The following is a 253,395-nucleotide window of genomic DNA, read 5'->3' on the forward strand; positions in this document are numbered from 1 at the left end:
CAGGGATGTGCTGGCCAAATGTCGCCAATGATGATGCTGACGCCTAGCTCCTGGTGGGGGTCCTGGCCCCGGAGCCCTTGCCCCATCGATTCCTGCGGACCTGAACCAACCAATTGCCAGCCGCGTGAGCGTGTCGTATTTGCTTCGTCCTGGTGCTCGGCAGTCGCCGACATCCGACAGGATGCGCGATGCGTTCGCTGCTCCTGCTCCCCGCGGAGTCTCCCAATGCGGCGTTAAAATTTGGGGGTGTATCAATTTCGATTCATTGCCATTCTAGCCTGCTCCTGCTCCTGCTCCTGCTATCCCCAATCGAGAGGGTGGATTTGCACCCTCCGGTGAACACAAAGTGTTGTTCTTTTGCTCTTAAGTGCTGCCCCGCCCCGCTCCCTTTGGCCACCATCATCGCCATCAGCGCCAAAAAGGGCAATTTTGGGGTTTGTTCGGCGTTTCCTTGTTTTTGTTGCTGCGACAATAAAAATCACCCAAGTGCCATATGCTCGGCCACCCTCCCCCTGCCCATCCAGATCCTGCTAATAGCTATGGCACATATGTAGGTATATATGTGCTACATTACACATATGACACAATATGATTATGCGGTTTAATTATTAATTTAGGAGGCTGCTGGGGAGGGTATGTGTAATGTAATATTGATATGGGTAATTGCCGATTGATGGGGTATTTCGATGTGTGTTTCCCAAATAAATGAAGTGACTCATAAAATACAATAGCTAAACTAGGAACACAAATAGTATTTGCTCATAACGCCTTCGCTTGAGCTCACAAAAGAAACAATACAATATTGAATAGCCTTCAGATGACGTATTGATTAAGAATAATTGTGTACTCACAACAAATGACTGAATAGCTGATTATATATGGGTACTCATAAGTTCCAAAAAATGTGGTAAGCAAAACAGCTTTCGAGTTAATAGAACAATTTGAGATGGAACTGTGTGCTTATGCTGCTATAGTAGGATATATATTTCCTTAGATCTTGAGTATATGAGGTAAAATAAAATGTAATTTGTTGATTAATGTTCTCCCTGTAAACAAACACAATGTAGCGCCGTAAATTCCAATGAATTGCGTCTGCCCTAACGATTACAAATATGAAGTCAAATTTACCTCAAAAATGTATCTCCTCGGCTTCGAGTGCCAAAAAACCATTATACAAACAAGACCCGATGACGAACCGCCTCCGACACCCTAGCACAATAAATTTTATGGTGAACTGAACAGGTGTTCGCTGGTTTAGCCTCGCACAATTCCTGATAAATGTCGGCCCATCGAAGACCATGTTGGGTCAGCGAAAACAAACATTTTTCAAAACGCGTCCGAGTGGCAGTCAGTCAGTTGGAGAGCCCTCTCGTCTGCGAGCCCGAAGTGATGTCTGCTAATTAATTTGGCCAAAAGGAGCAGAGCCGGCCAGAAGTGGGATCGCCGCCTTCCGACGCGCTGTGCGTTTGCTGTGCGTTTTTAAATGGTGGGCCATATTTTAAGCCCAATTAATCAAGCAAAGCCCCCGGCCACGCCCCTACCCCTCCGCGCTTGATGGATGTTGCGGTATTAAAAAGGAGGCTGAAAGCGCTAAACGGAGGCGGACAGCTCGCCCTGCATTTAGTGGCTTTATTAAACCCCAGAGTGGAATCAAGAAGTGATGCCAGGAGGCACACTTTACACTGAGCGCTAAGTTACGTGTATATGCCAACTGCCACTATGCTCACTGTCATTACGTCATTAACAATAATAACATTAATATTCAATAATCAAGATGCCAAAATATTTATTCCTGATACCCACACTATAATTATTGTAATTATTGTAGAAGGACCCACCAACATATTTTTCACGAAAAAGTCATGTAGAAAGTAATGGGTATCTGATACTTGAGGACTTAATAGTGTCAACTCTCTCATTGAGATAAGAATAGGGGAATTTTACTAATCGACCTCCTAGTATCCAACAGATACTTCTTTCCCAGCGACCCCTGAACCTCATTCTGTAGCTGCTTTTATCTTATTACAACTCAGTTATCGCCTAATTGCTACCCACATGGCAGCACACTCTTTCCACGACACTTGAAAATAAAATGTTGACAAGATAGGGCGACAAATTACCTGGGCAAGTCGGGATGATAGGGAGCGCTCAAGATGGAAGGGAGAGGGAGGTTTCGGTTTCGGTTTTGGTTCCGGTTCCATTTCCAGTTTGGAATTTGTGACTTGGCCTCGATTGTAATGCGACACCTTCGTGTGAAAATTGATGGCCCTCAGTTCAGAGCTCGGTTCAGTTCTTCCTAGCGAAGAAACCTCATAGAGGAACCCATTTATTTGGTATGCCCACTACACGGCCAAGTGCTTAATTCGTCATAACGAAAAAGCGAAGTACAAATAAACCATCTATTAGGCATCCCCGTCGTCATTGACGTATTACAAGACGTCATGCGAGCCCTCCAGTCGGGAAGTCCCGCCTTTGCCTCGTGTCTGGAAAAGGCCTAATGATAAGTCCTCCCTCCCGAACTTATGGTAATACTGCAGCGGTCCCGAGAAGACTTACAGAGCTTGGCCAATTTTGAGTTTGCTTTTTATTCGCTGCCCCGGAAGATTGAGCGACCAAAGCTGATGACAAATTGTGACTGAGTAGCGCGCTCCTCACACTTTTGCGTTTCTCTAAATTGGACGCGCAGACCACTTGACCAGTCCCCTTTCTTTGGGGGATTCAGGCGGGAAGTACTTGAAGTGATATGGGCTGTTATGGACTTGGTATTATTAGGCAGTTCGCATTTTGTGAGGGCTGTGATCGAATTAATGCGAGTATATCCAAGTACCAAGTATGAACCAAAAACTAAATAACCTGAAAAATTTTAGGTTATTTTTTACTTATTTAGATTAAATGCCTTTAAGTTAAAGCCCCGAAAAAAATCCAAACTGAATATCTTGATCCATATATTCAGTTATATCAAACAATTCATTTAGTTTTTTATTGCTCCTATTAATTACTCCTTATAACAGATTTCCAGATAGCCCTCCAACCACCGAGTAGCGAATCCCAAATCCCACCTAACGTGACCCACTGCTCAGATCACTGCCAGTGAACTTTTTGCGCTCTTTGCGGTTATCCCTCATAACCCCGGTAACCATGGAACAATCAGGCCACCCTCATTTTGACTAATTTATTTGATTTTGTTTATGAGCCAGCTGGAGAAAGGGAAAGGCAGATAGGCTGTTCTTTTGTTTAATCAAAGGCAATTGTTGAATTCAGTGATTACATGCGTTGTTTATCTTCGTGGTATTACTCTTGCTTGTTTGTGCTTTTATCAAGTCGCGAATAAAACAACCTATTTTTGAACTACGAAAGATTGGAGGGAGCACTAAAGTCGAAACACGGACTATCAGATACCCGTTACCCCAACTCTATGCAGGGATATTTGGATATGTATATGTCTTCGCTGGCGGTGGTTACATAATTTCCTTTTATTTCTTTAGCAAAAGATCAAACTCAAATTATTATTGGATAGTATCTTTAACAATAACCGAGAGCAGATCAACCAGAATAGCAGTACTGCTTAAGATTATTTTTGTTTACCTGCTTTTACCTGTTAGATACTCTTCAAGAAATCTAGTATGTCCTTTTACTCAGCGAGTAATGGTTGAAAAAATAGATATTGATTTGTTCCTAGTATTTCAAGGAACCACCGCTTCTCAAACTTAATTATTTTATGAAGCACTTTAGGGTTAGGGTGGTGAAACTATGCAAATATAACTGAGTCCTAAGATTCTTATGTGATTTATTAAGGCCATGTTTAACTGAGCTAACTAAGCTAAATAAAAAATAATATGCTCTGCCTCTCCAAAATATGAGTAAAAAATTCCAATCGACCTACGAACGAACGAAGAGCAGAGAGAAAATGTGGTCATTAATTTACGCATAAAATTTTATAATTTATGACAATATGAGGTGTAGCTGGAGCGCCGACTCCACTCCAACTCCAACCCAAGCTCGAACTCCATCCCCAACCTTTGGATCCCGAACTAAATGAAGTTCGAAGATCGCTGGGCCTGCGTTGCTTTTCGTTTTTTCCGTTGTGGCTCGTTGGGATCCTCCAGCATAAGCGACTTTTATAATTATGTCTACGCATAAAAATCACATAAATTTGTGCACAAATGCAACAACAATAACAAGTTCTACATAATAAATGATGGCGCTTAAAATTTTCAACATCTCCATGGAGACAAAACGATAAAAATCGCTGTTTGAAGTTTAACCCCCTCCCGAACAACCAAGTCAGCAGTCAAGTGCTTTGATCAACTTCTCATCTTATGAATGAATTAATGTTTTTAGGTATAACGTTTTTAATGCACCTTAAACAAGAAAAAAGCAAGCTTCGGCAAGCCGAAGCTTATGTACCCTTGCAATAGTTATGTATTTGCTTAAACGAGTTCCTCCACTTCCAGATACTCGGTAATAAATTTCAAAATTCTTTTAATATATAGATCAAATTGGCAAGAATCTGGTACTAGAATCTTCATGCTGAATCTCAACTTTCTGGCACTTATAGATCTCCAGATCTCGAAGTTCATACGGACAGAGATACGGACGGACGGACGGACAGATATGGCAAGTCCCCTTCACTGCGTTGCCAGCTTCAGACTAAAATAAATATACCCTCTGCAAGGGTAAGCAAAGCATACATTTTTGTCATTAATAAAATTCAACATTTGACTTTATTTTCTTCTTCTGACTGGGTGTTTTCATTATTTATGATAGCCGGCGCTACATAGCGCCCTTTGACTCCGTGAAATGAGTTATTTTCTTAGGATTTAGAGAGGAGTTACTTTCCTGTTGTAGAAAAAACACTTAAAGTCGAAGACTTTGAAGCCACCCATAAATGATCTCTTGTAATGCTCAATGATTAATTGAGTTTGGTAAATGAGGAGTTATGCGGCGATTGACATTAATACCACATATGATTATCTTAAATCTTAGCTTATGTTACTGTTTTACATACTCCCGCGTTTACAAATTTAAACGTTAATAATTTCCAAAAAGTGTATTTATTTAGATGTTTTCAACATCTATCGCTGCTTTTACAGCATTCAATTGAAATATCAGCACAATGTGCCTAAAAACAATTGAGCCATTGATAATATCAATGAAAAGCGTCATGATAGTCCATTGTTTTAATTTTTCCTAAAGGAACCGCACTTGGTGATTTCTCACGCATCGCAAGCCTCACGATGATTCATTTGTAAACAAACCAAAGTGCAACGATTTCACGTAACACATGTATATCTGCACACACTCGCAACCGAAAAATATATGAGTATCGCTGATATATGAGCTCGCCCTGAAATACTCCACTCAGTTTTGACATTTATATTTATTTCAACGTGCAGCGGTCTGCCATTCTGGCAATGCAGTTTGAGTTATAGCCAATGGACACGCAAAGGTGGCCAAAACTGCTCCTTCTCCACCTGCATATGTGTATGTACACAAGGGTATACATACACACACATATCTGGAATATGCCGTGGATTCGATGGATGAGCGTGTCGGCGGCCTCGGACTTTTTTCGTCGTTTTTCTGCGCCCGCCAGGAATGCTACGCTACACAAATAAAGTAAAATTAATAATATCGCACTTCAGTGTTTTTTGTTGCCAAAGTTTTTATTGTTTTGCCCTCCCGCTTTCTTTGTGTCCTTTTTTGAGAGAAATTAATGTCAAAGAGCAAAAAAATATTTTCTGGCCCTGTGAAATTGGTATTCTGGTGCGTGTGGCACTGAAAGTTCGACGAATGAAAAATTGCAGGACAGAATGATAAATAACGCAGCTCAAATCGAAGAAAGCTGTAAAAACACCCAAGATATTGCCAATGTGTTCCTTTCCGTTCTGCTGTGGCACAGACTTGCTGAGTTCAAGTCGGCAGATCCTTGGAGATCCTTGGGATAGGTTAATATATACATTACATATATTTATGTAATATATATGTACAGTTGTGGTAACTATAATAGCACCATAAGCACATTTCGTGTTTGTCCCAGCGTTTCTGTATTTTCTGACACTTTTTCATTATTTTACTCACTAAACTTAAATACTGCAATGATTTTCAATCCAAATAACAAAATTAGTAATAGATCTAATGGATATATATATGCACGTAGTCTTAGAACTATATGGTAGAAGTCATTTGGTATCTTTAAAGGCTCTATTAATTCAAAAACATCTTTTTTAAATGGCTTTTTGATTAATATTAGTGTACAACTGTTTTCAACCTAACAAACCGTTTCAGAAAGGATTTATAAGTTTCCTAGAAAGTACTAATCTATAATATATTTATATTCTCGATTTGTCTGTCTCTCCGTCCGCATGTTCATCATTGTTTGGTACAAAGTTGGGACTCCATATGCAAATGCTAGTAACACCTATGCTTCAAAAGATAGTTAGTTGTACATCACACTGACATGACTTAGTTATATATTCAATGTGCACTAGTTCAATGTATCTTATTTATTTATGAATTCGAAACGTCAAAAACTAAATTTAATGGGTGGGCAATCGTTTTTTATTAAAAATATTAAGTTTTTAGGGGTGGGCGACCGATAAAACTATTTTTTAAGGTACAAAATCGTTTTGTATCGAAAAAAGTTCAGTTTCAAATGTTTTAGGCTTAAACTCGTATTAAAAAAATTACCATCCACATATTGAATCCAGCAAAGAGTTGAAAATGATAAATCCTTTGTTGCACAACTATAGCACACGCCCAGTGGCATGCAACAAAAATTGATTTTATTTGAGCCATCTGCTCTCGCCGCCCTCGAATGTGACAGCAAACCGAATTAAATAATGTGGAATTTAAAATTTAATGAAAGGCGCTTTCCTCGGCCGGCACCCCCCTCTTGACCCTTTACACATCCCCTCCCCCTGCGCGCAGCGGGTGGTACCTAGAAACGGAAATGCTGAAACAGTGAAATGTTTCACGCCTTCTTTAACAGAATTTATTAAAAAAGTATTACAAAAGTAGTAGCCCAGAGAGATGAATCGCCCGTTCTATACATAACAGAACATGGTAACCAAAGCACACCCAAAATTGAGAATATGAGCGCTATGTGCAATAACAACAAAACATGCGAGAAGTCAAATCAAAGCACGGAACATCCGCGGGGGGTCAGCGCGGGGCTCACACATCTGCGATACTTTTCTGCTGCGGGAACCAACAACACACCGGCGACAACAACGGAAAATGCCGTAATAATTGTTGCAAAAAGCAATTAGACAAACTAATAAAGCCAAATCCCCTCGTAAGGGGTCTCTGGATTGGTGCGGGGTCGGAGAGGGGAGGGAGTGAGACAGCGAGCCCTCTAGGGTGCGGATGCGGGCGGGAGAGCGAGCGGGACACACGCATAGGCGCAATCCCAATGCCAAACCCCCAATGGCGATGCAAAAACGAGATGGCGATAGTGTGGTGAGCTGCGACGATGTGTTGATGGTGATGCATTCCAGTTGTCGTCGTTGTTGTTGTTTCATTCGCTTGATAGGACACGGTAATAGCAAAACGCAGTGGATGTATTAGTACCCACCACCTAATGGGTGCTTCGATACCTAAATTATCGATTAAATTTGCATCAATATTTTCCCGTTTACTCTCCCAAATAACCACTTAAATAGCACATAGATTACATATGTATATGTTAATTGCGTTGGATCAATTCGGGTCACATTGTATGTGCTTACCATGCTCATTAGGTTGATCCGTGTTTACAGGGTATGCGATCCTCCGAGAACGGGTGAATGGAATTCTCTCTTTCCTACTTCTGAGTTGTGCAACCACGAAAGGCAAAAGCAGAGGTGAATGGAGTGCAAATCAGATTCTAGTTTCGCCCCTAGGCAGGAAAATCCCTAAGTAAGATTCCTTTCAACAATTATATGCCCCTCACCATGCCATGAGCCAAAGTTCAACGTAATTGCGTTCAAAAGTGCGTGTACTTGAGATTTTTTATATTTTCCCCTGTGCCGGGAGTGTTACTCTATTGTTGTCGGCTTTTCGCCGTTGCAAATATGTTTTGAAAGCAAAGTCATGCTGGATCACAATGGCCAGTGAACTACATTCATATATGAATGTATGTACGTAGACCTTTCTAATGCTCAAAAATGAGTTTTCTGAAGTGGCTGTTATTTCTTCGTACGTATAGGCCAAATTGATATGCCTCAGTTGGTAATGAAGTGAGTGGAAAGATATTCGGAAAGAGTGTAGTTGTGGGGGGCCTAAAATCAAAGGGGGAAAGCCGCGTGAAATTAAAAGTATTTCAAAATGGTTCCTTGAATAGATGGCCACAGGTCTAGCTGCGCTTCAACAAGTACTTTCTACAGAGATATTTGGCCTCAGAGGAAAATTATCAGGCTAAAAAGGAAAAGTATCGGTTTTTGCCCTGGTCGGCCTTTTAAGTTGAAACCAAAGGATTAATCGAACGCAGGACTCGTATCATTCTGCCCAAACTCTAGATTATCAAATGCTTGTTGATCTGTAGAGAAATCTCTAGAACAGGTTATTAAAATAACCTGAAATCTGAGCTTCCGATTCCGCGATTGGATTACATAGGCATTTGATTCCGTACAGCTTATTATTATTTTTATTCAATGATTTTTTATTCTATGAATTGCCCTTCCAAGCCGCCGCCGCCCCCAATTACAAGTAATAATAATTTTAATTAAGTGCACCGAGACCAAGGCAGTTGACCAAAACAAAGGCAAGCAAACAAAGAGACAGCCCAGCCATGGAAATGAATCCCGAAATGAGTTGCAAACAAATTACGCCGCAGAAATGGGCTCCAGCGGTGACAAATTACAAGGAAGCAGCCGGCGACGATGAGAAATGAGGACAGGCGGGCGGAGGAGCGCAGCGCTGGACGCCAGACAGGGATGGCGACAGCCGAGTGGTGTGCGAGCGGGAAGGCGTCTTACATGCTCGTGCATGTAGCTTCCTAATGGATTTGGTTGAATTTGGTCAGTGGATAATGCCATCACGTACCGGTAACTAGGAAAGGAGAGGTGATGAATTTCGACCGACATTTGGCCCATGCTGGGAGCAGGGGTCATTGTTTTCAGTGCATTATGTTCAGAATGCCAGGCTGCGCTAAGTTCGCCAGCTTTTATTGCATAATTGCGTATTGTAAAGTGTAAATTGTAAATTGTAAATTGCGAAGAAAGAACAGCTGTCTTCCGAATTCCGCCTAAGACCTCTGCACCTTTGGCACGCGTTGTTCTGCCCACCTTTGGGCTCCATCCAACTGTTTCACTTCCGGAGCCGCTGAAACTGAAACGAGCCAATGCAGTTCGTACTTGACCTATTGGTCGCCCCCGCTGACTTGGCCGCATGCCGGGCTTTTCACATTTTCGCATTTCCACATTTCCAGTTTCGCCACTTCGGGTTGCTCGGGTTTACGCTCAGATTTACATCTGTTTGTATTTTCCTTCCAATTTGCGACCCTTGTCGATGGGCGGTTTGTTGTCCGTTGTCTGTGCCATTTGTGTTATGTTCATAAGCAGCGTTTTCTCAGGTTTTTGTTCAATTAGCAGTTGGCAAACGAAACTATTTCGTTAATGGTTTCCACATCGTAACGAAGGCATACTTCAACAATCACACGTAACCAAAGTATTAAAGTTATAATAAAACTATTATAAATAACACACAAATCGATAGAAATTTACTAGGCAAATAATGTGAGTTCTTATATTTTATAAATGTAAATCACTCCTTACTTGATATTCCCTTCAAGTTCAATCGGGTTCACCTTAATCTAATTGATAATATTATGTGGGATAGCTATATTTTCTAAGCAAGGAAATCAGCAAAATGTTGCAGAAGAATTATTGGGAGCCCGCACGGAGTTTCTACCCGGAAAGCGAGCAGGCGAAAATAAATATCAGACACATGAAATTCACACCGACGTACGAGCGGGAGGAGCCCCAAATGGGACTGATCCTGTCCTGGCACTATGGTCGCCAGTGGGTGGACGAGCGTGACACCCACAAGATGGCGACAGAGAAGAGGGTAAAGAAGAAGGCCAGCTTCATTCCGCCCAACTATACTAGTTGGCTTGAAAAACGGAGGCTTAAAAAGACTAGGCAACAGCTGCTCAGGTCTTGATGTTTTATTTTCGTTCATTCAGTTGTCCAGTTTTTGAATATGAAGTTTTACAAAAATTGTTCCTGGTCTTCACGTTCTGGCTTTCTTTATAAAATTTGTATCTAAATGAGTAAAAATAAAAAAAAATAACAATAGTATGTAATGTATCGCTCTTAATCATTATACAAGAACAATTCGGCATAATGATTAGGAAAGCTTTTTAGATAATAGGTATCTTTAACAGAAAACAGTCAAAAAAAATCATTCACTCTCTCAAGGTGCGACATCTGTTGGAGGAAAGCGAAAGCTCCTAATGGTTTTTGGTAATTTAGTAAAACAATATTTTTTCCGCTTTCTATAACTTTAACTCTGTTATGTCTATTTATACTCTTGTCATAGTTTTCGTAAAAGTAAATAATTGGTACCCAGCTACAAAACGGGCCATTTCTAAGTTATTATTATTATTTTTTTTTTTTTTCAGAGTTTGCTTTATTATCATAAAATATATAATATTTTTATAATATTTTGCTTAAATCTAGCTTAAATATAGTTTACAGAGATTAGATTTTAAGGCATCTTTACAACTGAAAAATGTAAATTATATTTAATATTACAATTTATTGATTCAACGTTTTAAAGCAAGGAAAAAGTGGTACAAAAAACCTTGAAAGTTATTATTAAAATGTACAACTGTTCGTTTCAGTATAACCAGCAGTACCCGACTATTTTTCACAACCAAGTAGCTCCTGACTCAGTAGCTCCATCACACACACAGCTTCAGTCCCAGACAGACTACGTCACAAATCACACAGCACCGACACGACAAGAAAACAATTCCACTCGAGGATGATTTCAAAGATCAAGATCTGGAGCCGTTCGCCGCTGATTCCGGCCAGAGATCACGGCTCAGCGATCCTTCCGCCGGCAGATCGCCCGGAACCCATTCCGGAGCTGTGCGAGGAAAGGCCGGTAATGGGCTGGCTGCTCGGCTGGGAGTACGGCCGGAAGTGGCTGGAGAGGCGCGAGGAGATCCAGCGGCACCGCAACATGGTCAGCAAGTTCGGCAAGATTCCGGCGGACTTCAGCTGGTGGCTCAACCAGCGCAGACCCCTCTTCGTGCGCCTCCAGCGATTCCGGAGCAAGCCAGGACCTCGTCCCCGGAAACAGATCACTGCCTTCGAGATGGCCCAGCGGAGGCGTGAGGCGCAGAACCGCAAGCTAATGGAGAGCCAGCGCAAAAACCAGTAAAACACTTAACATCCAACATGCCCATTGAGGGAAAACTCTGCCAAAATTGCTAAACAACAATTGTAACAATGAACGTAGTGCAACGAATTCGCCATGACGATGCGCCAATAAACGCGGTTAGAATGCTGAACATGGGTCATTTTCTATTGCCAAAATTGCTATTATATAATGAATTGGTTTTTGAACATATCATCAAACACAGCTGTATTCAAATGGATGGCATTTATCCTATATACATTACAAGATCACGTCGTTGTGCGATTCGATTACAGCAAAGAGTGACTTTGACCTCATGTTGGTTCTTTTGATGCGCAATCAACTGCGATACCGAACCCCATTCGTTTTTCCAATCGATTTTCGGTTATGTTAGTAGGCCTTTATTGAGCAATGTTTATTGTTATCCTGTTATCCTTGTGCTTGCAGGCCGAAGTCGCGACGTATGCTCTGAAAAACAAAAGCGCAGCATCCCAGAAACTTCGCCTCAGCCATTTGCTTTTGATTGACTTCCCCCGGGGAAATGTCATGCCCGTAGAACAATGGATCTTACTACACGGGTACTATGCATAGCAGTCGTCACCTCCGTCGTTAAAGTTTTCCGTAATAGTCATCAGGGAACGGGTAAGTGAACAATTGGCCTTGCCCTACTCAAGGCCCGTGGATATTTGTGGGCAGTCATATGCGTACATACCTTTATTTGCATTTCCGCCTCATTGCGCCTAATTGCGCGCAAATGTGGCTTTCAGATCGGCTTTATTGTGTGTTCTTGGTGGCTTTTTAGTCAAATCCTTTGTGCTTTGCTTTTGGCGCGAAAAAATGCTAAAAATGCGAAAATACACGTATTTCTAAGGGGCGTTTACGTTTGCCCACAGCGAATTGCGCATTTAAGTTCGCCTTTTTTCCTCATCTTACCGTCCATTATTTCGGTTTTGAGGTTGCTACACTTTGGGATCACTGAGGAGAGTCAAAGCTGACAATTTCCTACGCCTTAATACAGCCTAACCCTTTTATTTATTAATCAGTTATATTAAACGCGTTAGAAGTGCGATTGTCCCTAGTTACTTTAATACATCAATTTTCCTTAAATGCGCAATGTGTCAGCATATTTCTTCAAGACAACCCCAATAACTTTCTAGTAAAACGAATATAATTGCCTTATCCAATTATGCGGTTACTTATGGAGCCGCTCGCTCACTAATAACCATATATTTTCTTTGTTTATTATAACCCATTAATTCCGCGAGCTTCCCCTTCATTCCCGCATCGATTCGACATTCGCATCGTGTATTTTCAACAACCTTCTAGTTTCGAATAAATTTTGCCACGGAGAATCATTTTCCAGCAGCAAGAACGGGGAAAATGCTTCACACTGTGCTGCAGTTTTCTGTGCATAAATTAATGGAATAGAGTAATGTTCCTGATGATGGTTTCATACGGAGTGGAATGAAGAAGCTGAAAGAAAGGGCTGGGAATGTTGCGATACAACATTAAGTGGCATGGAATAGGAGAAAATGTATGGAAAATCGTGTGGAAAAGGCTAATTAGTGAGTGGTGTTTTCGAAACATACAGTTGAGATTAACCTGTAGGCAAGGCCAAATGAAAGGAAAATGAAATAAATGTATAGATAGTTTCATATGTACCCAATGCGAATACGGAGATATACCTAAAAATAGATCAAATGGTATCGAACATACGGAACCCAATAAAAAAGCGCATATCAATTGAATTGACTATCTCTCAGCCGAAATAGAAATAGAAATTCAATAAAGTTGTACTCTAATTTTCTAGGGAGCAAGCAAACGAAATAACAATTGCATTTGCGGTCGAATGGCCGCTAGGAAACCGCAAAAACTAATTACAAAGCCAAAACAGCCACGGATAAAAACAAAATGGCCGTCGGCCGAAGCGGAAATGAGCTTTCTCCACGTGTGAGTGTGTGTGTGTCTGTGTGTGTGTGACCACAGAACAGATGCTGATTATGGAGATAATTAATACGGCTAATTAAGCCGGCAAATGCAATTCAGAAATTGCACTGGCTAAAGGGAGCGGAAAGAGTTGGAAAACAAGCGAAATTTCAACGGCTCCTGCCACATAAAAGCCAATTAATTATTTTTATGGCTACTCCGGGCCGAGAGCCAACTCCACCAACGGAAGCCGCCAGTCGACGTCTTGGCCCTCCCGTTTTCCCCGGTGCCGGCATAATAAAAAATTATGGCCTGCGATTCGGCTCACTCGAAACGAAGCGAAAGCAACCGAAAAACTGAATACACAGTGCGCCACTGACCAGGCCAAGAACCCTGCCCTCCCCTCCCCTCCCCTCCCATCCCCTCGCATCGCAATGCACAGTAAGTCCTCGGAAAAAGGAAGGTCCTGCTCCCATGCAAGGGCCAAAAAGATGGCGCCGTGCTGCGTACAAAATTGATCAGTGGATTCCCCGCCGTTTGAACTATGACGCGATATGTCATCATATTTCCTCGTTGCAGTTGCACGAACGGAAGGGGAGTGGTCGGGCAGGGGCAGGGGGCGGGGAGCGGAGGGGCGCTTCTTGTTTGCCATGCATATTTCCCACTTTGTCAAACCTTTTGTGCACTGCGCAAGGACGCAACTAAATTGCATTGCAACAGTGAGAGAAAAGAGTGTATGCTTGCATTTAGCTGGGAAGCACTTACATACATTATTTATTTTTTAAGTTATTATACTTGTTTACTTGTATGTATTATGTTAGTATATATTATCTCTCTGTGCACACACCCCTTCGTCGCCCTTCCCTCGCCCTGTTCTATTGGCCATCTCGTATTTAACTGTTCAGCTGGACGGCATTTATTGCCTGGGCTACCGCAAAATCAATTTCGACCCCAACTTACTTGGCCTTTGCTTCAGACCTTCCGGAGGCGCCCCAAACCGCGATTGGGTCTCGTTCGAGGCCAGTCGCACAATCCCACAGCTGTGCTGATGCCGATTTCTCCGCTCATTTTATTGGCCAAGGCAGGAGCCCAAGTAATGGCCGCCGCCGCTCTGGCGCACCTCCTTGCCCCTCGCATTTCATGCCGTTCTGGCCGGTTTTGTTTTTGGCCCAGACTCCCCTTGAAAGTTCTGCTTTGGCTCTGCGTTTGTGGACTTGCCAGTGGCTTCCTTGACTGGGTCTTCGTTCAGATAACTTCTGTGGTGTATAGGTAAATAGTTCGGTTTGAACTTGTTTATACTCCCTCCCCCTATGTTTTTCCCTACCGGATGACAGCATTGCCTTCTGCTTTTCAAGAAAAGGAGCTATACCCTTGCAGTAGTTATATATTTCAACCGAATCAGAACCACTTAGGTCAAGCAACAACGAAAATATGAATTATTTTCCATTATTCCTATGACAATTACTGCCGTATTCCTGTGCTAGCTATATGACAGATGTCAGATACATTTTTAAATTTGGTTCACTTATTATTCATATGACGCCTGTATTATCTAGTCTTCCAATCCGATTCCAAATATGTATAAACATACTACCTGCAATATACAAAAGACTTCTGGAAGATATGCATGCGGGTAGCTTTAAAACAGAGCGACTAGTTTGCTTTAAAACTAATCAAGAATATAGATTCTTCATGTAACTTATGACTTAATTCAATACACCTCTGCAAGGATATAAATTAAGCTACCTGCCGATTTAAGAAACTCTTGATAATCGCAAATTTGTATTAAATAAAAGTTATTTGTTAACTGCAATACCATTTTCAACAGATAGTTTGATACAAAAACTGTGTGTTTAATTGTACATATATAATATTATAATATGTACATGACTTGGCGAACTAGAGTATAATGATGAAAAGCTTTTCCGCTTTTTAGGATGCATAGGTACCAATTTCTATAATATCTATGCGTGTTTTATTATGAATAAGTATTAAACTTAAGAGATTAACTTGCCTAAGCTAACGCAAATTCTATAATATCTATGCGTGTTTTATTATGAATAAGTATTAAACTTAAGAGATTAACTTGCCTAAGCTAACGCAACGCTTTCACCCTGAAAAAGTTAAAATACTTTGATATTCCTGAAGCGCCTCTATGTTCATGTGTTGTCCATTGGGACGTTACAAATTCTCCACTGCCCAATCCAGTTATCTGAAAACTCTACTACCAAAATCGGCTTGCCGGCAAATCAATTTTGATTTACTCCGAGCAGCAAAGAGCCAGACGAGCAGGAAAAGCGCTCGAGTGGAGATTCTCCTTTGGGGGCTGATGCCGGAGCTGGAAGACGAAGCGTTCCATCAGCCATCACCCATCACCCATCAGGCATCAGCCATCACCCGGCTGAGTGTTGATGATGGAAAGTGTCCCACTGGGCCGCTACAAAACAAAGTCCGAAAGGGGAGGGGGAATAACAAAAACATCGGGGAGAAAATAGAAAGAAGACCCAAATACAAAGGGCCACAGAGCATAGAGTGCCTCGGAATCGAGTGAGCCGCAACAACAATAAACGCTAATAATGCTTAATCAATGTTACACTTTACAACAATAAAATGGAGGGAAACAAAAAGCGAAGGGCCACGAAAACATCGAGTTCAACTTCATTTGGGAAATGATTTATGGTCTTTTCATTACCGAAAAACCTCTTCACACCTGTGGAAAATATGCTGAGGCCAAATTAAATGTAATTGAAATCATTTGGAATCGCCAGCAAGAGTCTGGCATGCCGTATTTTCTAAGCAGCTAAATCGATTTTCAATTTTTCCCGAGAGACAGGCGGGGAATCGGCAATTGAACAAATTGTTGAAAACAATTCCACAATGCGTGGAATTTGTTGCTTACAAATTTTGTTATTGCCTTTGCCGCTCTATTCATTTGCGTTGCGCATTTCAATAATCATTTATCTTATCGATCGCCTCGATTATAAACACCAGCGTGCCGAGATCATAAATTTTCGTCGTTGCCGAAATGAGCTTCATTATGGGCATGAGATTCCCTTCGTAGGTGCGTATATTGTATAAAGTACGATATTAAGATAGATTCTGCAGTGGCTTACGCCACGCAGCATTATATGTGGTGTAGTGAACCCTGAATCCGAATCTACACCACGTTTCTTTGGACCTGGTACTTAAATTGCTATCGGACATAAACTTTTCTTCCGAGCCTTTGATACACGGAGCAATACCAAGAAAACATAGATCTTAGGCGAGTTTGAAAGGTGGGAAGACAGGGAAATATTGCCTAGCGAATCTCCAGTCGCTAAATATATTGTGTAACTCTCTTAAGCAGACCCAGATTGCCGAACTCCATAGTAAAACAACCATCTGGTGGACATCATACCTAAGTAAATGGTCATGAGAAATGTGTATCTCAAAGTATATTGAAAAAAATATATATGACAAGAAATTGTAATAAGCACTTTTAAAAGTGAATACATTTGAAAAAGTGTATATTTAAGATAGAAAGCACATCGCAGGACCACAAGCTATCTATAGAAGGGCTACCCAAACTCCCGTAACTCCAATTATCAGAACCCAGTGAGTAAGAAATAGAACTGCCTGCGGTGTGGGATAAAACGAGTTGAACACAAAGCTTTTGCAGCGATAGCTGCAATGACTTCCGATCAATCAATTAATTCTGAGGAAACCCGACTTCTTTGTGTTCCCAACTTCTGTATCCATGCACTCGCTCTCCACATGGAACCCCTCTTGGTGGCAGCTGTGCTTCTCCAAGGACGCATCCTCATCTACGGCGCTTTCCATCGTCCTGCCGCACGTCAAGCCACAGGCCCACTTGAAGCCACCGGATTGTGTGGTGTTTTTGGGCGGATCCGGTGGTTTTCGCAGTTCGGTTCGATTCGCGAGAAGTGCGCCCAGCACGAGTTAAAATTTAATTTAGTGAAAATAATTTGCTTAGCCGTGCTGCAAAATTGCATAATTGTCAATGGCGGTGGAACGCCTCTCCACTCCACTCCGCTCTCCCCCCTCTAATGAGTGGTTTGCGGCGCCATTTTGAGGCACCATCACATCTGCATATTGGAAAATTATAGCTTTGAGCCCCGAGTGCGACGCCTGCCACAACGCGAATCTATAGCACCGAATGCCGAATGCCGAATGCCGAATCCCGCTCTGCTCCTGGCCTTTGTTTGCTCTAAAAGCCTGGCTGCGGCTGCGCAGAAGTCCAAAAGCGCGTGGTTCGGCGCATGGTGAGGCGCAATGGGGGGCGATCGTTCTCGACGACGCCGACGACGAGGTGACCTCCAGCCGAGTCATTGCGGCAAGGACCTGACTCGAAACTGGCAGGCAGCACATACAACTACTGGAGAGGAGGTCTCGGGTTGAAGGGCAGAAGCTGTGAATACTCTGATATTTGGTGCACTGGGCGATTTCAACGGGGAGGCAAAGATTTCAACTTCCTAGCAAAACGCCCGACTAATTCGGGCAGTGTAAGCTCAATTACAACGAACGAGTGACGTAAGAGATCGTAATATGATCACATTTCGTTCCTGATCAGAGTCGTTCTACACACATATGGGTATATTTCTATAATTATTTGTATTTAATTATTAAAAGTATATTTTACAGTACTAAAAGAAAGGACGCAGTTTTGGTTAAATCCCATAACGGTTCGTCAAATATTTATAAATATTAACAAGCATCCCCCTTTGCCCCTGATAATGAGCTGAAAAACACTATTTTTAAAAGGTTCTTAGGCGAAAGAACAGAGCGAAACACTTTTGCCACAGCATCTGTGGCCACTGAAGAGCATCGCATCCTGACCGTAGAAGGTGGCAATGGAAAATGTATTCGAAATTGCAAATTTTAAAGCCCATGCCAAGTTTTATTTTAATAAATAACATAAATAATAATAATAAAATAAGTTTAATTGCAAAAACATTAACTGGTTCTTAAAAAAACCTTTCAGATCCTTAAATGTCGAAACTTACAAATAATACATGAAGGACATCCAGCAAGGAACGTTTTTAAGGCTCTTAATTTTGTTTAATTTAATTTTTTCTTTCAACAGAAAAACTCAGCGCCGCATGCGCCGCTGCAATTATTTCGTTGCCATAAACCCAATACGGCGATGCTCCTATCTTCAATTTCTACCGCAAATGCCGCACAGTAGCAGAAAAGCAATTCGGCCATTCAATTTATATTTTAGTACAGGCTTTAACGTGCCCCACGAGGCAGTGGCAGCGATTTAAGCGGCTTTACTGCTTATAGTTTGTGCTAATTAAGTTAGTTCAGTGTTTTCCATGCCTTTCTCCGAGCTTTGGCTATAATATTTAATGATATTGTTCATCACAGGAGTATTTATTTACGTACGTCAACGGATACTAATCTTAAAATATGTACGCCTTTCTCCAAGCGCTAGCTATAATATTTATATGTATGTTTTGGATCATTACAAAAATCATAATATTTATTATTATTTATTAATATTTATTTTTTATTTTAATAATTTGCCTACGCTAACGGATATTAATCCTAAATCTATTTGAGACAATCAAAATATACACAATGAGTTTCAAAGGGAAACCTGTTTCATGTGATCCGGTGGAACTCTTTGGTAGAAGTGTTCCGGAATACTTCTATTGGAACACATGTAGAAGCGTTCCACGAAGCGGTTACAGACTTACACTGCTAACCACCTTAGTGCACTTTTACCAAAGACATGGAATAGATTATATTGGACTTTCCAATTTCGCTATGCGGAATACCTTTTTCAGGGCACATCTAGATTAATTCCGGGAAATGCAACTTGCAAGAGAACTGCTTCGGAGTTTCACGTAAGACAAGAAAAGTCACCATAGTGATGGAATATATTTCTTAAATGCTACTAACTCCGCCCTTAAAAAGTTCGCTTCGTTGTAATCTTGTTTGCAATAAGTAAAAGTAAAACTGTGCGATTTCTTCTACGTGTAGTGGAAACACAGTAGAATTAAAAGGTTGCCATTGAAATTGAATTTGAGTCGATTCCATTCGGTAAATTCAGCATGATTTCAGTTAAAAAATTGTATTTGCGAGCTTTCCCTCTATTATTTGAATTACAATTTTGCGGACAAAAGCTTTAATGAAAGTAATCGAAAGCACACATCTGTCGCATAAAACATAAGTAAACATTCATTTCGTTATTTTCCTAGCGCCCTCTGGTAACTCTAAAAATACAGGCACGCCTATCGATACCGCGACTGGCCCCACGTATCGAAACATCGATTGGCCACAGCTGCTTGTGAATGAAAAAAGCGTAAAATCTAATCGTAAAACAAATTCGCGAAAAAGCATTGCCGCCCGCCTGGCAGATTCACAGGCCCGAGGACCGATACACAAGCGGAGGAGCGAAGAGGCCAGGAGGCCCAAGCATAGCCAGCCAGGACAAAAACGAGTCGTTCGTCCTTTCCACCGGCACACAATGGAGCTACTATAGTGTGTGTGTGCGAGAGTGCGGGCGTGTGTGTGTGTGGTTGTAGTAGTGGGCGAGTGCGTGTAGTAGTAGTACGACGAGTGTTGTGGCGACGGGGAAAACAAAAAGAAATCTAGTTTTTGCTCGAGACTTCGGCTGGAAACCCGGCAGCGATGAGTGCGTAGATGTAAGGTGCGATCGCTGATGAGCCATCACCACTTCCCGGCGCTGGAGGCAGTGCATCCAACCGGAGAAGTTGAGGGACACTAGGCTAGCGGGACAGAAATACGGCCACATACCGATTCCGATCCCGTAATGCTGCTGGCCGCAGCCGGTCTGCCGGCCTACGACGCCGGAAAGCTGGCCAGCAATGCCGGATCCGGCTCCAGCAACGTGGGCTCCGGCGGAGTGGGAACGCCCACGGCAGCCGCATCGCGTCCCAGTGCCGCTAGTGCCCTGATGAAGACCCTGTCTGTGCGCTTGCATCGAGGAACCGAGTTCATTAAGGACACCGTTCAGAAGGCCCTGGTCATGTCTGCTCCTACGCCTGTGGCCCCAGCTACAGCTCCTGCGCCCAAGATTGTGGACCACAGCCTAAAGCGGAAGCTTAGCGGCGCTGGCGGTCTGATGGGCTGCAGCAGCATTGGCAGCACGACCTCATTTATCCCTGGCAGCTCGAGAAGCCACCACCATGCCCTGACCAGTCAGGTGTCTTCGTCACAGGTGCTTCCTTTGCCCAGTCAAGTGCCCACAGCCGCCTTTCTGCGCACATACACGGTAGCTCCCACGGCACTTCATCGATCCGCCGCCGCTCGCAAACGGAATCCCAGCACCGACAGTCTTCTTATGGACCTGTGTCTCTTTAAGCCCATTCGGCCCATGCCCATAACGCCAATTAAAATGTGAGTACTCTTCGATATTCGAATCCAAGAAGTTCCGTAGTATAAAATGTGCATTTTGCCACACCAAAGTTATACAAATAAATCTGAGGCGGGCAAGTCATCGGACTCACCAATAAGTAAACCAATTTCTCTACATATTCACCCCATTGACTTGATGGTTTTGGATTTTTGAGTTTTTGCAGACCTCTGGATTGTCCTAGTTAAGATTTGCTTGTTTACGATCTTGATTTATTTCGCATATCCAACAACATGGTTCATCTCTTGAGTGGTTTTTAGTCTGGACTGCTTAAGATTTGAGATTTAATCTTCTTTGTCAAAAAACTTGGCACTATCACTCTGTACGATCCTGATGCGTCCGTACTTTTTTAATTATATTTAAGTTTTAAACTAACATTTGCATACCGAGGCCAAGCCAAATCATTATACCTAAATGGTTATTCCGCCACATGTAATATATAAAAAAGATTATCAGAAATGACCGAAAATTACCGAGATTAAAACAAAACATTTTACTTACGTGTTGTATCGTTGATAGCCACAAATTCCGCGGCTTTGAAATGAAGAAACCAAAATTTGTACCAACTGCAAGTCCAGACAGCGAAGAAGATGAGGCAGACGAAGAAGATGAGGAGGTCCGCAAGCCAAAGCTCAGGTAAGTGTCCGGTCATTTGAATGTTAAAATGTACATATGTCTAATGAATGTTTTCTTCGCATAGCAACTTGACATTGCCAACAATGGAGGGCTCGGCCTTCGTTCCGATGCCCTATATAGAAACCACCAACACCGCTATTAACGCAACCACCACCACCACCAGGAGCAGATCCCGCTCCCTCAACACACACACCTCAGGCTCTGCAGAGGCCATTACAAAGCCAAAGCGTCGTCGTCGCGCTCCCATGCTCACGGCCAAAAGACGACGCAAGGCGCTGGATACGGAATTAACCACTTCAGCAGACGGAGGAACTGAAGACAAAGCTCCTGCCAAGCGCATAGTGCCGGCAGCACGTGGAGGATCCAAGCGCAGTCGTGGAGAATCGATAACGGCTTTTACGCCAGCGGATCCAATCAAATCGCCAGTAGCGATAAATACTCCGACCAAGCGCAAAGCATCTTCTAGAAGTGAAGCTACAAAACGTAGTCGAGTAGTTTCTGTGCAGAACGCCTCTGTTCTCACAGCGACATCCGCCACCTTAGCAGATTCAATCCGTAAAACCGCAACCAAGCGTAAGGCAGCTAATGAAAAGGCCGTCAAGCGCAGTCGAGGTTCCGCAGCATTGTCTGCGCGTCCTTCCCCGCCAATGACACGTCAGAGGGCTCGTCAGCAGATCTCCGCCAGCAAATAAGGTCCAAAAAACTTGGATGCTCGCTCATTGGAACGTGGGCCACTATGGCAAAGCTAGAAAAACAAAACAACACTGGGAAAGAGTCGCGTAAGAGATTCGCTAAGTTCTAAGTCTTTCGGTTCTAGTTACTGTTTATGTGTACGTATTACATATTTCATTTGAAGTAGGTGGAAATGTAAGATAAGCCATTAATAATGTAAAGTACATGTAGTTCAACTCGTTTTGTATTATTCGTGAGAAAGCATGAGTACTTGAGTTTCAACAAGCAACTTTAATTTGTTTGGGTACAGGTTTTACAGAATTCTGGCTTGGTCTTCAAGACTGATATAACAAAAAGCATCTTCTACGAATAAATATGATACAAAATGATATAAGAAAAACCAATTTTAGAAACCTATGTCTAACCCTCATCAAGCAAAAAGTATTAAATGTATAAAGAAACTAGTTAATTTAAGTCATTCCTGATAATAATGTTTCAACCAAAACTGTTTGTCAACATATTGATATGTTAGTTTTGACCCTTTTTTCCAATGAATGTACAAACAACTTTTTCGGTTCGTTTAATTTATGTGCTTGCCTTTGAGGCAGGTTAGTAAGAATGTATGGAAAGAACAAGATGATAAAAAACGCCACAACTACAATTAATTTTCCTACTTTAGTTAAGTTTGTTACAATTTATGGCTCAGAGACAAAGTAATCAATTCACACATACATGTATAAATACATACATGTAATTCTAACTTTATCTAAACATACGATCTATCTGTAAGAACAGCAATGACATAAAAATATTGAAAACTATATATAAAAAACATGCCGGTCGAATCAACTGTGTGTTGTGATATGAACTAATTTATAAATCAAAGCAAAAGACAAGCAAGACCCCTTTAAATTGAATTGCTTGACTCAGACAACACCGAAAAACTCAACCCCAATTTAAACCCTTTATATTATTAAGAAGTAGAGTTGGAAATTTAAATTTGCAGAACTCCAAAATGTTTAAAAATTCGCCCTTAAGTAAGGAGTATTTCAAGCGATTCCAAACGAAAGCAAAATTACTTAAACACACAGCGAGTTGTATGCGTCAATAAAATAACTACAAATTAATGCAATTGGTAATTTATTGTTTAAAAGATTTTATGGAACTGAACGTGTTACATCGGCTAACAGATACACCTGTCCTCCTCCTGGTTCATCAAAATTTATATGCCTACTCTCGATTTGCTCTTACTGAAATACTATCGCAATGGAATCGCAAGCCTAGTTATACTCGCTTGATTCATAATTTCTTATTTTATTGCAATGACAACGAATGAACTTTATTTATTCCATCGTTTCCATTTTGGTGGGCATAACGTTCCATAGGTCTTGTAATTTGTAGCCATCCCTAATTGGCTCCATGGCAAAGCCCAGTTCCTTGCAGTAAAGCGGATCTCTTTCACCCTGACTGGGGACCTTTCCCAAACAGCCCTCGGCGAGGTAGCTGTTGAGCTTGGTGTTGATCTCCCGCTCCTGCCGCTCGTCCAGCTCCTCAAAGTTATCCACCTCGAACTGGGGGGCTTGTGCAGCTTCCTCGGCGGCCGCTTCCAACCGCCGCCGGGCGTCTTGGGCATTGTAATTGATGCCAAAGTTGGCCTGCTCGCCATAAGTTGCGTGCAGCGAGCAGAGCTCCATGAACAACTCGTTTAGACGCTCGGCAGGATCGACGCGGAATCCGAGCACATATCCTCCTCCCGTTTCCGCTGTTTGGATTACCAGCGCAGGTCCGTACTTGGACTCCCGAACGCGAAGCTGTCGTGAGAAGTTGCATGTAAGTTAATAAGGAATTTTCAAAACTAGTATCGTTTCGCAGTCTAGATACATTACACTTTCAATTTGTAAATATGGCAAACTGATGTTGAAGGTCTCGTTGGCATCTGCAAACCACACCAGTCGAATATTGGTTACCACGAAGCTGCCCAGGTTTCCCTGATCGCTGGACAAATTCCACACACCCTGCACATGGCTAAAAACCTGTTCATCTGGTAGAATAACCAACTGACCCGCTTGAACGATGGCGCCGCGCAGTTTCAGGTCGCGGTAGAGATAAGTACGTTGATATAGGCTGAGAAAACATCAATTTAAACACATTTTTGTATTACACTGATCCCTATTTATCTCACTGATAGACATCAAACACGCTGGCGAAGATCGGCTGATCGCGACGCGACGTTTCCCCGGATACGTCGGTGAAAAGGAATTCAAAGCGGGTCTCATTGCTTATTGCCAGGATATAGAGCGCCTGACTGGCTATCCTTGCTTTGGAGTGCATATGAACTATCCGAGTGTTGGTGTTGCCAATCCGAGCATATCCAATGGCTTCTTAGGGAAATTCAATGTCAAGTTCATTGCAGGGTAACCAGAACTACTAGCACTTACATAGATTGTATTTCTTGTGGACCAGCGAGTGCCATATAATCCGCAAATTGGTTACTATCAGACGACCCGTGTCCCCCGGATTTCCTTTGCTGTCTTCGATGTGGTAAATGTAATCGAGTGCCCGTTCGCCGCTCCGCAGATTTTTGTGTCTGAAACGAATGTATCAATTGATGCTCCAAAAAACACTTGAATATCCGTTTACTTACAGTTGGGGTACATCAAATTTGACCTCCTTGTCCTCCCAGAGCAACTGCAGCTGGGGCTGTCGGTTTCCTTCGATCGGAGCTAGCGACTTCAACATTTTTCTAGACAGCTAACGGCTTTGCTTGGGTATTAATCCAAACGGTTGCTAGGTGACCTTTAGTCCAAAACTCAACCGCCAATCGAAAATCGAAGAACTCATCGAAGAGTAAGTAAATCGAATTAGCCAAGACAACATTGAGTCCAAAAAGCATTGATCATACTTTAACTAATTTTTAATGATTCAGATAACCGCTAACTTGGTCTTGAGAAAGTAAGTTTCAGAAGAACCTCTTTAACTTAATATAAAAGCAAATCATTAGGAAAAACATCAAAAAGTAGAAAAAGGCCAACTATATCTTAACTTGCCGTTTGCTTCCTGTTTTCAATAAAAGACCAATCTTTTCATTTTTTAAATAAGTATGTAATATATTTCACTAACGTATAGAATTTAGGAGTATAACTAATGCTTCGCGTATTAAAGTACAAAAACGTTCAAATGATTCGTTTACGCTTAGACTATAAGTCAGATTTTCCACCTTCGTCAGAGAAGGACAAAGAGTTATAGCTTATAAATAGTTAGCAACGCTAACTGCTGGAAATGTTTTTCATATTTTTCATAGTGTCAATATTGCAAATCGTAGGTGAGAGCATGAAAGCAAAAGGCACCTTTACACTTTATACTTTATACAAAACTGAACAAAAATAGATTGTATTTACACTTTATGAATTGGGTCACCGACTCACATTATGATCTGCGGTTCTGGAACACTGGCCGCAATGCTTTTATGGGGCAAGACTTGACCTCCATTAATGTAAAGCTCATCTTTCACGATTACATCCTCGCCTAGCACGGTGATGCCTTCGATGCGAACCCAACGGCCAACAGTAGAACGCCAACCGACGATGCAGGAGTCCAGCCACGAGTGTGAGTGAACGATGGCGCCTTTGAGGATGGTCGAGCGCTTAATGCAAACGCCATCCTCGATAACCACGTCCGGTCCAATGGTTACATTTGGCCCTATGCGACAACCCTCGCCAATCTTGGCCGTGGGATCCACCAACACGTTCCCCACCACGCCAGGGCCAGTGTACAGCTTGGGGGATTGCTTCTGGCGTAGCGAGCTTAGATAGAGACACATGCCTGAAATGAAATAGAATAGAATGCCGCAATAAGTAAGGCGATAAAGTTCTCAATCCCATTCAATGGCTTTCACTTTCAACACTCCAGTGAAATGAAATAAACATTTAAGAGGCAGACTAGTGCTGAGATAGTTCACATATTTGGTTTCAGTTACTTAGATCTTATGGAATTACAAGCGTACAAAGAGAAATAAGATTGCATCCCCAATATTAATTCGCGCAAAATGTTTTATCGTCACAGTACATGTATTCACCGAACCCATTAAACAATTCACCCTTATGCTCGGTTTCTCCTAGCGCCCACTATCAGCCTAATGAGCCTCACTTCATTTAAACAGAAATCGCTCTATCAAACATTTAGCTATAGTTTCAGGAAACTCAAAAATAGATAAAGCCCAAAGCCGGGTAGGTAAAAAGTCACAGCACAATTAACAACGACATCCGCGTTTGCTTTCAAAGCGATAAGACCAATTAGGCAATCTAGATTGAGCGAGCGAGGTATTCAGTCAGGCGTACCGGTTAGAAAGTCTTTTGGTTGTCCGATGTCCATCCAGAATCCAGTTAAATCCATTGCATACAACTCCTGTTGCTGCGCCATTGCAGGAAATACCTCCTTCTCTATTGATGTGGGCTTAACTTCGATCCGGTCAAGCACGGAAGGATTAAAGATGTAAATGCCAGCATTTATCTTATTGCTAACAAACTCTTGTGGCTTTTCAATAAAGTTGTTGATGCAGCCGTTCTCATCGTACAGCACAACTCCGTATTTTGATGGTTCTTCGACCTTAGTGACAACAATTGTGCCTTCTTTGCCGTGATTACGATGGAATTGCACTAGTTGCTTGAAAGGAAAATCGCAGATAACGTCAGAATTGAGTACGAAAAATGGCTCTGAACTGGCTGCTAAAATAGTTTTCGCTAGGGCTAGAGGTCCAGCTGTTCCCAGGGGTTCCGTCTCGTGGGAGAAGATCAATTCCACGCCCAGTTTTTTGGCTTCGACTTTTAGCTCCTTTTCCATTTGTTCGGCCCGATAGCTGACGGCTAAAATAACCTGCAAGGAAAAAGTATCCATCAATTTGGGCACATACAATCCATGATTTCAAAAAAAAAATAATAAGTAGACAAATTGAGTTGCTTTTAAGCGTATTATGTAACCGTCTTCCATAATTATGCCAAACGAAAACCATATGGTACAAGATTAACAGTTTTCACACATCCATACTAGTTTTAAATAACCTTTGTACAAATATGTAGTATGATTTGCCATATTTCCATTCAACTAAACAATGCGGCAGTTTTGGATTAATTTTTAAGCAGCGTTAGTCTAGAAACTGGGTATACCTGACAACATCCTGCATCGACGAGTGCCTCCAGTTGGTGGAGAAGAATCGGCTTATTGGCGAACTCCACCAGGGGCTTAGGCGTGCTAAGGGTCAGGGGTCGCAGCCGGGTCCCATAACCCCCGACCAGAATCAACGCCCTCGTCCCGTTTCCCACAGCTGGATTTCCACACATCTCTTCTCCACTTCCGTACCGTTCTCCGGTTTTTATCGTCCGTAAGCGAGCGACACGTCAGACCTCAAAGTTCTCGAGACTTTCTCTGCGCAACGAGATTCCGTTTCGGCGGACCAACAACTGCAATCGATGAAGGCGAGTGAGTAACTCAGTTTGTTTTGTTTAGTTTTAGTTTACTCACCTTGTTGCGCTATCTATGTACTTGTTGTTTTTTTTTTTTTTTTTTGTGATAAGAACCTCTGTGACTCTGGTTGGATGCACTTCCCTGTCCTGATTTTCACTTTCCTGTCTTGATTTTGAAAGCTGAAGATGGTCGTTTATGAGGCTTAGGATAACTGAACTAAAAAATGAACATTAAGTTTGTTCTTTTATTTTATTATTATTTGTTTTACAAGTAAACTAACCGCCCAGAAAAGTAAATAAAAACCGAGCTGGCAAAGTAGGGATGACACTATCGAAAGATGGCAATGACTACATTCGGTTCAGTGGGAGTCTGGGTCTGATAGCCGGAATCCACCGAACAATTTTCGCTTACTTAATTAAATTACTCCGTAATAACAGCATAATTGGTTATACATTAAAGTAAGTAATGTGTGTGAATAACACAATAGTATTATAGACAGTAAAACGATTTGTAATAAAAAAATGGCTTGTACGGTTTCAACGGCAATACCGTTTTGGGTATTCCCTGAATTATTAAAAATTTCACAAAGAATTTAAAAATTCCTAGAATTTACAGATGAAATTCAGCATGTTTTAATTTACCGAACTATTCCGTAATACGGTTTTAACTCAAAATTAATGAATGTAACTATTTAGCAAGATAATACGATAATAATTATTTTATATTATGCCGAAGATATCGGAAAACCCGTAATACATCGTTCACAATCAAATAAAGTCGATAAGCTCACTCAACTATCGTTTCACACGATAAGCATTCCCCATCGGTATCAATGCTCGAAGTCGATAGTCGATTCGATAACGCGTTAGGAGTTAACGTTGCAAGCCGCGGTCACACTGGTGCGCATTGTTTTCCGTCGCGTGTGAAAACTGCCGAGTGTATAGAAACTGCAAATTAAGAGAAAACTTCTGCAATTCTGAAATTGTTGAAAGGTAAGTGAGCCTGCTGTGAACGCCTTCGAGACTAAAAAGGCGAGACTGCAAAGGCGAGCCTAGATCGATTCGAAGAAGTAATTTCACCAGGGTTTTTGGGGGCTCCGAGCTCAGACGAGATACACATACGCACACATACACACGCTTACGTTTCAAATAAGCACCAGCGAGACGGAAAACAAAATGTCGACCGTTTGCATTTTCCTGTATTACTTTTTCCGCCGATCTGCCTATCAAACTCTTGAAAAATCGTGGCTCAATTGTGTTTTACCCATTAGAATCTTCCAATTCAGTGACAGCTGGGTCTGAGTGCCCTTTTTTCTGAGGGCAATCTCGCAATATTGATTTTTACAATGGCTGCCAAGGAGTGTCGTTTATTTTCCCGGAAAATACGCACAGAAAAGCTTATAACTGCAGAGTGCATAGGTGATTACAATTCCACTTCAATGGTTTTCCAAACAGTTGATAAATATTACCTGAGAATGATCTCCTAAATCAATTATAGCCTTTTATGTAGGGTATCCATCGATGAGTACGTGTGTGTCTTTTTATTCTATTCGAATTGGTATTTTCTTTTAATGGGTAAGGGGAGGGTGGGAGGAGAGCACATCTTGTTAAGTTTTACTTTCTCTTTTATTTATGCTGCAAACTTCAACGGGAGGTGCTCAATCTACATGCTAGCGTGTGTTTGTGAGTGAACTGCAAAGCAATCACGTTTCTTATTCTCAGCATTTTTATTTTCTGATGAATTGTTGGCCTCTTGTCAGCGCTTTATGTTCATTCCTCCCCTCTGCCAGCATTTGTTTCAATTTTAAATATTTAATTCTATACTGTATGAATGTATGTATGCATGTGCACATTTCAATGACGCGAAGGTTTCAGCAAGAAACGCCACATATCATTAACATCATGTCATGGAAGCAAATTTCTAGATATGTAGCCTTTATTTTTTCGCTTTGCTGCTGTGACTTCATAGGTCAATTTTACAGAAAAGAAATAAACAGCTGTTTGCCAAATGGGCACCACTGTCATGCGAGCTAGAGTTGCCATGTCATTAAATGTCATGAAACAGCCCTCAGTACGTAAAAAAAAAAACTAAGACGGCTGAGCTCAACGGCAATTTCTCAATTTTAGGTAATATTACATTAGTTTTGGCTATGCTACATTTCAAAATTATGTATACTAACTTCAACTTAAACAAACAACGCCTCTTTAAAGACGCCTATTAAAAGAATTAAAAATAGTACCAGAAATGATCTGATCTAAAGAATTCTAAAGAGCAGAAGGAAAAGGTAGAAGAAGCACTCTACCCGCTATGATGTAGCCAAATTTCTTGTTATTCACTGAGCACACTGCCACGCATAAACGTTTGGGCTCGTTTTCATTATCAATTGCAATGAAGCGGCTGATAGGCCAACCTTGAAGGTTGATTAAACTGCGAAGGGAAATATTTTGACCCCCTAGACGGGCTATAATTTGATTTCTGCAGCCGATGCCCCCTTGCAGCCCCCGCCCCAGGAGCCACCCCTGGAGCCGCCCCTACACTTGAGGCGTATAAATCCTGTCTGTCGTTTGATGACTGTGTGCAAGAACGAGGCAGTTTTTGTATCTGGCTGCGTGCTTCATTTCGTCGAGCTCCGTTTCGTTTTGCCTGCTCTTTGCTCTCCGCTTTGCCCACCAACAAAAATACAAATAAATAAATGAAAAGAAGAGCCAAAACACAACTCTGAACTCGCTCTGCGCTTTGTTTGCCTGGCTCTTCTTCCCCTTTCCCTTCCCCCGTTTTCGTCATTCGCCGTGTGTATGTGCGATGGATGAGCGAGTGTGCTGTGTGTGTGGGTTCGCTGTTGTCCGCATGTGTGTGCGCCTTTGTACATTGAACTCAAAAATTCGAACTCGAGGAGAAAAGAACGAGTGAGAGCGAGTGGAAAACAAGTCGGGGACCCGGCCCACTCCCTCCCTCTTGTGCCCTAGTCCACACACCTCATTAACACCCTGAAAGGGAGTCCGAAATCTCGCATCCGTCGTCTCCATCCCATCCAAGAACCCTTCAATCAGGTTGGTTTCGTCTGCTGACCAAGGTGTCGTCACAAAGGACGAACAAATGATTTCGATCAAGGATATGCACCCAATATCATTTTATCGATAAAGGAATGGTTTAGTTCTTCAGAATGAAATTTTAAAGAGGATGACCAAACAGTTTATTAATAATGTTAATTGGCATATTGTGTTGTCTCAAATAGGATTTATTATTGCTATTAAATGGCACTCAATTCAGTGACGATTTAAGGATTCTACAGTTATTGGATAACCCAGATTTTAGTCTCAAAGTATTATATGGATTTTGTGTCAGATAATTTGTGTGTCTGATATTTAGCGAACGGCAACCCTAAGGGATCGCTGCATAGCATAGATTTTGATGCGTTATTAGTATTTAGTAGTCTTGCTTGACTCTTTTTTTTTTTGTTCTTTTTTCCCGCTTTATTTCCTGATCATTACGATTCTGCCCCGATCTTGTACAGATCGTACTTGTACTGTGATGACAAGATGAAGTTCCGCGCACTGATGCAAGATCCGCTGTACATGAAAGAGTTCCAGGCTATTGTGGCCACTCTGACCAAGCTGGCGAAAGATTGCGTGATGATTCTGGGCTCTCGGCAGATGCATTTCATCGTAAACGAGGATCAGAGCTCCTCTGCATCGCCCTTGGTTTGGGCGGGAATAGCAGCCGAGGAGTATTTTCCGGAGTATCGCATGGAGGCTGCTCACCCGGAACAGGAGTACATAGTTCTGGGCGTGTCTTCGGCGAACCTCGGAAGAGCTTTATCTGTGCTTCGCGGTGGAGGCGTTAACAGCTGCAAATTAAAGCTGCAAAGGATTCAATTTCCGTGCATTTCGGTAATTGCCTCGGTGCTTACGTCGTCTTCAACAGAAGCTCGTGAAGTGGTGCACGATGTTCCAGTGACCATAATCCCGTGCAGCGATTGGTCTGCCTACGTTGTACCAAGAGTTCCACCCTCGCAGTTGGCTTTAGGCCTACCAAGCCTAAGATTGCTCAAAAGTCTCATTGACAAGCTAAAGAATATATCACCCAGCCTTGAGTTCCAGGCCAACTTGGACGGAGAGCTCAATGTCATAGCCACCTCTGAAATGTCCACTGTGACTAGCCGATTTCAGAAATTACTAATTCGAACTGTGGCTGGATCCCAGCGGGAAGCGTCCTGCTCTGTGGATTCAAGAAAAGCCTCGGCCTTCTTCGGAGCACTGCAACTCCCTAATGAGGAACTCAGTATTGGGATTGACCGTGAGCACTCCATTCATTTGCAAATCGACGTTCGACAGGATGTTGTTCTGCACTCTATTCTGCCAGCTGTTTGTATGTAGATTAAGTGCTGGTTTGGTTAGCTAACTTGTAATAAATGCGATTGATGTATCGCCGTGTAATAAAAGTTCATCAATACAAAATTCTTTCCCAGAAGAAATCGTCGATGCTAATTGAAATTATCTTTTTTCCGCTCTTATGTTCATGTGTTTATATGGCGTTATCGCTTAACTAAATATCTGCTTTACAACTAATGCAGCATTTTCCTTTTTGGTAAACCTAGCATGATTTCACGCGTTCTACGATATTGTGCGGGTCATATGTACATGTATGTACATACATATATGTTTGTGTTTGTATCTTTTTATTGTTAGGAGACGGCATTCAAAATGTACAAGGACATTCTACCTTACCTTTATTATTATTAGGCATATTATTATATGCCTAAACTTTTAAAATTGGATCTTTTTTTTTTTTAATAATGGAGAATATTACCGGCGCTAAATACATACATTTAATTTAAAATTTAAATCGTTGGGATAGAACCATTTCGGCAATTAATGCATTGCTTGAATGTGGAATTATCTGTGCTACCCTGTGTTGTAAAAATAAAAGTAGTAATAGAAGCAATGCTTGCCTAAACGATATCGGGTCTTATCGGTGAACGAAAGTTAGGGCGGCTCTTTTTATCGTTGCTCTCCGCTGCCTGTTCAAAATTCGTCAGCAGCCGTGGCCTCATTTCGCGTTCTCTCCGATGCTTTCTGTTTCACTCGCTCAGCTGCATTGTCACTGCACTTGCATGGGTGTGTGTGTGTGTGTGTGTGGCGGAGAGAGCGTGTGTCCATGCATATTTATTATTTGGCATTACTGGTTTTTAATTTTGTTATTTCGAAAACATGCACATGCTAACAACTGCACTGGACTTGTACTTACGACTCCCTATGGTACATTTGTACATAAGAAAAAAATATGTATATATTTACGTACGTTCCATATAAATACATTTGTAATTACTTAGATTTATGTTGGGATTTTCGGCAAATGTAAACATAATCAATCTGGCTATCCATAAAACTATCATTGCTTCATAGTAGTTTTAGTATAGCTATACTAGTAGCTTGGAACATATCTTGGGAAAGGTGTTGGGGATAAGGAACAGTGGAAAATTTTCGATTTTTCACTTTTACCATAAAGAAATTCGATTGATAGTTTTATTTTTCATGTGTATTTTAAATTTAAAATATGCAATAGCATTACATATTAACGCACAAAAAATCGGTCTTTATGGTCTTCTGTGTTCGCTTTTGGGGTTTTCCTCTTTGCTTCGTTTTTCGTACACACATAACGTATGTATGTGTACATAGGCATATACATATACATAGATTTGGTTCAAGGAGGTCAGCTGAGTGCTTTGGGTAAAGCGAGCGACCCTATTAGACTTGTAATTGTAAATACCTCATGCGTTTTCTCCCCTCGTCGTTCTCAAGCGCACGATCAGCTGATCGCAAGGGGTGATGAAAGCCGAGACAGGTATACGCGCAATAGTAGGAAGAAGAATAAATGGGACACTGCGAAGAGAGAAGTATCTCAAATAGATAAGCAATGAGTACCACTCAATTTAATATGGCCACCCGGCCATTTTGAGTAGAAGCAAATAATTAATTTAAATTTACTTGTATATTCTTATGTTTAATTAGGATAGCGCAATGACACACATGCAAGGCGTTGGGCTAAAACAAATCCTGTAAGAGAGAGGGAGAGCGGTTTGTTGACCTCATTCTTGAGGGTTGAGTGACCTGTTTTCGAGGAGTTTGAGTGATTTGTTTCCAGTGTCCAGGTGGCTGTTTATCACAAATGCATTGTGGCTTTTGTGTGTTTCACAAAAACCATAGCAATATCAATATTGGTTTGAGAGCAGTTGTGCTCTTACACTTAAGCAGCCTGTTCACTCTCTTTCACTCATTCGCTCTCAGTCGCCATTTTTCGCCGAGCGATGACTTTCGGCCGTTGCTGGTACTGTTCCATTCGTGTGTTGAATTTGAGTGCGTGCACAGCTGAAAGCTAAAATGCAAACGGCTGTATTTTCTATATACTCGGGGCCACTGGTACATACAAACTGAAAAGGTGCTGCTGTTTATATAATTCCGTTGGACCGAAATTGAAAGAAATCGGATTTCTCGGTGGACGGGGAATGCAAATCGCTCAAATTGTGTATGCATTAGGTTTTGCTCATCGCTTTGATTTTGTTATATTGTTGTACATACTGAGACTGATTTGTTCTTCACCTCCGTATTTTCCTTATTCTGTAAGCTTTAGTGTGTGTGTGTATATGTGTGTGAGTGTGTACGTCGTCATGCGCTTGCCCTCGCTCTCTCTCTTTCGCGCACATGCAGCGGCGTGTGCTCCCTTTTGCGTGTTTCTTTTCTTTTTGTCCCATTCCTCAATCGACTTTTCATTTTTTAATCGATCCTATATCGTTGAAAGCCCACGAAATTAAGTTGAATAAAATGCAGAATATACAGTTAACCGAACAATTTTCACTTCCTTTTTCCGCCGTGGAAAGTGCATCGAAGTGGTGTGTATAACTGCATATAAAAGCCGTGCACATGTTTACATGTACATATGTATAAGTCGTTGTGTAAAGTCTGAAAATATGTAATATAATTTACTCGATTTGAAGTTTTCCCCCTTCTGAAAACAATGCTCTTTGCTGACCTTGCCTCTAAACACTCAGGTATTTTCCGTGGGGCTGAAAAACCTTCAGAGTTAAATTGTTGCATGTCTAGTTCTACCCAACACCCACTCGATAGGGTTGCCAGGTGTCGTGCTATTGCGTTCTTATTGTCAGTTTATTCTACTACGTATTTGTTACATTATCGGATTCAACAGAGGCACTGCGCAAAAGTAGTGTTTATCTAACTCTAACTTGTCTTTATGTAAAAATGTTTACAATTTTACAAAACTCAAATATTTTTGGCTCATATCACATATCGAATGTTAAAAGTTGCTTTTATATTCGGTTTTTGAACACTGTCTTTCGTGAAACTTAGTACATTTCCCTCGCATACTCAGATGTGCGTAGGCGTGTTTCGTAACACGTTGGAAAGAGACAAAAATAAATGTCGACCTGACGCGGAAACGGAAAATGGGGAATACAGAAAACTTGCTAGGGCAGCACTATTGGGACCAGCTTCGATATGCCCTCGACTGCTTCTTTCCAACGATATTTAAATAAGTTACAAACAATGCCAATTGCACAGCACGCACAATGCATAACGAAAAGGGGAAATTAAGAAGGGATGAAGAGGAGGAGGTAGGGCACAGCTGAAACAGCCACATGAGCACACAAGTTGTTATCAATTATGCTCGGGCCAGGGTTGTCATACTGTCGTTTAGCTGACAAATTTAAATCGTTACAAATGTAGTTATTGGAAAATTTCCTTACTTCGATTTCTAATTGGAACTTGCTTAAGTATAATTTAATGAACAAGAATTTAAAGCAGGGTGTTTCGATTTAGCAATGGCGCTTATTGCATTAGCGGACACAAACTATGTGCAATGTACAATATGTGTGTTGCGGTATAGTTTTTGATTTTAATGGGTCTGGACAAACTTAAAAGTTAAGTATGTTGAATATTTATAGAAAATGTATTTATATACATGTGTTTTTATACCCGTGAGTAATGGGGATGCTTAACTGCATTATGTTTGTTGAGTTTGCTCTGTTTAAGACCCTTGACGTTTCACGTTTTTAACTTCTAATAAAAGGCGACAACAACCGATGGCAGCAACCACAAAGCAATCGCCATATGTTGGAGCTGCCACACGCAAAGCAACGCGCTTGGCACACATACAGGCACAAAGCACTCACACATCCACTCTCGTGCATGAAGGCGCTGCCATTTGTGGCCTCGCTTATTATTTTTCTCGTCTGCGCTTTACGGTGTGAAAAACTTGTGGGTCGGAGATACGAGTAGAGACTAATAAATGTAGATAGATTGTATTTTCTGGGTTGGGTGTTTGGAACGAGCGCACTGACTATCGTGGCGTAGGCATTTGCCGATTTCGGCAAATGTTCTCTAAACGATACTATCTTCATTCGTACAAAACCATTCGTATTACATCTGAACGATTCTAAACGATTTCAACCTGTGGTTTTTCTGAGGTTCACTGATTTCAGAAGAGGAGATATAAAAATGGGATATGCGACGTTAACTGCTTTGCTATAAAAAAAAAATACTGTATAAGTTAAATATAGACATACAATTATTAAAGGAAATTGGTGACGAGAGAAAGTTCGAATTATGTTCTGGAGAGATAAAAGTATATTTTTTGGATATTACAAATTACACATAGAGAATAGGTATTACGTAATATATGTTAAAAAATGAATAATCATTTTAAATTTAAAGCTAAAGTTTAATTAAAGTACAGAAAAACTATTCGTATTTATTAATTAGCTGTGAGAAATGGCACATTTTGTTACACGTCTCTAGCCAACAAAAACCTAATGAAAATGTTGTCTGTACAATTGAAATGTCGGAAACGTCTAATTTTTCACCAAACCAAAACCACCGTCGTCGTCTTTTTGTTTGTGCTGCTGGCTTCATTTCTATGGCCTTGAACTGAATTTGTTGTATTCGTATTTTTTTACATTTTTTTTTTGCTTGCTGGGTCACTTTGGCAAATGTTTGACGATTCGTTTGTATATTTCGTTACTTTATCGTGTTTGCCTGTTAAATTTGAGGGGAAATTCAAAATTTCAAAAGGCAAGTTGAAACAGAAAGCAGATTGTTAAAGGGCAAGAGTGTTGGAACTACGCACTATATTGTGTGCAAAAGCCGTCGGTAGACGGGGTTGTCGAGTACATTATGTGCTCGAAAAGGGCGCAGAACGGAGAATCTCGAATCTCATCTTTTTTTGGTAGGTGGAGGCAAAAGCAGAAAGTCTGTGCTTTGCTCGATTTGCTTCCATTCCATCTTCTTTGAAACGAGCATGGCAACTCACGCACACACGCTCGCAGAACTTGTTTCTCGCTCGCACACACATAGGAAGAAGGGGCAGATAGCCAACTCACACATGCACGGACACGCTGGGCATTACGAAAGACAGAACATAAACAAAACTGCCGAGAACAGCTGATTAACACAGCTGTGCGCGAGTGTTTGTGAGTGTGAGTGAGCCAGCGCTCATCTTTCCACTCAAAACATTCCGTCTCCTCTCGCTCTCTGTCTCTCTTTTACTTTCTACCTCGCTCGCGTGCACGTGTTGGTGGCTGCTGACGAACAGCTGTTAACTTATTTACAGTTTTTATATGCTGACATGAGTATGAGTGTGTTTCCGAGAGGTTGTGTGTATCTTTTCCTAGGTGGTGTAAATTCTCCATTGTTCACTTTTGGTGCCTAGTTTCTATTGCTCTTCTGTGGTGGCTACATGGAATTTTCCCGTTGTAGTTTAATATTAAAGCCTATAAAACTAAGAATTTGTGCGGAAACAATATATCTATTTTAAACGAGTCAATACATGAGGTGTTTTTTAATTTATATTTGACCGTTTTTCGCACATATATTTAAAAATTAAACAAAAAAAAAAAAAAAAAAAAACTAATGGAAAAGTGAAAATTTAAGCATTGTCAAAAACGTATAATATATTTAATGAGGTGGATTGTAAAAGCAGTATTACTTAAATATTACCTCTTGTCTCAACCGTAGCTTGTTGTGTCAAAGGTATGTATATTTAATATATCCTGCTATTTAATGAATCCTGCTGGTTCCAGTATAGAAGTATGTATAAGCTGAACTTAAATTGGTATTGTTTAATTTGCTAAATCAATAGTTGGCACCACTCAAACCATGACATTTTTCATTGTCTGCGAGTACCTGTCCTGAAACGCAGGGCCTTTGTTCATTTGACTTCCAGCGATGTCCGCTCTCTCCTGCCTCTATTTCTCTTTATCTCTACCTCTGATTTTAGTCGAGCCGGTTTTTCAAATTCACTTGAGGCCCCCGAGTGCCATGTTTCGTATTCCCCTTATCTCTTGTGTGTTTTTGGTACTGCTAGTTCTCGATTCCAGTCCCTCTCCCCTATCCGGGCATTTCCTACATGTCAGAAGCTAGCGTTTCAGAATTTCCTGTCTCACCCTCCTGGGGTGAGGCACTATCTGGTTCCGTCTCCCTTGTGGCTATTTTTAAAGCCACAAAGCCGGGTCTTCTGCTTCCCAGCCATTTCGCGCTAGTTGTCAGTTCAGATCGATGTACCTTATGATCGAATCATCCTATTAACCAGTTAACATTTTTCATTGCAATACCAAATAACCGAGTTCAAAAGACTCACCCAAAACTGCAAATTGTTAATATTACCTTCGTATTTATTTTCACCTCTACATCTTGTCTCCTTTATTGCAGAACTACCAATCTGTCCAACGAAGCACGCGAAAGGGAAATCAGCAAGGAAAACTGTGAAAAGTGAAGTGAAAGAGCTCAAATCAGTGCTTATGAAATAATGCTGTTATTGAGAAAACGACAGCAAATTGAACTCAAAGCTGTTTAGACATTATTACCATCCTTTAGTCAACGGACCGATTACGAGCAAACATTTCGAGATCAATATTCCATTATTGGTTTTGTTGGCATGTTCAGTGTGTTCGATGCCGGTGCGGTTAAGTGTCGTCTATGGCCGAATCCGTTAAAAGTCAATCGCTCTCTGCATTGACGGAGGGGCAGCACGACGACGGCGGTTCAACACCGACATCAGGGACATTGGCTAATAAAACCGGTGGGACCAACACCACAAGTTCATCCAATCACTCGTCCCAGAGGCGACGCAACAACAACACAAGCAGCAAGAGCAACAAGAGCCACCACAAAAACAAGAAACGAAACACATCAGGCCCTGCTGTCAGCTCCTCCGTCGACGTAGTAGCCGCCACCTCGACTGCATCTCCAACATCCACCCGTCGATCCCGCAGTCAAGGTCGCCACTCCTCCGCAGCAACCCGCTGCAGTAAGGAGTCACAAACCTCCAAGCGCTCGGTGGGAGCCATCCGTTCCCCATCTTCGCCAGCATTCAACCCCATCCCGGTCGGGAGTGATCAATCGCTATCGCCCGGCAGTCGTAAGCGCCAACTTAACCAGCACAACAGCAGCAGCAACAAAGCCAGTAGTAGCCACCAATGTGAGTTGTATTATATTTTCTTAGAGAGTTGCAACTCTATGGGGCAACTCCCTTTTATTAGTTGTTGCTATATCCATAAGTAAATCGAAAAGGATGATCATTACCATATTAATTAACTAAAGGTCCACATTTCTTTCCTATGTATTAAGAAAGTTGTATCTTAAAGTAGGCTTTTAAAAAGTCATAGCAGTTTGACTTTTAAAGCTACAAATTAGGGTTTTTTATTAGCGAGGACTCAAGAAAACATATAATAACCCTCATCCAAAGTGCCTGTTATTAAACATTTAAAAATATATTCCTTAAATATATATTGTCAACCTTGGAGATATTGTTGCATCGCTATGCAATCTGTATGCTGTATACAAAATTGAAATAATTTATGTTTATACAAATACTTAAATTAAATATCATTTGCACGAGGTTACAAAAGTATATTATAGAAAAACTATTCGTGAAATCTTTTTTTTTACTGTTCTAAATTCATCAAAGTGTATTTGTTTATTTGTCTAAATTTTTAAACCAGTCAATCGTTTCCCCTTTCCCTATCGGTTAAAAAGCTTCAGAATACAACAAATATTTATAAACCATTCGACCGAATTGAAGTGCTAATCCGAAATTCATCTTCAATGCCTTTTTCAGCGACGCCCGGTGGAGATCAGCTGGTGGAGCTCTGCTCGCCCCTCAAAAAACGCCGCTTGCAGCAGACTTTGGAATCCGAGGGAGCGGTAGAAATTAACTTAGCTGAGACAAGTTGTGACCAGTCTCCTCGTCAGGCATCCGGAGACTGTGTTGCACAGCGCACTCGGTCTAAGACCACTTCCCCGGAGGAGTTGCCCAGCACAAGCAGCGCTGCAGCAGCTCGCCATCACCAGGTTCGAGCAAGTGCCAGTTCTACCAGCTTTCTGGGCAGCCATCGAAACAAACGAAAGACCAGTATTGGAGGATCGTTAGCTGTGGTCGAGACCACTCCGCACAGAGGAACAGCAGCTGCTCGCGCCGGACGCAGCGGTAACCTGCTGAATTACTACCGTAAAACCCGCAAGGTTAGCCACACGCGCTCTTCCCAGAAGTCGGAAAAGCAGGCAATACAAGCGGAGGACACGACGGCCAACAGGAACGGATCAGCCGGATCCGGATCCAGTAGCAAGTCAGGTGTGATACACAAGTACAGAAAGAACCTGCGTCACTCGCAGCAGAATCTGCTGGACACAGAGGTTGCAGAAGTAGAGCGAGCTGTTGCTAGTACTGGAGGTCAACAGCAGCAATCGGAGCACGGAAATCTGGACGTAAACGACCAAGTCAGTCTGCCGACCCTTGAAGCTGGTCTTAATCAATCAGAGGCGTCAGAAATTCACAACCAGAGTCAATTGGAGGCGGAGCGCCAGCCCTTGCAGCAGGACGAAGACGACGAGGAGGACGACGAGGAAGAGGAAGAAGAGGAGGAAGAGGAGGTGGGCTTCTACGGGATTGGAAACTCTGCGGGCTCTTCATACGAGGAAGACGCACAAATCGTTGCCGAGGAAGACGAGATCACAACGGAGGAGGACGTTGACGACGAGGAAGACGACGATATTGAGGAAGAAGACCTCTCTGAGAGCGAATTCGCCCAGCAACTGATTGGTGAACTTGGTGGTGAGTTTCTTCGGATTATTTATTCAGCGGATAAGATCCATTTTACATTTATCCGTGTTGTATGTTATGTTCCTTATAATATTGACGTTATTGTTGTATACTAAATGTAGTGTAGCCCTTTTCTTTATAACCACTTGTAAAAATATCTTAAGTACTCGTTTTCTATATTAACATTTATTAACTCCCAATATTGGTTATGCTTTCCACTAACATTAGTGAAATTACACACATTTCTATTTATTTCAACCCGAAAGGTTATAAAGGATAATGGTTCTTCTATTTAAACTGAATCTTTGAATTCCTGATTAGAGCGATTGTAGTTTAATTTGAATAACTTCCTAAATATATGGTATACACATTTTATAGAAGTAATGATATATCAATTTCGAACTTTACCAGTTCAGAGTCGAGAGCGTGTTTGGTGATTTCGGTTTGGGTAGACAAAGTGAATTGCACTTTTTCATAAAGCTGTCGACAAAATGTGATTTTTATTGTTTTGCGGATTCCTTATCAGTAGCGAAAATACCCATACTTGTGTACATTAACGAAGCATTCATTTTAAGAAGTGCCATCGCCTTGTCGCTATTCCCCAATGCCTACTGTAGTGTTTTTGTGATTTTGATAAAAGGCGAGCGGTTCGGAATGCCAACGCACTCAAATATGCCAGCGGCAAACGATCGACTGGCAGTCAAAATTCGTATATTGCGCCGTGTGGAACAGGAATATATTCGTATATGTATACCGTATATAGTGTATGTGTGGGGAAACGCGCAGATTATAAAGTTTTATGTATTTGAGTGCCCTATTACTTGCTTCTTTCACTGCATTGCATGTATGTAACTTATTTCAATAACTTAAGGTCCAAAGAAAGCTTTAATTCAGGGAAAGTGTTCAGAACTTCGGCTGTGCTGTCGCCTGTGGCCACCTTGCCATCAACACCATTACCATTTCCATTTAGTCCTGCCTTTTACCCATCCCAGAGAGTCATGAATTTTTAATGTTTAATTTGATTTACGCTTTTATATCTAAACGCAAAGAAACGCCCTCATTATTTTAACTGATGTGTGAATCATTTTGTAAATGTGCTACGATAGGCCTTATTTATTATCTATGCAAGAAACGAACAGTGTTTTGTGCTCCATATTATTTTATGTGGGCCACAGATGTACAACCCCTTTTACCTTCAAAAAGAAAACACCAAAAACATAAATATTTATTTTGCACGTTGTTGTTGTTGCAATTGTATCTTCTTTTAATTTAATTAGCCACAAAAGTGGTTAAATATAAAACTTCTAATATGATTTTCGAGTAAAAGAATACCTAAATTGCTGATGCTTATGTTGTTGATGATGATGATGTTGTTGTTTTTGTGCAAAAACAATAAACCGATGTAAAAATGCAAAAGGATTGTGGTGTCAGCAAAGGCGCACAAAGAGAGAGAGGAGGAGGAGAGTAAGCCAGCGGCAGCAACAGAGGCGGTAACAGCAACCACAAAGTGCAGCATAAACATTAATCAAAGGGGAATTAATTAATCCAACAGGAAACGAGAAATCAAGAACTACGAGAACACGGACGGATGCGTGTGTGTGCGTGTGCTTAGATTAGTGTAAGGGATCAGCAGTAACTGCAACATCAGAGGCGACAGCAGCAACATCATCATTGTCAGCGACAGAAGGTCGTTCAGTCTCCTCTCCTGATTTCCCCTTGCCATTACCCTTTGAAAGCCAAACACACACTGCGCTCAAAATAATATCTTTTACATTACATTAAATAATGAAAAAGAACCAGTTAACTAACTCAAGTAGTGTAGCTGCAAGAAAATAACAAGTCCCAAAAAGATTGAAAAAATTCAAAAAAATAAAGCTGTTAACTGTTGTCTCCCAATACTCTCTCTCTCTCTCTCTCTCTCTCTCTCCCTCTCCCAACCCCCTAAACCTATTCTCTCTACACACAAACCGCACTCACACTTGACTCCTGAAGGAGAGCAACAACCTCAACGTGCCACCAACAACCCAAAAAAAACCAAGAACAACACACCGGCGGTAGCAGCAGCAAGCACTATTAAGGAGACAACAACAGCAACAACGTCGTCCGGCTATCAGCAACGTGCCGCCCCCCATGGACAGGGGGCGGGGCCAGGCGCTGGAGGGGGCGGGCCGCGTGCCACGCGCAGCAGCAACAGCAACTCCAGCAACAACGTTGTTGACTACAGCATTATGCCGCACCTCACAACGGCCACAACAACCACACCATATGCCTTGACACCGCAACACCAGCAACAACCGCCACAACCTCCGTCGCATCAGCAAGTACACCAACAACAACAGCCACCTCAATTGCTGCCCACACATCAGTTTGCACACTTGTCGTCCTTTGTGACTCCGACAGCAGCGGCAGCAGCAGCGGCCCACTATCCCCCAGCTTCTGCTGCTGCCGCTTACTTTGCACAGCAGCAACACCATCAGCATCAACATCAGCAACACGTGCAGCATGCGCAGCCACCCCAGCCGCACTATTACCATAGTTCAGTGGCTGTGTTGCATCAACCTCCACCGCACCATTTTACCTCCACAGGGGCAGGACCTCCGCCAGCACTCTTTCAGCAGCAGCCGCCGCCGCAGCTGACCCGCTACACGCCAGCAACAGCTACAACAGCGGCTACGTTTGTGCCTCCGCAGCAGCAACAGGTTGCCTACAACCAGCAGCAGCAGCAACAACAGCAGCAGCACTCCTCACTGCGACGCAGTTCACGTGGCAAGACGGGTTCTTGTGTGAGTTCCGCAGCGGCAGCACAGCAGCAGCACCACCAGCAGCAGCAGCAACACAGCACTGCTGCTGCTGCTGTACAGCAGCAACTGCTGCCACCGCCTGGTACCTATCAATACCAACAGGTGGGCGGCAATACCGTTGTAGTTGCCGTGCGTCATCAGCAACAGTTGCAACAGCAGCAGCAGCAACAGCAGCAATTGGCTTTACATCATCAGCAACAGCAGCATCAGCAACAGCAGCGTGCCACGCTCGTGCAGCCCGGATTCTTGTTCAGCTATCGCAGCAATCAACCACAGCAGCAACAGCAACCAGCGCAGCAAATACATCAGGGCCCCAAAGTGACGCATAGCAGTGGTAAGCAGATGAGGGAAAGGAAGAGCAAAATCAGGATGAAAGGACAAGAGGCCGCAAGCAAATCCAACTCCAAATCCAGGGACCTCTCAATCATTTTTCATAATAAGGCTAAAGGCAGGGAAGAACTTTTCACGGGTGTGCAGACAACAGAACCTTTCAAAAAAACAGAATATGTGAGGAAAATTTGTTTGTAAATAGATATTCGCGAGTTTCGCTTAAATATGAGATAGTTTGGCGCTTCCGGCCTAAAAGGAAATGTTAGCACACACACGCTGTATAGGAACAGGGTTAATTGTGGTCCGCTTAAGACATCTTCTTTTATGAATGTCACCGTCTAAAGAGGAAGAAATTATAAAGTGATTTCAAAAACAGTAGGATAACATGAGGTATTTTTATATGGAAATCAAAACGACCCTGATCGTGAGTACTGTATAAATTGTCGGCAAATGGATAAAGTCTATATTATTGGTGCTGGTCGTAGCTTAGGTAATAATATAACCCATACTGCACTGAAAAAATCCAAACTACACACCCAAAAATACTCCAACCTCCTGTACATCTTTCTTCGTCCCATCCTCGCTCATTCCTGCGTTGCTTTGCTCGCGGTGTCTGCCGAATTATTGCCTTAACTGAACTGAACCAAAATAATAGTAAACTTAACTTTGTTTTGCTCTGTTTTCTCTCTACCACCCGCTCACTGTCTTCGTCTCCGTCTCGTTGGCTGATTAGCAGCTTCGGATGCTTTAACATATAGTTTGATGGCACAACAACCGCCAAGTGGACCGCCGCATGCAGGTGGACAGCAAATAACGTCAGGTAAACGTAAAACACAATCGATCATTTTCGCACCACTTCCAGCCTGGCCAATACACATTTAGCTTTGCATTGATTGTATTTCACCCCGCGTCCACCATCCAAAGGCACCTCAGGTGGCAGCACTCAATTTTTTGTTCTTTTACCCAATACTTGACCTTATTTAAGCCTTGGCCTCTTACTTTACTATTTAGATTTGATGTTTTAGTTTTGATTTAGTTCTTTATTATTTGTGTACCTGACATATTTTCTAGTTCTAACCCTTTTATAATTTATCGCCACTAACCGTTAACAATAGTATCAGGGAATCATATCTATATACCTGAGCGTTGAACATTATTCAAAAGAAACAAAATCCTTGCAAATAAAATGTTTACATTTAAATTCCCAAAGATCAGTGCACTATTGCAAAGGATATATTGAATTCAGTCAAAAGCTAGTAACGCAGTAAAGATGACATGCGCGACCATGTGAAGTATATATCTATATTCTTTATCGGTCACCAGCGGAGTCTATTATAATAATGACGGTATTTCCGCTTCTAGGCAAACTAATCTCTCAGTTTTAAAGCTTTCTGCTTGCCAAATTTGTTTTGCGAAAGAAAAACACATTTTATTTGCTTAAATATACCATATAGTACTTAACTCGCAGATATATTTAAGCAAACAAGTGAAACAGTATTACTTTTACAATTTTATACGTTTTCTAGTTCCCAAACATTTTTGATTTGTCTTCGCTTTTATTGTCAAGTCTGCTTTTCTTTTTGACTATTTGTTTCTATGTTCTTACTCAATCATTCAATCGCTGAACCAATTGTCTTTAAAAGCTATGCCGAATTATAATATTGATGACGAGTTTTGTAACTTTCTTCGTGATGCTGCTCTAGGTGCAAATTCTGCAAATCTCAGCATTGTAGCGGCCGCTCTGAGTGCCGCTCGTGACGTCGGAGGAGGAACCGGCGGAGGAGGATCCGCGGGAGGCGTAACACCAGCTACTGGAGCATCGGCTTCTTCCGTAGGAAATACCAGCGCCGTGGGCGCGTCGAGCAGCAGCAACAGCGGTGCCGGCCAAGCAGCCAGCAGCAGCAACAGCAACAATGTGACTGCAACAGGATCGGGGTCGACTCCTGGCGGAGGACCTCCAGGTATCGGTACAACCAGTAGCAGTCACGGCAGTGGATCGGCAGGAGCTGCGGCTGTCGATTCGGAGAGCGATGACAGCGAAGTCGGTCGACTACAGGCCTTGCTCGAAGCTCGCGGACTGCCGCCCCATTTATTCGGTGCCCTTGGCCCAAGGATGACACATATTCTCCACCGAACCATTGGTAACAGCAGCAGTTCCAAGGCCAATCAACTTCTGCAAGGATTACAATCCCACGACGAGTCCCAGCAGCTGCAGGCTGCCATTGAAATGTGCCAGATGCTGGTGATGGGCAATGAGGACACCTTAGCCGGTTTTCCAATCAAGCAGGTGGTACCTGCTCTGATACAACTCCTTCGTATGGAGCACAACTTTGATATCATGAACAATGCTTGTAGGGCATTGGCATACATGCTAGAAGCTCTGCCCCGCTCCTCAGGCACCGTGGTGGAGGCGGTTCCAGTCTTTCTAGAGAAACTTCAGGTTATCCAATGCATGGATGTTGCTGAACAAAGTTTATCAGCCTTGGAGATTCTGTCACGACGTCACAACAAGGCCATCCTGCAGGCAAATGGAATTTCGGCCTGCCTCACCTACTTGGACTTCTTTTCGATTGTGGCTCAGCGGGCAGCTTTGGCGATTGCGGCTAATTGCTGCCTAAACATGCATCCGGAGGAATTCCACTTTGTGGCGGAAAGTTTGCCCTTACTAGCTCGCTTGCTCTCCCAGCAGGATAAAAAATGTGTTGAGAGCGTTTGTTCTGCATTCTGTCGTCTTGTGGAGAGTTTCCAGCACGACAGTCAACGATTACAGCAAATCGCTAGTCCGGACCTGTTGAAGAACTGCCAGCAACTGCTGCTGGTAACACCAGCCATCCTGAATACAGGAACCTTTACAGCCGTGGTTCGGATGCTAAGTCTAATGTGTTGCAGCTGTCCAGACTTGGCAATTTCCTTGCTAAGGAACGATATAGCGGCCACCCTGCTTTATTTGCTCACCGGAAATGCGGAGCCGGCTGCTGCTAGTGCTACCCACGTGGAGCTGATCTCACGCTCGCCTTCAGAGCTGTACGAACTTACCTGCCTCATTGGGGAGCTAATGCCGCGTCTACCTTTGGATGGAATCTTCGCTGTGGACTCACTGCTGGACAGACCCACGCTTAATACCCAGGATCAGGTGCATTGGCAGTGGCGGGATGATCGCGGCTCCTGGCATAACTACTCTACAATTGATTCGCGCCTGATTGAGGCCGCCAACCAGAGCAGCGAGGACGAGATAAGCCTGAGCACCTTTGGACGCACCTACACTGTCGACTTTCATGCCATGCAGCAGATTAATGAGGACACGGGCACAACACGACCCGTTCAGCGTCGTCTTAACCATAACTACGTGGCTCCTATGCCGGCGGGCCAGGACTTGACTACAACTGCGGCCTCGGGAGGAGCCTCCACGTCCGCTGCAGCCGCGGCAGCGGCTTCCAACAACAACAATAATAATAATAATCCACCCGGCAATAGTGTCAACCTCAATCAAGTAAAGCGCCGTCCATCTCTGGATGCTAGAATCGCATGTCTTAAGGTAAGGAATAAAATGCTTTTGTTATTCATTGCAATTCTGATTTATTTTATAAATCATGTTAAATGTTCAGCCGACATGATTTGTAAAATACTTTTCGTATACAACTAAAAATTAAGTTTATCCCAACGTTTTTATCTTATGCTTCTCTAGGAGGAGCGGGGACTGGCTGCGGTCTTTATCAAGCACATCTTTAACGTACTGTACGAAGTCTACAGCTCTTCTGCCGGACCAAATGTGCGTTACAAGTGCCTGCGCGCCCTTTTGCGGATGGTATACTATGCCACGCCTGAGTTGTTACGCCAGGTGCTCAAGTATCAGCTGGTCTCCAGCCACATTGCTGGCATGCTGGGCAGCAATGATCTGCGCATAGTTGTGGGAGCTCTTCAAATGGCTGAGATTTTAATGCGCCAGCTTCCTGATGTCTTCGGCACGCACTTTCGTCGTGAGGGAGTTATCTACCAGTTTACTCAGCTGACTGATCCAAACAATCCGATATGCGCGACCTCATCGCCGAAACCGCTTAGCACAACAGCTACGCCCACCCCAAATGCAGGTGGATCACAATCGGCTCCTGCCTCCGCCAACAGCCTTCAAGTAAACCCATTTTTTATGGATAGCGCTCCGGGTTTGTCGAGTGCTTCTACGACTCCCAGCAGTAGCAAGCATCAATCGTACAGCGTAAAGAGCTTCTCGCATGCCATGAACGCCCTTACAGCCAGTGCCAAAGGGACTCCTACTGGAGCGTTGGACGCCACAAGCTCATCTACCACAGCTGGTGGTTACAATTACAGCAGCTCGGCACCGTCTTCTTCCTCCGGAGCACCCGCTGCCTTCTTTGTGGCCCAGCAGGGTGATCCACGCCAGTATGTGCACTTTCAGCAGCCGGCTGTTCCCCCACCACCACCGCAGTTGGAGCTGTTACCAACTGGAGTTCAGCAACAAGGGCAGCAGGTGCCTCAAGTGATCTACCAGGCACAGCATCAACAGCCTGCACACTTAGCACTAGCCTCCACCAGCAGTGCCGCTGCCTCGGCTTCCTCATCTTCGTCCTCCTCGTCCTCGGCCTCTGCGCTGCAACACAAGATGACGGACATGCTGAAGCGAAAAGCTCCTCCGAAACGCAAATCGCAGAGCAGTGGCAGGGCAAAATCTAGACAAGAAGATGCAGCAGTCGCACCGGCGGGATCTGGAGCAGGGGGAGCCCCTCCCTCTTCAGCCAGTTCAGCTATGCATGAACTTCTCAGCCGCGCCACAAGTAAGTACATTTTCTAATGCTCATCTAGAATATATGTGTGACAATTGTGGTCAATCCAATCCTTTTGCTACTGCAGGTCTTGGTAGCGGCACCGGTGGCAGGAGTACACCTAGTTCGGGAGGTGGTTCTGGAAGTTCTAAGTCCCGCTTCAACGCCGGAAACTCGTCCAATGCAGGATCGAGCAAATCTTCGTTCCTGGCTTCGCTCAATCCAGCTCGCTGGGGCCGTCAGACTACACATCATCATCACCAGCAGTCTCAGCAGCAGCATCACGGTCTTTCTAAAGATTCCGGCAACTCCAACTCAACTGGTTCCGGCTCCGGAGCTGGTTTGGCTTACACGGTGAGCCAACATGGCGCTGCTAGTGGAGCCGGAGGACTGAACGCTGCAGCCGTTGCGGCGAGTATCAGCAAGAGTATTTCCCACGCCAATTTGCTAGCGGCGGCCAACAGGGAAAGAGCGCGTCAGTGGGTCCGCGAACAGGCTGTAGATTTTGTAAAGCGTTACACTGAGCAGGAGGCCAAGAGGAGCAAGGCTGCTTCCGAGAGTGGCGCCACTCCGAGCGGAACTAGTGGAGTGGGATCATCGTCGATGGGCAATACTCCATTGTCCACGGCGGGCAGTACCAATGTCCTGGAGCGTTTGTCCAGCATTCTGTTTAAGCTTAACGGAAGCTACCACGACTGTTTAGATGCTCTCCTCGAGCTGAAAACTATCCTATTGGAGAGCGACATCTCTCCATTCGAGGTAAACCATTCGGGCCTGATCAAAGCCATGCTCAACTATATGACCAGCGAGACTGGACTGGTTGAGCGCGATGCACGCCTGCGCAGCTTTATGCACGTATTTGCTGGCCTTCCATTAGAGCCTCTGCTTCAGAACGTCGGTCAGATGCCAGCTATCGAGCCGGTAGCGTTCGGAGCCTTTGTGGCCAAGTTAAATGGTTGTGTCACACAACTAGAACAGTTCCCCGTTAAGGTACACGACTTTCCTGCCGGTCCCGGAGGAAGGTCTAATCAGAGTGCTTTGCGTTTCTTCAACACCCATCAGCTCAAGGTAAGGAAGGGACAATGTATAGTAAATAGATTTTTCTTTGCAAAGAAATTAGTAGTCCACTTTTAGATCCATATATGAATTAATAAAACTACTATTTCTTCCTTAGTGCAACCTGCAACGTCATCCGCAATGCAGTAACCTACGTCAGTGGAAAGGCGGCACTGTGAAGATCGACCCCTTGGCTATGGTCCAGGCCATTGAGCGTTACCTGGTGGTGCGCGGCTATGGCGGCATCCGTGCAGACTCCGACGACGACAGTGAAGAGGATATGGATGACAATGTGGCAGCAGTGGTGATGACCCAGGCGGGCTTTAGACACAAGCTGCAGTTTACGATCGGAGATCACGTGTTGCCCTATAACATGACAGTCTATCAGGCGGTCAAGCAGTTCTCGCCGCTGGTCAGTGAACAGCCTGAGACCGACAACGAGTCTGAGACTCTTTTGGGAAACGCCAGTATATGGGTGCAACAGCATACTATTTACTATCGTCCTGTAGAGGAGGAAGTGGCTTCGGGAGCGGCTGCGGGAGCAGCATCCACCAGCGGTTTGAGTAGCAGTGGCGTGCAAAAGCAGCAAAGCACTCCAAACTCCGCATCCAGCTGTGTAAATGCTACCTCCGCGTGCCCCTCATCTTCAGGAGTGGCAAGCGGTGGCGGGTCGTCAACAAAGAAGGCTCACAAGTCTAGCAGCAAGTTCATGCGCAAGAAGACTGAACTATGGCACGAAGGAATAGCTCCTGGAGTGATTTCAGCTCTAAAGCCTTTCCTTAGCAACTCTCTTCCAGCTGATGTGGTGACCGTACAAGACGCCTCATTGGATGCACTGTGTATGCTGCGAGTTATCCATGCTCTAAATCGTCACTGGGAGCATCTCTACGGTTGTGTGGTGCGCCAAAACATTATCCCCCAGGCGGAGTTTATACACCCTAAGATCATGGCCAAGGCGAATCGCCAGCTGCAGGATCCGCTTGTCATTATGACAGGCAATCTACCGCAGTGGCTTCCTCAGATAGGCATGGCCTGTCCATTCCTTTTCCCCTTCGAGACTCGTCACCTGCTCTTCTACGCCACCAGCTTTGATCGGGATCGCGCTTTGCAGCGACTGTTGGACACTACGCCCGATCTTAATGCAGCGGAGTCTTCAGAACGAGTGGCTCCTCGCCTTGATCGCCGCAAGCGAGCAATTTCCCGGACAGAGATACTCAAACAGGCAGAGCACATCCTACAGGACTTTGGGCACTCGAAGGCATTGCTAGAAATTCAGTATGAGAATGAGGTTGGAACGGGTCTGGGACCTACACTGGAATTCTACGCGTTGGTTTCTGCGGAGCTGCAGCGTACTGATCTTGGGCTATGGAATGGCAGTGATAGCTACAAACAGAGCTCTGTAACTATTGTAGACGTAGTCAAGTCCAACAGCTCTGTGCTACACATCGAGGATGCTCTTGAGGCCACCACCATGGACCAGAGCCCCCCAGCAGCAGCAGCGTCGCTTGTCAGCAGCACTACCACTATAACAACCACCGCACAGCAACCCCAGCATCCACCCACCCGCTCCAGCAGTCGTTCGCACGTCTTGCGCAGCGCAGCTGGCCAACAGCCGGTAGAGCACAGCTCCTCTAGCACCGGCGCCAATGAGAATGCTTTAAATATGATCATAGCACAGCAATTTAGTGATATAAATTCTGCTAATCCAGTAGCAATTGATAATCCGATCAGCACCACTACCACAACAACGGTTGTAGAGCAGAACACCACTACGAATAACTCTAGCATTACCACGACTACAGCCACAACGAGTTATGTACATGCGGCACATGGCTTGTTCCCTTTGCCTCTGGGTAAATCTTCGAAGCTGCCGCAGATGACCAAGGCCAAGGCCAAATTCAAGTTCTTGGGAAAGTTCATGGCAAAGGCGGTGATGGACAGTCGCATGGTAGGATCATTTTGCACCATTTTTTTTTAATTCAATTGGATTAACTTCTCTGTAATGTTTTAGTTGGATTTCCCGTTTTCTTTGCCATTCTATCGCTGGTTAGTCAGCGAAGAGCATTCAATTGGCTTGGCCGATCTGATGCGTGTGGCACCTGAGGTCCAAAACACTCTGGTGCGACTCCAGGATTTGGTTCGCCAGCGGGAGTACATTCTAGCCGATCCAAACATCGATGCTATGGAAAAGACTGAAAAGGTAAGTTAGGCTTTCACCAAATAAGAAGTACAATATTTGTACCGGTTTCTCGTAGAGTATAAGGGTATTCTAGATTCGTTGAAATATATGTAACAGGTAGAAGAAGCGTTTCCGACCCTAGCGAAGTCGACCTGGCCATGCCCGACTGTCCGTTCGTATGAACGGAGAAGGAGCTTTAAAAGCTAGAGTTAAGATAAAGCATGAAGATTCCAGATACGTAGACGCCCCTACTCGTACGCCCATAAACCGACCAAAACTGACCACACTTTTGAAAAACGTTATTTTTTTCGTTTTATTGTTTATCTTGCCAATCTCCATCGGTATACCAAAAATAATTGGGCCACGCCCCTTTCCCAGTTTCAATCGAAGTGCAGAAAAATTTTAAAATTTCCCGTTCACACTTCCACTAGCTGAGTAAGGGGTATCTGATAGTCGGGGAATTAGACTGTAGCGTTCGCTTTCGTTCAAGTGCATTTTAGTCCTTTATTGTTCAGTATTTTGTACACTGCATACTTTTACTTATTTTTTCAGATTGAACAGCTAGACTTAGATGGCTGCCCGATCGCAGACCTGGGCTTGGACTTCGTATTACCCGGACATGCCAATATAGAGTTGTGTCGAGGCGGTCGCGATACACCTGTCACTGTGCACAACCTTCACCAGTACATCTCCCTGGTCACATACTGGTTCCTTATCGAGGGTGTCCAGAAACAGTTTGAGGCTTTGCGTGAAGGTAAGTGAAAGTTTAACACGCTAGCGAAAGAGCTTTCTAGCCAATTTCACCGTTTTTATTTTGTGGTTATTTCTGTTTGCCTCTGGACCTTTACTGACAAAGTGTGTGCTTTTACCCGTAGGTTTTGATTCCGTTTTTCCAATCCAACGGTTGCGAATGTTCTATCCGGAGGAGTTGGAGTGCGTCTTCTGCGGATCAGGCAGCGAGCAACAGCAGTCGCGATGGGAAATCAAGATGCTGCAGGAGAGCTGCCGTACGGATCATGGATTCCACCAGGAATCGCAAGCTATCCAATATCTGTATGAGATCCTGGCCTCGTACAACCGCGACGAACAGCGCGCCTTCTTACAGTTTGTGACTGGGTCACCACGCCTTCCGACTGGAGGATTCAAGGCCCTCACGCCGCCACTGACAATCGTGCGCAAGACGTTGGATGAGAACCAAAACCCAAACGATTACTTACCATCTGTGATGACCTGTGTCAACTATCTAAAGTTGCCCGACTACTCCAGTCGCGAAGTGATGCGGCAGAAGCTGAAAGTGGCCGCCAACGAGGGCAGCATGTCTTTCCACCTCTCATAAGCAAGTTACGGGCCAAAATCCAACCCGGCTTTCCACAAAAACCAGATCTACAGCAACACAACGGAAACTATAAAAAATACTACATGGAATATATTAAGACGGATATATTCCGGGCGCTACACAACTTCTGCAGCATGGATTAATTGGACAGGTCCTAATTGCATTTTTTCTTTCGAATGTTACTTTTGTCGCGCGCGTTTCTTCAAGCTGCTTAAATTTTTATTTTTGGCAAGCGCGTGTAATGCTAAATTTCAATATGAATATATAATAATAATATATTTTTTATTACCAAGTTTTGCAAAAAAGAGAAACATAAATGGATAACATCTAGAATGAAACTAATAATGGACCTCTCCCTCAAAATGTTACCTTAAATAAATTGAATAGTAAACATCGATTATTCAATAAATTACCATTTGTCCACCCAATAACGCACAAAGCGGTTAATTGTCGATTTAGGCTTTGCATTCGTTCTAGTTAAATTTGTTTTAGTTTTCTTTTCCCATTCTTATTATTCTCAAGCTAATTCTAATTCCTAATATAATCAAACAATTATTTTATTAAGTTTTTTATTTGTTATGTTGATCATATTTCTCTGGCGTTTAACTATGAGTTTAATTAATTTGTAAGCATAAAATGTGCATAAACGCTTATTAGAAAGAAATGTGAATTGAAATACAGTGAAGAGGAAGCACTGCAACATTGAAGGCAGAATTCATAATGTTTTACATATAGCTCCCAAAATAAATGATCTAAATAAATTAAAACGCCCACCCTTAAAAGTTACATATAAAGATTTAATAACATATAAAACCTAATCATCTATCTTGCATGTCTAAAAGAAAATTAAATGCAAATTTAGCAAACTGTGTTACATAAAAAAACAAAACAAATGCCATCATTGGGTGTATGTCTAATTAAAGCATGAGAAATGGATTAAGGGAAAGCGGACAAAGCGAAGTTTGGTTTAGTACACATCCCTTTTACATATTCTATGCTCATATATATATATACATATATATATATAATATATTGAAACTGTAACATTACATAACTTTTATTGTACTAGATGCATACGCATACGAAAAAGAACATAATGATAGTAAAAAAATCAAATAAAAATGGATTAACATTTAAACCGAAAAGCGAAATCGATCTAACATTAAAACTAGATACAAATCTTTGCAGTACTGAAAAACTGATTACAGACATGTGGTATATATACATACATATAACTTTAAAATCATATATATATAAATATAATTATACTTAACTGGAAGCATTGACATCTCGCGAGATGCTGGCTAAGTTAAAACAAAACGCTAGAATTAAATTATGAAATAAAAGTAATAACTATGTAGTTACATCAAAAAACACATTTGCTCTACGATAACAACAAAAAAGTAAGACAACCAAGAGAAGCAAACAAATAAAAAAAGATTATATGAAAAGGAAATGTTTAGTTTGTCATGGTGGATTAAGTAATGTTATTGGTAGCATTTTTTGTTATCGCTGGTAAAGTAAAATACAAATTACATGCGTTGAAAAGTATATATAGGGTAGACTAATCGTTTTCGTTTATCTATTGTTCAGGACCATTCGGCGAGATGTTTTTCTATTCGTATCTCGGAAATTTTATAAATTTATGACTAAGCCAGATTGAGCATGCTGATTCTTATAACGCCTTGGCAAAGCGTTAAAAATAATCTGGCCATGTCAGTCTGTAAGGCTCACGCTAATGCTTAAAATCTTGAATTTTAAAATTTTTTCTTGAAAACTTTTATCGATTTTCAAAAACATTATGGCCACACCCACTTGCCTCATATTTCGACCACGCCTAGTCTTACACCTACCCGCCCCCAATGGCGCCTTCTGGAAATTGTTTTTAATTTTGTTCATTTTATTATTTGTCTTGCCAATGTTGTATTCTTTTTTATACCCGTTACTCGTAGAGTAAAAGGGTATACTAGATTCATTGAAAAGTATGTAACACGAAACGTTTCCGACCATATAAAGTACAGTAGAATCCGGACTTTCAAGGACCGATGATTTTACGTCGTTATACCCGGTTGCTTATTTTATGGTTGCCATGTTGGTAATGTGTTTTAACAAAAAACAAATTAATTTATTAATCAAACAAACAATTTAATTTAATAACATGGGTTTTCCCTAGGCTCACAGGCTTCCAAGCGCAAATAATTCGAATTTTTTCTTCGACGGAGAAGCATTTTCGTTTTAAAGACATTTTGTGGGCCTAATGCACAAGTGTCGAGCCTAAACTGAATGAGCTTATCATGTGCATTTAGCGCATTAACTCTATCTTGTGAATTCTTAAAAAACGTTCTTTCCTATGTAACTGCATTTGCCTCTTATTGCATTGAACTGTAACTTGTTTAAGGCAGTTGATTAAAGCAATTAGTAAGTCTATGAACGCGTGGTTTGATGATTTCCCTTAAGAAAACAGGTTGCTCTGAATTATATAGGAGTTACCATAAATTCGTGCTGTAGAAACACGCAGATATTGATATTTCCAGAGTTGTTACTTTGTTCTACAGGAGTTGCTATGGGTAGCTGGCTGTGTTTCCTGGTTGTCATTGAGACGGAAAGGAATGCTTAGGGTGCTCTGAGTTGTTTACATTACATTTCAACATCAGTGGTGATAGTCAAGTTATCCGATTCAGCTCGGCCTGGCGACAGGGTAATCTCATAACACGATGAATCGCACCGACGACATGAAGAGTGCCTCGCTGAACGACTACAAGCTGGAAGCGATGGCTTCCGTAGGCTGGGCGGTGGACTCGGACATTCCCATGGCGAGTGCTGAGAACCTGGCCATTCTGAAGGAACTGACTGCTCTGAGGGCGTTGAAGCTGGAGCTGCAGCAGCACATGAACTCGCTGGACGAGCGCGAGTTGGCAGTGGAACGGCATACCCGCAACATTGAGGGCACAATTCAGCAGAACCTGGTACGCCTAAAGTTGCTAAAGTCTACTACTAAAGTTGCTAGTCATCATTTCGTATCACCTTAGACATTATACAGCTCACTGAAGGATGATGTTATCAAGGAGGCGCACAATGTGCAGCTTGTGATATTGGAGCGCAACAAGATCAAGGAGGATCTGCGGAAGAATACCAAGGAGCTGGAGGAGTACACTGAATACGTCAAGGTCACTGAGCGTAAGTAAAATGGGAAAAGTGGGATGGGCCAAACTATACAGTCCCCTGATACATTTGGCTCGATTTCATTCATTCGATGCCCAGGTAAGATTTGCCAGAGTAAGCGCGAGATCGATGAGCTGACTTCCCGCATCAAGTCGGCCAAGACGACCTTGGTTGAGTGGACGGAGGCCATGGAGGACGGGAACAAGGGCTACCAGCTGATCGAAAAGTACTACCTGGATGACCAGCAGAAGGCCCGGGAGCTGAACACCAAGCGCCAGCTTCTGCAGGCGGACATCGACAAGCGGCGCAAGCAGGTGGTGCTCCTCTATGACGAGCAAATGACGCTGGAGAAGAATCTTGAGCGGACCGCTTGTCTGTACAGGTCTGCGCACGCGGAACGCCGCCAGATGGTGGAGACGTGGAAGAGCGCCGTGAACCAGATGACCCAGCGGGAGCACGACATTCAGCGCAGCGAGATGGAGTGTGCGGAGCTGGCCCAGAAAGCCCAGCAGACGGCGCAGACCTACAAGGATCACGACAACCAGCTAACCGAGGTGATCGAGAACAACCGCCAGGTGGAGCTTGCGATCGAGGCCTTGAACGAGGAAAGTTCCGACATGAAAAACCAGATCCAGATCCTGATTGATGCCACATTGCTGAAGGAGCGCGAGGTCGACGGCCTGCGTCGGGAACTGGAGAACCTCTCGAACCGGGTGCACCTGCAGCGCATGGATAACCGCAGTCAGATGCAGAAGCGCGATGAGAAGGCCAAGGAGCTGGAAAACTTCGCCTCGGTAATGGAGAAGGTTAACGCTCGACTGAAGTCTGTGCAGAACAAGGCCCTCAATGCGGAGCAGCGGCTGCACATTCTGGAGGAGATGATGCAGGCGGAGGAGACGGCTCTGCGAAACCTGGACAAGGAGCAGGAGAAGGTCAACGAGATGCTGTACCGCACGCAGAGGCAGGTCATCGAACTCCAGGACGAGGAGAAGGTCTTGAAGGTGCAGAACGACTCCCTCAACTCCAACCTGGCAGCCATCAAGCGCAATCAGCAGCAGGTCAATAACGAGCTCAAGCGGCAGACGGAGATCCACTACAACCTGTCCTTTAAGTGCTTGGAGGCGGAGCGGCGTCTCGCCGAGATCAAGGGTCTGGCGGATGACCCCGAGGTGGAGGCCACCAACATGGCCCGGCTCAATGCACTGGAGCAGGAGTTTGAGAAGCTGCAACGCCTTATAGCCACCACAGAGGCGCAGAACAAGAAGCTGAACTACAACATGAACAACCTAGTCGTCCAGTACAACGCCGACGAGAAGGAGCTCGAAATGGTCAGGTTTAAGATCAAGGAGGCCCAGGTCTACTGCGAGGGCACAGTCAAGAGACTGCGCCAGATCCGCTACGAGAATTCCGAGCTCATAGTCGACCTTAACATGGTGAAGATGCGCTGCAATGATCTCGAGGTTGGAATCGGGGGCTGCGAACAGGGCACCTACGACCTGGAGCAGCACCGCCTCGCCTTTCGACGCGCCATCAAGGATCGCAGCGTAGAGCTTCGCAGCCAAGAGGATGTGCTCCTCCTCAAGAAGAAGCATCTCAACGAGGAGCTCAGCACCTTGCGAGCCGACCTCGGAGAGCGGAAAAAGCAAATCGAGGCGATGAAGGCGCGCTTTGAACTTACTGCCCAATTGCTCGGCAAAAACGAGGACGGCTCCATCATGACCAGCACCCAGCTGAAGGTGGTGAGCGCCCAGGAGCGGCAGATGTTGGCCGACGAGGGCGACGCTCTCAACAAGAAGGTTCTCAGGGCTGAGAAGGAGGTGGTCGCCCTGGAGAACACTCTGCGGCAGTTCGACAAATCGAACGATAACTACCGCAAAACATTCCGATCAGTGGACGAAAACTCGAAGGGTAAGTTTGACTACTTTTAACTATAAAATTGTTGGATCACATGGCTCGGAAACGGAATGAAAATACTCTTGCACCCTTTGTGCATCTTTTAGAGTAAGCTAAAGTATACTGAATGGGAACTCTTTATGTTAAGAAACAACAAAACTTGTATTTTGTTCTATTATCCTCCCGTTACTCGTAAAGTAAGTTTTTTTTTTTTTATTTAATAAAAAAAAAAAAAGTTGTGTAATAGGTAGAAAGAAGATGATCCGACCCTACAAATTTAATTTGTAGATATTCTTGATTAAGACTACTATCCGTCCGTCCATCTGGCGGTCTTTTCGTATGTACCACGAAATCTCGGGATTAAGCATTCATATTCTAGTTACGCATTCCAAGTTTGTTCAGGACGTCGGCACGCCCACTCTACCGCCCACAAACCAGATGGGTTAGAATCCTGGAGTTTAATGAGATATTGGATGATAGATTTGGTTCTCTTCTTCTGAATTTCAGATCGCGAGCGGGCCGAGTTGGAGCTAAAGGAGCTTGAGGCGGCCTACTGTCGCGAGCTGGAAAAATTGAAGGTTCTAAGATGCAAGGCGCAGCACTACCAGCAGAAGCACGCAGCCCAGCGGGCGGAGGAGGAGGACCTGATTGGTAAAATAGAGAAGGCGAAGGCTAGTCGGGCGGAGCACTCGGCAGTACTGGAGAAGATTGAGCGGGAACTGGACGACCAGCGACTGAAGCTGGACAGGGCGAATCGAGAGATCCGGACGCAGTTGCGCGAGATCAAGGCACGGCCCTTTAGCGAGGAGTATTTGGCGCAGTTCGAGCGGGATCTAAATCTGCAGGAGCTGGAGGCGCGCAACACCAAGGCGCTGAACATGATTACCGATCTGGCGAACAGCGACGAGGCCGGCACGAACATAATTGGAATCCTCTTGCGCAAGGGAATCAAGTTGCCGATGCACCTCAAGCGCACGTGCAGCCGCGTGTCGTGGAACAGCAGCTCCTCGGGCAAGTCCTTGCAGGGTCAGGACACCGCCTCCTACCTCCGCGTCAAGGGAAAGAAGTTCGCCTGTGAGGGGGCGAGTGCCCGGTCCTCCGTCTCCGACATGAGCTCCCTCAAGGACGATACCTCCTCCACAACCTCCCAGTCCGGCCTGAGCATCATATCGCTTGAGTTGCCCTTGCCGAAGAAAAAATAATTTATTTTTCATTTATAATAATATATTTATTTATTATTCCGTTGGATATCCGATGACCTCAACCGTACGCTAGTATCTTCACGTGTTGGCCATCGCAGTGTTTACAAATTGACCATCTAAACGAAACAGCGAATAAAATGCGTTGCCAAAGCGGGTCAAAACAAGAGAGCATTGCGGCCATAAAAATAGCTCACAACGATTCAGTGGGGGTACTAGTGTGTGTCTAGCGGAACGTTTGTTCAGATGGTTGACTAGGAAATGCTCTACCAAAATACTCCAAGAAATATCTACCACCTTCGCTTACGGTTTTTTTATGGTTTCAGATCTCTATTACTTAGGCGGATATGAACACATTTTCTTTTCTTTTATTTAATTGCCAATTAAATTTGAAATATACTCAAGCTTCGTGTTTTCCAAATAAAAATATCTGCAATATCTTCGCAGTTCTCTTGTTATCTGTCTCATTTCAAACAGGGCACTTACTGAACATAAAGGCAAGAAAAGGAAAATGAACTTTTGTAGCTACTATTACAACCACCAATATTGCAATCAGAAATTGACTGAGCAGCCATTTATAGAGCTAACCTGGTCATAATGATAGATCGCTAGATAAGTCCGACGGATTGCCCTCCGCATCGTGCGTTACAAAGACTAGAACGAAGGCTATATGGTCGCCACTGCAACATATATCGGCCAAGAATATTTTTACATATAGTACATGCCCGTGCTCAGAGCTATATTTCGAAATGAGCCACCCAGAGATACGGAGAAAGAGACTGCCTTGTTCGAGAAATGAGTTTTCGGTGCTGCGAGTGTTTCCGAAAGTCTTCTTGTCGATTCGACGATCTTCGCCGGGCATTTCATTATTTTTCATTATTTCGTTAGCTGGCATCGAAAACTGGTGCCGAAAACTCAGATTGCTGGGCCCAAAAGTTTTTAAAAATCTTCACTTGCTGATATTTTTAGAAAATTCTGAAAACAGAAAGACTAGGCAGTCTGGGAATGGACTCCTGAGTAGATGATCACCGACTGAGCAGCAGGATTATCCCCATAAGAGGTGAAGAATTTGCATAAGATTCGATTGAGTGCGCTGGCGGGCATGTGTTCCACCTCGGTGCTGTGTCCGCTGTGCGCGGTGCCCAGTTTCGGTAGTATTGACGCACTGCAGCAGAGGCTGATCAAGGCGGCGAACGGTCCACTGGCTTGCCCCTTTGCCAACTGCAAGGAGCTCTTCCTGGGACTGGACAAGCTCACCATCCACCTGTTCTCGCACACCAGTCTGATGGCTCAGGAGGGAAACGAGTGTCCCGCGAATGGCCAACCCGTTTCCCCCCGCGGCCTCGTTGCCGCAGCTGCTCCCAAACGGAGGGCCAAGCGAACCAGGTCCAAGCCCGTCGTCCCACCCCCACCGCCTGTTCCGGCCGCTCCTCCCGCCCACTGTGACATCTGCGAATTCAGTTTCCGGAATAGCGAGCTGAGGGACATGCACATCCGCTTGGTCCACGAAAACGCGGAGGGAGAGCCGAAGCAAAAGGAGTCCCAACAGAAGGAGTCGGTAATTATTACCTATGTGCATACATATATTAAGTGCTATTACCTCTAGAGAATTTTCGTAATGCTGTTGGATTGTGCATTTTCTCATATCTCGTCATTTCATTTATTTTTCGTGATTTTATACATTTGATTCAACGCTGTTTTTAATGCCCATGCAATTTAATGGCATTGCATCTATAGCAACACGTAGACGTAACAAAAATAAAACAAAAAACCAGACGAATTCCTAATTATTATGATTATATATTTAAAATACAACAGATTATATCGGCTCCATTACTCTCAATTAATTTTCCTACTGTTCCCATGGAAGCTATACGATAAGTTCGTCCGATTTTGATCAATTTTGATCCGTAGTTTCGATTATTTATTTACATCAACTAATTGATGTAGTAATAGTAGTAAGAATTTTAGAATAAATTTCATAGCTTTACAGATTAGATTATTTATTTAACAAAAAGCTGATTATATCGGCTCCATTACTTTAAATTAATTTTCCTACTGTTCCCATGGAAGCTGTACGATAAGTTCGTCCGATTTTGATCAATTTTGATCCGTAGTTTCGATTATTTATATGGCAACTAATTGATGTAGTAATAGTAATAAGAATTTTAGGAGAAATTTCATAGCATTACAACTGAATGACTTTTTTACTTCTGACTGAAATCAATATACCCACTACAAGGTAATAATGGAATTACTAAAAAAGCGAAAATAGCAACCAACTTCACCAAAAATTATGGTACCCAGATTACATTAAATTAGGTTTACGCGGAAATTAAATGGAATATTTTTAAATCCAATAGGCATAAGGACCTGTCCCTATTGATAATGGGTAATTAAAAGCGAAATTCTGATTTTTTCTTCCTACAGGACCAGGAGCCCTATAAGTGCCATCTCTGCTCCAAGACGTTCCGCATGAAGGGCTCCCTTCGCATCCACCTGAAGGTAGTGCACATGATGGGAGTGCCCTGCTCCAACCCCAGTCCCACGCCCGCCCCCACCACCATTGCAGTTAGTCCCTCGCCCAAGTTGAGCATTTGCGATCGCATTCGACACACAGAGCCGGGAGCCCTTGGCAACGGAAGCAACTCCATGTGCACCACATCCCAGCCATACGCCCTGAGTGGGGCGCTGAGCATGCTCCAGCAGTCCCCCAGCTCGCCAGAGTCGGGCACGGCCACCCCGAAGCTGTGGGAATGCGACGTGTGCAGCAAGTCCTTCACCACCAAGTACTTTCTGAAGAAGCACAAGCGGCTCCACACCGGCGAGATGCCGTACACGTGCGAGATCTGCGCCAGAACCTTCACTTTCCAGCAGTCGTACCACAAGCATTTGCTCTACCACAGCGAGGTAAAGCCCCATGTCTGCGGTGTTTGTGGACGCGCCTTCAAGGAACTGTCTACGCTGCACAACCACCAGAGAATCCATAGTGGCGAAAAGCCCTTCAAGTGCGAGGTCTGCGGTGAGTATTGATCAAACTCTTTACCATGTGCGCTATCTGTTTTAAATGGAGCAAAGGTATACCTATTTTAGCGGGTCACTCTATCTGTATCTCTATTTTCTGTATGTCGGACTGCTTCACAGGCAAGTGTTTCCGGCAGAGGGTCTCCTTTCTTGTCCACACGCGCATCCACACAGGAGTGATGCCGTACAAGTGCGAGCTCTGCCAGAAGACGTTCAGGTACAAGGTTAGCCAAAGGACCCATCGATGTCCCACCGAGGAGGCCCAAACCCCGGAGCAGCTGATAAAGGCGTTCCTGGATGGCAACGACTCTCCCACTCAGACCTCCCCAGCGAGCGCCGAAATAGCTGCCATTAACAGCAGCTCGATCACGGATCCGGAACAGGAGGCACTGCTCTCGCAGTCAATCGACGACATTGTGGTGGAGCAGTGCCAGAAGCTGGGCATCTGTGGCGTGGAGCCGAGGGATGAGGGGCAGCTCATACCCTTACAGCCGGTTGCTGTGGTACACTTCAGCGGGAACGGCCCTCCACTGCAGCAACTCCAAAACTTGAGGATCTACTCGCCGCAACAAACGGAGCTACCCAGTTCCGATGGCGAAGTTTTCCAGCGCTTTTTGATGGACGCCACGTAGGTGGAACGAACCACATTAATATATACCCTTATCATTTGGATTCTGGAGAACACGGCAAACTACTGTCTCCAAAAATAACAGGCACAATTGAAGAATATGTATATTGATTACAATGTTTGTAAAACATTTTAAATTGTTCGCACTTCCCCAAAGGCGATCTAATCAATTCCTAGACACTTACTAAGAAAAAACCTATTAATTACGTTTCTTGTCTGTATATTATTTGCTTTATCTCAGACAGAATAGTGTTGAGATGGTGCGGCCAAGTGTAAATCGACAAGGACCCGACTTCAACCCGCTTTCAATGCAAAATGTTTAACTGCCGATTTTAATTAAACTATTCTAGGCAATGAATTCTGAGCTCTGAATTGAGGCGAATCAATCAATTAAATCAATTTACTTAAACTTATTTTTTATGAACGGCATTTTTTGTAATTACTTATTCATCTGAGCCGCTTCCAGAACTGGATCCTGATCCAGAAGGCGATCCACTGCGTGATCGGCTGGGCGACCGCGATCCAGAGCCAGATCTGGAGCCCGAACGGGAGCGGGAGCCGGATTTGGATCCAGATCGAGAACGCGACCGAGAGCCGGACTTTGAACGGGATCGGGAACGTGATGCCGATCTCGATCTGGACTTCTGGGATCCTGTCGGGGAATTTGTGCGAGATCTGGAGCCGCTACCAGACCGAGAACCAGACTTTGAGCGGCTGCTGGCCCGCGAACCGGATCCAGATCCCGATCCTGAACTGGACCCGCTGCGAGTTCGAGTCCGAGAACGCGACTGTCGATCGCGGGCTACTTGGGCGGGGGAATCCCCTCCAGATGCTGCCTGTGCACCACCAGCGGCATCCTCGATCTTCGTCTCCGTCTCGCCAATCATTTGGGTCTGCTCCTCGTCTTCCCCCACTTCCTCCTCCACCTCCTCCTCTTCCTCGCCAGGAACTTCTAGCTGACGCTCGCGATAGCGCTGCATACGATGTTCCATGCTGTCCAACGGGCGATGCTTGACAACCTAGAAAAAAGAAACAGGTTAAAACTTACTGTGAACATTCATGAATAGCCAGTCTTTAGAACCATCCTGCGAATCCCAACTTTCTAGTTTTTATAGACGGATGTAACCCGATCGATCGACTGGGCAGGGCAAGTGATTCTGATCACTTCCTTTCACCTGTTACATACTATTCAGCAACTCTAGCATACCCTTACACTACATGTACTAAAATTGTATTTGGCAGTGGTATCGATACGATCCCTTATTGGGCGATATAGTTTGGTTTCAATATAAATAATGACAAACAAGAATTTAGTACGTAGTTTGGGTTTGAGTTGAGAAAAAGGAGTAGGATAGGAAACACACTTACCAGCTTGGTATTGTTGGGTTGCTGGCCAACCTTAACGCGACGCTTATTAAGGCGCACTCGGGTTTCCAGCTCGTTGTAGTAGATGCCGTCCTGCCGCATGACGAAGAAGTAGTTTTCTTCGTAGCCTTTGGAAGCTTTGGTCTTCACGTTCCAGTTGTACTCTCGGGCGATCTTGTACTCGTACTCCTCTTCGTCTTTGTAGAGCTCGCCAGCGATGAAGTCGGTGCGGCGTTTTTCCAGAGTCTGCTCTGTGGGCAGGAAGTAGGCGACAAACTGTTCGCCGCTCTCGTCCATCACACCGCGAATCAGGGCTTGGGACATCTCCTCCAGCTGGGCGGGCACGTTTTTGCCCACAGGAGCCGGATCACTGTCAAAAATGACCTGGGCGCACGGGTACTTCCAATTAGTGAAGTCGGGGAAAATAGGCAGTACCTCCACGGGCACCACATTGGGCTTGGAATAGTGCTTGGTAATTTCGCTCTTGGTGTCACTGAAGGTTTTCTCGATGGCCTTGATCTGGGCGTCGCGGTCCAGGTAGAGAGTCTCCTCCCTAAGCGATTTCTTGACGTTGTAACCGACCTTGGCCTCGATGTTCTCCAGGTTCTGGGGTTGGAAGCGCGTCTGCTCGGTGGAGATGTACTCGGATTTTCGCAACCATGACACCGTCCTCGAGTGCTGGCGCGAACGCACAGAGTCTGTGGGAGTCAAGGTCTCCTCCTCCAGCAGTTTTTCATCGGCGGGGTCCAGCAACGTCATGGAGTCGGCCTGATAGAGCTCCCGGTTAATCAGGTCCACCGTGACACCCAAATCGTGCTCCGTCAAAACGTCGTACTTGAAGTTACGCTCTAGCGACGTTGGATTGTACTGCACGAAGCGGTGACTGTCGAAGGGGTACTGCAAGAACTTCAGATCGAAGGGTATGTCCGGCAAGTTGTTTCCATACTTCACGCGGCAAATGATCTCGGATCTGCAAGGCAATCTTAAGTCCGGCGTCTGTTTGGGGATCTTTTCACTTACTTGCGCTCCGTTTGCCGCTGGGGTCGCTTTTCGGCGGCACTGTTTACCGCCGAATTGTTAATCGTGGGTGGCATTGTGGCTTCCAACAGGTAATTCTGCTCCAGTCCTTTGTTTTGCTTGCGTTTTTAGTTCATTTAGTGGCAAAATCTAAAAATCCTCACACTTGCGCTTGGTGGTGTGACCGTACTTCACGGATAAGATATCACCTTCGGTACAAAAAAATATACTAGATTTTCAGCGATTCCAATGCAATAAAACCATACCTAACATAAAATACTGCAGTCATTTTGCTGTTATGACACTATATCTATTTGAATTAAAATCCCACACTAAACAAGAGAGAATGCTATAGTCGAGTTGCCAACTATCAGATACCCGTTACTCCTTTGTGGAAGTGCGAAGAGTGGGCGTAGCAAAAAGATTTTTGCCAAATTTATAGATATTTACAAGGCTAATAAAAAAAGGAGAAAATATCGAAACAAATTTTAAAAGTGTTGGCGTGTTAGTTTTAGTGTTTTGCAACATTTAACAAACTTTGCGCTCTGGAATCTGCATGCCTAATCTCGCCAGATCGACTCGGCTGTTGATCCTGATCAAGAATATATATACTATATACTGGTCGGAAACGCTTCTTTCTGCCTGTTACATAGTTTTCAACGAATCTAGTATACCCTTTTACCTTACGACCATAAAAATTTGGTATATTATCATGGAACAATTTTGCGGGGGACTCATTGCCAAAACCATTTTGGTCATGCCGACTATAACGCCTACAAGCTGTAAAAAACTGTCACGCTTACAATGTTGAATGAAGATCGTTCGGGTTTTTTGGTTTTTCATTTCTCCTAGCGGACTAATGGGTATCTAATAGTCGTGAAAATCGAATATAGCGTTCTTCCGTAGTGTATTTAGAAAGGATCCGATCCTAATTACGAACGGCTACAAAAGAGTAGAACTATTTGTGTGAAGTATAAGTAGAAAAGCTCAGAGTCTTGGCATCGATCAATGTAAAAATGTGCTCAGTGTTTCGAATTATCTCCCCATTAGCCGTAAACTATCTAATTTCCCATAAGTCATAGATCATTATAGCCGTTTATTTTCATTTTTTCAGTATTAAACGATCTGTAGCTAGCCAAACATGTCTAGTTCGTATTTGGCAATTTTCATTTTATTGACGCTTACGACTTGCGATCTGGTTTCTTCGTCTAAAGAGTCCACCGAAACACCCTCAGAGTCTTTGGAAGCTGGAACCCCAGATGGCGATGCCGAGCTAGGAACAGAATCACCTAACAGCACGAATAAGGATCAGGAAGTTATAGGCTTTGAATCAAGTAGCAATACAAAAAGGCAGGAGAAATGGCCAAAAGGGCGAGGTCGACAAAAGAGATTCATACGGAATCCCAACTATGTGAAAGCCAACAAATTCTTTGATAAGGTCTTTAGAAATGAATTCGTAAGGAAACGGTTTAAGGATCTTCCACCGCCTCATCCGGGATTTGGGGAGGAAACAACCGAGGAAACAACCGAGGAAACAACCGTCAGCCTGAACATATAACCAGTAGAATCTGTGAAATTTTCCTATTGGCACTTTTTATTATGCCCCATATAAGGGAGACCGTAATGACTGTGAAATTGCCAATGTAAACAACTTCAGCTCAACGGATTCCCAATCCAAATAAACACAAAGCACAATAAATTGAATTAGCAGCAAATATTACCTCTCTTCTCTTTTGTGGAAAAAATATGATTGTCACCTGTTTTGTTGTGGCGTTTGGTTAATAGGTATCACTTAGTTGGAAGCTGCGAAAATCCGGGCGGGAGTTCAATAACAAGGTTAAGCTCGGCCCATTGGTACCGGCGAAATAAATCTTAGCAATTTTCGTCATTTTATTTACATCGGATATTAACGATGAGACGACTTTGCCAAATAGTCGTCACAAGAAATTAGCAATTTCTTTCAAATTTGTTGATTGATCCCATAGCATAGAAAGAAAATTAAGAAATCAGAATTTGGAATCATAAATCTTGGGGTGTTCAAAAAGTTTTGGATGAGTTTAAGGAGAAAATTTTGTTTCAAAAAAGCTTACATTAAATTACCAACTTGCTTAACTAAATCACTTTTAAGAATACCTTTTGCTAGCTTACATATGTAGATATACGCAATGTACCCATTATAATGTATGGAAACATTTAATTTAAACATCTTTTCAGTGAAATATGAATCATCTTTTATAAGAAAGAAAATTGTAACATTTCAAATTTTTATTTTAAATTAATAATTATTATTTAGTATGTCATTGTTAATAGGAACTAAAACCTTTTTACCTTTTCTCTTCATGTTTATTCAAACTGATGCCGTACTTTAAATTCAATCGGGTGAAAACACTGAAAACCGCAGGGGATCACAAGAATTTATAGAGATAAGGCTTTTGCTGTGATCGATCAATACACTTTCCTACTTTTTCCGTATAGTGTATAATTACATTTTAAAAGAACCAAAAAAATCCAACCAAAATTTCTAACGTCGTAGATATCTTTGTAAACGGCTTGGGAACTTTTGCCTACGTTATCCATCCACGTTAAACAATCAGTTTTTCAAAGAGTTTGCCCAAAAAACGTGTCACGCTTTTGGCCTTTTGTTTTTGGTTCAATTATTAATTACTGTCAATTAGTAATTATTGTTTAATTAATACATCACATGATGGCGAGGAAAGCTAACTGCCAAACCGATGCCGAACCAGTTAAGGCAAAAGTTATGATGTGAAATTAGCTCGGCAGAACAGCCCAAAGCAAGCAAAAAAGCTGCAAATCAATTGAGCATGCGCAGCGTGCCGATATGAAAATTTCCGTGCTCGTTACTACTATACTCGCCTCGTATCGCAAGTCCCAGCTTCGTGATATGACGAGCATCCGAGAATCGGGATCCGAGTAGAGTATCTCAATCCGGATCGAGCGCGCGCGCGACTTCAGTTTGAAAAACGGCTTTCATTTTGCAACAAGCGCTAAATTGGTTGGGCAAACAGCTCGGGCTTCATTCGCAGGTTCACCCAGTTCGCAGATCGCAGATCGCAGCTCGCCGTTCTTTTGATACATTGTTTATTAGCACAGATATTTGCTTAATATATAATACGAGTATATCTGCTTGCCAGTTGGTGACGGTGACATGTGTCTGTGCGAGTGTGAGTGTGAGTCGAAACTACTAGAGTTTTTGGCACTTTAAGTGAAGTGTGAAGAGCGCGATGGATCTGCCATGAGTTCAGTATTCGTTCAATATTCACAGCGAGTGGCAGCCACAGCGACCAGGAGATCCCCAGACTTCGTTATCCAGTGAGAAGTATCCTTCGAGAATTATGATTACCAGAATAGCACAGCCCCTTTGACTGGACGATTATCTCAAATAGGTGAGTGCGGGTCTGCTACTAGATCTAGATCTAGAGTATTTTTCCATCAATTTTTAGCACAATCGTAAAATAATTAGGCTCGGGCTTAGCTTGTGAAGCCTGACAATGAAGTCTTATACATAGTAATAATTTTACTGTCCTGCTAAAAAGAAAACGTCGTGTGTTGGCCAAAGGATTAATATTTTTATATAATACCCCCATAACGTGTTCAACGAATGTTAAAGTGATTTGAGTAAGGTAAAATTTTATGAGCCATAAATTAGAATTATTTTGATAAAAGTAATATATATTATTAAGAGCAGTCTATGTGCCATCGCGAAGTAACGTAAAATATAATTTTAGAAGGACGAGACTTTTATGAATAAATTATGTTAAGTCTCCACTATAACTCAGATCAAGATGTTTCCAATGCCGTCGGAAGTCGGATTTAAATCGCTAATCCTTTTTTCGACCTCAAACATTTTGGATTTAACCCTGCCTAGACATAACTTGTAGGGCACGTGGAATTAAAATCGTGAGAGGGCTGTGGGAAACTACGGATTTACGGAATTACGTATCCCGACCTGGAAATTTTATTTAGTGTGCATACTGCAACTAGAAGTGAGTTTCTCCCGATTAGTTTGAGCTCAAACGCGTTTTAGTGCATGGGGTCAGTGGACTGCTGTTGGGAAAAATCAGCTTAGTGCAATCGGTTGTCAGAACAATGGGTCTTTACCATAAAAATATCTAGTTGTGTGAAAAGTATTACCTCTTAAGAGGTAACTCACCAAGTAGCCCAATATTTCTATTTATAGATGGTCAATCTATAATCTACAATCTATACACATAGGTCATATGTAATTGTATTGAAATAAGTTCTTCTTCAAAGTAGCCAAGGTGGATAATATATATGCTTTGTATTAGTGGCACATTATTGTTAGATCGCACTATAACTACTTATGGGATTACAGGTGAGAATAACCCGCAACGTCACTGGAATTATGACTTTTTCTACCAGGCACTGAGTCACGAGTCCCATTGAAGTGCAACAAATTTGCACTCCATTTGAAATGCAATTCAATAAATGCCAAGTGGTTCTGTACGGAGTAATTACAATTCATTTCACTTTGCCGTGTAGGAAAACTTATAGACGGGGTGCAAAGCGAACCATGTGGCATAAATAATGCTTCTTTTCTATGCAAATAAGATAATTTCAACCAGTTGCAAAGGTTTTCGTGGGAAAATTTTGCAGACAGGGGCAGCAAAAAGTGTTTATTATGCAAGAAAAGTGCCACACTTATATGGTATATATGGGGTATGGTTTACGATGGCATACAATACATTACAAAGCGAATTTCGCATGTTTACGAGCAGTCACGTGAGTAAATGAAGTACTCTTTATCCGGGAAATTATAAGGAGCCCTAAGTATATCCTTATCAGATCAGCTTCAGATTGATACCCGTGCCGCGACTTCAGTTTCGGAGGCTAAACACAAAAGCAAGAGAACAATTAAGCAAACAATGTGACAAAGATATTGAAAGGAACCGAAAAAGAACACTTAAGCAAATAGACCTGCAAGCGAAGGCGAAAGCAACGTGAATTGCTGCGTGACGCGTAGACGAGTACTTTTGGCCGCCTCGCTTTTTGGCAAGTGTACAATGGTACGAAGATTTCGTGGCTAGCACGATGTGGATGTAGTACATGAATGAGTGTAGTGAACTCATTGTGGGCCTTCTCTCGGCGCCCTGATAAACTTGAACTTGACTTTGCTGAGAGCCAGGAAACGTATCTCACAGGTTGGGGACACCCAGTGCAGTTGCCAGAGAAGCGACGCGAGTGCTGCCACTTGAACACCACACCGACTATTAATAGATACCCTCGAGGCGCTCCTCTTCTTCCTGTTTGAGCGGAATCCGAGTCAACCCAGCAGATTCTTCGCTGCGAATTCGTTCGTAGTTCCAACTTGGCCCTTGCCACCTACACATTCTGCAACTGTCAGTGCTTTCTCGATCGGATCTAGTTGAATTGGATCGCCTCGTAGGCGACCCGTTGGGTTGCGACCCGCTTGGATAACAGTCCACAAATAATAAGCACTTCGGATTCCCCAACTCCCAATTGTTTGCCCGCCAAAAAAAAAGAACTCGGTCTATTTGATTTATTGACAGACATTGCTCGTCGGTGCCGTGATTATATAAAATGAAATTACACAACTAAATCGACGCAGCAGCATGAGATCGCAGCTGAATAGTTCCTTCTGAGTTACCAGGTGCCAAGAAAATGCCAAAATGAGCTTCATCCATCCCGACGCTAGTTTGATGGGATCCAATGGGAACACACCCAGTTTCATGGAGGGATCTGCTTCGAAATCGGCGGATGGCCTTCGCAAGAGTCCCCTCATTGATCGGCTTGAGATTAAAATCGTGATGCTCAACGTTCAGGTGATTTATAAGAAGTACACCCTATCTTAGCTAATCATAACGTACACACTCGTATGGAGTTTGAACCACCAAACCTACATACACTGAACCTACAAGGATGTTCAAACTGGTTCAACGAACTCAACACAAATAAATTCAAATTTAATTTAAATTTTTAGTAGTGCACTTGTGCAATAGCACTCTATATCTCATTTAACTATCTCAATTGAATATTAATCTGTTTATCTGTTGATTTTTAAAGTGCCTCTGAGAATTCCCATTGAAAGTACAGGCATATAAATAAAGAAAACAATTCGCCTACAATTTTCCATTATTTTAATAATATATTAATATTCATATAAATATGATATGATAATATTTAATGTATTATATTAGTACATTATTAATATATTTATTTGCTAATATATGCTAATTATGTTTATATCCCGCCCCCAAAACTTCCAAACTCACTTAACTTTTCCGCATATTTTCCATTAAATGCTTACATGCGCGAAAGAAAACTTTTCGTATTGCCAATGTAATTCGTGCCACACGGCGTATGCGGAATAAACGCAACATCCCCCGAAAAGCGACGAAAAGGAACTTTCTGGCTAATTTGTTTGCTGCTCGTGCCATTCGCATGCTTCCTTGGAATGAAGGCACACGCGTGCTGAGTGCATCCCCTGCCTCCAAAAACCCCTCCCCAGCAATCCATTGTTCATGCAACATTTTCTTGGGGGCGGGCGGCTGTCGAGTTGAACTTGTGAGCAAACAAGCGATACAAAAGTTCACAAGTGTGTGACACCAACATTGTACGAGCTGTAAGCGATTTCACAGCTCGGCACTTGGGTAGCAAACGCTTACTAATAGAACATGTCAATGGGATTGGGAAAACTGCAGCTTCCGTGATTTTAGGAGCAAGTTGGTCTGCTTTACGAGGCATATTTTAAATACACATTGCCGCCTCTTTTCGGCTGATCAGCTTGAAGTAAAAATAATAAGGCTATCATAATGGCTTCATCCAGCAAAACTAGAGATGATGTCCCCCAGAAGGCGGTCTGTTTAATTTACCGCCATTTAACAAGTTTGATATTTAATGCTTTTATTACCATTTTTGTGGGGAAATAGTGACAGGCACGCAGTATCACGTGCGTCAGCAGTTAGGCTGTCCCCACCAATTAATCACAAATTAATAAAGTCAATTGGTGGAATATTTATATTTAATTTGTCGAGCGTTTATAGCCTCCCAATTGCGCTAACTGAAATGTATGTGCAAATAAAATGGGCGCATTGAGGGGCTCCTGTTCGCAAGTCCTTCCGCGGCAGCTTTCAACCTTGAGATGGGAGTAATCCGCAGGGGAGTGGAGCAACAGCTGCTCGGCCAGGTCGGCTACCGAGCACCCTGTGCCCAAAGCTCTGGCTCCAGTTTCGCCCGGATTCATGGGGCCCTTGGCCAAAGGACAACGAAAGTGAAATTACCCAACACGTGACCGACTCCACTAGAGTCCTGCTGCGGAACGAGCTTCCACTGAAGTTGCGGCGGCAGCGGAGAAAGCTTCTGCTTCTGCTTCTGCTTCTGCTTTCGTTTTCACTTTCGCTTCGTGGCTGGAAAACCGAACTCCAGCTGGCGGAGCTTTCCACCGCTTTTCAGCAAATCAGTTGCGCGTTGGGCGAACGCCTGCACCCATCGACTCACTTTGTATCGCGGACGCAGTTTTTGGCATTCTATTTGTCATTTGCATTGCTCGAGCGGGCCGAGATTTGTACCTTTGTTATATACATACATACATGTACTTCGAATTGAATGCTAAAGTCGCATCAATCGACTAGTGTGGAGGGAAAAATAAAGCCCATTATTAATTCATAACTTTGCTCAGCCAAACAATATTGTGTACATGCTCTTCCTTACAATCCTACTGTTCCATGAGCTGATTGCCACTAAAGCCGCACCTCGTTTGATAACAATTCGGAATAACTAGCAAAATAACACGAGCTCGCAGCGGTTCTAACCGATTATAAAGTGTGTAAGGAAGTGAACAAATCGAAGTGAACAAATGATCTAAGACCCAAAACTCAGCGAGCAACCCTCGCGAATTCCACCGGTTTCGGACCCATTATGCTCACACTGGCTGACACTGGCAGCAGTGCAATCGGCAAAGGAAGTGGCTCCGGTGGCTACAACAGTGGCAGTGGTCCAGTGCTAGTCAGCGGACTTCACTCGAGCGACTCCTCCAGCGGAATTGGCAGTGCGAGCAGTGAGAAGTTGGCGACGGGCAGCGATGAGGCCAATGCCCAAAACAGGAGCAGCGGCGAAGGGGCTGCCGACGAGGATGGGGATGATGATGATGATGATGATGAGGATGAGGATGAGGACGACGATGGCGATGAATCTACGGTACATACCCCCAAGCAGTCGAGTGGCTTCGCTGGGCGTTTTGGCAGCATATGCATGCGTAATTTTATGCTTATAATTAACCCTCTGCCGCAATCAGATATCCAAGAGCAAATTGTGCGTGCGACTGCGATGAGCGGGGACTTTAGTTGGAGTAGGTTAATTTGTGGGGGCGGAAAAGGCACCATGGGGCTGAAAAAGCATTACCTAAAATTATCATTATTATCTGAAGAGTATTATCTAGTACCCTGGTTTATAGTCGCTATTTCATCCTTGACGTTAAAACTGCTAACCTCTTGCTAGTTCGTCAGCTTACTTTTTTGGGTAATACACAACTGTAGTCCCAACTACTTTTAGTTTCTATTCAATCAGGTCACGATTTGCTCAAATCATGTAAGCAGACACCAGAAAATATGCATATGTGCATATGACCGTACACTTAACCGTCACTCGCAAGTTTGAGCCACCCCAACATTACACACACGCGGAAAGTTCCGAACTCCGACGTCCTGTCCATTTTGTCTGCCTGGACTTAAACAATGACGAAGTCCATTCAAATGTTCAAGCAATCATTCACAGACGCGACGAGCGTCTATATAAGATAGAATGGTATAGTCGCGTTCCACTATCAGATACGACTATCAGATACCCCTTACTCAGCTAGTGCAAGTGCGTGCGAACGAGAAATTTCATAATATTCTGGAATATCGGTGAAAATTGAAAAAAAAACCTTTAAAAAGAGAAACAAAATGTAAAATTTTCTCAAGAGTGTGGGCGTGATAGTTTTGGGCGGCTTGTGGGCTTAATCTCCTTATTCTAGCTTTTGTAGTTCCTGAGATCGAGGCGTTCATACGACAGACTCTACTTTATAAGGTCGGAAACGCTTCCTTCTGCCTGTTACGTACTTTTCAACGAGTCTAGTATACCCCTTTACTCTACGAGTAACGGGTATAGAAGCGCTTTCGCTGGCGATTCCTTCGAGTGCGAATATGGATATTAGGGTATTAGGGATTAGGAGTGAAGGAGTGAAGGAGCAAATATACGAAGCCACTAACCAAATGAGGCAAATGTCCATTTTGGCCAGCCTTTCTTTAGTAAACAAACTTCTGGCGAATGCTTTCCTCCGAGGCGCCTTGTTTTTGCTGAATAAGATATCACTGGGCCGCCATCAGCAGATATTTCACATTTATGGGAGTCGCTCCCCTGGCGTTTTCAGTGGCAGGACTTTAATTAAAATAAGCTACCGGTGACATAAGACAGTCTGGCTTGCGGAAGCTAAGTTTCCAGTCCTCACGTTCAGTTCCATTCCGCTGCCGCCAGGTGGCTTTCGCCGGGGTGCCCCACTCATTAGTGAGTCTGCCACACGTGCGTATTGACTTCGGGAAACAAGTAGAAGAAGCTGAGCACGCACTGCTTAGCATGGGAATGCGATAAGCGTGAAAGTCGGAGAAGTGTGTTCCACATTCTGCCCAGATTATGTAAATTTTGTCTTCGCATTTTATTTTCCACAGTCTTATGCAAATCAGTCCAACAGGACTCTACTCGTGTCAGGAAAAGAATACCAAATTGCTTTTGCAGGAATGTCGTTGATAAATTTATTTACTTCGCCTTAGCAGGCTTCCTTGTGGTTGAAATTAAATTGTAAGACATGAAAACAAATTGTTTGACATTTTTTAGGGCAAGAAAACTGTGTCCTACTATGTTATAAAAGTGTAGGATCCTCTGTCCATTAGTAAGCCTCCCAATTCGACCAGACTGATGCTGTTTGTTGGATCCCCTTGCACCACTCTACTGCTGCTCGGAACCTTTCCAATTAGCCACACTTCAGGTTATTTCCTCCACACAGACACGCGAGTTTTGCTCCGGCGCAGTCAGCAGAGTTTTCAATTTGTTTTTTAAGGTCGAATACACAGGCGCATGTCTCAATTGGACACATTTTCCCATCCCAGCTGCGTCTGGGTTAACTTGCTCAATCGCTCGAAATCCCGCATGCAAACAAGCCAATTTTCACAGGGCGGACAGATACTTCATTTGCATTTTATAGACTCGTCTTCTAGCTAATGAACATTCTACACATCAATTAGAAATGGATCTTACTTACATGGTCCTGGTTGCGTCGGTTGCCGTTTCATGGTTTTTCGCAGGAAACGTTCCCAAAAATGCATAAATTCACCAGTCCTAGTTGCCCAAATAAAAGCCCTTATATATAGACACTCAGCCAAAATGGTGGTTAAATTAGCAAACTGCGCTGGATATAAATGAAATGCTTGCATCATTACGGGGTTTCGTATAGAGCGTTGAGTATCTCCAAATGATTCAATAATACTGAACATATTTACTAGTTGTGTTGTGTCTAGTTGACTCCCACTTGACTGCTCATTTTTCAATTGGCAGAATACCCCTTTAATACATACACACAAATAAAATAATCTTCTCCTGTTTAAGGATCGTCTGGGTGCAATTTTTGGGTCCGGTTTCTGCACGTTTAGGAGGTCAGGATTCCCCAGGATTCGCCAAGGTCAAAGGGAACGCCCATCACTTGTGGGAAACAGCCTACCGCCTGCAGTTTTTTTTATATCTGCAAAAAGTTCCTAATTTATTTAAATGTTGAGCAGAAAAGGCTTTCTCTAAGCGCGACTGTCGGCTGATTATAATTGCGTTTTTGATTGGAGCCCGCCGCACTTCCATAAGTAAAGTGTCCCAAGCTTCGTGTCCAAGTAATGGGGCTGGGATGAGTTTGGGAAGGTAAGGTCCATGGGCAACCAGGGGCAGCTGGTGGAAAAGGGTCATAGAACGCACAGGCGAGGTACACAAGGGCTGCTCATGAACTTTTCAGGCGCCTGGGATGCCATTATGCTTTTCAATTTCATCTCGAGAACTTTTACTCTTAGACGCACAATTTCCCGGGACTTAGAGTGTTTCCTTTCATTTTCCTTTTTATTCGAAATGCTCAATAATCAGCGGTATTGTTGGCTGCTTTGTGGACTGAAGGGAAAACAATTACAAAATTATTTAGAGCGTTCATAGAAAGGATAGGTACTAGCCACTTTTTGCATCTCTTCTCCTTGTCAGGTTTGCTTGGGATAACCTACAGGTTCAGAGTCCTTTACCTGTCTGCACGATTTCCTGAGTGTTATTTGTGGAAAGAACAGAACAAATAATTGCCGCAATTACAGCCAATACGGGAAAAACACAGCCACGGAAACCAGTTGAGCACCCAAAACAAAAGACTAGACACTTGTGTAAATACACTAAGGAAGTAGCCGCCCAGTGCGTTTGATTGGGGCTGCCCTGATGAGTGGGGCGTTACCCCAGGCAATTATGACTTCAGGGTTCCGAAGCGGAAGCTAGTGTCTCCCTACAAAAATAACGGTCTAAAACGGGGTATATTATAGCCTTATTATCCCGCCTTTAAGGGTGTCGTTCAACTTTAGCTGTGAATGCAGACCAATGACCAACAAACGCCATCCTATTTCGGATCAGAACGCATCTATCCTGCCCTAATTTGGGTTTCATCCTTTCTTTAGCCACCTCCGCCCGATTTCGATTTCCGTTTTCGATTTCGAGTTTAAGGACGCCTTGGCTGGCCGCCCAGTCATTGGCCAAGGCCAACTAAATTTATGGTCTAGCCCTATTTAGGCTTATTATGGGTCTCCCTTCCAGCGAAAGCAGCTTAGTGGCGCTCATTAAATGGTGGCAAAATGTTAGTTTACTACTTGGTCGGAAAAACGCGTATCTACGAGTATGATACTTGCTCCACAAGTTCCCCAAATGCATCTATCTTTAAATTGCTTGGTAAATGGGTCTAGTCCTTGCAATTAATTGATATATTAACTTTAATTCAGGAACAAAAGGAAATAAATGAAGCAGGCACCATAATAATTTCCGGCTTTATGAGTTCTTTCCAATCAAAAAATGTTCCCACGAAACACCTTACCCATGTGAATAATACCCCAATTTATTTATTCCCATGAAAATCCACACAAGAACGCTTTAAAAGCTGAATGCTGTTTATTCCTCTGTCAAAAGCTGATTTTCCCTGTCACCAAATCATACACACCAATCTGAACTGAGCTGCGCAGGCAAACAGTGTAAAGATTTCAAAGTAATCGAAGCATTGATGGATTGTAGGAGGAAGTAAAAAGGAATCAACCCCTTACAAACTGTATCCTGCGTATGCGTATCCTTCATCTGAGCCTCCCAGGAATGTGAGCAATTCGGTTGAATCAGGGAAAGCCTGTAATTTCAGGGCTCTTATGTATGCGATTCGAGTTGATCCCAGTCCCCAGGAAGCCAGACTTTGAGGGGAACTTTCCCGTTTGCAGCGGGAGAGTTGTCAAATTCAATTGCTGGTGTCCATAAATCAGAGACAAACGCGAAAAGGAAGCGTCATAAATCGTGCCAGAAATTGGCGGGCTTGTAGGACACATGAACAATGTTTTTCAGTTCTTTGAAGTAAAAAGCTGGAGTCTTGTATTTCCCAAAGAAATATTGTGTCACGTGGCCAGTTGCAATTGAATTGATATAATCGCCTTAACGAAATTTCATTTCGACTTTTAGTTACTCACCTAAAAACTTCTAGACTCACTATTCTGCAGCAATGAGGGAAGTTAGAAAGCAATTGACTAAACAGAAGGCGCTGCCAACTTAAATAACATTCAAACAGTTTATGGACTGGCAGTAAACGAAGCCATTAAGCCAATAATCAAGGGGTGCTGTTGATATATATGGTCTAGTGCCAGCTCCTCGAGGGAGCTCCTCGAATCCTTCAATATGCCATAAAGCGCACACGCCCCAGATGTGGGCATAAAAACAATATGCAATTCACAACGCATACACCACTCTGCGCCAAATTGTTTCGACAGCTCGCAATGGAAGGCATTCAGAAGGGCACCCCGTAATCCATCAATATATATTATTTCACGCTCCAGCTCGGCAATGTGGCCTGGGTCCAGTATTCCGTAGCTTTTGGCCCATTCCGGCCACTCGGCGGCCAGAGGCAGGCGCAACTCATCAAATATTTATGCTAGTACAAGTCTGGCTCTGCGTCTGGTCACGATGTCGTGACTACGCTAATTCAAATAGCTCATATTGGCGGCAACAGGTTTGGGAGCCCTGAAACTCCGTTGCATGTCTCCAGCCAGAAGCCAATTGGACTAGCCACTCCTATTAAGTGGGCATCTATTTTCGGACATTAGGTTGCTCATTTTCCCCGACTGGGGGCTGGGATTTTTTAGCTAACCACTATACTTTTCGCTGGAGCCTCACTAATAATTCGAAAAACGTACTGAGTGGGCTTTAATCCTTAGGCGGGCCCAGCGGGAACTCATCGATTCATTTACAATATTTGGACAACAAGAAGTGCCAGAAACACGATCACATCAGGCGGCGCAGCAGCTGGAGGTCAACGGATTTCGAAAGGAACCTGTGTTAACAGGAAAGGCAGACATTAATACATCGCCCCATCCAGCCAACCAGCCACTCCATCACTCAGTCATTGTCCCACCTGTTTGCCAGAAGGCACAATACAGCAATCTCACCAAAACACTGTTGCTCGGCAGAGCTCCAATTAACTGTGGCGCCCATCTGTCAACCTGCCACCAAGAAAAAGCAGCACACTTGCAACACAATGGCCACGTGTATGGGGCGCCTGGGGGTCGGGGGCAGCCAGAAGTTGTCGTTTCCTGGAGATTCTCAGCCCAGGCCTAAGAATAAGTAATCATTAGGCGGGACCAGTGGTAACCGATAAAGCAACTAAAGGTAAAAGCAGCCGTGTTTCTTTCGGCCTTCACCTGAAGCCTTTTCTAACTTAACAAACTTGGCCATGTCTCTATTCAAGCTTAAGTGCTGCCCCTCTTGTTATCCCAATAAACAACAAACTTAACTAATTTTGTTTTTATTTCTGGTTTTTAATGAATATAAATATGTTTCCGACAGAAGGAAACTCAGCCCTCGCTTTGTTTCAATTACAAATAGACATATCATATAGATATATATATTCATACCCCAGAATCCCCACTCCGCTGGGGAGCGTTCTCAATTGAACAGGGCAGAGCAATAAATAAGTTAATGAAATATTCAGGAGGTGATGGAGAGAAAATAAGCACGGGCTTAAATAAAAACAATTTGCCGACTAGTTGGGCACCTAAGTGCTCCTCCATCTAGCAGATAATTGGGATACGTTGTGGGCAGCAAATTGTGCAGCACGAAGCAGATTTATGGTGACTGCGGGAAATTTCTCTAATTATGTCTCAGGGAGGGGCAATCTGGGCGAGCTTTGGTCGTTCCATCAGTCATCTGGCAAGGACCACGCGGAGATTCCTTCCGCGCTTCTGTGTACAGCGGCTGCGCCTTGTGAATAAATTATCGCTGGATTTTTGTTTCTTGTGGTTTTTTAAAAAATCGATTTCAGGACACAGTCCTCTGATACCATCCAATGATGCGCTGAAAATGTAAACAATTTTGGCAATTACATAAGTGAACCACCTTGATAGTCAGCCTAGTAAAGCATTCGTCACGTGACGCATAAAATTGAACTTACCTCGAACCACTTCCAGCCCAATACTGATAAAAATATAAAAAAATATATATATGCCGCAGACAATCGACTTTAACCTTGGCGCTATTTGTCCAGCTGCTGGCAGTCAAAAAACAAAAATAAACCAAAAAAGGAAAAAATAAAGATACAAAACGAATTCATTTGATTGCCGCATAAAACTAGACAGAAAACCATAAAACAGAAGCCTGAAACTAATAAATGATTGCATACTTGAGGGTGTACAGCCTAGCGAGTTCTTCAGATTTGTATCTGCATTATGCATAATCCGAGTATCCGAACCTTCAGCCATCCGAATCCTCTCCTCAGCTGCCTGGGATTTTGCATCTGAAGGTCACAGTTGGCAATGAATTCTTGAGGACCCTTCTGACTTTCGATACTTCAACTTACTTTGGCACAGTCCATGAATATAAAGGGCGCTTTTAAGGATGACAACACGCGAAAACAAAACTAAATGACGACAAATACGGCTGGTAAAAAAGGGGCGACCAGCCAAAAACCCTCGGATTGAATAACATACCCAGTTGGGTGGCTTGGGTTGTTTGTCATCCAAATGTCTCAACACAAAATGGGAAGTAACAAATGGTTAGAGGGCTTTTACTTTCCTTTGATCTGATTTTTTTCTGGTCTGGCAAATACAAATCATGATGGCATTTAATTAGGGGAGACTAATTTTTAATAATAGGCTTTAAATAAACTTGGGCTGAAAATATGTTGTTGGACAATTTAAAATGTAAGTTCACCTATTTTTTTGCTTCTTAAGGCTTTTTAAGGTTTGGATATGCTAGTTTCGTGATGAAGGACACTTGCCTGTCAGAAGGCACAGAATAAATATAAATAACAACCATAGAATTTAATTAGATCCATTTATAGAATAGGAAGAGGACTCCTATATATATTCCCACAGAAGGCCACATTGCCTTTCTTGGTACATAAAATTACTATGTGGAGAAAGGTCCACTTGGCGCTGCAATTTATGTTCATTATATTCCCAACTGCAGCGAGAAAGTGGGTGTGGGCATTATGTGGGACCCAGGCACTCAGGAGCAGTAATTGCTGAACTCCAGTTCCCCAAGGACACTCTGAATTATCGGGGAATGCCGCTTTGTTGACTTATTAGCCCCGGAAATCACGGTTCTCGATATCATTTGCCTGGATTTCAACGGATGAGGACCCAATCTGTCTGGCCCATTAAAGGCAGTTGCTTTCGAAGCAACTAAGCTTTGTATTAAGCTCAATAATTATATATAATGCCTGAAAATAAATCTTGAATAAATCCACTACTTAAATAGGGCATATGATGCAACACAATCATAATGAAATCACAATGAAATCACAAATAAACGGAATGCGTTTATTAAAGTAACTATACTAGGAAACCATTATATTTTGAAAATTTGAGTAAAAATTTGAAACGATGATCATTTAATCATTTAATAATAAATTAAATAATTTATCTATAGAAAAGTCTAGAAAATAGAAAACTCAACGCAATTTAGGCACAGTTAGTTGACCTTAAGCAATTGGAAGCCTTACGCAATGGAATAACCTACAGCCACCTAATTTACACTAAAAAAAAAAAAAAAAAAAAAAAAAAAAATTAAGCTCCAAAAACTCGAATTGAATTTACTTCCTATTGTTTCTTACGCAGGCGGAGTCCCCTTTACTGCCCCTGAAGGACGACGGGCCATCGCCCCCAAGTCAACAAGTCCACAGCTCGTCGCACATATCAACCAGTAGGTCACCCCACTTCGGCACCTTTGCTGGTGACCTCCACCTACCAACCACTGCCCCGTCCAACGAGCAGGCCAAGTGCGAGGCTCCGGAAGGAGAGACCAACAACAACAACAGCACCAGCAGCAACCACAATCACGGGGGGACCACAATCTGCAAGGACATTCGCACCCACAATCGCCAGCACGAGTATCAGCTCTATCCCAACGACACCTTCGCTCGATTGGAGGGAAAGTCCCCCAAGCCGAACACCAAGATGCAGACCAAAGTGGATGCGGTGGGCCGGATCACGGGTCCGTGGGGAAGGTGGCAGCTGCGAACGGTGCTACTGATCTTCCTGTGCAAGATTCCGTCGTCCTGGTTCATGGCCTGTATCATTTTCACGGCACCAGCGCCGAGGCACGGCGAGTTCTTTTGCAAGCCGCCCAACACAATCGGAGCCCAGAACCAAACGCAGTGGATCAAGGTCTCGCATCCGCAGAAGGAGGAGAGCGACGACCAGGAGTTCAGCATTGACTTCTGCAATGTCTACCAGGATGCCCAGCAGCACGCCCATCACTACTACAACTACGAGAACAGTGACCAGGAGCCGCGCGTGTGGGAGAAGCCCCTGAACCGCAATTCCAACGTAATCCCCTGCACGGAGTTCCAGCACGAGTCCGACTACCACTCGGTGGTCACGCAGTACGATCTGGTGTGCTCCCGGGACATTCTCGTATCCGTCACCCAGTTCTTCCACCTCTTCGGCGTGCTCACCGGCGGCATCCTTGCAAACCAGCTGCTGAAATAGTAAGTACGGGTTCACATGGACACTTCCCCAATGTCGAATACAAGCCCCTAATTAGTCGGAATCGCGTCCTTCTGATATGTGATTTTCTAAGATCTCTAGGAAGGAAGATAAAAAAAACACACAGTTCAAGAAGTTCATGAAATCTTTACTTGAATCGATAGTGCGGTCCACATAATTTAGTGTTTGAACATTATTTCATGCAAATGTCGACCGTGACTGCGCCTCAAATGTGCGTGCTGTGTTGCATGTGGCATGCAAGTCAAGCTATTGCATTTTGGGCCACAAAAAATTGGATATCACCTCGCGGTAGCGGTCACCATAATAAATTTGCAAGTGTTGTTCGTTTGCAAGGCGATTCATAGTTAATTTATAGACCAAACCTAAGACGTTTGGCAGTGAAACAAAACATGAAACGTTGTGAGCTGTTTAAACCAGTGTTGCCAAAGATATAGTGCATAAAAAACACCCGTAATCCCTTAATCACCCTTATAAAGTCACCCATAAATACGACCTATTCCTAGGATACGGGAAAAACTCTCTCTGATGAACAGCAGTCTGAGCTAAAAGATATGAACTACAAAAATGAAAAGATTTGTGTTTCTATATTTCCCTTTTCCCCGTTTAGTTTCAGCCCCCGAAATGTGATGCTCTTCGGCATGATCACACAGATATTTTGTGGCAACCTCACGGGGCACGTGGCTTCCTACGAGCTCCACGTGTTCTTCCGGTGTCTCTCCGCCGTATGCTGTGCCCAGATGTACACGGCCGGAGGCCAAATCAGTAAGTGGCCTGACTTAGTTTGTATACTCGTATAAGTGGTAATGTCTAATGGATTTTAAATTGTTTTCTCCCTGCAGTGGCCGACATTACGGGGGGAAAGTACCGAACGTGCGTCTCCACGCTGTTCGAGCAGTTCTGGTCTATAGGGGTAATGATGTTGCCCGGAGTGGCCAGCTTCTGGTCCAGCTGGTCCCACCTCTACATGGCCATCTCGTGGCCAACTGTGATACTAATCTATCTGTGGCAGTAAGTAATCGAAAGTACAGTTAAAGGGTATCTGAGATTCGCATAATTAACGCATTACAAGTGCTTTCGAACCTATAATATATTCTCTATCGGGAACACGTCCGTCTGTGTGTCTGTCTGTTGGGACTAGGCATGTAGATTCTAGTGCCATCGAGGCAGCGCAAATGTGTTTCAAAAGAGGAACCATCTCATACCCACAAATCGGACGCACTGTCAGGCATGTGCTTTTCATAAAGTATATAGATTCTTGATCATAATCAACAGACGAGTCGGTCCGTCCGTATGAACGTAGAGATCTCTGGAACTCAAACAGCTTGAAAGTTGATATAAGGCATGCAGACTACAGGGAGCCGCCGAAAAGTGCCACGCCCACACTTTTGAAAAGCGTTTTGATATTAGTATTGTAGACTTCTATCGATTTGCCAAAAAACTTGTTGCCACGTAGTGACTCTTGCATCTTGCTTCGCTTTTGCAGGTGGATTCCCGACTCGCCGCGATGGCTGATCGCCCGCGGACGTACCCAGGACGCCAAGAAGATCCTGCTGGAGTGCGTGGAGGTGAATGGGACGGGCTACAACCTGCCGCACGACATAGACCAGCAGCTGGAGCTGCAGGCACAGACCGCCATGGACGCTCCGCCGCCGAGTGGCTGGTGGTCAATGTGGAAGGGAGAACGGGCGGTGCGACACATTGTGTGCGTGCACCTGGCCTGGTCGCTTTACATCGTGGTCTACTACGGAATGCTGCTCAACATCCGCTCCTTCAGTCGCGACCACCTGTACATCAATACCTTCTTTGCGGGCTTCAGCGAAATGATGGGCACTTTCTTCGGGCTCTTCCTGATTCTGAAGACCACCCGCAAGTGGCTGTGGACGGGACTCTTTAACATTGCGGCAGGATGCATTGCCTACTGCGGCTGGCTGGTTCCAAAGCCCAGCGTAATTGGGCTGGACCCGAACGTAGCCCTGCTGATGTGCTCGGCCATGGTCTCCAAAATGGCCATTTCCACAACGCTCAGTATACTGACAACCTGCACGGTGGAGCTGGTTTCAGATGACAAGAAGAAGATCACTTCCTTCTCGACAATTTGCTGGGCCCGCTTCTGGCTGCTGGGAGCGCCCTTTATTGGATCCACAGTGGTCTTCGGCCAGCTCATTCCCCAGACAGCCTTTGCCTCTCTGGCCATTCTCGGTGGCCTGTGCACCTCCCTGATCAGCAGTCCCAGGACACATCCCATCTTAAGACCCGCCTCGCCTGCGGCACAGGGAACACAAAACATGACCTCGCAGTTCACCATCATCGACGGCATGGACAACAAGGACTACACCACCTCGCCGAAGACCATCCACTCGAACAGCACCATTTTAAAACTAAGCACGCCGCAATCGAATCTACCTCCTCAACTGATGCCCGGCATTTGGACGACCAAGATAATCGAGGATGGCCCACCTATGTGAACAGCTTTCGGAAAGTCTGCATTGACAAATCAGCTATGTCATTGGACTTGAGGTATAGGAGCCTTTCTTACCCAGGATTGGAGTCTTTATGATAATATATCAGATGTTTAAGTGAAGAAGCAGATGTTCAAAGTTAAGATATTGCTAAATTCACAGCTAGAGCAGCGATCTGGTTCATTTTGGTGGCGCTGTGACTTGTAAACTATAGTCTATAAAATTTGTTAACAGTATATTCTTATAGCCCGCATATTTAGCATAGGGGCTCCCTTATTGTAAGGCTACCTTTTTTAAGGGGAAGAGTCGAAGAGTCAAGATAGAACTAGAATTTTCGCACTTTTTAGTACCTCAACTTCATCCCAAATCGGAGTGCTCAAATGAGAAAGCCTCGCGCACTTGAAAACAAAAGTACATTTCTAAGTAGGCAACACTTAAGCTTAAAGCTGTGGAATAGAATCCTCGAGCAACCTATTTTAAATGGATAAATAAGCTCGCCAACAAAACCCAAGCCCATACCTATATTCATTACCTTTAGTTTTAGGGCTTAGTTTATTTAGCTTTACGGCTATCCAGTGTTGGATAAGCTTTACGGCAGCCATAATTAGTAGTCATATAAGTAAGTAAGTCAGATGTGGAGCAAATCTTGGGAAAAAGGCAAAAGCCCAGTATTAAGCAGTCACTATTAAACCAAATCAGAAACGTACCGAATCGAACCTCACTGCACAGACAAACCATCTTAAAATGGTGATCCTTCTAAAGGCTTGTGGTTCCACATTACGTGATTGTGTTGTAAACACCTGGAGAGAATTTCATGAAAAGACATAAGACGTAGTTACACAATAATTATATATTATGGACAACTTTTATTAATTACCTTAATCTATTATTACTAATTAGAACAACAATAATATTAGCCTACACATTGAATGATTTACTTCCGTTACATATTACAATTATCAATTACCAAGCAAATTTAATATAAATCAATTAGTAGTTTTCAGGCTCTACAATGCATAAAATATATATTATTTTTAAATTTGCATCATCTAGTAAATACGCTTAGCAACTTATTGAATGTTATCTGATATTGGTTACCACATGAACGGAAATGTTATACATGGCAAAAGAGCAATATTTTTCTAATAAAGCATAACAATAAAAACGAATTGATTTATCTTTAAAATTTTAAAAATATACAGATATCTCCCAAATAGCCATGTAGCTAGTGGGAGTGCGAACAACAAATTATAAAATTTTTTTTGCCTATCTCTAGAAATGGGCAAGAATAATAACAAAATGAAAAAAAATATCAAAACTGTGCGTCAAAACATTTTTGGCATATCGATAGAAATTAGCAAGACAAAAAAGCCAAACAATTTTTCAAAAATGTGGGCGTGCCAAAGTAATGTAATGTAAGAGTATGTAACAGGTAAAAGGTATCATTTTCGATCATGCAAAGTATATCTATTCTTGATCAGGATCAATAGCCGAGTCGATCCGTCCATCTGTCCGTCCGTATGAACGTCCAGATCTCAGGAAATGTAGAAGCTAGAAAGTTGAGATTAAGCATGCAGCTTCCAGAGACATAGACGCAACGCAAGTTTATTAAATGATGTAGCCACGCCCACACTAACTTTTCAGTTTTTTTTATATCTTGTAAATTTCTATAGATTTCCTAATATACTTTTTGCCACGCCCATGCCCACAAATCGCACAAAACTCTAACGCCCACACTTCTAAAAAATGTTTATGTTTTTTTAATTTTATTATTTTTCCCCAATTTCTATCGATATTCCAGAAAATGTTTAAATTTTTCGTTAGCACTTCCAGAAGCTAAGTAACAGGTATCTGATAGTCGGGGAACTCGGCTATAACATTCTATCTTGTTTTTGTTTAGATGTTTAGGTGTTTATATTTACATTTAAATTTACATAAGACAGAATATACACATATTTGCTGTTACTTGGCCAAGGACATTGTGACATTATTGTAGCACTGGTGTTATAGAATGTTCCGTATTTTTCTTAAAAGGCGTGTAACAATAAACAATATATAACAATAATTTTATGTGGAATCAACATTACTGACACTAATTTTACATCAATCAATTCTAATATTAATTAAGAGAGAACGCTATAGTCGAGTTCCTCAATTATCGAATACCCATTACTCAGATTATAGGGTTGCGAGGGAGATGAAAAAATTCAATTAGGAAAGTGTCTGTTTCCGAGATAGCACATTAGCATTACCTAGCACCACAGCAGTTACATATATTGCTTACAACCCTTTGACGCCATGTGTAGTGACCATATATGTATGTATGTACTACCAAGAAAAAGTTTAAAAAGTATATCTTCTCTCTACAGGCTTGAAACTAAACAAATTTTAAAAGTGTGGGCGTGGCAATGTCTCAAAAAAATAGCACAGCGTAGGCACCACTCTGCATGCTTAATATTATATTTGTAGCTTATAAAGTTCCGGAGATCTCGATGTTCAACCGGACAACGGACACGGTGAGTTGAACACGTAGTGACTAAGCGCACCATAACGTGCCACTATATGTGGTGGTTCAGGAAAAGGAGAAGTGAAAGTATTAAAATTAAAATAAATTATTAGTGAAGGGTATAATTATAAGCTTAAATTATATTTTAAAAACAAAGTTGGAATTTTGAAAAAAAAAAAATTATTGTCGTTTTGTTTAAATGTATTTTTCTTTTGGATTCAAATCAATTCATCTGGGCCGAAAAGTTCTATAATATTTTTTCCTACCATATTTTTGGTTAATTTTTTAACTTAATATAATTTACATTTTGTTATATTTTTGTATACTTTTTCACTGTTATTTAAACTTGCAACTGTATAGCTTTTCTATAGCTTTTTCTATTTTTATACAAGATACATTGGGAAATAGTGTAAAGGTATACTTTAATTAATATTGAGCTCAAGCAAAAATTTAAATACAATTTTATTGGAATAAAACATGATCTTACATTTGACTATACAAAAATATTAGGCATAAGCCGATGCTGCAAAATGCCCAATATCAATATCTCGATACAGCGTCTCAAGTGTAAATTTAGCTTTAGTATAAGGAAAGCGTATTTACTTAGTCAAATGTAAAATAATTGTATGTCAAAAAAATAACGTGAGAACTTTTGTATGCGACTAATCATTTTACACTTTTAAATTTTATACTTAACTCTTCGAGTGATGTGTGTAAGAAATATAAAATAAAACACTATTTGTGTAAGTAACAAATTGTATTTCCTTGGCTTCTGGGACAACAGAGATATTGGCCATAATACCAAAAATTACTGTTCGTTTATTTTGTTCCATTTATTTTTATTGGTCCGACTTTGACCTGCAGTCGCATCGTTGAATAAAACATAAAATAAAAACTTGGATTTTAATGGCACACAAAATAAAATTAATTTCACAAAAAGTGCATGTGACAATTGTATTATATGATAATTATAAACTGTAGATGATTATGATTATCAAATGATCCATTCATATCATTATGATCCATCAAATTTCGTAATCGAAATGTTATAAATTGCAATTCTATAATGTGATTAATTACATTGCATGTATAAGAATCAAAATGTTTTGGTATATTGTATATTTGCCCGGTGGTATTTTTCCCTGTCGGCAGTGCAGTCACACTGTCACTTATGCTTCTTCAAATTGTAGCGGCATTTTCATCAAAGCAACGCAAATAATTCGCGTCACTCATCTGAACATTGCCATAAAAAATAGTTTTATCCCGAAACATAAAGCCAAAACTGTAGAAGAGCGCTTCTTGCCAGGACTCACATATGCCATGGAATTCGACGGAGCAGAGAATGGCCTTGGAATGGAATTTGGCGGTCGCGGAATTCTGCGGGAGATCAACAAAAACGATGGCGGCATTAAGGTAAGCTAATAGCTGGACTCGGGGGCGTGTCCCGTTCTACCGACCATGTGCGATGTACCAATGCACTCACTTTCGGCACAACTGACACATTTACATCCAAATGTGTGTGACTATGTACTTTGTACATATGTACAAAACGTGTGGGCATGCTACGATCGCAGGCTGTTCTGCTGTTTTCTTTATTCGCAATTGTTCATCGTATATACATGTGTACATATGATTTGCCATTACTCGCGGTTCTAACTAGCTCTGTGGCAGCTGTCGTGGACGAGAGCTCTCCAGTGCATCAGTGTCCGCCGGACATTGTCCATCCCAGGCGTCCAGATTCCCCGATTTGCCGTAGCAATCACAAAAATGGGCAATAAGCCGGGGAAGACAAGGAAATCCAGAACCTCGACTGGGAAAATTACCATAGAGGCGGATGACGGACGAGGGAATCTGGTATGCCTAGGGAAAATCAAAAATTACTTGCACTTTTCTTTATTCTGCCTTTTGACATTTCCACTCTCCAGATGGTGCACTTACCAAACAAAAATGCTAGTGTGGATCGCTGATAAGGCCGATAAAGCTGATGGCGGTTAACGTATGCAAAGTGGCAGTGCCTATTGGAGTTTAGAGTGCGAAAAACGCCCGTTTAAGGATATTGAGTTTGAATAAATGTCATTCAACTCCATCTCCCCTTTTGCCACCGAAGATGCTCGTTGTAGAGCATCTACAAATGGCTTCCACCCTTTTCCACATTTGTTTTCGACTATTTTTAGTTCAGTGTGTGGTTCGCTCTTCCTCAATTTTGTTTCCCTTTATTTTCCTGTGATTCATTGAGTATTCGAATTTCAGTTTAAGGTTCCAATTCCATTTCTAGGAACAGTTTCCCTCGCTTAATGTTAAACAACAAGTGCATTGTAAACTAAACTCACTTGTGCCAACAGTTATTGAAACTCACTTATGGAATTTCTTCTCCCTAGCAAACCTTCTGGGACCCACACTGTTATGTTTTCTAAAATGATTTTACTCTTTTGTGACCAGTCTCAGATTTGGACCCCACTCAAGCCTTATATGGTTCAACACTTTCTACATTGTTTTTGAGTTCTCACTGATCCGGGCGCCGTGTGATATCTTGTCACCTGTCGCGCGCTGCTTGGTTACCGCTGGAGCCAACATCTATGTAACTATTGCCACCTCGTCATGCTCCATCATGTGGGATTCCGTTTCAACGCTTACATTTTCTCGCTAGACATGAAAAGTCCGCCGTTGGGCAATGTGGAGCACTTCTTCGGTTCGAATCGACTTGTAGATAGTGCGCCATGATGCGCAACAATGGCTGTGGGATTGCATGTCATTTGGCACCCACCAGGACTACACTGGAAACAATGTGATGAACATAACCGACATATTTATTATTTTTGAGCACTGACACTAAGGGTCTTTTAACGAAATCATTGTGCAAAAAAGACTCCCGAAAATCTTAGAAAATTAGAAAATTAATGCTGTCTACAAAACGTTGTAGGTTCCGAGTTGCTCCAGTTGATTTGGCGAAAATTTTCATTCATTAGCAGTCGGCGGTCGCCCTATTTCGTATTCCCCAGTTTTCTATCCCCTTCTTTAAGTATTTCGCCTTATTTGCTGTGTTTTGCATTTTCACTGCTGCCTTTCAGTCTGAATTGCGGCTGAGGTCTGTCTAGTTTTTCAGTTTTTCACTGCATTTCAGTCAAAAAGGTTGTCATCTTGGTCCCGCTCTCTTGCCATTATTATTTCATATATGTCTACGACCCCAAAATTTATTTCATGTATTGCGGACACAACTGCGTTCTTAAAGAAATGTGTTTAAATGGAGCAAGTGTGTGTTACCCTTTGTGTTTTTAAAACCCATTATATTTACTCGTAGAGTAAAAGGATACCAATTCCAACCAGAGGAAGAATAAAAATTAATGTTTAGGATCACTAGTCGATTCAATCTGGCTATGTATGCCCGTCTTGCCAAATTCTATCGATATGCCAATAAAAACTGGGAAACTTATATTTCTCGTACCTCCACTAGCTGAGTAACGGGAATCTGATAGTCGATGAAACCTTGTTGGTGCTTAAAAATGTAGAGTAGCTTATCGGAACAAAATCAAGACTATGTGCCTAAAAATGTATTATTTTTGGAATTGAGTCACACGGATCGTATTGGATTATTCTTCCAAACAAATATTTAAGGAAATAAAAACGAAATCCATATTCCGGAATATAGGTGACGGTAGCCGCCGTCTAACATCTGAAAAGCATATGACAGTATTATAAAAGGAAGAGAGGACCGTGCTGATAAGGGGAGAACGCCGCGAGGGCTAGAATGAACCAAACATATAGACATACGAAAACATTCGGATCGGTGTGGGAATGCCATTCAAACTATTCGTTCTCTCATTCGGTGGGTCGATCCCCCGCACTCTCGCCGTGCTTAAAACATTTGTGCATGTGTGACGATGAGCAGAGCAAAGCAAATTGAACAAGAAAATATTTTTAAATTGATTTTAAAGGCAGACATGATCGGGAGGCAGTGAGAAACGCACGCGACAACAGATCGTGAGAAACCCGGCGGTATTACCCAATATAAGAAAGCGAAAAATCACGGTAAAGATTTTTCCGAGTAGGCGAGCCCAAATCTGTGTCACAACGGAAACTAGAAAAAAGGGAAAAAACACTAAAGACCAACCAAGAAATTCTATAGATCCGATGGTTTATGGAACCAAGTGAACCGTATCGCGTCTCAGGAGTTAATCGTGCGTAGAGCGGCATGGACTTCCTCGCAAGTATCATCAAAAGGCCAAAGAGCATCGCTACCACTGGCATCACCACCAATCAGCCAACGACAATGGACGCCTTAGAAGCTGCTAGTCCCACTAATGATTGTTCTACACCAAGGGATAAAGAAGGACTTCCACTTGTATCCGCGCACCTGGACACGTTACTACAGTCCGCCTCTGAGGATCTGCAGCGACTGGAGGAACAGCACTGTAATTTAATTATGGAACCCATCTCGAGCCCACTTCCAGCCCACGAGGACACCAGTAGTAGTAGAGAATCAATACAGAAATTTCTAAGCGAAATAAACTTCAATCTGAACCAAGTTAGTGATAACGAAATGGAGCACTTGCAAGCCATGAGTGGCGAGGTATGTCTATGTATGACTATCTTAGTAATAAATATTTTAATGTACATCCGTGCATGGGGTATTATAGCATTATGCTTATAATAAGAATAAGCATGAATAAGAATTTACACATTGTTATTTTTTAATGTCCTAAAGTTGTGTGCCAATTGCCCATTTAAGCATTATACAGTCCCATTTGGTTCCATTTGGTTTTGTCAACTTATTGCGTTGCAGAAACACTTATTATTATTTTAAATGGCGTTGTATCTAGCATTTGTTTTGATAATTATTTCACTAGAAACTGTTTTCCAAGACTTGTGCGCATTGTCAAAAAATTAATATATTTTAATCGTCTTCACTTATAAAGAATTGGCAACCAGGTAAACTTTACCTTTTTTTTCCACCATTCCAATATTTAATGACCCGCTCATTTTCCGGGCCCCTTATTCTTCGTTGACTTTAACCTTGGAGCGCCCATTATAATGCGCTCTAATTAAATTCCCGTGTAGAACGATGCTCCCAAAACTGAATAGGCAAAAAGCATTCGCAGCATGTTTATTTCGCACTGCACAAAAGCTCATGCCGACCCAGTTCCACGTCCATCTCCCCACCTTTTGTGCCTCCCATGTACCCGATTTACGCCTTGGTCGACTTTTATATTAATGACATTTGCTTGTCGACTGACCAACTGGGACAAACATTTCAACTGTTTGACCTTTTTTTTTAGCGAGAATAAAAAGTATCTAGCTTGCCATTCGATCTATAGATGAGATTGAAGTTTTTTAAATTGACATCATAATTTAAAGAAAAATGTACTTTTGTATCAGATACTAAATAAATATGGCAGGGTCCTATGCCATTGTATACATTCTTGGCAAAGGGAAGACCACGTTCAGCCCAAATGCGCTTTATTTACGTCAACAGCGTGTTGCTTTGTCTTTCCTTTATTCAATGTGTCAAAAATTCTTAATTAAATGACCAACCAGCTGCTAGTCTCAATCCTCTTTAAAACCCAAACCCATCATCGGTTGTTTACGTTTTTCATTTCCCAACTGTTTGGGTTATGCCAATTTTTGTTTTTAACTATTCGAATCATGATCGCAATGTACACCTCGTAAATTATTTTCTTACATTTTCGCATCTCTCGCTTGGCAGCTGAGTCCGCTGGCGGTGAAGCCCATTCCCAAGCCGACGAGCATGGAGCAACAGAAGGCAATGGCGGCAGCTCTGGGACATCAAACGGCGGTAGCCGGTGGTCTTCAGCTAGACGCGGACATGGTTCCAAAATTTGGAGGTCTTCCCGAGTTCGATGAGACGCAAATACCGGAACTGGCTCCTTTAAGTACCGATATAGACAGTGAGTAAAACTAGTTTGTGTAACACAGAAAACTTTTCAGGTGGTATTTATGTACGTAAGATTTCAATAAGAAATCCGCCCGAAAAGCGGAATGTTATCTTACATTTGAATACCAGCATTTATATAATGGAAGGGATACATTTCTGAGTCGGTCTCGTTATGAAACCTCATAATTGTTACTCGTAGAGTAATAGGGTATACTAGATTCGTTGAAAAGTATGTAACAGGCAGAAGGAACCGTTTCCGACCATATAAAGTATAATCGATATTCTTGATCAGGATCAATAGCCGAGTCGAACTGGTCATGTCCGTCTGTCCGTATGAACGCCTCGATCTCAGGAACTACAAAAGCTAGAATAATAAGATTAAGCATTACCGATATATCAGAAAATTATGAATTTTCTCGTTCGCACTTCCACTAGCTGAGTAACGGGTATCTGATAGTCGGGACACTCGACTTTAGCATTCTATCTTGTTTTATGAATAATTTTCTATATATAAAGCGGATATGTATTTTTATTGAAACTAATTAATTTATCGCCTTTATTCCGCCCTTAGCTCAACTGAAATCCAACCATTCTGACTCGGATGTTTTTGTCGAGTGTTTATCGCTTCATAGTGAGCGCTATACCGGAGATCGATCGGAGTTAGAGGCCTATTCAAGTGCCCTTAATGATGTTTTGGAGCAGCAGCTGTCCATGAGCTCAGTTTCTGCACTGGAAGCAGAATTCAAAGATCCTTTGCAAGTTAGCCAGCACAACAACGACAGCTATGAAGCAATGGATGTGGATGAAATAAACGAAACCATGGAAATGTTAAAGGACGTTTTGGAATCTGAAGACCATCATCTTATGCAAACGCATATTCTCAGCGTATCCCAGTCAAAAAAAGAAAATTCTGAGCAGTATAATCAAAATCAGGAGCAAAAAATAGATCAAGATCAGTTAGCTAAACACCCTGGATCCAATAGTGATGCAAAGGAGCCTCCATTAATAGAATCAGTATTGCCTGAGGAGTCTGGTACGCCATTACCTGAGCCGGAGCTCGCCTTAACTGCCTTGGACTCTGCGAATGACTTAGCTAAGCATCATGAGGAAAAGCAAAAGGATACAGAAGATGTGTTTCAGAAAGAGGACCACCACCCGATCTGTAGTGCACAGATGAGGAACGCACAAAATCCTCTGGAATACCTTAATCAAGAGAAATTTTCAGTTGCAGTAGAATCACCGGAAAGAACATGCACTGCCATCAACCTTGAGCAAAATGCATCCCCAGCTATAGAGGCAACTGAAGACAGGACTGTGGAGGAGCTTGAGCACATGGAAGTGGATGACTCCATGAGAGTGGATGAGACCATAATGCTTGCCTCATCTCGTCAGGAGCAAAATAATGCTCATTCTCCCGCTCCAAGCAAATCTTTCTTAAAACTCTGCGGGAAAAATGATAAGGATTTTCAAGATAATAAAATGGATAATAAAACTGCAGGCATAGAAAGTCCATTGAAAATGGATGAAATAGAGATACCGGTAGAATCTGTCCCAGCAGCGCTGACCTTGCCCTTGCCGACACTTCAAACCGAAAGCAAGGACCTGCCCCTTTCTCCGCCCATACCTACACATCGCCCAAAGACAGCGGAGGAACTAGAGTTCCTGGCTCTGAGGGAGTTACCCTTGCCTGATGATGTCCCGACGGGTGAGAAGGTGGGAGTAAAAAAGCTATCCCACGGTCGCACGCTCGTTGCGGCAGTCACACCAACGCAGCTGAGATCCACGACGCATCTCTCCTTGGATCTGGATGGAAATAGAAGCACTGCAAGCCTTCCACAACCCACTTCGCCTAGTTTCCCCATCAGCGAACCCGCTGAAAAACAGTCCCACTTTCCACGCTCACCCCATGCTCCGCCTGAGCAAAAGGAAATGCCCTATTTGGAAGAAGCTGTGGTAGAACCTTCTTCAAATCGCAAGGAAAGCGTTTTCGAAGCCGGAGTCATCGCCAAATCCGCGATAGTCTTTGAGTTAACACAACCGAGTCCGCAGAAGCAGGACCTCAACGAAACCTTGCCCATGAGCGAGATTTCTCCAACTCCCTTAAATATGACCTTTGACAGCGAAAGCATTACGGAGAGCAAATCACAGAAGGGTACAGAGAACATTGAGGCTTCCTCCACATTCGCCGTAAGTCTGGGATCGGTCGATGATAACCAGCGCCGCACTTTCTCGGTGCTTCAGTCTACGACGGAAGAGAAAGAGGACAAATCGCGTCGGACTTTTTGTATGCAAAAGGAGAACCCACGCCGCACCTTCTGCATGGAGCAAAATGCTTCTCCAGCATTGGAGGCCACTGAAAATACCGGGGCTGATGACTTCAAGGATGTAGATATCTCTATGAAGGGAGATGATGTAGCCGCCATGAAGTCGCCCCAGCAAACTTTGAAGGATCGCCAAGCACCAATTTCAAATTCACCACCTATTCCTACCCACCAACATTTAAATAGACTCCCTATCCATGAGGCGAAGTTTCCGGTGTCACCATTGGGAAATGGTACCGTTGTGTTGGAGGAGCAGGCTCTCTCCGCCAAAGAGCAAGCCACGCTAAGCGCCAGTGATGAGAAGGACGATGTTTTCTTGGAGCACTTTGGTGTTATTTCTCCAGTTTCGGATGACATGTTCAGGACCATCAGTGGTTCCGACGAACAAGCAAAGATTAGGGTCAATGCTGATGTGGAGATTGGAGGAAAAAACGCTGCTGCGATGAACAGGAAGAGGGGTGGTGCAACCGGCGAGCAGGAGGCGATTATTGATCCGGAATTCCAGGATGGCGCCAACATACAAAACCGTAAGTGAATGACCACTTTGATCCTTTGTAAGGAATGTACCATTACGTGTCAAACTTTTTTAACTGTATTATTCGAATTTTTTTTTAAGAACTTTATTAGAAGACTATGCGATTATTATATTGCAGTAATAAGCTCTGTTTAAAAGTAATGGACTGAAAATTTGGTAGTCTCAATGCCATATTTTTAAAGCATTTCGGATGAAACATTCCCCAAGAATCGACTTAGATTAGGCATGCAGATTCCAGAGATATAGACGCAATCCAAATTTGTTAAATGATGTTGTCACACCCACTCTAACGTCCACAAACCGACCAGAACTACCACTCCTACTTTTTTGAAAATTTTTGAGAAATTTGTTGCTTTATTGGTAGTTTGGTACATTTCTATTGAATTGCCGAAAAACCTTTAGGCACGCCCACAAAGCGCCCAAAACTGTCACGCCCACATTAAAATTAAAAATTTTAAAGTTATTTTTCATTTTTTTCCCCCAAACATTAGAGATATTCCAGATAATGTGAAATTCCTCGCTCGCACTTCCACTAGCTGAGCAACGGGTATCTGATACTCGACAATAGCATTCTCTCTTGTTTTATTTTGTTTTGCTTATTTCTATAGATTTGCCAAAAAATTGAAAGTTCTTGTATTTTTTAATATTTTTCTTGCAAATTATCTTGCAAAATGCTTGTTTTTTTTTTCCTGCCACAGCTTACAAAAGGAGTTAACTATGCAATGCAGTTTTATTTTATGGCGTTTTGTGAGTTTAGAAACTGATTTTTGCTTTATTTTTGGTCTTATTCTGCTCTCGGATGAAAAATACCGCAGTGCGCTCTCTCTTTTTATTTTGCCGCTCTCTTTAATTGGTACTTTCTGTTCTCTCTCACATCTATCTGTGTCTCTTATCTGCAAGAGCGGAATGTAAGAGAAACTTCTTTAATTGTGAGGTCATTTTGTTTAATTAAAGAAGCAGTTTATTATCTTTATTTTGTCTGTCCACATATATTTTTTTATCAATTTTTATAGCCGTCAGCTTATTTCGTTCACTTTTTCTACAATTTTAAATGGTTAAAACAACGGCGCCTAAAATTTATCGTTATCGCTGACTAGGAAAAAAAAAACTCTCAAGTTAAATCCACCCTACACATGAGCAACAGCTTAGGTGAGACTTTCTTTTGCGCTCTCACCATTTATAGGAGAATTGCAGCAGAGTACTGTGTTGATTCGCTAAATAAACTTTGTATTTGACAGATTCATTTATGAATTCATAATCGAAATTCATAAAAATCAAGACAGGACTCCATAGACGAGTTTTTCGATTATCAGATAATGGGTGTCCATGACCAAAGTAGTGCTATTGCGAACACGCTTTGTGGGCGTGAAATTGAAATTTCTGAGGGACTCGTCTGTAGCGTATTGTTTAATGTGAAAACTTAAAACAGTTGGATAAAAATAGAAAAATGTATATTTTCAAAGAAAATTGAAACTAAATAAAATATTATTATATATTATTATTTCTATAAGTCAGTTAAGAAGATTGTAGTATCGACGTTTTGCTGTTATCTGCTGTCCCCTACTGTTCACACACACCAACACTCAAGCGCATTGGAATTCAGCTCTCAGTGCACTATAGCCCCCCGTCCCAAAACGTTACAGTAGAGCGAAAGAGACAGTCGGTGGGTGGCAGTTCAATGTGACGGGGATTGATAGAGGGGGTAGGCAAAACTCCAAACAGACAACGTGTACACAGCACTAGCTCTCTCTCCCTCGCACCTACTCTCTCTGCGCACTTGCTGACTGCTGAATACGTTCCACTGTCCCACACTCTAGTCAGAATTGAGACTCGTTCGTTCGCTCGCGTGCGTGCGTTGGTTTTCTTATTGGACTCGCAGAGAGAGAAATGTAAGCAATAAGAAATTCCATTTCAGTTAGTTTCCAACATCTGACGTCGCTTTATCTATCGGTACCGTACTGCTGTTAAATCTTGGTATTGTCAGACTGCTATATAGAAAAATGTGACTTTGAAAAACGCAAAACTAGCATTATTTGTTTGCTTACCAAGTCTCGCGAGGTTCTATTTTGATATTGGCCCGCAAGAAGGACTAGAAATCGGAAATGTAACCAACAGCTGTGCTGCAGAAAAACAACAAATAGGCATAAATAAAACCAGAAGACAGATCTCCGAATCGCTTAAGAAAAATAGTATGTGAGAGTGAGAGCGTGAAACTTCATTGTGTGATTTGCTCTGCGTATTCGTGTACGGTTGTACATATGTATATGTACGTGTGGGTGTTTTTCGGGTGCTTCGTGGTCACCGTTAACGTTATTATGTGAGAATCTTGAAAGTGCGAGCCTTGTCAGCGATAGGCAATGAAAATGCAGCGCAGTGAAGAGCCGCTCTTTCTCTCTTTTGCTCCTTCGCTCTCCACGCTTCCGCTGCTGCTCTCCTTCACTCAACCCACTTTCGGAAACCATTGTCGATTGCATAAAATGACTCACAAGTCGTCGTTTGCCTTTGTTTTGTTTTGGTCCGGTGTTTTGAAAACTGAGATATGCACAAATCCCGAGTTACAAGGCGGCCTATATGGTGACCTGAACATTATATCTGGGTCTGCCCGGGGTTCTCACTATTTTTAAAGCCTTCCACCGCTGTGCTGGGGATTTGTTTATGTGTTCCCCATTCCATTTCCAAATGCACTGAGAAAAAGGGGTTCCATCTTGGTTGGTATCCGTTTTATTTGAGTTTTTAAGATTTCAATGATTTTAAATGAAATCATTTCATTTTCAAGTTTGCTTGATTTGTTGTCTCCAAGAAAGCTTCACACTTAAACAGATCGTTTTCCTAACAAGTTTCTCATACTACAGGGCATTAGTATATTCTTTTCGATAAAGGAGTTTTCGAACCTCCAAGAAAATTAAAATTCCTTCGTGAGTACTGTAAAAGGAATAATGCGGCTTCAATGCAAAACAGACACACCTCAATTTCGTGCCCATCGGCATCTGGGTTTGGTTTTCAGGGGGTTGAATGGGAAGGGAGACTTGAGTCATACCATATCTTATTTTGGTTTCACAATCGCGCTCTTCCTTTCTTATTTTCAACGAGTCAAACAGAAAGAAATTATTTTCGAAAGACAATTTTATCCAAGCCCCCAGAGAGCAAAAAGTTGAATTATTCGTGGAAGTGTAGGGATAAGCAAAGATAAGCATTATGACTCCTTCATAGATTTCTTTCAAAAATAAACATTTACCCATCTCCTGAATCGTGCTTACAGTTTTTCATATAAAAAGCTCATTATTTATGTATACAATTGATCAAAACTGATATTGAGTCAAGCCAAGCATGTGTAACGTCAAATGAACAGTATTAATGATAGTAGAACAAGTCCATTGAAGAAATGGAGCAGACTTTAGTTTAAGTTGTAAATTAGATGAGATATTGCATTAAAAAAATAAAAATGACTTCCCGACCGAGCATGATACAATAAACCTATACCCAATTCTTTATATCATGTAGCTGGGTTTCCATGTTAGGTTTTAGGGGGCGTTTCTTGGGGTAGATTTTCGAGTATAGGAAGAGGCCGTTGGGGAACCCCTTAATGTTGACATTGATTTAAAACAGCCTATGCTTAAGTGACTAACTACTAAATGTCTTTGTATTTTTTCTTCTTTTCTCACGAAACACAAAAATGCACGCGCATGTACTCATCTAAACATAACCATACACCAACAAAAAACGAACACCAACCACAGTAATACTGAATTCATCAGATTTTGATTATTTGTACACGAAAGGCAGCAATAATGCGCCTATCGACCGCAGTTCACTGCTGCTGAAGTTCGATCCCCTCCTTGGAGTCCCTGTTGCCGTTAATCATCCGAATCAGCAGGAGCAGGCGCTGCAGAATATTCTGGGATCGAACCAGTATCAAAACCGGCTCCTTAGCCCAACATTGGAGGAGCACGAAACAAGTGACGGGAACCAGTCTGCGGGATTAATATCGAGTGCCAAAGATACAGCCAAGAAATGGGATTTTAAGCCACCTGTGTATAGAACAAAAGTAAGCTAAACACATTCTGTTTTAAATTGCACAATAATTTGCGGGATAACTATCATTGAATTGTCCAAGCACAAACTTAAATCTGTGTTATTATTTAATGGTTTTTCGTAAGAATATACTAATAATATTAACGGTTTATTTCCACAGAAGCATGTTAAAATGAGTGTAGACGTCATTGATAACGATTGCAACAAAACCTTCGACAATTCCAAGTAAGTAAGAGGTGAATCAGTTTGTTTGTGCCATGTTACTAATGCTTTCTTACACTTAGCCCCAATACGGAGGATAAGACGCAGAACTACAACGACATGGATGAGCTGGAGAAGAAAATCAAAAATGAAGTGTAAGAAGGCCTTAATTACAATAAATGCCAACTAATGTTGTTGCTTATCATTTTAGAACAAGGTCCGAAGACATTGAAAAGAAACTCAAGGAGGGAGAGCAGCGCGAGGAAGCACTGATCAAGCGTATTACGGAGAAGGACAAGACAAATGCAAAACTGAAGTAAGCCTCTCTGCCATTTGTTCTTATAGCCCTTACTCGTAGAGTAAAAGGGTATGCTAGATTCATTGAAAAGTATGTAACAGGCAGAAGGAAGCGTTTCCGTAAAGTATATACATATATTCTTGATCAGGATCAATACCCAAGTCGGTTCTGGCCATGTCCGTCTGTCCGTCCGTCCGTATGAACGCCTTGATCTCAGGAACTACAAAACTTGAATGTGGTATTTTTTCACTTTTTTATTAGTCTTGAAAATTTCAATCGATTAGTGGAAAAACCTTTTGCCACACCCACTCTACAGCCCATTTCTGAAAAATGTGATATTTTCTCACTATTAAATTAGTCTTGTAAACTTCTATGTCTAAACTACTGTCACGCCCACACTTTTGAAAAAATATGTTTTCATTTCTTAATTTTATTCGCAATTTTTACTGATATTCCAGAAAATTATGAAATTTCTCGTTCGCACTTCCACTAGCTGAGTAACAGCTATCTGATAGTCGGGAACTCGACTATAGCATTCTATCTTGTTAGTTTCTGTAACCTGGATCAACACTGCTAGTTGATGTCTGATGTGACCGGTTCTATTAGCAATGAAACTCCGTTTATATATGTTAAGGGGATAGCTTGTACGCTATATAACAGGTGGAAAGAAAAACAGGGTCTTCTCATTTTTAGCTTCAGTTTATTTTATTGCTAATTCAACAGGTGTAAATTGTTCAAACTTATTATTTTCAGATTAGGTTGATGCTAATTATTTATTTTTATCCTTATCCTTCTTACTTTTTGCATACAAACAGCAGGTTTTTAGAAACTCTTTCTACACAACAGCATAGATAGCTTTATTCACATTGCAAAACCCATTTATATTTTCCAGCGGTGTCATCGAAGCATATGAGAAGGCAATCGCGGAGCTCATTAGTGAGAAGGAGCAGCAGGCGCAGCTCCACGAGCGCCAGTTGCAAGAAGTCCAGACAGACCGGGACGCCAATTACCATCACTTAACGTCATTGGAGACGACATTTTCCGATCTGCATGTGTAAGCAAAGACACTAAAACTAGTTTGGACATTCAACTTACTGTGGTGGTGTTGCAGGAAATACGAAAAAAGCAAAGAGATGACCTCGCAGCTTAAAAGCAATGAGGAATCCCTCCTGGCGGAGCGGAAGCAGATGATGGACAATCTACGGTTGCAGGAACAACGCTACGACAAGATGAAGAACCATGCCATGCAGCAGCTGGAAATGTAGGCAATTGAATTCTTATAAAAGGTTTCCAACTGACAAATATTTTCCCCGACCTAGTGCAAACAAAAAGCTGGACACCTACGCGAGGGAGCATGCCGACGAGACGAAAAAACTTAAAGCTTTACTCAAGAAGGAGGAGATCTCGCGGGTCTCGATGACGGAGCAGCTGCAACAGAAATCGCGCGAAAACGCCGATTTGCTCAAGATCTGCGAAGAGCTCATCTATGGCAAGGGACAAGGTGGTAGTTAAACTCAACTCGCGGATTGCCCGGAATGTAATTTATATGTTGCTGTAAAATCGCACACACCCTCATCACAACACTCATTTGGCATATGCAGCCTTTCTCGCAACTAGCATGTCCGTAGATTTGTAACTGCGCCCCCATCGTCGTCATCTCCATTTCTGCAATGGTGTTATAACCGCTAGGTTGCGTGGTCTTCAGAAAATGCATATGCACACTTGTATCATTTGCCAACTCTACTTATGTTCAATTTCAAGATTTACACCTAACGTTCCGACGCATATTATACTTTTTCTAGATTTTTAGTTGACCCGAAAACACTCACACAAATCGCAGGCAGATCAATTGCGTTCCGTTTGAGTTCCGCTCGCCTTACGGGTCTAGTTGCCCGGTATATGTTACTAGTTCTGTATCGTATCGAATCTGTCTCCTGATTTATGTTCTATGATATTACTTGGCGAAGAGCTGTGCCGGAAAACTGTGGTTAATCAATTGGCCAGAGAAGCGAAATGCTAGTGTGCAACGGCAGCTAATTCAACGGACAAATGCAAATTGTAAGGAACAGCGTTCGCTTGAGGCGCGCTTTTATAAAACGTTTAAGTTTACACTTAGTTTATTAAATTGAAAATTTGTAATAGTTGAACTAAAACTGTCTCCATAATACATACTAGTACTAAAACAAGGAAGCGTAAAAAACATAAGAGGAACTTTTTAAATACACGAAATAATTTATTTATGCATAATACAACACTTTCGTTTACTTTGTTCAACTTGTAATTCTTAGGTTGCGCATTATGTTAAGAGGAAGAAGTTGCCTTACATAGCAAAAACAAAAAAGTATAAAAACAGATGACTGAGACCGAAGCGCAATGACCTCACATTTTATAAGTTGAGCTCCCTTAGATGTTTCGAGCAGATCACTGTTTCTAGAGTTTACATTCTAAGAAAGTCTGTAAGCTACACGATGTTTAAAAAATTTAACAATGTTTATTTTACCAACAATGTTGGTAAATATTTGGAAAAGACAAAAAATCGATTTAAATATGGGGCTATGAAATTCTTAGCACTTTTCATATAGTGAGAACACAACCCAACACAACCCCAGTAAACTTGACAGAAGTCCTAATAAATTGAACTTCCAAGTAAGAAAATGATTGTATTCTAAGAATAACATAAACTTGTTTATCACCAAAGGAAAACAAAATAGAATTGTATACAAATTTGTACCCAGTCCATGTAATCTGATAAACGCTACTTCATAATATATAACATCATACATATATTTTTCTAAAGTAGAAACCACGGATCAAACACTTGCGCTTTTAGGAAACGTTTTCGAGGAGAGAACCGGAATAACTGTTGTAGTTTGACGTTTGGAAAAGAATGGGTTATATATCAATGCGCTGTAAAAACACAAATACTCGTAGTATTACAACATGCCAGCACATATGAACTACGATGTGCTGAGCATGTGATGTACGTAGAGGTGATTGATTAAGATGCATTCAGTAAATAAAATATTTAATTGCATTAAAACCGAACTAAAGAGGTGTCTGCTGCTTTATTTAAGGCCGTTTATGTTTTGCCTGGTACTGAGAAAAGGTATTCCTACTCTGGCAGTCAAAGAGATCGGTTGTGTCGCGCGCATGCAAAAGTGATTTATTTTTTGCTTATCGGTGCATTCCCTTTTGTGCTCAAAATAGCACAAATCATTTATTTGGGCGCTGCTTTGAGCGGTGTCGGCAGTTTGACAAAAACAAAAAGTGCATCAGGTGAAGTGCATTCAAACGGTGCTTTCTGCCCTTCGGGCAAGTCATCTACCTCACCCCGCGCAGAACTGCACAAGAGGTAAACAAACTTTGCTTATCAGTAAAACCGAACTGTTTATGCTCTGTTCCGGACATTTGGGCCCGCAAATTATTTGCTGAATATTAAGACAATATAAAAACAATGAATGAAAACAGTTTCGATGACTCTCAGCTTATAAAGAAGCAGATTGATCATGAAAAAATGTTCTCAATAGCTGGAAAATTACCTAGTAAGATTAGAGACGAGTGCCGATCAGAAATTCAACGCATTACATGCAATAAGTCTCAAAGCAGTCCCACCACAACAACAGTGACATTTTCTAGTGCCAGTAGCAGCACCATATACACAATGGCAAATCCCACAATGAGCAGCATCTGTTCTGGTTCAAGTGTAGCAAACCAAGAATGTTCCCAATTGACCAGCCCCGACATTGCAGCAAAAAATCTAAGCGGTGCTGCCAGAAGATTACTGGATGATCAAAATCGGAAAGCAGGCAAGAGAAAAAATGCAAAGCCACTGTCCCCCATCCTTAAACCGAAAAGAGTGAGCAGTACCCAGGGCCCGCACTTGGTCCCCACAATTAACCAGAAGGCAAGCTCTAGTAACAGGTTTGCTATTCTCGACACGGACATCATTACTAATGAAGAAAACGGGGAAGACATGATGTCTGAGGATGCCGATGATGCTAGTGCCCGCATGGACGAATTTCAATCTGCAGAAAACAATACTGCCAATAAATCCCAGGAAACATCTAACGCCAACAATCAACTCAAAGATTTTAAAAAACCACCCCAAATTGTTGTTAATATTAGCAACTTAAATGACCTATTTGAGCTCATACAAGAAAAGGCAAGTCTAGATAACGTCGTAGTCAAAGCTAACCAAGGGGAAACAGTCAGAATATTTCCCAAAGACAGTGACACTTACAGAAAAATTGTTAGCTATATGGATGAAATTGGTATGCAGTTTCACACTTACCAAATGCTGACAGAAAAAGCACACAGAATTGTAGTAAGGGACTTACATCACAGCACACAAAACAAAGATATAACGGCCGATCTGAAATGTTTAGGCTATGAAGTACTTCACATTCACAACCCTAGTTCAAGGGTTAATAAAGATGAAAAACTCAATATTTTTTTCATTAACATTAAGCCCTGCCCTAATATTAATGAAATTTATCACGTGAAGACCCTTTGCCGACAGAAAATACGGATCGAAAGGATGCGAAAGTCTAGTGAAATTGCACAATGTCGACGTTGCCAGGAGTATGGCCATACAGCTAAATACTGCCGCAGACATCCAAATTGTGCCAGGTGTGGTGAAAATCACCAAACCACACAATGTACACGTCCTGTAGATGCTCTGCCCACATGCTATCACTGTTCTCACGATCACATGGCTAGTTATAAAGGTTGCCATAAGTACCAGGAGCTTCTCCGCAGATCTATGGGGCCTGCGAAGAAGGCGAATCACTTAAATAGGCAGAATCATGGGTTCAACCATAGAGATCAGCAACAGTTTCCTTCCGTGCAGATTAATCGCCGTAAGAGTACTAACCAGTCAACTGAAGATCAGCAACCAACACAACAACACCAAAATATGGTACAGCATCAACCATCTATAGGCCCTGGGGTAAATACAAAAGTATCCTATGCCACAGTAGCAAAAGAATACTCTAATACAACTCCCTCCAAGGATGGACCAGCTCAGCGACGTTTATATAACTTACAAACGCAACAGTTATCGCAGCAACAACGACTGAACACTCAGCAAAATAATTCACTTGACGTCCAAGCATTGTTACAACAGCAACAACAACAGTTCCAAGAATGGCAGCAGCAAATGCAACAACAACAACAACATCAGTTTCTTATGTGGTTGCAACAGCAGCAACAAGATCAGCAACATCACAGAAATCAAACCAATCAACGACTTGAAAAGCTCGAAAGAATGGTATTTGAAATAACCACCATGTTAAAGCAAGGAGCTGGGAATGAACATACCTACCAGCTTTCTAACAACGCTCCACACCCACAATGAATCCACTAAAGATTCTTATTTGGAATGCCAACGGCATTTCAAGAAAAGCTAAAGATATTGAGCTTTACGCGCACAATAATAGCGTGGACATTCTTCTTGTGACGGAACTTAGAATTAAAAGAGGGGATACTGTTAAGATATATGGTTATGCTTTCTATCCAGCATTTAGGCCATCGCAAAATAATAATAGCGTTGGTGGAGCAGCCGTGTTCGTTAGGACAACTCTTCGCCATTTCCCGCAAAGGGTCATAGAGACACGCAGCATACAAATGTCTACAGTAAAAGTAGCTACAGGACTGGGTGACGTGCAGTTCGGCGCCATTTACTGTCCTCCCAGTGTTAGTATCGACGAAAGACAATTTACTGACACAATACGCTCTTGCGGCCAACGGTATATGATTGGTGGCGACTGGAACGCCCGACACTGGCTTTGGGGCGACACCTACAATTCACCCCGGGGGCGTGAGCTAGCGGAAGCCATCTCTATCACTGGAGCTAAGATACTTGCAACTGGTTCGCCAACCAGGTATCCTTATGTACCCAGTCATACGCCTTCCTGCATTGACTTCGCGGTGCATCATGGTATACCAGATTCCCTAACAAGTATAACACAAAGTTGGGATCTGGACTCCGATCACTTGCCTTTGATCATCAGTATTGTGACAGATAGTACCCATGTGAATCCAAGTCCACGATTAGTCAACAAGCACACTGACCCGCTCGCTTTTAGTCAACAACTGGAGAGCATGATCCCGTTGAACATCACGCTAAATTCTGGTGAAGAAATTGAAATGGCTGTTGATCACCTTACGCAAAGTATTCACAGGGCTGCGACTGCATCTACGCCTTCTGTTCCTCGGACAGGCACCCCCTATGGAATATCCCTAACAAGAGAGGCTAGAGAGCTCCTGACACAGAAAAGGAGACTCAGAAGGCGAGCAATCCGATCTCAAGATCCCTGGGACCGCATCTTATGGAACCGTGCTGCAAAACAACTACGAAATGTGGTAAGAGACCTTCGAAGTATCTTTTTTGAGCAGAAGCTGGCTTCTATGGACTATACGGTGGATGCTGGGTATTCACTCTGGAAGTCCACCAAATCCCTCAAAAGACAACCGTTCAGACAGGTACCCATTAGATGCCCGGGAGGTGAACTTGCTAAAAACGAGGAGGAACAGGCCAATTCCTTTGCAAATCATTTGGAGACTAGGTTCACCCATTACCAATTCGCTACAATGGAGCAGAATCGAGAGACGCTTGACAGCCTAGAGATACCCCTACAAATGTCGCTACCAATTAAACCAATCAGGGTTGAGGAAATTGCCGAAGTCATTAAATCAATGCCAATAAAGAAGACTCCTGGCATCGACAATGTCTGTAATGCCACGTTAAAAGCGCTACCTCTCCGAGCCATCCTATACATGGCGAAAATATTTAATGCTATATTTAGGGTGCAGTCCTTCCCAAAGCAGTGGAAAATGGCAGCAATTCTCATGATACATAAGCCTGGGAAACCTGAAGAGGATCCGGAATCGTATCGGCCCATAAGTCTGCTGTCTTCGCTATCCAAGATATGGGAAAGGCTGATTGCCAACAGACTAGGTGACTTTATTAAGGAGCGCCGTATCCTCCCAGATCACCAGTTTGGATTTCGACAGGGACACAGCACTGTGGAGCAGGTTCACAGACTGGTTAAGCACATTATTCAGGCGTTTGACGACTTGGAATACTGCAATGCTGTATTTATTGACATGCAGCAAGCATTTGACAGAGTCTGGCATATCGGCCTACTCTGCAAAATAAAAAAGCTGCTTCCAGCACCATACTATGGAGTCCTGAAATCTTACCTGGAAGATAGGAAGTTCATGGTCAGGGTCAGAAGCACCTACTCAACCCCTTGCTACATGAGAGCTGGAGTTCCGCAGGGCAGCGTCCTCGGCCCGCTGCTCTACTCAATATTTACCGCGGATTTGCCTTGCCCAAATATGCACCATATGGAAGCTCCCAGGAAGGCCCTACTCGCCACTTACGCTGACGATATCGCACTGTTATACAGCTCCAGTTCTTGCACTGAGGCAGCACGTGGCCTCCAAGAGTATCTCAATACTTTGGCTGCATGGTGCAAAAGATGGAACTTAAAGGTAAATCCACATAAGACCATCAATCCTTGTTTCACCTTGAAGACTCTCATTAGGCGCACACCACCCATACAATTTGATGGCGTAACCCTAGAACAACCTCTGCAGGCTAAATACCTTGGGATCACCCTTGACAAACGGTTGACCTTTGGCCCACACTTAAAAGCTGCGGCACGGAGATGCGGTCAGAGAATGCAACAACTGCGATGGTTGATCAACAGAAGAAGCACCATGACACTTAGAGCCAAAAGGGCAGTATACGCCCACTGTATAGCCCCGATCTGGCTATATGGAGTGCAGATCTGGGGTATTGCTGCAAAATCGAACTATAAACGCATTGAGGTCTTGCAAAATCGTGCAATGCGTGCCATCACCAACTGCCCATACTATGTACGTAGCTCAACCCTTCATCGGGACCTTAATCTGCATACAGTGGAAGAACAGATCTCAAGGCACACAAGCAGATACAGTGATAGGCTTAAAAGACACCACAGCATGCTAGCAAGACGCCTACTCCCTGCCAGGCCTCTAAGAAGGCTTAAAAGAAAGGGCTTTGCCAAAACAATTGGACAGCTTTAAAGACCCCCTCGACGTTTGAGACTCTGTTGTTAGTCTTCCCACGATAAGTGAGAAGTTTGGTTATATTATTTATATGTTTAATTGCAATGTTATGGTACTAGTACTGCATGTACGGATTCGTCGCTTTATAATAATAAACATTTAAAAAAAAAAAAAAAAAACTGAGAAAAGGTCCAGTGCCAAAGGTGTTTGGCGTAGCAAGCTTTTGGGGATAAAAGTCGGTGGTCTTTGCCAAGAACACGGAGCGTGTTGGAATGGTGAAAATTTTAAATTTTGGTTCAATTATGGACTAAGTTGGCTTGCCAAGCCTTTATCAACGACAATGTTCATCCGCTAAAACTCCCTTCAACTTCTTACTTCTTTGAGTGGCTTTAAAAAATTTCCATAAATGTATACATTTCTTTTGCATGTGTCAAACAAAACATTTCTTAATTCGGTTGATGTACTTTGAAAATGTTAGTACGACGAAAGAGCTGCAACAATTTAAGCTAAAAACTTCTTAGCAACAGTTTAATGATTTTTCAGGTTTTTTGAATGCCCCAAATGGCAGCTGAAATTTCCTGCAAATGCTTTACCTAAAAATATACAAATTGTATGATATCTTAAAATGTATTATTTATTCTGAAATTTATTAAAATAATAATTTTATTACTACATTCTTTAATTACGAATGTCTCTCCGTATGCACATGGAATCGTTGTTAATGCCCACGTACAAGAAAATTCAAATTTCGACAACTCAGAATCCATGAAATTTTAACAATTTAACAAAACATTGAATTGGGACTTCAGTTCTCCTATTTTGCGGCCCTAGTGACCGCAAAAACAGCTGGCTAATTCGTTTCGAGTTACATAGGTAAGGATACCGGAAAAAATCATTTATTAGAGGCCTACTTCTTCAAACGAACGAAAACAAATACGGTACTACAAACCTTAAAATTACGGAAGAGCATGAACAGAGCGCACAAATGTTTTCAAAAGTCGAACCAGTCAGCTGATTCAGCCGTATTGCTACCAGTCGGAAACTTAACAGCGCTGGCCAACATTTAAAACCACGTATTTGTAGCTTCTGGTTTCGACATGCATTAAATTCATTTACAAGTACCCTCAATCCATCAAGACTGCAGCGGGCCAAAATGTAACTTGCCTTGGGGATTAAAACTAGGAAAACACCAACTATTTTGCTTGAGGCACCACTCGAGGCAGTCAGCTGTTTTATTTGGGACCAAAGGGAATTTTTATAAAATGTCCCCAACAAATAAGGAAAATGTAGTTATATACTTATGCGATGTATGTATGCAATGTGACTCGTTAAATTTAGAACCAGATTCAAATTTAAAGTAAAAAGTTCTTCAACAAGTAAAGTCAAATCAATCTATAATTCAGTATCTGTACTAATGATTTTTTTACGGACGAACCGACGTTAATAATTAAAGAATGTAGTAATAAAATTATTATTATTTTAATAAATTTCAAAATGAGTTCTGCTATCTTACTGCTAACATATCGCCACTTTTTTTTTTTTATTATTTTAATAAATTTCAAAATGAGTTCTGCTCTCTTACTGCTTGCATATCGCCACTTTACTTGTATCCGCTGTTTTTTGACAAGACTATTTTTTGGGGTCCACACCAAGTGCTGACTGCCAAAGACAAGAAAATACTTACGTGCGCTACACCATGCTGAACATCGATAGTATCTATTTGTTACCATATCTCCATTTGACTCATCTTAGCAGAGCAGCGGGTATCTGATAGTCGATGCAAAGCGTTTCTTTTTTACGACTTACTTCGTCTGTGGCCTACCACAACCGTCATTTCCTAAAATACATCCCAAATGGATGTGCGCTAATTTCTGGTATGCCCTAATCGAAATTCGAACCCAATACCTCTGCATATGAGCAATGTTCCAAGCGAAAAGAATATGTGTGCAAAATACCTCGCCGCAGAGTATCCAAGTTTCAGCCATGCGGCGGCGAGCTTATCTCTTTTGTTTTTATAAGGGATTGCGATGAAGCGGCGGAGCGTCAGTCGGTCTTCGTTCGTTGCCGAGTTAAGTTCACCGCGATTCCGATTCCGATTCCACCTCTGATCTGCGGAGAAGGCATCGGTGTGTGGCAGTTTGTTTCGAATTCCGTGCTGCTGGAGCTGGAGCGCTGTGTAAATGAATAGCTCGCTAAATAGATGGGCAAACCTAAGTCAATAAGCCATAAGGTTTCGAATTGAAGACACTTGTAATCGTGTAACAAACGTTTGGTTTGTGTTGAGTGCTTTCTAACTGTTCAACAACCGCCTGTTAACAATACGGATCCGACTAAACCAAGTAAAATAAACCATACTAGTCCAGGCAGAAGCTAAACCAAATTGGCCAGCATGCAGACGGTTATCCAGTGAGTATGGGCACCTCGCCCAAAAATTCCTGTTTTTCCTGAACTCCGAGACCCAATCCCAATCCCAATCCCAATCCAAATCCCAATCCGAATTCAAAGTAGTGTCGCACAAGCGGTTTCACTATCCATCCTATCCACTTGGCATTCAGCCACATTCCGAGGAGCTTATGTGTAAAAAGAAAGCTGCGCATGATTATTAAAAACACGTTTTGTGAGGCCTTCAGTTGGGACCCTGGCTTATCATTGGAACTGGGCCCACCGAATCCAAAGCACAGAGAGAAAATGCTATTTCCCACATAAATGGGCAGCGTCTATGGCGCCCACAATCTTGGGTCAGCTTTAGTTCAATAGGCAAAATATTGTACATCAACGAAATGATGTACAACACATCTTGAATTACTCGTATATATGTAATTCAGATGCTCAAACTATATTTTTTGGCTTTCGAATGGCAATGACAATAATAAAACTAAATCCGGCTCCCGGCCAATCTTCATTTGGGTGCATGGATGGATGTTTGAAAACGGGTTTGATTTGGCCGGGGTTCACTGTTCACTGTTCACCTTTGTGTGAATCGAGTTCAGTCAACCACGACTTTGGAAAGCTTCACATACGAGCCTGGAAGATTATTTAGAGGGAATACAAAGTCCTGAAGCCTGATGGCTTTGATAAGCAATGATAAACTTGGGGCGAGGGATTGTGCGTGTTTCTGCAGTTAAACTAAATCGCACGGTCAGTGGAATGCAATCGATTCGATTCGTTTCCTATTTTATTAGTGCTATAATTACCTGTCATTAGTATTTTTGCGCAGGGACGTGTAACCGGAATCTTTTTGGTACATCCGTATGTACGTGCTACCGGTTCCCACCGCCCACATCTCATTGTTCTCTGGAGTAGAAAACTCTTGGCATTTACGATACAATCCTATACAACTTGCCATTGTATTGCTAATGGCACCGAGCATGTTCAATGGCTGTGTTTAAGAAGCAAACACAAATATTTGCTGGAGATAAGAATTTCCAGCCAATCTGGGTATTGACTTGGCCAAGCATTGTTTACAAGTTCATTAAAACGTCTGCTCTGGGCCAAGACTTTGGATAATCGAATCCGCATAAACACGCCAATTCAACACATCAGCTGTTAATATCCTAAGCGATCACGTTTTCTACTTGTGTTTATTTCGAGTGTAAACAAAAAGCGTATTGCTTTTTATTATTATTTATATTCGAATATGTGCAGTCCAAAAGAAGTACACTTTGTTTAGGCAAACCTTTCTAGGTCAGCATTGCGTAACCCAAACTGCTGCCGTTTCTTTAGTGCTCCATGGCCTGATCAGCCGTATATGAGTTTCTGTAGCCATAAATCATGCGGATTCAATTTTGGGCCAAGAGTCAATGAAATGCGTCGCAAAGGCAATGCCCGTAAAAAATAGAAAAGCCAAACAAAGTCGCACCTTTGATGGAATAGCCCATCCGGTTTTACCATTATTTGACTAATACAGAATGTCTTACTTTTGTTCAGGGTTTTTGGGGGAGACTTAAGTTGAAGCAAAAAAAAAAAAAAAAGCGGCGAGAGTTGCTGATTCTCTGGTCGGACTTGGGCTAATGTTTGTTTTACTGCTGGGCAGCTATTTGCTCAAATTGCATAATTAATTGCACGCAGACCTCAGTGCAACTCCAATTATGGCCAGCACAGTTTTCTTGGCCTTGCGGTTGCGTTTTGTTGCCTTTCCGCTGAAGGTGACTTCTGCGGTTAACAGATACTCCATTCCCCTTTGGCATTTACTGACTTTTCCCCCTTTAACTACCAAACAAAGTCGTAGGTTGGGCAAACACTGAGCTGATCGCCGAGTGGGCTTAAACCGCATCAAGTTGATTCTAAACAGCGTTTGTGGGCACTTTCTCTCTGGTTTTGATTTGCCCCATCGAAATCTTTTGGAGAAAGCGGAATTTATTTGGCAGGCTCATTCTAAATATCGACAGCGGAATTCCGGAGACCTATAGGTTTATTCCTACTCCATCGAGGGGAAGTTGCCACTTAGATTGCTGCGATATCTTCTCTTTCTGTGTTGTTCTTATCTTTTCAGGATCAGCTCTTGAAAGGATCGTACTTACCTTCTTCTTGATTCCGATTAAAGATAGCACGTGTTTGAGAAAAACTGTTTTCCACACTTCTTCTTGAGTGAAAAACCTTTATTACAATTATTCGTGTTAGCACGTATTGCCAATAAAATCGCGCTTATTCCTTCCGCAGTGGTACGAGTGTTCTTCGTCAGCAGTCGTTTGTTACCAAAACCGCCGGTAATTTATCGCTCCAGTGGGAGGGTCTGGCTGGTACTGGGTAATTCTTCTGGCTTCCTTATGAGGCGCACGTTGCTCGGTGAAACCAGGTCAACGACAGTCTTATTCAGGAAAGGTTCTCCGTGATTCGGGAAGACTTTGGAGCGTGTAGCTCTCATAATGGTCAGGTATTTTATTCGGCTTTCTTGCTGCAGCGTTCTCGTTCTTCTGGCCTTTATTGTTGTTGATGTTGTAAGCGGTTTATTAGTCATTTGGCACATAATAAAATCGAATTATCTGCGTACTTGTCATGCCGATGATTGATGCCGAGTCATGCCGCAACTCCGGCACTCTGAAGTACTTTCAGTTCAGTTCTTCACAAAATTTGACGTAATTGTGCGTTCGGATTCGAGGGGAACGTGCCGCAAGATGCAGTTATGCAGCTAATGAGCACAATTGAAATTCTTTTCTTTATTTATTGGCGCATTTGCATTAAAAGGTGTTTAATTTTGTTATTGATAAGTCAATACCCGAGGCCAAATCGCGAGTTAAAAATTTCGCCGAGCGTCGTAACGGTTGACGCATATAAAATAAGTGAACTTGGGCCAATTCAATGCCGACTTGGGAAAATTTAAATTTTGCTTGGCATGCAAGGCGCCGTTTTAGCAACTGGCTTGCGACAGCAGAAAACCACTGCATTCGGCCTTGCCAGTGTATGCACGCGGCCAATTGAGGCACCCGCCCACCAGTGTGACCCCATCGCTCCTCGCATTCTCAATATGCGTCCTGCGATTTGTTTGCCTGGCTTTCCCGCCTTCCGCTGTCCTTCCTGCCCGCAAGCCTATTAAAGGTAGAAAATTAAATGGCACTGGGCAAATTGCATTGTCGCTGGCTTTTTCTTCCTGCTGCAAATTGCCCTCTTCCTGCTAATAAGTGGGTTTCAAAGGCTTGTCGTCCCGGGCTGCAGCTGTTGCTCCGTTCCGGGACTCACAGTCGCCTTGGCCAAGATCCATCTCCTTGCCGCAGCAAATCCACTTAGGCCGGCCCAGTTCAAGCCCACGAGAAAATGCGATTATTGGAATTTATTGGAGCTCTACCACTGCACTGCGGCTTAGGGCGACTAAGTTCCTAAAGCAAGATCCTTGGGAAAGGATCAGAAACATCTTGAGCCACAGAAAAGTGGAACGAAATGTAGTTACCAATTGATCGTTTCTATAGGAGGACCGGGCGATTCCTTTTCTGTATATTTGTATAGGCATTAGTATTGACCTGGTCGTATTAGTATTTTCATTTCCTAGTGGACAAGTGTTCAGACAAGTGCTTCAGATCGATCCACTTACTAAATATATCTCAGTGACCCGACCTCTTAATGAGCACACAGACGCGAAAGGGGACAGTGGGGCTCAAATAAGTGAAATCGCTTATGTGGCCGCTTGAAATTTTCTTTGGGCAATTAAAAGCGCTTATCAACAATTCGGGCAAGTAAGTAACGCCTGCATCTTAGTCGCCACCGCCATCGCAGCCGTATCTCTCGCTCAAATTAAAATGTATTAGGTAATTGTGTCTGTGGCACAAATTAACACATGAAAGGCAATTTGTCGTAGCACTTTGTTTGGGCATTACGAAAAGCCCAACAGCCGCAAAAACAGTGACTACAAGCCAGCAAGTTGCACTGTCTAAGGAAAGGAACCTCTTAATTAATCGCACAGGGTTTGCGCAGATGTACTTTGAACTGAGTCACTTCGAACAGCAGTTTTCCCGAGTGATTGGTCCAAACTGGCCGTTCGATGGTTAGTTCCCTATTGATTTAAGGCCGTAACATCTGGCTGGTTCTTTTTTGGGAAGTAAAGTGAGTAATTCACCCCACCAGCTGCCTTAACCTGGCCCAATCCCAATTCTCTAACCAGTCTGACTGTGGGGTGCTTGTCACCTATCACCCAGAATTAGGTCTGGCAAGGTGAATGCTCGACAATTGGAGAAGGGGCTCAAGGAAGAGTATGCCATTTTTTGGGCCAAGAAGGGGGATGGCGATACTTTAAATGGGTGGCTGTCAATCAGGGCTTGGCATTTTAATGAATACACCGGCAAGGGACACCCAAAACAATCAAAAACATATTAAAAGCTGAACAATAAAACCCGAAGCCTAAAAATTGACAAACGTCACCCACACCACATGTGCGATTTCACGTGTGCATAGTTCGCCGGGTGTACGTTTTATTTGAATACCCTTTGAGTGCCAGAGGGTATGCTGATTTCGTGAGAAGATTGCAACTATCTCTATCTATCTGCCCAGCTGTAAAGATATCTGCGCGAAACTTTCCCAAACGTCCTCTTCCTATTGCAGAAAGTACGTAAATCGGAAAGCATAGAAACAAAATTATTTAAATATAAGAGTAAAAACTATATATTTATTAACTGCAAGCACACATAGGCTTCGGTCTGCTGTAGCCAGCTTCCTCCCACGTTAGTCATTCATTTTCCAGAGGAGGGCTGGCGTATAGGTGGCCAAGTCAATGGCAGAGGGACGCCGCCTGCACTTGACACATTTATTGGGCAACGTAGACAAAGGCGGGTCTTCAAACTGGCCGCCCTATTGACACGGGCCAAGTGCCACCCGCGCCCCACACCGCGCCAACTTGGCCATTACATAACGTTGGTAACACTTGTGCACTCACAGCCGAGAAAGCGAGTGCCCGCGGCTCTCAAGACGGCACGGGTGTAGCACGTCCGTCGGAATCCGATTTCGAGCCGGAACAGCGATGACTGCTAACCGGAGGCGACTGTAGAACGACGTTGCGTCAGTCGATCTGCGTTCCCGGGTTTCCGTTGATCCGCTGATGCGGCGATCCGGCGATCCGGCGATCGTGATGTCCGGGTGAGATAAAACAGGCAAAGGAAGGGCACGATCTGCCTCCATGCGCGCGACTAATTGACCAGGATTGTGCTGAGCAACGATCAGTAGTCATATCTCATATTTGGCAGTTCAGAGATTGCGAGTGGGTTATACAACGGACTGAAAACTTACAAGCTTACTAATTAGTAAGCCGCATTCAATCAAGTTGAATTCGTGTCTATTCCCACATCAAGAAGAAGCACATCTGCCTTCCCATATGTACAGTGTTTTCACCCCTTTTAGCCACCTACAAAAACTCCAACTCTTAGTTTTAAACTCAATTTCCGGGAGCTGCGGTGTTTTCGAACCTTCATAAATCATTTTCCAAATAAGGCAGTACTGCCTTCTTTTAGCAAGTAATGGCTGTTGTAATTTCAGTTTTCACATAAATTGCAGTTCTGGGAGAAGTTTTAATGTTTTGGGGGGCAATGTTGCATAATTATCTCTAAAAATTAGAAAATATCGCGCTGTTCACATCTGAGGTGGTTAATCCAGAACAGTGCACTGAGGTCAGTGGGTAGTGTCGTTCAACTCTGTAAACTCCGAATCATTACGAGCAATTATCCACTGGCCGAAATGGCTAAACATTCGGGGAACTGGTTTGCAGTTGACGTTGTTTCAGCTTGCGAAATTTGGAACTTTGTTCGGCATGTTTTGGCTGGCAAGTATTTAGTACACAAAATTATTGTACAAAAAGTACAACTTTGATCATAGCCTCTTCAACAAGTGCTCGTTAGTCCGAGGCAGGAAGATGGTGGCATCCGCTTGGCAAGGTGCAAGTGGTTTAATGGGAATTCTGTGAGGAATACCTAGAATACACATATTTATCACGAACTGTGCAGTCATTGATATTTTTTGTGCCTGCGATTGTGTGTCATTAGCGTTGGGCAAAACGGCAAAACGTTCAGCTACATTAAACCGGATGATTGATTTAAAGCCGGTGACTTGAGCGTATTTTTCGGCTGAATACTCCAGCCATGACGGAGAATTGGTCGTGGGATATATGTATATAAAAACCCATATTGGGCGAGATCGGGCTTATTCACGGCCCGTGGCCTAATCGCTTGTTAACGCATCTTCGCCCTGAGCCGAAGTACTCGGTTTGGCTTTATTACGTTACAACTTTTCACAATAATTGAAGCGTGCCAAAACTCATAGCTTTTTGTGTATCTTTTTTCGCTGCGCTACTGATTTCCCCGAGCTACCTTTCTGACCACCAAAATGGGTTGGCTTTTAAAATCATTCTGCCCGAGGTTTCGCGTGTGTGAAACACTCTCGCTCAAATGTCGTAACGAGTTCGACGGCCAACATGACTTTTCAAACTTGTGTGTAAAAATTTAACCAGTTGAGCGGCGGAATAACAACAATATTTATAGCTACAAATTGCCAAATCCACTGCCATTTGGGCAGGGGCAGGTGGGTCTGGGGAAATCGGAAGTTGGCCAACAATTACACACACTGTGTAGCAAGCTTTGGGTCTAAGAACCATTTGATCAGATGTGGAGGATCGCTTGTTAATTTATTTCTGTCAATCCCTAAAAAACGTTTTCAACTGACCTCACTATCCCTTTTCCTCTTATTTTTTAAATAAAAATAACCAAATACAAATCCAACATGACGACTAAATTTAAGTCACAGAACATTTAAAGTTGTGGACTTGTTACTCATGATCATTAAACCCGCCGAGATTATATTATATCTATAGCAAATTGTACTTGATTTTTATTTGTGAAATGCACAGGAACCCCAACTGGTGGCGTCGGCGCAACAAGTTGGAAAGAGGCTTGCTGGTCTCGCTCGGCATCATGTTCGCAGTGATGGCCACCGGGTTTGGGCTCTGGATCAGCGATACTCTGAGGACGCCCAGTCCGCCTCCGAATCCGCAGGCCACTGCCCTCCACGGCGACAGCACCACCATCAACAAGGTGCCTGCGGTCACTGCCTCGAAGGGCAAGGCGGGCGACTCGAGCGACGTGTGCCTCACCCAGGAGTGCATCCACACGGCCTCCACCGTTTTGCGGAAGATGAAGCCGGAGGTGGAGCCGTGCGACAACTTCTACGAGTTCGCCTGCGGCACATACCTCGAGGAGGAGAACATACCCGACGACAAGGTCTCCATCAGCACCTTCTCCGTGATCTCCGACAAGCTGCAGGAGCAGCTGAAGGACATCATAACCGCGGAGCGACCGGAAACGGAGCCCAAGCACTTCCGGCTGCCCAACCTGCTCTACAGGGCCTGCATGAACAAAAGTGAGCCGCTTAATGGCGATAACTTAATTATCGCTTTTTCGATACTATATTTAATTATTACGCAGCTCTGATCGAGGCACTGGGCCCTGAGCCCATAACTCGCATGGCCGAGAAGCTGGGCGGCTGGCCGCTTATCAAGGGAGACTCTTGGAACGCGGACGACAGCTGGACCTGGCAGGAACAGGTCAAGAAGTTCCGCACCGCCGGATTCAGCATGGACTACATCATCGACTTTTCGATAGGAGTGGATTTGCAGAACAGCACTAAGCGGCTTATAGATGTGAGTTCCCGATTTGGAGTACCCAGTATACACTATAGAGTATAGAGTATAAAGAGTTTATAGAGTACGATGGGAGACAGAAGTGACGGTGGTTGCTCAACTCCAAAAGCGTTTGAGATCAAGTGGCGGTTAATATTAACATTTAAAAAAGAATCTACTACAAATATGGTAGATAGTGAGATATTGGGGTAACAGAGGGTTATCGCTTGCTATAATTTGCTACGAATTAGACTAGGTGAGAAACTATCTCTTGGAATGTGTCCAGCTTGGGTTTGCTAGAGATTCCGATTTGTCTGCACTGGCTTTAGAACCTGTGACTGTGTGTAAGTCCCGATTACTTTACCGCCACTAGGGAATATGAGTCCGGACAACTAGCACAAGTTGGTCCTTCAGATCCAAAATCTCCTCTAGGTAGTTCCACTAAGGAACAACATTTTCGTTTCTCGGCTTTCAACTGATCAAACATCATCTGATGTATTGTCTTATATCCAAGACAAAAGAAAAGCCGATTACATAAATGCGGAAAAACCCAACTTCTCCTACGCTAGGGACATCCCTCAAGAAATTGTCCCTAATGAGTGATTCTGGTGATTTTTGACCGGATAGCATGGTGGTGAAGGAGTTCGAAGCTAAGACCAACATCCTGTTCTTCTTCTTCTATCTTCTTCTTCGGAAAACTAACATCACTATCTCTTATCGAAAGACTTATATCGAATCTTATCTAATCTTGTATGTATCTAACCGAATGTACAGGTCATATGCATAAAACTGTAAATTTCCTATAGCTCTGTTTATATTACTTGCTTGACACTGGAATAATTATTAATATTATTATTCTAGTTGCTAGTTAATATTATTCTAGTGTCTTTGCTCATACATTCCGCGTATTCTGAATTCCCAGAATAATTAAATCATTGGTCCGCTATCCAAAGCGCCTAAAGTACGTTGTCAGATAGCGACCCATTGGTATCTCTAGGTGATTCTAATATACCAGGAAACTACGTGCTCCACAGATGAACACTGAAATATCTTTTTCCCTATAGCACAACATCACTTAATTGACGGCAATAAACATATTTGTCATATTCGAAATTCTCCTGGTCGATTACTGGACCTATGCTTTGTACAGATCTAAGCCGTTGTAACTTCCAGTTTGCACAGGATCCAAATCAGTTTTATAATTTCGATCTTACCCTTCCTCGAATTATTTGAAAGGATGTTACTACTATAACATCGGATCAGGCAAAAGCAGCTCCATTTAGCCAGTTTTTCCTTTTCTGAACCTGTTTACCTTATCTCTGGAAACTTCACAGTTCGCCTCAATATGAAGGAGTCCTTTGCGAGTCCTTCCCTCGCAAGCAAGTAGGGAGAGATCTCTAAATTGTCTAAATTCCAAATCATTTTGAAAATGTTACCAATCCTCATTTGCAGCAACTGTGTAGATATATTATATCACCAAGTCAACACGGTTTTATGAAACGCAGATCAACAACCACTTCCTTCGTAATATAAGGCTTCAAAAATTATTTTCAAACAGATGTCATCTACACAGATATTAGTAAGGCATTTAACTAGGCTGGTGATGATCTTTTAAAATGAATTTGAGTCTATTTGAATGGCAGGACTTAAAAATTATCAGTCCTGTGTTCTCAGAGTCACAAGACTAAGCGGAACCCGTAACAAAAAGAAAATATAAATTTATATATATTATGAGGTACATTTTATTCGGTTCTAGTAGTGTTGTAACGGTAGAGGTATTTACAATTATTATACCCAGATTCTAGTGACGAGGTCGCCGTGCAACCTTTTTTCAGAAATGCTTTGCCTTAATTTATTCGATCATGTGTCACTTTCTATGAATATGCCGAAAAGGAGGAACGCAATAGAAATTTTTGGATACATGTTCTAATGGGTTACCTCCCTACATTTAAGCTGGACCAGTCGTCCCTGGCCTTGAGTCGCGAGTACCTCGTGAAGGGATTCAATGAGACCCTGGTGACGGCCTACTACGAGTATATGGTAGACATCGCGGTCCTTTTCGGGGCCAATAGGGACTTGGCCAAGACGGAGCTGCTGAGTTCGCTGGAGTTCGAGATCGCCCTGGCCAATGTAAGTACCTGACAAAGATTGAATTCAGGAGCATCAGCAGTCTTGCTCCGTAGATCTCCTGGCCCAACGAGAAGCGTCGCAACTCCTCTGAGCTGTACAATCTAAGGACCACTGCGCAGCTCCAGGCCGCATACCCCTATGTGCAATGGGTGGATTACATGAACGCCCTGCTGCCGGAGGGGCTGAACTTGGTCGAGGACGAGATGATCAACCTGTCGGTGCCCAGCTTCTTCGCGGACCTCGGCAAACTGCTGGCCAAGACGCCAAAGCGGGTCATCGCCAACTATATGTTCTGGCGCATCCACGGCTTCTCTGTCGGATTTCTGAGTGAGGAGTTCCGCAAGCGGCAGCTGCAGTACGCCACTGCCCTCTCCGGGCGCCAGGAGCAAGAGGCTAGATGGAAGGAGTGCGTCGACATCGCCACCAGCAGGTTAGTGGGGGATTCTTACCGCCCCATCCCAGGGTCAAGGTCTCCGGGGGCTTCTATTTCGTATCTCGAATCTCTGTGCTGTATCTGTATCTTCTTGTGATTTCTTTGTGATTTGCAGCATGGATGAAATATGCGATGAAGATTTCAATAGGTACTTATTTAGAGAACTGCATTCCACGTTTTATTAAAACAGACCAATTAACACATACATCATGCACTGTCAAAAAATTCTATAAACCAAACGCACATGCTAAAACCGATTACTCTTTACTCTTTATTTTTCCAATTCGGTATACGACAGTTTTATCAGAACTCATATTTTCGGTTTTAGTTAACAACAAGAAAGAATGCTATAGTCCAGTTCCCCGGCTACCAGATACCCATTACTCAGCTAGTTGAAGTGCGAACGAGAAATTTTAACATTTTCTGAAATATCGGTAAAAATTTGAAAAAAAAAATAATCAAATTTTTTCAAAAGTGTGGACGTGATATAATTTGGGCGGCTTGTAGGCTGCAGAGTGGGCGTGGCAACGTCATTTAATAAACTTGCGCCTCGTCTGTGTCTTTGGAATCTGCATGCCTAATTTTAACTTTCTAGTTTTTCCGTCCGTATGATCGTCGAGATCTCGGGAGCTATAAATGGTAGGAAAATTAAGGATGCAGATTCCAGTAATGCCTACGCTGTGCAAGTTTGCTTCAGATCGTTGGCACGCCCACTCTAAAGCCCACAAGCTGCCTAAAACTGTCACGCCCACACTTTTGAAAAGCGTTTCGAGTTCTTTTGTTTTATTATTTGTCTTTCCAATTTTGGTCGATACGCCAAACTCTATCGACCGCAAAAAGCCATAATTCGGGAAAATTATTTGATTTTCCTTTTTTATTTGTTCCCTGCCAAATTAGCTTAGTAACGGGTAACTGAGAGTCGACACACTTTATTTTATTTCATTGTATGTGTTTGTGCAGACTTCCGAGTATTCCAAATTGTATATGTCGAGGAGCCGACTGTTCGGTTTGAGTTGCGCTTTTGTTTCCGGTTTCTAGAGTCATTAAGCGAATAACACGAACATGCTGTTGTTCGTGTGTAATTCAAAAGAGTCAGGTAGAGAAATGATAACATTTTAAGGCAAAATGATTGAATAACCTGTAGAGCATCGCTTATAATGTGCAATTTTTGTTTCGCACATTGGGTGCGATTGCCCCCAAGGTCCCTAACTTTATTCAAAAACACACTGCGCTCGCAGCATTGCGACCTAATCCATTCAGAACCCAATCGCCAGTCCCAATATTAATTGTTATTTGCACACCTCCAATCAACAATCTCCAACATCCGAAATCACATTGCATCGAAACGCCACCGCCATCTAATCAATCGGTTATCACGTCGAATCCCAGTCTTGGCATTTCTGTGGGATCGCTCTACGTGGGCAAGCACTTCCACAAGGACTCGAAGGCCAACGCCCTGGAGATGGTCAACGAAATCCGCGAGGTGTTCAACGACATCCTGGACGAGGTCAACTGGATGGACGCCCAGACGAAGCAGGAGGCCAAGCAAAAGCTGCACAGCATGTCCACCCATATCGGTTATCCGGACGAGATGCTCGACAACGAGAAGCTGGCCGCCTACTACGCCAAGCTCGACATCGATCCCGACAAGTACTTCGAGTCGTTCCTGGGCATGAACATATTCGGCACGGATTACTCCTTCAACAAGCTCCGTTTGCCGGTCAACAAGACGGATTGGGTTCGCCACGCCCGTCCTGCGATCGTGAACGCCTTCTACTCCTCCTTGGAGAACAGTATTCGTAAGTCCAGCTCGAAAATAAATTCGGTGAAGGAACTCCTGCATCTGAAAGCGAAAACGATTTAACTTAGCCTGGTTACCTTCTTATTCGCCTTTACAAAGCGTTTTAAATGAAATAAAAGGATTTGGCATAACCCTTAAAACTCTCACTAAATTTAAATATTGCGTTAAGGCTTTTCTGAATCAGTTTCGCTAGTTTTGACAACGACCAGCAAATCGCTACTACTAATTATCGTATTTTGTAGAATTCCCGGCCGGCATCCTGCAGGGACACTTCTTCAACGCCCAACGCCCTAAGTACATGAACTTTGGTGCGATTGGCTACGTGATTGGTCACGAGATCACCCACGGCTTCGACGACCAGGGTCGCCAGTTCGACGTGAAGGGCAACCTGCGGGACTGGTGGCACCCGGACACCCAGAAGGCCTACCTGGCCAAGGCGAAGTGCATCATCGAGCAGTACGGCAACTACACCGAAAGGGCCACCGGACTGAACGTAAGTGATTCCGCTCCGGAGGGCAAACCAGGTCTCAACGTTCCTTTTACGGCAGTTGAATGGCATCAACACCCAGGGCGAGAACATCGCCGACAACGGTGGCGTCAAGGAGTCGTACATCGCCTACCGCAGGTGGGCTGAGAAGCACGGACCGGAGGCAAAGCTGCCCGGCTTGGACTACACCCCGGAGCAGATGTTCTGGGTGGCAGCCGGACAGACTTGGTGTGCTAAATACCGCAAAGGTAAGAACAATCGTTATACGTACTCAGGATCTTTAACACAGGGACTCCATGTTAATCTAATATGTCTTTATTCCTTCAGAATCTCTCAAGATGCGTATCACTACCGGCGTGCATTCGCCTTCCGAGTTTCGAGTCCTTGGGTCGCTCAGCAACATGAAGGACTTCGCCAAGGACTTCCAGTGTCCGGAAGGCTCGCCCATGAATCCGGTTCAAAAGTGCGAGGTGTGGTAGGAACTGCTCGGCGGCGACTACAGGGTATTGTGTCCGGCGCGACACGATTTTCTAATCTCAAGTGGGAATACACATACAATACCAAGCGTATTTATGCCAAGTGCGCATTATGTAAAAATCGTATTAAATAAAAAATGTGTTTATATGTAAGGATTTCGACAATACTTACCGCCTTCTGTAATATCTTTTCTTATTTGGATTTGTTTAAAGCATTTTACTTTTAAAATTGTAATTGCATTTCAACTTCGGGCACTTTCGGACTTAATGATAGCAATTGTGGAAAGTATTTAGTTCGTGTTTTGACAATAATCGACATCAAGTTTTAATGATAAGTACATATCTCATATCATATCACATATTTAAGTACATATCTCGTAAGCAATGCTCTTAAGCATTTATGTATGTATGGTAAGTATGTTGATGGTAAGATTTCATTCAAACTGGATAAGTATTAACTAAAAACACAATTTCGAATACCTCTCTCCGTATGTTTGTTATGCGTTTTAGAAAATAATTAATAAATAGTGTTTTAGCAACTTTTCCCCCCTCGTGTAGTAACTTCATTCAAGCGGAATGAAAATGCTCTTTCCATTGTTCTTTTATAGCTCACTATGATAATGGTCGATAATATGGGTCTAATAGAAAAACGTTATTTAGTAAAATCTGGAGCTGCATCGCCTCGCTTCAGACTAAGGCGAGGAGATATTTTCATTTAAGTTTTCTGGAGCGGCACAAAATCTTTTCTTCTTTATAAGAACAGGACAGCTTGGTCCTGGCGAATATTCATATCAGCCACCGGGGAACTAAAGGATGTTTCCGTTTATTGCGACCTGCGAATGAAGTGAATCATTGGGGTTTCTGGCTACGACTCTGCATCCAAACCTTGGGGCCAGTAATATTGTTCTTTCTATACCAGATGGTTCAAGAATTTGTGTTAGTGGTAGTACACTTATATTAAATGTTTGCTTTCAATAACAAATTATTTTATTAAATATTGAATTATTACTGCAAATGCATTTATATCTATTTTTGTTGCATGGGTGTTATACAGTAGAATCCGGTTATAGCTACTTTTAAGGGACCGAGAATTTTTCGTCGTTATACCCGGAAGACGCACTAACAGAAAGGTGGAAAAGACAAATTTTGTTTGTTTATTTTATGGTTGCCATTTTCGTAATATGTTTTAACAAAAAACAAATTAATTTTTTAATCAAACAAACAATTTAATAAATTTAATTTAAACATGGGTTTTTCATAGGTTCACCGGCTTCCAAGCGCCGAATAATTTGCATTTTTTCTTCGACGGAGAAGCCCTTCAGTTTTAAAGATATTTTGTGGGCCTAATGCACAAGTGTCGAGCTTAAACTGAAATGAGCTTATCATTTGCATTTAGTGCATTAACTTACATATGGCGAATTTACGCATTAAGTTTTATTGGAAAATAGCAGAAAGAACTAGAAATATAACGGGACATCTTATGGAATATAGGCATATACACGCACGCTGTAAACATTTTTGTGATTTTTTGTATTTTTTTGTAATTATTTTAAGTAATTACTGTAAATTATTGTAAATATTTTTCGTTGTTTTTTTTTTTTGGCACGCCGCAATATGCGGTTGAATTATGAAAAATCTCCTCGGTATAAGCGGTTTGTCGCTAAAAGCGGAGACGTACTAACCGTCCTTTCTTATAACTTTGTATGGGGAACAACCAAGCCATCGAGTTTCCGTCGCAATAACCGGACTGACGCTATAAGCGGAGTCGTTATAACCGGATTCTACTGTATTTGCATTCTATATTCTAGAACAGGATTACTAGCAGAATCCATCTGCTCATGACCTTATGTCCGTATGAGCGCTGTGATCTCATATAGTTATAAAGTCACATATAGTTATGTAAATGCTAGGAAGTCAAGCATGCAAATTCGAGTGAAGGACGCAGAAGATTTGCCGATTTACCAAGCACTCTTAAGCAGCCACAAACAGAACACTTTTTTGTTATTTTTATATTCTTTTTTGATAATATGTAAGTAAATGAACATAAAATTCCTTGTTAGAAATGTGTTGGGAATCGGAAATCGGAGCCACGCAGAATAATTTGGGTCTTGACATAGTGTGTGTAGTATAATGTAGTGTAAATTAGTTCTGCACATGAAGTAAGTTGAAATTATGTTGATTTCAAATAAGTCACTCCTGTAAATGCTCTACATAGTTAAAAAAAAGTTAGTAAATGTAGTTAAACTGAAATTTGAAAAATATTCGATGACCTGACGCGTGCCTCCGATTAACATCGATACCTTGTGTGGCCGATAGCGAATAGCAACGTCCGACAGCCATCTCCAGCACGCGCACTATCGATAGGCCTTTTTCTCGCATCCCTAAGAAATACGCTCAGCGTGGCTGACTAGAAATTTTTGCGGAAATTCCCCTTGCAAATCTTCGCCTGCAGAAATTACCATGTCGGCCCTCAATCTGACAGTGCGCGTGCACCCGGTGGTGCTCTTCCAGGTGGTGGACGCCTTCGAGCGGCGGAACGCGGACTCGCACCGCGTCATCGGCACCCTGCTCGGCTCTGTGGACAAAGGTGTGGTGGAGGTTACCAACTGTTTCTGTGTGCCGCACAAGGAGCACGACGACCAGGTGGAGGCAGAGCTGAGCTACGCCCTGGACATGTACGACCTCAACCGCAAGGTGAACTCCAACGAGAGCGTGGTGGGCTGGTGGGCAACCGGCAACGACGTGACCAACCACAGCTCCGTGATCCACGAGTACTACGCCCGCGAATGCAACAACCCGGTGCACCTTACCGTGGACACCTCTCTCCAGGGCGGAAGGATGGGTCTGCGTGCCTACGTCTGCATTCAACTGGGAGTGCCCGGCGGCAAGAGTGGCTGCATGTTCACGCCCATTCCTGTCGAGCTGACCAGCTACGAGCCGGAGACATTTGGGCTCAAGCTGCTCCAGAAGACCGTCGGCGTTTCGCCAGCCCACCGTCCCAAGACCGTGCCGCCAATGCTAGACCTGGCCCAAATCTCGGAGGCCTCCACGAAACTGCAGTCCCTGTTGGACCTAATTCTCAAGTACGTTGACGACGTGATCGCCCATAAGGTGACGCCCGACAACGCCGTCGGCCGCCAGCTGTTAGACCTTATCCACTCCGTGCCGCACATGACCCACGAGCAATTCACCCAAATGTTCAATGCCAACGTGCGCAACCTTCTGTTGGTCATCACGCTCTCCCAGCTCATCAAAACCCAGCTACAGCTCAACGAGAAGCTCACTTTCCTGCCCACCGCCTAGAACGACGCCTGTTGTTGAACTGGTGATATCGGAATTGTACAATAAGGGCGGAATTGTAAATGGATTGTTTTTTTATAAATGGGTCAACGTAATAAAGTGCTCGGATCGCCAAAAAAAAAAACACAAAAACTTGTATCGATTAAACTGGCCATTCCATACTAAGCAAAAAGGTAGAATGGATTATTTTTATTATAATTCAAAGGTAAAAGCAGCTTCAAACCCATGACAAATCCAGACACTCGATGATCGTGTAGCGTTTGTAGGAGCATTCGGTTCGGTCAAAGAGTCTCTAACACAAGAAGATTCACCACCAGGAACAAATTATTGTAACAATGATACTTATGTATCATTAAAATCAAACTAACCACTTTTAATGATCGCACCTTCAGCACACAATAGTTCTGATATCAAATTTTGTAGCGAAATGTGAAATCACATTGCATTGAGAACTAGTTTCTTACATTTTGTAAGAATAAAAGGGTATACTAGAGCGGTTTGTGCGGCTGCCCCTCTTGGGCTTTTTACTTTTTGCCAAAGACATTTGGGTCAGACAATTGAATCGGGCTTTTTGATGACAGGGGATGTTTGGTAACCGGGCATCGATAATAGACGCATAGCGCACATGCCCTTTGAAAAGGATTGGTGTCTGCTGGCAGAACTTGGTTGTTCGCCTTGGTGGTATCAGGTGGTGGCATCTCCACCCACTTGGAGGACAATGCTTCAGCATTGCGGAATATGCGACAGCATACAAATTAAGGCTTTTTTATTTTGCTTACGCTTTTTATGATTTACATTTTTATTTGCCGCTCGCTTTGTCCTGCGAAATGTTTTCGGCACTTTTGTGATGCTATTTACTTATAATTTTTTTTTTTGGCCCTCCGCTGTTGCTCTGCAATACACTAAACACTCTGGAAACACTAAATTATTTTAATTGCTTAAACTGGTTAATATTTTCTTCTTTTTGTGCGGCATTACATCCATTAACAGCAATTGCATTGGCTTACAAGGTATTTGGTTAGGCGCTTTCATTTGTTCATACCGATATTCCAGAAGATGGAGAAATTTTTCGTTGCACTTCCACTAGCTGAGTAACGGGTATCTGATAGTCGGGGAACCGACTTTAGCACTTCAATTAAAATGAAGACAATTCGCTTTAGTCCAGTTAATCGCTATCACATACATATTCGTTACTCAGCTAGTGGAAGTGCGAACAAGAAATTGCATAATTTTTGGCATATCGATAGAAATTGGCAAACAAATAAAAACATTTTCAAGATGAGGGCAATAAAGGTGGGCAATAAAGTAAACTCGCGTTGCGTCTATGCTTCTGCAATCTGCATGCTTAATCTCAACATTCTAGCATTTAAAGTTCCTGAGATATTTACATTCATACGGGCAGACCTTCGGACATGGTTAAATAAAAATACTTTTTGCATACTTTTTGTCGAAATTTCATTCTCAGATGGCAGTAGTATTTTATAAATGATTAAAGTTTCCTTTTCGCCGGCTAATTTCACTGTTTTACATAAAAAGATACTGGTTGCTTCTAAGGCATTTGAATTCAGTTCTTGGTTTTTGCTATTCGTGGTATATAAAGCTGCGAAGAAAATAATAGCACCAGCACAGCATATTTTGTACCGATATTTCGCATAAATCTGGGTTTTTCCCTATCAAAATAGTAAGGAGAATAAGGAGAAAAAAATGGCACCACTATCTATTTTATTTTGGTAAAAAGCACATGGTTATAAAACTTAATATTTTTATTCCTATTTTCAACAATATCTTTGGTAAAAAGCACATGGTTATAAAACTTAATATTTTTATTCCTATTTTCAACAATATCTTTGAAAACCTACCTTAAAAAAATTATTCAAATGGGACGTGAAAAGCAGAAAAACTTGGCATGATCAAAAAACTCATTTCTGAAGGAATATCATACTGAAATCACCTAGAATAATTATTCTAGTGCTTTGATGAAACTGCTTATGTATAATTGACATTCTTTTTTTGAGCATACTTTTCAGAAATGCAACAGAAGGACAGGTAGAAAAGTAAGGTAATATGGCGTATTAGAAAGGTAAAAGGATGTATTTGCCTAAAATTTAGAAAGTGGACTAGCCAATGATCAGTTCAGAAACGACTTACGCGTTTTTCCAACATTGAAGGACATATATCCGAGTCCTAGACTTCTAGACTTACCCCAAGAATACCTTAGATCTTTTATAACTTTATAACGATCTGCAGATGTTGCTTACATTAAAAAAAAAAAACAGTTCCATCGTTGAAATAGTTTATTAAAAAACTACAAGAAATTAATATATCTTCTTTGATGTATTTAAGCAGAAAAATTATTCATATACCGATCATGTTTATAAGGTAATCATACAATCCAAGATGTGTGTAGAATATACAAATTTTTAACTTTATGCGTAATTACAATAAATAAAAATAACGGATATTAGAAATTACATCTTTCACGTTATATGCTCCTCCCATGAAGTTTAAAGGTATGTATATAATAATATGAACTTATGTTAGTGAGTTGCGTGTGGATGGGTGTTTGTATATAGTTTTAGGTACATTGGATACGTCGTTAGGTATTCTAAGTGGGCGTGTACAAAAAGTTAAATTTATAAACAAGAGAATTCTCGGGCGCGAAAAGGAAACGTCAGAATGAGTTGTAAATTTAAATACAATACAATTTCAAAACAACTGTTTGTTTGGAGTTTTTCCTTTTTGATTTTTCTTTTACGTTTCAACACACATTTCAGTTGAAATGTGAATCTAACTTTGTCATGAAGTAACATTTTAAGAGCTTGGCTTTTAAACATATGAAATGCATAGCGTTGGATTTTCAAACATTTAGAATATGTTGTATAAAATGTTAAAATCTTAGCTAAAAACATTAAATTTCGTACGGATGCATATAGAAGAGATTAACACTAATCTGAAGCATATTGGATTTGACTTTGTTCTCAGAATATGTAGATATATGTAGTGTATATATGTGAACACGCGATTTATCATCTCTATTTAATATTTATGTATTACTAGTACAACAACAACAATCAATGTTGCAAAAGCAACAGAGCAACAACAACCCCAATTCTATTTTAAAGTCGACTTCCGTTTCCCTGCGCGAGAGCTCAGTTAGACGCAGCTGAACTTAATGCCGTCATCGCTGGAGTAGCAGTTTTGGCAGTGCAGCTTGTGGTTTCGCACACGGACATCGGTTCCATTGAGGCCATCTCCCAGCTGGACGTGGCAGACGCAACACTTGAAGCAGTTGATGTGGTAGAACAGCAGAAGCGACTCGATGATCATGGCAGCGCCGCGGCCTGTGGAATTAGTTAAAGAAACTTTTAGCTTAGTTGCGGGATTAGGGAAGTTACTGAAATTAACGAAATTTAAAATACAAGCTTGTTGTAATATATTTTGTATAATCAGTGCACAATTGCAAACCAAAATAAGTGATTGTAAACCGCGTTTACGTAGACTACAAATATACGACAACATAAAGGCTGTGGCCAACACCACGGCTTAGATATTATATTCCGCTTCCAAGATTTATTCAATATACCTAAAATATTTCAAACTGTTAAGCTAGTCCTTTTCAAATTACACCCATACAATATATTTGAGCGCTTTGTGCACCTGCCGACAATTGTCGTGGGTGCAGCCCAGATCTGTCACAGACATGTAAGTGAGAAAGTAAACTTATTGACAAAGAGTTTATAACAATAGGAAGGAGAAAGCATAAATGATTGACCGAGCCCACCATGAGACTAGTGTATCCAAGTGTGTTCTATTCATGAGATTCTCCAAGCCTAGATGTTCTCAAAAATGTCGATGAAAGAGGGGTATGGGGTTTAAAAGAACAACCACAACACTCACAACCAACGTAGTAGCAAAGTTTACCTAATTCGTCACCGCAATGGGAGCACTTCTTCTTGCCACTGACGCTGAGCACCTTCTCCTGCCCCTGACTGCTGTTGCCATTGATGCTGCTGCCGTTCGTGACATTCTTCTGCTGTTGCTGGTAGACATTGTTGCCATTTGCCTTGCTATAGTTGCCGTTGCTATCGAAACTGTTGGTAAAAAGAAGTGAAGCTATAATAAAGGGTCTATAAGGAGTTCAATTGGACCTAAATGGTATCAGTTCATCCTTTAGTTTCTAAGCTATCGCATAACATGCCTTTTAACATGTATGTGATTTACTTTGTAGCCTAGACTGGACCACTCACCGCTTCCTATCGCCGATTCCTTTGCTTTGGACCCGCTCCGTCAGAGTTTGTATAATGGAATCGGGCAGCGGCTTGGCCATCGACTTGCCGGCCGGCATAGACAGCCGATTAAGTTGCTCGATGCGTCGCTGCTCCGCCTCCTGGAGTAGCCAGTGGTTGTTATTGTAGAGTGCTCCGCCGTAGTCCGGCATGGATTTGCGTTTTTGCTGCTGGGCCGACAACCAAGCCACATCGCTGCTCTGTTGGCTGTCGGAACTCTTTCGCACCTGCACCCACCCGTCCGCGTACTTTGGTTTTGGGGTGGCACTCAAAGCGAGCAGTGTGTTCCTGGACATATTGCTCAAGTTTTGGGTCGACTGGTGATGGTAAGCTGCCGCTGCCGCTGCCGGCGCTTGGACGGCATATCCTTGACCAGGGAGCCGTGGCGGTATTGGTGTTCCAGCAATCTTCACCAGAGAGCCACCGTACGGAGCCGGTTGTTGGCGCTGCCTCGTGCTAACCGCATAATCTGGTTCTAGGCCATGACCACTGGCGTTCAATTGCATGGCCCTCAAAGGCTTTGTGGGCGGCGTTGGCGGCAGCATCAGGCAGTTGGAGAACTCGTTCAGATCTGACATGGACTTGCGGTAGTCCGTGTCCATCTGGTGATATGCATGCAAAGCCACCTGCTGCTGATGCTGCGGAACATTGGCGTAAATCTGCTGCGAGTGCAGTGGTGGCATTGGAACCTGGTGGTGTTGCGATGGTTGGAAGGCACTTAACATTCCGTTTCCGATTCCTAGGCCGTGGTGCAGATCCTGCAGCGAGCGCCGGTTGTTCGACATCAGCATCTTGGCTCCGTGTTGCAACTCTCGACGCGCAATATTTTCTCGAAGCACAAGATTCTCACGTTGCCGTTTCAGTTCCTCCTGCTGTGAAAGAGTAGTTTAAATTATTCACTTTTCCCGTTGATAACCATAGTTTTTTGTGCCTATCAGTAATTTATTAAACCCCAAACTTACCGAGAAATGCAGTAGCTCGCGTTCCACCCGCAACATCTCTCCCTGCTCCCGGATCTTATCCTCGATGGACTGCATCTTGGCGTTGGCCGTTGCTGTAGCTTCGCTCAAAGATTGGGTGGCCGCAGCTGCGGCCGTCGCTGATTCTGTCCAGGACTCGGCCGAGTTTCCCTTGGCCGTCTGCAGAAGCGGCGTCTGGGCAGCCAAGAGGCTCTCATTTTGGTATATGACTTCACCCACTTGGGCGGTCGACGGTGGCGGAGGCAATGGCGGAGGCGTGGCCTCTGACTGTGTATCGTTCTCCTCGGAGGAGTTCGTGTAGTGCTCACTGCTCTGACGCGAATGGTTTTCCGAAACTCCAGAATCGCGACTTTCACCTTTGACAAAAGTAGACAAATTGCGTGGGTTATATTGGTTTAAGTTTGTGTTATGATGACTATATTCAATATCTATGAGTAATGGAAGAGGCCAATCCATTGGAACATATAATTATTTAGGATAATATACGTTAAGTGGAGTTTCCACAATAGTTTCCAAATAATATACGTTTTTTATAACACTAACCTTTTCATTCATACTTCGTAAAAATATATATTTCCTTTCATCTATGTAAAATAAGAAATATTCATTTTGCTATTTTATCTAATAAAATACTTGGTTTACGAATTTATCTTTTTTTACGAATATCGGAATAGGTTCGAAAACCAGCAGATTCGTTTTCGGTAGTTCATTCAACACAAAGTTGGGAAAGCATCTCAGTCACAGCTTTGGCAGCTCCATGGGCCACGCACACTAAACGGATTATTTATATTTAACCTCGTGGGGCAGATGGGGGCCACCTTATACCCTCTGGCCTGTCGACACCCTTTCCCCATCCAGCTAGTGATTTGCTCAATGCTCTCTACTTTCGCTTTTATGCCACGTTGGCTTTTGGTATCGGCTTTCTTTTACACACATCGATGCTCTTCTTACAGGCTACATAAAGACTATATCGACTCACCTGTGTCGGAACTGTCGCAGAGTCCCGCCTTGATGTACAGCTGCTTCTCCAGTCGGCGCTCCTCCTGCAAGAGCTGCGCCATATCCGGCGGCGGGGCCACTGTGAGCTCGAGATAGGTTTCCATGTCGTCGAGATCGCCGTCGGTTTCGATGCCCAGGAAGCTGGAGCGCTTGTTGCGCAACTCCTTTTTGATGCGTTTGGTCGAGTTCATCCGCTTGATGGGCGGAGAAGGCTGGGCGGGTTGTCCCTGAAGGTGCCGGCGGGTGCCGTTCGATATGGTCTCGTAGGTATTGTCCGATGACCAGGTGTCTGTGTTGTGGCCAAGACTGCTGCCCAATCCATCCAGCTCGTCGACGTGGCCCTCGTCCAACGGAATCGGACTCTCGGTGGGCGGAGGTGGTGGCTTCTCCTTGGGTGGCTGCATCAGCCCTACTGGCGCCCCCACAGATTCCTGACTAATCTCCAGGGCCGAGTAGAAGATCTCGACATTTTCGTAGACGGGAACCGGCCTCAAATGCTTAGGGGCATCGTAATAGGGCTCCGCGGCCTTCGGCACTTGGTAGTACGGCTCTGGTTGTTCCCCCGGGTTTGTTGGTGGCACGGGGGTCGCTGCTGATATTGCCGATGTTGCCGATGTTGCTGCTGTGCTGCTCTCTTTTTGATTCCTGCTGTTGTTGGTTTGATTAGGGCTTTGATTATTCTCGTTATTGTGGCTGGTTGGCTTGTTTGGAATGCTTCTCCTGTGACTTCTCCGCGTCGCTTGGGTCTGTGTGGTTATCGTCATCGTTGCTATCTGTTCATTATCTACTTCATGCATAGATATAGTCGAGCTGACATTCTCATAGATGGGCTCTCGTCCCCCCTGCATCTGCTTATCGGTTTTATTTGGCATTTCCCCACCCTCGGTGTATGATTCCCCCTGCTCATTGGACTCCTCCTCGTGCCGCTCCTCGCAAATTGGCTCCTGCTCCTCTGGCTGATCTCTCAACTCTTCCTTCTCCTCCTGCTTCTGTGGATGGTGTGCCTTGTCCATTGGCTTGGTGGTCGCCTCGCGATCAATAGCTTGCAGCGCCAATTCAAGAGCTTCGTTGATCTGTAGAGTGGGATGAGTGGGCGTGACATGGCGAGCGAGCGAGAAAGCGTCAAAAATGTGCATGACAGAGAAAGAGAGAAAAGTGCGCATGGATCGCATGAATTTTAGTTAGTTGCAACATAGGCTGTCTGGCTAATTAAACAAAACAAATGAACAAACGAAATTAAATTAAATTATACACCGGAAATTAATTAACCCAAAGCTGAAGGAAAAACAGAACAATGCATTACTGACGGAATTCCGATGCACTTCCCGGAATCAGCACGATAATACTAATAACCCAATATATTGGCAGATTACCCACTCGAGTATCTGGATCTGGAGCGAAGTACGAAGTAATAAGTACGGTTAATACCTTACTATGCACTATCGGATTATGAATAGTCGGAATAGAATAGCTAGAATCCCTTTGTCGCCTGCGCTGGTCGACTGAAGTATTCGTAACTAGGATACGAACAGATTTTGGACATTCTTGTGTCCCATTTGTGTGTGCATTTATCACCTCGTTCCGACCCTTTAAGCTCGCACGAGATTGCAGGAACCGATTATATGTGCAAGAGAAGCACTTGAGCACTTAAGGCAGCCGCTTACCCCTGGTGTATGATCGACACGATTCCAAGAACTGGAGCGCTGCAATCGGTTTATTGGTATCTGTGGGACGAAATTTAGATACTGTCCAATGCGAATAATTCGCGATTATATTATTACGGGGCGCCGTAAAGATAACACACCGCAAACACAGGTGTGAGACCGGGAATATGCGGAACTTCCTCGGCAGAACCAATGCCGTTGAGGGCTTTAAGTACACTAAACGTAGGCGCAGCAGCGTCAAAACGACCCAACGATTTGTTTAGATACTAAGGGAGGCGATACACTGGGCTGCAAAACTGCGAGAACAGCAATCCAGGGTGTATAGACGGGGTGGATACAAATGCCCGACCCGACTATACCCCCCAAAGTATGCAGCGCCGAACTGAAGCTGAAGCCGAACTGAAACCCCACTAGGCGGATGAGTGACATTTGGCATTTAATACAAGTGCTAAGTGGGTAAAACGAAACATGCAATGCAACTTAGACCATTAGAACGAATACAGGCGGACAGCCAAACAAACAGAAATAAAGGCAGAAAATTAAAAAGAAGAGTACAAATGGCAAAACAAAAGGCACAAAAGGCACACAACAGGGGGATATAAGATTGAGAGACCGCTTACCTCGGAAATTGTATACTTGCAACAACTTTTGTTGGCAGTAAGCATGTAAACTATGTAACTGCATCAAAAGATAAATCATATTTTACATTTTTTAGCCAACAAAGGAGGGCAAGGCATGTAAGAGAAATATATACACGAATTATGGCAAAAGGTGAGTCAGATAGCATGTAGAATTAAGACTTAAAAACCCTCAACCTTTGGTATAAAGATGGGAAATCCAGGGGATCGTAGACATGTGGAATATCGGGATCCATTGCTTTGTCCACATCTATTGTTGGCACTTTCCCGGATAATTTTCTCTTTCTCTGGAGCTCGAACTTCGTTAGCAAATTTCAAATCATTTCACGGATCCGACGTTAATAATGTATGCATAAACATCTAAACTCAACTTCACACAAAGTAAACATTTCATTTCTACGCCTAATTGTCTGTATCATCTGTGTCTACATAAGCTATCTACATTCTACACCGCAACTGAACTAGGCTGCCAAGCAGTGCAAGCAGTTCAATTTCTAGCGACACTGTATGTATTTATTAGCAGCGTGAGAAATATGAATTTGAAGTTATCAATCCTGCAGTTTTATCAGATTGATTTGGATTTTAGTTATGGTTTATTAAAAAATAGAATAACAATTTGATCTCGATTGTATTATTAATTTTTATAGTTCTTTAATTTATTTGGTATGCTTTTGCGGTTTATATTTAATTATTTTTGTGTATTAGCGCGAAATTAGTGAAGTTTACGATCTTCCTTTTATTTTGGTGTGTAGTTTGTGTATAAATATATATCCATAAAACATATGTTTGACAATTGTTTATATAAAATCAAATTTTCTATTCATACATCATTTTTGGGTTTAGTATAGTATGTAATTAAGTAAAGAAAAACTGTAGATTACGTAGCTTGAGCCCATAACAAAATGTAAACAAAAAGTGAATAATGTCAAAAAAGAACGGAAACCATAGTAAAAATAAATTCGATTGAAATTATCATTCGTTGATTATCGTTTCGATTATAAAATGTTCAAGTACCAATTCGACAAAACATGTGTTAATCTGAGAGAGCCATTTAAGGTCAGTGAATAGCTGGAAGGAAAGATCCTGAGCTATTCTAATGACGCAAAGGTGTTGGAGAGATCACGTACCACTCCGATATATGGGGAACTCTAATCACCCAACCCTGTAGGTCAAGGGATGTTGGTGACTTTGAGACCAATGTCAATTCTCCAGTTTCATGATCTCGTCGTCTAGCAAATCGCTTATTTCCTGGGTCAGCGCCTGTTCTGTGGTATTTTCCTCTAATATCTCATTTGTGGTGATTTTTTTTCGAATCTCAATGTTGACAGGAGCAGGGGTCTTAGGCAGAGGAGGTGGCACTGGCTCGTCCTGCAGCTCACTTGCCAAGTAGAACTTTGAATTGTCTACCCGAACATATTCATCCGCATCGACCACATCTACGCCACTCTTGGTGCTGGTGAGCACCACCTTTTTCTCAAGGGTCTCATTCAGGGTGGGATGATGCTGCTGCTCTTCCTGATGCCCAAAGTTTCTACGCAGGAAGTCAAATATGTTCTTGGCTTTCTTCTCCTTAGCTGGTGATGCATGGTGCTGAGTCGGCTCCTCTATCTTGGGGGAACAGGGTGGGGAGATCTCCTTGACCTTGATCTCTGTTTCCACCACATGAGTGCGCGCTATTAACGGCTGCTGAGCACTTCCCGAGAGGTGTGAGGGTGTAGCTGGTGCATAGCCCGCTCTACTTATTGAATCAGTTCCAGATGCCGAAATACAGCAGGGCTTGGGTATTGGAATCTTGGACTTGCGGCCTACGAGCGGGGTCGACGGTTTCTCCACCGACTCTGGCATCGAAGTCTTCATCATCTGACTGCTAGCTATGCGCTCCTCTGCAATGATCTGCTCGCAAGTGTCCATCAAAGCCTTCGAGTGAGCTGCCCTGACATTGTTAATGGGTGAGCTTGGTCTGTTTGCGATAACAGCATTTTTATTATATCTATCGCACTTTCTCACCTCCTCCTCACTGATGTCCTGGAAGCCAGTGGCCGGCACTGGATTCTTTCTCACATCGACGCTGTCGCAAATGGGCTCCTGGGCTGGAGCCAAACAGTCTAGTAATCCCGCACACAGGGCAATGTCTTCCTGGCTGGGTAAGCCGTCTGGCTCGCTTAGCGTTTCGTATTTATTTTTGCCATCACACCTCTTCACCAGATCCTCGGTCACAATCTGGATACCAGTATTGGGCAGGGGTGATTTGGTCACATCAATCTTATCACAGGGCTTCTCCTCTACAGCAAACTGCTCTATTCTCCTGCGGTCTTCTTCGGACATTGTGATATCCCTTGGGGCTTCTCTATCCAGGAATTGCTGATACAAAGCCACATCCACCGAAGGCGAGGTTGGTCGTGACGAAGCCAACTTGAACAAGCTGGATTTATTCGGGACACAGGCTTTCAAAGAAGGCATCTCGCTGGGCGAGGATGTGTGCATGTACAGTGAGTCGTTGGGTGCTAGGGGATCTAGACTTGGGTTTACTTGGGCGCTAATTTTGCTAGGGGGCGTGTGTACAATCGCCTTGGTTTCACCAACAACTGGGGCATAGTCCCCGGAGCTACGATCGACCTCGTCAAGCTGAACTCGTTTCGGGGGCTTTGGAGAAGAGGGTGATGTGGCCTGGGGAATGCGACCCGTATACAAAGGTTTTCGCGACATTATGGGTGAAGTAATCGGATTGAAATCGCTCTGGCTAAAGCAATTAGAAAGGGCCTTCACAGTATTCGGTTTGGGCAGCTCGTCGGGATCAACGATGGTCATAGGAGGACCGCACATTACCACTTCTGGCGAAGGAATCGCTTCCTTCACTGGATGCTCAGTGCTTACAGGTTTCTTGGGAGGAGCTGGTGGCGTGGGCGGCTTGTCTAGTTGCCGTGAATTAAAAATCTCCACACGTCCATTGATACTGAAATGGGGGGGTGAAATTCCAGAGTTCGTGGGTGAACCTAAAGGATTTATATGTTCCTTAGAACTGGACGCTAACCTCACCGCTTTGGGCGACATGGGCGGCTTGCCCAGGGGTCGCGGTATCTGGGTGGGAATCGGAGTGGAAGTTTCTGGTACAGGTATTGGTATGGGGGAATTACTTGGCTGCTTGGTAAAGTCTATGATCTGAGTAAACTGACCCGACGAGGTGACCAGCTCACTGGCCTCTTTCAGATCGTCGTCGTTTTGAAAGGTTTCCTTGAACATTTTAAGCAAATTGCGATGATGCACCATTTCATTGGAGGGCTTCCTACGCAAGTTACAATTGGGAGAGAAGGATACCGTATTTGAAGTGGATGTGGGATTGGGAGTGGGGCCAGATTTCGACACCGACACCGCTGAAGCAGCTACTACATCAACATCACAAGGACTTATCTTAGCGGGTTCGATAAAATTGTTAGTACAACTTACACTAAATTCCATGTCCCGCAATGGAGGAGCAGCCGCCTGATTGACCGCTTGTGCTGGAACCTGAGCGGCTGTCGATTGATGGATGCTTTGTTGAACCGACGGAAGAGCTGGTGGCAGTGGCGAGGGATACCGATCAGTCAGCTCATCGAACTCCGCTTCAATTTGGTTGACCGCATTGGCTGCCTCCTCTAACTGGAGCTCCTCGAGGGCCAAGGCGGCGATGGCTGCGTTGAGTTGCTGCTGTTGGTGTAGCTCATCAGTTGTGTCCTCCTGAATGCCGCTGTCATCGTTGGTATCTGCCACCGGCGGTTCCTCTACAATTAGGGCAGGAGGAGCTGGCGTAGATGCACACAAAGTGGTTTGGGTTTGTAGAGTATGCTTCTCTTTCAGTTGCTGCTGCTGGCGCATACGTTCCTCTTCTCCCCTCATGATCTCCAGTTGTCTGGCATCGATGAGCGCAACCAACGGGGGCTTCTTCTGCTCCTCTTTGGCAACGGACTGTTGTAGACTGCTTAACCGCTGCTTAAGAGGCGGCACCGGCACATCCACGCTCTTGCTGGAACTGAAAGCCTTTCGCTGCTGTTCCAAGCTCTGCATGCGATCTCGAATGCTGGAGATGTCACCAGAAAGACGCCTCACTTCCGAGGTAGTGGGAGATGAATTTCCATTGGTAAAACCATCACGAAGTACCAGTTTTGGGGCAGCAGGAGCACCTTCGTTGGAGACTTCAGCCTTGGCCTGCTCGAAGATCTCCTTGCGTTTGGATATGTCCACCTTGGGCACGTCCACCTTTTGCTTCTCTACACCCTCCTGTGTGTCGCTTGGCGATGTCACCTCAAAACCACTTAATCGATCCTCAATTTTAGAGCCTCGCCTTGTGGGATAAGCAACGGGCTCTGCGATCGCCTTGCCGTTGGCGTTTCCATTGCCATTGCTGCTGGCCCGTTGAACTCTTTGCTTGTAGTCCTGGATGGCTCCCTCGTAGGTGTATTCACAGAGATCCGGAGAACTAGCTTGCGCGTTACTGGAGGACGTGTCGTATCCTGGAGAGGAGATGTATTCCCGCCCTGCTGATTTGGAGGAACTCGATGGTCCCGGCTGGCCAACAGCCCCTCCGTTCCTGTGGTTCCCATTGCTGCCGTTGCGGTTTATGTGATTCAGCTGCTCGTCTACGTTTTGGGCGGTTACTCCAGTATCTCCAGAGCAAGCTACTCCAATCGCCTTATCCAGCGCCGCCGCATGGTCGCTCTATTTGTAAAAATATAAATAAAATTTATATAATAAAATAATATAATAAAATTTGGAATTTGTACAGAAAAGAGCAGATATGGAATTAAATGCAAAGTATATTTTGTCACCTGAGGACACACTAGTTGTACTATATTTTCTTAAAGCTTTATAGCTTAAGCGCTTTTTTAAATCGAGTAGTGCTATTATACCCGTTACTCGTAGAGTAGAAGGGTATACTAGATTCCTTGATTCCTATGTAACAGGCAGAAGGAAGCGTTTCCGACTATATAAAGTATATATATTCTTGATCAGGATCAATAGTGGAGTCGATCTGGCCATGTCCGTCGGTCCGTCCGTATAAATGTCAAGATCTCAGGAACTATAAAAGCTAGAAAGTTGAGATTAAGCATGCAGACTCCAAGCCACTCTAACGCCCACAATTTGGGAAATGTTTTGATGTTTTGTCTTGTAAATTTCTATTGGTATGCCATAAATTTGTTTGCCACGCCCACTCTAACACCCTTGACAAAGCTTTCAAGCCCACAGTTTTGAAAACGTGTTAAAATTGTTTATTTTTAGTATTCGTCTTGTTCATTTCAATCGATTTGTCAAACGAGTTTTTTAAACGCCCACTCTAACGCCCAAAAGCCGCGCAAAACTGTCACGATCACAATTTTGAAACATTTTTTTAATTTTTTTTCATTAAATTCTTTTCTTCCCTATTTCTATCAATATGCCAGAAAAATGTAAAAATTTCTCGTTCGCACTTCTAGTGGAAGAACTAAGATGTTGTGATTTTAAACATTGCCACGTCAACAAGTCCCGACAAAACCCTGTAAATACAATTTAGTGTTTTTTTCCCGATCCCAAGAACTAATATATTATTTTCCAGCTTAGGACATTTTATGGGCTGGCGACCAGCGCACCCAATTGTTCGATCCGTAGCTCAATCTTTCGCTTGGTTTCAATCTTCAGTCTGCACACTTTAGATAGTTTGTGATTCATTGATTACTATTTATGATTGGTATTTTGATAACCACAATAAAGTGGTGCTTGTGTGGGCATTTGACTAATAATCTATTTGTGTTTTTAGCCCATGTCGCATCGCTTCGCTGGCAACACTTTCCAATAAGTCTTGAAAGCACGAGCTTCATATGCAGGCAAAACACAAATTAGATTTAATTGTTACTTTAATAGTTTTAAGCGCTGTGACACATAAATGAGTCTTAATAATGGCAATAAAATTGAGACGAAGCAACTGCCACTAGAAATGGTGCTGAGATATGTCCTTACTACTGTGGCGATGTGCTTCGTTGGTTGGAACTCACCATAACACTGTTATTGTCATAGTCCTCTGACAGGCTGCTCTTTCCGCTGGCACTGCTGGTTCCGATCCCCAGATCGCTCAGGTCGTTCGTCTCATCCTCGTTGTATACGGCCAGAGAAGCCAGCTTGGCACGTCCCCGAGGTCCGCCCCTTCCAGCCCTGTGAGAATATTTATGTGTTTTAATAAAGTTTCATATATTTTCAGGAGGTATATCACAGGTGTTGAAGGCGAAATCGGGCTGCTTATGGCGACTTTATAAAGGGATATTTCAATTAAATTTCTTAAAAGATTACGTTACAAACGGATATTCACAAAAACTTTTTGACTAGTCTTCGATCAGAATTATCAAAGAAACACTGCGATGTCTTTATCACTTGATACTTGAATTTTAGGCATTTAATAGGAATTTGTCGACCGTGGTAGGACTCGAATTTCGTGGAGCAGGCTAGATCGCTAGATCGGAACTTGGACTTGTACTTGCCTCTCCTCCATCATTTCGGTGAATGTTTTCGATTTTCGGCGCAAGCGATCATGCTCCTCCAGTTCGAGTTTCTTTGTCTCCACCGCTCGATCGATGATGTGTTCGACACGTTTTCGTCTTGATGATTTCCAATTGTCAAGGTTCTGTTTGTGTATATTCCATTTGTTATTAGTTTTTTGTCCCCGGGTTTTGTTGTTTGTTGGCCATGTTTTGTTTTGGGCAGAAAGGCAGCGAAAGTTTGTATAGAAAACGAAATGCGCAGACGTGTAAGTGTAAAATGTCATTGTGTTATTCGCACTGGGGAAGTGGACGAGCTGGAGTAAGTTTCTTTTGATGGCAATTAAAAAGTTTTGACGCGGCTGCGGAACTACGTGACAAAGGTGAAATGTTTCCAAGCCGCGCGTAAACTTCGCTCAGTTTCATGGTTTTCAGTCGTTACCGAAGTAAAGAATTTATGATCCAATTTTTTATGAATCAGTGAAATGTGCCACTGTTCAGATTACTCTACCTTAAAAACCTGATATTCTTCCTAATATATTATAGGTTATTAATCAAAAAGCTGTTCTCTTGTTTCCTGGGTTGAGTTACAGTTTAAACGTTTCCGGTCGAGTGAGAGGGTTTCGATAGATCTGCAAATTCTGATTACTACATTTAAATTTGAAAGATTTTCGCAATTTATACACGAAAGCCACTAAGTGGCATTTGATCTTTCCTTTCAAGCAAAGTTGGTCGCCCAGTTGCAAAACGCCGTACGCATTTTAATGGATTTCTTCTCTTTTTCTTTTTGGCCCACATCCGTAACCCAAAGTTTTGTCTGGGAACCTAATAAATTTCGAAAAGCTTATGCCCATGGAACATTGATCAACCGCCGAAAGACACTTTAAATGCAGCGGCTGCATCAAAATGGCTGATTCGGTAATTAGTTAAGTACAGTCACGTCAAAAGCAACTCTTTGTCGGGGTTATGGCAGCAGTAATTTGCATGTAACACACAATATTGTGCAAGGAAAATAGAAGTGGGCAAAAAGCAGGCAACGAGAAAAAACAATCAACAAAATGTAATAGAGATTATGCAATGCAGTATATTTGTGCCCGGTAACGGGCGACGTGTATTGGAAACTGGAGCGGCCATAACGAGCCATGTGATATGTGCCATGCCCAAGTGATTTCGCTTTAGTTTATCCGGGGCTGTAAGTTTCCGACATCCAGCCACAAAACACCAACCACAAACAAAAAAGATAAACCTAGTTTCGGAAGCCGATTCTTGAAATCGGTTTTACTCAGATGTCCCGATTAATTTTGTAGATTAGGTTAAATTCCTGAAACTAACTATACTATGCATACTGGTCTGTATTATAAAAGGTCTGAACAGTTTTCGTCAAGCCTTTTTAAAGGCAGATCAAAATGTCAGAGCTACGATTCACGACTCTTTCATTAAAAATTTCTATAGACTCGTTGAAAAGTATGTTAAAGGTAGAATGAAGCGTTTCCATCCATATAAAGTATATACATATATTCTGGATCAATAACTGAGTCGATTTGGCTATGTCCGTCAATCCGTCCAAATGAACGCCTCGATCTCAGAAACTATAAAAGCTAGAATGTGATTAAGCATGCAGATTCCAGAGAATCACGCCCACTCTAACGGCGACAAGCCGCCCAAAACAGAAACGCCCACACTTTTGGAAAATGTTTTGATATTTTTTTTTGTTAGTCTTGTAAATTGCAATTGAGTTGTCAAAAAACTTTTAGCCACGCCCACAAGCCGCTCAAAACTGTCACTACCAAACTTTTGAAACTTTTTTTATTTTATTAATATTTTTCTCAACTTCTATCGATATTCCACAAAAATGATGAAATTTCTCGTTCACACTTCCACTAGCTGAGTTTACGGGTATCAAATAGTCGGGTAACTCGACTATAGTGTTCTCTCTTGTTTGTATATGTGATATAAACTTACGTTCTGCCACTCCTCTGGCTCCTCCTTCTTCACCTCCTTAAGCTTCTTGACCTCCTCGGCCTTCTTCAGCTGCTCCTGTGCGGTTTGATAGAGGTTGCAGGGCTTGATCTGGACGAACTGCATCGGGTTCTTCGAAGGAGCGGGAGGCGTGGGCCGCGTCACCCGCTGCTTGGTCACGTACGGTGTGGGATCCGGCGAGGTTACGGACTAAATTAACAATAAGTGCCGTAAATGCAATAAAATGAAGCATGTATAATTAGCATGAATTGCTTGAATTGAGCGGAGTTGGGTGGTGGGTATGTCAGGGGACAGATGTCCAGGGTGTGGAGTCATTGATACTGCTTTCATGTAAACGTGTGGGCAGTAGCCTATAATGCTGTAGTTTCTTATTTTAAATTGCATTGAATTGCTTATTAAGCTGGCGTCCTTGACCATTTGGCATTTCAATATTTAGTTGCATAAAGCATTCAGCAGCAACTCTTATGTTATATTGGGTAATACTTGAGGTCGGAAAAAACTTCGAGTCCCTACTAGTCCCCCACTAGTCCTTACTAGTTCCTGAATAGTCCAGAATTTTCAGTTTTAAGAAAGTAAAATTTTTTAAAAGGGAAATGGAATGCATCCCCAACTACCCACATGATGGGCAGGTTTAAGCTCAACTTACCAATTTTTTGCCGCAACCATTTGAGTCCCCGCCATTCGTGGACGATGTGGCCGATGTGGACATGAGGTCTTCCCTGCCCTCCAGCACGACCTCCTGATCAGTGGCCTCCATTTGGAGCTCCTTGATGGTGCAACGTGTCTGTGGATATCTGTCGTGTGCTCTACTCTTTTCCTATCCGCCCTCCGTTGAATGTTGTGTTTGTTGACAGATCTCTGCTCACATGACAGCAAACTTCTACGCGGGTTCCTTGGCCTCTGGTCAATGACTCACCATATCTCCGAATTCGATTCAAAGGCGATGCACCACGCACATCGGGCGAGGTCCTCGGATGTAGTCAATTTCATTAGCTGAAAGCTGAAAGAAATAAAATCATATTGAGTATAAAACCATGATAATGTGGTGTCGGAAATTGGAGGCCTCATCTATGAACCGTTAACCCCCAGTACGAGCTTTTCAAGTGGGCAGGTGTCATCATGAGCTGAGCCAATTCCTGGCACGGCATCCGTGATGGATCTGCACAAAAACTTACAAGCATTTCCTCAACCGACGGACGACGATAGCTCAACAATGCTCGAAAAGTACAGTGCGAAGTTTAATTAACAGCCATCAAAGTGCAATTGATGCCCCGACCGTTCCTCTGTCTAAGTGGATTCCGCTCTTGCCTCCAACCCGCACGATGGTATGCGGGTCAATCTTAAAAACTTCTACCACACCAATCATCGTGCCCCACCTAATTCTTACATACACCAGCCCACCAAGAGTCATCCGCATAGTTCTACCCGCCATTAACTCCATGTGACCCGGTATTTGAAAATCGCTTTGCTACGCTTTTCATTCCCTCCTTCTAATTAATATCTATTAGTTTTCCTAATTTTCCCTTGTTTATGAATACAGCACAGCATTCCTTGGGATTTTCTTGAAAAGTTTGTTCAACAGCTTGCGAAAAGAGCGGGCCTTTGCCATCGGGAACAACAGTTACTGGGTCTGTATACACATTACTTATGAGCGAAAGGTACGGCTTACCATTTTGTGAAGAGCAAACATTATCAAGACTGACGCCGATAATTTATGCGTTCTTTGTAATGCCCCGTTAGTCAGATGTGCTAAAAAATTTGCCTCTATCTGGTATTATCTGGTGGATTACTAATATTCTGTATATGTCGCGGGCTTTCATTTGCATATCAAAAGTGTTCCGCAAGAACAATAAGCCGACTTATTGAGCACCCAAGTTTTGCAGGTAGAACACTCAACTCAGAAGACTCCTCACAAGAGACGGCTCACAGAAAGTCGAGGAGGAAAAACCCACAAACGGCGCGAGGCTAATTAATCATATTTACGTATAATAATCAATCCTATGGCAAAACTAAACAGTTTTCGCAATAAGCGGTGGGTTAGTTTTAACCAAACGAAACTGCAGCATTAAACACAGAACAGAATTTAAACTTTTTGAAAACGAATCCCGCTTGGGGGTAGAAAATATTGGATGCAAGTTTTATTAAAATATCCTAATTAAACTCACTTTTATATTTATATTTCATCTACACAGATTTAATTATACTAATTTATAAAATATGTAGTTAGGTTATGCTCTTTCCATTCGGAAGTATAAACTATATAAGTTATTTACTATATACAATAAATTTACTATATAATTATATAAATATGGCTAGAAAAATATCAGCTTTAAAACCCATCTTAGTGACACCAACCGAGACTCAATGCGGCCCCTTTTATTAACCTCTTGATTGAAAATTATTTGATTATTATTAGTTACTATTGTTAGTTAATATTGATTATTAGTTACTTCGGTTCGGAGCGGTTCAACTCCGGGGTGATTCACAGCTCTGATTAGAACTGAAGCTAACAGATGGAACAAGTATAAATAATAGTATATCGAAGTGAGAATTAAATCATTGTTTCACGTACTTTATTAACTTATTATTTCGAATATTTCGAATCACCATTATTCTAGGCACTCAATCATAGAGTGAAGCTTTTTGCTTAACTAACAACTAATGCAAAAACATGCAGAGCTGCGACGTTATAAAAGGCGATCTTTGTCTACTTTTCACTTAAAATACAACAAACGAACAATACCCAGACCATTGTAACAGCAAAATATGTAATTAAATAATTATCAAGGATTTCAATCTAGAGAGGGGCAAACATATTACCTTATCAGGCGGTGAAATCAAGATTACGCACCACTTTGCCTTAGAACAATGAATAGGCTTGTTTTTCTCTGGGAAAAACAAATAGTAACAGTGGTAGACTTCATAGCGAAAGCTACGAAAGCAATCTGTGATATGTCGAACAGAAAATCACATTTAAATGGAGCCGGCGACATTTTTGAGTATCGCTATTCGATGACAAACGGAAATATAGACCTAGTGCTTTTTAAAAAAGGTAAAAATAAAAAATTACAGAGTGTGTGGGGTGAGTCGGCGTACGAAAATGGCTTTCCACTGACACTAATGACATTCAAATTGTTGCGCGTAAAGAAGCCATAAAAGCAAAAGAAATCACTATTGTCGAGGAATTCAGATACTCAGATACAATAGGTTAGCTAGGGGGAAAATTAGAATAATTTTGAAATCAAAACGTTTTTGTAAATTGTTGGCGTTAGATTGGGCGTTGCAAAATATTCTTTAATAGAAATCGACAAGACAATTGCCGGCAAAATCTTTAAATTTATGTTTGGTACTACTATTATGAAATCAACTATAGCGTTCAGTCAGAGGAGATCTATGTTATCAATTATCGAAGTGAGATAAACTTGATAAAATCTTGCTGAAGTGAGATCCTACCATGACCATACATTTATGATATTCCCTAACAAATTTAATCTCAAATCAATCAAGAAAATGGTCACTATAAAATAAAATTAACTTAAAACATGAAAACACCACTGTGCACAATAGCTCAAGTAGTGACGAAGCGCACCAGGCTGCTACTATTTTTATAAAAATAACAGTCTGCTGTGGTTTTCCTATCATACAGAGTGATACACAAACTAGAGTACCAAGACTTTGGAAAAATTAAACGGCTAAAAGACCTGGTGAGGAGGAACCTCTACAACAAAAAATATTAGAGAATTCTTATTAAGTACGTATTGATTGATACCTCATTTGTTAAAATAAAAAATTGCCAAAATCAAAATAAGTTTCTCTAAGATGATATTAGAAAGTTCATATTAGACGTGCACATTCCATAAATCGCGGCGAAGGGCTTATCATGCGCTGCAATGATATTTATTTATGCACAATATAGCAAACAGACTGTGTGACTTGCCATGCCAAAGCATGTGTACATGTAACACGTCTTCCACGGGCACTTCAATTGTCGATTTCACTTGCCCAGAGTTGTGCAACGAATTGAGGTTAATAAAAGACATTTTAACTATTGATAACTAGATTATTTGATCGGTTGCACGAAGTGATGATCATAAGGTCTGATCTTAGTCTGCAAAAGTATTATAGTAAAATGTATATCAAAACGTTCTACAGTTCACTAATCTTTTTGGCAAAAACATAACTTCTATACACTATTTGGAAAGAAACTATTTTGAATGAAGTCAAGACGCAATATTGAATTGAAGGCATTATCCATTATAAAAACCCGTAGAAATCATTACGTATTTCTGGCGTAACATCGACAACCAAAATCTCAAGCAAAAATTAAAGATATATTGAAAAAGCAAAAAAATCTATTTGTTCTATTTATTTGTTTAGTCAGGAATCCAATTACTTACTTGGACAACTTTATACTAGATTCGAAAAGTATATATCACGTCCAAAGAAGCGTTTTCAAACGAATACAGTAAATATTTTATGCTGGGACGAAAAAAAATTCAAATTCAGTGCTGTAGTCAACTTCCCCGACTATCAGACAACCGTTACTCAGCTAGTGGGAGTGCGATCGAGAAAGTTCAACATTTTATTTCGCATATCGATAGAAGCTGGCAATTAAAAGAAAGCCAAACAAATTTTCAAAAGTGTGAGCGTCTGCCCTTTTCAATGGAATCTGAATGCTTTATCTCAACTTTTATAGTTCCTGAGAACTAGACGTTCATTCGGACGTACAGACGGAAATAAGCATTTCCGACCTAATAAATGATATGTATTTTTTTATCATTGTCACTAGCCAAGTCGATCTGGCCGATTATCTGAGTAACGGGTATCTGATAAACGAGGAACTCGACCACAGCGTTCTCTCATGTTTTGTGATTGCATTACTTGAAATATTTTTCAAGCGTGGTCAGACAACGACAATTTGGAAAGTGGGGTGTGAACTGAACGGGTTTTCGTTGTTGCCTTTCCAATCTTATTAAAGACAATATCGGAATGCAAGTACATCAAACATAGTTGGGCAATTATCACGCTGCCGTGATCTGAGCGTAGATCAAGAGCACGCCCAGCGCGAACTGTTTGACAATTCGACACGCAAAAAGTTCAGTTCATTAACATTTTAATATCGATTAGTCAGCAATGCACTTTCGCTCAGCAGAGATACAATCACCGTCGAATTAAAATCGTACAATTATAGCTACATATATCTGCATCTGTCTACACGATAGCACGCAGTTGGCTTGTATTAATAACACATTCTTCTGACTTTCAATTTGTATCTCTTCGACTGTGACTTGCTGGTCTCCATCTATGCCACCGACAACTATGGCTGTCCTTCTCTGGGGGCTGAAAATTGGCACATCATCACTGGCAGAATTAAGCAAATGAAAGGAAAACCAAACAATACCCATATAATCGTACATCGCTTAGATACGTTCCATTTTAGACCAACTGCAGTTTACCACCCAAAATACAGGCAAATTGTGTTGCCATCTGTGATGTATTCACTAATTTTCTTTGGCGCACATGTCGAGAAAACATTAATCAATTTTTAAAGCTCGATTTCGAACGGTTCCAGATTTTGGCGGAAGCATATCTCCGTTGATATGCGGTTTCCATTAAACACGTTCACTTTTCTGGCTGACCCGTTTCACGTTTCGCCTCCAGAGTAGGTTCAAAAATTATTTTTTGCTTTAAAAATTACTTACATGTTAAAAATTTACATTCGTACACACCCATGGGACACGCCCCAGAAAAAAGGTTGCCAAGAACGTTTTCTGGCTAAGGCTAAAATTTCATACATGGATAGCAGCTTTAGGAATTGAGTTTCTACCAGGGCGTGACAGAATGCTTAATCACAGTGGACGGCAGTCCACGTAGGTACGAATGCGAATGGTACCACGGTTAAGGACGTCAGAGAGTAGTGAGCAACCAATGTAACTGCCGGCCGGTGGCGCTAGTAACTAATCTCGGAAACAGTAGCGTACCTGATTAAGAGCGTTATCTTTTGTTCCAACTGTGGTTTTATTTCATTTAAGGGAAACTAACGTCAGTAGTTGTAAAACTTTGGAGGCTGAAATCGTCGTTTCCATAAGGCAAGAGTACATTTGCTCCATGCCCGTACTATGGAGGTAGAACTAGTAGGAAGTGAGCACATGTGCAAGGCACATGTAGCATAAAACCAAATAAAACTTTATTTTAGGGCGCGCCGCAGTTTATACGCATCTCCATTGTTTTGGAGCACGATTTGTGCTACTGGTAAAAGTGAGTTTGGGGTCTAATGCATCTATTAATAGTTTCCAGCCATCCTGAAGTCGTTCCATGCTATTACATTAAAACTGGTGTTGCTCTCAATTTCCTATTATTTGGTTTAGTACAATTTTCTTAATTTTACTCAGCTAGTGGAAGTGCGTACGAGAAAGGTCTTAATTTTCTTGAATATGTGTAGAAATTGCAAAAAAAAAAAAAAAAAAAAAAAATATTAACAAAAATTTTAAAAATTATCAAATGTGGGCGTGAAAGTTTTTGTCGGCTCGTGAGCGGTAGAGTGGGCGTGGCAAAATGATTTTTGATAAAAAAAAAAAAAATGAAGAAGTATCAAAACATTTTTCTAAAGTGTAGGTGCAGCAGTTTTGGTCCGTTTTGGGCGGTATAGTGGGCGTGGCCACGAGAGAAATTTTCAAGACTAATAAAAAAATTTAAAAATATCAAAACATTTTTCAAAAGTTTGGGCGTGAGAGTTTTGGGCAGTTTGTGGGCATAAGAGTGGGCCTGGCAATATAATTTCTCTATATCTCTGGAATCTGCAGTCCTCATCTCAACTTTCTAGCTTGTATAGTTCCTGAGATCTCGACGTTCATACGGACGGACAGACAGCCAGACGGACATTCCGAGTAACGGGTTTAATTACAGTGCCAATTAAATGTGGCCTTTTTGTTTTTAGCATACCAAATTAAAATGCACTTATTATACGTGGCTTATGTTCCAAACTGTATGATATCATTTCCAAAATTGATCTATTAATAATGATTGTAATTATTCAAGTATTAAAGCATGGCAGAACGCTATAATCGAGTGACTCGACTATTGGATATTCTGGCAGTGCAAGGTACAAATTTCTAAATTCGGTTGAAAAATAAAAAAAAGGGGACAAGGCTTTGGATTATCAAAAGAAAATGTTGCATGCTTTTTACTAATTTTTAAGCTTTTTCAGATCCCGAGATCTCGGCTTTCACACGGAGACACAGGCAGAAGGACGCAGCCCGATCGATTCGGCTAGTGCTCCTGGTCAAGAAGATAGAAAGCGTTTCCGACTCTATACGGTGGTTTCCAACCCTATACGGGGGTCGGAAACGCATTCTTCTACTTATTACATGGTTTTCATCGAATTTAGTATACCTTTCAACTCTACGACTAAGGGGTATACAAATATAGTCATTTGAATAATCGGTGGTTGAGATTTGTCCAGTAGTCGTCAACATGGGCACCGTTTCAAACGTATTTTATTTAATCCTATCCTTCGGTATTATCCTCGAACTTGGTTCTATTGTAGGTACACAAAAATAATATTTTGTATACTAAAAAAATTGTTTCGTTAAGAATGCTTCCAGATTTAAGTTTACCAACTTTATTTGCGATTCAATGAATGAATCTTGGATCGCAGTTCATCAGTGCCGTTTAAAGGCAATTCGAAGGGACAGAACGACATTGAGTTTTAATGGGACTGTGCTAAAAACAGTGTCGAGGTTTCGAGTCCATGCTCAAATTTTCAAGAGGGCCAATGGATTTAAGCCGTGGCTCTACAACATCACCTTTGATGGTTGTCGATTTTTGCGAAAACCCTATGAACCGCCCGTGCTAATTGTTTTCAATCTGATCAAACGATATTCTAATTTCAATTTCACATGTCCATATATGGTAAAATAATCTTTAACAATGCATATCAGAAAATTTAATTAAGTTATTATTACAGGGTCCAGTATATATAATGGGAGTCCATGTCATTGGAGAACAGATTCCGGTCCCACTCCCCACTGGGGATTACTTAATACAAATAAAGTGGTATATTGGTAAGGTACTTTTTTTATCGACAGGCATATACTTTGCTTTTGAAGAGAACTTATCATCTTATTAAATAGTCTCCCAATAAATTTTAATCTTATTATCGAAAAATTTAGTGTGCAAATAAAAAGAGTAAACTGTCGTTTGTGCGATACAAAAAAACAGTCGATTTCGTAATATATAGAATATACAATATAATGTAAAATCGGGAATGCTTCCTTTTACATGGTTACAAACTTCATTTTCAAAAACTATTGCATGAAGGATGTGGGTCCAAAAAATATTCTCCTTGATATAAGGATATTAAACTCAGCGAATGATATACACATTCAGCGTAAGGACGTAAGTAGGGCCAATAGCAACAACCCCCGTTTTTTTTTAACAATTACCAAAAAGTTAAGTGCAGTTTTTTTTTAAATGTCCAAATATTATCCATAATGCCGACGTGGTAAGACTATCGAACTTCTCCGCCTTCAAATAGTGTCCGAGATCTCAACGATTAATCGGACGTGCGGACTGATACTGCTCAGGGATCGGAAACGCTTCCTTCTAACTTTTACATACTTTAATCTACGAGAAATGGGTATAACAAAGTTTATGTCCAAAAGATATGAAAAAATTCCTCTGTTGTTTAAATGTTGATTAACACAGGTATCATATATCACACCTACACCTACAATCAGATCTTTGCAAAACCTTTGTAAGGCATCCAAATACGATTTGTTTTCTAATTTTTCTTCCTCCGTTGCAAGTACAGAGTAATATTAAAATGTTTTTGTTGCGCAGTACGATTACGTATTTTAAATACAACAAGATATAATGATATATAATATATATATATATATATATATATATATATATATATATATATATATATCTCTTTTATAGTTCCTGAGATATCGATGTTCATACTGACGGACAGACAGACGGACGGACAGCATGACGGACTCGGCTCGACTCGGCTATTGACCCTGATCAAGAATATATACTTATACTATATGGTCGGAAACGCTTCCTTCTGCCTGTCACATACTTTTCAACGAATCTAGTATACCCTTTTACTCTACGAGTAACGGGTATAAAAAGTTTACACGAAATTACGAGACACTTGATTTTAAGTAGGTCGATAGTAACTGACGCATTTAAAGATCTGTTTAAGAATGTAACTTGCGGAATGGTTCCAATTTAGATATGGTCACGATAAGGTCCGAGAGAAAGAACTAGAATTAGTTGAATGATTTATCATACAGAGGAGCCCGTGAAATTCCTATTGTCAGTATCGTACCAGCAAAAACAACTAGCCACAAGCAACAAAAGCAACAGCGTGCCCCAAACAAAAAAAGAGCCAACTCGTGGGCAAGCTACCAATTTTAGACATATGAATGCGACAGAGGTGAACAAGCCCAAAGTGATGGCAAAAGAAACAAGAATCCGAGCGGCCGCTTACAGAATTAGATACAGATACATTTGAGTGATCTCTTTGGCCTCTAGCGTAAGCGGGAGTTCTCGAGGTCAGCCACTTTAGCTATGTGTCAGCCAGCCCCATGCACAAATATCTGTATTCTCCATTCTCTGGCTCTCTAGAGTCTAGACCAACATTTACTCTCGTCTTACACCCGGCTCTGTCCGGTTTTTCTTTTCGCCCGGATTGCATTCGGACCGCTGCTGGTGTGGCTGCTTCTGGTGTGTGGCTTCACTTAATTTACTTTACTGTTATGTTTTTGCTTAACGCTAGTTAGGCAAGGCAGGCAATACAAGACGTCGGTTCTTCTGAGCGCCATCATCGTGTAGTCATACACCTGATCTTTATGGGTGTGTGCACTGGCCAACACCGTTTCATAACCAATTCGCCCATACGTATCCAATAAAAGTGTACATTTAAATCCGTTGTGAAATGCCAAAGTTTAATGCCAATTTGTAAACAAACAGATTGTTGTAGTCCTCTTGAATGCCGAGTTATTACTACATTACATGTTTGGTTGTGGTCAAATGTTGGTGTTGTGGGTTCCACGATTACGCAAGCAGTTTTTACCGCCTTTTGGCATTATCAACTGAAAAACAAATTATAACTATTTTTGTTCGCCTCTATTGGGATATTGACTATTTGGATATTTTTATTATATTTTATATTTTTATTGTAGAGTTGCGGGAGAGCTAACGACCCGACCATAAACAAAGAATTCTCTTTGTGTTCCATTGACACAGTTTATGGTTTATGAAGTTTTATTGCTCTCGTAGTCCCATATATTTCAGTGATTGGGCACAATGCCGGACCTCTTGATCTAGACCTCGAGGATTGCCGGCGACCCAAATATGCGTAAGTCTTTGAAATGGACAATAATACTGCAATGTTCTTAATGTCGTCGAGGAAAATCAGCTTTGTTTGTTTAATTAACTAACTAATCGTATATGGAAGCTGCTTTATAGGAAGTCTTAGTTGTTGATGCTGCAAAAAAACAAATTTTCTGCAAATTTTGCATCACACTTTGAGAAGCATAGAAGGGAGGTTGAGAGCCTCAGCACGATGGAATAACCAGGGAAGGATCTCGAAAGGAATAAGGTGCTAAAAGGGAGGCTGAAGCATGAGACAAAAGGCGTGAAGCCTTAACCGATGGTAAGTGTCTATAACGTCCATGAATATCCGGAAGCAGGCAGGCACGAAGGGCAACCGCAGCCCAAAGTAGTAGACAAACAAAGCCAGCCTAAGGATGCGCTCATGTAAGGGACCGACGCAGGGAAAAAAAAGGGTTAAGGAACCATAATGACAACATGACATGCAAAGTTTTGTCAAAGCCCAGACAGGCAAACAATGTTCGGGTTGTTGGAGGTTGTCGAGGATGCGGATGATGGCTTCCCTTACAGGCATAAGTGGCCAGTGTGGCTGGATTGTGCGGGATTACATTTCTTACATTTTTGCTCAGCACGTATATTAATAACTAATTGAGAGCTGTGCATCGCAACACGTACGAAAGGTATTCGAGGCACGAATTTGTCCATGCACTCTGAGAAACTCATGGCTTATGTGGGAGTATTCCTAGTTGCGCAACGAACTTAAATTGACTGTTGCGTGTGTGTTGGTATCCGAATTCAAATTCGTTTGTCTAATCAGATGGAAACACCTATGCTATACAATTTCCAGTTAGGGTCACAAAATGATTCTAAGTTCCTCCACTTGCTGTAGTGTCTCTCTCCCAGTGAAAAAAATCATTAGAAACCTTACAGACTGATGAGGGTGGGCTTCCGTGGCAGAGCCGAAAGCCATGACTAGGCATAACAACTAGCTACCAACAAGCAACTACACATCGCAATCTCGGATCCATGAAGAAGTGGAGTAGGACAGCAGCAGCAGAGGCATGGGCCCAGTTCGGCGTGCAATCTTCTGCTCTTGACTCTATGGACTAAACTGGTAGCACATTTCCTTCTTACATTCTGTTTTGTTTTTTTTGCCAGTCCCGGGTTGAGTCATCTCCAGTTGAGTCGGCAGCCGACTGCCGTGTTTTGCATTTGGCCAAGTTCGATGACTAAGCACAGTTTATTTCAGGTTCTCCCTTCTCGGCCGACCGGCATAACTTCAATGTGACCGCACCTTGAGCTTGATTGCTGATCCGCCAGCAGATGTCCAAGTTGTCATGGCTGCCAAACCTCCGAGTGTGGCGCACTTGAATTTGGTCGTAGGTTCGTTCAGCGTTTCGGTCAATGGATTCGTAGCTCGAATTTAAGTGAACAATAGGGATTTTACACTTTATAAATTGTTTACATCGAACATTTCGAATATTTAGCAATGCACATCGCATTAATATTCATTTACTGGCCAATCATAGCAAGACCACATTCTGCTATTGCAGTTTAAGCTATAAACAAATTCAAGCCATGATTAGGTTTAGGGCCTGATGATGAATTTGTGGCCCGCAAACGCTAACATTGGTCGTGGCGATGGCATTAATTAAATAAATAATTGGATGATCATCTAGGTAATCAGAATCCACAAAAAAAAACTTTAGACCACAAACTGCTGAAAATTGTGGTAAACTCAAAAAACTTTACCCATGGCAATCGCACAATAAACAGTCGCACAGTCGAATTCCCCGACTATCAGATACCCGTTACTTAGCTAGTGCAAGTGCAAACGAGACATTTCAACATTTTCTGGAATGTCGGTAGAAATTAAAAAAAGTTGTATAAGTATAAGTTTTGGGCGTATAAGTTGGAGTGAGCGTGGCAAAAAGTTTTTCGGCAAATTTATAGAAATTTACAAGATACTTGTATATAGAAAAATGAAAAAATTTACACTACGAGTAACGGGTATCAAAATTAAAGCAAAACGAAATACTGCGCAAAACTTCAATGAGATATTAACAGATCAACAATTTAGTTTGGTTACTTAAGCATTACAAAGTCAATGCATATGTAAATTCGTTGGTTCGCAAGAAAACCAAAATAAGGTGTGATCTCTAAAGAGATATAAAAACCTATCACTCGCGATTTTTCTAACTACTAGTGATTTCACAATAATTTTCATTTTCCCTTTAATTTTCAATAAATTTCAAAATTTGCACGCGCACTTCCCCCAGTTCCAGTATGCAATTAATACTTAGTTTCCATTTCGTTCGAATTCATAGTTCAGCGATCTCCCTTTTATATACATTCACAATTACAAGTAGAATTCAATGAGTACAATCAGCACAATGATCGTGCAAAATGTAGAGGAAAACTACTTTTGTGCCATTGTATCTAGTACTTCTAATACCCTTGCTCAGGGTATATAGAATTCAGTCAGAAGTTTGTAGCGCATTTTTTTCATTTAATTCTTGTTTTTTTTATTTCTATCAATATTTCAAAAAAAAATTTGAAAATATCTCGTTTGCACTACCCCCAATTGAGTAACAGGTATCTGATAGTCGGGGAACTCGACTATAGCAATCTCTCGTGTTCTTTCTGTGTTTCCCAACTGAAGCGGAACAATTTTGTTTCGCTGTTGCGTTTGGTGGTGCTACCGATATTTGCCGGTTTATATGATTTTCCGGTACGATAGAAATCGAAATTTAAATAAAATGCCAAATCAAATAACAAACATAAGGTGCTTATCCACATAGGGGCTCGGCTGTTATTTGTATCTATTTCATTGCTATTCCGATTTGGTGGTTAATGCTAACCAAGATGTTAAGAATGGGACTTTTGGGTAATTCATATTATTAAAAGATTTGTAAATTTGTCTCAAATATATTTTCGTAGATTGTGCTTTACAGAGAATTGGTTAACTGTGTAACGAAACCTGAAATACAGAAACCTGAGAAATACACTGCTTAAACTTCCCACTGCATTCTTTCTCAACTAGTGCTTTTATTACATGAGTAACTGCAACCTAAAGTATCTTCTTACTCCCCAAGCGCGCAGCCCCCACAGTTGGAACTCAAAATACTTTTGCTCTCATACCTTGAGAGACCCAACGAAGCATTTAATTCTAGCTGGGTCGCTATCCCCTTTATTTACAGGCACTACGCCCCTAAAAGGGGAAACTTTGCAACAATTGGCGGGGTGATTAAGATGTGAACAAGGTATATTGGATTGTATCAAAAGCTTTATCTTTATCTGATACACCATCTGCACAATGAGCCCATAAATGCAGTAAATGTTTAAGTCTGCAGAGAAGAAATAGTTTGGCAGTGACTTCATTGCTTATATTAGAACTACAGTAGATTGGTAGTCTAACAAATAATGTATTTTTATATCCGTACCTCGTAAGTACAAGGTTTTCACTAGGCAGCAGCGCTCTAAAACCCGAAACTGGTCAATAAATATTTCGGTGTTAGTCTTATTTTTGCATTACCATGTAATCTTCTCGAAACATATCGTGGGTCCTCAACACCTTCGTTAATACATACAAGTACATACATAAATACATTTTCTATATAGCGTATTTCTCTTGCTTTTTAAATTGCGGTTCGTCGCGGTCGCGTAATCAGGGTGTAACAATTACGCGTTTTGAATTGCGCCAATACTACGGCGGAGGAGACCCACAGATATATCTTACCACACAAAGCTGCGGATACGCGCACAAATTTGCGAATGCCTCGTTGGCTCAGGGGCTCCGCCGCGCCCACTCACGACTCACGTGTTGGCCGAACTTTTCTGTTCTCAGCGGCGAGTCGTCAAAATAATTTTGATAACTGAAATCTTATACAGCATACAACTTGTGTATTACATTCAAAATTAATGTCAGCTTTGTGGTAATGTTTTGCCTTCAAGTGCGACCTTCATGGTTAATTAAACGTCAGCCGTCGATGCATAATGATTAAACATCGGTTATGGGCTGCGAGGATTGCAATTTGTGTGCCTCCGGCAAATTGTCCACATAAACTAAACAAATGACAAGGCTCCAAATAGCAAAATCAATGTACGTTAGAACGGCATTTCCAATGGCCATTATTTCAAATAATGAGTTCTGTAGAATTTGGGTGGGGCGAGGGCCACCCAAAAAATTGTCCAGCCCAAAGCAATTCTACCGGAATGTTTGCTTGATGTGGCCACTTAAAAGCAACTTTGTCAAATGGTATTTTTTCAATGATTTCGACAAATTGATTAGCACTTACGGAAATTAAATTATTGTAAAAGGCCAGCTGGGAACGACCAAAATATTATATGATACTTTATGGTAAAACATATTTTCTGCATTTTATAAATCGCCTTAGAAAAAATAAACACCTGAAACTTAGGACGATTTTCTATTACAAAAAAAAAATGTACCATAAAGTCGGAACAATAATAATTATTATGTTATTTATGTGAGGTTAATAGAATTTTACATACATAACATATGTATGTACATTGTACGTATGCCTCGTCCGCTTTTGCAGCAGTCAAGTCGTACTTACATCTCGACATCTTTTGCAATATCACAAATATTAAATAACAAAATATTTATTAAGCCTAAGTTTTATTTTTACGTAAACCCTTTAATTACATATTTTTTTAGACCTTCTTCCCGAATGTACCGGTGAAAAGTGTGTTTTTTAGTGTGATTTTGGGTAAGCATTCTTATAAGTGTCAGATAAAGCATGCATATATAGCTCGTCTATGGTTTTTTGTGTAATTATATATTCAGTAATATTAAGGAACGGGTTAGACATGTTTTCTTGACAGCTGTATTTCGCGAATTAAAATAGTGTTCTACTATTGAGTCCAATTTGCAAATTTTTAATCAAATGATTCGACACTATCGTTTTGTAAATTGACCTAAATAAGGCCAAGACTCGCAGCCAAAACCAAATGCGACCAGGATGAGCGCGAGCTAACAATGGAAACCATTAAGACCCGGCTTCGGCTTACGTTTCCCATCTGCTAGACCCCTTCCCACTCCTCTCTCCGCTCTCAGTGATCATCTCGGCTTTAAACAATCACTTTTAGGAAAGGGTTCAATGCACCCGTCAGCATAATACACTGTGTATCTCTGCGGAGGTTCGTGCAGCCACCGAACTGATGAGATGATGGTGATGATGATGGTCATAGCATAGCAGCCAAAACAACCAAAAAGCAATGATGGCAGTAAATAAACAACCGACCATAATGACTGCGACTACAGAAAAGACAATAACAATAACATCAGTACAACAGCAACAATGTTGCAGCACTCGACTTATCGGGCCTGTTGCAAGTTGCAAAGTCATCGAAGAGCGGAGAGCCGTAAACACGGTTTATTATGGTGACACTGGCCATATTTGCCTATTAGCTGACTGGCCACACTCGATGGCGACTCGATCAAAACAGAACTCCATGGCTTAAGCTGATCTCTTCCACCGAGAATGGTAAAGTCGCAACTTCAAGCTTTTTTATACATTAATACCCTTAATAATAACCAATCCACAGCTAACTACTTGGTTTCGGGGAACACACAACAAATACAAATTTCCCTACGAATTTCAATGAATGGTTGGCTTATTGAATGCAGGAAACTAAGCAAAAAAAATAAAAAAGTGTAATTAAGAGAAAATTAGCAGCGAACAAAGCCAAAAATGCGCATAGCCTGTGCGTGTTTTTCGAGTGTTGCAATTGCAACCAACAATTGTGGCTTGCCTCCAATTATCATTTCTGCCGTGTGTGCGCGGATATCACGGTTTTCTATTGTTTTGCATTTTGCATTTTGCAATATAATGCAGAAATACATCAATAACGAAACAAGAATAATGTTGTCTTCTTCTTTGTGCCAAGGCCACAGCAACAAGGCACAAAACTAGAAAAATAAAATAAAATAAATGAACAGAAAGAGTTGCCACATCTTGATTTCTTTTTAATCGAAAATCACAATTTAAATAGCTCGCTTATGTCATCGCCGGTTTATTGTTCCTGACTGCAAATGGTGCCTTGTAGCTAAAATTAAATAAGAACCATTGAAATGCTTAGAAGATGACAAAATGCCGCAAATACTTTTGCTCATAATACACTGCAGCTGTTTACTGTCGACCAAAACAATTCGCATTCATTGATTGCTTGCTGAGTCAAAGAAACGAACAATCTGATTCATTGCGCACTAGAACATTGCCGAATGGCTTTTGCTAATGGTTTTTACAGCGTATAATTTACATAGGCTTTTGGAAATTTTGGGTAGCGGAATTGTCGACAAAATTTGGTCTTTTATTATGCAATAAAGTTAATGTGCCTGAGACGGTGCCTCAGTATAACCCGTTCTTTCCAGTCGGACAAATCTGAGCCCCTGCGAAATTATATAAAAATGCTAATTGTGCTCAGTAATCGGGAGAATCTATAGAGAAGACTGTAGAATCACTATCCTCATAGACCTTGCCCTGGCTTATTATGCATGTGCATAAATTATCGAACCACCTAAATTATACGGCCAAGTGGATAGATGACAAGTAGTTAGCCTTTAAATTTGGCAAAATGAGTCTGAGCTTAAATGGGCTGAAATGACTGACTTCTACGTAGATTCATATTTTCCCCGAATAATAACAATTTTCGGCGATAATAAACATTGGCTCAGTTTTCAATTGGATTAAGTGTGCAATGTGCCTTACTGGGACGTGTATGGATAGACGTATGTTTTAAGAATTGCGCCTCAGCATTTCGGTGCTGTAAACAATCCATGCAAAGGCAAAAACATAAGCAAAATGTATTAATTAAACTCAAACAGAAAACGAAAAGTGCGAAATTGTTTACTGAGACCACAGAACAGAGACGAAAAAAAGCTACGCCGAGGCCAGCTGCAAAAATACGAGCGGAATTATATTTACATTTTGCCAATGAATGAAATACATTTTTCCTTGCCTCTCTTATTGCATGGCGTTTAGTTCACGGCCAAGGGGGCGTATGAGTAATAAAAACCAAAATAATCCGATAATGCGACACAAATCTGCCAAAAATAAAAATCATTCAAACAACAACACCTTTTAAGATGGCAATATTAAAAATTCGAAACTTCTGACATCACTTTTTGCGTAGATATAATAAATGATTTAAAATTTGAGAAATTAAATATAGTATTAGGATACGGTACGCTTTATTAAAATAATAAACCCTCGACATTTTCTATTTTTTTTATAGGGCGAGTTTTTGTGATTGGATGTAAAATAATTTGTCCCACTTTTACATTTTCAATGCACTTTCTTATAAACCAGGAGAACCGACCAATCCCTATAGTTTTTAGTTTAGATTTTCATTTTTTCGTATATACATACATAATGTATATACATATTTAGCATTCGCCTTCGCGTACTATGACGCGCTTTGTATATTGTGTTATCTCAAGGTCAAATCGTGGCATTTCCAGATTTATAGAGAGTTCACTATAAAAAGATTAATTGTTTTTTGTTTGCAAAGGTTTTAAATAATATATATAACAATTACTTAAAATATTTAAGACAATTTTCACAGTCGCACAAACGTAATCATTAAAGACCACAAATTAGCATTAGTTTCTATTATACAAAACACAAATTGTTTTAAGGTCTTAATGACCCATTCGCGCTGACAACGGTTTAGGGGTTTTGTCAATTTTGTATTCAGACATAATAAAGTTTCCCCTATTTAAAATATTGATTCACATTCCAAAATTTTTTTTATTTAGGTTTTGCATGGCAAATTATGATAAATGTCGACGATTTTGTTATATAATCTAAAATGATCAAAGTTTTTACTTAGTTTTCATAAGTTTAAGATTTAATCACACGTTTTAGTAAAACTTTTAAATTCACAGGTAAGTGTGATTATTTTTACCGGTAATTTTTTAGGAAAGAAATAAAACATTTTCTTCTTATTTTTTAGCAAAGCAATGATAAATTGTCATGAATTGTAATTGTAATCAGTGCCAACTTAATTTTAGCCATGCAATTTCGTTCATATTACAATTCTTACAATTGTAAACTATCATGGTTTATTTTGCAGTATGCACTAATATTCATGTTACTGTAAGCTGCCTTTTAAAAAAGTATTATATGTTGAGCTGTTCTAAATGAAACAATTAAGTTCCAGTGCAGAAGAAGAGAATATAATTAGGGACACCTGGAGAGGTTTTGCAATTTGTTTTCAATAGATCTGCAAGTTGCATTCTCAAGATTTTTTTTTTCAACAAAAAGTATAGTTTTGTCATGTTTCTTAATTCCTGATCTTAAACAAAAAAATAAACAAAGTACAAGTCTAAAAAAACAGGCACGAAGTTTTCAGGCCAATAAAAAAATAAATATAATAAAACAAAAGGGAACGCTGAAGTCGAGATCCTCGTCTATCATATAATATATATAATCGTTACCCAGCTAGTGGGAGTGCGAAAGAGAAATTTCAAAATTCCTTTGGCATGGTGTAAGATGGCAGGAAAAATAAGAATATTAAAACATTTTTATATCCTTTACTTGTAGATGTAACTTTGAAAATGTATGGGGATAACACTTCTAGGCGTAGGTGTCGTTATAATTTCGAGATCTCGACGGACATGTCCAGATCGACTCGGCTAGTGATTCCTTCTATCTGTTTCATACATTCCAATGAATCTAGGAATTACGAGAGACGTTTATTAAAACTTGTGTTACTAGATACCAACGAGTAAATTATCGCTCAATATCCCACTCAGTAAAGAAATTTCAAAGGGTAAGCTGCCCAAATATGTACATATATGTTTTCGTAGTCCGCGGCATCCACTCAATCGCACAAAAATGTTAGCCAAGGGTCGTTAATCAAAAGACATCAACATAAAACGCACAGTTTGCCGTCTCACACGGCGCATTGCATCATTAACGCTGAATCAGCAGCTATGAGATACTCTGTGTACTATGCAGGCGCTGTGTTACCTGTAGATACAGATAGTTATAGATCAGAAAGTCAACTCGGTGAGAGCCGCGAGTAAAACAGCGTCAAATTGCATATAAATTAAATAAAATTAATTTGACATGCAAGCTTGGTTGAGTCTCTGGTTGAACTCAACTCGAGACTTGTCTGCTTTCGACAAAATGTTATAATTACATGTGTGCAGATAGGATATACCAGCTGCAAAATACAAGATACACAAACTGCAACTAGATAAGAGACAGGCGAGATCAAAATGACAGCCAGCTCATTTGGAGAAACTTATAAAGGGATAACAATATAGAGTGCTGAGTTGCCAGAGCCAATCGCGCAGAGATTCATAGGTGGATTCAAAACGCATTCGCCAGATACAATAGCTTCGGGCACTGGAATAGTTCAGTGTGTGGGTTTCATTTAAAAATAACTTTGTAAATGATCTATGGCTAGCTGCCGGCTCCCCCTTTTCCCAAACGAACTCATGTTCCTGCACAAGAAATATTTTTACTACTACGCACACAGAAAGAATAGCTTATAAAAGAACATTAATATGTAAATTTCTGGGTTGATTGCCAATTTATACTAGACTACTTGCATTAAGGTATTTTTTTGAGATTTCTATTATTTGCATGTTTTAATGAAATTAGTTCCTCAAATGTGAAGGAACTTTAATTAACAAATTTTTTTCACGCCCCTTCTAACGCTCACAAACCGCCAAAAACAGTCAGGCACACATTTTAAAAAGTGTATACATTTTTTTCATTTTATTATTTATTTCCATCGATATGTCAAACAAAATTTTAAATTTCTCGTTACCACTTCTACTAGCTGAGTAACGGGTATCTGATAGTCGGGGAACTAGACTAAAGCCTTCTCTATTGTTTTTACAAAAATCATTTGTTTTGTGTAGATCAGTATAAATCTGAATTTTCAGTTGCAGTTTTGTAGTGCCCAGCTGGTGTTGATGGCATGGGCGTCTCTCAGTTTTTGCATTTTGATATCTTTTATCTATAACACTTTGTTGCCATTTTCTTTCCGTTACCTTTTTGTATTTTTTCGCTTAGTTTTGCCCCGAGTCTTTGTTTTGGCGTCTTATGTGCTATAAGTGGCATCGACTCGTTACGATCAAGTTATATGCACTGCGATATGTATCTGTAGTGTTCAGCGATGCTAAATGAATAATTTCCTTATTTGATGTCATCCCCAGTTTTAAATCGCTTTGATCTCGACATTCGGTGTAGAATTGTCTGATACAACTGTACCTCCAATGTTACTTCGCCAATAAAATATTATTCGTTTTGTTTTGTTGGCTTTGGAGTTTGGCGCGATTTAATTGGGTGGGCTGTGATCGATATGCTTCCATGCAGAGTACATATTGTTTGTATTCTTGTCGTTGCCTCAATTTATATCTTGAAGCTAAAATTATTTCAATTAACAAAACCCGGATCAGTGGGTTGAATTAAAATAATTTTGTATTTCATGCAATTTTTGTGTATTCATTGTCTTACTCATAAAAATGCTTACCCAAAATCTATATATACTATCAGATACCCGTTATCCCCCTGCGCTAGTGGAAGTGCGAACATTTCAAACTTCAACGAATCTAGTATACCTTTTTAGTCTAACAGTAACGTATTTAAATTTTCGAACACTTTTAAATTTAATGTTATCCTAAACTAGTTTACTCGCTTTATTTCATTTTTATACCCGTAAACTAGATTCGTTGGAAAGTAAGTAACAGGCAGAATGAAACGATTTCAAATATATAAACAATTTCTATTCTTGATAAGGATCAATAGGCCATGTCTGTCTGTCCGTCCGTATGAACGCCTCGATCTCAGGATCTACAAAAGCTAGAATGTTGAGATTATGTTGAGATCTTGTAAATTTCTATAGATTTGCCAAAATACTTTTTGCCACTCCCACAAGCCGCAAGCAACAATTTTCAAAATGGTGTTGATATTTTTTAATTTGTTTGTTACTTTTTGCCACGCCCACGCTAACGCACACAAACCTCCCAAAACTGTCACGGGCACACTTAACAAATTTTTCATTATTTTTTTAATTTTATTATTTTCCCCAGAAAATTTTGAAATTTCTCGTTAGAACTTCCACTAGTTGAGTAACGGGTATCTGCTAGTCGGGGAAGTCGACTATAGCATTCTACCTTGTTAAAAGTTAATTTTTATAGAATCCGTATACAAATAACTACAAAAAAATGTAGTACCCCGAACTAACGAGCCGAGCAGAACCCAGAACCGGAAGTCTATTGAAGTTGACAGTTCATTTGGGTAGCCATGGCATACACAAAAGCAACAATTTTCTTTTTTATAGCTTGGCTCATTCAAATCAGTCAGCCATATAGAACATTGACATATCGAGTGAGATCGCAGCCTGCCTCAGCGAAAAATTGAGTTTGGAAATGTAGGAGGGGCCAAAAAGGAAAGGCATATCGATGTACAAAAACCACACATAAAAAATGCCCCTTTCTTCCCTTTTACCCTTTCTCCGCACAAAAGCGGAACTCGGTTGGACGGTAACCTTAGACAACGTAAAGCGAAAGCAGAAAAAATAAGCGAAACACCCAAGACGTATAGTAGACAAAAACGCATAAGTTTCCGTTGACCGTTAATTAAATCCACGAAAGACAGAAGCTTGGCCTGAAATAGGCTGATACACTCGTACACGTAGTTTCGGAAGAAGGTAAAAAGAACTGTAACTACCCAGGTCACCCGGCTAACCATTCTCCAATCCTGTGGGAAATTAAAAAATCTGTGCTACATACTACATATGGACGTATTAAATTGTTGTCCCTTTAACACAGGCATTCGGAATTGCAGCCTCTGCTCCTTGCAAGATCAAAGCCAATCTCAAAAAGCAATAAATGCGGGGCAGAAGTTGGGGCGTAATGGAGATGAGAAGGTGCGGCATCGCCTATCAAGCCTAACTGTTTGAATAAAGATCAGTTGCCAATCACTTGTCTTAAATAATGTAGGGATACATATTTATGAATCCCGCCCTATTTTAACTTACACAAGTATTACCAAAGTACTTACTTTGGTAGCCACTGATATTGCTGACAAAAAATGTAACTAGGGGACGGGCCTCGTCCTTCTTACTCGCCCGATCGAGTATTAAACAAAGTATTTACTTTGGAAGCGTTTTGCGGCAGCTGTGCACGATTATGTTGCAAGAGCCGCGGGGGCAAAAGCAGCGGAAAAGAAAGAAAGAGAGGGAGAGAGAGTTTCGGCCGCAAGATGTGTCAGCTGCTGAAGCTGCAGCGGTTACTTTACTTCTCCGTGATACTGTTGGTGGCAACGACCAGGCCCCGGTGTTTGCAACACAACACGCATATGGAGGAGAAATTGTGCCAATTTGTTTGTTGCTTTTGTTGCGGAACCAAAGGCAACCACAAAGCGACGACCGACAAGCGACAAGAAGTGTCTATATGGCGGCATTATTGATGATGACAGAAATGTGTCGCTGCTGGAAAAGCATTTTCTATGCGCAGCTGTGCCAGAAAGACATTTGAAGCCGGTCGCTCTTTTGCCATGAACCTCCGATCGGGCGCAGAGTCAAAGTCAGACCTCAAGTTCCCCGGTTGTCCAGAAACCATATTTCCAGGAACCACACAGAAAGCAAAAATAGTTTAATTCCTGAGGAATAAAGGAATTGTATTTTGACCACAACAAAAACTTTTTTATGATGTCCATATCTCAGAAAGGGTTGCAAAAGCTTGTAACGCAAAGAAAAGACCGTTTAAAGCAAATAAATTATATTTGTATACCCTTTCAGTGGGTATATTAATTTCAATTAGAAGTTTACAACGCAGTAAATGAGACCTTAGCGATCATTTGCGACCATAAAAAAGAGATATAACAGTTTTCTTATTTATTGATAAACAAACATGCATAATATACATACATGCAATTATGTACTTTTCCAACTAATTTCTAACTAATATATTTCAAAATCACACCCAAATCAGAGAAGACGACTATGTGCTATAAATGTCTATAATACTAGTTTCTAATCACGTCAATACATAATTTAATTTTTTTCAACCAGGAAATTAAAAATATATTTATAACCGTTACTCGTAGTGTAAAAGCAAAGACACTATAATATTATTCTAATGTCTTTGCTAAAAGGGTATACTAGATTCTTTGAAAAGTATATAACAGGCAGAAGGAATCGTTTCGACCATAAATATTATATTCTTGATCAGGCCACGTCCGTCCGTCTGTCTGTCCGTCCGTATGAACGTCGAGATCTCAGGAACTACATATAAAAGCTAGAAAGTTGAGATTAGGCATGCAGCTTCCAGAAACATAGACGGAGCGCAAGTTTGTTAAATGATGTTAAACGCCCACAAGCCAAAAACTGACACGTCCACACTTTAATCACACACAAAAGCAAAATTGTTTTGATATTTTTTTCAGTTTTTTATTAGTCCTGTAAATTTCTATCGAATTGCTATACGACCCACAAACTGTCACGCCCAAATTTTTGGAAAAAAATTTTATTTTTTTTTTTAATTTTTGTATTTTTTTATCGCAATTTTTACCGACATTCCAGAAAATGTTTAAATTTCTCGTTTGCACTTCCACTAGCTGAGTAACGGGTATCTGATAGTCGGGGAACTCGACTATAGCGTTCTCTCTGGTTTTTTTCTGTGCAACTGAAGCAACCAGTTGTTGATTAGCAAAACGAGCCTTGACCGAACTTCTCCTTTCTCGTTTTTCGATGAGCAATATTTATGCCATTCATTAATTTGCATGTTTTAAAGGAGTTTAAGGCGTATAGCCGCAACGACCTTGAAAGTAAATTTTAATCAGCACATCCTTAAAAAAATAAAAAGAGACTGGCGTGACTCATCCGACCAGCCAGCTCACATTAAAGCCGTTAAGATCTTTGTATGCGGAAATGGCGCACAAGGGAGATGACCAAGCATCACTATGATGGACAGACACAATTGGGCTACAGGAGAATTTCATGGTAGTCGCAATAAAAACTATACTACATACATATGTATATCATATCTCATCTCGAGAAATTCGTTGGAAGTAACCAAAAGCAGAAAACAAATTCAAGCTCGAAGTTAAAAAGCCCACACTCGCCGTCAAACGCATAAGAACGACACATCATTGTCAGCTTCATCATAGTCATCAGATACGGATACAGATTTTTTTGAGTTCTACTGTTCCCAAATATGTGTACGTTTTTTTGTCTGTATCACAAACGTTTCTTACGGTGTTTATCCCAATTTATAGAATGGGGCACGTTTGGTTCCGACTTTCGTATGCGGCTTCATGCTGATTATTCAGTTCAATCCATTCATTTAAAGAAAATCATTCATGCGAAATCTGCATTTCCATTTCCATATTCTTTGACTGCTCCGTTCATTCGCTGTTTATGTGCATTCACTAATTTATGAAATTTTATCGCTATTGGACATATGATTATACCCGTTACCCCTATGTGTACTAGATTTGTTGAAAGGTATCAATGTGTTCAGTCGATTTTACTTTGTCCGTCCGTCCTTCTGGCCGTACAAGCCTCGAGATCTCGGAAGATTTTGTGTATGAACTAAATCCATGTAATCGCCTTCCATCGCTATGCGAATAAAAGTTTTCTTTAACACCAGCGTCTTGACACCTTTTCAACCAAAGTCGAAACCGCAGAAGGGTAGAGTACAGAAAGAATAGTGGTTTAATGACCCACTTCACCGGGCCTAATTTAAATGAAAAAACCCAAAGTCAAAGCGGTGTAATGCTACCAAAATCTGCGACGGTGGTAGAGAGGGAAAACTTTCGTATCAGCCGAATCACAACGCCAGAACCCACCTACAGAGATATTTATCGGACAGCATTTTCCCAATCTTCAAATTATCAATTTCATCTACAAAAAAAAACGCATTTGATTTTCCGACATAGACTTATATAATCAACTTCTTTATAACCACAAAAAATACTTTTATTTTTATTACGACTACGCCGAGAAATATGCGTGGGAATTGAGTTGAGAAATTGTATTGTTTACAATGTACAGGCAAGCAGAAGCAGTAGCAATAATATTAATAACGAAAGGTGAAAAATAGACACAAATTCATCTCTGGAGGAAACAAATGAAGCCTACGAGTTTTGCTACTGGTTGGCCTGAAGTGAGAGTGAAGAACCACCTGAAGTGGCTCTACCAGAAACCCAAGATCTAAAGAGGCTAAGCCACTGGAGAGTAGCAGAGTCATCAAGCGCGTTTTGTGGTCATCATCATCTCCGAGATACAAACTTCCCTCACTCAAATATTCATGGAGCGCTTCACTCACATTGCCACAGAATCTCATTGCTATAGCTCTATTTCACGGGCTTGCATATTTTATATGTTAATTAGAAGATTGCTGGACCAACCACTAAAAGCGATTTTGTTACAATGCAAAGCACGAGGTGAACTTACTGGAAAATAAGAAAGGATCTGTATGAAATTTTCTTTTACCTATGCCATTAATCTAGTAAATATACAAATACAAAAAAACAAATACTGTGCTTTTCGTACATTTAAGCCTGTGTTACAGATTTTTCTCGAAGGCCTTTCTTACATTAAAACGTGTTACAATTCTGAACCACCTCCGACTGGGTTTGCTATACACTGTTTTTGAGCATAATCTCTTGTGTAGCTTGTTTGACCTAACTTAAACTAAGAAAGGCTTTGACAACTCCAAAAGACAACAACTTCTGAGAAAAAAAGTATCCGTTTTGTTTTTACCACAGTTCGCTTAGGAAATTTGTTTCTGACGGTAAACAAACTTAACTTAACGTATTCGACGTCAGATATAAAAAAACGAATTCTAAAGATGGTCTATAAAAGAGTGCCAAGAACCAGAAATTTCAACAAAGAAAAAAGAATTTGAAAATGACTGTGATGGGCGCTATTCAAACATCTAAGATATATAGACAAATGGATAATAATACGTTTGTTGCCCTCTCAAATCTGTCCCACGTTCATCAACTTTTTTCGTACCTAACTTCAATTTGACTTTCAAAACACGTGTCACCATAAAATTATTATTATGCATAGCATAGTATTCATCGAAGTAACATAAAAGTAGACCTGTGAACTTGTCGGTTATTTTATGAATAATTTAAGAACATTTAAATGCTCAACTCGTAAATTAATAGAAAGTCAATTTTTAATTTGTCTGCTGGAAGGGATTCAATCGGGGGAAAATATGGACTTGCTGAGCGTTTTACTGTTTGAGAGAGACATCTTAGGGATCGACATAAAAGACACATTGACCAAGAGGCGATAAGCCAGGAATAAACAAGAGAGAACGATATAGTCGATATCCCCGACTATCAGATACCCGTTACTTAGCTAGAGGAGGTGTGAACACGAATATTCAACATTTTTCTGGCTTGATAGTTTTGGTTGATTTGTGGTCGTTAGAAGAATCGTGGTCAAAATATTTGTGGTATACGAATAAAAATTGGCAAGACAGCAAAACATAACAAAAATAAACATAATTCAAAGGTGAGTTTTTTAGCAAATCTGAAGAAATTTACAAGACTAATAAAATAATTTAAAATTATTAAAACATTTATCAAAAATGTGGGTGTGGCAGTTTGTGGGCGTTAGAGTAAGCGTGGCAACATCATGAAAAAACTTGTACTGCGTCTATGTCACTGGAGTCACATGCCTAGTCTCAACTTTCTAGCTGTTATAGTTTCTAAAGATCTCAACATTCATACGGACGGACAGGCGGACATGTTCAGATCGACTCGGCTAGTGATTCTGATCAAAAATATATATACTATATGGGATCGGAAACGTTTCCTTCTACCTGTTACATACTTTTCAGCGAATCTAGTATACCCTTTAATCTACGACTGATGGGTATAAAAATCCAAAAAAGATACAGAGCTTTGTATATCTTTTGAATACATTAATACTCCAGGTATAATGGCCATATTTTCCCTATTTCTTAAATTCTTAATTCTTACGTCTTCTTTTTGGCAAATTCTGATAGTTTGGTTGTCCCATAAATTTTGTTGTCCCAAAATGCCTCAGCAGCAAAAGGAAAATATAAAAACAGCATACAGATACGCATTCACGATTTTAGCTGCCTTTTCTCTTCGTTTTCACACCGAAAATCAGAAGAAACGTGAAAAATTCCTGTCTGACTAAGACAGGGAGCTCTCTACAAATATCTCGGATATGCCTGTGCTTATATATAGCTGCAAATAGGCGTATATATTTATATGGAACGTATTTTCATATAATTTCTTTCATTTCCATACACACACGCCGTGCTCTATTTTTGTGAGGAGCATTTGTGGAGCTGTTTTCGTCGCCGTATTCTTCTTTCTCTAACTCAATTTTCATTACATTTTCATTTTTCTCTTATATCTATCTGGCTTCTTTTCGGGTTTCGAGTTTTTATGGCTTTTTATTTGGCCTGCTCTATTTCTGTGTACATTGTTTTCGTTTGCCCTTGTCCGGCAAACATAAAAAAAAATCTAAATAAAAGCATTTCCCATTTTATTGTTTGTAGCGGATTTAACTTGAACTTCTACTTTTCTTCCATTACACTTTTTTAAATTTTACGCTCTATAAAATTTTTTTTGATTTTTCACCACATATTATCAAAAATTTATAGGCCGAAATCTTTGAATCTTTTATTAAAATTAAAATCACATAAAAAACGGAGATTTAAATTATTTCTCTTTTAATGAAGTTGAACATCTTTATTGAGCTAGTTAGGTTTTGATTGCAAACTTATTTTAGGAATGTTTTTATTTATTTATGTTCCCCTAAATTTTAAATATAATTTGGTAATGTACAAAAATGGTAAAATTTAGATGATTTCAGTATTGTCAAATCGAGTTGGTAATCGAGAATGCTTGACTTACCATACGAAGCAGTTTTAGGATTCTTTCTCTGACTTTTCTAAAGGCTGCATTAAACCTGCAAAAAAATAAGATAATCGAGAGATGCATTGAATACTGGAATAAATTATTAATACTACAAAATTTAATCCAGATTTAGTCTTATGCAATAATGAGAATGTAATTAGGCTATAATTCATAATGCAGTAACGATCATCAAACGATGAAATAAGTACTAGATCAATTGACAAGTCCAAAAGATTTTTAAAAACCACCTGTAAAAATTTGTCCGGTGGCGGTTCATTATTTTGTGAGTTATAGCATTTTAAGTGAAGCTACTTTTGTTAGTGTGAAAAAAATGGATAACAAAGAATTTCGTGTTTTGATAAAAAAAAAACTGATTTTTGAAGGGGGAAAAACAGTTGATGCAAAAACTTGAGTTGAAAATGAGTGCAGGTTTTTGGAGTTTTTTGGAGTGAAAATGAAAACAGCCGCAGGAAAATCAACCATCAAGGATTGATATGTTAAGTTTAGACGGTTACTTTTCAATTGGCCTGTTATGCTGAAATATATAATATCATTTATCATTAATATTCTAAAAATGTATTACAGACTGCATAATTTGCACAACCAAAAATGCGTAACGCCCTCGACAGCTATGCAGCCGGTATTTTAATTTTTGAGCAGCCAAGAACTCAAAATTCCTGTAGATCAGCTAGGCATGGCAAAAAGGCACAAAATTTGTTGTTGATATTTTGTTCATTCGACGGCTCGACGTCAACTAAAGAATTACAGAAAATTATGCATGCGAAAGACACTGAAGAATCTGCGAGATGAGTATCTATCGCCGAATCAATAATGATTGGATGTGTTGTTTGTTTGGTTCATTCTCAAACAATTAATTGTGATGACGATCATTCCACAAGATAGAGAATGCCGCTGGCTCAGCTATATTTTGGACAAATCTTCCAATCTTCTTGTACAGCAAATAAATAGTTCTTCGCGGTTTCGATTTCCGTTGGGTTATTGAGGCCGCGCACCATCCAATTCCAACTCTCCCAGGCCTTTTCAATTAAGATGAACAAAAATGAACTCGATTGTCGTCATTTCGGGGTGCAAAAATAAACATTTTTATTGCCCACATGGCGCCAACAAAAATATGTAACTTGTATGTAAGCAGCGCCGATGTGTAAATTAAAAAAATCAAATTGCGGAAAAAATACTCGTGTGCTCGTGCCAGTTGCTAATAAATATGCAATTAAAACGCATAGAAATATCTCGACGCACGCAGAGTAACTGAGAAAATATTAGCCAAACGATGATTTTGCAGATTCATCTGATGAAGATCAAACGCTGTGAGTAAAGCCAGCCCAAAGGGTTGACATAATTTACTTAATTGATCATAAAATGGAAACGAGGCGTGCGGATAAACTCAATTAGAGGCCTACGAGGTACACCAACAATATATTAAAAGTTTTGTTTCAGATGGAAGCAGTTTCAGAAGAGAACCCCATTTAAAGTTTCGTTTTTGGGAATATATAGATTTCATCAATATTCAACCCACGAATAAAACACTACACCAATTTCCAAAAATTTTTAATAAAAAATCAAGTAAATACAAGTAAATACCAAATACAAGTATACAAATATAAATACGTTCAAAAAAGTCAACATTTTGATTTTGGAAAATTTTTTAAATTTCATATCTTTAAAACTGGAAGTGGGCAAAAAAAAATTAATTAATTAATTTAATTAATTAATTAATTAAAAATTAAATTAAATAAACATGGGCAAAAGATTCCAGCTTTCAGTTTTAAAAAATTTCATTTTACTGAACCCAGCTTTTTTGAGCTTTCAACGAATCTAGTATACCCTAGTATACCTCTAGTATACGAGTAACGGGTATACAAATGAGAAATTGTCAAGGGGATATTTTTGTAAGCACGTGATTCCAGCGTCTCCACTTATTAGAACACTTTACGCCTCGTTAATTGACAAAATAAAAAACGAACTTTCTTTAGCCGAAAAGCCCAGTTAAGACCCAATTCAATAGCACGTACGTTGAGGCAGGTGAACCTGACCAATATGGTCAGGCGTCCGAAGACTTTCTTTGTTCATCAAAAACACATAAAGCCAGCCAGACATTTTCACTAAAAAATGGCAGTAGAACAAACCTATACGTGTTATACCACATTTCTCTATATGTCTTTATTAAAAGCTAATCAATGAACCAAGTGCCGAGGTAGACATACAAATACATTTAAGTAGGCTTTATAAAAATCCAAGCAATTACAACAAGAAGGGAAAATACATCGTGACAAAAATGATAATGGTTTGTAAATTAGACAACAGAGACGACCAATGTTAAAGAAAGTTGTTTAAGTGGCATTTTTTTAATAGACGTACAAGAAAAAACAAGAATGCTTTAGTCGAGTTCCCCCGACTATCAGATACCCGTTAATCAGCTAGTGGAAGTGCTAACTAGAAATTTCAAAATTTTCTGTAATATCGGTAGAAATTGGGGAACAAAAATAAATACAAAAAAAAAGAAAAACATTTTTTAAAAGTGTGGGCACCGTCCGTTCATACGGACAGACAGACGGACGGACGAACATGGCCAGATCGACTGGGCTATTGATCCTGATCAAGAATATATGTATATTCTTTATATGGTCGGAAACGTTTCCTTCTGCCAGTTACATACTTTTGAACGAATATAGTATACCCTTTTACTCTACGAGTAACGGGTATAAAAAAACAAATTTACGACAATTCAAGCTCATCTAGACAAAAGCTGCGAGAACAGAAAACCGTTAAATGTAAAATGCATTTGACTTTTGCCATTGCATTGACCTTGACTTGATGGAAAATATTTTCTATGGTCTGAGGTAGGTTTCCATGATATAATTTACAACATTTCACCATTATTGGTTGCTTTCAAAGTTGCCCTGCTGATAAGATGATTCCTGGCTGTTCAGCATTTACGAGCCCACAAGGCTAATAGATGTTTTTTACTTGATTTTGGATTTTTATGATACAGAAACCTATAAATCTTATTTCCGGCCTTATTGAATTAAAAAATAATTCCGACAGATTCTGACTATTAGTTTTCCTCGTCGCCCGGGTAGTTCTTATTTGTGCTATAAAAATGAAACTAATCAGTCTTTTAGGAACACTTTTATGACGATTTGCGTTTTAGATAACAAATTTCACTAGGATTTTTTGCAATTCTTCGCCAACAACAGCGTCCATTACAGTACACTCGTGACCAGTTAAGACAACCAGTAAGAAATACTTTGTATTCACTCCGAATTGACTAATTGGGTAGGAAACTATGGCCAGTTCCACAAAGACTTCTAACTGATAAGCTCTGCGACGCGTCCCCTTTACTTAAGTGTCTAAAAATAAACTATGAGTGTTGATTTTATGGATGGGCACAAGCGGAAATTGACCATTTGGTTAACGTGGCTAAAAGACCTTTGACAGTGTAGGCCAATGCAAGCTGAGGAGTGTTTTCTTCTATCCCCATTTCATTTGCTCCTGAACGGCGATGATGATCAATGGCTGGTCATTCAATTTTGTAAGCAAAGCGTAAACTGATTGTGATCGAAGGCTGCAAGCTTCGTGAAAACCTCAGCGGGCAGCCAGCTGCAGTCACTGAACTTGCAACAACGGCAAATGGAGAGGGAAGCAGGCAAGGGAGACGTCAAAAGGCCAACAAACGCACGCATACCAAGACTCGCACACATGGCCAAGTTGGTCTGGGGCTAACTAATAACAAACAACCGGCTTTCGCAGCGAGGCGCGAACAGAGAAAAATGTACAGTGAAAACATACACGAATTCCACGTATAAAAATGTCTAAGTGCAGAAAGGAAAATAACTGGGAAAATGAAACATTTAAATATCAATATTTATACCCGTTACTCGTAGAGTAACGTCAAGAATAAAAATACTTTATATGGTCTGAAACGCTTTCTTTAGACTATATATATATTGGAAGCAGCGATTTTCGAACACCACAAAACTCGTTGTACTCGAGCATTTGCGTAAGTCACTCCCAGTTGACGGTTAATGCTGTGATTTTGCTGCGCCTGCGCCTGCTGATGTTGCCGCAGCAAATTGCGCGAGTTCCTTGGCAGCCACGATGGAGCACATCTGTCGTCACATTGGAGCAGTTGTCGCTTCGCACCACTGTCTTCCAGCGAGGTGAAGGCCGCAGAAAACTCGATCCGAGCCGCACTCTTTGGACTCCTCAAAGCCAAGTCACCATTATTACAGTGAGGAAGTTTCAGCATAGAGCCGAGAGCGCTCTTGGCCATAACGAATTTGCAATAATGCCCATTCCCAACACGTCATCACCCCTCCACCCAACCACACCACCACTCCCCCCAATCGCCCTTGACTCCACTCAGCCGCTGGCTCCCAGTGCATTTTCCGCTTAAGCACGATTTCATTAATTGTCCTCAAGCATATTTTCCTTGCCCTTTGGGCCCTCACATTCGCGTGGAAGAAGGAAATGCAGTTGCGTAGCTCGTGGTACTGTATCTTTGGCATATTAGGGTTATCAGCTGGTCCAAAAATAGCAAATTTCTCTGATTATGCGAGTAAGGAGAAATTTTAAGGAAAAAATTTGCAAATCACCTAACAATTATCCCTCTTACTCCTAAAGTTAAAGGGGTAAACTAAAATCGCTGAAAAATGTGTAGCAAGTAGAAGTTCGTTTGGAAAAATACACAAACAATTTAATTTCATTTTAAGTTGAAACAGTTGATTTTAAGTTGCAGTTGAAACTGCAACATGCACATCCACACTAGTGGCAGACAATTCAACTGCCTTTAATTATAGATTCGTTGAAAAGTATTTAACAGATAGAAGTAAGCGTTTCCGACCATATAAAGTATACGATTATACATTCTTGATCAGGATCATTAGCCGAGTCCGTCCGTCTGTCAGTCCACACTTTGGAAATATGTTTTTAAATTGTTAAAAAATTTGTTTATATTGTAAATTTCTATCGATTTGCAAAAAAAAACTTTCTGCCACGCCCACAAACTGCCAAAGCCCACCCACAATTAAAAAAAAATTGTATTATTTTTATATTATAATTTTTTTCCCCAATTTCTAACGATATTGCAGAAAACGTTCAAAATTTATCGTTCGCACTTTCACAAGCTGAGTAACGGGTATCTGATAGTCGGGGAACTCGACTATAGCATTCTCTCTTGTTTTTTCTTATTCATTAGAGTTGCTCGGCTCTTCGTGCCACAGCCAAGCTGTGTAAATTAAGTCTATAGAAATAAAAGTGAAACTTTTCCCAGCTAGAGAAATTTTTGCATTCAAGCGAAATAAAGCTCTGTTAAGTAGGAAAGTGTTCATTTGGGCTCGTAAGAACATAGTTAAACAATTAGTCAGGCACTTAATAACAATGCCATGTCTGTAATCCGAACCTTCCAGTTCGATCGTTGTTTATCGAAACATTGAAGTAATTCGAGACCATTTATAAAAAAATAAAAACCTAAGGAAACAAGAAACTAAAAATTATGGGATTATCATCATGGCAGCTGGGGTCTACATAACTCCCCGAAAAGCCGAACGCGAAGGTCTATGGCAAGATCTGGTTTTAAGGTTCCCTGAATCAACTTTAACACGTGACCCCCACCCCAGACCCCAGTTTGACCTTCATAACAGCCAAAGAAAAGACCAGCAGTCATAGTATTGCGGCCATTTAAGCCACAATAAAACGCTTCAATTGCGCAGCAAGGGTGAGGGAGACAAAATTGATCGATTACTCGAATTGGTCAGTTTTCTTATTGCACTTCTGGACATTTCAAGTAGTTTCCCTTTCTTGAACGTTTTACTTTTCCTATAGAGGACAGAATGGCCCACCAATGAAATACATTTTTAGTTGCAATTTTATTAAAGACAGCTTACAAATGTGTTTATGGCTGGGCGATATACATAGATAGTTAAACGGTTTCCGTTAGCTTATCGTTGTCTTAAAAAAATATAAACTTAAAAGTGCCATCGCCACTCCTATATCACCTCGTTAAAGAGGTCTAGTGCTTGATACTAAGCAAGTCGGCAACTTGTGTCGTCGTATATCATTCCAATACCCTTTTTTTTACACTGCATGCTAATGCATACACAACTTTGGTTCTTTGTCCTCTTCTCCATATTGACTTAATTATCAAAAGCCTAAGACAAAAAAAATAGGAACCTAGTTGGTTTAAGAATGTAAACCGAGTTTATTTTTATTGTACCTGAGAGGTGGGCTGGTGGGGCAATGTGCCGCTACGTAAATAGACAACTTGACGGTCCTCTGTTAATTGCTGATAAACGTTGACGCTGCATATATGTTATATGGACTCAGTTCCCATACGTCCAGTCCGTCTCCTCTGTTGACTCTAATCAAGCGCCCTCTCGCGTAGCTTGTACAAATATAATCCGATTGCGGTGCAGCTCTGGATGCAATCAGAGCTCAACATTTGCTTAAATGGGTCGCCAGGCAAGGCGCAGAACGCCAGAGTGAAAATTCTGTATATTTTGCTGATAAGCCTCGACAGAAGGTTGCGAGGTGTGAATAATTGCCATATTTAAATTAGATAGCAGAAACAAAGGTAGGATGAGTAAAGGGAACAAATTCACAAAGTTAGGGTATGACAAGGGACAGGCAAATATTTCCTTAATATCTAGGCGCAATATCTGACGTTTTTTCACTTTTTTTGCCACCACTTGGTTTGATGCCTGCCGATATGTATAATAAAACCAAACGTTTTCCGTCACTTAACCGAACAGAACCGAAACTCATTCATAACTCATTCTAACTCGATGCGTTAAGTCCACAAAAGGAACTGAGCCACATTTCGGAGAAGGCAATCGGGCCAACTGATAAGAACCCCAGCCGACAGATTCCCGACCTGAAGTTCGGCACACAGGAACAGGAACATTGAAAACAGTTTCCATGCATACTTCGGCCATTTGTTGGGCTCCCAAAAGTGCCATATCTGTGGGTATACATAAAAACACATAGCGCATATATGTGCGCTACCTAACTGTAATACCGAATCCTATTATATATAGGTCACAAGCTGTCGACTCCAATGCACTCGTTTTCAGGTTCGGGAGCGACGGCCCCAAACAAGCGAACAGCTGCTGTTTTCCACCCCAATCGCACAGTTAACAGCAGCTGTTGGGGGCTAACAGAAGTGGGGTTGGGGTAGGTTGCAAGGGGTGCAAGGTTCAAGGCAGGCAAATAATGCTTTAAGGAGCGCAAAGTATTACGCATCGAGTATTTTAATTTCGAACATAACATTTCTCAAACACCAGCTGCTAATTCAGAGCTTCACAAAATAAATAAGTTAACAGAACCAGTTTGTATACGCTTTTGCATACACACCCAAACTTTTAACTTCTGTGCGTTGTACACACGACAATGAATTCCGCTTGTGCTCACGGAGCTAGGTCAACAGTTTGTATTCCATATAAACTGGTACAAAAATTGTTATATACAGCATTCACAGCTTTATATATACATATATATCGTATATGATGGATTTATATATAATGTAAAAGTCGTCCATGTTTCACTTTTATCTCTGGGAAATTGGGGCGCCATTAAGAACTGCACTCTGGGCATCAAAAATCAATTAAATTATCCGGATTGCATTAAAAGCTGACTTCGTTTCTGTTTCACAATGGAAAGCCCGTTTTCAAACTAATTAAAAACAAAACAAATCTTTTCTTAAAAACGTATTATAAATACGAACTTGAAAACTAATCGCGCTTTAATTATTAGCGCACAACGTAGATGAACTTAACAATCCGGTTGCATTTTAATTATACGGCTAGCTCACGAAAACAAACTAATAAATACTCATCGGGCGCCATTAATTTACTGGGATTTGAACGAAAGACTTCTCCCAAAAATCAGTAGGGTTCGAGGTGCCTAGTATAAAAATCCCGTTTAAGAACACAGAAAAAAAAGGTATTGCGTTTTTACTTATTTACAAAGAATTCATTATTTGAAATCACATTGAAATATTATCAATTCAAATAAATTTGCAATTTATAATTGCCGAAAACGTAAGTAGTTTTTGTTTATACTATTCAAGCATCAGCCAAGAATTTCTCGCAGTGCGCCTGAAATCACCCACCGCGGCATTTCTGCTCATTGAGAAAACCAGGAGCGGGACAGACACAGGCAAGTGCATTTTCCATTTTCCAGACCTGCGTGCGTGAGAAAATGAAAATGGTTGAAATAACAGGTAAGTTAATAAGCTGGCTGTGCCACAGATGCGTTCAGAGCGTTTTCTCTAAATACCTCCATTGTTTCAGATTTCCGTCGGCGTCGACAGACATGGGAAGTTCGGCGTGGAACAAAACCATTCGTTTTTGTGAACAACCTGTCCCAGAGTTCAAGGGTTCTACCACTCACACACACTCCCTTCGAGAAGTGGACAATAACATTTTGTACAATAATTGCACAAGTGTCACTCGTACTGCTCGGTGAAACAGGTAAGCGACGAGCCCAAACTGGGCCCATATGGGTGGCCACGGCGAAGTTGCCGGCAGCAGATGGCAGTGTCAAGTGCTTTTGGTTATTATTATGAACACCCAGACTCAGCCAGAAATGGTTACGAAATCGAATGGTTACCTCCCAGAACTGGAAGAGTTGGAAGAGCCTCGGTGTCAATCGCAAGATGGCTAAAGTAAGTCATTATGATTTAAAAAAGGTTCTATAATCCTTATAAGGTTCAACCTTTAAAGTTATCAAGAAATTACACGACAATGGCTATATTTCGATAAAAGATACTTATTATATTTTATAAAAGTACGAGCCATAGATACTCTTTACTTAGCTGGTGGGAGTATGAGGGAGCATTTTCACAAGTTTTTGGGTACAATAATAGTTTTGGCGAATGCAATTGTACAGATGTGAAAAAGTTTTGAAATAAACTTCCACAGCGTAGGCGTCACTAGAATCTCTTTCTGGCTCTTGAAATTCCCAGGCTATCGACGTTCATACTTATTTTATTACATTTTAACCACTTATGATTATGAGCAAATTAGTAAATTCGGCGTTGATCTGGTTTTCAGTTACTCGATTAAAAAGCGGTCTGTAAAAGAGACTTACTTAGTTAGCAAATGAAAACGAAATGTTTCCCTCTAAGTAATTCTGATTACCAAACAAAATGAGCCAGGCAAAAAAAGCAAAACCGGGCTACAAATGTGCACCAACGGGCAGACAAAACAACTCGAAGACAAATGGCCATAAAATGAAAATTGCAACTTTGGAAATTATGCGGCAAACAAGTTTTGAGCAGCGCGGCATTTGGGCAGCGGCGGCGCCAATTTCCACGGCGAGTTTTCAGGAGTGGCGGGGAAAAGTGAATAAGCTGCCGGGACACCCTTTTTCCTCAGTTTTCTAGTTGCAGCCAAAGCTACTCTTATTTGTACCATTAAACCGCTTCCGTCTTTCGTGCAAACTGAACTCACATAAATTGACGCACGAGGCGCGCAAAAACAATAAGATGGGAAAAGCATAAACAAAGCAGCAGCGGCTGAAAAGCTTGTCGAAAAACAGACGGTGAGGGAAATACCCGTCGAGAAAAGTGGAAAGTACACTTGAAACAAACATCCTTTTTATATGAACTTTGGTTTAAATAAATAAATATTTAACTAAAATATACGAAGACCATTTTAAATGTACGAAATCTAAGTACCAACAATAGGATTTTTTTGAACGGATAAACAAATATTTATGATTATTTTCTATCGTAATCCAATATTTAAGAGAAAAGTATGGAGAGCGGGTGGCGCAGTTTTAATTGAGTTCCATTTGAGGGCACAGAAAAAATCACATTCGCTTGGGGAAGTGCTCCGGAAAATTGTGTAACGTGTAACGACCCGCACGTCTCTCTCCCACAATCGCCCTGCCAATTGCGGCTAAAAATTGCCAATCACTGTCACCTGGAGGAATTTATTATTCGTCTTGTGGGTAGGAGTGAGGCAGCCCTTTCAAATGCCTTTCTCCTATCCCCTCACCTTCAGCTCATCACCACACCGCCGTCCCGTCCAATCCACCCAATACACCCAATCCAATCTAATCCAACGCCCTTGCCGGCGGGACTGCTCCGAAAGGCGGCTTGGGCCGCTCGAAACGCAAATGAAGCATGAAGCCTGAAATATTAGCCAAGTGCACGGCTGGCGAAAAATGCGTCGCCCTGTCGCACAACTAGGCAACACTGGCAGCTGCATTCCGCAAATGCAATCAAACCAACTTTCCAATGATGGATTTTTTCTTTCGATTATAATTTAGTCGTTTTTCCCCGTCTTTTTGCCATTACCTTATTAGCTAAAAACCTGTAGCTCGGGCGATGACGATAATGATGATATCAAATAAATGACTAGGCGCCCGAGTGCTTCAAGTCTGAGCGGTGAGAAAATTGCATGCAAAGTGAAAATGTTTTGGGAAAAAAACATCAAAGCCATCACAGAAACACATGTCGAGGGCGAGGGTGTGGAAATGAGTTGGAAATACAATTTTCAAACATCAATGCTGGGCACTAGAAATGCGAAAGCGACCAGATCGGAGGATAGCAGGAATGTACAACTCAAGCTCAGAAAACTCATTGCGAAACACGAGCTTCCACCAACAAGCTCCGCCTGAGCAACAAGATCCAGGGCCCAGAATGCTTATTGAGGTCATATCACTGGTCCTGGTCATCACAACGATATTTTGCTGCTACTGTTGCATCAGATAAATAGATCCAAGCGATCCGCAATGACGACGATCTGTTCAATGAAGAAAAATCTCCGAGGAAAATGTTTCGGTTCGGTTTCCGAAGTTTTAATTATTTTTTAAGCACACTCAGATCCTGCCAATGAACCTATTGATTTTGGTTACAAAGTAACATTCCCTATGGAATTTTATGAATAAATATTAGAAATCGAACAAAAGCTATTTTTCTGAATCACTAAATAATTTTCTTCGGTTTTAGCCCCAACCACCCAATGTGGTCTTTACTTAAATGTGTAAACTTATAAATACAATAGTTTCAAATCTGCATAAATGCATAAGCACTGCACAAAGAAAATTGGCTTCAAAGCCATTTTCACGGTTTCGAAATGCAGATTTGGAAATCGTTCTCATACTGTGCATAAGCTGAAAACACTCACCAATAAAATTCGATGCTCTGGTCGCCGTTAGTTGTTTCTTTAGTTGTGTTATGACTGCGGTTACAGTTGGTTTTCGGCATTCAATTATAAAAACTTCAAACGCCAGCAAATTACTTGAAACAGCCACTGCAGAGTCCAATTGTTGTTGTTGTTGTTTGGAGCTGATTTTCGTGAACGGGCCAAAAATCATTAGAAATTTCTATACTCGGCCGAGCAACACGTACACACGTACACACACGCACACAGCGCCGCACCCACACACACCAGCAAACGCGGGCCAGAAAATAAAAACCAAAACGTGTTTGCCTGTGCACTGCTGTTAGAACTGTTGTTGTAGCAGTTTTTGCTGTAGCCTGTGCTATTGCTTTTGCTGTTAGCCGTTTAAGGCAGTCGTAGTTGTTGCACTGACGTTGTTTATGCAGGTATTTGTGAGCGAGAAAAACTATTTTCCGCCGCGCCGTAATTGCAACAACTCAGATTGCTGGATACTCATACTCTCCGACAAAATCGGAAATAAAAAGGCACTACCCACACACACTTCCGCAAACAGACACCCCTCACCCACACAAGCGCCACAGTTGCACTGAATTCACGATTTTCCACTGCACAGGTGCAATGCTACGCAAAACAAAACGCAATCCGAACTCCGTGGCTTTGGGCTTTTCCTGCCTTATTTACCGTGCGCACATATGTACACATGTACTCATATACCAAGGGGCGAAATCACGTTCGAGCGGGGAACTAGTGCTTGCGCGGCCGAGCTAACTCTACACTCTTAGCCGCCTGGTGTTAGCCGAGTCAAATACGTACTGCAGAGCGAAGGCGTTTCTGGGCTTAAAAATGGGGCGGAGTGTGGCCAGCTGAGGCGGGCCGAATAATACTAATTCCGTGCTCTCGCTACATGCGGTATTTTCATATGCCCGCAAGAAGGGTCCCTTTGCTCCGCTCTTACGTTTTTCGTTACGTTTTTCAGTCTTCAAAATGAGCAACAGTTTTGTAATGGCGCCCTTAATGAGAATCAATTTTATTTTGAACGCTGCTTTGCTCTAACTTCCAACTAATATGTTTATGTACCCATGAAAATCAAAGAGAGCTCTTTAAAACTGTAGGATATAATAATATATAATACTACGTTAGAGTTTAAGCTAACCAATTTCAAACCAATTTCTGTACCCATTTCTATATGCAGCCTGGAAATCCGGATCACTGGAGCTCCTTGCTATATATTTCAACACATTACGTAAAAGTATATAATAATGTATAAAATATAGGTAGGGATCATATAAAGATCTTTCATAGCTTGTTCTATTTATTAATTATTATATTATTATTATTCTTGCTACCTGCATAAGTTTCTTAAAAGCTATATTACAACGAAATTTAATAAAGGCGTCCCCCAGATTTCTTGTATTCAGCTTCGACGATCAAGAGTCAAATACATAACCACCATATTCAAGTTTTGAAGTCAACTGAATAAATGTTTAACTTTTTTATTTAAAGTTTACCCATTCGGCAAACATTTTTTTACATTTTTTTCTTTGGTAATTTGGTAATCTGCGGTATTTCGTCAAGTAAGCCTTCAATTTGCCTTCTGTGGTTCGGAAGATAGAAATATATTTTTTATTGATTATTCAATTTTTTAGACCGCCAGCTCAAATTTTTAAAATTCTCTCTAGGACATGGCTATTATATAAAAAAAAGCTATAGTATAATATCATAGTAATGCTATAATATCAACGATTATATTATACATATGGTTAGTTCCTTTGGTATGCACGCTATTCTTTCAAAGCCCGCAGATCCGGATAGAGAGCTCCGGCATTAATAAAATGAGATTCCGATTTTCGTAGGTCCCGTTTGTAATCGCTGACCACGGCTTCACCGGTTCGTTTGACCATTTTCTTGGCAATGCCCTTCGGGGTAATGTAGTTCACGTTCTGACTGACCACGAAAACGTTGCCCACCGTATCAAAGGTGCCACTAGCCAGATTTCCCGTCTGCTGACCATATCTGAAATTGCAGACATCCATTTATGTAAATATATGAAATATAGAAAATTTTGCATTATATACTGATATTTCTGTAGGTCTAGCTCTCGGATGTAGTAACATTACAAATTTGTTACTAACTGATCAAATAAATACCAACTCCATTTACTTTTCCTTGACATTTTAAACATTTATGAAAGGATTAGGCGCATTAGGTAGGTAGAGTAATATTTTCTGATCCTTGATAATTTGATAACAGATATGCACATCGATCATACCTTAGAAATTGTGCATTTAATACGAGTAACTCGTAAGCAAGTCGTGAACAAGTCTTAGAAATCGCTGATAATTTCAAATTAAGAAAACTGTCAGCCTAAGTGATTTCTTTAAATTCGGACAAAATTTCGTAATAAAATCTGTTACAAAATTGTTAATAGTTATACCCGTTACTCGTCGAATAAAAGGGTATACTAGATTCGTTGAAAAGTATGTAACATGTAATTTATATATGTATATTCTTGATCAGGATCAGGTCTGTTCGTATGAACGCCTCGATGTCAGGAACTACAAAAGCTGGAATGTTGAAACTAAGCCTGCAGCTTCCAGAGACTTAGACGCAGCGCAAGTTGGTTTCCAAATGTTGTGACTGCCTGGCAATCGGACATGGCCAGATCGACACGGCTGCTGATCCTGATTAAGAAATATATATTCCTTAGATGGTCAGAATCACCTCTTCTGCCTGTTACATACTTTTCAACGAATCTAGTATACCCTTTTATTCTACGAGTAACGGGTATAACTATTATAAAATCTAGTTTATCCTCTTACTCTACGAGTACGGGTATAATTAAAAAATTCAACCCACTTGTGTTCGATTATCTTGACGGAGTTTTCACTAAGGCTGGAACCCAGAATCTTGGCTGAAGTCTCGAGGCCATCGAATACGGTGCTGACACCTTCCACGGCTCCTGCCGCGATGGTCATGGCGCCCTCCATGGTGCTATTAGCCTCGCTGCTGCCGTAGCCAAATCCCTTCTGCAGCAATTTAGAGCCTTGCTCCTGAATGTGAGGAGCCAGGTAGCGACCGACAGTCATTGAGGCAGTGCCAACCTTTCCAGCTATCCATCCTGTCATTCCGGCTGCGACGTGCGTTACTTTTTGGGCCACTTCAACTATAAAAACATAAGGGTAGAACTTAAACTAGGACACTTATTATTCATAGATAAGGTGCAAAATAGAAACACAAAACTTTTGAATATGAAAATACAACAATATGTAAGTTGGGTGTACAATGAAATCATTCTTTTGTGTTTTACGGATTAAGTATTTACTAGATGTTTCCAAACCATTTCGGTAATGTTGCGTTACTATGATTATCAAACACAAATACCCCTTAGAGAGGCGGAAATGTAGTGACGATCGCACCTTCAACCCACAAAAGTTGTAATATTATAATTAGGAACATCGTCCAATGTACATATTGATTCGGAAGCTACATTTAAATTAACGTATTTTGAAACAAAAAGTTTTATACTTTCCGTCACTTTTTTTCCAATGCAATATGCATACAAAAAAAATGCGTTTTCCAGTGCTTCTGTCTGTATTTACAAGTATTTACCTGCATGCTCCCTAAATAAAAAATATTATTTTCATATTTGCACATTTCACACCTGAAGTTTGGACGGAGCTGGGCACCTGAGTATCCACCGAAGCTGGCGTCATCTTGGAAATCAGATACGGAGTACTCCTAAGCATCAAGCCTCCTGTCTTCTCGGCTCCCTTTACCAGATTACTAGCAATGAAATCAGCCGCACTCACAATGTGTCTAGACACCTGTTCTGATCCGGAAACGGTATCTGAAGCGAGGCCAGCACGTTGGGAGGTCGGAGATTTCAGCTGCTCCACCGTGCCAGCGAGTACGGCCTCCAATAAGTCAAGGAAGAACTGCTGAAGGTCCTCTAGTTCCATCTCCGAGTTCGATGTCAGGCCCTCCTTCGTTAGGATCAAGCCAAACGCATTTCCCGGCTGCTGGCACTCCATATCCGAAAAAATAAAGGCTCCGTACTCTGTTTGGTAGCAGTGTGTAATAGAGGGAACCAGGGGGTAGAGCCAAATCCCTGCAGCTCCTTCATTTGGCACGGAGCACTGTATGTAGTACATTCCACTGAGGTACTTCCATTTGCCACCCACGGTACACATTACCAATGACATAGTGGACGAACAGCTCATGGAGGTAACAGTTCCACTGGCTTCAATCCGATATATTTTGACCTGTGCACGGAAGAGCTCATCCAGCAAGACATTCGAGTCCTGTACAGCTAAGAGCTCCCGCAACCCGGCAGCCAGCTCCCTGTAGGTTTTTGGTGTTCCACTGGAATTGGCTATGTCATAATGCGTGTAGGGGTTTTCCGCTAGCAATGGTCTGCTTGTATCCACCGTAGTTCGACTTTCCTCTTTGGCCTCCATGGCTGTATCATCAATGGACTGGTTCTGGGATCGCAGAATCTTAAGACGGTATCTCAATTCCGTTTCGGCGCTCTTGAGCTTTTGGATAAGCGCACAGGCATCGTTCCACTCCGTCTGCACTGTGTCGATCTCTTTGGGAAGACCTACTGGAATTCCGAAGGTGTCCTCTATCATACGCAGGGCCAGAGCGTAGGCCTCAATGGCTTGGCCTAGGGATTCCTGCTCCTCGTGACATACGGCCAGGTCCACCTGCGTCATGGCCGCTTTGTAGGCTGTTTTGATGCTAGCATAGGCTGCCAGGAATTCGCTTTCCTCCTCCGCCATCACGGCCTTGAATATCTAAGAAACAGCACAAAAATTACTGCCTGGAGTTTAAAGCAAAAAACCAAAGCCCACATAACTTTAGAGCTAAGGACTATAAAATAACTTAAGCAAATCTATAATAGCTAATGTTTATTGGTTTAATCTTAAATCTTCTATTATGTTATTAGGTTTAAATCTTCTATGAATTTTGAATATCCTGCTGTCTTTATTTTCATGTTTTTCCTTTAGCATAGTTCTGTGTTTTTGTTAGTGCCTATTACCACTTTATTGATACTCGTATAATTTAACAAACACATAGCACAATCTGCTTTCGAATAACTGGACTATTTAAATATTGAAAACGCACTTGCTGGCAGAGAATCATCCAGACGTGGCGGGCAACCGAGACCAACTAAAAGGGTGGCCAATATGCGTCACCAAATTGGGCAAGAGATGCTTTTTCATCTTGTTTTGTCACAAAATGAAATGCTCTAAATTTAATTGTGGCCGACGAAATTGCTTCCGCCCTTCTGCGGCCCGTCTACCTGTTGCACTCGTCTTTGGGATTTGGTCTGATTCGCTGCGGCAGCTGAAGCGATTTATCTGCACTTTGCCCAGAAAGTCATCTAGTGATCTAAAAACAAAGCAATGGACCGCTCACTTTTGCAATTTCCTCGTTGGTTTCTGCCCTTTTTAATCGAACGCTCGGTTGTCTTTAAATTAAGATTCGTGTTTACCAAATATCACTTAAATTCGTAAATAACATGTTAGAACGCGTGTTTTCTCTTCGAGCTGTGGAATGTTTCTAGTTTTTCCATCTTTCTGATTCGCTTACTATTGCGAATCCGAACAGCTGCTTAGGAGGCCTCTGCACGTTCACGGGCTTCTATGCTGTTTTGCCAGAGTTGCCACCACGACTGTTAAAACTAGTCTTCTGGGAATCAAATTTTATGTTATTGAGATGCTGTGGCTTCCCCCTATTTCTCTGGTTAATAAAAAAAAACAAGTAAAACAAGCTCACACAATTATACACATATGCTCGCAGCGATGTCTAAGCACGCGCGAAAGCAATTGTCAAACACAAGCGCAAGGAAATTAAAATATCGATTTACGTGTTATTTATTTCGTTTTTATCATGTTTAAAATACAATAAATGTTATTCCTTTGAATATATTTGTCGATCCTGGTTTGAATGCACAAAATTATATTTCGTTTGATTCGGACAACGTTTACATCCCGTTTCTTGCAGGGAGAGGCGGCCGTTCGGGCCGTATATACACACATATGCATTAAACATATGCAAAATTGAGTAACGAAAATATTCTATTGGAATTTGTGTGTGATTGGGATGGCATTTGTATCTCATCCATACAACATGTCAAATTCTAACGAGGCAGACTTTTGTCTTCGGGAGAAGAGTTTTGATTAAAATCACAATATGTATAGAATTATATACGCGGATAACTCTATGGTACACATAAATGTATGATGCGTGAATCTATGTGCTGAACATATACTTCATAATGCATTTCCTACGACGATTTAGGTCAGATGATAAATAATGATAACGAGTAGCTGAAGCAGCCATCCTTCCCTCCTGGGCAAGTTCGCCTGGACTGAATTGGGTCTGGAGAGGATTGGGATTGCAATTCCTTAGGCGGGAGCGATGTTCGCCAGCTCTCGGTAGGCATCCTGCAGAGCCTGCTGCTGTTCTGGACTCAAGGTGCTGGCACAAGCGGCCATTACCTCCGGATTCGATTCCACCTGCTTGACGATGGTGAGCATACGTGTGCCGGTGCCGCTCTGCGCCTCTATCACCTTGGTGCAAAAGGCTTCAGCGATGATGGAGACAATGCGTGGCAGATTGCAGTTATGGACCCCAAGAATTACCGGATGGTTGCCTTCAATCAAATCGCATAGGTAGCCATATATGTGGACTGCTTCTTCCGTATCCTCAGACACCGGCAGCCAAGAGAACCAAGCCGCGATCAGCTCGTCCACGTTGGTCAGCGCCGACTTGTTGTATTTCAGGATCTTAGAAAACGCCGAGATTGCATTCTCTGTCGCATTGATGTTCTCGATATCACGGGCTATGGGATCGTTGATGACCTGCACCAGCAGTGGAATGACCTGGGCGCATGTGACCGCAAACTGCTCACCAGCAAACTGGCCGAGCACGCCGCATCCGTAGGCAGCCGCCTGGCGCACTTCTGGGTATTTATCGCACACGTACTGTAACAGGGCTGGAGTAAAGATTTGCTGGTATGGGGCACAAGCTGGACCGCAAAATTCTGAAGGTAAAATGAGTAAGGAGTGGTTAGTTTATTGATGGCACAACTGATGTATATAAAGGAAGCATGTTATAAAAAATATTTTGAAGGTATCGGTTCTATTGAATTGAAACTCACCGATAAGATCATCGAACACGCATAGGCCCCACTGGCGATCAGCAACTGGTCGGCTGGGCTCCAGAAGTTTGACAAAGTGCGGTGCCACCTGTTCAAAGGCGGGTAAGAACTGAGCCTTGTTGGTCTTGAAAAGGGCGTGGGTGATGTCAACGATTTTAGAAAGGATGTAAACATCTGTATCGTCCTGCTCGGCCAGCTCCTCCTCCACACCGTCGTCGTAGTCCTCTTCGTTTCGAGCCGCCAAACGCTTATCAGCACGCTCGAAATGCTCCATCACATACTTGGTAATAATCTCCAGCACCTGTTTCATTGCATCCTCATTAAGGCAATTAGGTCCCAAGGTCTCAATGCATTTGGCCAGCGAATTTAGTAGTTCCGACTGCACTTCTGGCTCCGGCTCCGTGATGATTACCTTGAGTAGCTCCGGGCAAATGAACAGCCACATGCCCTCCAGATACTGCGGACCCTTAATCTTTGCGCAGTCGAGAAGGTAAGGCAGGGACTCAGCAGCAGCTGTGCGGACACCGTCGTGGAAGTAAAACTTAAGCATGGGCAGCATTTGACGCACCACGTCCTCAGCGTATTCGGCAAATCCTTCCTTTAGCTCCCTAGCATAACAAACCAGCATCTCACAAGCCGAAGCCTTGTCGTCCATGCCAGCAGTGCGGATGGCGAAGTTCTGCTGCTCGCCAAGATTTATGAAGGACCAGTCCACATCACCCTCGATGTCCTCCACCTCGTCGTTGTCCATCATCGCCACTTCAGGCTTCATGGTGGCCGTTCGCATCACGGGTCCCATAACGACGGGCAGATATTGCTCAAATTGCTTGCCAAGGATTTTGCACATACGTGCCCAGGCAGTGATCAGATATGAGGTCTGCGGATCATCATCAGCTAGCTCACCTCCTTCGGTGTGATTAACCAGCAGCATATCCATGATCTCTCCGGCATCGCCAATGAACTTCTCCCGGCCCACCGCCAATCCTATCAAGCTCACGCACTCAATGGTCTTGCCGCGAAGCATGCGAAGATCATCGGAGTTTGCATTCTGGATGATGAACTTCAGGCATGGCATAAGGCGATCGTAGTAGGCCACAAATTCTGCTTCGCAGGTATCTGCAACCGATGCAATTGTGGTCACTACCTGCTCCAAAACCAGCTTGTTTCCTTTCTCCACCAGCTCCTTGAACTTCGAGTTCAGAATAGTCTCCAACTTGGCCATGATCCCGTCCAGATAGCGTGTCAATATATTCTTCGGGCAGTCCTCGCTGAAGTTCACCAGAGCGGCACCAGCGTGTGCTTGCACTCGGGGATTTTCAACGTCATCCAAGAGAGACAAGAGACCGGGAATCACCTGGAGAAACAAGAGAAAATTGTTAAGCATTCAAATAATACAAAAATATTGGGAGTAGATCATCAAAATCTAAAGTTGTTTAGATGTAACTTTTTGAAAACCATTAATTTCAGTTAAAGCCAATACGAAAGTAAAAAAAAACTGCTTCTTTACCATTTCCACAAAAATTTAAACACGAAAATCTTAGTTTGAAAGGATATTTGGCCTTATTGAATCAAGACTCACCTGGCTGTGGAACTTCTTCTCGAAAATCGGTGCAAAGTCGGTGGACATTTGGCCAATGGCGTTGCAAGCGGCGTAACGAACGCGAGGATGAGGATCCCTCAGGAAGTTCAGGACTCCGGTCATAACCTCATCGAGGATGGCTTCCATCTGCTTGTGACAACCCTCACCTATGGCCGAGATGGCCATGAGGGCTGCGAAGCGATGTTTCCAATCGGCATGACCCAACATAGCCGGTAGAGCGTTCATTACGTGCGGTAGCACAACCTTTCCTCCCAAACCACAGGCGAGACGATCCAGCGAAGACTCGGCGATCACGTTGTTGTCGCTGTGATCGTCATCATCGACCACATCGGCGGTGGACCAATTTTCGTCCTCATCCAAATCCGTCATCATATGCAGAACCAGCGGGATCAGAGCCACGATGTACTTGTCCGCTCGCTTGCGTACCATAGCCGGGGCGTTCTCGGCCAGCGACACCATAACCTCAAGGACCAGGTGACGCCAGCTGTCCTCAAAGTCCTGTGAGCTGAAAACCTTCATGCAGACCTCAAAAATGAACTCCAGCTGGGGACGCAGGAACTTCGGGCAGTTCTCGGTCATCTCAATTAGGAGCTTCAGCAGACTCTGGTCATCCTGGGCCTCGATAGTCTCTCCAGTAATGTGGATCATGCGGGGCAGCATGTCCGCAAAGTGCTTGTAGATGGCCGTCTCGTTTTCCTTGTCGTGGTAGAGGATGAAGGCTCCGACGGCTCGCACGGCCTGTACTCGGACCTCCGGATCGGATCCAGCGTCCATGCTCTTGGCCAACATCTGCTTGATTAGATCAATGTACTGAGCTTCCTGGTTTCCAAATATCGAAGGCACACTGGAAAAAATCCGCAGTGCCGATTCCTGCAGCTGGGGCGTAGGCGAGTTGGCGCACTGGAAGAGAAACTGCAAGATGTCGGGCCACAGGTTGTTGCAGTCTTCGTCGATCAGATTCCTAGCCACCTCGGCAACTACCTCGCAAATCTTGCGACGCAGCTGCGGTGTCACCTCCTGCCGCACGGCCATTAGGATCTGCTGAAGCAATTGGTTCTGGGATTCAGGTTGAATCTGAGAATAAGGTAATATCAGAAAGATGTTCTGACTGGGTATCTTTTTAAAGGCCTACTCCTTTATAGAACTCCATGAACTCGGTGGTAAACAGGCGCCGCAGCAACACGGCAGCCATCTGTCGAGCCTCCTCCGACTGCTGGCCATTTTGGATGTTGCTCAGGAGATGCGTCACCTTCAGTTCTCTTGCAAGGTTGTTGTATGCGTCCTGGAATTAGAAATTAGGAATTAGATTAATAAATTAAACATTATTATTGAACATTAATTAAACATTAGTTGTTGTAATTTGTATTGTATTGTATTGTATGTAATATATGTACTGTTTGTCAAAAAATATCCATTTTTATTTCCATGTATAAATAGTAACTGAAATATAATTGTGTATATGCAAATAAAATACCACCTTGACAAAATTAACAAAGTCTAAAACTTGTAACATTCAAATTGAAGCCGCATCTCATTTATTTCGGTCTTTCAGGTGAAAATATTAAACGCACATATAAAATCATTTGCATTAAATACTTCAAATATAAATGTAGCCGGCATGGGAACCAAATAGCTATTTTTGGCAACCCAGCTTTAGGTGGGAGCGGTACCATGCTGCCCAAGGTCAGCAGTATTGGTGGGGTTTAGTGTATGGTGTGGCGTGGGCGTGGCGGTGCCATGTGGCGCCTGAGCGAGACATCGAAATTCGAGAGCCTTATCAACTGACAGATTGCATTTCTGGGAGCGTGTGTCATGGATTTCGCACCTGCTCTTTGTTTCCGTTTGCGGCGGCACTCGGTGCTTCGAATTCCCTACAGCGAATTCCAATGAAAAATCATGTGGCGGCCATGCAAATTGCACAATTCGCTTCCATTTTGCTTTGTTTGCCTGCTTCGCACCGTCTGTCATCCATCGCTCACTCCCTCGCACACATGCGAATGTCGGGGCAAAGCGTAGGGCGAAAACACGTTTTGAGCGATGAATCTGATTGGCCTGAAATTTCGGCTGTTGGATTCGTACACCTACGTACGTATGTACAATGTGCATGTGCCGGGAGAAGATCTTATAGATGGCAGCTGCTCCGCCAGTCCGCCGTATATTTCATGCTCATCTGCAACCCACAAATCGCGAATTGCGCATCGACAATTCGAGGCGACGGGAATGAGCTCTTCGAGATCCCCTGCCACGCCGTAAACGAGAATATTGGGACTCACCTCCGCCTGCTGGCGCACATCGTTGTCCGTGGACAAGAGGGACACCAGGAGCTGCTGGAACTGGGCCTGATCGGCTGCCATCTTATCCTGTCTGTTCAAATGAATCGAAATACGAGACCTCGTGGAAACCACGATTTTCACTTCACTCTTCACGCGACGGCGGCCGCCTAAGAAAGAGCAGAACGGAACAACGGGCTGGGTTGCCAAGGGTCACAAATTCACGCACTGCACTCTTGGTCGCTCTTCGAGGTTGTTGTACCGTAGATTGCCTGGTCTCTGGTGGGTGGTGAATCATCTGCTGTGCGACAAATCCAACTTTATTTTATTCTGTTATTTACGGAATTTTCAAGACACAGTCACGCTAAAGCGCCAAGGCAACACTGTTCCCCCGTTATCGATAACAAGCGACTGCTTTTGGCGCGCAAGCGACCGCCCTCACTAGTGATGCCGTTTAGCGTTCCGATTTTACAAACGCGCCAGCTATCGGGCATCACTAGCGAGTTCCTCGACTATCAGATACCCCTTACTCAGCTAGTGGGAGTACGAACAAGAAAGCTTAACAACTTTTCTGGCATATCGATAAAAATTTGCAAAAAATAATAAAATTAAAATAAATAAAAAAAATTTTAAAAGTGTGGCCGTCGGGGCTATGGGCACTTGTGGCGTTTCAGTAGGCGTGCCCAACTATTTTTTTTAACATATTGATAGAAATATAAACAATAATAAAATTAAACATTTTCAACACATTTCTTCAAATTGGCTTGGCAGTATTGGGCGGTTTGTTGGCGTGGCAAAAAGGTGTTTGGCATACCTCTAGATATTTGAAAGACAATTGGAAAAGGAAACTATTTTAACACTTTTTTCAAAACTGTGGGTGTGGTTGTTTGGGGGGCTTGTGGGCGTTAGAGTTGGCGTGGCCAACAGTTTTTTGGAAAATCGATAAAAAGACCAAAATCGAACTGAAAATATATAACAACTTTTTGCAAAAGTGTGAGGGTGGCAGATTTTAGCGGCTTGTGGGCGTGACAACATGGTTCAACAATTTTGCGCTGCGTCTGTGTCTCTGGAATCTGCATGCTTAATCTCAACTTTTATAGTTCTTGGATTCTCGACGTTAATACGCACGGAAACATTTTTTTTCTCAATAAACACTATCAAAAACACGTTCAAACGACGGCAGTTCAATGATGTGAAAATTTTTGAATTTATTTATTTAAACAATAGCTTCTTTTTTGTTATTAATATGTCAGTATAAAATTCTTTGTATTAATAAAGTGTGTTAAAATTTTGAGTTTTATTTTTCGCAGTAATTGACAAGCAGAAGCGAACGGGATTTACCTACACATTTAGTATCCTAATTTCTAACTGTTTCTTTCACAGTTTTGTACTCTTATTTCAGTCAAAATAAACAATTAAAAATATTACTTAAATTCGTTTTTTATGACGATTCGTTAAAAAACACTGGTGACGGGTGGGGATCCGCTGGCTGCTATTAATGTGGCAATGGGACTTTAAATAATCGAAGCGTATTTCATTCTAGAACGGGCAAATGCACTGTACACAAATAAACAGGAGTACGGACGGATCCTTAAACTGAATGGTTTTTTTCATTGCATACGCCCACGGCAGAATAAAGTGTCAAGTGGAAATTGTATCAAAGAGGATTTCAAGATCCAAAATCTCATCCAACAAGGAAAGAGGTTGACTAGTTGCAAGGTAGAAAGAAGGATTTCACATAACGAACAACAAGGCATACATGTACATCTCCAAATTTATTGGCAGATTTTCCCGAGTGCACCAGTTACCGGTTTTGTCGAAAATCAGCCGTATATAGCTTTTGAGCTCGTTTAGCAAATCGTATATAAGAACAATATCATTTATGAAAATGGTAAAAACCAAAGGGCCAAGAGAACTAACTTGAGAAAGTCCAGAAGTTGCTTCCCGGGGGTTACGGATCTCGACATGATAAGTTATATTTAAGTATAAGGAAAAAAGAATCCTAAAATCATTCCACGAAAGAAGGCAACTTTATCAATGCCGTGTTTTGAGGAATTACTCCAGTAATGTTGTCTTTAGTTTCATTCGATCATTATGTGTACTACGGAAGCTTATTAGAACATCGCACCTTGGAGTTACTAAAAGATAATTATAATTCGTTTCAAGACAAGCATTCGAAAGTATGGACCCCCATCTAATGTTCAAACACGGTAGGTTATTAAGAAACTCAATGTTGAAATAGTAAATTCCGCTAGATAAATTGAACTGTTAACAAACTAAACTAAACTTAAATTAAAACAAGTAACTTGATCAACACATTGAACGCATTCGTAATGTGGTTAAGCAAAATCGACTAGCAAATATAAATACAGATTCTCGGCTGAATCTACAAAACCAATATCCAAAATCGCCGTCTTTTGAAGAGATCAAATCAATCAGATCATGTCTGTCCTTACGGAAGACTAGGAATAGATTGGGATTGTTGATCCAAGTCAACCAAGTCGGAGTTATCTAGTAGTTGAACCAAATTTCAACCAATATTATGACATCGTTCTTGTCTGATCATCGTTCTTATGACTGATTTCGTTCTTTTTCTTATGTCAGCTACGTTTTATATTTGTATATTGTATATATAGAACCAATTTTTGCTAGATTTGTACACATTACATTAGTATAAATATGTAAACCTAAAATAATAAACTACCGGATTTTTCGATTGAAAATAACTAGTTCAAATAACAATTGTTCTGTACAATACTAATTATTTGCATTTAAAATTTAGTGGTAAGGGGTTATCCTTTAACCAGACGCTTCAGATTGGTAAAGAGCCGCAACGTGAAGTGGTAGATCATCTCCACCAGACTTAAGATAGAGAACCCCATAAACAAACCGAAAATGCCACCACAATTCGCCAGAAACTCGGTCATTCCGTAAAGCTCCGACCGTTTCGAAGTGATGAACTGACTCTGCTTGAAGTAAATGGACAAACGAGACATCTGGGAACCGGGATACTCCTTCAGGAACTCAGTGTCTCCGTCAGCCACTAGCATTTCTTCCAAATCGAAGTTGGCCTGGGAAATCTCCGTATTGTAGACGAGGGATGTGCATGCCGGCATGCAATTACAGGCGGATTCCACGCCCCGCGAATTCTCTCGGGCGGCGTTCAGCGCTCTTACCCTTTTGAATTCCCTGACTAACAACTCCCTTTCCGCCCTATCGTAGCAGGTAATCTTGTCCTCTCCGCATACGGGCATGTCCATGGTCCTTGGCATCGAGAACTTAACACATCCGCACTTGGTCAGCGTGAAGTTGGCCAAGCACTCCAGTTGGCAATTCGATTCGGTGTACACCTTAAAAAAGCGCAACGACCGTTCGTGGCTGAGGAAGCACTGCCTCCGAATGGGATGGTACTCTGCTATGCCCGACGACATGGTGATCATGTTGGGCTTCACTGCGATCAGCACCTCCTTGCCCATAGGAATGCGCACAAACTGTTTGGAAACCTGCGGAACGTCATCGGGGGCATGGAGCAGTACCTGTACATTGAGCAGGGCACATATTTAAGCAACTATTACATTTGTGTTCACCTTTAATTAATAAAATGCAACCTAGCTACGGTTTCATCTTTTCCCACCTTAAATCCCTGCACAGGTCCTCGGCAGGCGTAGTCCACCTCCTGCTTAAAGCTTTGAAGGACCAGGAAAATGCCAGATCGCGCCCCGGCACTCAAAACCCGCGCCGGAAAGGTCTCCACATTGCTGTCAAGCGCATAACCCGTTTCCAGAGTCCAGGGCGTGTGCTGCGAGCTAATATTTTCCATTTCCAGGCGTTCCCCGCTGTGTTGGTACTGATAGGTGTCGTCTCGGTATATCTCTGTGGCCCTCAGCCCATTAAAGGTGTAGCAGATGCCCTCCTCCGTAAGAGTCTTCCGAAAAAAGGTCTCGCACTCGCCGAAGCGACTTAGCCAGCGGCAATAAAAGAAATACCGATCAAACTGCGGCAGCATCCTCTGCAGAACATCGAAGTAGTCCAAGTCGTCGCCGGCTATCAAAGGAATGTCCTCCTCAATGATCTGGGTGTTGCATACGTGCAGCAGGGTGCGGAACTCCTCCATCTCAACGGCACTAACGTTTTCGGGCCTAAACACGCGCGAAGCTCGCATATCCTCGCTAAACTGGCTATAGAGATCAGCATAGGTGGTCTCCTTTCCTGTCAAGTAAAGATTACATTTTTATTTTCAAAGTCTTTACAACTGGAGTCTTCCTGAATAACAAACCTTTTTGCTTTAACACCCTTTTAGTCTCCGAGCAAACGGTGACCGCCGGGAACGGGATGTTCCAGACGGGGGTCGATTTTTCCGCGAAGCTAACGATCACAGGCTTTAAAAATTCACTTAATATTAGCACGTTGTAATGCAGAAAGCGCTGTAGTTTCTGTGTATTTAGAATTAAATATAATCTATGCAGAAATAAATTTGATTCTCTTTAATTTACTTTACGTTAAAACATGACCATTGAGGGGGATACTATATTGCAGCATGGTTAGTTTGAAGGATCTGTACTTTGAACTCTATTGTGCTAGAAAGCTTCTGCTGATGGTACGTAGGATTTACTAGGCACTCACCGTTTCGGTCCACTTGGTGTAGGCACTTTGAATCAGCGTGGAGCAGCCGTAGATCGAGATCAGGAACACGAACAGCCAAAAAATTCGCTCGCGGAATGGTCGCTCCCACTCGCCGAGATATTGGACTCCATGTATGGAGGTGTTCCTGCAGTATTCATGGTACGTGGTGATTAATCCCTCGCAGGCGACGGAACCCGCTTTCTCTTTCCTCCTGTTTGTCAGGTCGATGCTCTTGCTGCTGTCAAGTTCAAGATCCGATATGGTCATGGTGTCTTTTCCCTTCGTGGCGCGAACAAACATAGCTACAGATAATCACCGTGGACCGAAGACAAAAACAACGTAAAATAGAGAACGCAAAGAGTGAATTTTTCCCGTTTCTCGGCAGACCTGCCAGATTGATTGGATTTTGGAGTTAAATACTTAATCGAAGAGTACGTTTTTCAAATATAGAAAGAAGGAAAATGCAAAATAAAGTTCGGCTATGTGTCGGATATGTGCTATAGAATTAAAATTTGCAAAAAAAAAGAGTGAATGCTATAGTTGACTTTCCCGACTATCAAATACTCAGTTAGTGGAAGTGCGCACGAGAAATTTAAACATTTTCTGGAATATCGGTAGAAATTGGTGGGAAAAAAATAAAATGAAAAAAAAAACTTTTAAATTTTTAAAAAGTGTGGGCGATTTTTTCGAAGTCTTTGGACAGTACTATGTATATACCGTCCAAGAAATATATAATTTGGTGTATTTCTAGCGATAGACAGTCGCGTTTTGTTTACATTAACTCAAATCTGAAAATGTTTTGATCATTCATAACTAATTCTACAGCAACAGCACATACTATATACATAGTTATATTAGTTTCAATTTTTTTTATTTCCAATGTCCATGTTTACAATGTCCATTTTTGGCCGCCAAAAAATATATAGCTGAACATAGTATGTTATTTTTGGGCCAGTTTCTGTTCGCTTGAGTACTGAGCCTAGGTGAAAATGAAGAAATACCTTATGAAATTTGTTGTACGTGTCCAAAACTAAAACACCAAAGAATAATATAGCAAATGCAAATAAGTGGAAACGTGTATAAAATAAATAATAAGTTCGAGAAATGAGCCTTTCATCCCTATCCATTTGCCTCGATATGTTATCGATAACAAAGACATCGTACTCGAATTGTACTGTTTATTTAATTCATATAATAATATTATACTATTCAAAATGACGACGAGGTCTTGCGCGTACAAGGATTGCGAATATTACTATGTTGGCCACGAAAACGCGTTGACCAAAGGAAGAACCCTGTTTGCCTTTCCCAAGCAACCGGAAAGGGCGAGAATCTGGCACGAAAACGGTCAAGTGCATCCAAAGATTCCCCAAAGCCAGCTTTTTATGTGCTCCCTTCACTTTGACCGCAAGTTCATATCCTCCTCGAAGAACCGAACGCTTCTCGTGGGCGAGGCGGTGCCGTATCCGTATAAGGAAAACAGTCCCAAGCCGGAGGAGGAGCCACAACAAGTAGCTTCCACGTCGCATGAGAGCTACTACATAAATCTGAGCGACGATGAGCTTAGCATCAACAATGTGGACACAACCTCAATTTCCACAACTCTTCGGAAAGATCGTAAGTACTATACATACACTTCGGCTTGCGTCTTCAAATGCGTATTTATTTAACTTTATTTCTAGTTGACATAGTCCGTGATATTCCACCGGCTAAGCGCCCGAAGGAATCTATTGCCATTGCTCTAAAGAAAGCTGTGAAATCGGAATCAAATCCGATTGCAGAACGAGTTAGAGTAGAACCGGACCATATTGATACTTCTGAAGTGTCTGTATTTAACTTCAAGGGCCAAGAGTATGTACAAATGTCTATGGAGTATTATTTGCAGGAAAAGCGGAAAATGACTAAACTTTTACAAGACTACAGAAACGTTTTAAAAAGTATTAAGGCACAAGTGTCCCACCTGGACCTCTGACTTTATCAATGTAATACATTTTCTATCAATTTACTGAATGTATATGCAACAGGCACCTGACGAATCAAGAAACAAACCTAATAATTTATTTTAATATACTTTTTATAATTAATAATAGAGAATAAAAATCTGATAAATATAAATTAAATTTCTCTATTTCTAAAATGGTTATTTTTATTTTCCTCTAACTAGTAGTGACTTGATAAGTGGTCTAAACAATCTGTGAAAAAATATCGAAATTTTTAAAATGATACTCAGTATTGTAAATGGGGAATATTTGTTTAGAATTTAGTCAAAATGTTTACTTCTAAGAGAGCATTAAATCGGTGCTTCCCCAGATACTTTAACAAACGTTTTAGCTTATGCAATATATAGCATTCTGAATAAAACACATTTCGGTCTATAACTAATCGCAGACCTACGGGGTATCTTCAATGTTACTGTCCACATCAATATCTTCGATCAGATCCTCATCATAATCCCGCAGTTCCTTAGGCACGCCCAACAGAAGACGTTTACGCTGCAGAAGGGCTGCCCAGCTGAGGCGGTTCTCACAGAGCGGACACTGTCCTCCAACTGGGATGTAGTGACCTGGCTCGTCGCCCAGAAGGTAATTGGCCAGGCACATCATATGGCACGTTAGCCGACACATTTGATTTGTGCATCCTAGGCGGGATCTCTCCGGTTGCTCGATTTGCTGCATACAAAGGTGACACTCGGAAGCCCACGCCACAGGTGGAGGAACTTCTGCATCATCAGTTCTCTTACGTTGCGAGGCGCTAATGGAAACCTTCCCACTCACAATATCCATGTGGTTAGGAAGTGGCATGTTGAATGGTCTTTCGTAATCCGTTTCTAGCCAGCGAACGGAGAGTGGTAATCTATTCCAAGGGCCAACTCCCAGCATATGACTGAGGATCCTAAAGTTGTAGTCAAAGAACGTCTCCCTGGGCAGCTTTCGTTTTAATTCAGGGTACATTTTAAGCCTGGTGGAAAGCGAGGGCTGTTGCCAGGCCCATTCAAACTGTAGGGCCACTGTATTATTGGGAAATCCGTGCACGATCATTACCATCAGCCAGGGCCCTCTGCGGCTGGTTTTCCTGGCGCCGCCGAAGTCACAACCAAGATTGTGTTGGCGTATCCGCCGTTTCGGGTTCACGGTGAATCCCACGTAGCACTTTCCTCGGAAACGAGGATCCAGGCTCTGACTGCATAGCAAATAGACACCGTAGAAGTGGCCTTTCAGCGCAACGGTTTCCTCCTGCTGTTCAGAAGCCGTATCTTGTGGGTCTGTGAATTCACCAACATATGGATTAATGCAATTTGTTTCAAGTCTGCAACCAAAACCAACAACAAAAGGAGGCGACACTTTAACCGATCCAATACAATGATGTTTTCAAGATTTTCTAAAAAACAAAGTAAAACTAAATTATTTTAGAATTTTAGTTCTGCTTAAATAGGTACAAATTAAAACTTTTATATTTATGCAATGCAGGGGTACAACTGCTGCTGTTTCTCATCCGGAATGAAGACAGTAAATGGAATGCAATGGTTCTTGTTCCAGGTTCTTAGACTATTTTATTGGTAAACTTTTAGTTGCCAGCGCTAGTTTAACTCTATTTTTATGTTGGTCCCCGTTGCCAGGCCATTGATTTGCTGCTGCTGGGGATTTCCCGGCTGTGCCTGAACAGGCTGTAGTGCAGAAGACGTCTGTTGCCCATCCGTCGTGGAAGCTGTCCCGTTCACGTTGGGTGTAGGTGCTGCTGATTCGCCTCCCGGGGATGCCTCCACGCCGTTCGTCTGCTGCTGTTGCTGCTGCAGCTGCTGTTGTTGCTGCTGGGCGGCCGTCACGTTTTCGATAAGTTTGATGCGCTTGCGAGTGTAGTGCTGCCACTGCAGAATGGCCTGGTCGTCTATGAACTTGCAACACTGCGAATTGACGATCTCCCGGCGGAAGTGCTCGTACTGCAGCAGATCGAGGAAGTAGAGGCACATTGGGTACATGAGGTATTTCGCATAGTCCGGCTCCTTCCAGTACTGCAGATACTTAAGGTAGTTGATGAACGACTGGTCTTTGAAAAATCCACGCTGTGCAAGGACTGCCAGAAGGGGTATCAATTGTTTTTATCGATTAGTTGTCCGAATTTGAATATAAATTTTATATTGTTAAAAAACTGGTTTATACTAAACTATATGCATATTGTAGAAAAACTGGTGTACTCCAAATTATAAAACTATGATCAAAAATTCGATTTCAAAAAGGAAATTGACATGGCCAAGATTTGTTCTTGGAGGTTCTAGATGATACTTTTGCAGGCGATGGTGAATTAGTGATATGCCGATCGAACTAATATTATTCTTACAGTTCAGATAGTTGGGATTGGACAGGCACTGCACAAACTCCAGCTCGATTTGCCAGCGTCGCTTCTGCAGCTCCTCTGACTCGATAGCAGCTACGGAATAGATTGGGAAAGCATTAGTCCCGGTGGAATCAGCACCACTTTCGGTAGATCTCTGAGGATTCGGCATGCCAAGTGGTGTCAGTAGGTGTTAGGTTACAATGCGAAAGTGAGTGTGGATTGGCGTGTACTTACTCTTACCCTTTCCGTACATTTTGGCCATTTTGAACTGAGCTTTGGTTTTGGAAAGGGTCTCGTTGGGTCGATACTTGCGTCTATTCAGTTTCGGTGTCGGGTTGGGTTCTTGGTTTCTTTCAGTGTGCTATGTGGATGTTCTGAGCTGTGTGTTCTGGTGCACCATCAAATTGGAAACGAAAGGTCGCGGTAAACAAAACACACAAGTAAAGTAAAAATAATATGCGCTGCTAATGAAATAAATTGTATGGCGCGGCAGGGACTGCACAGAGAAAACGCAAGTTCTGGGTTAAAAGAAAACTCGGAAAAACAGACGGCCAGTTTTCTGGGCGCAGGCGTTGGGTTGTCGCTCCCTTTGTGTTGGTGATTTCTTGTGGGAAGGCAGTTAAATACAGTTTTTAATATTGTCTACAAACCGTAGGAGTTCATTTGGATTGTTGATGACCGGCGACAACCCTACTTCTGCGACCGCTAGGGCTGCAGGCTCAACAGATTGCGAATTTTCTTCGAAAAATACTGATTTTCAGTATATTCTATTTGGTGTGTGCTAAGGGTATTCTCAAAAATTTTCCAGTTGTTGAAGATTAGAATTCTTTAAAAGTGGCAACCAATAATATTTTACTCATTAAAAAGAAAATCTCTAGTACCAGACTAAGTTAAGCAAATCTGAGTACTAACGAATTTCAACGACTACTTTATGGTGCGGAACTTAGTACCTCCATACCGAGCGAATGGTAATGTCTTTTTCTTATATATGAATTACATGAATTAAAAAAATTGTTCAATTCAGACGAAATATTTGATAATTTTTAATTGTAATTTATTATTAGTATTAGTGATGCAGATCTGTGGAAACTGCCTATTTGATCCGTAAGCGGAAAAAATGAATTATTTTACTACCCCTAATCCGATGCGCATTCGGTATTTTTAGAAACCTACGGCAACGCAGTGGAGAACAATCACTCAATGCCTGATTTCTTTGTCAGCGAGGAAAAAATTTAATTTCGTTTTGAAATACATATCTAATCGGAACCAACCACTGAAAAAAGGATAGTTAAGGGTGAACCAGCTTAATAAAGGAGCCAATAACGAGTGAAACCAATTTCCGTCGGGGGAAAAAACTTAAATATTTCCCGCACCTATTTTTAGGCCAAGCGAAGGTACAAGCGAAGCAGCGACGCAAAAGTCGTCAGAAATGTAAGTATTAACACAATTTTCGTTGTTTACGTAATTTAAGTGCACATGAAACATTATATATGCAACTACGGCCCAGTTTTTGACGATTTAATAATCACGAAAATTTCATGCTGGCAAAGAAACTATTATTAGATTACAGTGTGCTCTGCTTGAATACAACCCTAAAATGTATATACACAGATGTATAGATGTACACACATATATACTTGTGTATCAATACAGCACATCTGCCGTACAAATAGAACCAAAGGTGGTTTCTTGATAGGCTGCTGTACTGTTTCACAGTAATTAGGAATATAAGTCATTCACATTAATCGACATTTCACTTAATCGTTTGGTTTGCCTAACTAATTTGTTTCCCTAAATTCAGGATAAATCGCACTGAACTTGTTTTTTATTTTATATAGACAATTACCCAAAACTTTATTTGCCTTCTAATTATACTCGAAAGTAATAAGTGTTCTACATGTGTACCGTTGAAAGGTATGCAACAGGTAGAATAAAGCGTAAATATCCTTTATCAGGACCACCGGCCAGTTGACCTGCCTCGACCGTCGAGATTTTTGGAACTGAAACTGTTATAAAACACCCACAGTCGCCTTTAACACTGAAGACTTTCTGACGTTAATACATATGCTTACATTAGCCGTCAGTTTCTACAAAATGTTGTTCGAATATGAGGGTTTTCCTTCCCTTCATCTTACACTATTGGCTGATTACTGGGTATCTTATAGTCGCGACAGTCGACTAAAGCCATCTCTTTTTTACACATCTAACCATTAGTCCTTGTATGCACGTGAAATGGATCAATGTTCTAAAATGATAAATTTTTAAATATTCAGTATTCAGTGTTAGTGCCTTGTTAGTGCTGTAACTATGACCACAGCTGTATTTAGGGGGTGCTAGAAGGATAGGGCCAACGGCTGGATTTTCCTCATACGCCTGCAAGCTGATGTGAACAGCTGCAGATTTATTGATGGATTTTAAACAACTGCTTGAGCTTAGCGTTTATTGGTGCCAGCTGGCACTACCTGTCCGTAGGGCAGCATTTCGTCCTTGTGTACCTGACTGCCTACAAAACTCATTGCATTTTTCCTTACAATTGCAGTTGCAACCCGGACTTCAGTGCAAAAACACCCACTCGACCGTCCAAGAGTAAAGCAGAACAAAGCAAAAGCAGAAATTTTAAGGATCAATTTATAAAAGCAAAGTTGGAGCAATCATGAACACTGGAATTTCCTTAAACGAGCGTTTCACGCAAATGCAGTCAAAGTTGCCGCCACAGGGACGCGGTCGCAGCCGCTCCAGGAGCAGGAGCCGGCGCATCGTAGGCAGCGGTGCCGGGAGTCCAGGAGTCTCCGCGGCCAACTCTCGGCTGTTGCAGGAATTCAAGCGGCGCCACACCGTTCAGACGGCCCTTAAACTGAAGCGCGTACGTGTTTTCAAAAACTGAATATTGCAATCAGACAGCGGAAACCGACCTGATCCGTTGGACAGGTTTATGTCTGGCAGCAGTGGCTTGGATTACCCGGAAGAGAGGAGTCGGACTATGCTGTCGAGAAAAGTGCGCCTTCTGCGTGGTACCCAAAAGCCCTACAGATTCTCAGACTCTTTCTCTATCCCTTGATCTTGAACTCCAACACTGAAGCAGCGTACTGACACCAAAACTTCCACACAACCTTATGCCTCCTTACAGAGAAGCTTACGGACCACCGGCGTCAGCGGACGCGGAGCACGCGTCGTCGGCGTCAAGTCGCTGCGACTGGCGCCCAATGGGAAACCCATACGGTCCAACAACGTGACCCGGGTAGCAACGTAAGCATCTCGCCTATACTAGCGCTCAACTATCAATCCACTGCAACATCTCTGTACTTCTTCGTTAATCGCTCAGGATGCGTGCCGATCTAGTGGCCAGCGGCAACGCCGCTCGCGGTCGCCGCAGCGGCAGCAGCATTCGCATTGTCCCCGCCACCAACGGAGGTGGACTTCGGCAGCGGCTAGGACAGCGCCGCCCTTCTGTGGGCGGTGCCGCCGAGCGCGTTGAGCGTCGTCAGCGACAGCAGCAGCAAACCACACGAGGAGGAGGTCTCGTAGGACGTTCCCGCTCTCGATCCCGTTCGCGTCACCCGCAACCAGAGCGCGTGGACAGAGCACGTTCCCAAAGCCGTGGACGCAGCATTGGGCGTTCCCAGAGCCGCAATCGCGATCGCTCCGCCCAGGGCCGTGTTCCAGTAAAACAGCGGCTTTCAGTCAAGCATCGCCTTGGAGTGCGAACCGGCCAGGGAAACAACCAAGCCAAGAACCCACGACAGCGCCGGACACCAAGCCAACTTCGAGGTGTTGCAGGCGGACGGGTTGAGAAGCGTCGTAGTTCTCAGATTTCCCAAATGAAGGGAGTTTCCTCCTCACTTGCCAGCCGTCAAGGACGACCACGTCGAAGGTATGTTTAGTGTGCTATTATATGGGAAATGTGCGCCTTATAATATGTAAAAATTTAACTGAACAATGCTTAAAACCCAACGGCATAATTTTTTTGTTCCTAGTAAATATAATAATTTTTTTGCATAGATAAAGTGCATAAATTAGTATAAAAAAATTATAATTTGAAAAATACTCATTATATATTATTATTACAGATCTGCAGTTAGAAACGCTGCTTCTAGTGGTGGGGCAGGTAAAAATTCTGCTTCTGCTCGTCGCTCACGTTCGCGCAATCGTGCTGCCGTCGTCGCTGCTGCTGCCATCACCGCTACTGCTCAGGGCCGGGCTAATTCCCGTCAGCGACGTGGACGCAGTGCAGGCGCTGCCAAGGGCAACAACAGAAATGGTAAAAACGACAAAAACGCCAAGGTCAAGGCGACAAATGGTGGCAAAAAGGGCCCCCAGCAACAGGCTCGCCGGGGACGCAGTCGTAGTCGTAAGCCTACAGGTAAAAGCGAGACAAGTGGCCAGGAGACAAACCGGACTGGATCTGGGATTGGGCACTTGAAACTCAAAATTTGCATGTTTTCGTCCCTACTTCCTACTCCTGATTATAATAATGTCTCTCTTTAATAGGCAAATCACAGCGCCCCGAGGTGAAACGCGAGGATCTAGACATGGAGCTGGATCAGTACATGTCTACCACAAAGTCAGAGATGGACTACTTGCTGAAGTAAACACAAGTAGATTGGACCACAAACTACTCAATTAAGAACAATTGAATGAAGAGAATAAAATAAATCCACCACCGGCTATAGGCAGATATGTTTCTCTCGTTGCACTAAGTTACCGCCTAGTTCTCAAATATTTTTAAGTTTTAAAACATGTTAAAAGCGTGCACACATCGCGCTTGAACAGCTGTTCTCGAGTGTATATAGCAAGTTCTAAAATTATAAGTAAATATGGTCAAGAATTGTAGTTTATGAATGATATTGTTAATCGCATTTCCGAAATACAAACTATTCAATGCTCAACTCAAAGAATTACTTTTTTTAAAGGTGTTGGTTGATATATGCACGTAGTGACGAAACACCATGAGCGTGGGCTCAGGTGAATCTGAAATACGCTGTGATGGTACGGATAGCGAACATCATCACCAATTTAGACGGTGACCCATCCAGTAAAATTAAAATATTTAAAACAATGAAATGCCTTCAATAATAACTTCCTGTTTCCAATTCGTTTAATTTAGTCACTGTTACAGATGTTTTAGATTTAATCATTTTGCACAGCATTGCAAACAAATAGATCAAAAATGATTGAAGTGTTCCTTGGTTTTACATGTCTCAACTTCTCGTCTTTGACCAGCAAGACAGCGTGCATTTGCAATATAGAAAATTTGTCTCGTATTGATATAAATGCTCTTTGACTATCAATTTTGGGAAAAACCGAAACAGTTGATTCATTTACAGCTTACAGCCATACAGCCACACAGCTTTCCCTCTTCCACCTTGGCAAAAAATAAATAATTGAAAGTCCCACATACTAAATAATACACAAACCACAGCAGAACCTATATACTCCTACAAACACTTTTTTAAACACACCAAACACCATAAAAAATGTTTTAAAAGAAAATTAATAGCAAACAAAAACACGACTTAACGAGGTAAGAACTGGAGCACTCCAACATACAAAAGTTTTAGTATCGTCTTTTGTGACAAAGTGTGATTTTTTATTCAAATAACAAAATACAGCGTGTAAAATTTGTTCTTTGCCATTTGTTTGGATACGCTCTTACAAATTTAATCACTTAAAATGGTTCTGGTTCTGAATTGGGGACAGGTGCTATTTTTGTTGCTTAATAACTTAAAACATGCATTTTACGAAAACTTTTACTTTTAGTAAGGAAATAACAAGGGCTACACAGCTTTCAATTGAAGAACAAGATATAATGATATAGTCGAGTTACCCGTTACTATCAGTTAGTAGAAGCGCAAACGAGAAATTTTAACATTTTCTGGAATATCGGTAGAAATTGGGGAAAAAATAATAAAATGAAAACCCAAAACTTTTTTTAAAATGGTGGGCGTGGGAGTTTTGTGCGGTTTGTGGGCGTTAGATATATAAAAAAAGATATATAAAAAAGTGAAAAAAATCACATTTTTCAAAAGTGCGTTGAAGTGGGCTAGGCAATGCGACTCGGCTAGTAATTCTGATCAAGAATATAAATATATACCGTATAGGGTTTATATAGCACTTATTTTGCTTACTAAAATTGATCTTTTTCCATTCCTCGACCAAAAATTTATATTTGTTGGCAAAACTGCAATCTGGCTGAGGGCTCTTGGCAGTAAATAAGGTTTATGCTTTTTTTTCAACAAACATTCTCAGAATTTTGTAGATATCTAGAATTTGTTTAATTTTGTCGGGTGGATACTAACAGATTAAAATTTAATCGTATTTGAGGTGCGCTAATGTTTTCATTCACTGCAAAGAATTTAATTCTGAGTTTTTCACGGTAGATGGGCGCACGGATTTGGGTCTTTTACCATGAATGTTACCAAGTTCTCTAATATCCGCTTACTCCGACACATTTGTCTGCAATTTTACGTATTTGAGCTCTATTTCTCTTAAATAAATAAAAGACAATAAGAGCATAAACTAAAACTGTTAATTAATTAATTGGCGTCAGCAGCGTTGTTCAAACGAACACGAATTGATCTGTCCTACTTAAATACTTCGTTTGCAAAAGTTAACCTTATCTACTAAAAGTGATAGTACATGAAAACCTTACGGAAGTTTTTCCCTTCTTTTTGCCTATGTCATTCTCAGGATCATCAAATTGACATAAAAAAAAAAAACGAAAGTCGAGCCCCGACTATCAGATACCCGTCACTCAGCTAGTGGGAGTGAGAACAAAAAATAATGAATAATAAAAAGAAAAAGAAAAAAAGGCGAAAAAATTATAAAATTTTTAAAAAATTTTCAAAAGTGTGTGCGGCTTCTAGGCGTTGTAGTCCCGTAGCAATTGGTAAACCCCTCTCCGAACCTATCTCAATCGTATTTAAAACGTCCGCAAGCCATTTAGCAGGTAAATACATCTCGCTGGATGCGATAAGTGGCCAGTGGCAATCAAGGGCAACAGCGCAAAGCCAAGCCAATCCGTCGCTCATCACCACCCAAAAACTCCCAACCAACCACTCGAATCGCAAGTAATCTGCTAATTAACATAAAGTGGTCTTTTATGTTGCCTGCCCATTAAGGTACAGAACTGCTTTCCTCCTGGGATCCGCGTCATTAGCGCCTTGCCGTTTGTCAGCTGTCTGAAATCATTTTACATTTTATAACAAATTAAAGGAGTTTGCTACGCCGAAATAAATGTATGTATCATCACAAAAGGGAAACTATTTACGAGCAAACTAAATTGAGGGTCTCAACCTTTGGGGTTTCAAGAGTTGAGCTATTTTTTTATATTTAACACGTTTCCATTTAAATACACGTTTAAACTGTCTCATCGTACATCCTTCCTAACAACCAATTTTCATCGATGGACCTCGAATCATCAAACCAAACCTGCATGATCGTACCACAATTCTTCTTGGTGGAATAAAAGACTAGAATCACTAAAAAACTGAACTGGATGACCTACAACAGAGAGATGTCAACAAACAACTTGGTCTATTCCAAATAATTAATGCCCACTTCCTTAATTTTTCTACAATGGTGGTCCACCACTCTGAGTGGTCTGTTCATAATGTTGATATCTGTAGTTTCCAATTGGGATTTTTAAATCATGGTTTTTTTATAGTTCCTGAAAGAGTTCGCAGTGGCCCCGCTTTTTGTTTACAGCAAATTCTGCATACACCCAGTCCTCCTTTATGATTCTGTGTATTTCAGCTGTGACATCTTTTATGCTCCAACTCACCACGGTGAAAGTTCCTTGTGACGGACATTTTTGGTGGCCAGGTTCACGAGATCATCTTTCCGAATGAAGGAGTAACTACATATGAATATGCCCGTATGCAAAAAGATCAAACTTTCAGACATTTGTAGAATATTTTAAAAGTCCTTTCATGTAAAAAAAAAAATGCAAACAGATATTCGAGAAAATGAGGAGATTTCTCGTTCGCACTTCCACTAGCTGAGTAACGGGTATCTGATTGTCGGGAAACTCGACTCTATCTATTCTAAATTACAACAAAAAATGAGCTATTGCGCGTACAAAAAACAATTACAGTAGAATCCAGTTATAGCGACTTTCAAGGGACCGACGATTTTAAGTCGTTATACCCGGAAGACGCACTATCAGAAAGGTGGAAAAAACAAATTTTTTTGTTTATTTTATAATTGCCATATTCGTATGTTTTACCAAAAAAAAAAATGTATCTCTTAGTCAAACAAAAAAAAATTTTTTAATCAAAAAATGTAATAAACTTAATTTAATAACATGTGTTTTCCATAGGCTCACCGGCTTCCAAGCGCCGAATAATTCGAATTTTTTCTTCGAAGGAGAAGCACTTTCGTTTTTTTTTTTTTAATGTTTATTATTATAAAGCGACGAATCCGTACATGCAGTACTAGTACCATAACATTGCAATTAAACATATAAATAATATAACCAAACTTCTCACTTATCGTGGGAGGACTAACAACAGAGTCTCAAACATCGAGGGGGTCTTTAAAGCTGTCCAATTGTTTTGGCAAAGCCCTTTCTTTTAAGCCTTCTTAGAGGTCTGGCAGGGAGTAGGCGTCTTGCTAGCATGCTGTGGTGTCTTTTAAGCCTATCACTGTATCTGCTTGTGTGCCTTGAGATCTGCTCTTCCACTGTATGCAGATTCAGGTCCCGATGAAGGGTTGAGCTGCGTACATAGTATGGGCAGTTGGTGATGGCACGCATTGCACGATTTTGCAAGACCTCAATGCGTTTATAGTTAGATTTTGCAGCAATACCCCAGATCTTCACTCCATTTAGCCAGATCGGGGCTATACAGTGGGCGTATACTGCCCTTTTGGCTCTAAGTGTCATGGTGCTTCTTCTGTTGATCAACCATCGCAGTTGTTGCATTCTCTGACCGCATCTCCGTGCCGCAGCTTTTAAGTGTGGGCCAAAGGTCAACCGTTTGTCAAGGGTGATCCCGAGGTATTTAGCCTGCAGAGGTTGTTCTAGGGTTTCGCCATCAAATTGTATGGGTGGTGTGCGCCTAATGAGAGTCTTCAAGGTGAAACAAGGATTGATGGTCTTATGTGGATTCACCTTTAAGTTCCATCTTTTGCACCATGCAGCCAAAGTATTGAGATACTTTTGGAGGCCACGTGCTGCCTCAGTGCAAGAACTGGAGCTGTATAACAATGCGATATCGTCAGCGTAAGTGGCGAGTAGGGCCTTCCTGGGAGCTTCCATATGGTGCATATTTCGGCAAGGCAAATCCGCGGTAAATATTGAGTAGAGCAGCGGGCCGAGGACGCTGCCTTGCGGAACTCCAGCTCTCATGTAGCAAGGGGTTGAGTAGGTGCTTCTGACCCTGACCATGAACTTCCTATCTTCCAGGTAAGATTTCAGGACTCCATAGTATGGTGCTGGAAGCAGCTTTTTTATTTTGCAGAGTAGGCCGATATGCCAGACTCTGTCAAATGCTTGCTGCATGTCAATAAATACAGCATTGCAGTATTCCAAGTCGTCAAACGCCTGAATAATGTGCTTAACCAGTCTGTGAACCTGCTCCACAGTGCTGTGTCCCTGTCGAAATCCAAACTGGTGATCTGGGAGGATACGGCGCTCCTTAATAAAGTCACCTAGTCTGTTGGCAATCAGCCTTTCCCATATCTTGGATAGCGAAGACAGCAGACTTATGGGCCGATACGATTCCGGATCCTCTTCAGGTTTCCCAGGCTTATGTATCATGAGAATTGCTGCCATTTTCCACTGCTTTGGGAAGGACTGCACCCTAAATATAGCATTAAATATTTTCGCCATGTATAGGATGGCTCGGAGAGGTAGCGCTTTTAACGTGGCATTACAGACATTGTCGATTCCAGGAGTCTTCTTTATTGGCATTGATTTTCCTCAACCCTGATTGGTTTAATTGGTAGCGACATTTGTAGGGGTATCTCTAGGCTGTCAAGCGTCTCTCGATTCTGCTCCATTGTAGAGAATTGGTAATGGGTGAACCTAGTCTCCAAATGATTTGCAAAGGAATTGGCCTGTTCCTCCTCGTTTTTAGCAAGTTCACCTCCCGGGCATCTAATGGGTACCTGTCTGAACGGTTGTCTTTTGAGGGATTTGGTGGACTTCCAGAGTGAATACCCAGCATCCACCGTATAGTTCATAGAAGCCAGCTTCTGCTCAAAAAAGATACTTCGAAGGTCTCTTACTACATTTCGTAGTTGTTTTGCAGCACGGTTCCATAAGATGCGGTCCCAGGGATCTTGAGATCGGATTGCTCGCCTTCTGAGACTCCTTTTCTGTGTCAGGAGCTCTCTAGCCTCTCTTGTTAGGGATATTCCATAGGGGGTGCCTGTCCGAGGAACAGAAGGCGTAGATGCAGTCGCAGCCCTGTGAATACTTTGTGTAAGGTGATCAACCGCCATTTCAATTTCTTCACCAGAATTTAGCGTGATATTCAACGGAATCATGCTCTCCAGTTGTTGACTAAAAGCGAGCGGGTCAGTGTGCTTGGTGACTAATCGTGGACTTGGATTCACATGGGTACTATCTGACACGATGCTGATGATCAAAGGCAAGTGATCGGAGTCCAGATCCCAACTTTGTGTTATACTTGTTAGGGAATCTGGTATACCATGATGCACCGCAAAGTCAATGCAGGAAGGCGTATGACTGGGTACATAAGGATACCTGGTTGGCGAACCAGTTGCAAGTATCTTAGCTCCAGTGATAGAGATGGCTTCCGCTAGCTCACGCCCACGGGGTGAATTGTAGGTGTCGCCCCAAAGCCAATGTCGGGCGTTCCAGTCGCCACCAATCATATACCTTTGGCCGCAAGAGCGTATTGTGTCAGTAAATTGTCTTTCGTCGATACTAACACTGGGAGGACAGTAAATGGCGCCGAACTGCACGTCACCCAGTCCTGTAGCTACTTTTACTGTTGACATTTGTATGCTGCGTGTCTCTATGACCCTTTGCGGAAAATGGCGAAGTTGTCCTAACGAACACGGCTGCTCCACCAACGCTATTATTATTTTGCGATGGCCTAAATGCTGGATAGAAAGCATAACCATATATCTTTACAGTATCCCCTTTTAATTCTAAGTTCCGTCAAAAGAAGAATGTCCACGCTATTATTGTGCGCGTAAAGCTCAATTTCTTTAGCTTTTCTTGAAATGCCGTTAGCATTCCAAATAAGAATCTTTAGTGGATTCATTGTGGGTGTGAAGCGTTGTTAGAAAGCTGGTAGGTATGTTCATTCCCAGCTCCTTGCTTTAACATGATGGTTATTTCAAATACCATTCTTTCAAGTTTTTCAAGTCGTTGATTGGTTTGATTTCTATGATGTTGCTGATCTTGTTGCTGCTGTTGCAACCACATAAGAAACTGATGTTGTTGTTGTTGTTGTTGTTGCATTTCCTGCTGCCATTCTTGGAACAGTTGTTGTTGCTGTTGTAACAATGCTTGGACGTCAAGTGAATTATTTTGCTGAATGTTCAGTCGTTGTTGCTGCGATAGCTGTTGCGTTTGTAAGTTATATAAACGTCGCTGAGCTGGTCCATCCTTGGAGGGAGTTGTATTAGAGTATTCTTTTGCTACTGTGGCATAGGATATTTTTGTATTTACCCCAGGGCCTATAGATGGTTGATGCTGTACCATATTTTGGTGTTGTTGTGTTGGTTGCTGATGTTCAGTTGACTGGTTGGTACTCTTACGGCGATTAATCTGCACGGAAGGAAACTGTTGCTGATCTCTATGGTTGAACCCATGATTCTTCCTATTTAAGTGATTCGCCTTCTTCGCAGGCCCCATAGATCTGCGGAGAAGCTCCTGGTACTTATGGCAACCTTTATAACTAGCCATGTGATCGTGAGAACAGTGATAGCATGTGGGCAGAGCATCTACAGGGCGTGTGCATTGTGTGGTTTGGTGATTTTCACCACACCTGGCACAATTTGGATGTCTGCGGCAGTATTTAGCTGTATGGCCATACTCCTGGCAACGTCGACATTGTGCAATTTCACTGGACTTTCGCATCCTTTCGATCCGTATTTTCTGTCGGCAAAGGGTCTTTACGTGATAAATTTCATTAATATTAGGGCAGGGCTTAATGTTAATGAAAAAAATATTAAGTTTTTCATCTTTATTAATCCTTGAACTAGGGTTGTGAATGTGAAGTACTTCATAGCCTAGACATTTCAGATCGGCCGTTATATCTTTGTTTTGTGTGCTGTGATGTAAGTCCCTTACTACAATTCTGTGTGCTTTTTCTGTCAGCATTTGGTAAGTGTGAAACTGCATACCAATTTCATCCATATAGCTAACAATTTTTCTGTAAGTGTCACTGTCTTTGGGAAATATTCTGACTGTTTCCCCTTGGTTAGCTTTGACTACGACGTTATCTAGACTTGCCTTTTCTTGTATAAGCTCAAATAGGTCATTTAAGTTGCTAATATTAACAACAATTTGGGGTGGTTTTTTAGAATCTTTGAGTTGATTGTTGGCGTTAGATGTTTCCTGGGATTTACTGGCAGTATTGTTTTCTGCAGATTGAAATTCGTCCATGCGGGCACTAGCATCATCGGCATCCTCAGACATCATGTCTTCCCCGTTTTCTTCATTAGTAAAGATGTCCGTGTCGAGAATAGCAAACCTGTTACTAGAGCTTGCCTTCTGGTTAATTGTGGGGACCAAGTGCAGGCCCTGGGTACTGCTCACTCTTTTCGGTTTAAGGAAGGGGGACAGTGGCTTTGCATTTTTTCTCTTGCCTGCTTTCCGATTTTGATCATCCAGTAATCTTCTGGCAGCACCGCTTAGATTTTTTGCTGCAATGTCGGGAACATTCTTGGTTTGCTACACTTGAACCAGAACAGATGCTGCTCATTGTGGGATTTGCCATTGTGTATATGGTGCTGCTACTGGCACTAGAAAATGTCACTGTTGTTGTGGTGGGACTACTTTGAGACTTATTGCATGTAATGCGTTGAATTTCCGATCGACACTCATCTCTAATCTTACTAGGTAATTTTCCAGCTATTGAGAAAATTTTTTCATGATCAATCTGCTTCTTTATAAGCTGAGAGTCATCGAAACTGTTTTCATTCATTGTTTTTATATTGTCTTAGTATTCAGCAAATAATTTGCGGGCCCAAATGTCCGGAACAGAGCATAAACAGGTCGGTTTTACTGATAAGCAAAGTTTGTTTACCTCTTGTGCAGTTCTGCGCGGGGTGAGGTTGATGACTTGCCCGAAGGGCAGAAAGCACCGTTTGAATGCACTTCACCTGATGCACTTTTTGTTTTTGTCAAACTGCCGACACCGCTCAAAGCAGCGCCCAAATAAATGATTTGTGCTATCTTGAGCACAAAAGGGAATGCACCGATAAGCAAAAAAAAAAAATCACTTTTGCATGCGCGCGACACAACCGATCTCTTTGACTGCCAGAGTAGGAATCCACTTTCGTTTTAAAAACATTTTGTGGGCCTAATGCACAAGCGTCGGCTTAAACTGAATAAGCTCATCATGCGCATTTAGTGCATTAACTCGCATTTGGCGAATTTACGCATTAAGTTTTATTGGAAAAAAGCAGAAAAAACTAGAAATATAACGGGACCCCTCATGGAATAAAGGCATGAGGTCTGCACACGCACGCCGTGCGTAATTAATAATTTAATCATCTTTTTATTTATTTGTAATTATTTAAAATAATTACTGTAAATTATTGTAAATATTTTTCTGTATTTTTGTAAGGCACGTCGCAATATCCGGTTGAATCATGAAAAATCTCGGTGGTATAAGCGGTTTGTCGCTAAAAGCGCAGACGTACTAACTGGAGGACCTTTCATATAACTTTGTATGGGGAACAACCGAGTTTCCGTCGCAATAACCGGACTGACGCTATAGGCGGAGTCGTTATAACCGGATTCTACTGTATGTACATATATGCAAAGTTTAGTTTTTCCCCGTTACAAAAGTTGCAATATCTTTGTAAGCCAAACCGTTAATTCCCTTTCTGTAAAAGGCATTTTAATAAGTGTATTTTGTATTATGTTTTTGTCATTTCAATAGCAAAAAACAAGAGAGAATTAGTTCCCGGATTATTACTCAGCTAGTGGAAGTGCGAACGAGAAATTTAAACATTTTCTGGAATACCGGTAGAAATTAGGGAAAAAAAACAAAAATGAAAAAAAGCTTTAACATTTTTTAAAAGCTTGCTCGTGACTTGTTAGATGGGCGTGCCAAAATGTTTTTTTGGCAAACTTATAAAAATTTACAAACTATATAAAAACCATTAAAAAATATCACACCATTTTTCAAAAGTGTGGGCGTGGAAGTTTTGGGCGGTTTGTGGGCGTTATACTGGGCGTAGCAACACTTGGAAACAAACTTGAGCTGCGTCTATGTATCTGGAAACTCCAAGCTTAATCCCAACATTTTAGCTTTTGTATTCCTGAGATCGAGGCGTTTATACGGACAGTTCCATTTAACTATTGATCCTGATCAGGAATATATATACTTTATATGGCGGAAACGCTTCCCTTTTCCTGTTAAATATCAAAAGAGATTTAAAGTGCGTCCAGCAGAGTCCATCAACAAAATGCACTTCATATTGTTGCTTATTTAATTCTTGTATAGATATTTTTTATTTAAAATTACACTTTATACGATTTTGCGAGTAATTTTACATTTTAGGACTTAACGCCACTCTTCCAAATTCACAGCAATATTGTGCTGAAAAGGAGATATGTATGTACATATGTATAAAGGATGATTGCTGAATTTTTACAATTTGTATTATTATTATTGTTGTTAGCTTATAATATAATAACACTATATGATCTGTTATTTTTCGCGTAGATTAGGAAAAGCATACGAAATTGGAGAAAGCCTTTACGAAAATTAGTTATTTAAATATAAAGGGCGGTGCCACGCCCACACTTTTTGGGATAGGGATAGATTTGGTCTAGTGTAAATCAATGCAAAATGCTTTCTCCGTCCTGGAGTGTGACTCTACAAAAAATATAAAAGGTGGTATCAATTTTTGGTATCATAAAAAATATGGGCTAATTTAGGCCAGAAAAAGTGGTCAAATTTCCTAAAGTGCAGCGTTGCAAAATACCACCGACAAATGTATAAAAATTCTTAAATTTTTTTTAAATTATTAAACAGACGCTTACTTACAATGAAGACACTTACTCCCCCTATAATCTATATACAATAAAAATGCTATGAGAGTGGATAGGAAAACGAATACTAATACTCACGTTTTCTTATTATATTTTGCACTAATCATACTTATCGTTAATGATTTTGTGTTTGATAAAGAAAGCAAAGTAAAAATGAAAGTGAAACACAGTCAGCATCGTACCGCCAACTCTTGCACTCTGTTTTTGAACTTGTTCCTATGTTTCTCCTTTAATGATATGCAATGACTTAAAAACTTAGTTTATTCTATACAGCATCGACAAAATTCATCAAATTGATTGTGATTTAAAAGGTTAGCATGAGTCTTCCTGAATTACAGTAGACTCCGATTGGTTTTCGCCGTTACGTCGTTGTAAATTCGTATATTTCCTCCCAGATACACGATGCTGCTCCCGATGGTTCAGGACTCGTCGCCTGTGACAGTGTGGCAGCTGCCGCGGAACTCGCTCAACGGCGTCGCATTTGCCGGGGATGGCGTCATGAGTGGCGCCCCCTGGAAGGATATGGCCAGCGGCAGGGCCGAAGGGGCGCACAGGCTGAGGGCGCCTCGTCCTTCTGTCACGGAACGATAGCGCAGCGGGCGGCCGGAACTGCAATTGGATGGCAATAGCTTCGTTATTGGCTGTGCCATTTTAAGCCATTTCGAGTCAATTGGGTTTCAGTCAGAAGTCAGCGGCAGGAAACTACTATATGGATACTTCGGATGTGAATACTTTTTAATTTGGACGCAGAGCGTTTTAAATTTGTGCCAATTGCTGGCATAGTTTGTTTTTAAGGTTTATGAAATTGTGCCAAACAATGTGCGGAAACTCTACCAAGTCTTAAAATTTTTACAAAGTTTCCTGTTCAACCGCGTATTAAATTCAAAGTATTCCCTTCAGCGCAGCCATGGCCTGAAAAATATTTGGAAAGCGTTGGATTCTTGTCGCTGCTTATTCAGTCTCTAGTCTCACGTTGCACATTAATTCCTATTCATAGTTCATATTTTCTCTAATTAAACCCCACTGTTCTAATGTCTTTGGTTCTACTCACCGTTCGCAGTTGCACTTGAGCAGGCGGATAAAAGCAGCCCGGAACGTGCGATTGAATATGGTGTAGATGATTGGATTGATCGTCGAGGAGACATAGCCAAGCCAAAGACAGGTGTTCACCACGTGCTCCGGCACTTGGCACTCGGGGCAGACGGCAAATATAATGTTCAAGATAAAGAAAGGTGACCAGCACAAAACGAAGGTAAAGAACACCAATCCGAGCACCTTGGTGGCCTTCTGCTCCGTGGCAACCGCATTTGCCGACAAGCTGTTTCGTTTACTGCGATTGTTTAGAAAACTGTAAGAAAAAATAAAAGAATTGCTCATATTGGTTAAAAAGTCAAATCAAAATAAAGAGATTCTTGTTTTACAGTTTGTCATTTTTCTTTTGTCCATACTAAATCATTACCTAGCAGTTAACATCCAAACAGCGGAAAATAGTACCAAATACATATAAGCTAATAACAGCATCATGGACCAAATCAAAGATAAAACCAGTAGTTTTATAAAAATATAATAGAGAAACCAATAGTTGAGTTCCACAACTATCAGATACCCTTTTCTCGGCTAGTGCGTGAGCGATATAGAAATGTCTTAATTATATCATATCTGCGAATATCCATGGTAAAAAAAAAACAAGAGATAATGCTATAGTCAAGTCGACTATCAGATACCTATTACTCGGTTGATGGATTTGCGAACGAAACGTTTCAACATTTTTCTGGCCAAAGTGTGGGCGTGACAAACGGACTGACGGACGGACAATGCGAATTCGACTCCGCTATTGATTCTGATGAAGAATATATATACTTTATATGGTCGGAAACGCCTCCTTCTGCCTGTTACATACTTTTCAAACACACACAACAAAAGCCTTGCCCGTCGCCGACCACGTAAAACAACTTAAAAAAGAGGATGGTATATTTAGGGAAGTTTCACCAGAATGTTCTACAAACTCCCTGATCGGTTGGCGAAAAACTAAGATAAGAAGCAAAACTCGATATGAGTAAAAGAACGGTTCGCACACGTCTTGAGGAAGCCGATTTGAGAACATATGTTAGCAGAGTTATACCACTAAAAACTCCACGAAATTAGTTAAAGCGCCTCGACTTTGCTAACAAATATGGTAAGCATGAGTCATTCTGAAATTTATTTTGGAGCGACGAAAGCCCTTTTGAGTATCACTTCTCAAAAATAAGTTTATGTTCATTATCGAAACAATATCGGAAAAAAGTGGCACCCATATGTGAGCGAATAAGTCATTCAGGAGGGTCTGTTATTTTTTGAGGATGCGTAGCCTTCACTGGCTTGGAAGATATAGTTCCGGTTGATGAAACCATGAATCAAAGAAAATATTCGAATGTCCTAAATAATCATGCATTCCCCTCTGGTGATAAATTGGGGAGCCCTTCATACTCCAGCAGGATAATGCACCCTGTCATAAGGACAAACTGATTACAGTTTCTAAAAGATGTTGGCGTAAACACATAAACATAAAAGAAAACCTCTGGTCACATAATAGTCACATTATATAAAAAAAAGATTTGCAAACTTATCTAGAAGTCGCGAAGAAACGATTTTCGAAATTCAAGCCTTACGGAAGGATATTTCAATAGATTGTATCCACAGCTTGGTACAGTCTGCACCAAAACGTCTCCAAAAAGTGATAGACGCTAAGGGCGTCCATATGTTTATATTACTTAATTTAACTACGATAGTCTACCTATTTACTAAAATGAATAAATCATTTTCCTTTATCCTTTAAATAAACAAAAAGTTACAAACAAAAATATTTAATATTTTTCTTGTCTAAATACTTATGTACATAACTTTATAACTTTTTAACTTTATAAAGTCAGAGTCAGTTCATTCTACCTGTTAAATTTTTTAACGAGTTTACGAAAAAATGAGCCAGAGTGGGCGTGTTTTTTTTAGGCATTTAAAAAAAAATACAAAAGCGACGTTAAGAGACAAAAGATTAAAAGTTACACTTGCACACAATTCTGGAAAATTATGTTATTAATTAAATCGTGTTAGGTTCAAGAAAAATTATAAATATACTATTTATGGTATGCCTATACTAAGCGACCCTGTAAGAGGTGTTCCACTTAATGCTCCTGTTTGTGGGCAACAAGGGTCAACAAATTTGCGCTGCGTCTATTTAATCTCAATATTCTAACTTTGTAGTCCCTGAGATCTTCCTCTACGAGTAACGAGTATAAAAACCTTATCAACCGTTAAGCTGCGATCTCTGAACCGAACCAAGCCTTGATTAAAACTACTATGATTCACCACTGAGTTAGTTTACGGTTTAAGTTTGGTTATGGTTAGCCTAAAAACTAGTTAGAAAGGATATTGTAGTACCCTTACTTACCGTAAGTTGAGGGTGGGCGTGGCAACGCGGTTAAAGGCAAATTTAAAGGGCCGCATTTTGTTGCACTGCCGTTCTTCCGGGTTTAAAGCCTTCGTCTTTACCTGTTGCGGCAGGTGATTGCCCCCAGCAGCCTGACTTGGGCTTATAGTCGATCCCTGGATGGTTGCGATTTCCATTAAACTCGTGCCTCCAGGAGATGAGTTGCTCGTCCTGCCAGCTGATAAGCCATTGCCACCAACCCCCACCTCCGTAGCTCCAACAGCTGCACTCCCATTTTCACATACATTTGTCGGGTAACCCAATTGTGGCTGGGAGATGGTGACTCGCACAGAGGCCCGTCGATTTGGTTGGCTGTTGGGTGATACCAAAAAAGTCTAATATGTATAGGCAGTCTGAAATCCATACCGATAATCTAATTTACTAAACGCAGAAAGACTTATTTTTGATATTATATTAAAATTTATGGGGAGTCGTTACTTCATTTTATATATTTCGACATTAAAAAAGCAATGAAAAGATAAGTTTAAAAAGGTGGTAACAAGAACTACCAAGCGAGTCGACAATGCCGTGTCTTTATCTAGTAGAGTATACTAGATTCACTAAGTGAAGGAATGTTTCCGACCGTATCAAGTATATATATTCTTAATCAGGATCGGTAGTACAGTCGATCTGGCCATGTCCGTTTGTTCGTATGAACGGTTTGATATCAGGAACCATAAAAGCTAGAAAGTTGAGATTGGGCATGCAGATTCCAGAGACGTAGACGCAGCTTACGTTTGTTGCCACGCCCAGGCTAACGCCCAATACTGCCACGACCAAACTTTTGAAAAATATTTTGATTATTTTATCAATTTCTATCGATATGCCAGAAAAATGTTAAAACTTCTCGTTCGCACTTCCACCAGCTGAGTAAAGGGTACCTGATAGTTGGGTAACTCGACTGTGGTGTTGACTCATGTTATTGCTTCTTGTATTGTTTAAGGTGACTTAAATGTATCAATTTTAGAAAACGTCAACTTTTTCTGCATTATTTCTATCTTTTGGCAATGGCCAAAGGTCATGGCCATACCATTCAAATCGGTATTTCAGAATTGGTAATCGGACTTAATCGCTTTATTAAAAAATTGTATTTAGAATTATGATTGTCCGTTGTTATGGATATGGTGCATTTCCAAAAACATCTTCGCCAGCCAAAAATGTTGAATGCTTTTAGTTCCAGAGAACTTTTAAAAGATGAGAAATAGTTATTCAAAAATCGTTTTTTACAAAAAAAAGATAGTACGTTGCGTGACACTATCATACCCTTTGATCTTAGAACAAAAGAAGTAAGCTCGATTCGTAGAAGGAAGTGTTTCCGATCTTTGTCACGCACACAATTTTAGAAAATATTTTGATTTTGTGGATTTGGCTATTGCTTTGAATTGTTGGCAATGCTCAGTGCGACCGTGCACTTTGGCTTTGAGAATAATCTAATAATAATTTGCAGTAAATCTATAAATCTATCATGTAATTATGTTTTCAAGTGTTCTCCAATTACCTGTCCATTAGGTTCGGATAGCCGCTGTGTTTGCGCCAGAAGCAGCTCGAGTGCGTCGTCCTTGTGGAGTGGCAGCTCGGGGCGGGAGACGACGAGTGCCGCAGGATGCCGGCGCCAGAGAACCGGAAGCTGCTGTGGGCAGTGCCTGTTGTCCTGTGCCCACTTCCGCCGGTGCCGCTGCTCACGTTGACGCCATTACGAAAACTAACCGTGCCCATGCTCCTGCTGCTCGCCGTTCGCTGTTGCATCAAAGGTCGTTCGGCGGGCTCCACGCCTCTCCTTCTGGTTGGAGTTCCACTCTCAGCCACTCCTGCAGTGTTGAAGCTGCGATTGCTGTCGCCCATAGATAGGAATTTGTTGTTGCCGCCAGAAAAGTTACTGAACATCTGCAACTGCTGCTGGCTCTGCTGCGGCCTCAAGGTGAAGCGTCCACCCAACCTGCAGAACATGAACGTATGAGCATCAAGGATGCACTCAGAAAATTGTGTTCTATCTCTAGGTGACTTTCTTCAGTGTATAGATTTTTAGAGCAAGAGGGACGGCGCAATAATTAGATGCTGGATTGAGTTAGGGCTAGTTCGTTCACTTGGTCGAGTTTCCATTTGGTACAAATTGCGAGAGATGATTAAGGGTCCGAGGTCGTACCGGAAATGCAGTTACCATCCACGGAACGATTGTGTGCAGGCAACACAAAAATTGAAGCTAGTCTGTACTAGTAATTCGTTCAACTGCCGGTTAACAACTGTCAGATTACTTTGGGCCGAGTAATGCAGGAATTAATCTTCGCGTACCATATTTTTTTAGGATAAGTTTAATCATAAAGTGTGTATGTGGGTTTTTAATCATATCTCTTACTTCCCTCTCCTCACTTGTTCTTTTCTCTGTGACTACAACTAGTAGTCGTACCGCTTTTATAATGGGTAATGGGTATATGATTATCGAGCAACTCTCTGTTGTATTTTTATATTATGTCAGTACGTTTACATACCTGCGAAAAAGCTCACTTTCCGGGTGCTCGGCGGCAAATCGCGCTTTCTTCCGGAGAAGGGGAATAGTCAGAGCGTATGTGGTAACCATCATCAGCATGGGAATATAAAAAGCTACCAGAGATCCAAACACGAAGAAGGCGCGATTGTTGATCACGCATATATTAGGCTCGGGCATTATGTTCTTCTCATTGACCAGACCTAAATGCACAATAAATATACTTTTGTAGCAGGTACGTTTCAGTCCCTCCGTTCTCTATCTTACCAAGCATTGTTATTGAACTGGATACCATCATGGCCATCACCCAGACAATGGCTATCTTTATACCAGTTAATCGTTTGGTAGATCGATGCCTCGAGCCCAATGGATTTCTTATTCCCATATAGCGTCCCAAACTAATGAAGCACATGTGCAATATGCTGGACGAGCAGGCCAGTACATCACACGTCACATAAATGTTGCACCAGGTAAAGCCAAGTGGCCAATAGCCTGAAAAATACAATAAAAGGTAATATACAGATTATAATTTTGATCTCCAGATACAAATATGAAAGTTCAGGGTAGAAACAGTTAACTTGAAAATTTATGTGCCATATGCACATTTCGATAAAAGGAAATCTTATTTGGTGAGACTTCAAGTTATATACTGGAAACTCCCAAATTTTCTAATCTAATAAATGTGCATATAGTACGATATGTCACTTTAACTCGCATTGATTTTGTTTTGAGGGTTAATTGCTTGACAACAGAAAACCCCTTGACTTTGAAATCAATAGACAGATGCCATTCCATCGAGCGCGCGTCCCTTTTGACTAAAAAAGTATTGCCATAAACTAAAGTCTTTAGAATATTTTAATGGAATTGCAGGGTACGACCAAAAAGTACACTGCAATTCCACAATGCAGCGCTGACTGCCTTGCGCGCCAGCTCTTTCCTAAATTTTAAAATCCGTGAGAATGAGCGCACAATGTGCTAAATCATTCCGAGGAATTGGTGAAGAAATTTCAAACAAATTCATCAGTATTTCATTTCACACCGAAGCATTTGTGATGCGCAACGGAACATGCAATGACAAATTATGATTGGATTCCTTTTCTAATAGGCAAGCGCCCTTTTTGCGGACTCACTTGCGATTAGATTTTCATTTTTAGGAAAATGGTAAGTATTTCCGAATTTTGTTATATAAATTATTATAAGTAATGGATTCATTTGATAAGCAACAACACATACAACTCACAGAAGTGATTATTTAAGGTAAATTGTTTCAATACATTTTTTAATCATTATTCTAATATTTTTTACTTTCAGGGTAATCGGACATTTGGACTCATATTCCAACTCAACTGAAAAGAAGCTGGTCCTAGCTACGTAAGACAAGAAGACATCCAAGATTTAAATAAAAGGTCCAATTAAAAAAAATTGTAATAAAAAAAAAAAAGATTGATGATACAATAATGTTGCATACTTTTTTTGCGGATTGTGAGAGTTAGTCCCTGTTTCGTGGTCTATGTCCCAGGAATCAACTCTAGCTTTTATAGTGCCTGAGATCTCGACGTTCATACGGACACTCGGCTATTGATCCTGATCAAGAATATATTTACTTTAAATGGTCCTGATCAAGATATGATTTATATGGTTGGAAACGCTTCCTTCTGCCTGTTACATAATTTTCAATGAATCTAGTATACCCTTTTACTCTACAAGTAACGATTATAAATATTGGATATGGTTTCTATAAAGTATGTTTTGTTATTATTTATGTATTTATGTATGTTTAGTTTGCTGCTTGTCCTAATGAGCGGTAGTTTTTGGGCAGTGTATACGACGGGAAAATGGAGAACGGAGGAGAGACAAATTCCAAAAATCGCGGAACGCCTGCCTTCGGTCTAACGCGCTATAATTTAAAGTAAAGCAGCTAATAATTATAAAGTCTAAATATATTCGACCTGTGCTTGCTCTCGCCTGGGAACCCATCTTACAATGACCTCTTGCTAGCGATGTTCAAGGGGACACACCTGTTCATGTATCATGCCCAAACTTATCTGATTTGTAGGCCAAGGAAAAATCCTTGTTTACACTTCGTCAATAAAGGAAAGGATATCTTGCACTCAAAGGCACTCGATTTTTCGAGAACATAAATTACTCATATTTTTGTTGTGAAAATTGCGCAAAAAATAGACATTAGATAAAATATATATTATTACAATTAGCGTGTGTTGAACATTGCACACTGCAAAAAACACATGCTGTTTGAATTAATAGTGGTTTGACCTCGTAGGATAGCTGTCATATGATGTAGAAGTCAGATTTTGATCAAATTAAATCCAAAACTATAATTTTCTAAAAAGTGACTAATACATGTACATACTTTTAGCCTAACTTAGCATCGGCATATCGATGAGTTGAAATAGAGAGTTTTATGTAAATAATGTATGTAAGTAATGTATGTAATTATGTAAGCTATGTAAATCAATACAACTTCAATAACCATGTATCATTTTTGATACAATTACAATGAACATCTTTTCTTTTGCTGACATATAAAGTATATACATATATTCTTAATCAGGATCAATAGCCGAGTCGAACTGGCCATGGCCGTCTGTCCGTATGAACGCCTCGATCTCAGGAACTACAAAATCTACAAACTTGAGATAAGGCGCAAAACTGTCACGCTCACATTTTAAACAAATTTTTAAGTTTTTTTTCATTTAATTATTTTTTCCCCAATTTCTACCGAATTCCAGACAATGTGGAAATTTCTCGTCCGCACTTCCACGAGCTGAGTAACGGGTATCTGATAGTCGTGGAACTCGTCTATAGCATTCTGTCTTGTATAAACTGCCCTCTAACTCCAAGCAAAATGTTTTAGGTAATATTTTTGAGTTGCTGATTTGAATTCAAAGGTCCTTTAAGCACTTACCCAAAAAAGCTGGTATCGCACCCATGGGCATCACGAACAAACTGACCAGGAGATCGGCTATAGCCAGAGAAAACAGGAAGTAGTTAGTGACATTCTGCAGCTTCCGGTCCAAGGCCACGGCTAGGCATACGAGGATATTACCCAGGCCACCCGCGAAGATAAAGAACACCACGAACAAGAATAGCCAGTCGTAGCCGTGGGGACTGTAGTCCAGCAAGGTCTTTGTTCCCCCGAGGTCGCTAGCCGTGTCCGCAGTGCAGGTCGTGGTTGTGTTCAGGGCTGTAAAGTTCGGTAAAATCATGGCTAAGCTGGTGTTGGTGACATTCAGGATTCCCAGGGAGTCGTAGTTGGACTCCATTAGCTCGCTCAGATTAAGGAAGCTCCAGAGTCCATTGCGTTCTGGGGCCAGCTCGATTTGAAAGGCCTCCAGAAGGCTGTCGTTCGAGAAGCTCTCCTCCTCCACGCTTCCCAGCTGCTGCAGTGGCTCGCTCTCGCGTTGCTGCAAATGACAAAGCAATAGTTCCTGGGCCCGGCCCAGCTCACATTGCAATACCATGTCTCCACCACCGCAGCTCGAACTGTCAGCGAGTGTATCACTCGCATAATCACTGAGGACCCCGTTGATTGCCAGTCGAAAGTTCTCATACGCCGCGTACGGCCATCGCAACAGTCGCGCCCTCAGCCTCAATGTACAGTTTTCAGATAATGGGCTTTCCCCATCGCAGCCATAGAATGCGCTGTGCTCCACTTCGTCGAATGCTTGCCGCGCACACTGGAATGCGTGGCTGCGTCCGTCAATGGGGATGTTGCTGGTGGGCAGGAAGGGATTGTTGCTGCTGCTGGATGTGGAGGATGTGCTGCTGGTGTGGCTGCTTTCGCAGTCAATAAACGGCTGGCAAACCCAAGGCCAACCCGCCTCTTCCAGCCGACATTTGAAGTGTCGCTGTGTGAATGCTGCTGCTCTGTTTGGTGCAGATGCAAATGCTGCTGCTGCTGTTGCTGTTGCTGTTTCTGATGTGCCTGTCGATGGTCCATGACCAGAGTAGCTTTGCATCTCCATTTCATTCTAAAGCTGTGGGGCTTCCTCCTCGCAGAAGTGTCCGTTGTACAGAGCTGTACAATTGTGCTGGAAAAAGCATACATGTAGGTTATATTACTACCCATTTAATTAATGCACTTGATTAAGGGTTTAAGGGTCCTGACCCTCCGCAATAATATTTTTGCAGTTCTTCAGTTCTGTGTAAAATCACATCCCATTGTAGCAAAATCACTACATAATTAGTGGAGCTGGATCGCTTCGTGTTTAAATCGCGATTAAGCCCCATAGATCCATATTCTTATCGATAACTGACATTACGTTCGATAAAAAGGCAGAACTTTACAAGTGCAATTTTTCGGTATATCTTTCATACGAGTATATCTTATACGTATTATCTTATACGAAATATTTTGAAATGTCTAGTTCGCTGAGGACCTTGACTCTCCATCTGTGGTATTAAGATAACATCATTTTGGAAGACAATATTTCAATTTTATTTTATTTATTTATAGGAATTTTCCCGCTAATCTAGATTCGAAATGCCGTAGAACTAAATATATCGAGCTATTTTGCATTGTTGAAATACATAGTTCCATGACCCTATAGTTTCGTTTGGATACGTTCATCCAAAATTAATTGGAAACAAAGGGTTGCTTATTCTAAATTGGGGAATGCGACTATATATAATGTTATTATATGTAGTGCAATTTTGCGGTTGTTTAAATATATTACCGGAATATAAATGGTTATAGCTCTGATTTTAAAAAGACTCGTATTCAAGAAACTCAAGGCTTTTTATGTTTTCAAAATAACGTTTGTTTCAGACAGACAAACACAAACGAAATGCTAAAAACAAACTATCGGAACTGCCACAAATGCCCCCTAGTTCCCCAGGAACCCAAGAAAAAAGAGTATTTTCATATATAGTTGGGGGATTTCGCGGTCCCGAACAACCGGTTGTATTGGCTATCGCGTATACCGGGTATCAGTTTACAATTCTCGCGGCTTCTCGCTTGTTAAAAGTCTGTAGCGCTTGTGATTCGCCGAATATCAAGAGATTACCGTCAGTTTTGTGGCGTATCGATCTGCCTTCCAAATCCAAGCAAAACGAACAACGAACACCGCACTTTGGTTCCAATACTTTCAGAAGGTATTATATGAGCAGAAAAAGGAAATAGCGAATTAATCGGATTTAAGCCTTATTCTTAGCGTAGCGCTGAGTCCTAGCTGGTTAGACTTTATTACGATCATAGAAATTGCCATTTTATATTAATTCCCGTGAAATAACAATATTTCTCTTTAGAGTTATATGTTATCTGAGTCCAAAAGAGAAACAGTGAAGCATACGTTCACCCGAAAAACTCAAAATTTAGCTAATAAAGGTTAGTCTCTTATTTGATTTTTTATAATACTAGTACCAACTATAGAACAAAATGCAAAATTAATAAAAACAAGACAGAATGCTCGAGTTACTCAACTGGTGGAAGTGCGAACGAGAAATTTTAAAATTTTTTGGAAAATTTTCCTTAAAATAATAAAATTAAAAAAAGCTTAAAAATTTTTTAAAGGTGTGGGCGTGGCAGTTTTGCGTGGTTTGTGGGCGTTAGAGTGGGCGTGGCAACATGGTTCAACAAACTTCCGCTACGCCTATGTCTCTGAAATTTGCATGCTTAATCTCAACTTTCTAACTTGTAGAGTTCCTGGGATCTCGACGTTCACACGGCGTTAACAAAAACTTGGGAAGTTCGAGTTATGGATTCGTTTTATTAAATTATTAAATGTTCTGTAGCTTAAATATTTTTATGTGCAACCTGAAATGTAGGTTGCCTGGGTAATTCAAACCTCCATAGCTTCCAGAAGCGGGCTAACCACACACTGGACTTGGACTATGATAAACACGGCAAGGTGATTGGCGGAAAAAGGAAGGGCCCCCTTATGCATATGAAATGCGCGTTGACAGTGCACTTTGCCAACTTAATTTGAGTGGCTACAGCATCCACATATGTATGTCCTCGAAACGAGAGGCTTGATGCGGCTGCAATTTAAAGTCAAGGCCTGAAGGGGACTCCCTTGAACACTCACAACGCCTTTGTTTCAATGCGAGTGCTGTGGGAGGCTATGGCAGATACATTTATGCAGAGCGAGTTACATTTTTTGGTTACGTCCCTGCCAGTGGCCTTGGTACGCCCCAAAATCTTAATTAATGTTAAATTTAATACTAGCATGGTCTTGTAATTTGTGGTCGTTAAAATGTTTTTGCATATCTATAAAATGGCAAGATGTTAATAAAGATATCAATAAAAATATATCAACAAATTTCTGAAAACTGTGGGCGTAACAATAAAAATAGCATGGCGTGGAAATAAGCACAGATGCACAAAGTTGACGACTCTGCAGTCTGCATGTTTAATAATAATCTTCTAGATCTTTTGGATCCCGAGATCTTATACTGACATACAATTAGAGTGGGCGTTTCCAAAATGTTTTTGGGATACCGACAGAAATTGGCAAGACACATTAACTCATTTTTCAACAGTTCGAACGTGGCGGTTTTGGGTGGTTTGTGGGCGTGGCGGTTTGACAAATCGATACAAATTTGCATAAATATTAAATTGGCGGTTTGTTGGCATTACAGTGGGCAACCATCTGAAACAAACTTGCACATCGTAGTCAACACTAGAATCTGCATCTTTAATCCCACCTCTCCAGCTTTTAATGTTCCCGATATTACAGCGCTCATACGGACAGACGGACATGGCCAGATCGACTATGGCCATGATCCTGATCAAGATTACCGATAGAAAAGGGATTGGTACTTTCGTCGTTGGAACCATGAAAGAACTATAGTATGGAACAGTGTAGTTGTTGCATGATCGGAAATAATTAGAATTTCGTTTTGAATCATTTTCTTAATTTAAAGTTTATAATAGTAAAGTTCTGTTTTTGTTACAAGTTGAACAAAAATCCAATTTGTTTATTTGTAATTTATTTCGTTTTGAATCATTTCCTTAAAGAGTTTTGTGACCATTTTTTTTAAGCATTTAAAGTTAATAGTAGTAAAGTTCTGATTTTGTTACAAGTTGAACAAAAATCAAATGCATTTATTTATAATTAGAATTTCGTTTTGAATCATTTTCTTAAAGAGTTTTGTGAGCATTTTTTTAAGCATTTAAAGTTAAAAAAGTAAAGTTCTGATGTTGTTACAGGTTTAAATGGATTTGTGAGAATTTTTTTTAAGCATTTAAAATTTATAGTAGTAAAGTTCTGTTTTTGTTACAAGGTGAACAAAATCCAAATGTATTTATTTATAATTTATTTATAATTAGAATTTCGTTTTGAATCATTTTCTTAAAGAGTTTTGTGAGCATTTGTTTAAGCATTTAAAGTTTATAATAAAGTTCTGATTTTGTTACAGACTTAAAGGGATTCGTGACCATTTTTGAGGCATTAAAAGTTAATAGTAAAGTAAAGTAAAGTTACAAGTTGAACAAAAATTTAATTTATTTATTAATAATTAGAATTTTGTTTAAAATCATTTTCCCAAAGAGTTATGTGAGTATTTTTTTAAGCATTTAAAGTTTATAATAAAGTAAAGTTCTGAATTTTGTTACAGATTTAAAGACTTTTGCTAGCATTTTTGTAAGCATTTAAAGTTTAAAGTAAAGTAAAGGTGTGATTTTCTTACAGATTTAAAGAGTTTTGTGAGCATTTTTTTGGCATTTACAGTTTATAGTAGTAAAGTTCTGATTTTGAACAAAAATCAAATTTATTAATTTATAATTTATTTATAATTAGAATTTTGTTTTTTAAGCATTCAAAGCTTATAGTAAAGTAAAGTTCTGATTTCGTTGAACAAAATCTAATCTATTTATCATAAAGGCGTTTTTAGAGTAGCATTTGTATTAACTGGAGTTTGTTAAATGTGATCAAATTTTAGAACGATACTAAATCGGGGGCGGTAAAGTTTTTTTCTAGTTTTACAATAATATTTGTGTAAATTTGAAATATCCAAATCTGCTGGTTATAATTGCATATAAGAAACACGACAAACAAAGCTGAAAATATATTATTTCTTTGAAATTCAATACTTGGTTATGAGTCCAATCAGTCGAGCAAGTACGATCAAATTGAAATACAACTTTTTCATTTGATCTATAACTAGCAACTTATCTATGTATCTTATTAATTTTTCCGGACTAGCCAACTGTGTTAACAATGTTTTTATTTCTCCATTGTCAGGTTCTGTGGTCGCTGCTGTTTTCAATCGGGTGGGGCTTAATTTGCGGTTCATTGTACAATTGATTATAAGCGAGGCGATTCATTTTGCGATTTGCCATACCTCTGGCAATTTCCATATCTAAATATCACCAACATTTGATGCATATTACACCACTTGTTCTCGAACTTGGCCGGGAATATTCATGCAGCCGTGTCGTATAAGTTTCAATTCAACTTCGTGTTTATAATAAAAAACCTGATACCCCGCACAATGAGATCCTTGAATATTATTTACAAGAGCAGCAACTGTTGAAAACGAGTTTGGATCTTGGATGTTTGGATTTGCATAAGCCGGCACCGACTTCCTATTCCTCATCATATGTAATTGGATCCCGACAATTAGCGGTTCGTTTTCAACTCGAGATAAAATAACGTTCAGGGGAATATGACATTACCCATCCATTACTACAAGTCCCAATGTTATTGCAATTATTATATTAAAAATGTGCTGTCATACAAATAATGTTTAATTTAGTGAAAACATACAACCTTATAAATTTTTCGATCAGATTAACGGCATTTTAATCTTCCCAATATATTTATACCTTGGACAATTGTACAATGTCATTTTGAAATATATATTGTAAATTTCTATAGATTTGCCAAACAACTCTTTGCCACGCCCACTCCAACGCCCACAAGCTGCATAAAACTGAATTTTGAAATATATATTGTAAATTTCTATAGATTTGTCAAACAACTCTTTGCCACGCCCACTCCAACGCCCACAAGCTGCATAAAACTGAATTTTGAAATATATATTGTAAATTTCTATAGATTTGCCAAACAACTCTTTGCCACGCCCACTCCAAGGCCCACAAGCTGCATAAAACTGCCCACACTTTTGAAAAATGTTGTGATATTTTTTCACTTTTTTATATATCTTGTAAATTTCTATAGATTTGCCAAAATACGCCCACACTTTATTATTTTCTCACCAATTTCTATCGATTTTCCTGAAAAGGTTCAAATTTCTCCTTTGCACATCCACTAGCTGATTAACGGGTACCTGATAGTCGGGGAACTCGACTACAGCATTCTATCTTGTTTTTATATTATTTTTTGCAATTTCTACCGATATGAAATTTTTCGTACGCACTTGCAATAGCTGAGTAACGGGTATCTGATAGTCGGGGATCTCGACTATAGCCTTCCCTCTTGTTTTACATTTTTTTATTGATCTTACAAATTTCTACCGGTTTGTCAAAAATTCAGTTACAAAAAGAAACAAAAAGTTTCAATTAGGCAATCAGTATACCCTATACTCGTTTGACTGTGCTGAACATGAGAATTGCCGGCTAGTTTATCGAAAATGTAGCGTAACCAAGCACGAATCCAGGTATCGTCAGATCTCGCCAACAATTTTGACATTGACCGCCAATAACTACTGCACTTGACCTAGCAGCCACATATATGAGAAGAAGTTTTCATCTGTAGTTTTTGCTCTTCGTTTTAATTCAATTTGCATAAATAATTGGAAAACTATCTGCTGACTTTAGATGCGTGACTAACTTAATCATCAAATTCAATTTCCTATAAAAACAACCACTTCTGCCATTTGGCAAGTTATCTTCCTCGCCCGGTCTGTGGGAAAAATGATTGGGCAGATTTATGGTTAAATACGGTCGGCTTGTGGGCGTTAGAGAGATAGCGAAAGGAATTGGCAAGACAAATAATAAAGTGACAGAATTGCAGTACATTTTCAAAAGGGAAATAAATACCGGGTATCTGACAGTCGAGGAACTCGAGTATTTTCAACTTTTTCTGTTTATCAGCGTAATAATTGCCCTCAATGTGTGTGTGCAACACCTAAAAACGATGGTGTTCATGTTCCCTTAACCGCGACATTTTCGGTCGGCAAGTATAAGTTCCACTAACGCACATTGAGCTAGACATTGCGGTGCGAAGTAGTTCAAGGCAGTCGTAGGACCTTGTAATGTTGTGTTGGTTTTCTCCACCTTAAAAGATTTACAAACCCAAAAGCACCCTTCATTTCACACCGACCCTAGGTATTCACTTAGAAAAGTATTTTCACCTGCGATGCGTTTATAATGGAAATATGTAGGCAAATATGTAATTCTGCGAGACACACATCGCGCATACGTCACGTTGTGCAGCGACTATTTATCCACGAACAAACATCGAGGAGGATGGGCACGTGCACGGTAGGGAAACATATGAAGCGTGTTTGTTTTTATTTATTCATGTTTTACTTGCTGGCTTTCGTGTTATACAAGTTGTCATTCAGTTGCTTGGCGAATTGGGTCTCTGGCCATTAGCCATTCTAGTAAAATGGCAAAATAAAGCAAACACAGCGTTTCGCCAATTAATTTATGTGAATTTGCCGGTTTGGTAATCTTAATTACTCAGTACTTTAAGATCTCCCAATTACGGAATTTCTTAAGCCCGTTGCATTTTCCTAATTACTCTTTCTTTATTGTGAAGAACTGGGCCATTGAATCTGGCTGCATGGATCACACTTCATGGAGTTTGCATCTCTGTGGATGCTTCCACATTTCTAGCTTCTAATATGAATAATACTACCTCTTATATCATACCTCTTATCACTGATTGATAAAATCTGATGAAGCATAATTACAATTCATAGAATGCTACTGGAAATGGGAACTGAACATTTTTAAGGGCCAGCTTGGCGTACTTAAACTCACGTACGACCTTTAAAATTTGGAAGTTAGGGTATTTAATAAATACCTTATAGACAAAGCCATTTATAAGCAAAATGTGCCCGGCACACAATTGAAAAATCATATCACCCTAATTGCTTTATGTTACTTTAGCAATCATAGAAGGTTGCAGCTGAATTGCAGTTTCCCCCTCTACTTCACCTCAAGTGACATTTTATTGCTACTGTCAATTATTGCATATTTGCACAGATTCAATCACTAAAAATATATTAAATAAAATAAGTAATTTGCGATGGGCAAGCGGAAGCAAATAATGAATAAGCAAATTGAGCACAATGAAGATGACAAATCATGCAAAGTTGCTAAGAGGTCGCACTAACGGAATAATATTTATTTATTGTTAATACTTGCTCGTGAGCAATTTGTACAGCGGCCATTTAAATTGTATGGAGATTGGAGGGAGGGAGTTTTCATATGCCCGTTTGGCATAAGAATGTTTCAGCAATTGCTCAAAGTCAACGGGCAAAACAATTAATTACAGGCATCAGCACATCGATCGATTAGATGGATGGAGCCCGGTGAACTTTTGTTTTCGGAATCGCTGCCTAAACAAAATATATACTTTGAAGCATTTTAAGATGGGGCTCTTTTACAGGGGGCCAAATTTAGAGTTCTTTTTGTATTCGATAGCTTGCCTCTTTTTTACTTAAAACCGCGTAGTTTTGTTACTAGCTTCGTGCCATGTTTATGAGCAATATCTTTCCTTATTCAGTATTCTTTCGATAGCATAATATGTGAATGCCAAGATTGAAATGTACGAGCGTAGATCTTTAACAAAGTATTCTGCAGTAAACAAATGCCGAAATAAATTTTAAGCTAATTGAAGTCAGAAATATAAAATTGTTGAGTGCATGAGGAAATCTATTAATCTGTAAGAGTACATAAATCGGGAAGAGTATTAGACGCGCGGGGGTAAAGCTATAATTTTTTCTGTTGTTTTTTAATTCTTGCCGCATGCTAATATAATGATCGAGAGATCAAAATGTTCAAGCTATTTGGTGCCCGAGCAAAATGTAGATTGTGATGATTGAGTATTTTAATGTATGTAGATGCTGGCCATTGCTATATCTCATATTTCGAAAAATCCATCAATATTAAAGGCTTTACATATGTTTTTTTTTTCTATAAGCTATATACAAAATAAATTTCAAACAAATAATCTTTGTACATACCAATAACTGAGGTAAAGTGAGTTGAGTGAAGGAAAAGTAAGCTAAATATCTAAGGCTTTTGTATGGTGAGATCCTTCCAGATAAGAACTAAATCTTATGCGACAAACGCGTTTTCCCACTTCCCACTCCTCCCAAGCAATGTTTATGGCGAAAGTGTAACAACTTATCCGCCTGTTGCTGACAGACACTCGCTTTTTGCTCAAACATCCTAAGAGTTTAATACCTAGAGGTAATCAGCGTTTATGTTTGCTCGGTCCCCTTAACTTTTACGGCCTGTCCACTTATTTCGTGGATTTGTCTGCGCACCGCACAGAAAGAGACAGAAATTACCTAATCTTAATGGCAGCTGGTCCGCAGGATTCAGCCTAGGGCTGGCATAATGCCGAATTATCCTCTATGTCTCATTAAAACTTTACGGACGTTAACAGCAGCGGTGGCAAAAAGCTAAACGGTTTCATTCCTCGACCAGAATCCTAACCGTAAAAAAGCCATTCAGTCCGAAAGGTAAAACCAAAGGGTACCAAGGCAAAGAAAAATGGCAAAATTTGGTTTTGTGTTCGGTGGTAATAAATCTTATTTTCTGCTGTCATGTGAGTAATCATGTGGGGGTTTGGTTAAATCCCGGAAACAAAGGCGAGAAACAGCAAAATATAGGTAGTTCGGACTTCCAGGATTCCATATACTGAGGTATTCTTGGTGTAATTAATTTTAATATTGTTTGAAAAGTTAAATTGGACTTCATTTGGGGCTTAAAGTGGGAACCAAAAGCTGTAAAAAGTACAAAACATTACAATTGTGCAATTAATTTTCAGTTTCTTACAGTTTTCCATTTCTATGGTTTCCGTTGCATTTTTCCCGTCGGAACTTGTTAACACGGGCAACACTTTAAATTTTCGAATTTAAATACATATATACTCGTATATGTATTATACATATATTTGACGCTTAGCCTTTACTTTTAATTCTACATGATATTAGGACCTGCTATGTAGCTTAAAATGTATTAAAGCTATATTAAATGCTTCTAAAAGTGTTTCTAGTACCTTTTCTCCTACTTACATATGTTGGGTTGTCTATCCCAACAAGGTTTTTGTTAAAGTAAGACAATGGTTTGTGTTACTTACTGTTTGCACTAAGCGAATTAGTGTCCTTTCTTAATTTTCCTTTCTTTGTTTTGTTTTTTAATACACATTTTGAAATTGCACTGAGTTGTAACTGCGTAAATATGCATATCACTGACTTTGTATAAACGTTATCCTAAGTCCACACTATGCAGCGGCACATGTACATATATTTTAAATATTTGTACATTTGATTGTTTCCTTTTCACTTTTTTCCCTCCTGCTTTACACGTTTACTGCACCTGACAACTGTTCTTGCGTATTTCACATTATTCAACCAGTACTTTTTGCCGTACCTCTTATACATTTAAGCCGTTTAAAATGGTTTAAGGTATTCCGTAATATATTTAACTTGTTAATTTAGTAACCACTTTCTGAATTCATTTTTTTTTAGAGTATTTATCGCGTTTCATTATTTTTGGCAGAGCGGAGAGAGCGCTCAGAAAGCGAACGCATCAGGGCGAAATTTCAAAACAAACTGATTGTGTGGATTTTGAATGGACCAGTTTCCATTCAGTTAGAAAAGCAAGTGGAAAACAGCAACAGCGACTTCGTAGTCGGCATCGCACAGTTCTCTCTCTGAGTTTCGCGCTACGAGTTGTGAGATGCTCTCTTGTGCGAAATAGTGGGAAATTTTCCTTCCTTTGTTTTTGAAATGCGTCGTGGAAAAGCTCTTGTTTTCCCCCCATTTTTTTTTATTTTGGTGTGGGGGCGGTGTGTGTTTGTTGTTGGGTGAGAGGTTTTCCCACTTGAGTATTCGGTACGTGACTTGTCGTTAAGTCAGAAAGTGAGCCTTCATAGGAATAATGTAAACCTTTATATTTTAGGCTGGTAACCCTATCTGCCAACCTAAATGATAATAAGTCTTTGAGCGTTGAGCCTATACTTTTAACTGTACTTTATATTTTTCTTTGGGGATTAATATTAAACAAAACAATATATAATGCTATAGTCGAGTTCCCCGACTATCAGATACCCGTTACTCAGTGGAAGTGCTAGCTACTAGTGGAAGTGCCAACGAGAAATTTCAAAATTTTCTGGAATATGGCTGGAAATTGGGAAAAAAATAATCAAATGAAAAAAACATACAAAAATTTAAAAGTTTTGTTCGATTTGTGGGCGTTATAGTGGGCGTGGAAAATACGTTTTGGCAAATCTATAAGATATATAAAAAAGTTAACAAATATCACATTTTTCAAAATTTTGGGCGTAATAGTTTTGTGTGGTTAGTGGGCGTGGCAAAAAGTTCTTTGGCAAATCTATAGAAATTTACAAGATATATAAAAAAGTGAAAAAATATGACAACATTTTACGAAAGTGTTGGCGTAACAGTTATGGGTGGTTAGTGGGCGTGGCAAAAAGTTTTTTTTTGGCAAATATATAGAAATTTACAAGATGTATAAAAAAGTGAAAAAATATCACATTTTTCAAAAGTTTGGGCGTAAGAGTTTTGGTGGTTTATGGGCGTTGGAGTGGGCAAACATTTTTTTGGCAGATCTATAGAAATTTACAAGATATATCCAAAAATGAAAAAAATATCACATTTTTCAAAGTTGTGGGCGTGGTAGTTTTGTGGGCGTTAGATTGGGCGTGGCAACATTTGGAAATAAACTTGCGCTGCGTCTACGAGTCTCTGTCTCGCATGTCTCTGGAAGGTGCATGCTTTAAAAAGCTTGAGTGGGCAAATAAATATTTTGATAGAGCGTGCCGAATGAGTAAATTTTAGAACGAATCTAATAATCATTTTATCCACGAGTATAGGGAATAGATACGTCCAGTTTTCTTATTACTTTACCTAAATACCATGACCAGAATTCATCCCCTGCTAATCTAGTTAACAACAATATTTTCAAAGTCTTGGAATGCTATCCCTTTAGTTTGTGCGTTACCTTTTGATTGAAGTATAACTCGTTATGATCGGGCAACTACCTGTTACTCGTAGAGTATTCGTTGATTCGAATGTAACAGGCAGTAGGAAGCGTTTCCAACCATATAAAGTAATAAATATTCTTGATAAGAATCAATAGCGGAGTGGAACTGGCCATGTCCGTCTGTCCGTATGAACGCCTCGCCTGAATATTTCCAAATGTTGTCACGCCCAATCTAACGCCCACAAACCGCACAATGCTGTCACGTCCACACTTTTAAAAACATTTAAAGTTTTTTTTTCATATGATTTTTTTTTTCTCAATATACCGATATTCCTGAAAATTTTGAATTTCCTCGTTTGCTGAGTAAAGAGTATCTAAAAGTCGGGAAAGTTTTGTGAGAGTTGTTCGTGAGAGTTTTGTGCGGTTTGTGAGCGGTAGAGTGGGCAAAAAGTTTTTTTTTGGCAAATCTATAGAAATTTACAAGATATATTCCAAAATGAAAAAATATCACACATTTTTCAAAAGTGTGTGCGGTGTGTGGGTGTTACAGTGGGAGTGGCATCATTTGGAAACAAACTTGCGACGCGTCTATGTCTCTGGAACCTGCATGCTTAGTCTCAACATTCTAGCTTTTGTAGTTCCTGAGATGGAGGCGTTCATACGAGTTCGACTCGGTTATTGATCCTGATCGAGAATATATATACTTTATATGGTCGGAAACGTTTCATTCTGCCTGTTACATACTTTTCAACGAAAATAGTATACCCTTTTACTCTACGAGAAACGGGTATAAATACTTACACGGATAGACTGGGCTAGTGACCCTGATCAATAATATATAAATATAATATATATTTCATTTATATATATGTATATATAAAAAGAAATTCAAGTGGAATTTAGTAACTTTATATTTATTAATATTAATAATTGTTTGTTCATATTCGGTCGGAAACTAAATGTTACATACAAAGGGTGTATCTATTACATTTCGCAGTAATGATTGAACAATCGAATTTCTTATCAATAAAACGATATTTTAACATTTTTAACATGATTTAAAAAAAATCATTGATTAACATTAGTGTAGTGTTTTCCATAAAGTAAAATTCGCGTGTCTACAAGCTAATTGCTGTGTACTTTGATAGATTCAACAATTATAGATATATTAAACAATTTAGTATCAATTCCTAAGAAGCGAATGGTCGGCCTAAAGACAGTTTAAGCTCTTGATTATCTTGTAATTCATTGTGGGCTGCCTTAGTTTGTCGCGATGCTATTGACTAGTTTTGCGCATTAAGGCATCTTCTTTGTTGGAGTCCGTATCGCTTTCATCTAATAAGCTAGCAGCCGCAAATGTTAGTGTATTCTGTATTAAAGAAATTTAAGTGGAATGAAGTTACTTTATATTTATTAATATGAATATTTATATTTGTTTATATATTTACAACATCATTTTACGTATTTATTAGTGATGTCTTGAGAAATTTTGAACTCAATATCCTTGGCCGCTTCACTAGCAGACAGGTGGAGGTGGAGGTAAATCGTGGGTCTAACAAAGATAATTTGACCAGTGCTTTGTTGTTTTAAAACGCTAATTATATACTCCTAGTAGGCTTGAATTAAGCCAATCAGAAGATTGGACTTTTATGTTGCGAATTTTGTTAAGCATTACATTTTCACCGCATGTTTTTCCGGGTCTTCTTTAAACGGCTGTAAATCCAACACGTTTGTCTTTTACCACATCCACTAACACAAAAAATGGTAGAATAATAACAAGACTAAGAATTATATAAAACTAAGAATTATATAAAATTCCTTTCTTGGGTACGTAAATATGTCAAAATGTGGGCTTCCTGCCTATAGGAAGTGCATAGTTTTCAGTTTAAGATCATAAGACTTTTAAGATCCACGCATAAAACAGACAGAATCTGAAGCAGAGGGAGGGGTACAACTACCTCCTTGAGTCAGACAACAAAGAACGAGTATCAAATATCCAGTCCAGCGGTCACAATAGTTCACATGGAAATTCTTCTCCAGTTGATCAGTAGGGCAGTTGATCAGATTGACTCCCAAAAAAGGGAAATAGTGAAATATTACACATAGGAGGAAACAGTTGGCCCATAGAACCGATGACCGAAGTAGACCGGCGAAAGCTCTATAAATAAAAGACTTATAGTATAAAAGACCGCAGCCTACGAAAAGAGAAGATATTCCCCGGTAGGAGACGTTCTCGATTTCTTCTCGGCTTGTGGGCGTTAGAGTGGGCGTGGGAAACATTTTTAATCAAATTAATAAAATTTACAAAACTAATAAAAAAAATTAAAAAATATTCAAATATTTGGGCGGTTTGTGGGTGTGGCAACATCATTTAAAAAAACTGCGCTGCGTCTGTCTCTGGAATCTGCATGCCGAATCTCAGCTTTCTAGCTTCTTTAAATGAAAAATATCTACAAAATTTTTAAAAGTGTGGGCGTGGCAGTTTTGGGCGGTTTGATAAACGGACTGACAGACGGATATGGCGAGATAGACTCCGCCATTGATCCTGATCAAGAATCTATATACTTTATATGGTCGGAAACGGCATCGCTTACTCTGGTTTCGAAAATAGATTCAAAGAATATGGCACAATCGAACAATCTGGTTTTTGTAGCTACATAAATGAAGCCGCCTGAATCAAATCTGCTATGTACTCGTATGTGTGCGGATCACCGCCCGGTTTTCAAGACTAAAGCGATGTACGGAGCACCCCTGTAGGTTAATTTCAATTGATATTAAGAATGCATTCTAGGATCCTCTAACAATGCCTACACCATCAGTGCAGCTGGGCAAGGAATACTGGATACTCGAGTCTTTACTATAGCGATACCACAACAAATCCACGGCATCGTATTTGATTAAACATGGCATACGATATCTGGACTCTGGTGAACAACTCTGAATGAACACCAAATGACGGAATGAACACGGAATGAACACCACCAAATGTGCAGAGTAAATCTAGGACTTGTGGTGGCGGGGGTAGCATTTGGCCATAAAATTATCACTGTCACTTAGCATATTGAATTTTTTGCTATAAAAATTTCTTTGGTTTATTTTCAATGGCCGGGGATATTTTCCTTTCGGAACCCTTTCATTACGCCAATGCCAAGCACAAAGAGCGGAAGGCAAAAAATGATAAAAGTCTTGTCATCTAGAAACAAAATGGAAACTTCAAGAGGAGACGTTGATATGGACTTATACTTGCGATTCTTTAAGGGATTTGCTGTGCCTTTAGGCGAATTGAAATTTTTGCGCGCTGAAATCAGCACAGTTGATAACAATGACGGCAAACCGCATGCCTCAACCAAAGACATTAGAATAGAATGGAATGCGTTATTCTAAAGACATTAGAATAGAATGGAATGCGTTATTCTAATGTCTCGGCTCAAGGTCCCCGAATTGACTGTTGATGTTCATTGATAAACTCAATCAGTGATTTGTACAAATCATTAATTGTGTTCAATGTTGTTTTACGTTTAAGTTAAATCCCCATTGACTTTTTCAGAACTTACCAACTCGATTATATTGTCAACTTTATTAATTGAATTATATATTATAATTGCATTTAACTCAACGGAACAGTGCAGTCAACAGTTATTTGCGAGGTATCGATTTAAATTCTATATTCATCACCACTTTTTAATTGGGCTTTCAGCAGTTTTATTCGGAATGCTAAGTTCACGCAGAACCAGTCCACAAGCCAGGGAGATATTTATGGCAGAAATGAACTGCCATATTTGGACTCCGACAACTTGGCAAGCCAATTTGGTTAAGAATGACCCTGGGACAATTGCCATTCACATTGCCGCGCACTCCTGTAAACTAAATGGGCGTATATTAATAACGATTTTCACCTGCATTTCCAAACACGTCAAACACGTCACTGAGGAAAATGTACATATACTCTGAATATGCTGAAACAAAAAGCCACGTGTGTGGTAATGTGTGATAATTAATTAGGTAATTTTATTTTCATCAGTCCGCATTGCGAAAAATAACTAGCAACAAACGGCCAGAAGCGCCAGCAACTTTGGCCGACATCTATAGTAGCACAAGTTTATTACTTTTGTCTAACTAACTATTACTAAACTAACAAGAACCTACTCGTCTGAACCAAACTATTTCTTTTTTTAATAGGTGCACTTTTCTAAGTGCAACAGCGCACAAGGCTGCTGGCATTTCGATGATTGCGTGTTAATTAGGCGTTTGCACGTACAGTTGCACATCCGTGAAAATGAAAAGGATAGCGAGTTGCGTGGGGCAGGAAAAGGGGGTGCAAGGCATCAGCAGGCAAGTGCGGAACACACATTTTTCCCTATTCGAGAGTGCAGATTTATAGCAGAGCAGCTGGCACAATAGTCTGTCCTTGGACCTCCCATTAGCCACTTCCACACCTCCAGCCCGAGTCCTTTAGTCCTGCGAGCCGGCTTTCGGCCCAGTCGTAGACGTGCGTAGGGTGTGTGATAGTGCGGACTCGCGTGGCACACAGAGTTACACCCACGTAATCACAAGTGACAGGTAATTTGTGCATAAAAGCGTGTTCATGTGTGGCGGGAGAAATTGGGGTTGTGAAAGGACACGAGGACTCGTGGGTGGCGCGCATGCATTATTCAGTGCATTGCCAGTCTTTCTTCTGCCTGCGCACACTTCAAAATTTTCGTAATTGTACTTCAATGGCTCTATTGCATTTTTTGCCTTATCCGTTGCATTTCCAAGGGACAGTTGTGACATCATTGTGATGGCATCGGTTAGGCCGTTACAGTCCGTGTCCTTTATTATCCTGACACGCCCACCGTGTCACAGTTCATACCCGAATAGTAACCAAGTTAATTATCGTTTCCTAGGAACCATAACGAAAAACCGATTACGACCGGAACCTTTTTGGAAATGCTTTATCTCAGCCCTCTTTTCTAGTTTCCGAAACCTCGACTCTCATAAGGACCGACGGACGGCTACTGATCCTGTACTGCTACACTCGTCCGACATGCTTGTGGACCGTGCAAAAAGCTGTACTAAAGCAGAAGGAGACTATTTTGAATAATATTAATTGATTTTGCCGATAAAACCATTTGATCTGCCTTTTTTTAATGTCCTGTTTACTTTGGAGCGCTCCTTGTGTTGTATTAACTAAAAGACCCCATGAAATGCGCACTTCAAGCTTACAATACTAAAACAGGGTGGAAAAAGCTGAAGGAAATGCAGGAATACCTAAGGAACGTTAAATATCCCGGGAATAATATATCCAAGTATGTAGGAATCAGCAACGAGCCAGAAGAGTAGTAGGCCGAGAGACACCGAGTGCTCGTCAATTAACTAGACCAGTCGGTGCCGAGATCTCAAGCGTAACACATTGATGGAAAAAACTCTTGTAAACTCATTAAAGGTGAAAACCACATTGAATAATAAAATAAACATTTATAATAATACAACGTCGTCACAGGGGTATAGCCCCAATTCAGTCGAAAATATTTTTAAAAACAGTCACTAAGCTCCTGACGATATGGCGCTCGTCCGTTTGATTAAAAATTTTGTTGGGAGCATTTCTTCCCTTGTCCTGCACTCTATTTTCTCGGACGAAACGATAAATGATGCTTTGGAGTGTAGAATCACTCAGCGAAACCATTTCTGCAATTTTCCTCCGCGAATGTCCGTTTTTAAAACGTTTTAATACAAGCTCTCGCTTTGGTAGAGGAATGGGCTAAAATCACCCCAGAACTCACCCAAAAATGAGTAAAAAATTAACCACAAGGGAGGTCACACAAAATTTTTAAAAAATTGTTATAATTTTAATCATAAGAACAAATACTAATTTTACAAAACGGGTTGAAATAAGCTGTTGCATTGTTTTGAGGTACATTTTCATTATTAATTCTTAAAAAAATACTACCAAAATTATAAAAATAAAATAAGTTAGTATATATTATCTTCAAACATACAAGAAATATGTTGCGTTTAAATTTTTTTGATAAAATTTTTAGTTCAGCTTTTACAGACCGTTGAAGTTTCAGATAGACTGTGGTTGAAATAAGCTGTGAGTTGTGTGTAACAAGTGCATAAACCTTTGTGCTATGCGGTTGTATTATAAATTGGTTGTATAGAAATTACAAATTTTCGGGCGCAAATCAGGAAGGGCAAAAGAATTTGCAAGGAGAAACATTTTGTGTGAGATCGAGAAGGCAAAGTTGCGAATTAATTGTAAAATTATTTTGCTGCAACGTAAAGGAATTGCGGAGTGAATCAGTTTTGGTGGAAGGCAGAAGTTGTGCATCAGGGAGACGAGGAATCGGGCTTCAAGAGGCTGGTCAAAGCAAGTAAAGGATGCGAAACGACAACAAGGCGGTGGTAGTCTACAGGACGATCTGAAGAGGTGGCGCTGGTTTACGGGAGGAGCTGGAGAGGTGTCAGTGATCGACGAGCAGACCAATCTGGAGCAGTATTGGTGACAGACAAGTTCGTCAATCTGGAGTGGCATTGGTGACGCGAGGCAGCCGGACAAAAGGAAAGATCTGGAGAAGAGCGAGTTCCTCAGTTGTTGGTGAGACAGCGAGACCCAATTTGTATTTGTAGTTGACGAGACACTCAGTTAGTTGCAACATTGCATTGGCGAGTGGCTGAAAAATTTACGATTTGGCGAGAAGCGATTGGCAGCGAAAGACGGCGGAAAAGAAGACGTAACTGGATGATTTTTTGTGTACGGAATAATATTACGTCATTGTGCTGTTGCATTAACAGGAGTTGAATATTACGTAGTGTTAGGCGTATCCTTATTTAAAATTAATATTTCCTAGTGCATTTATGCTGTATTTTTGGGCCGAGAGGCATATTAGATGTAAACTATTATTTTTGATATTCAATACTTTTATATTGATATACTTTTCTAACCTTATTCTCTATAACTATATTTAAGTTTGAAAATGAACAGGTAAGAGATTTTGGCACTGCTCGTTGCAGATGAGTCTTTTGCAATATACAGGCAGGTCGAAATCGTAATCCTAGGCGGAATCCAAATGTAGGTGGGCAGTACCGCGTAGTTCCTAATTCGGGAAGGTCATGGTTCACATTGAAGCATGTGGATGTGTGTCACAGTATTCAGGAACTAAGTCACCAGACATTAATCTATTCCATATATGCCCAAAAGCAGGCAATCGATTGAAATTTGGCACAACGCAAAGTTAATTAGGGTCCGGCCTCTTTTTTTGTACTGCTACCTTCAGACAGCCTAAAGAATTATAGTATATTGAGGAAAGTGAATTATTAATACTATCGTATTGAACATAACGTAGGGGTTTTTACTTATTTGCTTAGATACATATTTTATATACAATATTTATTATTATTATTTCAATATTTGACAACGTATATTAGCAATTATTCACGACAGTCTTCTAGATGGTAGATCCTGTGGGGGAGTCTTCTTAATCTTCTCCTTACTTTCTGCCGTAATAGCGAGAACATTTGGTTGCCGGTTCCGCCTGTCTTCGTATTTCTGAGCTAGTGTTTGGATGACGTCCCCACCTTCTCTATTGCCAAATATCTTTCTATGTCGCACATTGCACATTGTTCTCAGTATTTTATTCTGAGCTATACGGATTTTCTTTACGTGCGATTTATCAGCAATTCCTTAACTTGAAGGCCATATCTCCCAATCGGGCTGAGGATTGCTTTGTATGTACATACATATATGGCCACCTTGTGTTTTAAGGAGAGCTTGCTCCTAGGAGACATGAGCCACGAATATTCGAAGCTTTTGGCAATAAAGTATGATTCACCAATGTAGCAGTTTAATTTCCTGTCCAGGATGACTCCAAGATAATTATAATGCGACTTATGCTCAAGCACGGAACCAAGAAGCGTTATAAACAGCAGCTTCGTGACAGTTGCGCATTTAATATGACTCTTTCAAGCATTTTTCCTAGTGACGGAAGTAACTCGTTCTATTTGAGTGGGCTGCCCCTCCGCTTTGGGAATCATGGTAATAAGAGCCGAATTCCACAGCTTGGGAAAGTAACCCACTCTAAGAATCGTGTTGTAAATGAGAACTATGAATAGCAGTGCTCTGAAGGGAAGGTGTATAATGGTTCTGTTATCCAGCTGATCATCGCCAGGACATTTTTTTAACTTCAGCTGCTTAATTAACAATGAAACCTCGACGAAGGACACTGGGTTTACAGGTAAGGACATTTGATACTGAGTTTCTAAAGAGGCTTGGATTTTATTACTCATGGAAGCAGGCGCAATGTCAAGTATCCGAAATCTTTGCTGCCTTGCCTCTTGAATCGCCTGGAAAGTTTCCAGAGAAAGTAGTTTGATGATGCCTCCGGACTAGCATTCTCTAAATGTGCGTAAATTTCAGCCTGCCTGGACCTTTTGATAACTTTCTAAAGTCGGTTCGCTAACATCTTATATATTGAGTTGATATATTCCCTTCTTACTTTTCTTTTGAGGCACAAGAGTGCAGCAGCATTTGGAGGCAATTGTCCTCTTGGGAGTCGGCTAGAGTGTTGGGAGGTCTTTGGACTAGCGTAAGCAGCAGCTATTTGTACTTTGCTCATGAACATTGAGATTGCGTCCTCAATATCCGCAGCGCTATTTAGGTCCAAGTTTAGGTTAAACCTCATTTCCAATTCAGCTTTAAAAGCTCGACAGAGGAGCCAGGTGGAAGTAATTGTTGTCTACGTGTCATCTGAGGACAGGTCATAGCACTTGTCTACAGATGATGAGTTGAGAAGTCCCCGTGCGTTCTAAATCCGATTTTCATATTTGTCTGAATCATTAGGAAATTAGTTTTTGGACCAATTCTCGGAATGCTTTGTTGGCAGCCATCAACTCCTGTACAAGCCTGAATAGTTGATCCATTCGGGAATTAACATCCTACTACTGACTCCTAAATAACTGACTTTAATTTGTGAATTTGTTGTTGCTGAGCCTGCCTAAGTCCTTCCTTAGGTGACCTTACAGCTGGTTTCAGTTTTTTGATTAAATCGATTCTCACTTGACAAACTTTACGTATGTATGTATTTCTCTGCTAGATCTACGTGACATCTGTTGGAATTGGTATGGTGACCGTTTCTTAAGACCGGTTTCTTAAGATAATAACTTCGGGTATGCCCAAAGTCTTGGCAATTGCAGCATTGCACCAGATCCTTTCTACGAATGGCACGCTCTACAGGAACCCTGTGCCTTCCCACATGAGTAGTTTTTAATGCATCAGACACATTTGGTGCTTGCCTAAGATTAACATAAAACAGGGTTTGTCTAGTCTTAGCGTTAACGGCTTGCTCGTCAGATCCATTTTCAACCCCATTTTCAAAAACCCCTTATCAAGAATGTACGTTCCATTAACTCTTTTGGAACGGTGGAGTGGAGTTTTTAAGGACCAGTCTAAATGGCTTGTCCTCCTTCGCAAATCATTCACATCTGACTACCGTCCTGAACGACATTGCGTCAGTTGTATATACGTGTAGATACCCGTTACTCATCTAGTGGAATTGCGAACGATTCAAGATTTTTTGGAATATCGGTAAAAATTAAGAAAAAAATAATAAAATGACAAAAAAAAAACTTAAAAATGTAGGCGTTCATACGGACAGACGGACGAACGGACATGGCTATTCATGGATCATGGATCGACTTGGCTATTGATCCTGATCAAGGATATAATATATATATAATATGTACTTTATATGGTTGGAAACGTTTCCATCTGCCTGTTACATGCTTTTACAATTATGTTTTTAACAATTATGTATAAATAAGTTAATTGTAGGGAAATGCATTAAATGCACAAATAAAAGTAGTGATGTCTCATCACGGTTGTTCTAATGTGTCTGGTAAAAGAATTTTCTCAATTGCAAGTTTGTCCATAGATTATGTATTGACCTAAAACTATGTCACAAATACGTATCCCCACGAAATGCCAAATCTTTTATTCAGTACAAGTAAGCAAAATGGAATTCCTCTTGTCGTTGTTTGCTTAGCCTCTCTTATATCGAAAGTTTGGCTATTCCCCTCAGGGATTTTGTTGCAAATACTTCTGCACGTCGCGTCAGCACATTATACCCGCCTGATCTACCGACTCAGATAACAATGATTCAATCGATATTTCGTCCTCCCTGTCGGAACTTCGGTTGACACTTCAATTTTGTGGCCGTTTCTGTGTTCGAATTTTGTTCATAATATTCAGTGGTTTGCATTCTGCGCTGTTTAGAGTCAAATTCCTCGAGAGCTTCTACCGCTTACAAATTCATCATACTTCTCTTCTTCTTCTCTCGATTTGGCTGTGTGTGGGAAGGCTATTTTTCACAAGATGCCAAAAATAATCATCCACGTTGTACGTTATCTTATTGCACATTGCAGTTAGTCTTTCTCGCTTACATTTTGATTCTTTTTTTAAGTAAGTTATTTATCTTGTTTTATACACTATAATGTCATTGGTAAAAGGGTATACTAGATACATATAAAAGCTTCGATCTCAGGAACTATAAAAGCTGGAAAGTTGAGATTAGGCAACCGGATTCCAGAAACACAGACGCACAACAAGTTTGTTTCCAAATATTGCCACACTCACTCTAACGCTGAAAACCATTCCAAAGCTGCCACGTCCACACTTTTGAACAGTTTTCGGTTTTTTATTTCTATCGGTATGCGACCTTTTTTTCATGACCACTGTAACGCTCGAAAGCCTTCAAGTACTGTCACGGTATATTGGCTATGCGAAAAATTACGAACTTTTGATGGTCAGATAAGAAAAAGGTTGCTATATTTGGTTGCAAAAGGATCCCGTATGTACTCGTAAGGCGTTCTGTGAATACCGTATATAAGATAAATTACGTAATAAAAGCAATTGAGCACGGAGGATCCAGTGTAATGATATGGGCCTGTTTCTCTTACTATGGATATGGGCCAATATATTGGATTTTTATCATCAAACATTTTATTATAAACCATCATGGAAATTTTAGAGAAGGTGATGCTACTTAATTGGCAATTTAGTTTTTTTAGCTATTACCTAATGAAAGTATGATTTATGGGTGGCTTTTCCGATCGACTAGATTTTATTTTGGTTGCTAGAACGAAATTTTGCTTTGATGCCAAATGCGCTCGCATTGGTTACGTAATTGGTAATGACTTAATTGCAGAGCGAAGAGCAGAAGGCCAAGCCAAAGGTGCAAGCGCGTGAGTACTAGAGATAAATAAAAAATATATACATTTTGGGCAGTGCCAGCATGCTGCTGGCTCATTTTGCTTTGTGTGCATATCATTTCGCATGCTAGACACTTTCTACCACTTAGGCTAACCCATTTCAGCGGTTTCAACGTTTAGGGCTGTGCCGGCTGTCCCGGCTGTCCCCCGAATGCTGGGTGGCTGTCTGGCGCCTTTCCGCATCACTCTTTGTTTTCCCTCCAAGGAGGAAACACACTCCCTTTCTCTCGCCACGCCAACCCGTTGATGGCCAGGGACAATTAAGTGCGTTTTATGTGTGTTGCCCAACAATGCTAATGCCTCCGGCCCGAATTCCGAATACCGCGTTGCTAAACCACCACTACTTTAAGTAAAAACAAGATAGACTGCTATAATCGAGTTTTCTCGACTATCAGATAGTGAAAGTGCGAACGAAAGATATCATAATTTTCTGGAATATCGGTAGAGATTGGGAATAAAATTAAAAATTAAAAAAAAAATTGCATGCTTAATTTCAACATTCTAGCTTTTGTAGTTCCTGAGATCGAGGCGTTTATACGGACTTACGGACATACGGACGGACAGACGCACATGTCCAGTTCGACTCGGCTGTTGATCCTGGTCAAGAATATATGTACTTTATATGGTCGGAAAGGCTTTCTTCTTCCTGTTACATACTTTTCAACGTATCTAGTAAACCCTTTTACTCTATGAGTAACGGGTATTAAAACTTAAACAATTTTTAAAGGCGTTTTTTTAGGTGTTAGAGCGGGCGCCAAAAAAAGTTGTTCGGCAAATCGATAGAAATTTACCTAACTCACTGAACGAATTTCCTTCCATTTCCTTACTTCTTTTTTAATACTCGTTCGCACTCTAACTAGCTAGGTAACGGGTATTTGATAGTCGAGCAACTCGGCTGTAGCGTTTTCTCTTGTTATTTCTCTTCTCCATTGTAACCCGATATGTACACAGAGTTCTAACCTAACCTGATTGCTATGAATATCTTTGGAATATTTACGGTTGACCTTGTCTTGTTCTCTGCTCGACAATGGAATTGAATTCATTTCAACAAGCGAAAATATAAATGTCAATGCCCATTTAATAAGTGAGTGAGATGTCATCAAGCACGCGCAAGAAAATATACTCGAATATGTATATATGATATGATATATCTCGCTATGAACAAAAACAAAAATACTCGTAAAAAAATAGCTCGTAACTAAATAACTCGGCTTCCTGCGAAAAGCTGGAGCGGCATGCCGATACTTGATGCGAAGCCGTGTGCCGCACCTCTGCCTTTAGATTTGCACCAGACGCAGTGGAGGAGGTTGTGTGCTAGGCAAATAGACCCGTGGGAATAATAGCACACAGCAGCATGAGGAGCACTCCTCTGTTCAGTCCATACCCCTTACTGGTCGGGTGTATAGGTACACACCTACACAGTGAGAGGGTTCTTTCCAATGCACTTAAGAGGTTAAACATTAATCATTTACAAATACTTTAAGTTGGTAGGAGCCAGACAGAAATTTGAGGTATGCATTTACAACCAAGATCTCGAAGTTCACACAGGCAGTCAAGCGAGCAGAAGGACATGGCCAAATAAACCTGGCTAGTGAGACTGATCAAAGATATGTATATACTTGTGCATTATAGGGTCGGAAACGCAGTTAATCAAATCCAGAATACTAGATATTTATCCGTCGAATCCCCCGACAGCTTCCCAACGGTTGATTTCCAACGGCGAGCGGCAATCAAAAGCGGCTCCTGTTCCCATCTCCTCACACATTCGGCTCGCCTGCAATACATTGTAGCGATACAATATTGATGTTTCCAAGCATTACCAGTGCGAGTTTGTATTGGTTACCATTGTCCTTTGACCCGCACACGGCTGCTATG

General features: G+C 41.3%; 25 protein-coding genes and 1 long non-coding RNA gene across 70 annotated transcripts; 15 read left to right on the forward strand and 11 right to left on the reverse strand.

The window, feature by feature from the left end:
- The first annotated feature begins 9,772 nt into the window (after positions 1-9,772).
- On the forward strand, positions 9,773-10,167 carry LOC6552100. The gene has a single exon (XM_001978834.3). The coding sequence runs from the start codon at positions 9,850-9,852 to the stop codon at positions 10,141-10,143; it is 294 nt and encodes a 97-aa protein (XP_001978870.1). The 5' UTR covers positions 9,773-9,849; the 3' UTR covers positions 10,144-10,167.
- A 671-nt stretch (positions 10,168-10,838) lies between these two features.
- On the forward strand, positions 10,839-11,500 carry LOC6552099. Its single transcript, XM_001978833.3, has one exon. The coding sequence runs from the start codon at positions 10,969-10,971 to the stop codon at positions 11,368-11,370; it is 402 nt and encodes a 133-aa protein (XP_001978869.1). The 5' UTR covers positions 10,839-10,968; the 3' UTR covers positions 11,371-11,500.
- Positions 11,501-19,479: 7,979 nt separating this feature from the next.
- Positions 19,480-23,088, forward strand: LOC6552097. The gene is made up of 3 exons (XM_001978831.3): positions 19,480-20,637; positions 21,173-21,289; positions 21,354-23,088. The coding sequence occupies exons 1-3, from the start codon at positions 20,051-20,053 to the stop codon at positions 21,979-21,981; spliced, it is 1,332 nt and encodes a 443-aa protein (XP_001978867.1). The 5' UTR covers positions 19,480-20,050; the 3' UTR covers positions 21,982-23,088.
- LOC113563761 lies at positions 20,924-21,195 on the reverse strand. The gene is made up of 2 exons (XR_003407620.1): positions 21,155-21,195; positions 20,924-21,063 (listed from the first exon to the last, which is right to left on the reverse strand). It is a non-coding gene; the product is annotated as an uncharacterized LOC113563761 (long non-coding RNA).
- Positions 23,089-23,126: 38 nt separating the features above from the next.
- Positions 23,127-24,808, reverse strand: LOC6552096 (Bardet-Biedl syndrome 5 protein homolog). 2 transcript variants are annotated; one of them, XM_001978830.3, is made up of 5 exons: positions 24,606-24,808; positions 24,400-24,548; positions 24,144-24,339; positions 23,848-24,085; positions 23,127-23,772 (listed from the first exon to the last, which is right to left on the reverse strand). In XM_001978830.3, the coding sequence occupies exons 1-5, from the start codon at positions 24,698-24,700 to the stop codon at positions 23,305-23,307; spliced, it is 1,146 nt and encodes a 381-aa protein (XP_001978866.1). In that variant the 5' UTR covers positions 24,701-24,808; the 3' UTR covers positions 23,127-23,304. The 2 variants fall into 2 exon arrangements, with proteins under 2 accessions (XP_001978866.1, XP_026832027.1); XM_026976226.1 differs by lacking the exon at positions 24,606-24,808 and having other exon boundaries at positions 24,144-24,342; positions 24,400-24,416.
- Positions 24,809-25,041: 233 nt separating this feature from the next.
- LOC6552095 (mannose-1-phosphate guanyltransferase beta) lies at positions 25,042-27,800 on the reverse strand. 3 transcript variants are annotated; one of them, XM_026976227.1, is made up of 5 exons: positions 27,702-27,800; positions 27,479-27,637; positions 27,124-27,417; positions 26,299-26,833; positions 25,042-25,783 (listed from the first exon to the last, which is right to left on the reverse strand). In XM_026976227.1, the coding sequence occupies exons 3-5, from the start codon at positions 27,295-27,297 to the stop codon at positions 25,383-25,385; spliced, it is 1,110 nt and encodes a 369-aa protein (XP_026832028.1). In that variant the 5' UTR covers positions 27,298-27,417; positions 27,479-27,637; positions 27,702-27,800; the 3' UTR covers positions 25,042-25,382. The 3 variants fall into 3 exon arrangements, with proteins under 3 accessions (XP_026832028.1, XP_026832029.1, XP_001978865.1); XM_026976228.1 differs by having other exon boundaries at positions 27,479-27,632; positions 27,702-27,768; XM_001978829.3 differs by having other exon boundaries at positions 27,479-27,784.
- Positions 27,801-28,282: 482 nt separating this feature from the next.
- LOC6552094 (checkpoint protein HUS1) lies at positions 28,283-32,309 on the forward strand. The gene is made up of 2 exons (XM_001978828.3): positions 28,283-28,413; positions 30,936-32,309. Exon 2 carries the CDS (start codon positions 30,961-30,963, stop codon positions 31,795-31,797), a length of 837 nt encoding a protein of 278 aa, XP_001978864.1. The 5' UTR covers positions 28,283-28,413; positions 30,936-30,960; the 3' UTR covers positions 31,798-32,309.
- On the forward strand, positions 28,324-54,464 carry LOC6551758 (E3 ubiquitin-protein ligase TRIP12). Of its 16 annotated transcripts, none has more exons than XM_026976215.1 (12): positions 28,324-28,413; positions 38,140-38,908; positions 39,548-40,540; positions 42,521-43,663; positions 44,393-44,479; positions 45,363-47,194; positions 47,345-48,449; positions 48,526-49,505; positions 49,612-51,441; positions 51,505-51,693; positions 52,225-52,426; positions 52,548-54,464. In XM_026976215.1, exons 2-12 carry the CDS (start codon positions 38,407-38,409, stop codon positions 53,006-53,008), a joined length of 9,324 nt encoding a protein of 3,107 aa, XP_026832016.1. In that variant the 5' UTR covers positions 28,324-28,413; positions 38,140-38,406; the 3' UTR covers positions 53,009-54,464. The 16 variants fall into 16 exon arrangements, with proteins under 16 accessions (XP_026832016.1, XP_026832026.1, XP_015009499.1 ...); XM_026976225.1 differs by having other exon boundaries at positions 44,396-44,479; XM_015154013.2 differs by having other exon boundaries at positions 43,115-43,663.
- A 1,154-nt stretch (positions 54,465-55,618) lies between these two features.
- Positions 55,619-59,431, forward strand: LOC6551757 (coiled-coil domain-containing protein 39). Its single transcript, XM_001978824.3, has 4 exons — positions 55,619-55,974; positions 56,038-56,185; positions 56,270-58,078; positions 58,571-59,431. Exons 1-4 carry the CDS (start codon positions 55,723-55,725, stop codon positions 59,263-59,265), a joined length of 2,904 nt encoding a protein of 967 aa, XP_001978860.1. The 5' UTR covers positions 55,619-55,722; the 3' UTR covers positions 59,266-59,431.
- Positions 59,432-60,055: 624 nt separating this feature from the next.
- LOC6551756 (zinc finger protein 2) lies at positions 60,056-62,958 on the forward strand. Its single transcript, XM_001978823.3, has 3 exons — positions 60,056-60,820; positions 61,693-62,284; positions 62,407-62,958. The coding sequence occupies exons 1-3, from the start codon at positions 60,365-60,367 to the stop codon at positions 62,916-62,918; spliced, it is 1,560 nt and encodes a 519-aa protein (XP_001978859.1). The 5' UTR covers positions 60,056-60,364; the 3' UTR covers positions 62,919-62,958.
- Positions 62,959-63,005: 47 nt separating this feature from the next.
- On the reverse strand, positions 63,006-65,508 carry LOC6551755 (RNA polymerase II-associated factor 1 homolog). The gene is made up of 3 exons (XM_001978822.3): positions 65,300-65,508; positions 64,283-65,249; positions 63,006-63,933 (listed from the first exon to the last, which is right to left on the reverse strand). The coding sequence occupies exons 1-3, from the start codon at positions 65,371-65,373 to the stop codon at positions 63,358-63,360; spliced, it is 1,617 nt and encodes a 538-aa protein (XP_001978858.1). The 5' UTR covers positions 65,374-65,508; the 3' UTR covers positions 63,006-63,357.
- Positions 65,509-66,423: 915 nt separating this feature from the next.
- On the forward strand, positions 66,424-67,011 carry LOC26526144. The gene has a single exon (XM_015154962.2). The coding sequence runs from the start codon at positions 66,438-66,440 to the stop codon at positions 66,852-66,854; it is 417 nt and encodes a 138-aa protein (XP_015010448.1). The 5' UTR covers positions 66,424-66,437; the 3' UTR covers positions 66,855-67,011.
- A 3,954-nt stretch (positions 67,012-70,965) lies between these two features.
- Positions 70,966-86,215, forward strand: LOC6551754 (organic cation transporter-like protein). The gene is made up of 6 exons (XM_026976164.1): positions 70,966-71,118; positions 73,175-73,492; positions 81,697-82,568; positions 83,195-83,349; positions 83,427-83,595; positions 84,071-86,215. Exons 1-6 carry the CDS (start codon positions 70,966-70,968, stop codon positions 85,050-85,052), a joined length of 2,649 nt encoding a protein of 882 aa, XP_026831965.1. The 3' UTR covers positions 85,053-86,215.
- A 2,461-nt stretch (positions 86,216-88,676) lies between these two features.
- LOC6551753 (transforming acidic coiled-coil-containing protein 3) lies at positions 88,677-103,874 on the forward strand. 13 transcript variants are annotated; one of them, XM_026976348.1, is made up of 12 exons: positions 88,887-88,965; positions 91,485-92,119; positions 93,254-93,455; positions 94,014-96,290; positions 100,036-100,343; positions 100,491-100,555; positions 100,615-100,686; positions 100,743-100,847; positions 101,722-101,883; positions 101,941-102,090; positions 102,149-102,330; positions 102,632-103,874. In XM_026976348.1, the coding sequence occupies exons 2-12, from the start codon at positions 91,742-91,744 to the stop codon at positions 102,637-102,639; spliced, it is 3,909 nt and encodes a 1,302-aa protein (XP_026832149.1). In that variant the 5' UTR covers positions 88,887-88,965; positions 91,485-91,741; the 3' UTR covers positions 102,640-103,874. The 13 variants fall into 13 exon arrangements, with proteins under 13 accessions (XP_026832151.1, XP_026832152.1, XP_026832149.1 ...); XM_001978820.3 differs by having other exon boundaries at positions 102,149-103,874; XM_026976349.1 differs by having other exon boundaries at positions 100,078-100,343; positions 102,149-103,016.
- A 7,024-nt stretch (positions 103,875-110,898) lies between these two features.
- On the forward strand, positions 110,899-124,465 carry LOC6551752 (neprilysin-2). 2 transcript variants are annotated; one of them, XM_015154017.2, is made up of 10 exons: positions 110,899-111,290; positions 118,204-118,712; positions 118,778-118,992; positions 120,925-121,101; positions 121,155-121,531; positions 121,650-121,682; positions 122,924-123,333; positions 123,578-123,828; positions 123,884-124,070; positions 124,150-124,465. In XM_015154017.2, the coding sequence occupies exons 1-10, from the start codon at positions 111,274-111,276 to the stop codon at positions 124,299-124,301; spliced, it is 2,328 nt and encodes a 775-aa protein (XP_015009503.1). In that variant the 5' UTR covers positions 110,899-111,273; the 3' UTR covers positions 124,302-124,465. The 2 variants fall into 2 exon arrangements, with proteins under 2 accessions (XP_015009503.1, XP_001978855.1); XM_001978819.3 differs by lacking the exon at positions 121,650-121,682.
- A 2,162-nt stretch (positions 124,466-126,627) lies between these two features.
- LOC6551919 (eukaryotic translation initiation factor 3 subunit F-1) lies at positions 126,628-127,724 on the forward strand. Its single transcript, XM_001978818.3, has one exon. It carries the CDS (start codon positions 126,759-126,761, stop codon positions 127,599-127,601), a length of 843 nt encoding a protein of 280 aa, XP_001978854.1. The 5' UTR covers positions 126,628-126,758; the 3' UTR covers positions 127,602-127,724.
- Positions 127,725-129,879: 2,155 nt separating this feature from the next.
- On the reverse strand, positions 129,880-184,912 carry LOC6551917 (uncharacterized protein CG43427). 7 transcript variants are annotated; one of them, XM_026976040.1, is made up of 13 exons: positions 184,835-184,912; positions 184,025-184,185; positions 172,869-172,923; positions 145,271-145,624; positions 144,607-144,813; positions 142,648-142,790; positions 142,168-142,324; positions 139,610-140,857; positions 133,844-134,936; positions 132,847-133,220; positions 131,846-132,756; positions 131,520-131,689; positions 129,914-130,939 (listed from the first exon to the last, which is right to left on the reverse strand). In XM_026976040.1, the coding sequence occupies exons 4-13, from the start codon at positions 145,379-145,381 to the stop codon at positions 130,752-130,754; spliced, it is 4,602 nt and encodes a 1,533-aa protein (XP_026831841.1). In that variant the 5' UTR covers positions 145,382-145,624; positions 172,869-172,923; positions 184,025-184,185; positions 184,835-184,912; the 3' UTR covers positions 129,914-130,751. The 7 variants fall into 7 exon arrangements, with proteins under 7 accessions (XP_026831844.1, XP_026831841.1, XP_026831842.1 ...); XM_026976041.1 differs by adding an exon at positions 131,182-131,287 and having other exon boundaries at positions 184,025-184,894; XM_015154061.2 differs by having other exon boundaries at positions 184,025-184,894.
- On the forward strand, positions 152,094-152,752 carry LOC6551915. Its single transcript, XM_001978814.2, has 3 exons — positions 152,094-152,166; positions 152,218-152,535; positions 152,591-152,752. Exons 1-3 carry the CDS (start codon positions 152,098-152,100, stop codon positions 152,750-152,752), a joined length of 549 nt encoding a protein of 182 aa, XP_001978850.1. The 5' UTR covers positions 152,094-152,097.
- Positions 184,913-185,676: 764 nt separating the features above from the next.
- LOC6551914 (protein spartin) lies at positions 185,677-189,674 on the reverse strand. Of its 3 annotated transcripts, none has more exons than XM_001978813.2 (4): positions 189,443-189,674; positions 187,683-188,817; positions 186,878-187,184; positions 185,677-186,034 (listed from the first exon to the last, which is right to left on the reverse strand). In XM_001978813.2, the coding sequence occupies exons 2-4, from the start codon at positions 188,800-188,802 to the stop codon at positions 185,803-185,805; spliced, it is 1,659 nt and encodes a 552-aa protein (XP_001978849.1). In that variant the 5' UTR covers positions 188,803-188,817; positions 189,443-189,674; the 3' UTR covers positions 185,677-185,802. The 3 variants fall into 3 exon arrangements, with proteins under 3 accessions (XP_001978849.1, XP_026832096.1, XP_026832101.1); XM_026976295.1 differs by lacking the exon at positions 189,443-189,674 and adding an exon at positions 189,149-189,224; XM_026976300.1 differs by lacking the exons at positions 185,677-186,034; positions 186,878-187,184; positions 189,443-189,674 and adding an exon at positions 189,063-189,078 and having other exon boundaries at positions 187,443-188,817.
- Positions 189,675-189,935: 261 nt separating this feature from the next.
- LOC6551913 (importin-5) lies at positions 189,936-195,498 on the reverse strand. Its single transcript, XM_001978812.3, has 5 exons — positions 195,063-195,498; positions 193,922-194,071; positions 192,769-193,863; positions 191,190-192,543; positions 189,936-191,072 (listed from the first exon to the last, which is right to left on the reverse strand). Exons 1-5 carry the CDS (start codon positions 195,141-195,143, stop codon positions 190,435-190,437), a joined length of 3,318 nt encoding a protein of 1,105 aa, XP_001978848.1. The 5' UTR covers positions 195,144-195,498; the 3' UTR covers positions 189,936-190,434.
- A 2,283-nt stretch (positions 195,499-197,781) lies between these two features.
- LOC6551912 (pickpocket protein 28) lies at positions 197,782-200,250 on the reverse strand. 2 transcript variants are annotated; one of them, XM_001978811.3, is made up of 4 exons: positions 199,683-200,250; positions 199,336-199,438; positions 198,694-199,268; positions 197,782-198,595 (listed from the first exon to the last, which is right to left on the reverse strand). In XM_001978811.3, the coding sequence occupies exons 1-4, from the start codon at positions 199,980-199,982 to the stop codon at positions 197,852-197,854; spliced, it is 1,722 nt and encodes a 573-aa protein (XP_001978847.2). In that variant the 5' UTR covers positions 199,983-200,250; the 3' UTR covers positions 197,782-197,851. The 2 variants fall into 2 exon arrangements, with proteins under 2 accessions (XP_001978847.2, XP_026837386.1); XM_026981585.1 differs by having other exon boundaries at positions 198,676-199,268.
- Positions 200,251-200,794: 544 nt separating this feature from the next.
- Positions 200,795-201,713, forward strand: LOC6552291. The gene is made up of 2 exons (XM_001978810.3): positions 200,795-201,299; positions 201,365-201,713. Exons 1-2 carry the CDS (start codon positions 200,897-200,899, stop codon positions 201,652-201,654), a joined length of 693 nt encoding a protein of 230 aa, XP_001978846.1. The 5' UTR covers positions 200,795-200,896; the 3' UTR covers positions 201,655-201,713.
- Positions 201,714-201,818: 105 nt separating this feature from the next.
- On the reverse strand, positions 201,819-204,735 carry LOC6552290 (structure-specific endonuclease subunit SLX1 homolog). The gene is made up of 2 exons (XM_001978809.3): positions 204,665-204,735; positions 201,819-202,944 (listed from the first exon to the last, which is right to left on the reverse strand). The coding sequence occupies exons 1-2, from the start codon at positions 204,675-204,677 to the stop codon at positions 202,073-202,075; spliced, it is 885 nt and encodes a 294-aa protein (XP_001978845.2). The 5' UTR covers positions 204,678-204,735; the 3' UTR covers positions 201,819-202,072.
- On the reverse strand, positions 203,207-204,745 carry LOC6552289 (mediator of RNA polymerase II transcription subunit 31). Of its 4 annotated transcripts, XM_015154053.2 has the most exons (4): positions 204,665-204,745; positions 204,249-204,402; positions 204,018-204,107; positions 203,207-203,753 (listed from the first exon to the last, which is right to left on the reverse strand). In XM_015154053.2, exons 2-4 carry the CDS (start codon positions 204,274-204,276, stop codon positions 203,260-203,262), a joined length of 612 nt encoding a protein of 203 aa, XP_015009539.1. In that variant the 5' UTR covers positions 204,277-204,402; positions 204,665-204,745; the 3' UTR covers positions 203,207-203,259. The 4 variants fall into 4 exon arrangements, with proteins under 4 accessions (XP_015009539.1, XP_015009538.1, XP_026832376.1 ...); XM_015154052.2 differs by lacking the exon at positions 204,249-204,402 and having other exon boundaries at positions 204,665-204,742; XM_026976575.1 differs by having other exon boundaries at positions 204,255-204,710.
- A 419-nt stretch (positions 204,746-205,164) lies between these two features.
- Positions 205,165-208,909, forward strand: LOC6552288 (serine/arginine repetitive matrix protein 2). 2 transcript variants are annotated; one of them, XM_001978807.3, is made up of 6 exons: positions 205,165-205,445; positions 206,554-206,877; positions 207,142-207,260; positions 207,337-207,885; positions 208,082-208,374; positions 208,503-208,909. In XM_001978807.3, exons 2-6 carry the CDS (start codon positions 206,668-206,670, stop codon positions 208,601-208,603), a joined length of 1,272 nt encoding a protein of 423 aa, XP_001978843.1. In that variant the 5' UTR covers positions 205,165-205,445; positions 206,554-206,667; the 3' UTR covers positions 208,604-208,909. The 2 variants fall into 2 exon arrangements, with proteins under 2 accessions (XP_001978843.1, XP_026832344.1); XM_026976543.1 differs by having other exon boundaries at positions 208,082-208,546.
- A 9,946-nt stretch (positions 208,910-218,855) lies between these two features.
- Positions 218,856-238,931, reverse strand: LOC6552286 (5-hydroxytryptamine receptor 2B). Its single transcript, XM_001978805.3, has 8 exons — positions 238,702-238,931; positions 228,091-229,216; positions 225,432-225,656; positions 225,169-225,367; positions 224,181-224,618; positions 222,644-222,994; positions 220,271-220,567; positions 218,856-219,828 (listed from the first exon to the last, which is right to left on the reverse strand). Exons 2-8 carry the CDS (start codon positions 229,148-229,150, stop codon positions 219,639-219,641), a joined length of 2,760 nt encoding a protein of 919 aa, XP_001978841.3. The 5' UTR covers positions 229,151-229,216; positions 238,702-238,931; the 3' UTR covers positions 218,856-219,638.
- Between the last annotated feature and the right edge of the window lie 14,464 nt (positions 238,932-253,395).

Source organism: Drosophila erecta, unplaced genomic scaffold (genome assembly GCF_003286155.1).
Source record: "Drosophila erecta strain 14021-0224.00,06,07 unplaced genomic scaffold, DereRS2 tig00000000-arrow-pilon, whole genome shotgun sequence".
Classification (NCBI taxonomy): Eukaryota; Metazoa; Arthropoda; class Insecta; order Diptera; family Drosophilidae; genus Drosophila; species Drosophila erecta.

Coding starts and splice junctions, on each gene's coding strand:
- LOC6552100 (XM_001978834.3), top strand. CDS start 9,850: ATGTTGCAGAAGAATTATTGGGAGCCCGCACGGAGTTTCTACCCGGAA.
- LOC6552099 (XM_001978833.3), top strand. CDS start 10,969: ATGATTTCAAAGATCAAGATCTGGAGCCGTTCGCCGCTGATTCCGGCC.
- LOC6552097 (XM_001978831.3), top strand. CDS start 20,051: ATGCTGCTGGCCGCAGCCGGTCTGCCGGCCTACGACGCCGGAAAGCTG. Junction 20,638..21,172: donor CCCATAACGCCAATTAAAAT/GTGAGTACTCTT, acceptor TATCGTTGATAG/CCACAAATTCCGCGGCTTTG. Junction 21,290..21,353: donor GTCCGCAAGCCAAAGCTCAG/GTAAGTGTCCGG, acceptor TTCTTCGCATAG/CAACTTGACATTGCCAACAA.
- LOC6552096 (XM_001978830.3), bottom strand. CDS start 24,700: ATGTTGAAGTCGCTAGCTCCGATCGAAGGAAACCGACAGCCCCAGCTG. Junction 24,340..24,399: donor CCACAAGAAATACAATCTAT/GTAAGTGCTAGT, acceptor TTCCCTAAGAAG/CCATTGGATATGCTCGGATT. Junction 24,086..24,143: donor AGCGTGTTTGATGTCTATCA/GTGAGATAAATA, acceptor ATGTTTTCTCAG/CCTATATCAACGTACTTATC.
- LOC6552095 (XM_026976227.1), bottom strand. CDS start 27,297: ATGTGTGGAAATCCAGCTGTGGGAAACGGGACGAGGGCGTTGATTCTG. Junction 26,834..27,123: donor TCGATGCAGGATGTTGTCAG/GTATACCCAGTT, acceptor TTTTCCTTGCAG/GTTATTTTAGCCGTCAGCTA. Junction 25,784..26,298: donor ACCAAAAGACTTTCTAACCG/GTACGCCTGACT, acceptor ATTTCATTTCAG/GCATGTGTCTCTATCTAAGC.
- LOC6552094 (XM_001978828.3), top strand. CDS start 30,961: ATGAAGTTCCGCGCACTGATGCAAGATCCGCTGTACATGAAAGAGTTC.
- LOC6551758 (XM_026976215.1), top strand. CDS start 38,407: ATGGCCGAATCCGTTAAAAGTCAATCGCTCTCTGCATTGACGGAGGGG. Junction 40,541..42,520: donor ACTGATTGGTGAACTTGGTG/GTGAGTTTCTTC, acceptor TGACTCCTGAAG/GAGAGCAACAACCTCAACGT. Junction 48,450..48,525: donor ACTTCTCAGCCGCGCCACAA/GTAAGTACATTT, acceptor TTGCTACTGCAG/GTCTTGGTAGCGGCACCGGT.
- LOC6551757 (XM_001978824.3), top strand. CDS start 55,723: ATGAATCGCACCGACGACATGAAGAGTGCCTCGCTGAACGACTACAAG. Junction 55,975..56,037: donor GCACAATTCAGCAGAACCTG/GTACGCCTAAAG, acceptor GTATCACCTTAG/ACATTATACAGCTCACTGAA. Junction 56,186..56,269: donor ATACGTCAAGGTCACTGAGC/GTAAGTAAAATG, acceptor TTCGATGCCCAG/GTAAGATTTGCCAGAGTAAG.
- LOC6551756 (XM_001978823.3), top strand. CDS start 60,365: ATGTGTTCCACCTCGGTGCTGTGTCCGCTGTGCGCGGTGCCCAGTTTC. Junction 60,821..61,692: donor AGTCCCAACAGAAGGAGTCG/GTAATTATTACC, acceptor TTCTTCCTACAG/GACCAGGAGCCCTATAAGTG. Junction 62,285..62,406: donor CTTCAAGTGCGAGGTCTGCG/GTGAGTATTGAT, acceptor ACTGCTTCACAG/GCAAGTGTTTCCGGCAGAGG.
- LOC6551755 (XM_001978822.3), bottom strand. CDS start 65,373: ATGCCACCCACGATTAACAATTCGGCGGTAAACAGTGCCGCCGAAAAG. Junction 65,250..65,299: donor CAGCGGCAAACGGAGCGCAA/GTAAGTGAAAAG, acceptor ATTGCCTTGCAG/ATCCGAGATCATTTGCCGCG. Junction 63,934..64,282: donor AACCCAACAATACCAAGCTG/GTAAGTGTGTTT, acceptor TCTTTTTTCTAG/GTTGTCAAGCATCGCCCGTT.
- LOC26526144 (XM_015154962.2), top strand. CDS start 66,438: ATGTCTAGTTCGTATTTGGCAATTTTCATTTTATTGACGCTTACGACT.
- LOC6551754 (XM_026976164.1), top strand. CDS start 70,966: ATGAGCTTCATCCATCCCGACGCTAGTTTGATGGGATCCAATGGGAAC. Junction 71,119..73,174: donor TCGTGATGCTCAACGTTCAG/GTGATTTATAAG, acceptor CCCAAAACTCAG/CGAGCAACCCTCGCGAATTC. Junction 83,350..83,426: donor CACGGCCGGAGGCCAAATCA/GTAAGTGGCCTG, acceptor TTCTCCCTGCAG/TGGCCGACATTACGGGGGGA.
- LOC6551753 (XM_001978820.3), top strand. CDS start 91,742: ATGGACTTCCTCGCAAGTATCATCAAAAGGCCAAAGAGCATCGCTACC. Junction 93,456..94,013: donor TTTAAGTACCGATATAGACA/GTGAGTAAAACT, acceptor TTCCGCCCTTAG/CTCAACTGAAATCCAACCAT. Junction 100,687..100,742: donor AAGAAAATCAAAAATGAAGT/GTAAGAAGGCCT, acceptor TTATCATTTTAG/AACAAGGTCCGAAGACATTG.
- LOC6551752 (XM_015154017.2), top strand. Junction 118,993..120,924: donor GCACTAAGCGGCTTATAGAT/GTGAGTTCCCGA, acceptor CCTACATTTAAG/CTGGACCAGTCGTCCCTGGC. Junction 124,071..124,149: donor GTGTGCTAAATACCGCAAAG/GTAAGAACAATC, acceptor TTATTCCTTCAG/AATCTCTCAAGATGCGTATC.
- LOC6551919 (XM_001978818.3), top strand. CDS start 126,759: ATGTCGGCCCTCAATCTGACAGTGCGCGTGCACCCGGTGGTGCTCTTC.
- LOC6551917 (XM_026976040.1), bottom strand. CDS start 145,381: ATGGAGGCCACTGATCAGGAGGTCGTGCTGGAGGGCAGGGAAGACCTC. Junction 142,325..142,647: donor ACCGAAATGATGGAGGAGAG/GCAAGTACAAGT, acceptor ATATTCTCACAG/GGCTGGAAGGGGCGGACCTC. Junction 131,690..131,845: donor GGAATCGGCGATAGGAAGCG/GTGAGTGGTCCA, acceptor TTTTACCAACAG/TTTCGATAGCAACGGCAACT.
- LOC6551915 (XM_001978814.2), top strand. CDS start 152,098: ATGGGCACCGTTTCAAACGTATTTTATTTAATCCTATCCTTCGGTATT. Junction 152,167..152,217: donor TCCTCGAACTTGGTTCTATT/GTAGGTACACAA, acceptor TGTTTCGTTAAG/AATGCTTCCAGATTTAAGTT. Junction 152,536..152,590: donor ATTTCACATGTCCATATATG/GTAAAATAATCT, acceptor TTATTATTACAG/GGTCCAGTATATATAATGGG.
- LOC6551914 (XM_026976295.1), bottom strand. Junction 187,185..187,682: donor CAGCTCCGTCCAAACTTCAG/GTGTGAAATGTG, acceptor ATGTTTTTATAG/TTGAAGTGGCCCAAAAAGTA. Junction 186,035..186,877: donor GTCAAGATAATCGAACACAA/GTGGGTTGAATT, acceptor CTGCAATTTCAG/ATATGGTCAGCAGACGGGAA.
- LOC6551913 (XM_001978812.3), bottom strand. CDS start 195,143: ATGGCAGCCGATCAGGCCCAGTTCCAGCAGCTCCTGGTGTCCCTCTTG. Junction 194,072..195,062: donor ATGTGCGCCAGCAGGCGGAG/GTGAGTCCCAAT, acceptor TTCTAATTCCAG/GACGCATACAACAACCTTGC. Junction 193,864..193,921: donor TCATGGAGTTCTATAAAGGA/GTAGGCCTTTAA, acceptor CCTTATTCTCAG/ATTCAACCTGAATCCCAGAA.
- LOC6551912 (XM_026981585.1), bottom strand. CDS start 199,982: ATGTTTGTTCGCGCCACGAAGGGAAAAGACACCATGACCATATCGGAT. Junction 199,439..199,682: donor ACACCAAGTGGACCGAAACG/GTGAGTGCCTAG, acceptor GAATTTTTAAAG/CCTGTGATCGTTAGCTTCGC. Junction 198,596..198,675: donor AGGTGGGAAAAGATGAAACC/GTAGCTAGGTTG, acceptor CTCAATGTACAG/GTACTGCTCCATGCCCCCGA.
- LOC6552291 (XM_001978810.3), top strand. CDS start 200,897: ATGACGACGAGGTCTTGCGCGTACAAGGATTGCGAATATTACTATGTT. Junction 201,300..201,364: donor CACAACTCTTCGGAAAGATC/GTAAGTACTATA, acceptor CTTTATTTCTAG/TTGACATAGTCCGTGATATT.
- LOC6552289 (XM_015154053.2), bottom strand. CDS start 204,276: ATGGCCAAAATGTACGGAAAGGGTAAGA. Junction 204,108..204,248: donor AATGTACGGAAAGGGTAAGA/GTAAGTACACGC, acceptor TCTATTCCGTAG/CTGCTATCGAGTCAGAGGAG. Junction 203,754..204,017: donor CAATCCCAACTATCTGAACT/GTAAGAATAATA, acceptor CCCTTCTGGCAG/TCCTTGCACAGCGTGGATTT.
- LOC6552288 (XM_026976543.1), top strand. CDS start 206,668: ATGAACACTGGAATTTCCTTAAACGAGCGTTTCACGCAAATGCAGTCA. Junction 206,878..207,141: donor CGGCCCTTAAACTGAAGCGC/GTACGTGTTTTC, acceptor GCCTCCTTACAG/AGAAGCTTACGGACCACCGG. Junction 207,261..207,336: donor AACGTGACCCGGGTAGCAAC/GTAAGCATCTCG, acceptor TTAATCGCTCAG/GATGCGTGCCGATCTAGTGG.
- LOC6552286 (XM_001978805.3), bottom strand. CDS start 229,150: ATGGAGATGCAAAGCTACTCTGGTCATGGACCATCGACAGGCACATCA. Junction 222,995..224,180: donor TATCCGAACCTAATGGACAG/GTAATTGGAGAA, acceptor ATCACCCAACAG/CCAACCAAATCGACGGGCCT. Junction 219,829..220,270: donor CTCAAGTGCAACTGCGAACG/GTGAGTAGAACC, acceptor ATCCAATTGCAG/TTCCGGCCGCCCGCTGCGCT.